The 288,358-nt window shown below is 43.2% G+C and overlaps 6 protein-coding genes and 3 long non-coding RNA genes across 20 annotated transcripts in view; 3 read left to right on the top strand and 6 right to left on the bottom strand.

The window, feature by feature from the left end:
* Positions 1 to 12,702, bottom strand: part of LOC125623739 (uncharacterized) — an 87,465-nt gene extending 74,763 nt beyond the window's left edge. The window contains exon 1 of the mRNA XM_048823554.2: positions 12,451 to 12,702. Coding sequence (XP_048679511.2) covers positions 12,451 to 12,589 — 139 coding nt within the window. The 5' untranslated portion in view covers positions 12,590 to 12,702. The remainder of the gene's footprint in view (positions 1 to 12,450) is intronic.
* CCDC182 (coiled-coil domain containing 182) lies at positions 7,021 to 8,067 on the bottom strand. Its single transcript, XM_048823555.2, has one exon. It carries the CDS (start codon positions 7,869 to 7,871, stop codon positions 7,410 to 7,412), a length of 462 nt encoding a protein of 153 aa, XP_048679512.2. The 5' UTR covers positions 7,872 to 8,067; the 3' UTR covers positions 7,021 to 7,409.
* A 45,159-nt stretch (positions 12,703 to 57,861) lies between the features above and the next one.
* On the bottom strand, positions 57,862 to 62,022 carry MRPS23 (mitochondrial ribosomal protein S23). Its single transcript, XM_048823980.2, has 5 exons — positions 61,856 to 62,022; positions 61,212 to 61,388; positions 59,751 to 59,828; positions 59,516 to 59,639; positions 57,862 to 58,339 (listed from the first exon to the last, which is right to left on the bottom strand). Exons 1-5 carry the CDS (start codon positions 61,897 to 61,899, stop codon positions 58,184 to 58,186), a joined length of 579 nt encoding a protein of 192 aa, XP_048679937.1. The 5' UTR covers positions 61,900 to 62,022; the 3' UTR covers positions 57,862 to 58,183.
* A 102-nt stretch (positions 62,023 to 62,124) lies between these two features.
* LOC142069481 (uncharacterized) lies at positions 62,125 to 69,925 on the top strand. Its single transcript, XR_012665329.1, has 2 exons — positions 62,125 to 63,129; positions 69,640 to 69,925. It is a non-coding gene; the product is annotated as an uncharacterized LOC142069481 (long non-coding RNA).
* A 1,792-nt stretch (positions 69,926 to 71,717) lies between these two features.
* On the bottom strand, positions 71,718 to 196,433 carry CUEDC1 (CUE domain containing 1). 6 transcript variants are annotated; one of them, XM_048823973.2, is made up of 13 exons: positions 195,899 to 195,981; positions 159,213 to 159,285; positions 148,789 to 148,857; positions 102,992 to 103,639; positions 96,889 to 97,016; positions 90,260 to 90,386; positions 87,896 to 88,079; positions 84,223 to 84,306; positions 81,871 to 81,957; positions 79,588 to 79,681; positions 78,503 to 78,561; positions 77,322 to 77,392; positions 71,718 to 76,475 (listed from the first exon to the last, which is right to left on the bottom strand). In XM_048823973.2, exons 4-12 carry the CDS (start codon positions 103,280 to 103,282, stop codon positions 77,325 to 77,327), a joined length of 1,122 nt encoding a protein of 373 aa, XP_048679930.2. In that variant the 5' UTR covers positions 103,283 to 103,639; positions 148,789 to 148,857; positions 159,213 to 159,285; positions 195,899 to 195,981; the 3' UTR covers positions 71,718 to 76,475; positions 77,322 to 77,324. The 6 variants fall into 6 exon arrangements, with proteins under 6 accessions (XP_048679930.2, XP_048679933.2, XP_048679931.2 ...); XM_048823976.2 differs by lacking the exons at positions 148,789 to 148,857; positions 159,213 to 159,285 and having other exon boundaries at positions 102,992 to 103,291; positions 103,418 to 103,639; positions 195,899 to 195,991; XM_048823974.2 differs by lacking the exon at positions 148,789 to 148,857.
* A 5,496-nt stretch (positions 196,434 to 201,929) lies between these two features.
* VEZF1 (vascular endothelial zinc finger 1) lies at positions 201,930 to 220,895 on the bottom strand. 7 transcript variants are annotated; one of them, XM_048823964.2, is made up of 7 exons: positions 220,717 to 220,893; positions 213,932 to 214,737; positions 213,187 to 213,250; positions 211,974 to 212,157; positions 210,176 to 210,304; positions 207,856 to 207,900; positions 204,783 to 207,543 (listed from the first exon to the last, which is right to left on the bottom strand). In XM_048823964.2, exons 1-7 carry the CDS (start codon positions 220,747 to 220,749, stop codon positions 207,116 to 207,118), a joined length of 1,689 nt encoding a protein of 562 aa, XP_048679921.1. In that variant the 5' UTR covers positions 220,750 to 220,893; the 3' UTR covers positions 204,783 to 207,115. The 7 variants fall into 7 exon arrangements, with proteins under 7 accessions (XP_048679928.1, XP_048679921.1, XP_048679924.1 ...); XM_048823967.2 differs by having other exon boundaries at positions 214,019 to 214,737; positions 220,717 to 220,892; XM_048823968.2 differs by having other exon boundaries at positions 214,040 to 214,737; positions 220,717 to 220,891.
* Positions 220,896 to 228,589: 7,694 nt separating this feature from the next.
* On the top strand, positions 228,590 to 234,276 carry LOC142069473 (uncharacterized). Its single transcript, XR_012665318.1, has 3 exons — positions 228,590 to 228,733; positions 233,159 to 233,267; positions 234,199 to 234,276. It is a non-coding gene; the product is annotated as an uncharacterized LOC142069473 (long non-coding RNA).
* Positions 234,277 to 241,815: 7,539 nt separating this feature from the next.
* SRSF1 (serine and arginine rich splicing factor 1) lies at positions 241,816 to 248,634 on the bottom strand. Its single transcript, XM_048823784.2, is given in 5 exon segments — positions 241,816 to 246,559; positions 246,561 to 246,635; positions 246,885 to 247,057; positions 247,416 to 247,600; positions 248,301 to 248,634. Coding segments are annotated over 5 exon segments (750 nt in total). The 5' UTR covers positions 248,495 to 248,634; the 3' UTR covers positions 241,816 to 246,436.
* Positions 248,635 to 248,741: 107 nt separating this feature from the next.
* Positions 248,742 to 253,986, top strand: LOC125623842 (uncharacterized). Its single transcript, XR_007353142.2, has 2 exons — positions 248,742 to 248,860; positions 250,599 to 253,986. It is a non-coding gene; the product is annotated as an uncharacterized LOC125623842 (long non-coding RNA).
* Positions 253,987 to 288,358: the final 34,372 nt, after the last annotated feature.

The raw sequence follows: 288,358 nt of genomic DNA, 5'->3' as shown, positions 1-288,358 counted from the left end.
GCAGACATGCAGTGGGGCTGATAATAGACTATTAGGCATATTCTATTTACAATAAGTGAGTGAATTTAATGTTGTGTACAGTGTTGCCAGCCCCAAGCATTAAAAAAAAAATCATGAATCAGACTCCCAAAGTCAGGAAATTAACTTAAAAATAATAAGTCGGAGTTCTTTTTATTTGCCTTCTGCTTTTTGAGCGTTAAGAGTGCACTCTGTCACATTTTCATACTTTTCTCCGTAATCACGAGAGCTAGAAACTTACTTTTTTTTTTTAAATTAAATCTGATGTGTGTCACATGACTCCCTAGGCTTGGAAAAGCACCTAATATCACCAGACGCACACCAAGAGCTGGCAAAAATTGGCTGTGGTGGTGGTGGGGTCAAGAGAGAGAGAGCACACATGCCAGAGTGGGTATAGTCACTGTCGCCCCCTACTGGATGGAATTATCACTTGACATGAAGGTCAATCATTTTACCTAACTTTGGGACATGAAATTGTCTTATCTTCAAATAACTGTACAAACAGTAATGCTCACAACCGCACCCCATTTCCCGCCATCCCCTGTGAGGAGGGTGTTATTGCCATGTTCATTTTACAGATGGGAAAACAGAAATAGGCTCAGTGATTTTCCCAGGTCACTCAGAGAACTGGGCAGATCCGCAAGCATTCCTATCTCCCAGCATGAGAATTCTCAGGCCACAGATTCATGTCTTGATCTCACATACTCATGAGAACTGTAGATACCATATGTACACAAGTAGAAGGTACCACCACTTGTGGTTTCTAACAATCCTATTCTGTGGAGTTTCTTTTTCTGCTGTATAAGCAAAATCAATTCAGATTTACAAGCATGTGGGGGCGTGACACGGGGAGAACTCACTGCCTGCAGTACTCTGGACAGAAAAGTCACTCTTTGGATTTAGTTGGAGCTGTCCTTTACATCTTTAGATAAAAGGCTCCAGACCATAAACTGGAAAGTCACTGTATTCAATCCCATGGCCTAGTCGCTCTAGTGATTGCTGCATTCACAATCTGAATCAATTTAGGATCAGCTATTTCAAATCTGTCAGCTCTTATTAATGTAGCTCACACAGCCCTACCAAGCCAAGATAAAACAGCAATTTGATTAGCATGTGCACACGCATTGTGTGTATGCATAATACCCTATCCAAGTCTCATTGCTTTAGTAAAGATTAATAGATCACAGCAAGAACTTATGGGGGTGAGAGGAAGAGAAGACAGGTCCAATTCTCAAAGATTCTAATAATAACGTGACACAGAGAATGCCAAGTAACACAATCAAAATATGTGCTGGTTGCAAATGTATTAGTCTGATTATAAAGTATTGTGATAGAGATAGGGCCCCATATGCACATACCTCAGTAATATCCATACTATGCACATACATACATATTAGTTTTCTCTTGCATATAGATTTTCCACAGAGCAAAATCTGAAGTCTGTTTCTGGAACATCACAAACCCGTTCTCTATGGGGCAACTCCTGCTTTTGCTATTACTACCAAGAATACTTGATGAGGTATATATTCAAAGCGCCATACAGATATTACTTACTGAAAAGAGTTATGGTTTTCAAAAGGAAAACCTCAAGAAGGGGCAAAAAATAACACCCCATCCACAGAGTTTTTGATCAGCCAATGAAAATTAGTTAAAATGATTTAATGCTTTTAACTTGTGTTTCAGCATGAGGGTAGATTTGGGGGTGGAGTTCATTGGACTCCAGAAAATTCTCTCTCCAGTCAGTGCAATTCAATATTGTATAGGATACAAGCTTATCATCTGTAGCATTTATAAAGCCAAGCCTTTGACATTTAAACAAATCTTTTGGATTAGACTCTACCAAATTCCCAGGAGGGGACAATGGGAAACCATATGCATGTAGCATTGGCCAGCTGCCAGAGTTAGACACAGAGCTTACGCACAGGAGTGGGAACTAGGGCTGGGATTTGAGATATCTTTATTTTAGTTCTCACTCTGCCACTGACCTGCTGGGCGATGTTAGGTAAATCACTTCACCTTTCTGTGCCTCTTTTCCCCTCTGTAAAATGGTTCTAATGATACTTATTACCTTTCTGCAAAGTGCTCTGAGATCAGATAAAAAGTGTTACAGAAAAGCTAGGTATATGGAGTTGTTTTTCATTTCAAGGCTGCCTACATTACCTCTTAACCTAAGGTAAGCAATGCCCATGACAGACAGCATACAATGGCCAGGAGAGGATCTGGACCCATCGTACACAGCAGATAAATAATTAATCATGCGTCATTGTTTAATATTGAATATAAACAAAACAATCGAAGAGTTAACAGTTTAAGAAGCGAGATCACTGCAGCCAGCCCCACATTCCTAAATATTATTTTAAATTTGCAAAATGCCACCTCAGTAAATAATCAAACTCTGCTGCTGCATCTCAGAAATTGCTACCTGCGGCTAATACTCCAATTTTAAATGCGTCCTCAAGTCAATTTTTGTAAATTCCGCATTAAATATTGATCCACCCTGGAGAGGTCTATCTAATATGGTACGTTTCGCATAGATGTGTTAAATTCAAATAGGAATAGGTAAGCCTGGAAGCTCGTCTACATACAATCAGAAATGAAAATGATCTTGCTGGTGACAAAGAAGCCTGCATCAGCTAAACTTCTTTCCCATCCAGGTAACGTGGAGGCAAGGAAGGGTTCTCTAATTTTGGTGGGTGGACTGGACATTACACAAAGGAAGAGCTGAGTGGTCACTGTCCCAGGATCTCTCTGACAAAAGAGTGCATAGCTTCTGGGCCACAATTCAAAAATCATTCAGACAGGCTGAGTACCTGTATCAGTTGACATCAGAGTTCCAGAGGGCTTCACATATGAATAAGGGAGCATCTGAACCTCATAATCTGAAGAGGCCCCAGAGGGCCCTGTTTCTCTTGTGGGACACAATATCTAGACCCTGCACTGCCAACGTTAGAATCAGAAATAGGCCTGAACTAGAAGCTGAAATAACCCCTCCTCCCCTATTTGGAGATGGGGATGAGAGAGAACCGCAGCAAGTATCAAATTCAAGCCCCTGCTTCCAAATCCACCTCTACAGGTTTATTTTCAAGCACAGATGGGCCATGTCCCAGAGATGGTTCAGATGCACTTTTAGGGCTGAGATTTTGGCACCAGCAAACCTTACCCTGCTCACCCTCAAATCCTAATTCCAATCCTCAGCGTGAATTTAGTCTGGATCCAAATGCAAATGCTACATCTCAGACCATCAGCTGGTGAAAACAGTGTTTGAATTTTTCTGGGAAAGAGATGGAGAACCACAGAAATAACAAACTTTCATGGAAATAAAACAGGAGGGCATCCTGCCCCAGTAGCCTTCTTTGAAAATCCAGCTTGTTTGGTACAATCTGATGACTCTCAAAGGCAACAATCGTGGAAGCACTTGAGAGCTGGGGATAGTTTCTGCTATGCAGGAAGGGCCATTCCTCCCATCTCAAGTAAAACTCTTTCACTATTGAGAATACATGAGGGGATGTTATTTTAAATACACATTCGCTTGAAAAGTTTTTTAAACCGTTCTCTTAAGCAATCACAAGAGAACACCACTGACTGCTATCACTGCAACAGTGAGAGTGGAGGGAAACCCCGCTGCATTACAGCCTATGCGCCAAACACTGGGGTAAATAAAAACTCTCTTCCCCTTCCAAGCTCCCTTCCTCCCTGCATCCTGCCTCCCCAGCTCATTCTCTCTCCACCCCCCTACCCTTTCCATCCCGCCAGCATTTCTCCCTTCCTTTCCTCTCTACTCCCTTATGGTGATGAGGAAGGGGGAGAGGTCTAAAACAGCCCCTTATATATTTCCCTTCTCAATCCACATAGGGGAGGGGTGGGAGAAAGAGGGCTTCCAGGTCAGTCAATGCACTAGCTCACAGTACTGTTCCTCGTCTCTGCTCTGCCTCCCGGCAGCCACACTCTGCGCAGCCCCAGCACATCTCCACACGCTCTGGGACTTGCCCAAATAACAACTCCTCCTCCCCTTGGGTTCCACTGACTCACCCCTCCCTCCGTGCCATTTTCTTAGACCCCAAAACCTGCCCACATTTCATTTCCTCTCTCCCCTCCATGCAGCCCCTTATTTACCCAGCATGATTCTCCAAACTCTAGGGACGCCAGGGCCTCCAGGCCAGCTCTTCTCTGCAGTGCTGAGTTCAGTGATCCCCAAAGCAGCTCATGTGGCTGCTTTATACCCTCCCACTTGAGTTAGGGGCAAAGAATTAGCTGGAAGCTGGTTCCTTGCCTGCCTCAAGCCAGCTACATGCACAGCTGCAGCTACCTGCCTTGATGTGCACATGTGTAGTGCATTGCCCCAGCCATTACAGCAGCCCCAGTTTAAGGAATCCCTGTTTAGCTGCACTGTCCAGTGTATTTTTGGTCACACACACCCTGCCCTGAATTTTACACAGCAGCCCCCACAATCAATTTAAAGACATCTTAACTCCCCATGAAACTCCTCCTGATCAGAATACTGATCCCTGGTGCATTTGGAGCAACAGAAATGAGAAGGCTGAAGGTGAATTGGAAAAATGCCCATTGTTTTTCCATCTTGTGAAATGTAATTAGTTTTCCTAAAGTAATAATGATGATGATGAAAACACTGTACAGGAGCTGGAACAGACAGGGGGGTCACTGCAGGCAAATGGAGAAAATTAATATGTACTTACTTTACTGCCTCATTATACACTTCATTCCTTACCAAATCCAGAAGGAAAATAAAGCAGGAACCTACCAGGCCAGAGGGCAAACACAGTGACAAACATCAGGCCTGATCCTACAATGTAATGGATGAGGGAGGAGACGTATGCCCTCACAGACCCCACTGACTTAGCGTAGGGGTCTGCCTGCATGCCCCATATTGAAGGGTTAAGGGTGGGGCCAACAAACAGCTCCCTCCATTGTGCATCCCATTGTCAGTCTTTGGTTTCAGGGACTTTACAAGATGGCACACATTGTCCCCCCCACCAATTCAGGGCAATATTTTCCTGCTGTTATCCTGTGAGCCAGCCCACATTGGTACAACATAAATCGAAGTAGAAAGTGTGTATGTGCAGGTTGGAAACACCTTGACTTCCTGGAAATGTTGGCTTGAATCCACGCACACTGACTCAGCCCTTCATCCTTCTGAGGTACATAACCTCAGTTCCATGCATTTTACAGTGTGAGATGTGAGGGACTTTTTCCTAAGACCTAAAAACCAAAGCCCTTGCAGAGAGATTAATGATCCTATGGCAATTTCTGTAACAGGAAGGGTTTCAGCTGGTGGCTTTGGCTAAAATTTCCCCTCCACACACTGTTGTGCAGTGCACTGACTAGCACATTACACCCCAGATGTGGCTGCATTTTACTTTTACTGTATGTATTTATGCCCTGATCTTGCCCTGGGATTTGTGCAGAGGTCCCCACGAATTTCATTGGGACTCTGTACAGGTACAGGGATCTGTCCAAATGAATTCGCTTATAGGACTGGAGACATAGTTTGCAATGTTGTTTGAGATTCTCCACAATGAAAGGAGACTGAATATAGGTTGTTTTATATGAGTAAGGAAAAGGATCTGATGCAGAGATAGGGCAAAAACAGGGTCATTTGGGGTTTGTTAATCAATCCCCAAGGTCAGCTGTGATCTGGAAAAGAAAGGTTTCCATTATATTTAAACCCACAAAGTTTGAGGCAGACAGCTTAAGGTCTGATTCACCTGTAACTATTAAAACTACAGGGCCTAAGTCAAAACTCTTGATTAAATCCCCCACAAACTTTGGAAGAGCTTGGATCCAGATCTGGATGTTGCAGCTAACACATATAGCTATAGACATACCAGACATTTTATTTTACAGTACCATAAAATTTCCTGTCTATAGAGCCTTCCATTTGGGGATTGTGAGGCTTAACTGAGTCTCACAACATCCCTGTGAAAGGGGGATGTTTTACACATAGGGAAACTGAGGCACAGAGAAGCTAAGTAATTTGTCCAAGGTCATGCAAGTAGCAGAACCAGAATCCAGATCCTCAGACTCCCAAATCTGTTCTTCAGCTACAAGACTCCCTTTCCCCTCCATCACTAATAAGAAAATATGAACTCAGAGCCTTTCTTTACATGAAAGGGTACTGGAGATGTGATGATAAATTCGGGAAACAAGGTTTTTTATTTTATAGGATACTTGGATCTAACTAGATTTGTCCAAAAGGTTTATCCCATAAAATGAGACCAGCAAATATTCTCCCTTTCCCCCACAGTCCATATGGCTTTTGCCATTCATTTGTGCGTCACTGATTCCTAGCAGAGAGAGAGCTGAAGGTCAACAGGGTGAATTCCCTTTGCTGCAACACATTTCTGTGAGATGGAATCAATATCCATAAGATCAGCAGCAGCACCATCCACACTGACCAGGGGGAGAGCTTGGAAACGAGTGGAGCCTGCGCAGAGTCAAAGGGGAAAAAAACTTTAGAGAGAAATAGTGTTACCAAAAAAAAATCACCATCTGTGATCCGTTCCGTTGCTGCTGCCTTTTTAAAATGTCTTTTTCTATTTATTCTGGAATGGAGGGGGAAAATGAGCAACACTGGAGTTATTTTTGTATGTTTTATATGCTATTATGGGAGACTCAGAGGAAGAGACTGGGGCCAGACAATGGTGTCTGAGACAACAAGAAGGAATAATGTATAGCAGGATGGAAGGGAAGTCAGAGCTGGGGAACAGAGGTTACTTCCTGTACTAGCACCAAAGCCCCCCTCGTTCTATAGGGTTAAATTCTCTCCTCCGCTACATGCATGTGTCACTGAACTCAGTAATGCAGCATCAGTTGCTGCATACAGAGATGAGGCACAGGTAACTGGGAGTCACAGGCACGCTCGGAGCCCAATGTCGTCACTGGGAGTATGTCTGTTGAGGTCAGTAGGCTTTAGATCAGGCACCACGTGACTCTACACAGACATCACCTCCAAAGGGGTGGATCTGATGACACAGATCACTCCTGTTTTGTGATGTCAGCAGAACACTAAATGTATAAGGCCTGATCCTTTCAGGTTCCAAATGCCCCCGCACTCTCACTAGCAGCAGTGGCAGAAATGGGAAAGGGTGCGGAGAAGGGCAACAAAATAAAGTAATGGACAGTCTTCTGTCTGAGGAGAGAGTTAAAAGATCAGGGCAATTTAGTTTAGACAGCAAACGAAGAAGTGGTATATAAAATCATGAATGGTATAAAGTCCCTCTTTTTATAGCTTGGTTTCCAAATAGTGAGGGTTTTGGCATAAGTGCTCAGCTCTTACACTTAGTATTCAAAAGATTAGTCTTGCTTGTGAGTCCAGAGCAGTTCTCAGGTACAACACAATTATTTTTCCCCTTTGTCATTGAGGATTTATATACCTAGACATTTTTCCTCCAAAGCCTCCTCTCTAGATCAGCACATTTCTCCCGCAGTTCTTTCTCCCTCGGCAGCAAGAATGTGAGTACTTTGTTCCGTACTATGCCTCTGTCTTCTTCTTCCCTCAGCCGCTGCTCCATGTGGTTGCTTCTGGTTTCAAGTCTTGTTACCACCTCCATCATGTAGCTGAGGGTGCCCTCTATTTTACAGATCACCCTTGTGACCTCTTGCTTGAAATCCTTCATGTCCCTCTGCACGTTTTTCAGTTCTTGCCGCAGTTTTTCCATGTCTGATGCATGTTGGCTGCACATGGCCGATGCCAGCGTCGAGAGGAGGCATCTGGCTTGAGGATTATTTGTCTCCATTTTTTTACTCGTCAGCATGTCCAGGGTCATCGGAATAGTCTCTTCTTTACACAGTGCCATTGTGCTCGTCTCAAAGAATGAGTGGAACTGGTTCGCCATGTGAAGTAGCAGGGTGAAAAGCAGTTGTGATTCAGTGGTACCAGGAGTGAGTCCCTCAAGCTGACGTGTCCTCCATCAAATTCCCAGAAGTCCTCCTCTCAGGACAATGGTGGAGGACAGATGGACCAAGGCATGGGATTGTGACCTCAGGAGTAACTCAGCCAATTGTAACACTGGTGGCATTAGTTCATTTACATACTGCAGGCCTGTTGAGCAAAACACTGTTAAACTGGGAGCCAGAGTCTGGTGTCAGACATGTACACCGGTTTAAATCTAAATTAGTGGAGTTATTCTTGATTGTGCTCAAATCAGAATCCTGCCTTGTTTCTTTAAAGCACCATATTCCCCTATGATGCTATATATACATTATCAGAGAATCACAGAAGTTACAGGCAGAATACACCTATTAGGTCCTGCAGGCCACCTCCCCACTAGTGCAGGATTGTTCTCTACAGAACCTTTTCTAGTATTTTGCCCAATTTAGTTTTAAAACACCCCAAGCAACACTGCTTCCCTAAGGATTATTTCACAGCCTAATACATCTCACTGCCAGAAATTTCCTGATACTGAGTCTAAATGTTCTTTTCTTAGTTTCATCCCATTAGGCCTAGTTATACCCCAGTGTATCACACTAAGCTATTCCTCTGTCTCATTGGTGACAAGAATAATAATAATGCTGAATTTTGCTTCTGCTTGAAAAGTCTAATCCCACAGCGATCCCCATTAAATTTAGCCCTCTTGTTACCGCATGGTTCCGAAATACATTAGAACCTCAGTTTTGCATAAGACTTGGGTGACACCAAAAGCTTTGGTAAGCTCAAGAGAAGGTATAGTAACCTAATCTCAGATGAAAGGGACACAAAGGCATTTGGGAATGAAATGGCATTTCCTCAAATCAGAGTTCATAAAATAGGGGTTTCACCTGTATAACCTCTGAGAACATACGCATTGTGGAAGAGAACATAATAACAATGCCTAGCCATTCACGTCTTTAAAACCCAGTGACAACAGCAACTAAATGAAGACCCCAGTTCTGCAAAGGGATCTGCATGGGCCATGGGAACAACAGACTGGATTAGACCTGATACCTATCTACCCGTTATCCTGTCTCTAACAGTGGCCAGTACCAAACACTTCAGTAGGCAGATGTTGGGTAATCTGCCCACCCCGCCCCCCTCCCCCCACATACACATTAGAACTCCTCCTGAGCCACCCTATGGGTCAACCCTTATTCCTCCTTCACCTCCTATTGTTGTCAACAAGACTCCATACGGGAGCAAAGATCCTCTTGTATGGACTGGGACCTAGAAGAAAGTTCTGATTACATCAGCACCATGAAATACAATAATGGTATTAACACCACAGAGCTCTTACAGGGCCTGATCCAAAGCCCACTAAAGTCTCTGAAAAGATTCCCATTGATTTCAACAGGCTTTGGATTAGGCCCATATATAGCACTCTACATCTTCCAAGTCCTCTGCAAATAGTAACTAATATTATTTTTAATGATTAGTTTCATACGACAGGATTTGTGCGGGTATATTTGGCACTGAGCCAACCTTAACTATTTGTAAACCATGTGGGCTTTTGGTTTTGGTTTATTAAGATCCTAAATATAGTTCTCTGGTGACATCAGTGCCGAAAGAACACTTTTTTTTCCTCCATAGATCAAAGGTGGACTTTTGTTCTCTCCATTGGGAAGAGTGATTATGCTGTAGCTCTGTCTATTTAATTTAATTTTGATTGATCCTTCAACACTCTAAGGGGAAAGTGAAGGTAGAACTCATGCCCTGGAAAACACAACTGTGCAATCAAACTTTAAAAATACACATTCACTCGTCCTAAAAATATCTTGGGCCTAGTCCTTGTTTTGATCAAGAGGGGGAAAAGGAGGGTATTGAAAGAACCTTAAGTAGGAAGAGCTAAATATAGTTAGGGGAGGAAAGGGGAAAGCCCAAGATGCCTTTCTTCCAGATAAAACCTTGAGAACATTCAAGTAACCTCATTTGTGCCTGTACTCACCGCTTTTAAGAGGCTGTAACCCCATACACTGTCAGTTTCCATGAGAATGGTGACAGCATGGCTAAGTAATTAAAGCTGCAGTATCATACTAGGGCTCCAGGGTTTACCATCATCTGATGAAGGACCAGGTTGCTTTCAAACCCAAAAACAACAACTAAACAAAATAATTTCTATCTGTTAGTGTTCAGAGAAACAGCCTGGAAATCATGTGAACTGTACAAGCATTCAATGTGCCAGGGCAAAGAAAAGAAATACCATTTGGTAGAGACAGTACTTCTGCGTGGTGTGTTTGGGGTTCAATAATTCCTGCCTGCCCCCTACAGCCTTACAAATGTAAAAAATAATAATAACGATGACATTCCTGTGGTGTGTCTATTCATTCCCACTGACTGCAGAGGCACCTGCTGGTAAGTGAAGAAAGTGCACAGTCTTCATTCTCTTTGGGGGATATAAATAATAATTAATAAAAAGGGGACCATATTCATAATACCCACCCTGTTCACAGGGATGTTGTGTGGAATTTATGAATGAATGTAAAGTGCTTAGAGTGCCTTGGATGGAAGGGCTACAAAGGAAGAGAATGGAGGAAGAATGGTCTTGTGGGTAAGCTAATAATTGTGAGACTAGAGATGTAGATTCTCTTTGACACAGATTTCCTGTGCGATCTTGGGCAAGTAATTGAATCTCTATGCCTCAGTTTCCCCTCCTAAAATAGAGATACTACTTCCCCACTTCACAGGGTGTAAGAATAATTTCAATAGAGTTTAGGAGGAGTTCAGATATTATGGCTTTTCTAAATGCCATAAAAATGTCTATAAAGCATGCAAAGTGTTGTTGTTATAAAATCAATACACAACAACTCCAGCACATCTGCTGTGTGAATGGGGAAATGCTAGATTCTGCAACACAACTCCACACTCTCCCACAGGATTTTCAAGGAATCAAAAATTAACATAAAATGTATCATCATTTATATTTGGCTTCCTTGCAATATCACCCCTGCTTCATTACTCCCTGCCTAGAGGAGTAGGAGTGTGTACTGATATGGATATTTCTATACAGAAGAGAGAGACATAGGGAAGTCAGTCCAGTGGTTAGTGAAAATGAATGGGTGTCGGGATGTCTGGGTTCTACTTCCATTTCTGCCACTGACTCATGTGACACTGGACAAGTCATTTCATTCCACTGTGCCTCAGTTTATACATCTGTAAAATAGGAACACATACCTCCAACAGGTGATTTCAGGCTTTTCTAAAGTACTTTGAGAACCTTGGTTGAAAGATGAACATTGGCTTCAATACAGTTATCCCTTATTAAGTAAATCAGAGGAGAATCAGATTCATACTCGGACTACCAACATCCTCAGTTCCCCGAGTATCCACAGAGACCCAAGCACTTTGAACATTATAGGATACACTGGTTGGGTGAAGAAGAACTCACAGAACAGGATCAAATATATATAACATGATCCGATACGTGATGGTGGGGGGAAATGTTCGTTATAGGATCTAATGTATATGGGACGCAAAAGTACCAAAGGGGGAGGTAATTTTGGCACAACTATCTCTACTAAGGTCACTGGAAAGTTCATTGAACCTTTCTGAAAAGCATATTTCTGAATTTTGAATTTATAATCAAACTAGGAAAGTTTCATATGGGTTGAGGGCTTGGCTACAAATATTTCACATACCTCTACCAGTGGTACTTCCAGCCCTACGTTTCTATGATGGAGTTCCAATAAAAATACAGTTGGTGGGAAACAATTCCTTTTATTTTTTAACCCCCAAATACTGTATATATGCCTAGAATAATATGAAACTCATGCATAATACCCAGATTCAAACCCCATTTCCTAACCACTCACATCAAATTTTCATTACAGATTACTGCCCTGTAGTGGAACAGAGGGCAGCTTTATTAGAAGACACAGCACAGCAGTCTAGCAACAGAAGAATGTGCCAGTTGACAGTTACAGATATTCCTCTGTGAGATATGGCAGAATGGTGGAAATGAAACAGATTATATAAAAAATATAATTCAGAGCAAGTTCTAGTAAAGAGTCAAAGAACCATATAATTCAACATTTATATAGACAAGGTTTCAAGGGAACTCTTAAAAAAGAAACTGGAGGTAATGTGAAGAAACTCTGGCTTGATTTTTTTTTTTTTAAATCAGTACACTGGTTTGTACCATTTATACCCTCCAGCAAAACAGTGCAGGAAATGTCCCTGGCTTTTATTGCCCTGGTTTGATTGCTGTTGCTTACTTCCCCCGCCCTCTCCCATTTCGCTTTTGCGTTGCACTCCTCTTGACATGAGGGCAGATGACACATTTTGTAATTACTCTTGTCACCAATGCAATAATGCATTTTTATGCTCGTTAAGGATGGGGCATTATCTTCCCCAAATGTGTCCACGTGTAATTCCCCCACCCATCCTAGCAGCTATGTGCTGTGCTACAAAAAGAACTTAAAAAGAATAGAGAAGACGACAATCCTTTTTCTCTGTGATTAATTAAGGCTGAAATGGAACCCCAAGGCACAGAACAGTAAAAATACCTGTATAATTTCCAAGGTGTTGCAGCTGCGACAATGTTCCGCAGCCCCGTGACTTTCCCCCAGTGTCATTTGTCATAATTTGACACTGATAAAGAGCTTCTCCAGCGCTGTGTCTTTGCAAGGCAGCGAACATATCCATATCAAAGCCTCTTGTATCTTCCTTTTAGAAACAATCTGCTGCATTTTTCTGGCCTAGTTTCCTTTCAGATCTCAAACATGTGTCCGTCCCCCCCACACACACACTCCCTTTGGACTGCCCCCCTCCCTCTCTTATCCCTTGTTCTAGAGCTCTGACGCTCCTCTAGAGACTAATGATTAAATATTCTTTGGGAAAATGGTAAGGGGTCATTCAGGCTCCACATTCCTCAGTATTACAACTTTTAAAACTCAGATTAATATAATCCATCAACCACAAACAAACCCCTGCTAGCATTTTAATTAAAATACATAGGATGTCTTTGTGGGACCAACAGTGTGCCGCACTCTGCTCTAAATTAAGCCAGTGTAAATCCAGCATAATTTCACTAAAATCAAAAGAATTACTCTGGATTTACACCAGTGGAATAGGGCAGAGTCTGGGCTAAGGAGTGTTCTGTAAATTTCATTTTCTCTGCTCTACTCCAGATAGTACAGGAAGGAGTCATTGAACTAACTCCAGACAAAGGTCTGAGCAGAACAATTTTGTGGCCCTTACTAGCCTGGAGCTGCCGGAATATTACTCTGAGTAACATAAAGCTAAACTTTTTTGTAGCACAGCGGAAGACAATGTCTGCCTGTTGAGATGTCAACATGAATTATGTGGACTTAAAAAAGAATCACGTCCTTCCAGAGTTACTTAACTTGCAGGCCACTGGATTACTGCTTCCAGAAATCGGTACTTTACAGCTCCAGCCATTTCCACTCACCTCATCTGGGAAACATAAGATGCAGAGTACTCATGTGATGAGTAATGAAGCACTGGAAATTTCTGGCCAAGCAGAAACGTTAATGCACATGATCCGTTATTAGAAAGGGTTATTGATAACAGGGAGATCCTTACACAGCACAGAAGAGTAAGATTTCTTTGATAGTCAATAATTATTATTCAGTCCCCAGACTCCGAAGTTGTCTGTCTATCTACTTCACACAGAAGAGAGGGGAAAGACGTTCTTGTGGCCAAAGCACAGGGTGGGGTGTCATGAGGTTAAGGTTCTATTCCCAGCTTTGCTGTATTCCTTGGCATAGTCCTCCTTCGTGCCTCAACTTCCCCATCTATAAAATGGGGATAATAATACTTCCTTACTTACTATGAAGACTCATTCTCATTCAGTATTCCATAGCTTTTAAAGCACTTTAAGATCTTAAGATGGAAGGTGCTACAGAAGTGCAGAGTATTATAATTAAAGCTGCAGATGTAATTGGGAAAATGACTATGTGAAAATGGCAACTCCTTATTTCCCATATCTGCTCCCTGCATGTCCTCAAGTCACAACACTTAATTTACTAACAAAACAAGCACTTACCCCAAAGCGTTGCAGAGCTAATGCAGATAGGGGGAAATGAACTGGCATCTTTGCTGCCTAGTGCATCAACAATGTAGTCATGGAAGCTAGGAAACTTTCTGCATCTTTTGATTTGCAAACTGAGTAAATTTGATGTGGAAGATGGTGAGAGAGAATAAACAGGGAAGTCCATAATGCTGTTTTTACAGAAACACTTTCCTGTTTACAATGGCACTTTAACAAGGGCTTAATTAACAGCATTTTCTTGTTTTTGAAAAATACAGACAGGGCAGATAAAATTACCAATTAATCAGCATCAAATCACAAATGTAGCCTCAGTATTCCCCAGCCATATGGTAAGCTCAATGTGCTTCCAAAAGAGCAGGGACATCTACAAAGGCTTTATTACAAGGTATCAGATTAAAGAACCCCCTGATTATATGGAGATCAGAAAGAAAATGGCCTCATTTTGGAGCATTTGGGGGTCAAGGAACACCAAAAGGATGTTGAGAGCCAGTTGACTTTGTGAGAAATGAGCATCACTACCAGTCAATATCATCATGGACAAACTTTAACTATGATCGTAAGTCAACTCTGAACAGGACTGGACCCACAACCCTTGAATCTACCTGTCTGGCTCAAAGACAGAGCATCTGTTTCCATCGTTCTATAAATAAATTCCCCATACTTCTAATTAAATCTCCCACCGGGCTGAACTGTGTGTCCAGCAATTAAACATATCTGAGATGAAACCTCAGCCAGCCATGTAAAATCAGAGGATTCTCCCCATTTCCACTATGACTGTACAGCTCCAGTGACCACAAAGAGCATCTGTGGATGGTACTAGAGGTCCATCAATAAATATTAAGTGACCATATGCAGCTGCTGATGGTAGTAATCTGTAAGAGGTGTTCCTCCCTCTCATTCAGCAATGCCACAAAAATCCACAAGAAAAAAAATCGTAAATCAACGGAGATTCTTCTGAGTTAGCAGCCCAGGATTCTTAGATTAGAGTCCTTAAATTCTTAGGGAAACAGAGAACAGATTTCTGGGCCTTTATGTGGGTTTTCTTTGAAGAACCAAGGGTTTTGTATATGGTCTGTAGCTTTAAGTTCAGAGGGGATGATTTAATTATTTGAAATACCCAGTTTTCCTAGACCTGCATCATATTTCAGCACAATCGACTCTATCTGCCCTCCTTCCGAAGAAAATACATTCATGCTCCCTGCAGTTTACTGTGTGTGGGTCTTTAGTTTGGCAGCTTAAAAACTTATGTCCTCCCTGTGTGACAATTGCCATCTCGGCCAACACACCAGAGATTGAACCGGGACTTCCAGAGCTAAAACCATCAGCCACTACATCTTGAACTAAAGATCTGGACCTGTGGCTGTAACAACTGATATCCTCTGTGGATCAGCACAGATGGGAAACCAGAATGTACAATCACCAGTGGGTTACACCTGCTTTGTGGGGATATTAAAAATTCCAGGGCACTTTTCATGTCCCAGCCAGCATTTCCCATCTCCCTGACTGCTCAGCACCAGTTGGCTGCTGCTCTCACCCGCCAGGTGGCTACATTTCAGTAGTGGTGAAGATAAATCCTGTGTGCTTAGCACTTGGGGATCCTCTGGGATGAGTGATACCATATACATATACAATAGTCCTCATTGTTAGCTGCATTGCTGTCCCTGAAAGCTCATGCACTGTCTCTGAATTGAGTGATGATGAGGATGATGATGAAAGGCCGAAGTCATTAGTAAACAATGTCCCCAACTGAATTTAGCCAACGCTATCTATTTTTGCCTTTCTCCAGGAAGTCATGTTTGCGTTTTATGTCAATGGATATCTGCCTTCAAGAAACAATGCTTGGCTGACAGGAAGACGACAACAAAAATCTGACCACAGCCAGAGATCAGTGGCACCGAAATCTGCTTCCAGATCCTCAGCGCTGTGCGTATGTTTTCTAACAAGCAAATGACTCATTTCTTAGTCTGAAGCTCCATTTGCAATTCAGTAAGACTCAGCGGGGGGCGGGTCGTCTATGCTCCTTCTGCATTAGCCGACCTGTGTCAGCATTTTCTTCTGCAGCCCTGTAGGCTTTCTGGTACCAAAAAAAAAAAAAAAAAAATCAGAGGACTTTTCAAAGCCTTAACGGTTTTGAAAACAACATGGAGAGTTTTCTGTATTGCAAAAGAGGTAAATGAGGTCCTTCTGCCCCAGGGACAAATTGGTCATCATAATAAAATAAGAATAAGTAAAGTATCATACAACACAAAGTACATAAAGTTGAGGTCTGGTGGGATACACTTGTGTTACTCAGAGATGCTGCTAAGTGTGAATTACTCAAAGTTAAGATAGTCAATTACAAAATGAAAAGATTTCAGAGTAGCAGCCGTGTTTGTCTGTATTCGCAAAAAGAAAAGGAGTACTTGTGGCACCTTAGAGACTAACAAATTTATTTGAGCATAAGCTTTCGTGAGCTACAGCTCACTTCATCGGATGCATTCAGTGGAAAATACAGTGGGGAGATTTATATACACAGAGAACATGAAACAATGGGTGTTACCATACACACTGTAACAAGAGTGATCAGGCAAGGTGAGCTATTACCAGCAGGAGAGCGGGGGAACGGGGGACCTTTTGTAGTGATAATCAAGGTGGGCCATTTCCAGCAGTTGACCAGAACATGTGAGGAACAGTAGTGTGTGGAGGGCGGGGGAATAAACATGGGGAAATAGTTTTGTGTAATGACCGATCCACTCCCAGTCTTTATTCAAGCCTAAGTTAATTGTATCCACTTTGCAAATTAATTCCAATTCAGCCGTCTCTCGTTGGAGTCTGTTTTTGAAGTTTTTTTGTTGAAGAATTGCAACTTTTAGGTCTGTAATCGAGTGATCAAAGAGATTGAAGTGTTCTCCGACTGGTTTTTGAATGTTATAATTCTTGACGTCTGATTTGTGTCCATTTATTCTTTTACGTAGAGACTGTCCAGTTTGGCCAATATACATGGCAGAGGGGCATTGCTGGCACATGATGGCATATATCACAAAAGACACAACCTACAATTAAGACATTATTTAAATGAAAGCAGATAATATCTTGCCCTGCACAGGATGACTGACTGCTTTAAGCCTGTGATTGAATTAATGTTGAGGCATTGATGTGCCAAGGTCCTTTTTCTTGACACTTACCTACCTACCTGCCTTCTTGTAGCCTCAATAAAAATGTCATGGGCATGATTCTACCCAGAACTCCTGCTGAAGCATAGGGTGGTCTTGCAGGAGTGAGACCACCTTCACATGATTGCTTCGCAGAACCAGAGGTGAACAGCTGATCAATGCCTGTCCCAGATGGTGGTTTCAGGTTACTCTGAACTTTATCTTCAAGAAAAGAAGCAAAACCAGCCTTTCCTCCACCAGCCCCAAGACAGGGTTTTGACTGGAAGTCCTCCTCCTGTCACTTCCTCCATCTTTGTAGGAAGTAATCCAGGGACAGGGCTGACTGCACTCTGGGCTTTTAAAGTAGCACAGTGTTCACACCATCCTTAATGCTCTGCAAGGGCAGAGAGACTCAGTTCCACTTTCAGAATGATTATCAGATTTTGCACTTACCCAAAGCACTTTATAAATATTAAATCACTAAACCTCACCCCACCCCAATGAACTGTTTTATGCACACACATTTTGAGGGCACAGTTTAGAGGGCTCAGCCATTTTATATGTGAGACATCCTCTGTCAGGTGCCACTATCCAATATATCAAGAGGGCAGACACCATGATGTAATAACTCTCTCCTATCTCTAACTTCCATGATCTTCTACATGTACACGTTATATTCTTTGGGCTACTTTTCAAAAGTTACTAGTGAGTTGGGCTACCTCCACTTTTGGGTGCCCAACTTGAGACATTTTCAAGGGTCTGATTTTTAGAGAACAGGGGCTCAGAACATTCTGAAAATCAAGCCCCTCGAAGGTGTCTCAAATTGGGCTCCCCAAATTGCAAGTAACTTTTGAGAATGTAGCTTATTTTCTTTGTTTTCCCCTTCACTTCCTTTTTCCTTGCATATCTCACCACCCCTTTTCAGCTTCATAGTTCCGAGCAACTCTTCAGACTGCCTCCTGCGCCAGCACTGAGCAAGCTGAGGCTTTCATCCTACAACACCCTCCTTAAAACATACGTCTTTCAGCATTAGACTCACCGCTAATGTCCTCTTCTCTATCATCTGTTCCTGCTCTTGTGCCTGACCTCGTACTCCTAACATACAACTCATCTAACAAAAAACTCCACAACTAACAGGATGTGTGCCAAACAAAGCAATTCATGTGAGTTTCACCATGCATCTTCCCGCACCTTCTCAACCATCCTTTCATTTATATTATCTACAATAGAAGACCCAGTCTGTGAGGTGCTGAGCATTCCTGCGAGGTGCTGAGCAGCCTCAACTCCAGTTGAAGCCATTCATCATTTTGCAAGATAGAATCCTTACATTACAAGCTCCTTGAAGCAAGGCCGTTGCTCTCCGGGATGTGACTTTCTGACTGAATCTTCACATGCTCCCCTTACAGTGGTGCATCCAAAGGGACGCTGACTACAAAAAGTGGGCAACCATGCATCTAAGAACCTCATTTGCCCTCACAAACAGGCATGCATTCAAATCATGCACGTTCAATTTAGGAGCTTTGAAACTTTGGTCCATTAGGTCCCTCCCTGTTTAACAGAAATTAGTTTTTGGCATCCCCTGACTAAACACAAGCACCCAGTCCAGCCTTTCATTTGCATTTGATTTAGCAGTTCTCAAAGGCCAGGATGATTTGGTCTGTACGGGGATGCTGGTGCAGGGTGGAGTTTGGGGCCTGGCAACAAAAATTCCATTGGGAATGACATCTGAGCCGCTCTGGAACAATGTGGCTTTAAGAGCTGCAGTCCAAGCCAGAGGTGATGACTGAGCTGCTGAGACCCTGCTATTTCCAACAGACACACAAAAGGGAGGTGGGACTCAATCAATCACGGTTGGCAGATTGTGCCATCTATTTGCACCTCGCTTCTCAGTGCGTTGTTTGCCAGGGGGGAGGGGTCAAAGTTCATATCAAATGTCATTAATCATCTTCCCAAAAGCTGTGCGCTTATTGGACAGTCCTATTAATCAGAGGCCTATCAGACCTACAGCCTGGTTAGGGTTCCATTGTCCTGTTCCTTACCTATCACAGAAAGATAAGATTATCAGTGACAAGCCGGACACCCATTGAGTAACACTGGAGTGGAAGAATAGGATTTTATTTTTTTTTATTATTATTTATCCTCCTGTCTCAAAGATGAGCTGTTTCTTGTCTTGTCAAACCACATCCTTTTCTCTAAAGAATCAGCTTTAAGAATCCAATTTGTCAAGCCGGACAATCATTTGAAAATCCATAAAAAGCCTTGGTGACTTTATCAAAAAAAATAAATCAGAGGGTTTTAAATGGTGACTGAGAGGGATTTGAAAATAGGTTGAGTGGCCTACATCAATTAATCTTCAGAGAGCTGGGGCTTTGTGATGATGAAGTGGCAGAGAAGTGTCAAAGTCTAGTTACTGGGTTTTAGGAGATAGAAGATATTGATATTTTTCCTTTCCTTTTTCTCTCGCTCACCCGCTTCTCGCAGTACAAATGGTAAAGAAATATTCACCTGGACTGAAGAGTTGCAAAAATAAAGGGGCAAATAAGCACCCACATCTCTTGGCAGGAATTTCTTTTAGGCTACTCACATGGCAACATGAATTGGGGATGAATTTCCTCTCTTTGCCTCAGTTTCACATCCTAATAGTGAGAATAATGATCCACACCGGGGGGTAGAGGTGTTATATTACTATTAGAGATGGACTCAAGGCACAACATTCAGATCAAGATTTCAAATACTTCTAATTACAGGGGGCAGGGTGGGGTGGAGAAGCCCATTTTAAAGACAGGGTCCATTTGGAGGAGGGGAAAGTAGCCTGCAGTAGAAAGTGCAGTGGGAAGTAATTGTGCTTGAAAAATGTCAGACAGGAGGATCACTGGAACATGAACTCTGTGTTCCCCAGAGGCCTGAGACAAAGTGCAAATTGTTGCAGCACCAGCATTTCTCTGTGTTGACGTCAGCGGGTATCCTAAAAGGCCCATGCTCGCCAGCGGAGGCCTCCTGCCCGTCATGAGCACTGAACCTGACGGCCTGCACCTATTCAGGGTGAAGCAGTCATACTAGCCAGTCTGAGGTAGCAGGTGAACTATTGCTACTCATGACTCTGAGGTGATATTCAGGGACAGAACTGAAGACAACCAAATCCTATTTCTCTCTTAGTTATTTAGATCGCATCGGTCATCGTAGTGTCCAGATGCTGACTGCGTAGCACACCAAAGCAAAAGGCACATTCAACAAAAGGAAACTGTACTCAACTACCAGGCTCACTTGTCTAATCTCTTCACTGTTCAGTATGTTCCTTGACATGTAAAAAAAGCTGCCACCCACTAAATCTTTATTCTTGATGCTCGTGGAGGTGAACTGGACCTTCCCCAGAGCAGTAGATACGTGACTGATATTTCTAGTGATATTAGAAAACTATAAGCCTCGGTAGTATACAAAGCATCATCCCATATCTGTCTGAAGCAGTGGCAATGGCAACTTTGGCCGTGGGTATATATGCTGCATGTTATGCTCATTACATACAAGCCTTGTGGGACCACAATCCGACCACCGCTCATTGTGGGGAACCACGCTCTGCTATTCTGTCCTATCCTTGCTTTCTGTGGATCTGGGAGTCTAGTTAATGTCACTAAAGCCTTTTTACCCCAAGAATTCAGAGCTGCTAAAGATGGATTCATAAAAGTGACTCAGACTATGAAATGAGCCTAATCTATCCACACATCACTACTCCTCTGCCACAAGCATTTCATTCCTCAGCTAGCTCTTTTTGTGGTGGGGAGTTTATTAATTATATGAATTGCTGCAGATTATTGATAGAATACGAGTAATACTCTGCATTAATACAGTGTCTTCCCTGGAAAGATCTTCAAACACATCTAACTTCTTGCACTGTGAGGAAATAGGCAAGCATTGTGACAGTACAGTATCCATTTTCTGAATGCCATGAAATAATTTTGGATAATCAAAGTCCATTCAATGTAATTAATACACATTGAAGGGCTTATCCTGTTTAGTTTAACAGAGACTTTGGAGAAAATAAGGTTCAGATAACTGAGGCTGCATTGTATCCCCATTTTACAGACTAGGAAACTGAGGCACAGATAAGCTGGATGACTTGCCCAAAGTCACATAGTGTGGGAGGGGCAGAGCCTAGAAGAGAAACCTGGAATCCCAGTTCCCATCTTTGTGCTCTAAGCACTAGACAATACTGAGACTACCAAACTCATCTCATGCCACACACAGAATTTCAAACTCAAGTCCTTCAGAGAAAGAGCTGTGTGCTTTATTCACCCAGCCATCTTCCTCTTAGCTAGTTGTTTATGCTACAAACACTTAACCAGAATATCCTTGAGATACCTTGTTAGATCAGTTATGGAAGGCCAAGCAGAGCTGATGTAGACACTTTAAAGCAGCTACAGATTCCTAAGGTATTTTATGAAACCTGACAATCCAACCATTCTCCATTACATGCGTTTTGTTGAGCTACTATTTGGAGAAGGGGGAAAAGGGGAGAAAAAGATAAATAGCTTCAGTTAAAATCTGGGGTCTGAGAAAAGTATTGCAAGCCCAGAGGGACCTTAGGGATTGTGAAATAAAATGAAGAAGTTGGTAAATGAGGTGAGGTGTTTGACTGAACATATACAGTCACCTGAAATAGCAATGGCTTTTCCCAAATGCTTAATAAAAGCTGACAGCCCATATTGTTCTTCACTTTCTAGTTACGCTGCTACCCTGGGAAATGCGCGGCCGAGGGATTGGAAGCCTAAGGTAAAGGCACTGAGACCAAGAAACACAATCAAGAATTAAAGTGACTTAGAGGATGAGGGGATGAACGCCAGGGACTGGGGAGAAAAATAAAAAGACCTTGGGAGTGGTGGAAGCACCAGGGCTTGGAGAAAGGACATGCTGCCACTCACCAATACCGACAGCAGAACACAGGGAGCTCCAGATGGCTTTTTGTTTTAGTACAATAAAAAATTTAATCTGACAGGTGAGTGTGTAATGCTGGAAATAATAATTTTTTAAAGAGGAACCAAACAGCAGGATCAAAGGTATCCCTGACTGCTGCAAAAAAAGGAGACCGTTTTTTCTTAATATAGTTGTGAGTTCATTTATAGCTTTAAAATGGCATTTCATTCCAGAACTATAATATAAAGGGCACTACAGCTGTTTTCCAGTCTTGAGAAACAGATCTGAATTGGAAATTGGCCAGAAATGTTATAAGTTGGGGCTTCGAATAGAAGGTGATAACTTTGCCAAATAAATATGGATGTGGATTGTTTTCTTCCTTCCCCTGAATATTTTTGCACTGTAATTAGGTGATGATATAAAGACACTGGCCTCCTGTTGCAGTTTAATTGCTCATATCTAGAAAAACGATAAGCTCAGGCACTGGCTAGGATAGTGGCAGCCTTATTAATAGATGATACCCACTCTGAGTTTAATTCCCCTGCACAAAGAAAAACAGATGCCCCCAGTGAGCCCAATTCAGCAAAGCACTTAAGCACGTATTTAAATGCTTTGTTGAACAGAGAGGGACTTAAACATCAGTTTACACTTAATCATATGCTTAAGTCTTTTGCTGAATTGTGGCCTGAAACACTAGCAAGAGCTAGGTTTCATATTAAGTCAGCATTTATTTTTATATTCTTACATTTTTTTCTTTCTGGCTGATCTATAGCCCCTGTAATCTTTTTTTTGATCCAACACTAAATTATTCCTAGCGTAAATCCAGGTTACTTTAGGCTTAAAGTGTAACTTGTTTTAAGTACCACAAGACTCAATCCAAAATCCCAAATCTTAATTCTCCCAAACATCTAATATTCACATTATTTATTTCTAGCTCAGACTTATCTCCATTGTGTTAAAGGGCACACACAGGGTACGTCTTCACTCCAGAGTTAACTCAGGTGACCAGTGCCCAGATTAGCCTACTCCAGGTGTAAACAGCCACACTGCAAAGTCATACTCAAGTTACTGTGTCCTCACTGACTCTACACTCACATGCGTGTGTCCCTAGGACTTCTGGGGGCACATCCAGTGATTCTTTGTGTGTTACAATAAACTGAGCCACTCTCTGATTCTTTTCCAGTGAACTGTGGGAGAACTTGTCTAGCCTTATGGACACATGGGGGGAAATGTGGGAAGTCAGTTGAGGACCTTCAGCAATCAAATTGTTTAGACTGCATCCTCACTGCAAAGTCAGTGAGTTACCAGCCCAAGAGAAAGCAGCACCCTAGCTAGCCTAGTTTGAAAGAACCAGTTAACTTGGGTGAGAGGGTTTTGTGTGTGGATGTAAAGGGAATTAGGGGCAATACCCAGGTAAGAGCCCAAGTTCACTCTGCAGTGAAGACATAGTATAAGATTGTGGAAGGTACTAAAGGATATATAGGGGACAGGGACAGATATATGAGGCACCCGCTAAAGACAAGGAATGTCAGAAGGAACCATGGGTGCTGGAACAATTTTTATAGTGGGGGTGCTGAGAGCCATTGAACCAAACTGTGAACCCTGTTTATGATGGAAACCACTTCAAGCCAGGGGTGCAACAGCACCCTCAGGGCTCCTAGTTCCAGCACCTACGGAAGGAAAGCATCTAGACACAGTTGGTGTGAAGGCTTAGTAGAAGTTTGAGTAGCAGACTGAGGATTTATTTATATGAACACTCAGTTCACAGCAATCTGGGGCCTGCTGCACAGTAAGTGTCCACGGGGACCCTGCTACTATGCACTAAAAGGTCTGTAGTGCACTTTGATCTACTCTGCTTTGAAACAGGAGTAGATTAAAGCGCACAAGGGAACTTTTACTGCGCAGCAGCAGAGTCCATATGGACACTTGCTATGCATCAGGCTAGTGAGAGGTAGATTTATACCCCAGCTTGCCACAAACTACAAATAAAGGGGCTGCTGAAAGCGATATGATGACTTTCTTTATTGAGAGATTCTTTGATATAATGCTGCAGAACTGTTTGGGCCAAATTTCCAAAGCAGGACACAACAGAATGAACTCACCCATTTCACGCAGATATGCTCCTATTTGCTTGCATTGAAATAGCTGTCTGTGTGTACAAATGTGAACTTTTGCTGACAAAAATCATGCACCTGCATTTTTCCTCCTTCATTTGATCCATTAGCCAGTGGGTTAATGGGGCACGGCTTCAGTGAATGTAAGTGGAGAAGCAAAGCAGCAAATGGCTCTAGATTTTTTAAATCTGGTGAGTGCATAGAATAGACACATACACATTAGAGATGAGCCTGAACTTCAACATTGAGATCAGGAATTCCAATCCCACTTTTCCCCCCTCACATCAAAGTTAGTCCATTTCTAGTTTACAACCCCAGGCAATAGAAGAACTGCTAACTTAAAGATAAAGTTGTTATAATAAATACCAAAAATATAACCAAAAAATAGACACCAAGAATGTTATATGCAAAAAAACCCAACCTTACTATTCTTATTACTAAAAAAAAAGAAAATACTAAGATAACGTAGGTAAAGACTCAAATACTCTGTAGTTCATACATTTCTCACAAACATCTACACATGAACAGTATTAACAGACAGTCCCATAACAACCTTAACCTTACCCTCTATTTTTTTATTTTTATTTTTCATGTAATACATTGTCTGCACATCAAGGAGCCAGGTCAAACCTAAGACCTTATTGCAAACCAAGGGGAAATTGTCTTTCCAATTTCCTAAGATGTGACCTTCAACTCCTAAAAAGGCCGATCAGTCACACATTTGGAAAGCTCACTTCACATGGTGCACATGAAGATTATCATTTGCATTCACCAAGGATTCTAAAGGCTCAACCCAATTCTCAAATAACTTCTGGTTATCATGTGACAGATGGTAGCTAGGAAGTGAAGCTACAACTAAATTGATGGCATCAGAAAAAGCAGGGTGTACAAATGGCTTGAGAAAAGGCATGATGAGATGTGACTGAACGGAATCCAGGGACTGCAAAGCAATAAAATGGGAAAAGACCAGCAATGCAACTGGATGATGAGAAAGTCTTTGTGATCGTTCAGTGAAAAGAGGAGTTAAAGATCATTGGAATGGACAAGACAATCTGGTGGCAGTGCAGAGCTGTGATTGCTTCCAACATGATGGGAGCTAGCAGAAAAACAAGGGGTAGATTAGTAGCATCCACTTTCCAAGGACTGACTTAACCTGTTAGCTCATTTGGACAAGGACTTTGTCTTCCTCTATATTTTGGATAGTGCTAAGGAATAATAATTATAATAATGGCTAAGAAAGAGTGACCCTTGTACTTCATAGAGTAAGCACAGTGGGGAAGAGAATAAGTGAAGACAATAGTAAGAGTATGAAAGTAATATACAATTTTACTTTAGCAGATACATTTTTGATGGACTGCATTTTTCTTTTTGAGTCAGTTTCTACCCCAACGTCCCACAATGCACTGTGCTGTGGGAAGTGCCATTATTCAGATGAGAAATAAAACTGAGGTCACAGCCCTTGTGGGCTTTAGATATTGCACGGCACTTCTCACTGGAATGTTAACCCTGGTATCCAGGCCAAATTTCACCTTGGGTAATAACATTCAGCCTCATTAATATGGCTGGTTAAAAATGTTCCAAACTTTTTTTTTAAAACAGGAAAATTGCATTTTCAACTGAATAAAAATGTTTATGAAAAGTGTCTACTTTCCTTGAAAATTGTAGATTCTTCAGCAGAAAACTGAAAACTTCCAAACCAAAACTGTATCAATTTTCAGCTGAAAATGTTTACAGTTTTAGTGTTTTCACAGATTTTCATTTAAAAAGTTTAAATTTTCCCCAGGAAAAAAATGTCCCAACCAGCTGTACTCATTAATATTTTCTGCAGTTTCAATTGGGCGTGAGATCTTTCACTTCCCCTCCTCAAGGGCTACACAGAGTCAGTGTTTGGTATTTAATAGCTGCTTAGATGAAGAAATTCCTAGCTTTGGAAGGTAATATATAAATGTGAAATTGAATATAATTACAGAACTAATGACCTTCATCTTCAAAACTGCAAGCGTCTTCTCAGAGACCTCAAAGAGAACCTCCATTAGCTCAGCCAGCAGAGGGAACCTGTGCAGATGATGGGATCTGATTCCCTCCAGTAGGAGACAATTGTAGCAGACACACATACACCTAGGGTGACCAGATAGCAAGCGTGAAAAATCAGGATGGGGATGGGGGGGTAATAAGGGCCTATATAAGAAAAAGCCCCAAATATTGGGACTGTCCCTATAAAATCAGGACATCTGGTCACCCTACATACACCAACCAATTTGTTACAAAGATGTTACTCATTAATGGAGAGCATAGGGCCATCAAAGCCAAATAGTGAGAGATCAGATTGTCTGAGTGTAAGCCATGTTACAATAATTAAATGTGTGTGGAGGGTTAGTAAAGAGTGCACCAAACTATTCTGGGGAAATAGCCAAACTCCATGTAAACAGTTCTGGGCTGAACCTTTCGTTCTCTAGAATTCAGAAACAAGTAGAAATTTACCATTCAGGAAATTCAACAGAGGCTATTTTTCAGTGGTTGATTCACTGTGACTTGATTGGTCCTGAATTCTGACTGACTGACACAGGATATGCCCAGGCCAGGAGGTAATGATAGAGTCCAATAGCAAAATACACATAGGCAGCAGTTAAGGTTGGACAACATGGACCAGATCTGCATCTGGTGTAACCCTATATAGCTCCATTGAAGTCAATGAAAGTACACCTATTTACACTGCTGAGGATTTTGTTCTATCTAGGTGGAAGCTAATGGAAGTTTAGATGGAAAGAATGCATGAGCTGCCAAGCAGAGGTTAAAAGTCTGCCTGCTTGGTAAGGACAGACTGACTACAAGCATTTATGGCTAGAAACCTGCATCAGCCTTGTTTAAAGGATGCTACCATTTTATACTTAGATCAAACTCTCTAGTGCATATAGTTTGTAGATGGGTATTTTTTAAGGATATTAATATATAAGCCACATTTTGTATGCATCCTTCACTCTCCACCCCCCTCTTCCAGCCCTACTGTTACTGAAGCCTGAGACTCTTAACCCCAAGTGAACATTCATTTGTATCCTGGGAGTAACTAAGTGTACTCTGGGCTCTGAATTCACACATCCAAAGATTTTCTAAAGGTTATGCAAAGGTTAACAAACAATTAATATGTTGGATCAGCATGCTAGCTCTGTTTGCCTAATTTCTGAAATCCAAAGGCTATCAGGCAGCTCAACAGCATGACTCGAAAAGCTCATTCCCTCAGTGCATTTATACTGATACTTCATTCTTAAATCCAATTCCAGCATGTTGGGTAATTTTTAGTGATGAAGATAATGATGAATAGTGATGTCCACCAAGCATCCATTTCTTTTACCTTGGACAGTTTTAAAGTTGTCTTATCTCAAAATATATGTCATTTAAGCATTTTGCATGGTGATGTGTTGTACACCAGGACAGATAGATGGGGTTTTTTTTAAAATTTCTAGAAAACCTTGTAGTTTTGTTATATGCTCAGATACTATAGTGATGAGCAGAGTATAAACACACAGATAGATTAGATGGACTAGAACAGATCAATCTGAGGTCCCTCCAAGCTCTTTACAAATGTTGATTGAGTTTCAAAGTACTCAGTAGCGGCAATGGAAATATTTTAGATAGGAAAACTGAGGCACAAAGAGATTGCCCATGGTCACACAGTGAATCAGAGCTTCGCGTGGAACCCAGGAGTCCTGATTCCAATCTCTTGCTGAAATTACTGAGTAACGCTCCCTCCAAGAAACATTTACAGGCCAGGGCCAATATCAGAATAGGCATCATGTGTTTTTATAATAGCCTTGCCTGTATTATTAATTACATCGCAGATTATTAAAATTGAAAATAATTTTAAAAAATAACTTTACTTCTCACCATGTCTGCTAGCGATTTGCTGTTGCCATTCACTCATCTTGGATGGTAAACTAAACCGGTCCATTTCATTTTTAGTTTTACTTTCAGGATTCTCATGTACTAGCACAGTTTTGTAATTTTTGAACTTCGAGAACCCAAAAAGAAATTTTAAATCCACCTTCTTTTAAACTGAAAATATTTCATGAAATCTTTTATTTATATTTTGGAATCCTAAATACTGGGTTTAACAGAATTAAGTGTCCCTTTCACTGTTTTGAAATTAAATGGACCAGAATAACAAACATGTTAAAACTCTTGCACTTCTGCATTTAGGTTTCTACAGGACATTTTCAAGACATGGGACCCAATGCTGCTCCTGCTGAGGTCAATGGCAGTTTTGCAATATACTTAAATGGAAAACATCAGGTCTTTAATAAGTATTGGTTTGGGAATGCAGATGTATTTCTATCAAATGCCTACTAATATCTTAGAAAGTCCTAAGGAAAAAATGAATTAGATGAGGAATTAGAACAGGACTCAATGTATATTAGATCTCTTACTAGAGGGTTAGGCACCCAGAACATATAGAACCCAGAACTTGTCAAAAGAATGTTGGCAACAATTTAAGTGATTACTCATTCCTGCTTTGCTGAAGTGTTACAGGTACGTCCAGGATAAACAATGAGGCATCACACTCAATGGAATTCTCTAGCCATTTATGAGCGAGTCAAATGTCATGTACAAAGAATAGAGTTTCTGTAACCCAGCATCATTCTTCCATGTGGAACCTCAAATCTCTGACAAAATGTTGGGAAGGAAAGTAGGGCTTACTCCTGAAAGGTTCTGGACACCTGTAACTTCACTTGACTTCAGTGTGAATGTGGGTTCAGCACATCTCAGAATCAGGCTACTAGACCTACAAGTAGAGACATTGGGCCCAGTCCTCAGTTGGTCTAAATCTGTGTAGGTCCATTGATTTCACAGTGGTTTGTACCAGCTGAGGAATTGGCCTACACATTCTAACCTGAGGGCGGATGGAAGTGAAGAGAGAAAAAAATGAATAGTAAAAAGAAATTCATGGCCTAAATGAGGCACTGGCTGCCTAGGAGTTTGGAAGTGCTGAGTTCAATTTGAATTGACTCATGTTCAATTCCCTGCTCTGCCACAGACTTCCTGTGTCACTTGAGGCCAGATCTGCAAAGATATTTCCTTGTCTAAAGATGCAGATGGGCACCTAGTGGAATGCTTAACAGAGCCCAGGGACCTAACTCCCACTGAAGGCAATGGGAGTTAAGCACCTGGGTGCTTTTTTAAAGTCCCACTAGGCACTGATCTGCCTAAATAGCATTAAAAATCTGGCCTCAGTTCCCCATCAGTAAACCAGGAATAGTAGAACTGCCCTACCTGTGAGGGGAAATCCATTAAAGACTGTGAAATGTTCAGATACTTCGGAATTGGAGACCACATATGTACATGGGTAGGATGGATGGTCAGAAGGGGTGTGGATAACATTATCCTGAGGGGGAGTTAGAGTTGAGGCAGGCAGAGCTTCACAAGTGGGATTCTCTCTCTTTTTAGGAAGTCATAGATCCCCTCCCTTCGCCCCTCTGGATGACCTGAAAGGAAGCAGAATTTTGCACAGTATAGAAGTTATGCAACTTACTTTGCAAGACACTCCAAGCGGGGGACAGAGATGGATGCCTTTTATTTTCCTTTTTTAATATAGCTCTTCAGGCCCTAGCAGCTGTGATAGGGATACACAAAGATATTAGACACAGAGCAGAAGATGGAGACCAAGAAATTCCTTGCGTCTCAACAATGTTTAGATTAACTTATCAAAGCAGCACTTGGAGGAGTGGATTCAGGAAACTTGGGATCTGGGCTCTGCTCCCAGAGGGCCAGGATGATGCAGTGAGTATGAGCAAAGCCGCAGGTAGACTATGCAGCCCTGCACAATTGACAACTGCCGACCAGCTGTCGGCTGGACCGGACTCATGCTCAGAGGGCTGCCTCTTGGGAGGAAGAGCAAGGGCTCAGGAGTGGAATAAAGTCAAAGAGCCTGGGGGGCTGGAAGAAAGGTGCTGTTGCAATTGCTGATGCAATTTTTGTGACTCAGGGCCCAATTTACTCCTAATCCCCCTGCTAGTACCAGTGGAATCTATATTATTTTTTAAACCACCACTCTGATCAAGCAGTTACAAAAAAAAAACCCAGCTGCCATTTTGCGAGAGCAGACTATAAAGTCATGTGGGAGCTGCCCACAGTTGCAGCTCTAATAACTAAACAACATTGTTCCAAGAGCTGTGCACAGAAAGCAGCCATTGCTACTTCTCTATTAGAAACATAAATTGCAATGCTTAATACCTGGAAAAGGACAACATGGACAGGGAAAGACAAGCTGGACCTGAACCTCTGAGGTGCTGAGTGCCCTCTGCACTCCTATCAACTTCTAAGGGTGCTAAGCACTGGGTACGATTAAGACTAGAGAGGGAAAATATATCTGCAAGTTGCAGTAGAGTGTGTGCGCCTTTACAAGAAACCAGACAAATAATTTCCTTCCGAATTATTTTGCCAGGAACCGATATAAGAAAGAGCCTGGAGTTCCCTGCATTAAACTTCCAGTAGGTTATGTAGATTATTAAGGGAATGTTAATGGGAAGTGGGATATTGTGGCAGCAATAAAAAGTAGATGCTGGATAGGAGAGTTTGCAAATATCTGACAATTAGCATGGTATGAAACTCCAACTGATCTATGTAGCAGCAAATGGCCCCTAGGAATATATCATGCCTTGTCCAACTTGATTAGAACTTAGCTGATGGAATTTATACATGTGACAAAGACACCTATTTTGTTAGATACTGTAGCTGGCTGTTAAACCTACCTACTGGTATTGAGTGGGGTTGATTTCTTTTCAATGCCTCTCTTTTCAGAGGTCTGAGAAACTATTGTCACCAACATATAGTGAAAGATTGGCAACGGTTCCCTTCCTTTTCCTCATTGGTAAACTTGCTAGTTTTATTCCAGGCATTATTGTTATTATTTGTATTAAGAATTTGTATTTAATAGGTAGTAGGTTTACAACAAAAGGAAGTACTTCACACAATGTACAGTCCACCTGTGGAACTCGTTGCCATGGGATGTTGCAAAGGTCAAAAGTATAAATGGGTTAGAAATAGCATCCGATACATTTATAGAGGATAGGTCCACCAATAGCTATTGGCCAAGATGGTCAGGAACACAACTTCATGCTCCAGGTGTCCCTAAACCTCCAATTGCCAGAAGCACCTGATACTGGCCACTGTCAGATAATGGGTTAGATGGACCAGTGGTCTGACCCAGTATGGCCATTCTTATATTGCATTACGGTAGTGCCTAGGGACCCTAACCAAGATCAGGGCACCACTGTGACAGGGGCTTTAAAAATAAGAGACAGGGCCTGCTGTGAAGAGTTTACAATAGACAAAACAAACGGTTGGGGGGAAAGGATGCAACATACAAGCAAAGTGAATAATGTGATGGTCTGCAAACGTCGTGTTAGTTCAGTGATTTTGGGGGTGTTTTGTTTGTTTCATTTTGTGGGGCACATTATTGGGAGCAGATTAGCTAAACAGAGAGACAAAGGCAGAGGCACGAGGAGATGCTAAAAGGAGGGAGTATGGAAAAAAGAGGGATGCGGGCTGAGTCTGAATCCTTGGTCATCAAAATCAGGATGCAAATGTAGAACATTAGACTGTATTAAAGTAACCTGATCAACACTGGTGCTTTGTTTTTTCCAGACCAGGATGTGGGTTTGCTTTCCTTAAGGATCAGTAACCCTTTACTTTGAGGAGAAGGAAAAGAGAAGTGTCACTACCCCTTTGGAGGATAACAGCTCTTGCTGCTGGCCTTACAGCTTGTAACGATAGAGCAATGCAATCAGTAAACATGCAGCAGTGTCACAGCCGGGCTCCTAAAGACAGTTGGGAAGGTGACTTGTCAGTGGATGGATGAGACAACTCCTTTGTCAGGCCCTGAAGCCCCTCATGTTTCCACCGTCCCACTCAGTGCTACGCAACAGCCAAATGCAAGGAATGCTTAGGCATGTAGTCCTTGCTCCTTCTTGTTATACTGTAGCTGCATTCCAGGGAAAGACAAGATAAGATGCCTCACAGGCAGGATTCCTTAACCCGGGGAAAAGCTGAGGTCACCTTACCACTGGCTGTATCTCAGTGTGAGAGAAAAAAATTGACTAAAAGGGAAAGAGAAGCAAAATACACAAAAAGCAAAACTTCCTGTCTCTCTCTTGTTAATTATAATCCTATTTTGTGCAGGAAACCTGTCTTTCAGTTTCATTTAATGGTTAGTTTCTATTTCAATTCTTTTTCCACTCTATTCTCTTTTAAAATGTTCAGTCCAGCTGGGTGATGGATTGATAAAGGATCATCTGGCCAGGAACTGACTTGCTTGGAATGGACAGCACGTGCACCTAACTTCTCTATCTTTTTAAATATTTCAGTTATTTGAGATCTTTATTTCACATTTCGATTTCCTGTAGTACAGTAAATTTATCTTAGTCACTCAGTCAAGCTCTCTACTGGCTCTTCCTCCCCCTTATCTTTTCTTCCTCTGTACAACCAAAAACATCTACATTATCTTTGCCGCCGATAAACCCAACTGGTGGTAATCCACAGATCATTTTGATAGGACAGCATCCAAGTCAAAGGCAGAACTTTGAAGTACTGTCTTTGTCATGGGCTGTAAGCTCATTGTTTAAACCCAGCACCTACTTATTTCAAGGTGAAATGTATTTTACAGGCTACTGAAGTAGAAATGTTCTTGGATGCCTGCTGAGCAAAGATGGCACCTCCAAGGTCCAAGAAAGATTTGTAAGGATTGATTTAATTATTTTTTGTGGTTAGAAGCTTTGCCCCATCTATCTAGCTAGTTTCTAAGGGATTATCTACACTTAAAACACTGCAGTGGAGCAGCTGCACTGCTTCATTGTAGATGCTACCTATGCCAACGGGAGGGGGTCTCCCATTGGTGTAGGCACTCCACCACCCCGAGAGGTGGTAGCTAGGTCTGTGGGAGAATTCCCATTGACCTAGCACTGTCTACACCGGGGATTATGTTGATTTAACTATGACGCTCAGAGGGAGTGGATTTTTCACACCCCTGAGCGATATAGTTATGCTGACCTAATATTTTAGTTTAGACCAGGCCTTATATGGCTGCCATCACCATATTGTCGAAGAAAATACAATAGTGAATTTAGCCACCTACCACCTCTGTAAGGTAGGAAGGACTGGTGGAGAACTGAAGTACAAAGAGATTAAGCGACTTGCCTAAGGTTACACAGAAAGTCTGGGCCAAGAACTAAACCCAAGTCTCCTGAATCAGAGCCCAGTGTGTTAGCCTGAAAACCATCCTCTTCCTCTTAAAATCAAAAGCAGCCCCAATATAAGTGGGTTCATTTACTTCAATGGAATCGCACACACTTATATCAGGAGTGGACAGATTCAAATTCCTTGGGCCAAATCCTAATAGATTTGATCTGGGTTACAGCCAAACAGAAAAATGCCTTTTTTTCTGCATCCCATCAGGGTATGGCACAAGACAGTGAAAATTTCATGGGGTCAGTTAAACTGAAATCTACTGTAAACATGCTGCTGATCCTGAACCCCAGCCCTGATTCAAGTTCTTCCTAAACAACATACAGAACAAGGGGATTTAACCCCCAGGAGGCAGGAGGGTAGGCAGTAGCAGCAATCAGTATGCAGACTGTCTGCTTCATTGGCCCACTCACCCCAAGGTAGAGGTAATAACCCAGCAGGTAGAGAGACACAGCAAAGGTTAATAAAGGGCCTGATGAAGAACAACAAAAAAAGAACATACCAGTCGCCATCAAATAATCTGCCCCAAGGAAACGAAAAGCTGTAAACCACAGCGTAGGCTACCCTCAGGGTGACTTGAGGCATTTTGGTCACTATTGATGGGGCTCAGTTCAGACGAGTGACCTAGAGGTGAAAGATACTTGTATCCCACTGAGGAGACACCCAGTCTCTTAATCTAAATGTAAAAATCTTTTACACATTTTTTAACTTCTGAGCCATTAAATCACTCTCTGCTTTCCTCCCTGCCCCCCCCCCCCCGAACAATGCTGCACTAGTGAGCTCAAGTGGATGCCAAGGTCGCAGCTTTGAACTTGAAGCGAGCTGCATTGCCTGATGAGGCGCAGGAGAACTGCGTACACTGTACATTTCAACAGCGCTTCTGGAGTATCCGTTGCTCATTTCTCGGCCCTGACAGAGGCTCAGCATGTCCACCTGCAGTCACCTGCGAACATTTCCCATTACAGACACATCTGCCTCCCGTAGACGCTCTCACGAGAAGAAATATGATCAGTTTAGCTCTGAGCAGGGGAGGCCTGCTGTGGTGCTGTCAAATGCTGTATAAGGGAGGGCGGGGGGAGAGTCCGATGTTTTGACTCTTCGTGCTTCAAACTAGTAAGAGACCTTCTCCCTGTTCCTCCCCACCCCCTTTGCTCTTCAGTCAGACGCCAGAGACCCTCGCCTGTGGCACCCAACCTTCTCCTTTAGCTGTGTTCACACCAGTTCGGGATGATAAGATACCATGGCCTAACAAGATAATTTCTCATTTTGCATCAAATGACGGTTTGAGAGATGACTAATATAATCTCTCCCCGGGAGTTTGTGATCCACACTTTGCCCTTGAACGCTGCTCAAAATCACTGAATGCAGCAAAGCTGGAGCTCTGTGGATCAACTGCTTTGTATATTTGGCTGGCTGGTCTCTATTTGCCCAGCTTTTTGAAAATAGAAGAGTGGGCATCTCTGACTATTTCTAGGATAAAAGAGTTTGCTTTTCAACCAACTGAAGAGGACATTTATAAAGACAGAAGTGAGGGCAGCAGCTACTGTGTCCAGCTTTTGCACTTCTATAACACCTGCAGTCTGAAGATCTCAAGGCACCTTATAATTGAATAAAACCTCACACTATCCTATTGCATCACTTCTTTTTCCTGTTACCTCCCGCATCAACCTGTGTAAGTTACACTCATTTTGCACAGCCCAGGAATGACAAATCAGTGCAAGTTACACTATTTTACCACTTCTACCACTTATTTGATTGACTTTCAACCCTGTTTAACTGGAATTTGGCCCAGATACTTCCAGATCTGAATTTGGCCGATGGTCTCTGACTCTCAGAGCTTGCTATATAAACTGGGTAAAGAAACAATAAAAATCATAAGAGATCACAGAGAGGAAGATGAGCATATCACAGTGATGGATGGATACACACATACATACTGGGGAGTACATGTGAATCGTACATGTGTTTAATATCTCATAAATCTCATTGCAGATACCTTGAGATCTAAAGAGGGGCCCAGGCTAGACTCTTTTATCAGTGTCATCCTGAACTTTGGAAGGATCAGCTAAGCAGAACTTCAATAAGAACTATCCCTGGGTTTGATTTTAGTTCTGCAAAACCAAAACCCTACGGATGAGGTTTCATAAATACAAAGCCAAGAAAACACCTGGTGTTCTTTTGTCTTTTTCCAGAATTAACAGCCTCATTTGTGGCATTTCATCACTTTCATTTTCAAACCCAGCTGGAACCAGGAAGAAACATTAAAAATATTTGGTTTGAATTCTGATGAGGGAGAATCCTAACTATATTTGATGTAGTTTGCCATTTCCCTAATTCCTGGAAGCTGTGTAGTAGTTACTTGTATGGTCCCCATCATCATAACTTCCAAGCTTCTCATAATGAATTCATCCTCGCAAGCACTCCCCTGTGAAGTAGGGAAGCATCATTAATCTCCCCAGTTTCACAGATGGGGAATTGAGGCACTGGGAGACTAAGCTGCTTGCCCCAGGTCCTACAGAGAGTCTGGGGCAGAGCCAGGAACTGAATGCAGGTCTCCTGCGTTTCAGTCCAGAGCCCCAAACACAAGACCATCCTTCAAGAGAAAGGGAGCAGCATTCAGTGGCTCCCCTTTAGCCCCTGATCCCAGGGGCGATTCAGCTTGGCAGTAAACATGAGCATAGGCAGGCCTTACTAGAATGCTCCCATTCTATTCCATACCTTTGTTTCTTAGACTCCACTGTGCAGCTAGAGAGAGAGAGAAAATAATTGGATAGGAATTCAAAATAAAATGAACTGGACTCTTATGTGTTCCTCTTAATAAGCAGCCACCTTAAGTTTAAAGGGGTTTGCTGTATGGGGTCTAAGCCAGCAGGTCAAATCCCTGTTTGTTTTCATTTTTGCTGGGCATAGTCAATGTCCCTCAGATTGACAGCGGGAGCAGGCCGTGCACACAAGCAGTTTTCCTGCTAATCATTTTGACTGACATTGGGAGCAGCAAGAGAGAGGGAAACCCATCACCCTTCCCCAACGTCATCTCATTTGCAAATGTCAATTAGATGATCCAGACGGGAGTTGAATTTGCTCTGGGTTAAGGAGAGGGGAACAGCCTACAGGCTAGCAGAGTAAAATGCTGTTATGCTAAGTCTGATTCTCAGATGGGCAGTAGAAGAGAAGGGCAGGATGACATTTTGCCAGCCTGTATTTTTAAGGGTTTAAATGATTCCAACCACTCCCTGATTTTCAGAAGCAGCCTCTGATCTTTCACCTGCAACTAACTGCAGAGGCCAAATAATGTGAATTCATTTTCTAGCACTTAAGTGACTGTGGGCACAAATCAGGTAGTTGTCAAATGTTTACATGCTACAAAAGTGCATGAGCAATTTTTTGAGGATACAAAATCAGAGGCCCAGGAGAGCTTTCTGCATACCAGGCCACAAAGAGGGAGAAAAGGAAGGACGAAAAAAGACACAGAGAGAGAAGAGATTAGAAGACTGTATCCTAAATTTGAAGTAGGGTGAGCAGATGAACTTTTCCATCTCTGGCCACTATTGTTCTAATGATATAGGGGTTGCCATTAACATATCCATGTTTACCACACTCTGGTGTCTCTGATCCAGCAGTACTTTCCTATGCTAAGAAGAGAACACAAGTGTGATATCTCAGATACTAGTGTGGGGTAACTGGTGACTATTTAATGGTGACCATGTTACTTATTAGTGTTTTACACCTTCAAAGCAGTGCACAACCATCACCATTTGGTCACCCTAATTACCACTGTGAGTCTGTTGAGTATCACGATCCCTGCTTTACAGACGAAGAAACAGACACACATTTTAAGTGACCTGCCCAAAGCCCTCTGAGCTGGGACTGGAGATCCTGGTTCACAATCCCAGGCCTGGTCCACTAAGACCGTGCTGCCTCCTCGGAGTGCAGGGTGTAATTCATCAACAGCACGGCGGGTGGTGCCACTGGTGGGAGACTCTGCTGGACTCATCATCACTGCCAGGAACTTGGGCGGGGACAGAGTCCCACTGAAACTCTGAATCAGAGAGGCAGATTTGCTAGAATAGTCCCTTCTGACTCAGACTCTTGGCTCAGGAGAGAATTCAGTCATCAGTCTTATGGACCTGGGCTCTCTATTTCTTGTTTTCTCCCACTTGTTTATTAAGCAAACACTGTAATTGTGAACTACGAAACGGCAAAAGCGTACAACTGTTTCACCGTCTTTGTCCGGGCCCAAGGGATAGGCAGTAAAAATATATATTTTACTGGAGTCAGAGGCTTCAGTGGGCTTTGGATCAGGCCCACTGAATCCAATGAGAATCACTCCAGTGGGATTTGGTGCATATGCAGTAAAACAGACCCCGGGGCACTAGCCAGGTGGCCAGCTAGAACATGAAACTAAAAATTCCTTCTGAGAACAGCATGGTGGCTCTGACATGATCCTTTTTGTAAGGTTCCATGGCAGGCCAGTCAGAGTTGGTACAATTTGAGCATGCAGAGGCAGAGTTTAAACACTGGTATACTGGGGGTTTTATTGTACAGCAGGAAAGTGCCTGGGAAGAGTGTCTGAGCCATTGAAGGACCCACAGAAATACAACAGGGTTTCCCACACCCACAATCCAAAGGAAAGGGCTGTTGCAGCCAAGGGTTAAAGTGCAGCTCACTCCAGCCAATTTCCACACGGAAAGAAGGAAGCCACTCGGGTTCCAACCCTCTTCCTAACAATCCCGACCAAGACCGCTTTTTTCTGTCTCACAGGCTGTCAGCTCTGCTGGTGTGCCATGTGGCGTCCCTGCCGACACTAAGCAGTCACATGAAACAGACAGCTGTGCAGAAGCCATCACGTCATGAATGACATTTATGAGTGTGTGTATAAGAGTCCCAAGACATTTGGGCTTCTTTGTCCTTCCTCAGTACAGCCCTCACTTTCCCTTCCTGCCCTCCCAAGTCGAGCTGGTAACTCCTTTGCTTTAAAAGCAAAACTGCAGGGAGAGAGAAATGCGGCCGACTGAGAAATGGCAAGTGAGTCCTGCATATGCTCACAAGGGACTTTGCAAGTGCCCTCTCTCTTCTTATATATGTTGCAGCCTGAAGGGCACTGAAGGGGTTAACCCCACGACTGCCCTCTCTGACATCATCATGGTGCCTACAATCCAGTAACTGCACCATGATGAGAAAGTTTGCATGTGGGCAGTCTGCACTTTGCTGTTGCTTTTTAATCCTTTGAGGGCACTGAGCTTTTCATGTATTTTCAAAAGGGTGGGGCTCTGAGTACCTTGCTTCCAATGGCGCCATCTCCACCAGACTTCAGACCTCCCACCCTCACCAGCCTTGGTTAACTCTTCTTGTTCACCCCTTGAATTTCCAGAGAGGTCACAAATACGAGAACATTTTCCCCCCTAGACCACAGAAGTTTAAACGTCTCTGCAATGAAGAGTGGAAATGGAGTCTGAGATGCCATGGGAAACATCATTCCTAATAACATCTTCATCATCCCCAGGATCTGACTGGGGAGCAAGCAAATAAAAAGCCATAGCTAAAATAAAGTTGTCTTCTTGTTATTTCTATTTTCATATCAGCACTGTCTGAACACCACAGTCTTGCTCGACTCTGAGGGATCGACTAGCGTGAACACAGCACCCCCTGCTGGCAAAAGTTCTGCACAGGCTCAAGGAACTTAAGTACTAGGACTGCCAAACCTGAACTGGACAGATTTATTGTTGGTAGAGGTTTGATGAGAGGAAGAATGGTCTGCTTCGCTGGCAGCCTTCAGCTACATCTCTTTCACTTCTGGCTAGATTCTCTCATCAATAGCAACAGCAAAGTACTAGGGTAGGGATAGTCAATTATTTATGGTCAAAGCCAAATTTCTTGGTTAAGGTTTAGTCAAAATCTAGACTCCAGAGAAACATTTTTCACACTGCAATAATGATGATGATGATAATAATAATAATAAATAAATAAATAAAAAGATTTTCAGAGTCTGTTCAATAGCATCTGAAGGTCCAGATTTGCCCCAGCATCCACTTATTGACTACCCCTCTACTAGGGTATGATGCTCCATCCCCAGCCCACAGTATCTTCTTTTGAACAGGACTTTAAAGTAAAAGAGGGAATTGACCCGCTTATTTTTGACTGTACTGACATTTTTAAAGCATCAGGAAGATATTAATGAACAAAAAGAGCATTCTGTCATGTATTCACACACACACACACACACACACGCGCGCGCAGAGCAGGCAGGTGAAGATTTTGTTCTGAACATTATTGGCCAGTTTTTCAAAAGCAGCTTCTGGCTTTTCCAACCCAAGTTTATGTTCCTACAAAACCCTAAGATTTGGGTTCTGCAGCCTGCAATTGCCCATTCCAATTGATAAGTTCTTTAGAAGTAGTGAAGGGACTCTAGTGATTAAAGCAGGACAGCGAGTCAGATGTTCTGCTGTGCCATTGATTTACTGTGAGACCATTGGCAAGACACTTGATGTCTCCGTGACTCTGTTTCCCCATATGGGAAGGGGAATATTAGCATGCAATGCCACAGTGGTTACAAAATCTTAATTGGTTAATATTTATAAAGCATGTTGAAATTCTCAGATGGAAAATCCAAAGTATTATTGTGTGTATTTACAGTGTATATGTTTTATATGAGATTTTTAAATGCCTCAGGGAGGCATTTGGGGGCAAAATCAATTGACTTTGGTCATCTAATGGCATCTCACCTCCTCGAGAGTGGAAATACCATGAGAAGATCTGAACTCTTGTTGTTTCAGACCCATAAATAGCTGCTTGGCACATGAAAACACACACAAAAATAAATACACCAAGATATTTATATTTATGTTCCTTGCCACATGATTTGCACATGCAAGTGCCATATGCAGGAGCGGATTTTGTGAATGCCAAAAAATTGAGTGTGAAAAACTGAGATAGTAATTTAATACGCCATGTTGAGTTTCATCTGAAAACTTTCAATTAGTCTACAGTCAATTATTCTATGACTTTCAATTAGTCTACAGTGGGAATCTTGGGAAAAATTCACTAAAAGATTGATTCCAATAAATTGATGCCAATTAATTATTAATAAGGGAACAATCCTGCTTTGACACTGGATGGGGTGGATTACATGGTATAATAGGTCTCTTTAATTTATAACCTTTCTGGTTCTAGGATTTGATAGTCTACAGCTTCAGACTTTATAAGAATGAATATTCAGTCATGCTAGCTAGGGTTTTGACATGCTGGTACATTCCCACGTAAGTAGTGAACAAAAGGTTTCTTTTCTCTCTTTCTGCAGAATGCAAACAATTCTTGGCACTTTATTTTTTTTTTTTTAAGTAAAAAGCTTTTTAAAAAATAACCACCAATCTTGTCTGCTATGAAATACATGACCTTTCACGTCTCTCAAAAATCACTGGGATATTACATGCAAATTTCAGTTTTCATTAAAATACCCATTATCTCAAAATCCCATTAATATTCACCATGAAAGAGTACCTAGGAAAAATGGAGAAAATCCTTATTCTGGTTGTATCTTTATGCCTTTCCTCGTGTCACTGTCTTTTCCCAACTCTTCCTTGCTCCCCAGTCTTTACACAGCCTATTTAAATGCAGGATTGTGTGTAGCACTTTATAAAGAGAATTTAGCAATCACAAAAGGTCTGGGACCGATACCCCTGAAAGCTGAAGTCTTCTCTCTGTCAACAGTATAGAGAGCACCAGTGCAAGCTTCCCCACCAATAAGCCTCAACCCCAAGCTGGGAAGACCACCTCTAGGGGCAACTTTGTTCAACGGTCCTTGGCCTTTGCTGAAACTGCCAATTAGTGCTAGCTTTGGTGGTGATTTTAGTGATACAGAGCCCTGTCCACCAGGAGAGGGGCTGAGACCACCAACCTCATTTCACATAAGCCACCAGATGGATACAACTTTCAATCAGGGCTGAATTAAAACAGAAAGCTAGAGATGAAAAGGTCTCTAGCCCATTACCATTTCTCTGAGCCATCCAGTCCCCTGGAATTAAGCATTGCAGTGGGGTTCCCAATAAATATGTCTACAGATCAGTGATTTATTCATAGGGGGAGCCATGGAAATTCCTAAACCCTCTTAAATATCTGTTCCCTGGCTCCAAACAGTCAATAACTTGCCAGCAAGGGAACATATTTGTCCTATCCTCTATATATGTTTTCTGCTTTTCATTATAATTTGCTAAATAATACATTACAATGAGTTATTTATCACACTCAGCAGCTTCAAGATCTTTATGTGGCTCCCCCTCCCTAGGAACTTCACAGATAAATCACTTACACAAATATCTGACTGGCACTGCCCTAGTTCCGAGTGCATTTGCTCTTCACGTGTACAGCACCTGTGTGCATTGGCTGTGAGGCGACATTAAGACCCATTCTTCACTAAATTAAACAGCATCTTTTTGCCCCAGGATACTGATGTCTCTCTCTATTACTCCTCTACTTGTGGTCCTTCTATGAAGGCCAGGCAAAGGGCAGGGGGAAATAAAAATAATGAGAGAGAGAATAAGAGTGGGGGAGAAAAAAGGCAATTGGAAAGTGCTGCTGGGAGCGCCATTTCTTCTAGTCCTAGGCACTCAGACTGAATCAGTGGAAAATACTAGCCTGGTGCCCCAGCAAGGTGGAATCATATATTGAAATAATTGCCAATTTGGTTTGTGGTCTTTGGGATTTTTGTTATACTTTTTAAGGAAGGCTGGATGGTCTGGGCCAGTGTAATTAATAGATCAAGTGCCAACTACGTTGAATACCACATTTTGATCTAGGAATCTGCACAAACAGCTGTGCTCCTCGGGGACGATGCAGATCACAAAGCCTAAGACAAAGTGTGTGAGAGCTGGGGACACACATTTGCAATCGAGGGGATCTGGCTATGGAACAAATTCCCTGAGGAGATCAGGCAAATCCAGTGTCTGACCACCTGCACAATACATTGCAAAGCTTTCCTCTTTGAGAAGGCCTTTCACCACAAATGACATTCACAATCCAAACATTGTTTTTATTCCCCAACCCCCCTCCGCCCCCATCTGCCTTCCCTACAAAAAAAATACACGTCAGAGATGCCGTGAAGTCCACAAGGAACTTTGTTGTTAGTGATTTTACTTGGAAGGCACTCAGACACTGTGGTGTTGGGTGGCATATAAACTCTATGGGTGCAGCTACACTGCAGCTAGGTAATTCCCTGCTTGGGTAAACGTACGCACATTTGCTCTGATCAAGCTAGCATGCTAAAAATAGCAGGGTGGCTGTGGTGGAACGAGCACCGGGAGGAGTCAGTTGTCCTGAGTGCAATCCTCTCCAAGATGCGAGGTACGAACTCGGGTGGCTAGCATGAGTCACCACTCATGTCGCCTCAGCCAGGCTGATCTGTCTACCAGAGCTGGGAATTACACCTCCCAGGTGCAATGGAGAGATACCCTAAGACAGACAGGCAGACTGTGGTTAAGGCCCTGGTTCAGGACTCAGGAGATATGGATTCATTTCCCAGCCTTGACACAGATTTCCTGTGTGACCTTCAGCAAGGAACTTACTTCCTGTGCCTGAGCTCCCTGTTTGTAAATTGGAGATAAAACTTCTTCCCGTCGGCCGCTTTAACTTATGTAATGGACTGCTTCAGTACCCCCTTTAGCCTAGAATCCAGAGTGGCTTAAAGGACCACCTTTGTCCCTTGTCCCAAGAGGCACAGCCCTGAATCTGTTTCTCAGTCTTTGGCTTCCTCTGCTAAAACATCGAACCAGGCAGCCCATCAGTGCCAACTATAGGGGTAGTTACGCATCTAGACCTCCCCATCTGGGAGCTAGATTGAGTGCCACCAAACTCATTCCATGTGGATTGCTCACTTACTACCAGTCTTTTGAGGTGAAATCCTGGTCCCACTGAACTCAATGGCAAAGCTCCTATTGACTTTAACGTGGTCAGGATTTCATCCTGGATCTCTATCAACCTAGCCACTATCTGAATCAGTGGCCAAGAAGTGAAGGGTCCTATAGCCTGTTTACTAATCCCACGCACCATCCATTCCCTACTCCTTGCATCCGCAATTGTGCTCAGTGCAAGTCCCAGCTATCGGAAGGGACAGCGTAGCACTGTAACTAGGATGTGAGCCTAGTCTTGCCAGAGACCTGACAAACCCTAGTTGAAGCCTGATTGTTCCTTTGTAGTGCTGTAAATGCTTACAGATGTTTGTTGGCTTTCATCTAGTCTATGCATTCCAGTGGAAAAAAATACCAGATACCTGTAAATATGTAAATATTTTAATCTCTTAAAAAAAAAAGATGAGCTTCTATTCTGCTTTTTTTCTTTTTAGCTGCAGGAGCCTGGGTGTGAAAAGGCTGGAAGCATCCTGTCAACCACATGGGCAAACCACAGAGGAAGGATGATGATGATAACCTAAGTCAAACACTGTAGCAGATCTGATTGTCATTAACTCCTTGAGCACTAATCTCTAACCCCCCTTTCGTCTACTGGCAAGATTTCAGTGACAAATGAATGAAATCTGGGGCAGTGAATCTGAATATGTGGCAATGGATCAAGCTGGCATGGGGGCTGCCTCCAGCTCTGTGCCAATCTATAATATACAGCGTGTGTATATTTACATCCCTTCAGGACTGGGAGTCTCAATTTGGTAGACAGTTGGCACAATCGCATACATGAATGGGAAACACAAACTGAGCCAAACCTGAAGTTAGCCCCCCCCAAAAAGGGGGAGGGTAAAGAAGGGAAATTTGGCACTGAAGCTGTGTCGACACTATAGAATTGAACCATTTGTAAAAAAACAGGTGGCGACAACTGAATTAAACACAAATGAGTTAGTGCCCTCGCTCTAGCCACGGTGAGCCAGCCAAAGGTGCTCTGCCTGGCAGCCCCAGTTCTATTCTTGTGCTGTTCTAAATTGTTTAAGTGCAATGATCTCTGGGTACATAACCCACAGCTCCTGGGATAGCTCCCACAAAAAGCCCATTTCAGGATATTTTAAAAGGCACTGAGGGTGTCACGGGGAATTGTGGAAGTAGAGATCAAATTCTCATAATTTCATAAGCAAGTCTCACAATTCCTTCTTTCTTGGACTCTGGAATACAGGGCCTCAACCCGTGCACCATCTTCGTAAGAAAAGCTGAGGGATGTGGCCTCAAGTGTAACCCTTTGAAGAAGCAAAATTGCATGCAAAATCATATGACTGTATGTGCAAGCGCGCAGCTGGGCATGCAGTTACCAGAGTTTGTATGCAAAAATGTCAGTATGTTGTGGGTGAATCTCCAGTTGAAAATCTAGGCAGGGCCCTGAGCTGGGAGTCAGGAGACCTGAATTCTATTCCCAGCTTAGCCACCAACGTGGTGTGTGACCTTGGGCAGGTCACTTCACTTGTGACTTCTCTTTTCTCCTTCTACCCTTGGTCTGTCTCATCTATTTAGAGTCTGAGCTCTTCGGCGTAGAGACTGTCACTCACTCTGAGTTTGTGAAGCAGCTAGCATTCTGGGGGCCCTATATCAGTTAAGGCCTCTAGGTGTTACTATACTGCAAATAAACAATAAGTATTAGACCTCTGGGCCATAAGATCTTTCACTCGCACATTATCTCTCAGTCATGGAGATGTGGACCTTCCCTCTCCCAAAAGCCCTCTTCCATACGGGGGAGCTTCAGTGGAGCCCAGTGTGAATCCCCCATATCCAGCCCCACCCGGCATTACAATACCGCATCAGCTTTTCTGTCATCAGCAACTCCTGCACCCTCTGAGGGCAAGGGGCTAGGCATGTACTGAATTAAAAACTACATCCCCGAGCCCTGTTTGTCCCCTGCACCTCCAAAACCAATGCTGTTTGCTCCCAAACATCTACCGGCAGAGGATGACTCAGCCAGGCCCCTCCGCAGACAATGAATGGGAGAAAGGCACATTGTGCAGCAATGACCTCATTTACAATAACATCAGCCACGCACGACATCCCCATTGAACATGAGCTCAGGCGACTGGCCTTCACGAGTGGTGGACGTGAAGAAAGGGTGCTCTGTGTTCCATCCTGGAGCAGAGGGAGTGGACAGAGCCTCACTAGCTTTCAGCTTTCCGATAGCCAACAGTTGCAATGATGGATTTTAATAAGAGTGGCAGTGAGATCTGCACGCATGCAGGAAACTGGTAATTTTCCAGGGCGGGGAGCTGGGGAATTCTAGACTGAGTGACTCACCAGGAAAAGAAATTGGTTTGTTCAAATTGGTGTTATTTCCCCCTTAACTGCAGCGTGTGTGTGGTTTTCTTTTCCTTTTTCCTCCCTTCCAAAAGAACTAAGTGTTGACTGTCTTTATGTGTGCAGTCAGGACAAAGCAGGGAAGAGATTAGTAAACGTCTGCATGCATAACACCCGTGGTACAGAGACAGACGAGCAGATGGCCGTTCTTAATCTCCCCATCCTAACTGTCACCCCAGCTCAGGAAAAATGGAAAAACTCTCATTGGCTCCAGTTACTCATTTACTAAGGTCTCAGAGTGCTCTTGGGTGACAGTGATACTGTTTGAAAGTGCTGAACTCTGTGGGGAGGAGCTGGCAAGCTCAGAGTTTATGGGGAAGAGTTTCTTGTGTCTTTGTTCCTAGTTTAGATCCGGCCTGCTCTGTCTTATGTGAAATTGCTTTTGTGTGGGCACACATGCACTCAGAATTTACCCTGCGCTGTTATGAACTCATATGAATGCCTGGGTTCTCTTCCCATTTCTGCAAATGACTAACCATGCAACCTTGTGTGAGTCTCTTAGCCACTCAGTGCTTCAGTTTCCCCCTCTATACGCTATTTCCCAGAAGGAGCGGCTATGAAGCTTAATTAATTGTCTGTAAAGCTTAAATAATTATTTGAGATGCTGTGACAAAAGGAGTTAGCAGAGCACCATTTACATTACGGAAGTGACCAAAGGTCCAAATTAGGACCTCGGCCCTGTTGTGCTGTACAGATACTAATAGACAGCCACCGTCCCATTATTAATTATTATTATTTCTCCTAATATTAGAGGGAGCATAATTTGGGGACAGAGAATGTATATTTCCCATAATCAATTTTTCCAGCTCAGCAACAGTGGAACTGACCTGTCAAGACAAATTATTGTCTGTGGAGGCTCGTCTCTCATTCCACCTCCGACTGTCCCTTTCGTGGTACAGAAACACTGACTGATATTCAAAGCACTCATTTTTTTATCATAAAACACTGGCCAGAGCGGAATCGTGGTTAAAACTGGCCAAACCAGTTCAAATAGAACCTGTTTTTCCTTTACTTTCCTTTACTTCCTTTACTCATTCCTTCCAGCAATGTATGAAGAAGCATTAGACTGTAACCTTGATATTCTTCCTCTTTTTTTCTGAAAATCTCTATGATCTTTAATAAAAATAAAGCTTAACCATTCCCCCCACCCCCTCCAAATTAAGGGAAACCAATACACAAAATTTCACTTTGAACCATAAATTCTCAGCATGGCTTTTGCCACAGATTACAATAACAATACTTCCACCTGAGGTCTTGAAAGCAGTTGGCAAACATTAAGTCATTAAGCTTTCTTGTTTCATATGGTATATAGGTAATCCAAGGCACAGAGAGAACAAGGTGAGCAAGTGGCAGAGGAGGGAATAGATTTAGAAGTCTTGGCTCTCCTGTTCTCTGCTCTACCTACTCGATTATACTACCTCCAAAGCAGCCATGGCTACATCACAAACCATTTGTATCTTTTTAAATAGATGGGGCCAAATACTCCCAGGCCAGCAGTGTAACACCACTGACTTTCACCAGGGCTGAATCTGACCCAGGATGTTCACAGGTGACTTCTGCGCATTATGCTTTTCTACCTACTGCCCTTGATTACTTCAGTGCTGAAACACAGGCAGCCTCACCTAATCGACCCTTCGTTTAGCCAGATGTCTGGGTGTTTCCAAAAGTCTCCTCCCCCTGCACAGTGGCTTTATATACACTAACAGCCGCAAGTGTCATTACCTGGGTTTTGCTCATACCCAAGGGGGCTAGATTCTTTGGAAGTGTCCCGACAGAGTACTGAGTGATGTCAGCTGCACACAGACACAGCCAGTTGACAGCACTTGTGTTCCTACAAGGGCCTCATCACTTGGTTCCCCCACTGATTACATTGTTGGAGGAAAGACTGGTAAGATGCTGGTGATATTGGCTAAGTAGGAGTGGCACCAGCATACCCTGAAGAACCTTAAAATGAACACCTCTCTCCAACCATGAAAGGTGAGGTCAGTGCTTGACAAAGGGCAGGTTTTTATTGCTGTTGAACTGAGACACACGTCTCTATTCTTCAATCAAGGAAGATACAACTACAAGGAAAAGTTCTAGTTAAGCCTTAATGATCCTTTCCAATTATATGGTGTCTTCCTTCCAGAGAACTCAAACTGCTTTACAAATACTGATGAGTTTAACCTCACAACGTCCTTGTGAAGCAGCTATCATTGTCCCATTTTACAGATAGGCAAAATGAGGCACAGAGAGGCAAAATGACTTGTCCGGCATGTGTGGCCGAACCAAGGACATAACCCAGTCCCTCTGTTTTAACTGTAAGACCATCTTTCCATTTTAGCCAACTAATTCAAGCTACCGAAGAGGAAGGGACCACCAATGGAGGGCAGGTAGGGTACAAAGGGAAACGCAGACATAAAAATGCATCTTCTTTTTATTTAAAAATGTATGTCAATTAGTTGCAGTCCTTAAGCTCCTGGAAAGCTGTTTTGGGGTTGCAATGATTTTGGTACCCCTCCCCTAAAAGCTAAGGGATAAACTACCATCTCAGGAAAGATAATCGCTGCAATTTTGGACTGGTCTCTGAAAAAATCTCATACTGCTTTGACCAGACCAAGCTGCTAGGTAAAAAACTAATCTTTACCTGACAGCTTTCTAAACTTTATGGGACCCCGGAAAACCTATGAGAGAGTTGCTTATTAAAAAGTTCCCCAGCTCATTTCTCAGTGTGTTTGATGTTGATTTCCAGTTAATTTAGTGCTCCTGAAACTAGCCAGCTGATTTGAAATCCATGAGATAGATGGAGCCACAGTGGATGTGTGGCTCATGAAACTAGCCAGATTGACAGCTCTGGAGACTGAAGTCCTCTGATGAGCCAGAGACCAGGTACAGTATGGCTTTCTCAAAGTCCTTTGCTAATGGGCTTCAGCTCTGACAGAGCAACTGACAATGGTGGGAGAACAGTTCCTGTCTCATGGCCCACTTAGTTTATTGGGACTGTCAACAAGGATGTCAAATGTGGCAGGTTTCTGCAAGGTGGACATATGTCCTCAAGGTACTTGGCTGAGTCCACCAAACTCAATTCACACAGGCTAGATGGTAATGATTTTCATCCTGTTCAATGCTGGTATGGATGCAACTTACAAGTGAAAGCTCCATATATCTTTACTGGTTCTCTGAACCACTCTCTCTCCCCCTCTTCCACCCTCCAGCCCCCATCTTTATATCATCTTCAGATATTAAGGACTCTATATTTTAAAACAAATTTGTAATAAACTCATGGTTTTTACTGTAATCTTGTGTCTATATCTCCCCAGCATGATTTATAAAAAAGCTGAGGGTTTTATTTATTGCCGACTCAGAATTTGCTATCTCCAAATATCCAGTTCCCTCATTATTTCATTTTGACTTTTTTAAAACTGAAGAGATAGTCTAGTCCCATAATTTATTCATCAGACTATGATTTACACACATAATACAAATCCGATCCTGAATCATGAGCTAGGGGCAAGCCTCTATAATTCATACCTCTCCCTTACACACCACATGGACACTAGGTCCCCTGCTGGAGCTCCACAGAGCATTCTCTCTATAGAGAAGATTAATTGTTTTCCCTGGGATGACTCACTTCCTGGCACCTCCTATGCTCAACATGGTAGGAAGGGTCTGGCAATTCTTCTCTTACGGCTGTCGTTGCAGTGACCCTATGGATTAGCCACAACATCTGCAATTACAAGTGCACAACTAAAACAATTCGGCCTGACTCTTACTTGCACCAGGGTTTGGGTAGCATAACTCCTTTGGATTTAGAACATCACCATTTAGAGCTGGTAGTGTTTTACATCCACTTGGCACTGGTATAAGGGATCACACTGGGTGCAAGGAACAGAGAATGCAGCTGTGGCCTCAGTGGAGTTCCACCTGATTTAAGGCAGTGTGAGGGAAAGAATAAGCAGGAGTCAGAACCATTTTGTTAAAGCACAATTACACCCTGTTGGGACAGGGAGGTTGTTGAGTTCTCAGATAGCAGACCATGTGCCTGTATGTGGGCAGAGCCAGGCATGTGCCACACCATATCATTTAATCACTCCTTTCTAGCCAATATATACAGCACTGAGACCCCTCAATTCAAAGAAGCTTATAGTAACTTTTTGCACATCATATTTCCTTTCATCTTAGAATCTCTGAACAGCCTCAAACAATTCAGGAAGTCCCCAGACCCCCTGTGAGATAGGAAGCATTTTTATATCAATTTGACAGATGGGTAAAATTGAATCACAGGAAGGTTAAGACCAAAACTGTACTGTAAGCCAGATCCTCAACTGGTGTAAATTAGTTTAGCCCAGTCTATCAGGAATAGACTCCCAGAGTCCTGAATCCCAGTCCCTTTCTGTAACCATGAGGCCACGCTGCCCAGCTTTACCCCTCTGGAAATAAATCCCTTGGTAGGTAGACAACACATAGGTGCAGAAGTGACCAAGCTCCTCTCTCCTTTTTAAAGGCAGACAGAGCATCTCAGCATCCTGCTACCTGCACCATGAATTTCTTTTGGCATTTCCAGACCCACACATGAGAATTCATGAGACCACAATAGGAAATTAGGTTATTTTTAAATAAGAGGAGGAAACACAGTGTCTTTGTGTCAGACAAGTGGAAGAAATCCAGGACCAAGAGACTGCAGAGCCTCGCCACTTCAGACAGCAGGTGCTCTCCAAGATGTGGTTATGGCAACAAAATAAATGACGGATAATTGCTTTTGTGACAACTTGCCAATTAAATTAGACTCAGCAGAATAACATAATGACAATTTGTTATGCTCTGGTGGGCACTAACATACCAATCATAATTAAATGCTATGACTGAAATAGAATGCTGCTCTACACAGGAATATATAACCCCAATTCCCTCCCAGTGAAACATTATAGGTTCAGTCTTCATTTTAATTTTCTGGAGTATAATAGCATTAGTCCACGTCAGAATGAACTTGGAGTATGCATACAAGCAGTAGCACGGGGAAACAGACCAAGAGGAGGACAGCAGAGCTGCTTCTGTTCTTGTGGGTACCTGCCAAAACACACCCCTTATGCAGGGGTGCCTCAAAACAGTGGGGGACACTCTCAGCGCACTTGTATCCTGGGAAGATTTCCAGATCCCTGAACAGAAGGAGCAACCAAAAAAGACAGGGCTCGAGAATCCAGCCTGGCTTTTAACACGGAACCTAGTGCCTGCTGGATCAGGACTGTATAGGTTTAGTCAGGGCAGTGTGAGTGCCCATGCAGTGCAGACTGGATCAGTAAAGCTCTTACCTTCCCCATCATTAGCTCTTAGAGCTCTGATTTAATGAACTCCCATTAACTGGGAGCACAACACAACATCCCCCTTTTACACCATTCCCCGAATCACTTCACAGCTAGGCCCTGTTCATTAAAACAAAGACATAGGGAATTATTTTCATCTAGATAACTGTGAGCTATCAGGTTCCCCACGTAGTCCTAGTTATCAGGCAGTAACCATAAGTGAAATTCACCCCTGTGCAGAGGAGCCAGCACAAGGCCTTGGCACCACTTAAGTCCCACTTAACCCTCTTTTGCAGGCTTAAGTGTTGCCTAAGGGCTTGTGCTGCCTCTCTGCACTGGATGAATTTCACTGGGTAACAGTAAAGATTGACTGGTTTCCAATATCATTGGACAGCAGAGTGCCAACCTTTCCACAGGACAGAAACTGAACCCTTGCTCTCTACTACCAAACACAGACTCTATGGCAAACTAGAGTCCACAAGGGGAACTAGACTCAACCGTCTTGGCTCACTGGCTATGTAGACTAAAAGCAGGCCAGGTTATGCAAATCCCAAAATGTGTAGAGTCTGGGTGAACTGAACTGAGATCTGACCCCTCCCCCGCCAAGTTTTGGTTTCACATCAATTAAAACCTGACCGAAAAGGTTCTGAAAAGCAAAACCCAACTTTGCGACCTTTCATTGTTTACTAACATCCCTCCTTAACACCCGGTTCTTCCAGGATTGCTCTCATCCTTCCTCTGCTCATCAATAATCTCTCCCCATTCTCCCTTCCCAGAACTGTTGTCCCATGTCTCGTTTATCTTAGACTTAGCTCATTGGAGCAGGGAATGTTTCTTACTCAACGGAAGTTTATAAGCTAATTAGCAAATTGTGCTATGTCTTATGCCATGTAAATCCCCAGTGCTACAGAAGCAATGTTTAATATTTTAAAAAATAATCCCAACCCAACTGTTCAAATGATATTCTTTTAAAAAAATATGCTCCCTGTCCATAACAGCTGCCATCAGAGAGGGCATTGCTAAGAAGCAGCGGGGCACGGCGCTGAAGCAAAGCTCTCCTGAGAAGTAGGTGTTAATAAAGCCACTTACTTGGTGTTCTCATTCCAGGCGTGGATATCACACGTTCAGACACCTCAGACTCCAGTTTTCCTTGGGTCGACAGTTCCTCAGAGAGCTGCCTCTGCTGCCACAACCGCTTTCCTGGCAAATGAGTGTAAAATGACCAGCTTGTATGCCTAGCCCTCCTGACAGTCAAAGACCTGCAGGTGTAGGCCCTACACAGAATGAAAGAAAAGAAAAGAAAGAAAGAAAAACGGACCCAAATCCTGTTCCTTGAGGAGAGCCGATAAAACTATCTAAATTCCAGGGGTGCAAAGGAAGCACCAAGTTATAAGACTGTCGTGCTCTTGGGTAACAAAGGCCTTGTACTCTTTGGGATATCTCATCGTACCTTTTCGAAGATGCTGTGTATGAAAGAATGAGACACCTTCACCACCCCACAGGAAACTAAAGCTCCAATGCACACAGCTCTCTAGAAGATTCCGCAGCTCAGCACCAGGAGGCCCCAATCCCACGAGTGACAATACATAGAGGCCAGTTGAAAAAGAACAGCATTTTACTACAATGATATTTTGGTTGTACTGAGTGCTGGGGTTCCAGTATTTGGGCGTTCATATTCATAGCTTTATCTAAAAAAAATAAATAAATAAAAGACGATATTAAATAACTTATTACTCACCTCTCTGTAAAACGTGGACTTGGGCAAGGCCTGATCAGCTGCTGTTCAGCAGAGCTGGTGAATTGTTTTGGGTGCCCCAAATCTAGAACCTGCTCCTCTAATTCTTACTTCCACTGACCTCACCATGGGATAGCATGGATGGTATTTCATCTTCCAGCACGTGCCTAATAATACAGTTAGAGATGTGTTACTGCTCACTAATGCATATCCAAGCACCAACGCAGTCTAGCTTTGTCTAGTGGTGACTGCAGGGGATGAGGAATCAGAACTGCAAGGTTCTATTCAGTCTTTAACTCCCTGTGCAACCTCACGCACATTACTTCAGTCTTTGTGCCTCACTTTCTGCATCTGTAAATCAGGGACAATTGCCTATTATATCAAGAAGCTGCCCAAATTCATGGCCTGCTCCTGCAATTTATGCAGCTAATCCCATTAACGTCAATGGGGCCCCTCCAGTTTATACAGGCTGCATGAATCCACCTTTGGGCTAGTTCTTTCATGGATGATACCGCCCTTTGAGTAATAGTGTATATCTCTAAAAGGCTTAATTCTGATGATCGATTTATCTATCTAGAACACATCATCAGAGTGAGACTCAGTTGTAGCATATTACACAAAACATGCCAAGATAGAAAATGGGGCTCAGTGCATTTACAGTCAGACAGCGTGGACATACACAAATCTCCCTTCCTGGCATAGTGCTAGACCTGATAGTATATTTGCATCACTTACCTTATTGCTCATACCATTATAGCAAACGAGCAACCTGGATACAATGTCTATTCTAGGGAGCATGTGGTCAAGTCATTAAAGCGGGCAATGTTGGGAGTCAGGATTTGTAGATTCTAATCCAGGCTCTGCTAATAACTTCCTGTGTGACCTTGGGCAAATCCCTCAGGCCAAAAATGTCAAGCATGGCCAGTGGCTTTGGGTACCCAACTCGAGTAACCTGGAACCTTATTGTCAGAGAGGCAGAGCACCCCCAGTTCCTATTGCTTGAAAATAGGATTTCTGGATGCCACTGGGAGCAAAGAGCTTAGTAATCAACACACTGGCCTATACTGTTACTTAAAGTAGCTCAGCAGCCATGGTGGAGCATGGCAGGCAGATGGGCTGCTACATGAACTCCCTTTGGTTAGCTTTCAGGAAGAAAGAGGTCAGCAATTTACCTCAGCAAAGGTCAGATGGCTGCTCTATAATGGGGTGTAGGATTCCGAGGCAGCTAAAGCCTGGCTCCAGTCATTAATGAGTGTCACAATACCGGAAGCCAAGTTTGCCAGGCATAAGGAAATTATTTGAATGCATGATTTTGTCCTGTGAAGGGCAAATGACAAGGTCACATCTGCTCCTTTTACATAAAACCAAGAGAGGCCTTTCTCAGAACACCACAGTTGTTAGGCGGTAGATTAAGTGGATCAGACAATGCAATTTAGCTTCTCATGTCCAAGTTTAGCTAGAACCTCTATTATTACATCATCTCCAGTTCTGATTACAACAGTTAAATATCCCTGCAGGCACCAGATCATAGGGAACACAGAGGGATTCTTTTTGATGGATGTTTTGCTTTTTCGGTGCTAGTATGAGACTGCAGTGACAAAAATAAAGAGGCAGGGCCAATGTTAATACAACTACAATGCACATGAAGAGCAATTTTCAGCAGTGTATCTGACATTACTTTATGCACACTAATTAAGGCTCTCGGGCAACGAGGAATACAATGAAAATGCATGGAGAGGAGAGAGATGAGAGGAAACATTGTCATTGTTGCATGTATTCACTAAAAGAAGTACCAAAAAATTAGTTTTCCTCCCCTTCACACAACTATCTACTGTGCAATAAAATAAACGGACGTGCTTATGGGGACTTTGCTCCTTTGGATCCCTAGATTCTCTGAAACTTCCACAGTGAACTCACACAGACTTTCTCAAAATTTGCAATAGTATAAAAGGAAGCTAACGTAAACCTAGACCCCTGGAAATAGCGAAAATGCTTCAGCTCCATCTAGTGGATAGAAGCCAAGTGAACATGAGAGATGCCAACCAAGCTTTCCACAGCGACATTTGCAAACAATCAATATCTCATTACTAACCGTAATCACAAGCTGGTGTTTGTTTTTGTGGAAATATACCTCAATGAGTGACACACACTCACTGCACGAGTTGGTGGTACAAAGTCCTAAAAGCCAAAATAATTATTAGTAGTGACCTGCATACACACATGCCCAAAGTAGGAGTGATTGATTGCGTATCTTTTTCATCTAAGCTCCTAACAAAAACCCAAAGCTTTGAATGAAGCTACTGACCTTTTGCTAACTGCAGGAAGGTAAATGCTTGATAAATAATAAATAGCTCACCCCAGGCTTTCGCTCAGAACCTTTTAATTAAAATAGTTGAGCTCCTCTAAGGTCACAGTGACTGACGTTTGAGTCTGAGCACGGCAAATGCATCCATCAAGTGTTAAGTATAAAAAAATGGAGCTCTGTTCTCAACAGTATTTTCTCTTGATTGTACAAAATACTTAACTTCATGTCTTTTACTGCTGGCTGAACCCCAGATTCCCCATTACCTATCAGCCCGAACAAATCCTCAATGCAGTAGAACAACCCCAACTGCTTGTGTCTAGAGCTACTCAGCTGGAAGAAGCCTCAATATGGAGGTCAGCCAACAAACTGCTACAGACTCCAAAGGCTATTTCTACACTGCAAGCTACCTAAAAGCAATTTCCCTATCTATGCCATACAAGGGCCAACTACTTCCCTCATCACCAGGGAGACCTGACCCCTGTCTGCTCATTTAACATGTGCACTCACTTATCCATTTCTAATCTTTCCAGTTAATTGGGCCATATTACCCACTTCAGAATAATAGCACATATGCACTCCACTGAATTATACAGCTGCAGACCTATGGTTATATGATATTAGAATATGGCACAGTGTCAAATGTCACTGATCACAAATCTGACAGCCAAATGACACTAAAAGAAAAGGAGGACTTGTAGCACCTTAGAGACTAACCAATTGATTTGAGCATGAGCTTTCGTGAGCTACGGCTCACGGCTGCTACTCTGAAACCAAATGACGCTCTTATCATACACACCTCCTATCTTCCACGTCATAGCAGCTTAGTTTACGAATCAAGTTTCAGCTACATGTAGCACTCCTAATCTAACGCAGCAACAGTACAGAAGAGCACATTGTAATAGATCCTTTCTTATGTACAGTTATCAAAACTGATTGGTAGGGGCCGGATAGGTATAGCCATTACTCAGTCATGCAGGGAGAAAAGGGAAGTAATGCCTCCCTTAATGTCCTCCTCAGATTGTGACTCTAACCCTGGGGAAGAGAGCCAGGACTACTCACCTGCTACTCCCTACTGTGAGCACATGGGTGGGGATGAGGCAGAGGGGCAGGAAATGAGAGAGACCTTGGCTCCCCTCCCCTCTCCTCCCTCCACTGACTGGCCAGAGCAGCTGGTCAGGGACACAGTGGGAACCGACTGCTCCTCAAAATGGGCTAAAATAAATTCCCCTCTCCCGCAGAGAAGTGGGGGAGTAATACTGACTGAGTCTTCATTGCTTCTCTTGTCTGCTCCTGGGGCCATAGAGCTACATACTCAGGGCAGATTGTGAGGTTTTAATCTAGCCCTGAATTTGCAATCAGCCATCTTTATCGCTCATGATGATTTAGAAGGATGGATGGTGCAGAGAGCAAAGCTTGATTAGATACAAGGCCGTACCTTGCGATAGCACCCATTAGAAAATAAAAAACATCCTCTCATTTCTAAGTTTAGCAATTTGTTACAGAAGTAACTGAGAGAAACTAAACGGGAGACCATGTAATCTAACACATGAATAGTTATACTGTATGCGATTTCACTTCATGACTCACTCCAATGTTTTCATTTGGAAACTGCATCTAATTATTTACAGGTTAGGAACAACTTCCACAGCAATAAATGCAAATGGAAGAACATTCAAAATAAAATGTCTCGATAAACACCTTAACAAGGGTCCAGACCAGGACAGTGGAGACAACACTGCATTGCAGGAGATGCAGAACTATTGGTCCCTCTCTTGATGAGCCCATGACCTTCTCAGCTGTTTATACTAGCACTTTTTCTACAAGTGGCCTAGTAGAAACAACCTTAGAAATGGTAGTGTAATTTTTTTACAACTATGCCATCTAACTTTACAGGTGAACTTTACAGCAGTGCTGAAAATTCTTGGTGTAGTTTCACCCATTCTACTGTGGCTACATCAATTTGAGCAGAATGCAGTTTTTTCAAAAGAAATGAAACATACAAGAGTTTACACTCAAAAGCATTTTAAACCCCATTTCCTGTTTGCATCCTGTGTTGCTAAACTACACACAGTCAGCATATGAGAAAAAAATTGCTTATAGCACTGCTGCTGCAGGTGATAATATTCTATGTGTTTCAGTTCACTAACAGGAAAAAGCACAGATTATCCAGGCATGAAACACATTGAAAATCCCTTTAAAGGAATATTGCCATTTTCTAGGGGATGGAGGGGATGTCTAATGCTTATTTTTTAAAACTGATCGTTAAAATACATAGTATAGGTGTTTGAGTAATTGTTTTTGGTTTACATTGAAACGCAAAACCCCTAATTGTAAACAGTGGATGTTAACAAATACTGATCAGACATTTTCTGAATACAATTGTTAGCTGATTGGTTAATCTTCAGTACAACTCCATAGTTGTCTTCATAATTTCTTTTCTCCCCACCTCTCATCCCCAAAGCCAAGAGACTCCTCTTTCCCCCAGACTATTTCACTAAAAGCTCGAGCCTCTTTGTCTATGCAAATAACTATGTGTAATCTTGACCTTTCACTTCACAGATGGTTATCAACTGCCTTACAGAATTACAGCAAGGGCCCATTGCAAGATTACATTTACAGGTATTGTTATGGTTTAGCAGATTATGCATAAAGAAAGTAGAGAAGCAGGAGAATGTATCTAGAAGACTAACAGATGCCCTGTTCAATATATACAATTAAAAAGTAGGCCTTCTCTACAAAAATTTAAAAGATGACAGTCGGTGTTTTATGCAGATATTACAGCAGGTCAGGCTACATAGCATATACCATTTCTACAGTAAGAGAAGAAGTGCTTATTTAACAATGATGAGACAGTCACAAAACCATTTATCCTATCCGATGTGAGAAGATAAGCCCCACCACAACAAAGAAATGACACACTTGACGAGGGTGTATGTTTAATTAAAATATTTAATCGTCTAAGCCATTATTATCTCTAATACATTTTTCATCTCAGAGCACAATTCAAGAAAATAATCCTCAACATCTTTGTAATGTAAAGAATTATTCCCACTTGACAAATGTGGAAATTGAGGCAGAAGAGTTAAGTGTCCTGCACAGGATAACAGGCATCAATGCTGGACAACTAAACCATGCCCCCTTGAGCAAATAGCCTGTTGTCAAACAGTCTGTACAGTTTGGACCATTGAATGCCAAAGGCCATAAACATGTTACAACACATGCCAAGACAATAGAGCTGAGAAATGTAGAACTGTTAGGACAAGGGATTTTCCTTCTGCATGTCTGTTGATTCGAGATGCTCCTCCTCCTGGTCTTGCTTCTGTTCTTGTGTCTCCTCCAACATGGTTTGAAGATTCATTTCTAACACAAGATCCCTGGTTTTGGCCTCTTGAAGAGTCTGTTGTGCTACCTACAGTTGACAGGAAGATGATCACCATAATGTACAGTTACAAAGAGTCCTGACTTCCCCCCCAAGGGTTTCATGAAAAGTCAAAGAGAAAGCTGTGGTCCCAGTGTGTGCCTCAGAAGAGCCCAATGCATAGACACTTGAAGAAATAAAACATCAAGGCTATGATTTACTATCATCTTAGTCTGAGTTAAGGAATGAGGAGATTCAAGGCACTAAATGTGAGAAGCAGAAAATGTAAGTGGAAAGGGGTCGCCACCTGTCAGGGATTTGGGAAACACTGACTTAAAAAAAAAAGAAAAAAAAAAAAAAGAGAGAGAGAAATGTCACAACTAAACTGAATTTCTCATCTTTCCAATTTTTCTTCACCCAGCAACAATTTTTCTTCTTCTTCCTACTCTTTAACTTGAACCACATCCTTCTCCCTCCTCCGCAACTTTTGCAGAGGAAAAACAATGCTTGTGCTCGGTTTACCAGTCATAATTATATCCCAGTTATATAGTATATGTTGTATTCTATAACAATATCATGCACACTGCCATAAGAATATTCTATTACTGTACCACAAATATCACTTATTTCAACGCTGCTACCTTTTACAAGCACTGCATGCACTTAATGTAATAGGAATGGACACATTTTAAAAATAAATCTACTCTATTATAAATGTGTTATCTTTAAACTACTGTGGGATACTAGGAGAAATATTTTTTTATAAATTAAGAATAGTGAAAATATTTTCCCCTGAAGCAGATTAGTATGTAAATGTATATATCAAAGTGACAGAATAACCCTTATTGTTTTTTACATGCTCTGTTTGTGAAAGGTGCTGGCTTGACAGACCTGGATATTGAAATCCTCCATTCAGCCACAGTGCAAGTTTCCTTCTCTGTCCCAGAAATGTACAACCTTGACATGGTATGACCACTTCTATGGCAGAGAGGGGAGTTAATTTTCCATGTCTGTTCTAATTTCCAAGTCAATTCTTGACTTTTCTGCTGAAACTTCCAAGAAGGGGGCCCAATTCCTGTCAATTTACTTAGACACCTAGGTGCCATAAAACAGTAATGCCTTTGTCACAAATGACTTGGGATGCATATAAACTAGCGACCTAAAAAGTGGTTCTGTATCAATTTACCAGCCACCTTTTGAGTATTTTTTTTTTTAAATAATGCATACATTTGCTGTTCCTTTTCTTCGTAGAATGATCCCCTCTGCTAAAAGCTGCTTTCCTGTTTCTTCAAACAATTTTTCCGGCTCAATTTTTCCTTCTTTTTGCAGTTCATTGAATTTCTCAACAAACCTAGAATTCAAGATGTTTGTTACTTACCAAACAGTAGCAACAAAACATTTTATTCCACTAATTAAACAAACTGAAGAGCTAATTCTAGCTTAATTCTAACATGAAGCTTACCTCTGGCAGGTGGATTTAAAGTTTAATCGTGACAGTTCAAAGGCTTTTGGACCATTCCCATATGCTTCATAAAATGTCCTATTCAATAAAATAAATACGGTTTGAATTTCTCATTAATCCATGCATAGGTGATAAGTTCTGGCAGAGATGTAAATGAACTTGTGAAGCCAGAGAACAGTTAGTTTAGGATAGAGCAAAGATGATTTCCTTGACTACTTCTCTTCTCACTCACTATATTTTACATTTATAGATTGTTTTTCATTCAAGCATCTCAAAAGTACTTTAACACGCACTTTTAAATCCATACTACACACTTATGAGGCACAGAAATATTATTACTTTTTAAAAGATGGGTTAACTGAAGCACAGAAAGGTAAAATGGCTTGCCAAAGGTCACAAAACAAATTAATAACCATGACAAGGATAGAACCTGGGGGGCCCTTGCTCCCAGGACCCTGCTATAAACAAGACCTTGCGGCCACTGATACGCAGAATAAATGCAACTATACTAGTTCTTGAACACTTATTAACTGTTACAAGCATTCTGTTGACACAAAGCGCTTCACAAGAGCTCCAGGTGGTTGAAGTGGTGTTGTAGATGCTTGTTTCCCACTGTAAACTAGACTTGATCTAAAGTGATCATTTTCAAGTCTACTTCAGTGATTATAAACACATACATCCACAAACGCAAGACTGCAGGATCATGGGCAACAATTTCCCTATTGTACAGATGAACAGCTAAGCACATAAAAGTTAATTAAATATCCCAGAGATAAACAATGGTTAAAGAGCTGTTGTATTTTTCTCCTAATCTATCATTTAAAACAAATTTGCACATATGCCTCAAACATGGAAGAGACACTTTTAAAGATTCTAAACAAATAAATAAGTTTCACACAGGAGCAATGGCTTCAGTAAGGTGTGACAGATAGGTCCATCTGTTGGATAGCTGTTAGTGCCACCCTCTGCAGCGTACTGCAAATTTCAAAGGGAAACTGAAACCTCTCCTGCGTGTTTTATGGCATAGATCAGAACTCACTGACACTCTAAGTGGAATACAACAATCTTCAGAAGTTTGAGAGTTGGAGCCAGCACGCTGGAGCTTGGGGCTTCAGCCCAGCAGGAGGCACCTCCCAGGGTTTGGGGCTTAAACCTGCTGAGATTTGGCCACCCCCGGCTTAAGCCCCAAACCCCAGCAGGCACGCCCTACATGGCTGAAGCCCCGAGACCCTCCTCCCCACTGGGCAGAAGCCCCTACCCCCCACAATGCAGAGGTCCCGAGCTTCTCCCTCACCCCCCCGTAGGTGGAGAATGGGAGGAAAGCGTGGGGGGGCTCCGTGAGCAGCACTTTAACTGTAAAAGAGCTGCATGAGCCATGGTTTGGCCACCCCTGGCATAGATAATACTGTGTCTGTGCTACAGGAAAACTTGAAAGAGATGGAAGGCAACGGCAGAACTCACGCTCGGATCTCATCCTCTTGGTACAGAATGGGAGGGATAACATCCTTCACTTTGCCATAGCGCTGACGGGGCTCCCGGTAGATGGGCTCCCTCAGTGGAGGGAAAGCGGCATACACATCGAACCACAAGGGCTTCTGCGCCTCAGCCAGCACCTTGGACCGCAGCAGATCCCGTGTCCTGGGGGAAGAGAGAGAGACGCAAAGGGAGGAGGAAGAACGTGAGCTGGGAAAACGGTGAAAATCAGGCCCGCTGAAAGGCCCAAGAGAGAAGGGAAACAACCTGCCTGTGGGAACCCATGCTGCACCGGGGCACCTGCCCTCCTATAGCTCCTACCTACAAGCACAGGATCCCCCCAGCACACCCTCCCCCCCAACAGTGCCCCTCCCCACACACACACACTTATCAGTTCGAGGGGCACCAGCCCTCCTCCAGCCCCTTCGCCCACCTCCCCGACCCCAACCGACACCCCCGAGGGAACAGCCCCTTTCCCCGCACGGGAGGGAGGTGGAGCCTGTCAACAGGGGCCCCACAGGCCAGACAGCGGGGAGGGGGAAGAACCTGCCCTCTCACACCCCAGGCAGTTAGGACCTGCCCGTAGCAGCCCCCAGGAAACTTCCCCAGTCCCGTCCCTGGTGACCCCGTACCGGGTGAACACAGTCCCCAGCTTCTCCAGCCGGCTCCCCGCCATGCTGCTGCTGCTGCCCCACGTCCGTCCTAGGTCGCCCCTAGCAACCGCGGCTCGTAACAACCACCTCCCCGCCAGCAGGCCCCGGCGCGCACTTTCCCCCGGAAGCGGAAGTGAGCGGCCCGCCGCCTGACCGAGCTGGTGTCAGGCCCACACAGCCTGTGGCCGAGAGGATTCCCGAGATGGCTCCAGGAGCCAGGTAGAGGCAGCCAATGGCTGAGCAGAGCCCGAGGCGGATTGATGAACCAGGCAGAAGCAGCCGATGCCAGAGCCCGGCTGAGGGCATTCCTCGAGCTCCCCCAGCCGATGGGAGGCTGCTGCGATCCCTTATTTAAAGAGACAGCCCCAGTTTCGAGGGCACCCCAGGCCGTGGCAGGCTGTCACCCAGGCTCACCACGCCCCAGCACGGACATGGCACCCAAGCTTGTGGAGCTACCCCCTGTGCTCTGGGCACGGAGGAGCTGAGCCTGCAGGCCGCCCAGCCAGCCTCGCGCCCGGTGGTGCACAGGGTTCCCAGTTTTGGCTGGACGTATTCCGAGAGCCTGCGGTTTCATCACATGATGTAATCTTTAATTAAAGATTCATCCTTAATTCCTGGAGACTCCAGGGCAGTCCTGGAGGATTGGCAACACTAGCCGTGCATTGTCATGCCACAAAGAAACCCCCAAACCAAACCCAGCAGCCGGCACAATCCAGGCCCAGCTCGTATGGATGCCACGTGGCATTTGGGGATGGTCACATGTGCCAGCCCCTTCTGCTTCCCCAGGAAAGCTCCTTGCTCAGATGCCAACCCTCTCTTTTAAATGATCCCAACTGGCCAGAAGCCCATTTGATATGGCAAGATTTCTTATCTTGTGCACACAATTTCTGATTGAGTGCACACATTATTTCGGATCCTGCACACACAAGCTCTTTAAAACTAATCCCTTCATCAGACAGTTGGAACAAGCCATGCAGCATGCACGGCTGCCACTTGCAAAAACAGGCTCAAGCTATGGACAGAAAGATCCCCTGGAGCACGGAGAACTACTGAGTGGTAACAAAAAGGATGGCGGGCTTGCTGTTGTAGGACTGGGCTGCTCTCAGAAAGGATGATCCCTAATTCTGGCTAAGCTGAATTCAATGCACGAACCAAAGGGAAGACATGATAGACTCTGGGGCTGACCCCGGAGCGGAATGGCCCCATGTGCAAAGTATAACAGCTCCAGAAGCAGCAGCTCTGAATAGCAGGAGGTAATGGTCACATTGTCCCCCAACATATCCCTATGGTCCCTGCATGCCACTATACTGAGGGCAGAAAGGGGTCTGACACAGGGCTGTTTTGAAACCCTTGTTAAGAGGGATATTCCCAAGAGGACTTCTGCCAGTTTTGCAGCCCCTATACATATGGGCTGATACGATTTCTCTGGCAGTCTAAAAATAGCCTGGCTGTGGCTTGTTGCTCAGTCAACGTTGTGATTTGTTTCTAATTATGTTTTGCGCCTATGATTAAATATCCTGAAATATCTCCCTCAGGGAATATAATTTCAGTCACACCTTACCTTGCCTTGATCACCCTTCCATTACACAAAAAGCGCTTTCATGTCTAAACAGTGTCTTTCATTGGGGGCGAGGATAAAGTGACACCCTTCCCCTATTACAACACTGTCTTTGAGAACATTGTGGTGTTGCAAATAAATCATTCTTACAACGTAGGGCGATTTCTTTGGCAATGGCAATTCATGCAGTGAGGAGCCCAGGCACAGTCCTATGAATGACTGAACATTACACTAAGTGTTGCATTATTCTAGTACTTTATCTATTGCCAGCAATGCCTGGTAATTGCCATTTCCTTAGGCTATTCAGCTTCGCCCCTGGAGTGCTTGATGGTTAAAAGAGGACATGCCAATGGAAATCAAATGCAGCAAATTTTCAGAGGCCTGGCCCCTAAAGTTGCACTTGTGATTTTTCTCACACACACACACACACACACACACACACTTACTTGAATCTGCATGAGAAACAAAGAGAGATGGATTGAAAAACACAGTTTGCAATCACAAAATCAGCAGCCCCAAGTGTGTCAAAATTTAGACGTGAAAACGGGTTGGTGCAATTTTTAGTCCCTGCCCTGGGATGGGTGCAGATAGAGCCATAAGCCATAGGGAGCTCCACTGATTTCAGAGTTAGGCTGAGGCTGAACCCTTTGAATAATCCCATCCTCCATTTTCAGGCCTCATTTTCAAAAAGGGCTGAGCACCCAATGTTCAGCACTTGAAATCAACACAAGCTCCTGGGGCGGGCAGCATGACAGATACTGTAATCCCATGCGATAGCTATGTACAATATTGTATTAGTTATGAATGGTTTATGTACGATTGTGTTCTACTCCATGGGGGAGGGTTATCACAGCTGCTACAGGAACAAAAAACAGAGGGGGTTGATGAAGGTGAGTCACTGAGACAACTCTAGAGAGATACCGCCTCCGGACTGGTTTGCATATACTGTTTCAAGATGGGTTTTCCAGAGACTAGGAGACAAAGAAAAGGGCTTTTGGTATAAAAGGACAAGCTTGAAGTGACCCAGGGTCTTCTTTTTGATCCAGCAAACAGAGAGGACCTTCTGTGGAAAGGTTGGGTAGACTTTGGCCTACTAGGATCCCATAAAATGATAGGTAATTCCTGGCGTGTTTAGTGTGTGAGTAATTCTGTGTATTGTTTTTATTATGGTTTCTCTCTGCTTTTACCTTAGGAATAAAGATGCTTGCTTAGATAGTGCTGGGTGATAACTTGTAACTGCTGGCAGTATGCTGTTCATAGTCCTGGGAGAGAAAGCAAAGCCCAGGTGCTGGCCTTTAGGCACACTAGCTTACTGAGACTATGACAGTGTAAGGCAGAGGGCTGTGCAGCCTTAAAAACCCCAGCCAGAGGCTAGTGGGACAAGGGTCCCTACCCAGAGACCACTGTTCCCTCTAAGCTGTGTGCACACACACAGATCCTAAACCCCACGCACACGGAGAAACACCACCTGTGCAAAAATTTGCACAGAAGAAATTTTTTGCGCACATGGCCTGTCAAAAATTAGAAGGAACATTGCCAGAGACAGGTGACAGCTAGAAACCTGAGACTAGACCAGGCACTCCCGATATGGACCATGGAGGCAGGGGAGACAGGTGCAGTTACCCTTACACTGCGACAGGCAGCACCTTTGAAAATCAGGCCACTTATTTGGATGCCTAAATATAGACTTAGGCTCATACTTCCAAAACTCTTGGCCTTAAGAATTATTGTCAGTGAAGACAATGAAGTGTCTGGGTTTCGAATGTTGATAGCTAAATCCCAGACTTGAAGCAAAACAGTCGTAACCCCATTACACCCACCAAACCCGTGTAAAAATGTACTAAGGCCTGTTTGACATGCCTAGTATATGATTGATTTGTTTAATGTGTTTTGCCTTAGCCTGGTCAGACTCCTATCTCAGCTAGTGGATGATGAAGGAGGACATCCAAGCTGAGGGGCAGCTGCAGTCCTGGGAAGAGGGACACCCGTATAATTTTTATCTGTTTCTTACAAAAGGATGAGAGAGTGAATGATCAGTAACTGTGACAGGCATTAAATCTTTCCCTTAGGAAGAAAGCACATCTGAGAGTGCAAGAGTACAGCATCCATATGTCGGGCAACTTACACAAATTAAAGTCCTTAAGCTTATACCATATGTCTAAGAATAAAGCCCAGATGGCTTCAGAATCATGTAGCCTTGCTGAGGCTGCAGCTCACTTCCTCCTACTCTCTCACTCCACACTCCCCCCATCCAAATAATACTTTGCATTTGCCCTAGCTAGATGTTTCCCTCTATATGAGGGTCTGAGTGCAGTCAGCTATGTGTTTGTTAATACTTCCCTGCCTTAGGACATCGGTAAGTCCCCTATTACAGAGAGGGAAACTGAGGCCTGGAGAGGGTAAATAACTGAATTGAATTAGAGGCCGCATGTATCTCCAGAGTACCCAGAGGCTGTTCTTGTCTTTGTTGCATTATAGAGGTGAGACCTATGGAGTCAGAGTCTCATTGATACTAAAGGCCAGAAGGGACCATTGGGTCTACAAAGGCCTGCCTACTTCCATGCTAGGTTCAAGCTAGAGCAGCACATACAAGGACCTGTGGATTCTACAGGCCACACCTCTCTATTACAGTTGAGGACACCTGTTCATTGCTCCAGTTTAAGGACAACTTTGGACAACGGTTAAGCCTGGGGATCTAAACTAAAAGGCCAGGTTCTCGGTTGCTCTACAGCTTGCGTTGTCACTTATCCTTTCTCACCCTCTTCGCACATGGGTATCAAATAGTAGCATTTCACACGCTCTTTGCACAGGTATAAAATGACCACCCCAGGGGCTAGTCCACAGAGAATCAGGCCTGGCTGTTATGGGGTATTTTCTCGAGGACAGGTGGTACCTTATGTTTCCACCGTGTGGCAGCAGATGTAACATTTAGCCTGTCAGCTGCTGGCTTACCCAGCCTGATTTTCCTTTTTTAATTTCATTTTATTTCGTTTATAGATTTCACAGCTATACCAAGGTTATTTGCTGTGCATAAATAATCTTCTCACTGTTACAGTATTTCCAGGAACCTGACTTCCAAGAAATGGAAATCAAGAAGTAATCTGTATTTATTAGATACATTCCTCTGTTTCCCTCTAATTATGGATAGGTCAATGTGAAAAATACACTTGGTAATTTCAGACACAAGACATTCAATCCATCTTCAAATATTATAAACGCAAGAGGCAATAAATCTACCTTAGAGATTGTCCTCAAGCAATAAAATTGGATCCAGATCCAAAACCACCGTTAGCGTTGAGTGATTTGGATGCAGAGTTTTAGTTGGGGACCATTTTATCATCTCAGTTCACTCTTTGCAGAGGAACAAACTCCCCCCATTAGAGACAGAGAATAAAAAAGGAAACTACAAATAGCTGTCCAGGACTGTATTCATGGCCACACTACGCAGTTAGCAGGCACTAACCCTTTAAATTCATTTGTAAAGCTCCAATTTCCCACTATTTATAACTGCAGTGTTGGTGGATTAATGATGGAAATTACTTGCCGCAATAGGAAGTTTGCACTCACTTTTTCAGCTTTTCAGCTGAAGCTTTCAGTTTTTCAGCCTCATGCTTTTTAAAATTAAGGTAATAAATAATACTTTGTCTAACACTTTGCATCCAAGGATCTAAAAGCACTTCTCATGAAGGAGGCTTCACAACTCACTGGTGAGTTCAGGGACCTTTATTTTAGCAGCTGTACAGAAGGAAAACCCAGGCAGAGAGATGAGAAGTGATCAGGGTACGGTCATACAGCCAGTCAGTAGCAGAACCAAGACCCCCTGTTGTAGGTGCCTCAGCTCTATCCACAGCGCCAAGCCTTGGAAGTTCTTCCCAGCAGCAATAAACTCTGAACTAATAGCAACTATCTCTAGATAAAAAACATTTAGGTGCATCTTACACACATTATCTGCACTGGCTGCCTGTTGGTTTACAGACTGAACTTTAGGGTGTTGCTTTGGAGTCCGCCTTCTCTCCTCATAAGTTTATTGGACAGAGCATTCACTCCAAGGGGCACCCAGCATTAGAATTTGCTTCTCCCTGCTGCTCCAAAATACTGCTGGGCTGGTGGCTTTGAGGGTAGGCTGCAAAGCAGGTCTGTTTGCATGGATTGCTGTAGCAATTGGGGTTACGTCTCCAGTGGGGAGAGGAGCTGGGAGTTCAGTTCTGCTGGCTGGCTGGGCAGGGGCACCAAAAGGCTTGGATTTTCTGTAGAAATCCAAAGGACAATAAGCAGAAGGGTCAATTCTAGCAGCCCACTGTGGAGAGTTAGTTAATCTTCTTTAAAGCTGGAGGTTTGGGTACAATCCTGGCCCCACACTGTAAATTTCACCCCTTTACAGCTGAAGAGGCTGCAAACCTCTCCATCAGCAGTTAGGCTGCATCCTTGCCAGTGACTGAAAGCTCAACCGTTGTGCAGGGGCTGGTGTGAAATGAATGGGTGCCTCAAGACTATTTCCTAGAGGACAAGTTCCCCACATCATAAAACAGCAACATATTAAAAACTGACCCCCTTGCTGCTCTGTAGAGTCCAAGCAATGGAGACTGCATCACCCTCTCCCTTCCTAGAGAAGCTTGCCCTGCCTCCATCCATGGGGTCCTTGTTGTGTGGCTGCAGTCTCAGGCCTGTCCAAAAATAAATAATCATCCTTGTGCAATTCATGGATTGGCCACTGCAAGGCAACAGAATCCCAGGCCTGGTGGGGAACCAACATCTTTAAGAGCGAAGGGAGTTGTGCAGGGCTAACGCAAATGGAAATCAGCAGAGCACCCAGATGTAGTTCAGGGAAATGAAGACAAGGTCAAGAGGCAGCAAACAGGATAATATACCATGGAAGGCAAGAGCAGGAACATAAGAATGTCCCTACTGAGTCAGACCAATGGTCCATCTAGCCCAGCATCCTGTCTTCCAACAGTAGGCAATGCCAGGTGCTTCAGAGGAAATTAACAGAGCGCGCTGTTAGGAGAGTGCTCTCAACCCATGGTCCCCTCTGCAAGTAATAATCCATGCTTGTCAATGGGGGAACTCAAACACTGGCTTAAAGCGCCTCTCAGGCTGATAATTCTCCCCTAGTTACAAAAGCAGAATGATCCAGAGACTGTTTGAGTCAATCTAGGTACCTGTATGGTCCCATCCCTGTGGTATCCAAGTGCCAGTATCACTCGGGAAGGGAGCTCTGGGCTCCTAATTGGCTACAGTTAGGTCTGGAGCTGTCTATTTATCCTGCACCTTAAATACAAGAGCATCCTTCCAGAACAAGAATAAGAGGCTAGTGTGGTCTTAAAGGCCAGTGAACGCTAATAAGTCAGCATTAAAGCCTGCAGTGGTGTGCCAATGCACCTACTGTATTGCAGCATGCAAAGGCTGACTGAAAAAGATGCATATGAAGGCATGAAAAGTAAGAGCAATGCCTGCCTCTCTACTCATCCCAAAAATAATCCATCAAAGATGCAGCATTGATTTAGGTCTTCTGAACAGAGGCCAAACTGCGAAACGTTGTCAAGTTCAGAATCAGACAGCCTCATAACGTTAGATTTATATTTTTTTCATCATGTGTTTGGTTCTGGCCATTCATTCATCGTCATATTTATAGGCGCACTTGTCTGATTACCTGAGCCAGGCAAAAATCTTCCTCAACAAAGTGGGCCAGAACCTCAGCTGCTGTATAGCTGCAAAGCTCCATTGATACACTATGTTGATTTACGTACGCCAGTTGAGGGTCTGGCCTCCGTAATCACAACTCACCTGATTTCAGGCTTTATCCCAAACTTGCCACAGACCAGAATTGTGTAACTTACAAGGCATTCCTAGGCCCAGTTTTGAGCAAAGTGGCAAATTTATGGCAAACCATCAGAATCATGGTGGATTCGCAAAACAGCATTGCCAAAACTGGCTGTTTTGACCAGATTCCACTTCAAAATTTTAGGAGATGTTAGATGTCAGAACTCAAAGCACACACAGACTGAGAAAAAGTGAAGATGCTGTCACTGACTCTGAGGAAGTGAGATCCACAAGCTCCAGCTCGCTTTAAATTGTCTACCTTCAATAATGTTTCACGCTTCAAGACATACTGATCCATCAGCGAGTAGAAATTTGTGGTGTTGAAAATTAAGAACACATATTTCAGAAATAATACCTTATAATAAATGTATTCCCTTTCCTCTAGGAGACAATGTGAAGGAGCCTGAATGTACGTTTGACAGACATGGAGGAGTTGGTGTATTCCAGACAATGAAACAGTTTAAAGAAACTGCACACACTTCATCCCGAGAGACTTATTATTTTCAGCATTAAGTGGGTAACACCATATTTTTGATAAAATGCAGTTCCACATTAATATAGCTGATTGTAGATGTGCTGTGAGCTTACACACACAGATCTGACGTCACAACTGTCTCTGAGCAGCCTGAGTCTGCATTTCTTGTTCATAAATAAAGCCCAGCTACAGAAGATCTGATATTGATTTCACTGGCTAAGAGCTCCATCTAATGCCCATTGAACTCAACGGAATGACTTGCACTGGATCAGGTCTTAAATGCCTACATATGTCAGAGGAAAGGGTGTGAATGGTACACGCCCTATACACTAGAATGCAACTGCCAGGATCACTCATTTATTAGGGAAATCATTCCTTAATGTTTCCTAAAGTCAATGGGCCTGACTCTTACCCCAGCCTGTGCAAAACTCATGTGCATGGGCTTTGCACAAAGCGAGGGTATGATGCAGCCTGCCATGCTGTGATGAACGATCAGAGACATAAAGCCCCCTCACTCACCTCTAAATCCTGCCTTAGAATCTTTGGTCCAAGCAAGAGCTGCACTGGTAACTTGCTAGAAGCTTGAAGTAGGTCAATACATGTTTGATATGGAGGGGCTGCTCACAGAAGGAACAGATCTCAGGACATGTTGCTTCCTCTTGATCCTGCAGTCACTGCCAGCAGCTCCTCTCCATAGCAAAGATGGAGACCGATATATTGCAGGACTTGACAGCGGGCAGTTGTGTCACAGGCCACACTTGTTTGATTCAGAATTCCTCAAGCTCTTTCCTCCTCATGAGAAAGCTTCAAAATTTTCTTCTTGACCCATGCATGATCTGAGCTCCTTCATAAAAGGTGTTCTTGAATCATGACAAATCCATGACTACCACAACTAACATTAGCTCTCCCTGCACCAATCTGCTGCTCCTGCAAGGTCAAGTGGCAAAGTATTCCGGCTCTTTCCGGGGGAGGAAGAGGATGGAGAGCTGCCTATGACAGGGATCACATTTCCAGGAAAAGCTTTCCTTGGGTTTAAGAGTCTCCTGTACTGTAAACAGGGGTGATATTGAGTCAGAATTTCATGTTAAAAGTTTATATCCTCCCATCCTCAATTAGCTGCCCAGGCATTCAATTTAGGACTGGATTAAAATTTTTCCATCTAAGCCTCTTTTTAAAAAAAACAAAACAAAACAGAAAATTGGATTTTCAATAAAATAAAGCAGTGGTTCTCAACCTGTGGCTCATTCAGCACACCGCTGCAGCTGTGACATCCTCAGGGCCATACAGGTAGTATATATATTGAATGCGGCCCACATAACACACAGAGAGCTGCATATGCAGCCCAATGATAAATAGGTTGAGAACCACTGACATACAGTTTTACATGAAAAGCATCTGTTTTTTGCGGAAAATTGAAATTTTTTCAGATGTTCAATATTTCAACAAAAACTGAAATATTTCAATTTGGATATACTACCTTAGTGCCTGTTGGGAGTTGTAATGTGGTCATTTCATATCCCTGATTTTCTATGGGCCAGGCTTCCCAGACAGACTACATCTCCCATGATGTACCATAGCCAGGGATGTCCATGATGCACTGCTTCTGGTCTCCATGAGGGGAAACTATGGTGCATCATGGAGATATAGTCAAAAATTTCAGTGGGGGGGGGGAGGGGAAGCCATTTGCTGACCAACTGTAGTTCAGATCACTTTGACAAGAGCTTGTTGGAGCTCTGCTATGGCAGTCAGGCTGTTCAGAGAAGTCCTCCTTCCTGTTTCTTTGAAGCCACCTATTGGATTGTGCACGACACAGTCAGCATGAGGCAATAAGAATCCCTCACTTAGAAGAGCTACTCATTCGGTAACAGATGAGCCATTGAGAGCAATGTCTAGAAGTGAGATGAAAGAAAAATGCGTTTCACTCGATTCTCAGTTTCTCATTTTTTTTTCATGGCCGTAAAAAATCAAAAGCAAAGAAAACCAAGGCATTAAGTGTACGACGTGACTTTATTATATGAATTACTATTAAACATCTTTAAGAAAAAAATACTTATAGAAATAAGTTCTAAAATAGCAACACTCACAAACATCACAGAAATCTTTTTTGGTTTTTAAACCATTTCGTATAGAAGCGATACAAATGTCACTGAATATTGTACATTTTTATAGAAGAAATGCATTTTGGCTTTCAAGCCTGTCTTTATGGCCTTTCCGCTTGTTAGACCTGAATTTTTAAAAAGGAAAAAAAAACACCCTTCCTCCTCCATTACAATGGTATTTGGTGCTCCCGGGACATTTGGAAATGGTTACAAGGTTACATCGTTCAGAAAGACTGTGTCATGACTAGGATCTAAAAGTGCATTGTTAGAACACATTAGCTAGCATGTCCTAAAAGTCCTGCATAGACAAGGCAGCGTTTTCTGTTAACACATGCTAAACTATGCATGTTAACATATACACTGCCTTGTCTACACTAGACATTTAGTAGCTAGCACTTGTTAGCTACCACATGCTAACACCACACCTTTAGATCCTCGTCTCAACAAAGCCAGAAAGATGTGAACCCCGCAGCGTATCAAACGCAGATCAAGGAAGTCATGTAACAATATTATTCTCCTCCCATTCACTGCAATGCTAAGTTTCTAAAAACCACCAAATACGCTTTACTCTGCCTGGCTTTTTATATGCCTACAATGTGGGTCAGTGGAGAGTCACATCTCAGTATGGGCTCTGTCCTGGGAGGTTCTGAGCACTCAAAACTCCAACTGACTTTGAAGAGAGTAGAGCAGTGGTTCTCAACCTTTTTTCATTTACAGAACCCTAAACAATTTCGAATGGAGGTGCAGACCCTTTTGGAAATCTACTTTCTGTATATATAGTTGAATTCTGCTCAGTTTTCAGTCTAAGTCTTTTGTGGACCCCTTAGACACAGTCTGCAGACCCGACCACAGGTTGCAAACCACTGCAGTAGAGAGTACTCAGCACCTCACAGATGTGTTCAGTACAGAGAGACTGAGGGAACTGGGATTGTTTAGTCTGCGGAAGAGAAGAATGAGGGGGGATTTGATAGCTGCTTTCAACTACCTGAAAGGGGGTTCCAAAGAGGATGGATCTAGACTGTTCTCAGTGGTAGCTGATGACAGAATAAGGAGTAATGGTCTCAAGTTGCAGTGGGGGAGGTTTCGGTTGGATATTAGGAAAAACTTTTTCACTAAGAGGGTGGTGAAACACTGGAATGCGTTACCTAGGGAGGTGGTGGAATCTCCTTCCTTAGAAGTTTTTACGGTCAGGCTTGACAAAGCCCTGGCTGGGATGATTTAGTTGGGGATTGGTCCTGCTTTGAGCAGGGGGTTGGACTAGATGACCTCCTGAGGTCCCTTCCAATCCTGATATTCTATGATTCTATGATCTCCAGATCGGCCCTAATAGAACAATGAGGCAATAAGTCGCCTCTGGACTAGTCTCCAGCTGTGCCGCAGCTGTGTCGCTGCAGGCTTTTAAGTGTAGATATAGCCTGAGATTGTATTAAGAAGATGACCTTGGGGAGCTATGTTAACTAACACAATGTCTTAGAAGTCAGCATAGAGAGGGAGAAGTTGTGCTAAGCACTGTGACAGCTGGCCGTGGTTAACCCTATGGTTCTAGTCGGATTTACCCATGACAAGATGATGAAATGTTAAGCACACCTTGTCCTTGTCTATAGTGACTGTTAACACATTGTTAGTTAACATGACTCCATAAGGTTGTGTTATAACACAACCTGATTTCTAGATAGAGACCAAGGAGTAAAAGATTTCAATAAACCTAGCACTAATTTAGCAGCGGGGCAGCTGCTAACATACAACACGTGTGTCCTGAGGGACAGGTGCATTTGTATTTTTCCCTTCCCATTCCCCCCAATCCACAAAGCACTTCCTTGAGACCAGACTGTCTTATAAAAATGCGTTTCTGCTGGGACAGGCAGCACAGTTTCCTACCAGCAAGAGTCTGAGCTTCTGTTTGTTCGGCCGTTGATGCCTTTTTGCATTCATGGAAACTTAGCTCAAAGTTAAGCCCTCAGTAGCCAAGAGAAGTTGGAACTTTTACAAGCTGATCTGATTCCAAGCTTGATTTTCTTCCAAACATGCAGAGCTGCTTTAGGAGAGGGAGAAACAGCCAAGCACTTATTAAAGTAGGAGCCAATTAAGGATAGGAAAAAGGGGGTGGGGGAGAAACAGACCTTCCAATTCTAAGGCTGGGGATAAAAGTCCCTCCTCCTCCTCCAAAAGCCCGTCTGTTTCCAGTGGTAGTGCTCCAGCTTCACCCTTAGCAACCAATACGTATGTATGGACACACGTACTTGGGGCCTTACCCTGAGTGGTGCTGAGCAATGTAGCACCCACTGATTTCAAAGGGGCTAGTGGGTGCCTGGCAGCTCCCAAAATTAGGCCCTTAGTCGCTTCCTTTCTCTGAACAGCCTCAAAAGCATATTCCAGGAACCTCATATACTGCGTGCTGCAGAAGCTTCCAAGCCACTGAATTCTTGTCTGAGCACGGATGACCTCACTTGAAACTATTCTAGTCCCTGACGCAGGCAAATTTCTCCTCCACTCAGGAGGTTTTACCAAAAGACTCATTGATGCTCCTCTCCCTTTTATTTATTTTTCGAAAGGAACAGACACCAAAAACAAGCTCAGCGTGGGGGGAATTTGAATCTTTAGAGGATCTTTAGTCTTTGAGAACCTCAAAAGTTGCTGAGATCCCAGGGCATAGCTGCTGTCCACATCCTGATTCAAGCCTCCATGCACTTGCCCACTGCACTGTTTGGGATTTGTAGCAGCTCATGTTCTGACTGGGAGGTCATGGGCACTATATGCGACAGTTGAGGAGTTAGTGTAATATCCAAATCACGTTCTGTCAGGAGAATGTGACACTTCAGCAATAGACACATGGACCCTTTCATCAGGAACCTCTTGAAACTCCGTGCCACACAGACTCAAAGTCCTGCACTGAAAGGAAGCGCTGTGTGTGCCTGAATCCACTTTTGCTCATCCCTACTAGTTCTGAACAGTGTATCAAATTACTCAGGCCCAGACGAGGAAACCCACCACTGCCTTCGTGTTTCCATTGAGTAGTTTGATTGAATGCCAGGTGCATGGAACAAGAGCCTCATGCTCAGCAACTTTTAAAAAGAATCTGTCTTGGCACATGCTTCAAAGGCATACAGATTCTCCAGCAGATTTTGAAAGGAGCCTGTCAGGGAGTTTAAGCCTGCAATGTGGGCTTTTGTTACAAAGCCTAATAGAAAGGCAATGAAAAATGTTGGACTGATTGCTTGGATCGGTGTGTCTTCCTGCTGCTTTTGCACCCAAACGTTGCAGCACTTGTGCTACTGCATGGGACCCAGAAAGTGAGACGGACTAGTCTATTCTCACTGCCCAAGCTTAGAAGTAAATAGACAGTATTGATGTAGAAAAGAAAACTTGCTTGGGGGGAGTTATTTCAGTAATTGACACTGCTGTTTGTAGCACAGGGAAGGAATTTTTTTTTAACTATTTTTTTTTAGCCTGACAGTGTCCATTTCGATTCCAATGATTTGAGCATTACTTTTAATCCCCACAATGTTCCACCAGATTCCAAGCTCTCGCCCGGAGGAGGGATGTCATCCTCTCATTGACTGGCAAGCTCTGAACCAATCTCCTCTTCATTTCATGTTATGAGAACTGCTCTCAGGTCTGTGCCCAGAACTCCCAAGACCATATGGGCTCAGCTAAAGAAAACCCACTCATGTCTCAACTTGAGGCCAAATTCTGATCCCACTGAAGTCAGCTGTGAGACTCACATTAAGCAGGATTTAGCCTATGATGTACAAACTCAGAGGTGAATCAAATAAGGCCCCAGCTACAATCCCCTCCCATCTAATCTGGTAAGTGTTTCTAGACAGCCAAAACTCATTGCCTGCTACATAGGGAGCAGCCAACTGTCATGAACAATCCAAATGAGAACCCGTGGGATATGTTCTAATTCAGAGATCAGCAGTGAGAACTACACAGCTTTGAAATTCAGCCTTCCCCCACCCCCCATTCCTACTCTGTAAAGGTACCGTAATATCACAAGAGCAGCAGCACAAAGCTAGAGGAAGTGGTACACTGGAGGAGAAACTGGACCCAGCTTGGTGTCTAGTTCAAGGAAATTTTATTCATGCCTGAGGCAAAGGTTTAATTCAATGTGAGATGCCCAGGAGAAGGCCTTTTCTTTTTCAAAAGACGATTTATATTATCCTGCCTATTACCTGATCTGGATCCTGGCTTATTATCTCTTAGTAACAATAAACAACATTTTTCAGGTCTTTTTTTATGTGCGTAAAGTTACATCACATTGCTACAGTGATACGTTTAAAAATGCGCAAGCCAGAGCCCCGCTTTTCAATGTATTATTGTTGTTATTGTTTTTAATTCATATCCAAACCATGTTTATATCAAAGAGGGTGAGGGATTGGCCATTATTCCCACAAGCTTGAAATCCATTATCTTCACTGCAGTGACTGAGAAAAATTCAGATCAGCTGCTGATTTTTGGCTGGATTTGCTGGATAGGAAAGAGGTGTTTTCAAACCCGCTGGGAAGAAAAAATTGTGCCTCACTTTAATACTTGTACTTCAGAAAAGGATGATAGTGGGGGAAGCCAAGGAAATTGTTTTTTCTTTGCAGCCATCTTCTTATTAAGACTTTAACAAATAAAGCCCAGTTCAGGCAATGGATCTGGGATCTAGAAGAGAAGGGTAGGGAGGGGGAAAGGAAGAAGTGTATTCAGTCAAAGCTGCTTCACTCATGGTGCTGAAACAAAGCCTGTCACTGTGCACTGGATGTTTTTAAACCAAGCCATAAGGATTCACTGAACTTGATGCATAGGAACAGGCAGGCATGAATACTGGAGCCTCTGCATGGTTTTCATCAGTAACCTCATGCTGAGTCCACCCACATACGTTCTCCATGGAGAGCAAAGAACAGGAAAGAATTGGCCAGACGGTTTCTCTTGCATTCTTCAGTACAAAGGCCAAAGTACCTGTTGCTATCCACACAGCAGCTATTAATGGGGCTGGAGGGGCAGACATCTGTACAACAATGGCAGAGTAAGTCCCTGTGGGTGACATTCACCCCAATGTAAGCCCCATGTGCAAGGCTTTATGCACAAAGACCTACCTAGATCCTTAACACATAGCACAAACTACTCCACACATCCTCTCTGAGGCATGGTGATTTTCACCCTAAGTCATCAAGGATGTTGTGGGGCCAGTGCTATCAGCTGTAGCTGAAACAAGAGGAAGTAATCCATCCTGTGAAAGCCAGGGAAGAACAAACAGCTGAAGCCAAGACAATACCCTCTGTTTCAACTTTGCGTTGGAGCACCAGGGATAAAGCTCAAGCCACTTGTTTTCTCCATGACAGCGTGCAATAGATCCTTTGAATTTTCTTAGGTTGGCACTTTGTCCATTGGCCCCATTGTCTAACCTACATCACTCAAATCATTGGGGGGCGGGAGGGATGGGCTTGCAACAGGATAGCTGATCTGATTCCTGTAACTAGCTGCACATTACCCCCAAACACTTCTTACCATTTATTGTCCTTCTTTCGGCCTCTCTTCTTCCTCGTGTAGCTGCTGCCTTCTTGCTTGGAAATCCTCATCTGAAAGGCATGAGACAGACCTGTGTGGTCAGAACTTCAGGAGATCCTTTCCCGTATCTAAACAAGCTGGGTGGCAAAGCTGCAGCAGTGTCAGGGGACTGGAAGGGCCTGGGAATTGCAGAAGGATATAGGTGACTGTCACTCTTGGGTCACTGGTTGGTTCAAACCTGCCCCAGGCTAGCAGTGAACAAAGCCACTACTGTTAGATGGCAGTTCCATGTCCTACATGGAATGAGTAGGTGAGTATCAGCCCATTTCCTACTGCATGAGTGCCCACCTGTACAGCTGGCGCCTTGGTTGGCTGCCTCAGCAGATGGGCCTTGGTGTGAATGGGCTATGGAGACTGTACCACCCTCTCACCCCTTGTGGTGCTTCTCCTGGGTCAAGGGAAGAGGCTACTGCTGTCGTGCTGTCCTGTAGACAAATAACGGACTTCAGGTCTCGGGGATGCTGATCCAACACCTTTCACCACTGGGTTATACTTCTGTTAAATCTACGCATGCCTGTTGCAAAGCCGCAGTGAGTGTTACCCACCCGAACCTACAGAGGGTGTTCCTGGCCCTTGGGGAAGCAAGCCCCATTTTGTTTGGTGATCCCATCATCTGATGAGGAGCTGAACTAACAGAGAACAGGGGGCTGGACAGCCAGAACACATGGTGGAAGGGGACCAGGAGGAAGGGCCTGCTCACCCCAAACCTCATTCAGATACCTTGGGGAGTTAACACACAGATGGAGAAGTATCCGTTGTACAGTACAGGGTTTGAAATGGAGGAGCCTGGCTAAAAAGTGGGGGAGTTCCTCATCCTGTCTCTGGCTTGGGGGAGCTCCCCCATGCTGTTTCTGGTGCAGAGAGAGCTCCCCCATTCCTGTTTCACTCTACATTTAGCCACAGGGATGGTCCAGGCCTGCTAGCTCTTTGCGTTAGGAAAGGGCGACTCAGGGAACAGGTTCCAAACAGCTAGCGTCACAGGCAGGAAGGAATCTGCAAGAAAGGAAGCTCGATTTTTGGTGTGCAGCCCCTGCTATTTGGGGTCACAAACCCACACACACCAAGGCAGTGGGCAAATCAGCTGGAGACTTGCTCTCTAGCAGACACAAACATTGTCTTACCACACGAGTGTCCTTCAACGTCATCGAGAAGATTAGCTGTGGAAGCCGCTGTCCCCATGCTGCACTCTCTGTTAAGGAAAATGTTCGACAGCCTGGGAAGTAAATTACAGACTCGCAAACAGCCCATCACAATTGACTCGAAGAATTGGGGGTGGTTCCCAGGTATGTTTCCAGTTGCATTCTGCTGCTATCTGGCATGAGATCCGGGTCATAACAGAACAGGGAGGCCATAACAGTGGCACTCAGGTACCAAGGCAACATACTTCGGAGAGTATTAACGCAGCCACCCTAAGGAGAGCAGTCTGGGGATAACAAAGCCCTTTTATCTCTAGGTCTCTATCCACGTGCCAGCTAAAATGAAAATGGAAAAGAAGGGGAGGAAAAGCTGATAGACGAGTCACCAGCATGGTTTCTCTTGCATCATTGGTATTGAGCAGTGTCCTAGGACTGCCATGATAATTATTTAGCACATGTGCTTTTGAAATTAACATGCCACTAGAGAAACTCTCTCCACAAAATACAGTTTCAAGGGGGCTTCAGCAACAAGCGAATCATTTTAGCTTGGCTCAAACCAGAATATCAGCTCCAAACACACCAAGACTTCAGGGGAGTTCAAAGCTGGGTCCAAACGTGCATACACCATGAGCTGTGAATGTCTGCTGTGGCTTGGATTATGAGGGTTGCAAACATGTACCTTTTGGTTACTGACATTGTTTTCTCCCTGAGCTATAGCTCCCTTCCACGTGCACAAGTCTTTTCCCTAGTTTCAGGGCTTAAGTGAGATTTAAGTGGTGCATGGACCAGGGATTCTCTACCTTGTCTATACCAAGAAACCTCTTCCCCATGCCAGGATCCTCCCCCCCACCCATCCTGTTAACCTCCCCGCCATTAAGAAATATGGGACGGTCAGCATGGTTGTGTCCCCCTAACCCTTTCCTTTACCCAAAGGTGGAGAACCCTGGCATAGGCCTCATTCTAGCCCTTTGCAGCAGAGTTTTGTTCCAAGTTGTGGGACCTGGACCCATCCCTGGGAAGCTCAGTGTGACCAAGGGGTGGGAGGACAACGTCATGTGCTGAAAGGATACACCTGGTGCTTCAGTAAGTGTTTTCTTTTTGACTTCTTCATCTTGGTCTTCTCTGAGAAAGCCCTGGCAAGTTCAAACAGCTTCTTACGTGTAGCTGAAAGGAAACAGGCAGGTGAATGGCTTGCTCTTAACCAGCCATCAAAAGTGGATAGCAAACAACAAGTATGACAAGTGCCAAGTTCCCATGCCATCCATTTGGGATGATGGGGCTTTGATTCACCCTCTACATGCTGCAGGGCAGGGGATGACTAAACCAAGATGAATTTGCCTGCTTGAATGCACAATGCCTTACTGCTTAGCCTTAGGAAACCAAGGACCAATAAACCTTTCCAGGCACTGGTACTAGTTTCAGTGATCAGAAAGAATATAATTTGATCCCTGCAGGAAGGATTCAATTGACTACACAAAAGGTCTGACTATTCAGACTTTTTGATTGTGATTTCCATGACATTCTTCATCCATGACTAAGCCAAATTCCCTCTCTCCCCTCACCCCCACACTAAACAAAGCTCAAATAAACTGTGGCCCACGAGTCAGTCAAACTGCGTGAGGTGCCCAATTTATTTTACAACAGGAGAGTAGCCTGTGGCTTGCTGGAAAGAAAGAACAAAAGTGGGAAGAGTTTCTATTAACTCCTCATTCTCTAGCCTCTATTTTATTATTTAAACAGAAGCTAGAAAGGACTTGCTTCTATTCCCAGGAAGCCCAATCCAATCCGTGTCATGGAGTCGTGCCTACAATACATACATTGAAGACAGGCATACACACAGGCTTGCAGCATGAAGGAGCATGCCAGATCTGATGTCAGAGCAGCCAGAGCAATTTAGCCAGTTTCAGCACCTATAAATGGCAAAACCCCACTCCATTGCCTGTGTCTACCGGAGGAGACACCTAACTGATCTGCCTGTGAGTGGCAGAGAAAATCCATCCAAGCCACATGTGTCATCTTCTGGGGTGGGGTAGGAAGAAAAGAAAAATGGATTCCACTTGAAGAACAAACTCGTTCAGGGAGCAGTGCTGCTCCCCCCACATCACGGGGACTCTCTTCTTGAGTGATGAAACCTAGAGCATGGCCTCCTTTACTGTTTTAACCCACTTGCTTGCTGGAGATCTGGTCTCATCCCCAGCCTAGACAGACGGGGCTAAGTGCTGACAAAGTCCTCAGTGCTGTACATGACGGTCCCTGCCCCAATGAGCTTAGTGCCTGGGGGAGAGAGACATTGAAAGCAGGGCTAGAGAGGAAGCTTTTGGTGGCAGGGACCGTCCCTTTGTTCTGTGTTTGTACAGCACTTAGCACAGTGGGGGGCTGGTCTGTGACGGGGGCTCCCAGGTACTATGGGAAGGCAATTATTATTAATGTGCTGGGACGCTCAGAGGAAGGAACGTCTTGAAGTTTTGCTTTTCTTCTTAATGCCCTTCCTGTTGGCATTGTGGGAGGAATGAGTCCAGAAAAGGCATGTGCTGAGGGGAGGGGAGGGGAGTGGCTCGGGGACTCGGGATGCAGAGGGCATTCCTGACACAGGGCTGCACTGAAGCGAGCCTGGGAGAAAAACAGGGGAATGAGCCTAGCATGGCTGGTGTGGTGGTTGGGGGCTTCCTGTGAAGCCTATCAACAACATTGCTGAAGTTATCCAGAATGCAACGCTAGGCACTCACCAGGAGTCAGACACGCATTACTACCGTGGCAGCTTCCTCAAAACCAAGCTCTCTCATAAGTTTGAAACAACTGGCACAGGGGAGGTTGGTCCATCTCTGACCAGGGCTGCACCCAGGCCAGAAGGAAAGCACAGATGGGCGCAGAGTGTGGGTCAGAGGATCCAGAAGTCCAGGATTACAGAAGGCAAATGGAAATCAAACCCCAATCTGCTCCAGGCTTTGGAGATGGATGAGTGCAATTTGGATTTCCGTATTTGATACTCCCAGTTCATCCTCGCCAAGCTTAGTGCAGCCTTACACAGCACAACGTATTAAAGCCCCTTCTAATCAAAAGCTCAACTCCCAGCTGAACGTGCCTTGCCCTGTTAGAGTCACGGGGTGGCTTGACAAACATGAATAACTTCTGAGGCTTGGAGGGGAGGTAAGAATCCCGTATCTTCGCAGATCTGTGCATACCCGGGTACTGGCTTGCACATGCGCACACACGCATGCAGAGTGCTTTAGCAGAAAAATGCCTTAGCACTAGATTCAGTGCTAAAGAATCCTTACTGCTTCACCTCCTCCGCCTGCCCACCTACTGCCACACAGCCTTCCCTCTGCCAATACAGAACGTAGAGACAAACTCACATTTTCCCATGTGTTTCAATTTGTCCCTGAATAAGGCATCTTCAGACACAGCACTGCTGGCCTCGCTGGTTACAGGGGCTACGTCACCTGAAATGCAAAAATCTGGTCACTAGGGGTTTGTAGGGGTGGAGCAGGGTGTGCAGAGAATCTAAGCCGAACCATCACACTGACCCAATTCCAGTTCCAGTGAAACAGCAGCCCTGCCACAAAGCAGCTGGCAAGCATCTCTGTCCTGAGCTGAATAAGACAGAGTAAGAAAAGAGCACACATAAAAGATGGAGACCAGGGAGAAATTACCAGCATTTCCTAGTGCACAAAGGGATAGTCTGTTCTGTCTCAATGAGACAAGCCAGGTGGGATGCAGACAGGGCTGGATTCTGGCGGAGGGGGGAGATGGGATGGGAGACAGGATGGAGGTCAGCAGATACAGTACTACCTAGGCCTCTTGGGATGGAAGTGACCCTCCACATTCAGCTGCTTCCAGTACAGCCCTTCCTTTAAAAGGGTTACAGATAAGAGATTACAGCTGTGGCTCTGTTGATTTCAACAGAGCTATGGGTGATTTCTGCCTGCCTGTGGCCTTGAATCTTCAGTGCTCTACAACTTTGCTACCTGTGCAGAATTAATGCAGAGCAGCTGTAGGTGCTACCACTCTGACCTGGCAGCTTTCACTCCTGTGCACAATGGATGCAAAATGACTACACAAGGTGCAAGACCCTGCAGACTCAGGCCCCATCCATCAATGTCTGTTCATACAAAAAAAAAAATTGCCCTTTGCTGAACAAAAAGCCTCTTGCTTCTTTGAGAGAAAGTGACCCCAAGTCACCCAATCTGCTAATTTTATTTCTCAGTTGGTTATTAGATCATGCTCCAAGCCCATTTGCATTACCATGATGACACAGACAGTTAATTAAGAATGGAGAAAGTTTAGAAGTCTCAGCTGTACTAGTGCAGGCAGCTGATCTGGGTGAGTCACAGCTCCTTGTTAATCATATCCTTGTGCTTCTCGCCCTCTTTATCAAATCTGGGCACAATTGAAATTCCGTAACCTTAGCCAAAACCATCACGTCAAGCCTCAATGAATAGCTCCATTTGCCGTGTCCTGCTCTGTAGTTCAACATGAAGATACTGACAGACACCAACGCTGTCTGTCCTTTGGGGCAGCTGCTATGCAGTCCCTAAGGTTAATCAAGATTACTCAGATAGTTGGTATGCCTGCAAGGCATGATCCCTGGCTCCTGGGCTAGACAAGGGTATGTTTTGTTATACTTGGGAACTAGAGCATAGTTCTCTTCATTCTACCTCCACTCCCAAGCAAAATCTACATAGCCATGCATGGCAAGAGAGAAAAGGACCAGGATGGGGAATGAGGAGGACTCTTTTAGCCTTGGGCCAATGTAGAAGCAATAATGGTTTCCAAGTTTCATTTGATCAAAGCTCAAAGCATGTGCTAGACTCTAGCACTAAGGCAGAGAGAGAGTGGAGCCGAAAACTGCATCTTACGGTCTCCTTATTGCAACCTGACTGGAATCGAAGCTTTCTGAATGCTGAGGGATTGTGACAAGGCAGGCGCTATTAATACAGTATCATGTAGGCAGGGGGAAGTAGCAAAGAGGCTAGCAAAGGTGTGCCACCCTTTTCTGGGTCATTTTGCCCATTCCCAGCAGCTCCAGCAACTGAGAGAAAACAGAGAAATTATCTGCTGCAGGATAGGAAACTTAAGGGGGAGATTTTCCAAGCAAAGACACGAATTAGGGCCTCAACTCCCACTGGCTGTCCCAACTGCCCTTTGTGCCTCTAAAAATCTCCCCTATAACTTCTGCTCACATCACACTATTTTTACAGTCATCAGAAGTCTCCCACAACGTCCCTGACGATACCCCCCCCCCAGGGGGAGAATCCCTTTCCAGCCCCAAACCTAAGGAGTTTTGGAAAGGAGAAAGGGATTGATGTCAATTGCCACCAAAAGGAAGGTTTTCACCCTCTGCCATTCATGTCACAAGATATGTCTCCACTGCAAAAAAGGTGTGTTCTTCATTCTGGTTAAAACAGCAGTAAAGATACGGCAACTCAGCTTTTAACTTGGGTTAGCAGCTCGACTTAAAACTGATAAAGCAGCCTGGGGCTGAACTCGAGCTGCTACCCAAACTGGCACATCTTTACTGCTATTTTAACCCAAGCTGGCTAATTTGGGTTAGAACACACTTTTTTTTTCTTTTTTTTTTTTTAAAGCGAAGACCTACCTACAGTGTGGCCCTCTGCAGACAACGCAACGGCAGAAGCGTTAAAAATACGAGAGCAGCTGCCAGGAGATCTCTGTGATCATATGCTCACACACGGCTTGTAAATTACCTGGTTGTACAGAAGAAAAGCTGAATTCATTACCGACAGCAACACTGGTCGACTTGGATTTTTTTGACTCATACTTCAGTCGATCTGAAGAACAAAAAACATTCAATTAGCCCTGGGACCCTGAATCATTTATTCCATTCTTCTTGACCTAACCAGGCATTACATTGCACTCACTGCCAAGGATGTTTTACAGCTTCAGTGTAACAAGGTATGGAATGAGGAAGGGAGTCTGGGGCAGGAGCAGGGGGAATTTTTTTTCTTCATCTTAAATTTGTTTTTATGGTTTATGAAAGGGGCAGAACTGACAGCCCAGAAGGCTGAAGTCCTAGTCTCTGTTTGTCAGAGGGTGGAGATGGATGGCAGGAGAGAGATCACTAGATCATTACCTTTAGGTTCACTCCCTCTGGGGCACCTGGCATTGGCCACTGTCGGTAGACAGGATACTGGGTTGGATGGACCTTTGGTCTGACCCAGTATGGCCATTCTTATGTTCTTAAGTCCTCCATCCAGAGGGTAGGTACAGCCTGGAAGGCAGTAGAGCCAGCTTCCCCACACTGCTCTGCCAATGTGCCTCATCCCGACAGGAACCATGCTGTAGGGCTGGCTAACTGGGAGCTGGGATTGAGATCCACCAATAGCATTGTTAAAAACAGGAAGTCATTTGGGCTGGCTGGGCTCAGCTGAACCCAAATGACTGAGCAAGCATCTGCTTCACCCAGAGGCTGGGTTTTTGAATGGAAAAGAAATAGCACAAAAATGTGACCATGCTAATATAATTAACTGAAGGCAAAAAATGCTCAGACTTAGGTGTCTAAACGGCAGACATCTAAATCCACATGTAAGCACCCAAATAAGAGCATCCTGAGTGTCAGAAATGCCGAGTACCCCTGACTGCATCTGAGGTCAATAGGAACTTGCATGTGATCAGCACTCTGGAAAATCAGGCCCAAAGTATAGTGTGAGCTGAAATTAATTGCCAAATGTTGTGACTGGACTTAATGATGTATGATTTGTGAGAGCATTTTCAGAAACTTGGTATGTCACCAGCATGATGAAATACACTTAAAGAAATTGGCTGGTATGGTTTTACTTTCAGAAGCTGACAACTCTTGTCAGGAAAGATTTAAAAACAAATGGGTAATAATCCTCTTGTCTGTTAATTGCACGCATCTCTGATGGCGTCAGAAGAAGATATTCATGCTTCTGAAAATATGGATTCAAAGACAAATCACAACCCCAGATCATCACATCTTCTAATGCTGGGTGTGTTAAATCTGACCCTGGATCTTGATTTTGCAGATAGGCACCTATCTTTATAGTGAGGCTGAATACAGACCCTGGGGCTGAAGGCCCTTTCCTGATCTAAAACTAGGGGGCATTTGAGATCTGGATCCCAAATGTGCAGCTTTGTTTTGAAACAGTGCAGCTAAGCTAGAATGGCAGCCTCAATGCTGCCTGCTCCAAGTTTGCAATCCTAGCCTGGTTTGCTTTGTTCTGGGTTCCATCTGTCAGCAAAGTGAGCAAACGCAGTCTGAAGTGAGGTCTGCTGTTCTGTGGAGGAGTGGGATCCCAGCTGGCAATAAGTGATAGCACAAGAACCCTAGGCAAGTGCTTTCCAAACAGTCTTTTTGCTGCGCTGGATAGCACATGCTCTCTCCACTGTTTCCCTCTGCCTCAGAGGAAAAGTGAGGCTACACAATGCTTGAGGAATTGAGAGAGGAAGAGAACTGTGCCCCCAACACTGCCGCAGGCTCCGAATGCTAGCGCTCTGCACATGTAAAGCCTCAAGCCAATTGGTGGTAGCTCTGTGCCTCCACATCCCAACCCCAAGAGTATAAGTTCAGACCCCTTCAAAACCAACATACAAGGCAGTCAAGCAACAAGTGAAATCCCATTTCCTTTACAACTGTTCCCTCTGACAGGATCAGACAGCTGGAGCACAGTGGGTATGAAAATCTTTGAGGTGCAAAACCCAGTGGGCTGTAGTCTCACTTGAAGAGCACTGCTCCAGAAAGGTATTTCAAAGGCTGGGTGGACCTGTTGGACAGTGTGTGTGCACGCGCACACACAGCTACTTTGTGCAGAAAGCTGTGTTACTGCAATATTCAGTTCAACTGTAAAAAGTCAGGCAAGGCAAAGCCTGAGGTACCAGCAGCCAAGTTAACTCAGTATGTGCACCTCTCTCGACTTACATTATATACACTGACCATATATCCACTATATATGTATTCAGTCACTAGTATAAGGCACCAATTGAAACAGTGGCCATCCAACACATAAGGCTAGTGTAACACTGAGGAACAATCCCAGATATTCATAGAAAGATGGAAATGTTTCCCTGTTGAACTGCTTTTTGAAAACAGAGAAGGCTGTCTGTCCAGAGCTGCTCAGAGGTTCAGAACACTGGAGCAGGCCTGGGGAAGATGGATTCAAGGGGGAGCTGTAGGCGAGGCAATCTAAGATGCACAATGAATGAAATGTATCACATGGCCCTTAATCACCATCTAGGTCCTACACTGTGTGTTGTATTTTGTGGTTTCTATTTGTTCACTTAAGCTTCACGGACCACCCATGTTTTAGCGACAGAGATTAGAGAAGCAGGCTGGAAAATGATAGTCTTACCATGGCAAAGGAGAGAAAATGAAAATCGTAAGTGAGCAGCTGATTTTCTGGCTGTGATGGACAGGAGGCTGAGCATTTAAATTAAGGCATTAGGATGAGCTTTCCCAAACCAAGAGTGAGACGTGTGAGTGATAAATACCATGATTGGTGAGATGAGCCAGACGGGAATATATTAATTAGCCTGTGTGTTCAGAATTAAAGTGACAGAGCAGAGAGGAAGTAGCTAGCTCATCATTCAAGAGACCTCAAGTTACCAAAACCACTGAACTTCTCCCTGTAGTGTCATCAGAAAAGCTGCTGAGAACAACTAGCAAGAGACACTAGACAGAATGTGATGAGAAGCTCTAGGAAACCCAGCAGTATTTTACAGTGACAGAGGTTACAATGCTAAAAGACTGAGGTGATCATACACCAAACCCAAGAAGAATTATCCTTTTTGTAGGCAGAGAGGGTTAAAAGGGAAATAATTGAAACAGCAATATCTGGGGGGGGGGCGGGGGACGACAAGGATGTAATGATAAAGCCCAATCTTTGGAGACCGATCACAGCTGATGGAGTGTTTTGTCTAGGTCTTTCAGAAGAGGTGGGAGGAGGGGTCAGAGGATAATGGATGAAATTCGTGGTCTCACTGAAGTCAAGGGGAGTTTTGCCAGGATTTCACCCAATGCTTCTATAGGTCTGATGGTCATGAAAGGAGTATTAGCTGGTGGGGAAGATGGAAGGACTTTGCAGAGTTAGGAGAGCCATGAGGAAGACTATCAAGCCAGGCTAGAAGGAACAGAAAGCACCCCTGCCATCAGCTCCCAATGGATCCGAGTCTCCATAGCACTGCACCCTCAGCTTATTTACACCAATGCAGCGTAAGTGCAACGTGGGTGAAAAACGTTGCCATTGTGGTGTAGTTGCATTTTGCACTCATTTTGTATTTGTGTAAATGATGACACTCAGTGTAGGGCAATGGAGAACGAGGCCCAAGGGCTGGAAGTTGCAGCAAAGGAGGAATTCAAGCATATGAAAAGCATACACAGAAGTCTCTGAAATGGCTTATCACCTCTCTCAAGGGCCAGGAGAAAATCCCGGTTCCTCTGGAGCTCCTTCATGAACTCTTCATTTTGTAAGAAGAGCGCAATTCGCTCATCTTCCAGGTACTGTTTCCACTTCCTCTCTTGGTCCAACGAGCCCTGGGATCTCTGGCTGCCCTCGCCCAGCACAGTCTGATGGCAACTTTGTGAACTCTGGACAAGAGTATGACATAAAGGAAGAGTCAATGAAGGCCCTGAGAAGCTCATTACAGTAACCAGGTAGTATGTGTGACTGTAAGACGGGATTCAACAAAGCACTTGAGCATGTGTTTAAGTCCCAGTGGCTTCAATGACACTGAAGCATAAGTGCTTTGCTGAATCAAGGTTTTAGCTCTTGTGAAAGGTGCTGGAATATCCACATTGAAAATTAAAGGTCCCTATCTATCAACAGAATCAGCACAGTTTAGACAACAGCAGGCTGTACTCCCATCCTCTCTATACTTCAGCCTTACCAAAGGGCTTCAATCCTGATCTTGGTTAAAGTGAAAATCTCTACTGGGAAAGGCAACTGTGACAAGGGCACTCTCTTCCCCAGCATATTTGCTCCCGAGCAAAATCAGCAGCAGATATGCTGACTATATGGTGCATACATTTTTCCTTGGCATTTCTCAGCCAGCCCAGAAGAGCCAACTCAGCTGTGGGATAGTGAGCGAGAGTCTCTTCCTCCTTGAGCATCATCAATGGAACTTAGTAAACACTTCTAATCAATTACACATGTACAAACTTACTGAAAGCAATCAGGCTACACAATGGGAGTCAATGAGGGGATAGTTTGGCCTGGCTTTATTGCTAGTGATGTGTGAAAAGGAAAGTACCCAGCTTGATTCTCAGGCTGAGTCTGCAGGGCTGGCTAGTCAGGAGAAAAAGTTTGTGGTTTGTCTTTTTAACTTGGAATCTGAGAACATCTAATCTGGAAATCAGAAAGTCACAATAAACGTGGAATCCCATTAAACCACTTTTATAGTCAGAGCCTCACTTTAAATACAAGTATTAGAGTTCTTCTGATAGCTAAATCAATATCAAACCAGGGCTGAACCTGGCTTTGACATGGGGAGAAGTGCAGAGCCTCTCGCGGATGGAAGCCGAAGTGGCACAGCTTTTATTTTTCCCATCTAGCAGCTGAAAATGCAATTTACCATCGGACAAATTCCACTATCTGAGACAAACCCTAACAGCTTTTATCTCTCATTTTCCTGCTTGTGCATGTATCTGTGCATGCAAAAGGGGAAGGAGGAGAAACATTCCATCCAGTAGCAATCTCACCTGGCCTACCATATTTATCTGATTTGTAGCAGAGGGCCATAAAAATCAATAGCCTACAATTCCTAAGGAAGGAAAAAGGCACCAGGACCTCTCTTCCCCCGGAGCCCAGTGAACAGGCAGCTTCCTATTCCCAGAAAGGTAATATAGCCTGAAAAGATGAAGCTCCAGAGCAATAATTTATGAAACTGTGGTAGATGTGCCTTCGGAGCCAAAAGGGAAGGGAAGAATCTAGCTGTCTACTTATAATTTAGCCCCCTTCATTGCATTTTCTGTCTCGCCTCTCCTAGCCTATAGGAGAGACAGCTTAATGTATGGATTTGTTTGCTTGTTTATATACATGTGAGTTGGGTGGGCAGAGAAAATACTGTGGGAAAGCTAAGTGGAAGAAATAAGCTTTGCATTTAGGTGTGCGAGTAGTTAGCTCAGTGGTCATTCTTGCTTCTTGCAGGAGACAGCTTCCTATTGCAGCTCTGGCAAGATGCATAAATTGATACACTGTGAGATGCCTAGCTATAGAGTTTTAGGACCATGCTAAAGTATGAAGTATTGATGCTGAAGTCCAAAGGCAGTTCACAAACCCTAATTTATATGGCACCAGTGAAATGAAGCTTATCTCTGGGGTGGGAGGGCAGCAGCCAGCCAGTCTGCAACATATTGTATAATAGAAGGGGACAAGGGAAATTTTGGCCAGGGACACCCAGTCAAACGCCTACTCCTATGAAAATTGCCATGATGCATCTTGGAAGCCAGAGGGTCTTAAAACACCACACCTGCTGCAAAGTTAAGGGTGTAAACCCTATAGGAGAAGGGTGATAGCTGAAATTTAAGTTCCACTGTGATATTTCTACAGGTTTGTAGAGTACTTGATTTTGGCGCATCTTAAATTTTGGGATGAATTTAACCTCACAGCATCACTAGGTTTTCACTGGAAATGCCCCTTCATGGTAATTTATGCAGTGCTCAGTGGATCTACTTCAGAAAGATGAAGGACAGAACCAGCCCTGCTAGGATTTGAACTTGTCACCCTAAGAAGTCTAGGTGCTATATAGTTGAACACATTCTCCTCCCACCTGCACACTGTCCATCTGCTGGGGTAGGATGCGAAGGAAATCATCAGGAAGGTTGCCTAATAATGGTGGATTCCAGTTCCTGTACCGTCTGTGCACCTGAGGGCCACTGGAATTGGGTACATCAATCCTGTAGGCCAGGGAAAAAAGACACCGAGATGAGAAAGCAATCATTTCAGCATTCTGGCTCACTCTGCAAACTCTCAGAGCCCAGCTCCTCAAGGTGTGAGTGCCCTCAATTCCCAGTGACTTGATAGGAACTGAGGGCCAACCTCAAGCATTCAAAAAATCACATCAGCCATCATCCCCCTCCCCCAAAAGATCACAAGCTTGGCTTTAAAATAATTTTAAACTAACTAGTTTGGAGTTCTTTTTATTTGCCATTGAGTTTTTGAGCCTTTCGGTGTTACCACTTTTTCAGGCTTTCCTCTGCTGGACATTCACACTTTGTTTTGTTTCAGAGTAGCAGCCATGTTAGTCTGTATTCGCAAAAAGAAAAGGAGGACTTGTGGCACCTTAGAGACTAACAAATTTCTTTGAGCATAAGCTTTCGTGAGCTACAGCTCACTTCATCGGATGCATTCAGTGGAAGATACAGTGGGGAGATTTATATACATAGAGAACATGAAACAATGGGTGTTACCATACATACTGTAAGGAGAGTGATCACTTAAGATGAGCTGTTACCAGCAGGAGAGCGGGGGGGGGGGGGGGGAGACGAGGACGAGGGACAATGGGGGGGCCCTTTTGTAGTTAAGGTGGGCCATTTCCAGCAGTTGACAAGAACGTCTGAGGAACAGTGGGGAGGGGGGCAAGTGGGGGAGGCATAAACATGGGGAAATAGTTTTACTTTGTGTACTGACCCATCCACTCCCAGTCTCTATTCAAGCCTAAGTTAATTGTATCCAGTTTGCAAATTAATTCCAATTCAGCAGTCTCTCGTTGGAGTCTGTTTTTGAAGTTTTTTTGTTGAAGAATTGCAACTTTTAGGTCTGTAATCGAGTGACCAAAGAGATTGAAGTGTTCTCCGACTGGTTTATGAATGTTATAATTCTTGACGTCTGATTTGTGTCCATTTATTCTTTTACGTAGAGACTGTCCAGTTGGACCAATGTACATGGCAGAGGTGCATTGCTGGCACATGATGGCATATATCACATTGGTAGATGTGCAGATGAACGAGCCTCTGATAGTGTGGCTGATGTGATTAGGCCCTATGATGGTGTCCCCTGAATAGATATGTGGACACAGTTGGCAACGGGCTTTGTTGCAAGGATAGGTTTCTGGGTTAGTGGTTCTGTTGTGTGGTTGCTGGTGAGTATTTGTTTCAGGTTTTGTTACTCAAGATTCTCAGATAATGACACCAGGAACTGGGGTCTTAAGAAAATCATCAAATATTGTGAGAGTTAGCAACACTGTGAGAGTTATGCCTTAACTATGTAAATCACACCCACCCAACACCACAAAGTACAGCACTGCATAATTGCCCATGAGCGTTCCTCTGCAGAGGGGAGGAAGAGAAGAGAAGGGAGGTGTTTTCTTCCTTCAAACCCTCAAGCATAGGGCCAGAGCTGAGGCAGGATACCAGACTTGATAAGCCAAGTGACGTGACTGGATGTGGCAACCTGTAAGGGTAACGTGAAGGTAACGTGACTTCTTGGTCCTTTGACCTGCTCTGTGCTAACCCTACCACCAGATTGCTTTGTAAGACTGGAAGTTGCAGCAGACTCTTTTGCATGTCAAATCTGTCTGCTTCAGCAATGGGTGAACACCAGAGGCTTCAAATGGAACTTATGAATGTGAATCAACAGCACCCTAGGCATCACTATCAGCGCTGTACGCGGATGGCAGGCAGTCTATGTACATGGATAGCCTGTATCCTCAGCCCTTTATCATATTCTGGGTCCACAGGCCATGCCTTGCTCACCACTTCTTCTATCTTCCCCTATAACCACACTCAGATAATGGGACAGGGGACCTTCCTGCTCAGCCATTTCTTGCCTATCAGTCTGTTAACACTTTCATTTGGTCAATTCTTTCTGGAGTTCTGATGGGGCTGTTTGCCAGAGCATTCCCCAGAATCACAGAACGCAGACACAGAAGAGACCCATTAGGTCACCACGGCCAGGACTGTCCCTCATTGTATCTTTCCTAATGATTTATGTTGTTTAGTTTTAAACACCCTGAGCACTGGACCCCATTTCCTTGGGGGAGGCTATTCCACAGACTAATTGAACCCACTGCTAGAGTGGGGCTGCCTGCATTTCTGGGAGTTTGAAATTGGCTTCTTTTATTTTGCATTTTCTGGGGGAGGGGGTTTCTTCTGGGATCTTCATCTCCCCCGCTCCCTCCAAATCTCCCCATATGTGGGACAGGCTTTGCCTCTGTGTCAAGGATTTCCCCAATTAACACCCTCTCAGGAGAAGTTATTATTTATCTGTCGAAGTCAGCATACAAGGTGCTTTACACAAAGCAAGATGCACTGCTCAAAGAACTGAATCCTTGTCCTGAAGAGCTAACAACCCACAGGCACCAAGAGGCAGGCAGAACGCTGAGAACAAACGCAGAGCGGAGTCTGGATGCTCTTAGTTATCAGGTTTCCAGGAGGTGTTTGAAGCTGGAGGGCAGCGGGGGCCTGGTGTACGTTAATTGAGAGGAGTACATGGAAGCTTGAAAGAAGGCACAAAGCTGGCAGGGGACAGAAGAGATGAGGAGGGAGGTGGGGAGCTCCATTCTTGCAGATTTTGTGCTGACGGGGAGAAAACGTATTGCTTTCTCTAAGAGCTTAGGAGCTGTGGATTTTATTTTCAGGGCTTGCAGCGAAGCATAAAAGTCAGCGGAGGTGGCAGGAGGCGATGATGACTGCGTGTGAATGTTAATGTCTTCATTACCACTTACACACGGTGAAGGAAACAAATAAAAGCCTCTTGCCAGGCAACTCCCACTTTGGAACTTCCCTTTCAAACTGTGACTGTACCCATCCTGCAGAGGCACTGCAGGGACAGCAGGAGTCAGCCAAAGAATCATATGGTGTTTGGGTTTGATTAAAGGATCAGGAAGAGCACATTTCTCCCTCCACCCCCAGGACAATTCTACATCAGTGAATTGCATCACTTGACCCTCCACAGCCACACTCTCTAGAGGAGCCTGCTTCTCTTAAGCCAGCCTCCTTAGCAGCTGCAGATCTTATGGAACCGGCAGAGAAGTGGCCAAACCAACTACAGATCCCAGTACACAATGCTGGGTCAAAAACAGAGTGCCCCATGCCGCCTTCACAGTGAAAGATGAGCGTAGCTGGATAAATCCATTTTGTAAAAACCTGGCGCAGCCCTCAGGCTCTCTGCCAATTGTCAAGGCTGCCCTCAGGTCAGTAATGTGTTGGCACCTCTCCGCAGAACGTCAGGAGGACAGCCACTGGTATCCCCAAAAGGCAATTTCAGGGATACAGTATATAGCAAACAGTTGTGAGGTTGCACTGATAAGCTATCTGATTATATATATATATATATATATATATATATACACACACACACACACACACCCCAATATTATGCCTTATGGGGGAAAATAAGCTTTTATCGCCTAGATGCACTGAAGAACCTGTTAGTATATCACAGAATAATGGAAACTAGAGACAGAAAAAGACACCAACAAATGTAATATATATTTAAGTGCCTTCACAGGGAGAAATACCAGCTACAAAAGGGCTTTTTCATCTGGATCAGAAAGGCAGAACAAGAAATCATAGCTGAAGTGGAAGCCAGACAAATTTCAGTTAGAAAACAGGCCACTTTTAGCAGTAAGATTGAACAAACTACCAAGGGAAGTGGTGGATTGAGTCTTCAGATCAAGACTGGATGCCTTTTGGAAGATAGACTTTAACCAAGCAAAGTTACTGGGCTCAATGCAGGGGTAACTGAAGTTTTATGGCCTGTGATATTCAGATGATTTAACGGTCCCTTCTGGCCTTACGCTCTATGAAAACATATCAAATCCCGGGCCAACTGGAACTCGCCAATCGTCACAGTGATACACATCCCATAGCCACTCAGAACATCACCGCAACAAAAGGAATAAAATTTGGATCCTCTTGCTCCAGAAGTCCAGGCCTCTTCCAGCCAAGCTAAAGTAGAATCTCAATGAGCTCTCAGCAGTACAGGGCTCATTACACCATTTAGCACTTTTGATTCCACCACATCTACTAGGTCAGTGGACAACTATTACAACTTGGACATACCTACTGGCCAGTTCATTTTAAGCTCGTCTAATCCACAGTACAATTTAGCAATTGCTCCTCCTCCTCTCATATGCAGATGACAGAGCTCAATGTCCAGGTTCATAAGCAAAGCATAGCCTCTGTATCACAGGAGGCGAGGGGTAAACCACCCTCCAGATGTTGGGTTGGCCACACTTCCACCACATGAGTTACTGTCTGCAACACTGCTCCCCAGTCGCAGCACATGGAGGAAATCCATGCCTGTATATGGTTGCGACTACTCTGGATGAGCCAGAGCGTACCCTGTTGAGGCTGGTCCACGATCTACGATTAAGTGGACAAAGAGGCAGGTGCCGCGATGGACTCCTGAATTTACTCAGTGTGTTAGACTCTCTCTTCCACCAATGCTTCCACTCTGTAAGAACCTAGTTTTCAGCTGCCTGGTGGTACTGACCATCCACGCATGGTACTCCTCTAGAGCAGTGAGTGAGCTGCTTTAGCAAAAGAGTGTCAAGACATCAGCCACTGTCTCACACACCATCTGCAGGAGTGGGATTCCTCCCCTGAATGTAAGCAGATCTTGGAGTTGGCGCTGCAAGTTGTTTCCTGTTTGAAAATGGGGCACCAGTCAACCAGAAACGTAATAGGTTGATTTTCACCTCTCAGAGCTCTCCAAGCAGACTTGACGGTCATGGCATCTTGTCAAAGGTCTGCCAGAATGTGCACTAACACAGACTGGAGTATAATTCAACCAGCCACTAATAATACAAGTGGCCAAATTCAGCTCTGTGTCGACAACCTAAGCGTGGCAGCTTCACCCCAGACCATAGAGCAGTTTTCAGTTAGAGCAAACACCAGGGACAGATGTATGAAGGACCAAAGGGTTGGCTCCACAGGAGGTTCCCAATAGTTTTCACACCAAGGTGGTACAGGAAGAGATCTTAATTTTCAGGTTTCCCAGGGAGCGTGGCATGTCAGATTATGGTCGAGTTTTACTTCTGAGTACGTGACAACTGATTGCTAGGACACACTGAACAATGAATGAAGTCTGGCTTTAGTGCCCGAGGAATGCAGTGAGCTATCTACATTTAAGGACACATGTGCTATTTCTATAACCACCATCTCTGTTACTCTACATTTTCTGACTTTAAAATCTCTTTGTTTTCAATGATGAAAAGCAATAGGCTTAATGAGAGAAACCACCTGCTGTTGTTTAGATGAAACAACAGCTCACCTCTTTTAGCTAATTTTTGACATTCCATTCAGCCCATGAGTTATTTTCTGGGCCTTTCAGCTGTTGAGTTTCTAGAGCCTTGCAGACATTTTCACCCAGCTGTGATCTTCATTCATCCCCTCTGGCTTTATCTCACCCAATCCTAATTAACTCTCACCAGCCAACTCCACAAGAGGCCAGCCAAAACGCAGCGAAGCACCATTTGTGCAGCCTCGGAATGTGTCTAGCGCATCTGCCTTTCAAAAACACTCAACCTCTGGCCAAAGCAACATGGTGAAATAGAACATATGACAGACAGCAGCGAGGACAGTGTATTGAATGGTGTGCAAGCCCATCTAATTAGCAACACGGGAGAAAGGATGGCTCTTTTCCATTCATGCTAAGTTTTCTAGGGGGTAGGCTGCAGGACAGTCTTTCACCCCTTCTGGTGGAACATTCCATCAAAACCTACTGTGACTATAGGAAGGGTGAAAAATTTTGTGCTGCAATTGCACTAAAAACTTTGCTCATCCGGGTTTTGATTTTGTGTCTGGTGCGGTTTAGATCCAAACCCATCCTGCTCCTCCTACAAAGATCAGACTCAAATATAAATGGTTCCAATTTTTGCTCTCCTGTCGTAAACACCCCCACTGAGGCAGCGAGGTTCCTGGAGCTGTCAGAAGCCCCATCATTAGTGCTTCGCGCTTCTCTTAGCTACCAGTGCCTCCTCCACAAGGCAGCGTACACAACATCATCACTAGCCCCAAAAGAAAGCAGCCTGGTGTTTCTGTTACCTACTAGCTTGCTTCATTTTTATGAACTGGCATTCCTGTGGTTTTGATTCACTACCATTTCAAGTTCAGCAATGCTCCAGCCTATGTGGTCCGGCCCTCTCAACTATTCCTATATCAGCAAGCCAGCATGCACAGCCTGGCATTCCCAAGCACACTTGGATATGGGTGGGAGACAAAACCTTTTGTTAAGGAAACAAATTCACTCTAGTCTGTAAAAGGAAACTATAGGCAGTGAGATAAACATGTTGAAATGCACTTGCTCCACCCCAACAGTATCCTTTCAGAGATTCAGAGCGTGACCCCAACACTAGCGGTTCCCCATTATGGTAACCCAGAACAAGCTTGCTCCTGGCTATTTCCTGCGAGACAGTGGACTCATGCTGGGTGGACTCTACGCTGTGGCTCTTACCTGGGAGGGGGGCTTGGTGGAGCTTGTGGATACTGCCGGTCAAAGACATGCATATCATAGGCAGGGGGCGAGTAGACGGGAGGAGGCTCTTCATCTGAACTGTCAGGTTCAAGCGTCCGCTCCAAAATCTACACAAATAAATGATGGAGAGAAAATAAGAGACCAGTCACGGGTCAGCAGAGGCGAGCCTGGACAATGCAAGACATGCCTAGGGAGGCCCGATCCTCTCCTCTCACATATACAGGTGTAAATCAGGAGCAACTCTATGGATGTCCATGGAGCTGCGATGGTGTAATGTCAACATGGGACCAGAATCAGGCCCATCACATATTTTACATCAGGCTAATGTGGGGGCTGCCAAACCCAGCAGTGTCCCTTTAAGACACACTGTAATAAATCAACGAGGAGTCCTTGTGGCACCTTAGAGACTAACACATTTATTTGGGCATAAGCTTTCATGGGCTAAAACCCACTTCATCAGATGCATGGAGTGAAATAAATGTGTTAGTCTCTAAGGTGCCACAAGGACTCCTCATTGTTTTTGCTGATACAGAATAACACAGCTACCCCTCAGAAACCTGTAATAAATCAGTGGGTGGGAAACTTGTAGTTATCAGAGATAACTTGACCACCTAGTGGAAAAATGGCTAGCTGAATACATATCATCTCTGCTCCCTGAAAGGAAGGGGCAGGGATAACATCTCTCCCATCACACATGTTGTAATAAGACACCAGGACTCGGGGCCTCAGCTGATCAGTTATAGTATTTATCACTGGTGAAACTAAACAAGCAAGGCAGATACTGTACAAGCACCAGCAGGTAGGGTGGGTGCATTTCATTTTGGTTTTTAAGAGTGTGCAACAATTCTTGCGCAAACCCGGGTCCCAATCTTGAAAGGTGCTAAGCACTCAGGGTTGGATTCTCAAAAGCACCTCAGCCACTTAGGCACACCAGTGCCACTGAAAGACAATGAAGTTTGCACGCTTAAGTGATTTTTGGGGAAAAAAAAAATCCCTCCCTCAGAAACTTCTGACTTCTATGAAAAAAGTGAGCACCTTCCAGGATCGAGCAGTTGGCATGGCAACCCCTGGCAGGCTGCTGACTGTGGCCTTCCATGCTGCAAAGTGCAGTCACTCCTGGTGTCGCCTTTATCTCTCTCTCTTATAACTCCCTCTCCTCACAGCCTAGGGAGAGTCTGCAGTTCACACCCCGAATGGTGTGGAGGTAAACGCGTTCTCCACACCTTTGCATTGCTCTGCACGTGCAGTCCTGCACTGGGAACACAGACCCCGCAATGATGGCCACAGTGCACTGAATTGATTTTAAACACAGGCTTATTTTTCTCTGTTAGGTGTCCAGCTCCTCTATAATCTCTCTGGGGAGGAACATGACCAGGCAAGGAGCTGCTTCTTGACCTCCTCTAAAAGTTGATGCTTCCAGTGACTGTGTCTTTAATTTGATTCTAGATTTCTGCATCTCTCACCAGCAGCAACGTCACTTATGAGCTGCCACTGAAGACTAGGCATCTCGGTTCCAATCCCCACGATGCCCTCCAGGAACGGACTTCACAAAGGGCCTGATCTAAAGCTGGCTGAAGTCAATGGAAGTTTTTCCTCTGACTCAGTGGGGTTTTGGCTCAGACCTCAAGTGCCTTTTAAAACAAACTGATCTAGCTGCATGCTTCACTGTTTGAACCGTGCACTCGAATCAAACTGACTAATCAAACTGAAACCTGCTTCTGAACTTCTTGCATATTTTACTGATTGGCCTCCTGACCTACTTTACAAAACCCAGAGCACTGCATACCTTGACAACTAACATGCACCTGGGAATGGCTCTTAAACAGTTACTTGGTGCTATGACTCAGTTCATTTAGTGCTCCTTTAGTGCAGAACAAGATACAGAATGTGAGGCCTCCTCTATGCCTAAAACTTAGGTCAACCTAACTACATGGCTCAGGGTGTGAAAAATTCACATCCCTGAGAGACATAGTTAAGCCAACCTAAGCGCCAGAACAGACACTGCTAGGCTGACGGAAGAATTCTTCCATCCACCTAATGACTGTCTCTCAAGAGGGTGGATTTGCTATAGCAAAAGAAAAGCTCATTCCATCACTTTAGTGTCTACACTACAACGCTACAGCAGTGTAGCTGCCGTGCAGACATAGTAGTACATACATACCCTAAGGCCTGGCCTACACTAGAAAATGAGGTTGGTGTAACTATGTTGCTCAGGTGTGTGGACAATCCAGTTAAACCGACCTAACCCCTGATGTCGGCAGCACTGGCACCTCTTGGGGAGGTGGAGTACCTACAGCAGCAGGAGAAGCCATCCCATCAGCATACGTAGCATCTTCGCTGAAGCACTACTGCTGCACCGAGGGGCACTGGCTGAAGTATGTAGGAGAAGAGCCTGAACAGTGCCTGCTTGCACCATGCTTGGGACAGGGCTAAAGGTATAAGACCTTCCCTTTCACAGGTGTTAATTTCAATCATAAAATTAGCTACAAAAAGAAATACACCTTGCTCACCAGCAAATTGCCATGTAATATCAGTGGGTATGATGATGAGGAGTCCTGGACTGTTGTTAATAAACAATTTGCACTTTTACAGCACTTTACATTAGAGGATCTTATATTGCCAAACTAGCATTAATTGAGTCTTCCAACTTCTCCATGTGAAGTAGGTACGTAAGAGGCCCATTGCCTGTCAATGGGATTTTGGCTCCTAAGTGTCCAAAGCCCTTTTGAAAATGAGATTTAAACCCCTTAATCAGTAGGCATAGGGCACAGGAATGCCTTTCAATATCCGGGCCTAAATGATTTGCCCAAGGTCACACAGTGATGTCCGTAGCAGAGCTAAGAAAGCATGCAGGAGTATGAATTCCCAGTCCCCTGCTTTAATCACTTGTCAATATTACTTTGCTATAAATATCACCATGACACATCACGTCATTAGATGTCTATGCGGTTCCTTGGGAGGGGGGAGGTGAATGTGCACCAGTGGCAGCTCCAGGTGCAAATCTTAGGTATGTAATCCTCTGCAATTCTTCTCAGGGGCACATGCACTCAGAAAGGGCACTTTTAAAAGTGCTCCCCAGGCTTTGGCTCTTGCTACTAGCCTGTTCACTGAAGTGCGCGTGCCCTCCAGCTTTGGAGGCCCCAGCTGGAAACAGTCCATGTTCTAGGGTTTCCCCAATGGACTTCATCTGGAAGATCCAAGGGTAACTGTGAACAAAAGGCAGGGACGTTTATTTTACTTAGATATTTCTTCTATGTGAGGCAACGTCCCAGGTGACCCAACGATGGAATCACCACTGGAAAGACCAAGATGAAGAAGAATCCAAGAAAGAAAATTTTCTTTTTAAAAGTAGACAATTTGCAGAACACAGCCTGCTTTCTTGATACCTGATGCAGGCACAATGCAACTGGAGGCAGGAAGAGGAAGGGAAGGAGGAGGAGGATGCGCATGATGCCTATAGCATACAGAATGATATGGCTAACAAGGATCTAGGTCCAAGTCACAAAAATACAGCTCCCTCCTGATTGCATGACTCCTATTAGAGGAAATTAGACCCCCAGCACCTGCAAGGTCCCATTTCCTTGATGTTGGAAGCCACAATTCTCTTCTTAGAAATCCTTGTCTTGTCAGGTTGTTTTTAATCCATAAATAGTCGAAGAGCCTCTTGTAATCTGAAGCCAGTTTCCAGCTGCCCTGACACACAATCTGCCCTTGTCAGCTTTTGCAGGTAGAACTCTCTGCTCTGATTCTTCCTACCCACCCACCGTTCTTTTCTTCCTACTTTTTGTTCCTATGAAACAAAGCTCATCAAAATAGAGTGAGTGGTTACACCATCAGAAAGTGCAACACAAAAACAGCCTCTTTGAAAAGCAACTGAAGTTTTCTGCCACATGCCTTTGCATTTTGCCACTCAACATGCCTTAAAAAGTTACTTGTTTGCAGAGTAACTTTTCATTCCAATGAGTCAGAGTTACATGCACGGTTTCCACTCTGATATGCGGGTTCTAGTGCATGCAGACCCAGAGAATCCCTTCTTAAACGACTTCACCATATGTTTTGATAGTATAACTGGATGTAAACATATGAAGGCCACCAAATGTGTCTCTGTGCTTGCACAAAGTTCCAGACGGAGCATGTTCCCTGGTAAACAAAGTAGACAAAGCTGGAACTCAAGCTGTGTGGAAGTCTGTTTGTATCTTCAGTTAATAGCTTTTTCAATAAACACTTCCTGTTTCAGTAGATCTCTGATTTTCTCTTGATACCCTGTGTCCCACCCACCATCCAGTTATGGACTGGAAATCTGCTCACTCTTGCTAATTAGACAAACTAAATAGATGCCCCATGGAATTTCCTTTCTCCATCCTTTCCCTCATGCACTCATGTCATCATTTTCTACTAAGAGGTTAAAGAAAGTAAAAGTGTTGGGAGTCAGAACTTTAACTTTGTTTCATTTTTATTATTGACATCGGAACATACTGCTGTTTTTCTTATCAGCAGACATAGGAAAGGGATGGCTTGCAATGCCCCAGCACAGGGAACTCACCAAGTGAGACTTTATGTGTACATGTGATGGCCACTATCTTGGCTGCCACCAGGGATTGAACCAGACCTGAAACATGAGTATCTACAGCTCAAGGTGAAGAGACAGGCTCTATAACTGGGGGCTGTAACAGACTCACATCCTCTGTAAATAAGACACAGAGAAAGGTATACAACACACACACTGAGCAACAGAGAACTCACACACTTTATGCCCATACGGGGGGGAGGGAGAGCTGTAAACATGCATTGAGAGCAAACTAGACCCCCCATAACATTTAGATGCATCCTCACTTCACCATCTTGGTTTCCTTCTAGGTCATTAAGTATTAGCTATGCTGTTCCTAGTTACTTTGCTTCAATGTTTTGCCTTATCTTTATCAGATCTTGCATTTGTCCTGCTTACAGCAAAGAAATCCTGATCATAGCTACTCTTCAATCTCAAGGTACATGAGGAATGCGGAAATGAAAGAGCATAGAACTGAATACAGAGAATATGTTAAATACTTGATGCTGACATTTCCTGTGACAATAGCATTGCAAAGCTGAGACTCTTTAGTGCACTTCTGCTCTGAAAACTAAGGCAATATGACTACTACTTACTCAAAGGATTTGCTTCCTTCCTTCCTCTTTAGTGACAAAGATTCAGTTAACTCAGTTCCAAAGGTAGGGCCAAACCATGATGATGTTTCATGCTCTCAGCACCAGAGCTATTGGACCAGGCACTCTAACTGCACCTTCTCATGGCATATAAACAACGCAAGGGCTGCCAAATGTAATCAGCTTTGGTGATCACCCTCCAAGCTGCAGTTGAACCAATCACAAAGGTAAAAAAGAATGTTTATATTCCACTACCAATACACCTAGCTCTTGAGGGACAACCTAAAACTTCAGAATACACTAAAGGTAAAATATGACATGAGAAAAGAGATTCCTTTAATTAATACACTGTCTGGATATTATACCATTATACCAGTATAATATACACATGTACATTTCTTGAATGAGCAGACACTTCCTAAATATATATATTAGAGAGAGAGAGAGAATGCACCTCAAAGAATGAAGTGCAGTGCTCCATGAAGATGTACATAATTGTCAAGCATGCGAGTAGTCTTATTGACTTCATTGTATTTATACTGTACTGGAAGTTTAAGTGTGTGAAGTCAATGTATTTGCACATAGGCACATGATTTCAGTGGGACTACTCACATGCTTAAAAGTTAAGTGTGTGCTCAAATGCTTTGCTGAATTGGAGCCTAATACAGTGTCTTTCATCTGAGGATGTCATGGTGCTTTAAAACGCTGGTAAATAAAACCGCACTGTAAAGCAGGACAGTATTATAATCACTATACAGGTGGGGAAACTGAAGTACAATGAGGCTAAATCACTTGTCTCAGGTCACACAAGAAACGCTGATAACAGAACCCAGGAGTCCAACCACATCGTCCCTGTCTATAGACAAGAACTCCGATCCTTTTCCTGGATGCCAGTGAACAAAGCCCCCAACCCATGCAAGATGCGGGGGATAATGAACGTTACCTCTGGGGGAATACTGTCATCTGAGTCCGAGCTGTCATCATAACCACTGCCGTCTAAATTCATCTGTAAGAGCTGGTCAATGGTGGCGTCCACAGCTCCATTGTTAGCCCTCAAAACACATTCAATAATGTCATAATCCATATTGGGGAACATAGTCTTGAAATCCTCCATGGCCTGGTTGAACTCCAGCCGTCGCACCTGCCTGGTGGGCCGGCTGTTGTTGAGTTCCTGGGTGGAAGAGCTGTTCCTTGAGCTGCCATTGCTGCTGCTCCGCCGGAACAGGCTTGTCATTTTTGAGAGCTGTTTTTGAAAAATGTTTAATCTTTTAAAACCTGCTGTAGAAATTAAAAGAGAGAGAGAGAGAGAGAGAGAGAGAGAGAGACTATAAATCCTAGGTGAGGAAGAGGTGGGAGGGGAGGGCGCCACCTGTCGGCTTTGTGGTCAAGAAGCTACATAGCCATCCTTTAGCACTACTGCCCAGTAATCCAGCACACAAAGGGGAGACATCCAGGATGCCTCAACAGAAGAGCAGGGATTGCTGTGCCAACATGGAGGGGCCTGGTTCCAAGCAGTTCTCCACTGGAGTCCTGTGCAGGACAGGTCTTCAGCAACACGACAGCCTCCTGAGACACTGGAGCATATTGTAACCTGGGAACAAGAAACAAAACACGCTTGGAACAGAATTGTGGGGAAAACAGATCAGAACTTTTTTTTTAATAGAAAGAAGGGGGGTTTGGTGGAAGGATGTGGACTTCCCTCTAAATATTTCTGGAAGTTTGTCAAAAATTATCTTGAAATCATTGAAAGAAAGAATGTGTGAAGCACCTGGTTTTCAGTAAATGAAACATTTCAAAAAAATGTCAAGAATGTTTCTGATCAAAATTTTGATTTTAAAAAAATAAGTGGGGGGTGGGAAGGAGGAAAAAAAATAGTGAAAATGGGTGCGTTTCCAACCCTCTACCGGGAAACAACACAATTTAAAAAAACAAACAAAACAAAACAAACACCCTTCAGTTCTGACCAGCTCCATTCACAGAACACATAGGTCATTTACGCTGTGTATGTCTATTCTGCTTGGCCAATAGCAAGGCCATGGGGCTTAACAAACAGTGTCACAGTTGCAAAAGACTGTTTGTACCTATTAGCTGTTAATTACCTATTAGCCTGTCACAAGGTCTAAGGCAGGAGACAGTTCCCAGGATAGAAGAGGACGCTGCATATATTAAACTAATTTAATAATTTTATTAAGATGATGATAAAATAAAAAAAATGGTACAGAGTTTAAGAGCAGAAGTTTCTGGTTATCAGGGAATAAGGTACAGATTATCAAGGGGTGCAAAATTCGGTTTAGGATCAGATGGCATAGGGAATACATAATCTGCAATATCCCCGACTGGGGGTAAAAGGTTAACGGGTCAAAGTACAGACACTGAGATATGGGGGTATGTTGTTCATATAACGGCTATGTTCAGGTGTGGAGTATAATGAGTGGATATGATGATGAGGATGGATTTACCCTCATTTGGTGAGATTTAATATTCAGTGAGTTTATGGTTCTAGTTCATATGGTCCAATGAAAAAAGTCTCTCGGTCTCTTTCTCATAGTTGATGCACTAATACTACATTCTACCTTAGCCACATTAAGTACAGATAATAATGAGACTTATCTCAAGTACCAAGCAGGAGTGAAACAAAGCTGGAAATGGGGCCTGGGTTTGTCAAAACTTTGGACGCATCTCTCCAGCCAAAGAAATACAACTGGTACGCAGATACCACAGCAATGGGCATCAGTAGACAGAGAAATATACTTTTACCTCCTAGGCTGTGCCATAAATATAAAGGGAAGGGTAACCACCTTTCTGTATACAGTGCTGTAAAATCCCTCCTGGCCAGAGGCAACATCCTGTTACCTGTAAACGGTTAAGAAGCTCAGCTAATCTGGCTGGCACCTGACCCAAAGGACCAATAAGGGGACAAGATACTTTCAAATCTTGGGGAGGAGGGGAGGTTTTTGTTTGTGCTCTTTGTTTACATGGTTGTTCTCTCTTGGGACTGAGAAAGGCCAGACAGAAATCCATCTTCTCCAACCCATCCTAATCCAAGTCTCCAATATTGCAACCAGTATAGGTAAGCCACGCAAGGCGGATTAGTTTATCTTTTGTTTTATGTGAATTTTCCGTGCTAAGAGGGAGATTTATTCCTGTTTTCTGTAACTTTAAGGTTTTGCCCAGAGGGGGATCCTCTGTGTTTTGAATCTGAATACCGTGTAAAATATTTTCCATCCTGATTTTACAGAGATGATTTTTACCTTTCTTTTATTTTTAATAAAATCCTTCTTTTTAAGAACATGACTGATTTTTCTATTGTTCCAAAATCCAGGGATTTGGGTCTTTAATGATATTGTAACCAATTGGTTAGTATATTATTCTCAAGCCTCCCCAGGAAAGGGGGTGTAGGGCTTGGGAGGATATTTTGGGGAAAGACTTCTCCAAGTGGTCTCTTTCCCTGTTCTTTGTTTAAAACGCTTGGTGGTGGCAGCATACTGTTCAAGGACAAGGCAAAGTTTGTACCTTGGAGAAATTTTTAACCAAAGCTGGTAAGAATAAGTTTAGGGGGTCTTTCATGAGGGTCCCCACATCTCTACCCTAAAGTTCAGAGTGGGGAAGGAACCCTGACAGGCTGGGAGGAAAAGCATGACTAGGCGGACCACAACTGTGTTTTTGTGTCTGTCAAGTCCTGGCTTCCAGTGCCGTTCTAACCACTAAGCCACACACTCTCCCTAAACAGCACAACACTGTATTTTCAAATATTTATTAACATTTCACAGTGACTAAGCAGACATGTTTATATGGCACTTATGGAAATGAGCACAGTTATCTGCAGAGGGAGCTTCAGAAGGAGATTTTAAAACACATTTGTATAAAACACAGTCACTTGGATTTGCTACTGAGAAAGAGCAGTTCAGTGTTCCCATTCAGAACAAGAACCGCAAAAGGAACTGGCGTCACCACAATTTGGATAACACATTGCTTTACTCCCCTTTCCAAGTCATCATATCTATCTTCTGGCACGGTTATAAATTCCTCTTTAATAAATCCCTCCTTGATACTTTAGAAATTTATGAGAATAACAGCTCTAAGGAGGAGGTTAGTATGCTTTTGAAAAAAAACAAAAAGGAAGTACCGATTTCCTAATCAAAGGAATGTGATAACTTCCAAGATAATGTATCCAGAAAAAAAAACAGCCAATCATTCATATTATAGTAGCACACAGAAACCCCAATCAGTCATGGACTCAGGATTCTGATGTGCTACAAACACAGAACAAAAACATGGTCTCTGCCCCAAAGAGCTTACCATCTGAACAAACAATAACGGCATTTTCTACCCCAAAGAGTTACAATCTAAATAAAACCATTCAAAATCTCCAATTGCAGTGTTATTATTTATAGATGATTAAGTGTCTCTCTAAACAGAGAAAGTAAGTAAAACCAACTTCAACAATTTCAAAACAGCAGATAAACACCTTGCAAATATGGCAAATCAAACATAGGGAAAAGTCACCAAATTCAAGATTGAAATTCACTTTAAAACAAACTAGGACTGTCAATTAATCGCAGTTAACTCAAGTGATTAACTTAAAAAAATTAATCACGATTAATCGCAGTTTTAATCACACTAATAAACAATAGAATACCAATTGAAATTTATTAAATATTTTGGATGTTTTTCTACATTTTCAAATATATTGATTTCCATTACAACGCAGAATACAAAGTGTACAGTACTCACTTTATATTATTTTTATTTGCACTATAAAAATAACAAAACAAACAGTATTTTTCAATTCACCTCCTACAAGTACCGCAGTGCAATCTCTTTATCGTGAAAGTGCAACTTACAAACATAGATTTTTGTTGCTGTTACATAACTGCACTCAAAAACAAAACAATTTAAAACTTCAGCACCTACAAGTCCATTCTGTCCTACTTCTTGTGCAGCCATTCACTAAGAGAAACACATTTGTTTACATTTACGGGAGATAAAGCTGCCCGCTTATTTATAGCGTCACCTGAAAGTGAGAACAGACGTTCGCATGGCACTTTTGTAGCCGGCATTGCAAGGTATTAACATGCCAGATATGCTAAACATTCATATGCCCCTTCATGCTTTGGCCACCATTCCAAAGAACATGCTTCCATGCTGATGACACTTGTTAAAAAAATAATGCGTTAATTAAATTTGTGACTCAGCTCCTTGGGGGAGAATTGTATGTCTCCTGCTCTGTGTTTTACCTGCAATCTGCCATATATTTCATGTTATAGCAGTCTCGGATGATGACCCTGCATGTTGTTCATTTTAAGAACACTTTCACTGCAAATTTGACAAAACGCAAAGAAGGTACAGCATTCAACCCAAAATCTGATCGGGACAAGGTCTGGAGCATGCTTTTGGAAGTCTTAAAAGAGCAACACTCCAATGCAGAAACTAAAGAACCCAAACCACCAAAAAAGAAAATCAACCTTCTGCTGGTGGCATCTGACTCAGACGATGAAAATGAACGTGCGTTGGCCTGCACTGCTTTGGATTGTTATCAAGCAGAACCCGTCATCAGCATGGATGCATGTCCTCTGGAATGGTGGTTGAAGCATGACGGGACATATGAATCTTTAGCACATTTGGCACGTAAATATTTTGCAATGCTGGCTACAACAGTGCCATGTGAATGCCTGTTCTCACTTTCAGGTTACATTGTAAACAAGAAGTGGGCAGCATTATCTCCTGCAAATGTAAACAAAACTTGTTTGTCCGAGCGACTGGCTGAACAAGAAGTAGGACTGAGTGAACTTGTAGGCTCTAAAGTTTTACATTGTTTTATTTTTGAATGCAGTGTTTTTTTACATAATTTTACATTTGTAAGTTCAACTTTCATGATAAAGTGATTACACTACAGTACTTGTATTAAGTGAATTGAAAAATACTATTTATTTTATTTTTACAGTGCAAATATTTACAATAAAAATAAACAAAGTGAGCAATGTACACTTTGTATTCTGTGTTGTAACTGAACCAATATATTTGAAAATGTGGAAAACCTCCAAAAATATGTATATAAATAGTATTCTATTATTGTTTAATAGCATGATTAATTGTGCGATTAATTGCAATTAATATTCTAATTGCTTGACAGCCCTACCACAAACAGATTATATAGCTCCTGCCTCTCATTTGGAGACACAGGGCCAAATTCATCTCTAGATTAACTCCACTGATTAACAGACTTACACCAAGGACAATTTTGGTCCATAATGTACATTTTCAAGGGCTTTTTCTTAATTGGCTAGTGGAGAGTTCAATACAACTGTTCCAGAAATTATATTTAATGACAAAAGAACCCAAATCAAATTATTTTAAAATAAAAATGTCAAAAGAAGGACCTTAGCAACGTCATGTAATCAGATTCAAAACCATTAGGCAGAGCAATAACCTCTTAAGTCACCCACGCATAACTGTTTGATTATCATGTATATGTATTATGCATGAAAGTTATGTTCCTTATACTAACCAATTCATGTTAGCAATAAAGCTGCAGGCTTTTACACCTTGAGTTATTCTAAGTAATTTAATAGGCTGCACAGAGTAGCCCAGTATCCAAGCAAAGAACAATGACAATGCAGTAGAGATCCCTCAAGGGAACTGTACTAAGCCCAACAGAAACATTAGACGGATGCACTTAATTTTGCACTTCTGTTTGAAGCCTCTTTTCAAAACAATGCCCTGTTCTGTCACTGATGCCTCATGGGAGCATTCTGTTTAGTAAGTATTCTGGGGTGCACCCATGTCCCCCTTTTTTTCCTGTCTTATTTTGTATTCTGCATTGTAATTGAAATCAATATATTTTGAAAAGGTAGAAAAACATCCAAAAATACTTACTATACATTCATATTCTATTATTGTTTAACAGTGCAATTAAAACCATGGCCTAATTTTTTTAATATTGTAATTAATCGCAGTCAATTTTTAAAATCATTTTATGACCCTAATTATTTGTATTACAGTAGTAACTATAGGGCCTCATTGTGCTAGGCATTGTATATACACATACTGAGAGGCTGTCCCTGCTCCAAAGAGTTCACAATCTAAATCAGTGATTCTCAACTTGTGGGCTGCAGGCGGCTTGCGGACCAATCAGCAAACAGCTGTGGCCCACGAGACATCCTCAGGGCCATACAGGTAGTATATATGTTGCGTGGATGTGGCCCACATAACACGTAGAAAGCTGCATATGCAGCCCACAGTGGTAAATAGGTTAAGAACCACTGACCTAAATGAACAAGACAAAGAGGGAGTGCGAGTCAGGAACAGCACTGTTCCCATTTTACAGTTAAGGAACAGGAGGCACAGAGATTAAATGACGGGCCCAAAATCACCTAAGAAGTCTGTGGCAGAGCACAGAATTTAACCCTTTTGGGAGGCCAAGTCCAGTGCCTCAGCCATAAGATTATCCTCCCTCCTCAATGAAAAAATGGGATCTTTGTTTATAAGGGTTCATCCACCGCGTCCTCAGATGAATGCCTAATCCTAGCACAATCATACGCTCTGTGCCCCATCTCCACTAGCTCTCAACTGCATTACAGAGCCACGCATAAACTCAATGTAAACATGGTTCCAAATGAGAACACGTCTACACTACAACAGCAGCCATGTTTGGGGCGGGAAGGGGGGGCACTGTTGCATGGTTGTCCTCTGGTACAATTACATATGGTTTTGTACTGCAACGCAGATTGGATTGAACCATGTTTAAACTGTATCCGCAAATATGCACAGCCCTGCACCATTAACCACCACGCAGTAAATGGTTCCTTCAATTCAGCTATGTTTGCAGCACAGACAGGACGTTAGAACATGCAGCATAAGGAAGGCTCTAATGCAGTGTTTCTCAAACTGGGGTCTGCGGACGCCTGGGGGTGCCTGAGGTACTCCAAGGGGTCCACGGGCCCCACTGATCAACTACTCCCTCTCCCTCAATCAACTCCTCCCACCTCTATTTCCCAGAGGCTACTGAAGCCAAACCGGGAGATTTTAGGCACTAAAAGTCCGGCCACAGTGGGTCCTGTGCCGCTCCTAGAAGCGGCCGGCACTGGTGCAGGGGTCAGGGGGTCTCAGCGGGCTATCCCCACCCTGAGTGCCAACTCTGCAGCTCCCACTGGCTGCAGTTTCCGGCCAATGCAAGCTGCGGGGGCAGTGCTTGCAGGCAGTGGCAGCACGTGGAGATCCCTTGGCCCTCCCGCCTAGAAGCTGCTGCCAGAGAGATATGCCAGTTGCTTTCGGGAGCTGCTCGAGGTAAGCGCTGCCCAGCCAGAGCCCATACGCCCTCCCACACCCTCCCAGAGCCTGCACCCTGCACCCCAACCTGCATCCCAACCCCCTGCCCCAGCCTAGTGAAAGTGAGTGAAGGTGGGGAAGAGCAAGTGACAGAGGGAGTGAGCATGGAGGGAGCGGGGAGCAGGAAGAGGTGGGGAGAGGACTTGGGGAAATGGGAGGAGTGGGGGTGGTGCCTAGGGCTGAGTGGAGGGGCTTGGAGGTCCCCAAAAAATTTTAAATCAAAATGGGGGTCCTCACATTGCTAAAGTTTGAGAACCGCTACTCTAGTGTAAGCACCTGTGGGACTAGAACCTGAGATCATCGTGGTTCTGGGCCACCAACACTTACACATTGCCATTTGGAGCTCATGCTGGGTTTCTGCTGGGTGACCCTGTAAAGCTAAATACTGCAGGAAGTTCCACCTAGTGGAGCCTTGGCAGCCGCCTTGCAGCCCACTGATTGACCCATGCCGGTATATAAGCTAGGAAATCATTATAGGGAGTTGTCTGAGCAACTATGAAGACTACCCGCTTCTGCTCCAGACCTTGCATTACCATGAACCTTAGACTCTGGCTCCTGACCCCAGTTCATCCCCAACTCCACTACTTGCTTCCTGTCTGTAACCTGGTGCCTGACCCTGACTTCCTGGTATCCTGACCTGGCTTAACCCCAATTCCATTGCACGTCTCCTGCCTGCAACTCAGTGCCTGACCCCGACTTCCTAATACCCTCACTTGGCTCAACCCTTACTCCATGACATGTCTCCTTATCACAGCTTGATAACTGACCAGTCATGTTGACCGCCCCCAGCCTGGCCTTGACATCTAGCCCTGGAGTTGTGTGACACAATCCATATTGGGGGGGAATGACATATTTTCCAACACAGGATTCAGGACACATTTTCCAACACAGGATTCAGGATAGTGGGGGGCTTGCTTTCTTTGGCATCCATTGACAAATGCGATACTTCTATCTCTCCAAGGTTGGTTGTTGTAGGGAGTTGTGGGTTCCCACCCAGCTGGCAGTCAGTGTGTAGGGACAAGGTGGGTGGGGAAGCGGGCAGTAACCTTATGTGCTGGTAGCCTCAGGTCACTGTAAACAGAATTGCCATCAATCCATCCAACATGCTACATAGTAACTGTAATAAAATAAATTATTGTATACCTCATTCCCATTGTACAAATGGGGAAGCGGAAGCATAGAGAGGGGAAAAGGACTTGCCCAATGACAACGCTGGAAACAGAACCCAGATCTCCCAGCTCCGGGTCCCTTGCCTCTCTCCAAACATAATATGAAAGGACAGGGAGGTGCCAATATGACTCATGAGGAATCAGTAGAACTTCCTGTATCACATTACTACTCAATCAAGTTCTGCTCCCAACCAACCCGCCCTCCCTAAACTACCCCCAACAAACTTTCCCTGAGTTCTGGCCCAATATAGCAGGTTAACAGCAGGGCTCTGAAAATCAGGGTTCATGCAGGGACAGTAAGAAGGCTGTTTTGTTGTAAAGTTGTTCCAGTCATCAGCGCAGGAAGCAGTACAAACCATGTCCTCACCCAGTGTCTGATAGGTCAGCCAGTGTTTACTGAGTCTCATACCAAAGCACCTAGCCTTGAGCAATATGAGCTGTATCCTGCACAGGTCTTTGAAGAGAGATGTGCTTACTGCAAACAAACTTTTCTACATGGGAAAGCACTTATTACTGGGCAAATGGTAAAGCCAGACATATGTTAACTGTGACATTTCACAAATGTATTCCTCTGCTGGAATTCCTCCTGCTTTTTGAATTTACCACACTGGGATTTTTTCATTTCTTACATTCCATCAGATTTATCAATTAATCTGCCACCTGCACTACGAAAACAAGAGCATTTTGGTTTTGTTGCTGGTTTCTGCTGTATATATAGGACACTTTTCCACTAGTTCTTTGAGAAGGAAGGTCCCTGTTTGGATTTTATTTTTTTATGGTTAATCTCTCTGCAGACTGTTGCCCTAAATCCAACCTAAACTAATTTGTTGCCTTTCCAAAGCAAGGTCGAGATCCTGCAACTAGAACCATGTAGGAGCATCCCTGCACCCACACTGATCAAATTGCAGAACTGGGGCCTAAAATTCTGACTGCCTATTTATTAATAATGGACCAGGACCCCACTGTGCTAGGTACTCTACAAACAGAACAAAAAGACAGTCTCTGCCCCAAACACCAAACAATGTAAATAGTACAAGAGACAACAGATTCATACAAATAGTCTGAGATGGAAACAATGCAACAATATTGTCAGCATGATACACTAGCAGCTTAACTGTTGTCAAGTTTTTTTCTAGGCTTCATGGCAGAGAACAGAGAGATCCTGATGTCAATTTCATTGAGAGTTAAGAGCCACTCAGCATCTTAGAGGGCTTAGCCTATACTTTGCAACTTCTACCCAAAAACTGAAAAGGGCTTGACAACTGACAAGCATTACATCTCAAGTATTTTGCATATGGGGAAACTGAGGCAAAAAGTTTAAGGGACTTGATATAGACTTGCTGTATGATCTTGGGCAGAGCCAGGAATGAAACCCAGCCCTTAGGTCTTCCATTTCCTTGCATTAGCCACTAGACCATATTTCTTTCCCCTTGTTCGTTCAAAGGCATTAAGTCAGGTAACTGTCAACGGAACCCAAGCCTACATGTTTGGTTGTTAACCTGTTGAACATGTAGCAGTTACTAAGAGGCCTGTCCTGCTTCACCATCTGATTATCTGACTCCAGAAAACAGCAAAGTACCATGGTGCATAATTGCAAGAGAGTGGAATTCCTTTGTCAGAGAAACCGTGGTAACCAGTGAGGAAACATACATTTTCAGTGTTACATTCTGGCCCCTGGCCCCCCTTCACACTTACATTTTATTTTAAACTACCAAGACAGTCGCTAAGGGAGATTGAGTGCAGTCCAGAAAACCTAATGTGCTGATTAGATAAAAATATGTATTACAGATGTTTTCAAAAGTAATGAATACTAAAGAGAAATAAAAGCAGTGGCGAGCCAGGATATCAGCTATGATGTAGTAACTATACAGAGCGCTACAAATACTTTGATCTCTCAAGTCAAATAACAACAAAATATCTCATTGGTGCTCCCACTTGCTAGGCTGATGGTATCATGTCAATTCACATTATAAACCAACACATCGTCATTATGCTTTCCTGATGCTGGTAAAAGAAGGGAAAAAGTAATAACAGAGTCTCTTTAAACCCACCTCAGAAAAAAACTGAATTGGCAGAAGTCTCTTCTTCATGAATTGATTACTAACCTCTGACCAGGGAACAACAGGAATCTAGCGATGACCCTAGTGACATTTGTGGTCAAACTGTGGGAATTCTGCAGGGGATCTTGTGTACTATTCTGATCACTCCATGAGATACAAAGAAGGCCATTGAAAACATGTTTCAGAGTAGCAGCCGTGTTAGTCTGTATTCGCAAAAAGAAAAGGAGGACTTGTGGCACCTTAGAGACTAACAAATTTATTTGAGCATAAGCTTTCGTGAACTTTCGATGAAGTGAGCTATAGCTCACGAAAGCTTATTCAAAAACATGGCAGCTTAGTATAAAGAACAGCTTTGTAAAGACAAAAATTTAGTCTTAGAACCTCAATATTCCAAACATTCTATAAAAAAGGGTGTCTTTTTTGGTTGCTTGCTTACTAGAACTCAGCGGTTGTCAATGGAATTCATCCTAGAAGACAAGTGAAATTTTAAGCACCTAGAACCACAAAAAGAAAGAGCAAGCGACCTCCATTGATTGGGTGTTAGTCTGCTCTTTGGACAACAAGGGAAATCGACAGCTTGCTTTATACTCCATGGCAAAATGCATATGAACATGTCACTTGAAGGTACATTCAGACCACAGTTGCCACTGCTGAGAATATAGTAAAATGCTTGCCATATAAGTGTCTTCATACACTGGGACAAATCCCATGTCCTTACTAAATCTCTGATCCCAACATTTGTGGTCACAGTCTGCCCACATGGAACAACTTGTAGGACTGAAACCTCAGGATTTACACATTCCTTACTAGGACACAACTCCCATTCACTTCAGTATTTAGCCCCCAGCTTAGGAAAGCATTCCTGTTCAGGATGGGAGCTTAAGCACATGTTTAAGTTCCAATGCAGTCAATGATACTGTAGCATATGCTTAAAGTGAAGCACCTTTTCTGAATTTTTTAAAAATTTTCTTTATGAGCTTGTTTCTGTAAAAAGGGGCCCAGTGATAAACTCTTTACTTTAAATAATGTATCTTAAACAAAGCCAGTTGATATTATCTGTCTTTGTCATATAGGGGCATCTAATTTAGTATCCTTTAAAAAAAACAATAAGTTATGAGGTTTAGCCTTGTTTAAAAGATGTTATGCCTGATGCAACTGTGAAAGGTCATTTAGTAAATAGAGGTAGGATAAAACAAACCCTACTCGCTACCCATCTAACCTGTATTATATTGCAGGGGGGAATTATTTGGGAGAACTTCTATGGCCTGTGCTATACAAGAGGTCAGCCTAGACAACAACAATGGTCCTTTCTGGCCCTAGAATCTAAGAATTGCTGCATGCCTAATACTATTGTGCTCAGATAAATTATTTACATTGTGCCAGAGGTCCCTACTCAGAGGTGCTTACAGTTTAATTTTACTTTAGATGGGTCTTCCCTTTCCATGTGTGGGTGAAATCTACCATGGTCATAGACCTAGCTCAAAAGTCCATGCACCCTTTTTTGATGGTTTAATTTGTGCATAACCCTTGCACTGGCCCTCTGCACAGGGGTGAATTTCACCCTCTGGGAGGGGCCTGAAAGCATCCTAGTACGTTGCTTTATATGTGAAGAACACAGACCCAATATTCCAAGTGCCCAAAGAGTCCATTGATTTCAGCTGGGTGCTCAGCACTACTCAAAATCAGGCCCCATGTCAGCAAGAGATCAAGTCAGCTTGTTCTAATATCAGTGATTCCTTTCCAAGGTAGCTGTTAGTCAACATGATAGGGAAGACTGGGACAATTCATCTAAATTATAGTGCATAGCGTGTCTAAGTGCAGTAACAGACTGAATAATTGAAAGCTTCTGGTCAGAAAATTTTAAAAATTAGGTATGTGCACAATATGCTATACGTCAACAAGGCTCCACAGCATGTCTTGGTTTAAACAACATTAAGGGATTGTGGTGTTCAGCTATTTCCAAAACCATGGATGACACAATACACTGTAGTTTGGAAAAAGTTTGCTCTGAAGTCTGTTTCAGTCTGTCAGTATGCCTTTGAAGAGAAGTATTAGACAGAGCAGAGATGATACATTTTGATCACAGATCTGTGCCTTTTCCCTCATGTGCTCCTAAGTTTACATATGTAAAGGAACACAATTTGCAGTGATGATAATCATGGTTGATTTACTGTAAATACATTAAAATATCTATCTTTATTAGCCCATGCACTTCAACAGTACCTGTTATCAGAGAATTTCAAACCACTTTACAGACATGGATTCATTTAAGCTCATAATAAACCCTCTATGAGGTAGATGCGATCTTTACCTTTATCAATAGTTATTTTGGGGTATTTCCTCATATTCTGTTTGTTGACACTTCTTTACAGCACTTGTTTGTTGACAGTCTTCTTTATATTTCTTGTTAAGGAGCAAGTACAGTAAAGGAATACTTGGAAATATTGAACACAAACCAGCTAGACTGGATGACAGGAATCAGAGACTGTTAGAATTACTGCACTACTGATAATTATTTTTGTAAAGTCAATGAAGCACTGGGTAGATGCCAGGAGGTTAGAGAAAGGCAAATGTTATGCTGATTTTCCAAACAGTAAAGATGAGTGCTCTTGTCCATTACCAGCCTGTCTAACTGCTTTCTCATGTAAAATAATGGAACGAATAAAAGAGAAAAAACACTCGCTGAACAGCTGGAAAACAACGCGCAATAAGCTGTATAGATTTTTACAGCTTCAATGGAAACATTCAGAAGCAGAAAGTGGACATTTTTAGGTACTCAGTGCTTCAGTCTGTGATGCAGGAAATCATATGGTGTGATATTATTTGGTCTAGTAGCTAGAGCTAGGTACTGAAAGTCAGAACTCCCGAGTTCTGTTCCACTGTCTCACCATGAACAAGTCATCTGGGTTGAAATTTTAAAATTCACTTTAGGGGATTTGGACACCCAAATCCCATTAAAATTAATCCCACTAATAAACCTCAGCCTTAGCTTCTCTATGCCTCAGGCTCCCCATTTGTAATGTCAGGATTGTAACACTTATCTACCTATTGTGCAGTCATTTGAGGACCTCAAAAATTCCTTACAAACTTTAATTATATCCCTATTTTACAGGCAGAGAAAGCAAGGCACCCAGGGGCTACATCACTAAAAGAGTCAGTGACAAAGATAGCAGTGGAACCCAGGAGTCTTGGCTCCCAGATACCTCAGTGCTAATCATTAGACAACACTGCCTCTAACACTCCCTTCCTCCCACAGATATGCCCTACTTGGCAGTAAAGAACCTGGCCTAGAGGTCACTTTATCCAGCCTGTTCAGCTGATTCAGGGAACAGTGAGGACAAATTATACATTACCTATGAGCCCTCCAGAGCCTTAGCATCGCAGAGAAGCTGCAGTTGGGGGATAGCTATATACCAGACTCATTAGTGAACAGTAGAGAGATATTAATCTAATGGCAAATTATACTCAATTATGGGATTGTCTAAAAGTGCTGGGGAACCAGTTTTTCAAGCTCGCCAAAGAACAAACAATTCTCCTGGGGCTGTTTGCATCCGACTCTAAGTGCCACTATGTGCTGACAAATGAGAGCTTCAGTAACGCAGAGCGAAAGCATCTGTGCCATCTGAAGTGGCGGGGAAGTGAGACAGCTCATTTTCACCATCTCTCAGCCTCCAGTCAAGCGGGCTTTTGAGTCTGCCAGGCAGAAAAGGCAGAGGGCACTCAGAGGAGAGGGAGATGAAACATACCAAACGCATTTGAGAAGAAATGGCATGCACATGCGCTAAGGGGGCGGGACACATCTCAGCTCATGTTCACAGCACAACAGGGTTGAATACCTGGACAGAATGGTACGAGAGAAAGCTGTGAAACATCGGAAAAAACATCTCTTCCCCCAAAATGGCACTTAATATAGCAAAACAAACTCATGGAAATGCCCTTGGATCAGGAGAGAAAATAAACCTGTGAGGGTTTTTCCGTAGGTTTCATCAAACTGGGGAAGTAGGGTACTATGAATGGACCCTGATTAGACTTAATGGGATAGAGAGTTTACCACTGGAATCAATGGGTTTATTCCAGGGATGAATTTAGCCCAACAATACTACTTTGTAGTTCCATAATGTATTTCATCCAGCTATCTCAGAGTGCTATCAGTTAACAGCGAGTGGGGTGGGGGGAGAGAAAACCTTTTGTAGTGATAAACACCCATTTTGTCATGGTCTGTGTGTATAAAAACATCTTCTGTATTCTCCACAGTATGCATCCGATGAAGTGAGCTGTAGCTCACGAAAGCTTATGCTCAAATAAATTGGTTAGTCTCTAAGGTGCCACAAGTACTCCTTTTCTTCTCATGAGGTACGTGTTCCTACAGCCATTCATAGGTGCGGAAACTGAGGCTAAGAGAGGTTAAGCAACTTGCCCACGGCCACATGGTGAGTCAGTGGCAGAGACAAGGGCCCTGACTCCAAGTCTTCTGCTCTAAACACTGGAGCAGCAACACAGAGCACGAGGAACAGAACAGTCACATCAAAGTGCACAGGGCAAAGGCAACAGACAATAGCCCCAAGCTTCAAAAGCCTCCACGTTAGCTTGCTCTCAACAAACTTCTCCTAACGTCCCACCCCGTGAGCCCTCACCCCACCCACTTTTGGTTGAGTAGGTGGATGCTCATCAAACTTTGTGTCCTACCATGAAGGGGACGTGCCGAGCTCCTGAGGGGATGGAAGCCTCTGCACACTAGTCTGCCAGCAAAACAAAGCCAAAAAAACCACACCACACCACACCACACCAAACCAGCCAGTGTTGCCCAAGGAGGAGCATATAAGGTCCCCACTCTCCTGCCCCACACCCCAGACAGCAGGGGAGGAGGACCCAAAGGAGCCTCACCCCTATTTAATACTAGCCTGTTTCTTCCCAAGCTAGAAATACCAGTATTGCCTCAAAAGCCAAGTAACCTTTAAATGCTTCATTTGCTTCTTAAGCCAATTTTTCCTTTCACGTACACATTGACTTCAGGGGAGTTAATCCCGATTTACACTGATCTCAGTGAGATCAGAGTCAAACCTCATGTTCCTAAACTATACATTAAGGGCAACATTCACCTAGGTACAGCAGACCAAGCGCAAGTCCCTGGACATCAGTGTGTATGCCTTTGGGGACTTCGGGAGGGGATGGGCAGCGAGCCTCCCAGAGGGCAGAATGCTCGTCAGCATCCACCCTCTCCATGGAAACTGTCAAATCTAAGTTATGTTTGCATTTAGACCAGGTGACATAAATAGCAGAGTCCTGGACCTTAATGAAGACGAGCACGGGGTGGCGGTTGGGCCAAGAAATCCACCCTTTGTGCAGCCTCCTTCATATAAGCATTGAAATTGTTGTATGCAAGATAGGTGTGGAGTAAGTAAGGATGGTGATTAGCTGAGTTACCTCTGTTATCACAATGGTCTAGGACTTTTGGTCTGGCAAAGATACAAGCCTTATTGGAGCTGTATATCACATGGGTGTAATTCATAAAGTCAAAACAGCTTAGAACTTAAAAACTGGGTAACAGACTGTGAATCCCAGTGATGACTGAACCTGGTGATATTCTGAATAAAAAGAGCTCTCAGCCATGCTTGCAGCTATTTCTATTGCTTCATACTGACTCAGCAGACATTCTAGAATGACACACAGAGTGGCAATCCTGGAATCCTATTATATAGATTACAGGAGGGGAGCATATAGTGCTCAGTGTGTGTGTACACATACACTCCCCTGAGTTCAGTCTCTGCTTCTGTCCACGACTGCTCAGAGCCTGCCTGTTTTCCATTTGCCCCTTGCTCTCAGGAAAGGATTATCCCATTATTTATCACCTCACATAATATCACATGACTCCAGAAGATAAAGCTTTCAGTAAAATGCCAAAATAGACACCTGCTGCCTTTTGCTTCCCCTGTACCTTGCTAGTCTCTAACTTGGCATTCTTCTTGTAGCTCCAGTTCTTGGAGCCAATTTAAAACCGGAAAGATTAAACTGTGTCAGTTTCTCTCCCTCCTGGTTGCAGAGCGCAGTTTGAAAGCATGATCCTCACAGCCTCAATAAATAAAGAATGCAAACGAAACAGAATACACATTTGATTTATTTATTTTTAAAACCCTCATGACTTCAGCCCATCTCATGATTTTCTGAATGCTTGGGGTTGGAACTACTAGATACCCAAAGCTACACAAGACAGGTCACAACCACACCAGCTCCTTCTAGCCCGAGCCCTACCTGTATAGAAAGCCTGCGGAGTGATATCACATTGATCAAAGTATCACATTGATCAAAGGAATACAGAAAATCACAATTCCTTCCAAACAGGTCCATTTATTTGTCACAGCACTTCATTCCACCCAAGGAAAGGGAAGGGGACTGGCAGATGGTTCGAGTAAAATCTCATTAGCTAATTCAATTGTTTTTGACACCCCTTGGAAGAGAATGGTTCATTACCATGCAAATGGAGAGTGCCCTCCATTCTCAAGCTTGTTGTCATATAGCACAACGAAATATTATGATCCCCAAGATTTATATTGCAAGTGCTGTTCAAACGCTGAGATCACAGTAGGGTTAGATCTTTCAAACATTTTCATGCACTTTGTTCTAGGGGGTCATTTTAATACTCTGGGAGCAAGGGAGAGAGGATAGCATCTCTCTGTATTAACAAGATAAAACCTACTATCCTTTCCTGAGCACTTCATTGGTTTTAAAACCCAACAGGCAAATTGTTCTAGCAAGCAGACAATGCATGATCTCTGGTTCAGGAATAGGGCTAAGGATCATGACACAACCCAGCACATTTTGTTTGCCCTTCTTGCTGTTGTGAGACCAAATTCACTACCACAGGTTGACAAGATGTTGCTACTGCCTTCCTACATGGAACTGGTATTGACGTGGAACCCGGAAGTAAGTTATTGTTATATCACAACACAGGAAAGAAACTCTCTCTTTTAATAGCTGCATATTCAAACCAAGCACAAAGTCAACACAATCATTTTCTAATGCTGTTATTCTACAATCAAACCAACTGCATAATACCCACAGGAGTTCTAGCTGCAATAATAAATAATAATAATTTTCTCTTGTATAAGAACTTTCATGTGAAAATCCGGGGCGGGGGGGGGGAGGGATGTAAAGAAGTTATTCTAGAAAATGCCCAAACACAGATCTGCCTGATAGACTGACAGGCTGCTTGGGAGGCATGAGGTTCTGCTTGTGTCAAAGAGCGTGTGCTTGCATCTAGCTCACAAAGACTACAGTTTTAATCCTCTGTCTGGATATTTATGTGGCTCTGTTGCTGGATTATCCAAATGTCTTCCAAGCACATCCGGGCCGCATAAGGGTGCTGCGAGGATGACCACATTAAGGATTGTGAGGTACTTAGATACTATGGTAATGGGGGACCTTCAGATAGATAGTATTTAAAAACAGAACTAACAACAATATCATTTATCATAATGTATATACACACACACCCCTCTACGTATACCAGTGTGTATATAATATACATGTGGGAGTAGAACTTACTAAAGTCAAAGAAATACAAATAAGTTTTGCATTTAATTCTATGAGTGCTTCATTCTGTGCCTGTTCTTATCTCTTGTGGGAGCGAGTTCACAGTCTAGGTCCAGCTGCTCTGAAAGTTCTTGCTCCAGAATTTCTAAGTCTCCCCCTTTTGGTAGGGCAACTTCACTGTTCTAGGGGAATGCAGCTGTCATGGCAGGTCATGGATGGACGGGAGTTCTCTGATACTGCTAGACCCAGTGCCAGAAAGGGCTATACCATACCAAAACAGAGACTTTAATTTGGATTCTGCATTGAATGGAGAGCCAGTGCAGCGAGCTGAGTGCCAAGGCGATATGTTTCTGGAGACCTGTAGTGCTAAAAACAGGCTGCTGAGTTTCTGTACCAGTTGGGGCTTTTTCAGGTTGTGTGAGTTCATTCCTATCAGATATAAGCTTCTTCTAACTCTACATAACACCTACAGATATTTGCAAGACATCCCTTAGTCTTTACATTTGCCTGTAAAATTAATTTTAACAACAGTACACGCTGTGAGGCAAATCCACCAATATCAGCAGGAAGAAAAAGTATTTTTTTAAATCTCCAGGTGTTTTATGTTCTGCTGATGAAATTAAACTGAGCCTTAAAAAAGAAAAAAGTAACAGACACACACACAATAATTGCTTTTTCACTGTAAAAAAAAGGGCTGACTTATTTCATCCAAGCCCAGGCTTGGAGTTGTGTTATGTATGTGTAATCAGAGGGAGAATACAGCAGCAACAATCTGGCTCAAGCAGCCTTCAGTGTCACTTTTTGATACCATTGGACAAGATGAGGAGAGCTCAGTTTCACACATTGAACTATAGCAACGTAGCTAGTTGATCTCCAAAATATTATCTCATGATAAACTGACCTTAGGCGACTTCTGTTGCACAAGAATAAATTGGCATGTGGCTGCCTGTTTGAATTCATTAAGATTTAAATGGTTGCCATGTTTTCTTCCAGGACTATTACCAGATAATAATAATTATACAGATGGGCCCAAAAGCCTGGCTTGGCAGGTACTGTTTTAAAATGGTTTACAAGGTGTGAAAAACACAATATTGTAACCTTGTGTAAGTTCACCATGAACACTTCCATCTCTCCCCTACTCCTAACATTAGCAGATGCTGATCATACGTGCAATCGCATTCCTAAGTGCTGGCACTCTTACAAATTTAAATCTAATAACTAACAACATTCAGTTCAATTCTGCTCGTTAAGGTAAAGCAGAACCACTAGTTATTGGTACCTGTCTTTCCATTGGGCAACTGCTGAAATACCTGCTCGTTTGGCAGCCATACAAATTAAGCATTGTGACACAATTATCAGCAATCAAATCTTAGATTTATACCTCTCTTTCCATCCCAAAGGCACACAACACGTTTACAAAATACAGCTCCTATGTGTAAGAATTGCTCTCTTTGATGAAATGCAGCCATGTCCATAGTGAAAAGTGGCAGATGTTGATGTTAGAACAAAGAATTCCGCATTGTGTTGAAACTCTATGGCCTGACCCAAAACCACTGAAATCAAAGGGAGTTTTATGGCAAGCAGAATGCAATCACACCAGCTGGAATTGGCTGGCCACTGTGACTAATTCCCATACCCTCCATGGAAAGAACTGTAGCATCTTCAATGACGAGAAGTGGTTAAGACTGTGGTCTTAATTCTCATAGGAAAAAGAAGCACTGCACCCCCAAGCACCAGGATAAGGCATTGCTTCAGTACTGTCCCAGGAAGACGAGGGTCATGTACCAAACCTACAACTGAGAGATAAAAATCAGACTACCCATGTGTCCCTGTCCATTTGGTTGGCCTAACATCTCCATTTCCCTTTCAATCTCATTCCAATGTCAGCAGGAATGTCCCCATAATTTGAAGATCAACATAATCTGAAGATTCCAACAACCCTCTGAAGTATTTTAATAACCATTTTACAAATCGGTGAACCACAGCTCAGAGAAGTTAAGCAGTTTGCGGGATGTCACACAGGAAGACACAGCTGTAAATGGAACACAGAAGTCCGGATTCTAGTCTCTGGTCCTGACTCACAGAGGCCATATTTACTGGTTCTCTCAGTCTCCAGTCACATTCTTCCTTAGAGAGGGGACACCATGTGTTGGCAGTAACAACTGGCACTCCACAGAGATGTTGGCAAAAACACAACCGAGTTGGAGATAATTTGTTAAACTGAAAAGGTAGAGTTTACCAAGAAAGCCCAGGGGCGCGGGAAGAGGGGGAATACCTTTATCTTCATCTGAGATTAATAAAAGCATATTAGACAAATATGTTTGGGTTTCCATTTTTTCCCCCCTGCTCTCAGCAGATTTGGTGAGCCCAGATCTCTGTGTCTGCCAGTGCTATGCAGCATGTTTCACATCTGGCAAAAGAAACCCAGGCTGCTAGGCTGGCCAAACAGGATATTCTAAACAGCAATTAATGAAAGGTTTACACAGCCAAGGTCCCTTTCTACCCTACAGAGGAGGTGTCTGGAAGTCGTCTCTGCTAGCTTCATTGACAAAGTCCATTTGTACAGGACCTACCACAATGGTCCATGATTGGAGCTATTCTTTACTCCTGTTAGTCCTGAAGAGCCAACATAGCTAAAGGAGAATGAGCTGGATTCTCCCACTTTGTGCATTTTCAATAACACTGACAGTTACTTTCTGACTGCAGACTCTTCACTACTGAGATGGAAGAGGGAAGAGCCCAAGAACAGTTGGATGTTTTTAGAAAGAATGCCTAGTGTTGACACAGAAATAGGCTAGATCTTCACTGTTTCATAATAACCAGGCTAAAGGCCCATGCATCAGCAGATGTATCATTCTAACACAGCTGAACTGCGACCATTTTTCTCAGTCCACATACAGATGTGGCTGTTTTTGCCATTCATATGGGGCCTTTCAAGACATCATCCTTGGTCCTGATTGGCCATTGAAAAGCACTCATCTCTAGGCCGCTGTTTGGCCTTCCACACAGCCGATATTTCAGTTGTCTTGAATGGATTTCCTAACAGCTTGAAGCTGCTGGAAAACACACCCCACTTCTGAAGGAAACTTAGATACAGGTCAGAATTTTCAAAATCAGCCTCCTTCCTCTCATGTTTTGGTTTCAAAATTCTGATACATTGATTATGGATCTGGGAGGGTGGAGGAGTTTGTGATAAATCAGGAAGATGAACAAGGTGAGAGACCTCATGGAAACAAAAGCAAAGCAATGGTATTTCTCAAATGGAAGTAAGCAGTACATTCCAACTCCCTCAACCTCCCCATGCACCACCTCCTTTCCTTTCACTTGAAGGAGAACATGATTTGTTCCCTCAGTTTTACCCAGTATGTGGGTGCATCCTGTTTCAAGGTTTTGTAAGGGAAGAGGCGTCACGAAGCAGGGCGAGACGTCGTTCCAAGCACTTGCTCAGGCCCCGCTGGGTACGTGAGGGAAAAGCAGCACTGGGGTCCTGAAAACAAGCTTTGCAAGGCTTTGCAATAGGCATTATTGGCAGAGCAGCCCATGTTTAAGAGAGCCACACCAGTGTGACAGCCATTATGCTCACACACCCAACCCATTTTACTAAGAACAGGGGGCAGGGACATAGGCTAAGATCACATTGGTGATATCTATTTTACTGATTTATGGATCTAGCGCCCTATTCTGCACTCCTGTGAAACGGGGAGAAAGGATCTTTCATTTTTACCTCGTGAACCCTCACCAGAGGAAAGCAGAAGGAACCTCAAAGCACGGCAGATGGAACAGCAAAGGGCTCTCTCCTACTAATGTCTTGCAGAGCAAATATTGGATTGTAGAGTCCTGGTGCAGGACTCAAACCCACAGCATTCTGAAATGGAGCCAAGAGTGAGACTGACTAAACCATAAAGAAGCCCTTAATTACCAACACTAAATGGAGGACAGATAAAACTTCCTTGGTTTGAAGGCACATGTTCTCCACATACATGTTGTTATTTGAGTTGTGTAATTACACTGCAGAGTTGTGAACTTATCCAGTGTGTGAGAGTCACGTTGACTCTACATAGCTGATCTTTATCTGTGGGAGATGAGGACAGTTAATACCTCCTAGGATTAGATCTTCAACACCTGACTACATTTGAAGGAGGAGGCTGACCCTGGAACTTCCAGTTGTCCATTTAAGGATAAATTACAATTCCATAAAGAACAAAAAAGGACAGAGCCAATATTTCATATGCTAGCTCCAGACGAGGGTAAATGTGATTAACTATCAGAAGGGCCTCAGAAGTTACCTCTTGGTGAACTGGAAATTTGTGTGAAGAAAGGAAGAGGCTAACACAATGCTTAAAGCCTCCAAGTTGTGCATACATGAATGACCTCATTCTCCAAAATCAAGATTTTAGATGTCCAGAATGCCATACGTAAGCAGTTAATGATCTTGTCTGGTTTGCTAAGATGGTAATTTCACCCTGGAAAAACAGTCACTCAGCTCGTGGGGACAGAGTGTGGTAGCCTAGCTGAAGCAAGGGAACAGCTGTAACAGAGGTGTGACCAATTGTTTACAGGCCTCCAAACACAGGGAAAAGACTTGGCTTTAAGGGCAAATAAGAACATTCCAGTCCCAAGCATCCGCTGCAGCTCAGACAACAGATGGAATCGCTTACACTCAGCGAAATGAGGCCAGCCTTTTTCCCTCTTGTACTGCCATACTATATTTGTAAGTTATCTCCGCAAATATGTTCCAACAGCAACTGTGCTATTTACAAATGTAATGGGTTAGTTACTGGGACAACATCCATTTCATCAGCCTTATCCAGGTACACATAGACTTTCTATGTTCTGTGGTGCATTATATATCATCCACAAGCTTTGCGAGTTACACTGGTAACCCAAAGTAGTTTATCTTTTCTCTGTAGGAACTGAGGGTACTTCCAGGATCAGACCCTTACTGCTACACCGGCATACTCTAAGAGCTGATACAACGTCAATGGAAAGAGCCTTGTTGACTTGAACGGGTTTTGGATCAGGCCCATCGCCAATATCTTTCAATTTATTACAACTGCTCTTCTTATGAGATGTTGGGATATATTTTTTGCAGGAAAGCCAGGGAAATTCTCTCCTTACGCCCCACCCCACCCCAATATACTATTTCTGGCACAGCTCAGCAACATTCAATAACTTCCCAACCAAGGAATACATTTTTTTCTCCTCCTCTAGGTGTTTTTGGCATGATCATTTGTAAAGTCTTTAAAACACGTTAGATATCCACTGTGGTATACAACTCTATGTTAAATGCTACTTATTTCTCTAGTGAAGACAGGCTATTTGACTCAGTCAGCAGCTTTGAGACTTGTCTGTGGCTTCCCATGTGAAACGTGAAATTTTACGGACAGGAATTTCCTAAATAAGTCACAGGGGAGTCTGTTCCATCGGTAACATAATGCACTCTTCTCCAGCTATAAAAGGAACATGTAGCCTGCTTATCTTTGCATCTAAGGCCCTGAATCAATGACCCAGCAGCTCTGAGTTTTCATTAATGTGTATTTAACCATCATGTTCTCTTGTGTTCTTTATAATAATGTAATAGTGCTTTGCACTTATGGCACTGTAGGATTTCAAAGCATTTTCTGCAAACATTAATTTAGCCTCCTTTAGAGGTAGATGTTATCTGCATTTTACAGATAGAGAGAGGTGAAATGGTATGTCATCAAGGTCACATAGCAAGTCAGAAACACAGCCCGCACTGAATTCCAGTCCCATGCTCTAACCATTAAACTACACTGCTTCCCAATAGGAAGGAGAAGTGCAAGTCACACGTACGCCTCATTTAATGCTTTAAAAAAATTCTCTCTCCTCCCTCCAGTCCTGACTCCTTCAGCAATTAAAAGGGAATGAAAGACAGATCATCACATCCCAACGTTTAAAGGGTGGGAGAACACAAGAGCCATTTTAATTATAGCATCTGAGACGTACGAAGCTGCTTACACAGATGTCTGCAAACGTAAATTTGTCTGGTGCAGACTAGGATACGGCTACCCTCTGACACATTAAGTAGTTAAGGGGATAAGTAATAACAGGCTTCCCAAACACATTATACTCCTCCAGTGTAGGAGCTGAAACAGATTCTCTTTGCAATGACAGCAAGAAGACAGGTTTTTTCCCTGCAAAGGGGGAGACATACCCATAATGTGCAACATTTAACAGTCTTTCAGCAGCCTGCTTTGGAGTAATCTGCCTAGTTTGGACCTCTGAGGACAGGGAATTGTTAGGATTTGATTTGATCCCATCTAATAAGAAGTGTACAAGCCAGGTAGCATCTTATTAGATTTTGTAAGAAGTGCAAAAAACGTGCATTAGCATAACATTGAGGCTACAATTTTAACCACACAATCGTCAGAAAATACAAGAGTTCAGGTTTCTGGAGTAACCCCATCCCCAGCTGCACCCCTCAAAACCGTTTTGTAGTTGCCTGGCTCTGCACTAAACACAGTTATGATTAGCTGTACACAAAGAGGCATCATCTGGAATGACTCTTGTTTCAGATCAAAGAACAACCAGCCACGACAGAACAAAAGTAAAGTCTCCAGGAGAGAGGACACAGCACATGTCCTTCCTGCACTGAAGTAAACACAAAATGGCTCCCTGAGATTTACACAGAGAAAAAAACCAGGCGTAACAGTTCCATAACTAAATTTTCTCTATACAAAGATCCACTTACTATAATCCTTGGCTCACCTGCTGAAGTGAGCCATGTTAACCTGTTGAGGAGTTCTCCTCTGCAGCCTGAAAGAGGATGCAGATTCCCCCTGCCCACAGAGTCCTCCTACTGCTGCTTTGTCATCCACCAGTCTCTCTGGGGCATCAGACACCAGCAGCTTTTAAACTGCTTTTGACCCTCACCTGCCCCCTGAAGTGGTGGAATTCAGACCTTACGACCCAACACTCTCTGCAGTCACCATACAATTAAATAAAGTCAGCACAGAACAGAGGCCCTCCATAAATGGTACAGAGCCCTAACAGCACCAGGAGCACAGTAAGCTCGGTTGTTTCTATCTCAGCAAGTGACAATATGGTTGATTACCACTTGTGGACCTTGACAGGGCTCTCACCACAGGGAATATCATCAGGGCGACTGGTACTATGGGACATTCCATTCTTGCTCCACTCAGCAGCACAGCAGATACAAGCTTTCCACACACTATGGAAAACGTAGGAATGGTCATATGAAAGGAGGGAGGAGCCATGGCCAAAAGCAACTTTACAGAGCGGAGGATAGAAAAGACAGGGGAAGTAAATGCTGAGAGACAACTCTGCCTAGATGTTCTCTGAACCCTATTGGAAGGCTCAACAGCACACTGTCATTGGCAGAGAAGCAAGGAAGCCAGTCATAATGCTAGGAGGGTGGGGGTAGTCCAGAACCATGTAGATGTATGGCTTGAGTGTATACGCCCTTAGAAGATTATGGTTCTATTTTATTCTATATGGGTTCTTATACTGTCCTCATCACCAGGATATCTGAACACCTTGCATAAGCAACATGACTAACATCTGTTGCATGTGATTTGTTCTCTCTCTCCCCCCACGGGGAGAACTGTGTGTGTGCAGTGTAGTGTTTTGTTTTGGGTGTGTCCTGTTTGTGTGTTACAAAAGCTCAGTCAGAGACATTCACCTTGCACCTGGAGCAGAAGATGGGGAACTTTGTAAGTAATTGGGGGAGTTTGTTCCACAGTGCCAGACCTGCCCTCGAGTAAGCTGTGTCTCCTGCACAGATGAGTTTTACCCTTCTGGTAGAAAGTTACATGGTGCTGGAGGAGTGGAGCTGCTGACCTCTGTCCTTATTCCGGCGCTTTAGGCAGTCTTTTAGATACCTTCAGTGGCCTGGGCCCAGAGTAAGGACCAAGTGCATGAACTTGATTCAGTATTCTATGGGAAGCCAGGGTAGAGAGCAGAAGGCAGGACTGATGGGTTTGCGACAGCCCATATTGCTGGGTTCCGTACAACCTGAAGTTTCCTAAGGGCAGATGGCTTCATGCCCAAGTATAGTGCATTGCGGGAGATGACAAGGCATGTATAACTAATGCCAAGTCATTGTTAACTACGATGGGATGGAGTTCCCTAACCAACTGGGGATGGCAAAAAGCAGTACTTGTGGGTGCTGCTATTAAGAGATTAGTTTCAGCAAGGAATCCAGGAGCAATCCTAAACCATATACTGAACTGACCAACTATGGGTGCCTTCAACCAAAGGAGACTGCACCATGGCTGAAAACTCTTCGAAGTTCTTTCCTCTGCCCACCAGCATTGCCTCTGTCTTGCTGGCTGAAGATGAACCTGAGCTGTTCTTCATCCATGGGCTGATCTCACAAGCACTAGGCCACTTTGGTGGCAGTGGAATAGTTGTATGTAGTAAAGGATAGAGCTGTATGTCACCTGCATACTGCTGGTGCTTGAATCTATGTCCTCTGACTAGTCATCTAGTGGCTGCATGTAGATGTTGAATAGGACCAAAGAAAGAATCAATCCTCAGTATGTCTGCAGTCCTTATTTCCGGATGCATGGGCTACAGGTCATGCCCACTGCCACCTTTGACAAGCTGCCTGTGCTGCATAAAGGTTGGGATGGTGTTACTGAGACACGTCTGAAGATGTGCTTTCAAGGACCCTTTGCAGGGTAGGAGAACATATGGCCGGTATGGAGTGCTCACACACAGCATTTAGGAAACATTCAGTTCTCCTAGCAACAATGAGCTTCTAGCCCCATTTACATTCCATTTCATTCTAGGACCAAAAAGCAAGGTCTAACTGATCCCATGTTTATATATCCAGTCAGGCAGGGGCACAGAGGAACGTGCATAATGATGGATGGACAGGGCCAGAAGCAAAGGAGTTGTTAACTAAGGCCTCAATCCTACAAAGATTTATGCCTGTGAATGCATAATTCAGGATCAGGGCCTAATTGTATATCCCTTGTCTTTGTGGCAGTCTGAAAAGCAACCAAGGAAGAAAAGCCCAGAATACAAGAATATTTTAAAGAGACACTGGTCAATTAAAAATATTTGCCTAATCTATGGAAAAAAAAATTTTAATGAAACCATATGACTAATTTTTTTTTCACCATTTGTTTCTTTTCTGTATCCCTTTCACTTATGACAATGAAGACTGTCTGGTCTGCCCCACTTTAATAGAGTCTGTCTCACCCATGCAGTAGCGCAATGGTTGGGCTGTAAACACTGTATTTAAACCCAAACCAAAAATTCTTCTCCCTGTTTTCATAGATTTTAAGGCCAGAAGGGACCATAATTATCATCTATAGTGACCATCTGTGCATCATAGATAGGGCCCTATCAAATTCACGGCCCATTTTAGTCAATTTCACAGTCAGAGGATTTTAAAAATTGTAAATTTCATGATTTCGGCTATTTAAATCTGAAATTTCAGGGTATTGTAATAGTAGGAGTCCTGACCCAAAAAGGAGTTGTGGGGTGGTCCTAAGGTTATTGTAGGGGAGGTTGCGGTACTGCTACCTTTACTTCTGCACTGCTGCTGGCGGCGGCGCTGCCTTCAGAGCTGGGCAGCTGGAGAGCGGCGGCTGCTGGCTGGGAGCCCAGCTCTGAAGGCAGCACTGCCACCAGCAGCAGTGCAGAAGGAAGGAAGGCATGGTATGGTATTGCCTCCCTTACTTCTGTGCTGCTGCCTACAGAGCTGGGCCCTCTGTCGGCAGCCGTCACTCTCCGGACACCCAGCTCTGAAGGCAGCAGCACAGAAGTAAGGGCACCATGGTATGGTATTGCCACCCTTACTTCTGTGATGCTGATGGTGGGGTGCTGCCTTCAGAGCTGGGAACTTGGCCAACAGTTGCCACTCTCTGGCTTCCCAGCTCTGAAGGCAGAGCAGAAGTAAGGGTGGAAATACCATGATGCCCCTAAAATAACCTTGTGACCCCCTTGCAACTCCCTTTTGTGTCAGGACCCCCAATCTGAGAAACGTTGGTCTCCCCCCGTGAAATCTGTAAAGTAAAAGCACACAAAATATCAGATTTCACGGGGGGATACCATATTTCACATTTTTCATGGCCATGAATTTGGTAGGGCCCTAATCATAGGTCAGAGATTTTACCCAGTGATACCTGCATTGCGCCCATTAACTTGTAGTTCTACCAGAGCATCTTTTTAGAAATATCTGTTTAAAACATCCAATCTTAATTTAAATACAATTCTAAAACATTTCCATTAATAAGATTGTTTTATTTTTTTTTAAGTTTGACAATCTACAATTTGGGTGTAAACTATCGGACAACCTCTCTTTAGACTGGATGTGCTAAACCATTGATAAAAAAACAACCCAGCTTAGGCTAAACTGTTTAAAATGCTGTCCCATCTACCAGACCCTTATAAAATGGTTTCTTATGAAGGAACTAACAGTACTGGAATGTAGCTGCTCAGCAGTTGCAAGTTTTAGCACAGCATCATTTATAATATGATTAAAATTAGATTTAAAAACTAAATGATTGTATACAAAAATTATAGCACTTTCCTCTACCAAATTAAAAATGTACATTTCATGGGAGTAATGCAGAGGATCTAGCCTTTGTATCCTATTAATCTTTCTAACATATCTTCTGTTACTTTTCAGTTTCACCTCAGAACAATGTGCATGCACAAATACCAGGTTTGCAGTCTGGGGAAATTGCTTGCTATCAAATCCTTTTTCATGGAAACAAAATAAGTACGAGAGGATCTCTGTTAATGCTCTTTCCATCGTATATTAAAAATGCAGGGTTTAAGCCCTTTTTAAAAGTAAAAAAGCAATCATGATAAAAGTGAAAGGATGCTCTGTTCAAGAATCATGCACACAACTTTGCAAAAAATAAATTACAAAATCTTACCAGAACCTATCATGTAAAGCTCAGGGCAAAGGAGAAAATACAGACGATTATTAAAAGCTGTAAAGCAATTCTGGTCAATGAAGTGCATGTGTGTGTCTCTGAGTGGGAGAGATTAAGGAGACAAGCAAACAGATTTAGAATGTGTACCAAAATGAAGTGAAATACAGCTTGCATCACAACATAAATCTGCATACAGCTGCTTATGGAAAACAATGTGTGAGGGCTGTATCTTCCAGCCTGAGTGGTAAGGGAGCTATCAGCATGCCTTGAGAAAGTACCCAATTTACTCTCAGTATAACAAAGATCCTGATTTCTCTTGATATTTCACATACCCAAATGACCTAATAGTAGTAGATCCCTACCAGGACCACCAGGAATTCCAAATCAACAATGACTAAATTAGCTCTATGATTTCAGCAGACCGATTATACAGGAAATGTTGCAAGCATTAAGCAAAACACAGTTTAAGGTATGTGTAAATAAAAAATATATGTTAAAACACAACCCAGGCTGGCATAATTTATTCTGAGCGTTAAAAGAGCACCTGCACTCCAAACCAGATTGAGGATCCATTCTGATGGGCTCTACACAAAGGGACTGTAAGCTCTTCAGGGCATGGACCACCTAAATAGATATGACAGACATAGGGTGGGAGAAGGAAAGTATTATCCTAGGGGACAGAGGCACAGACAGATTAAGTGACTGGCTCATGGATACAGAGGGAGTCTGGCACAGCTGGATGTTGAACCCAGATCTCTCTAGTCTCCAGCCAATACTTTACCCACAAGACCATTCTTCCCCTTTGATTTCATCTTGTATAAAGGCACAACCAGGAGTGTGAGGCTGACTAAAGCAGAGGGAGAATACAGTCCAGGAGAACTCAAAGAAGAGAGAGTTGTTAAATTCTCACTATTCTATGCCAATATCTCCATTCTCTCTCTCTCATACGCACCCAAAGCCAAATGAGGCATTCCAGCCACACATGCTGCTCCATTCTCTTTCTCACCAAGGGCTATTAAGCATTCACCTTACATGCCCTCCTCCCTACATTAACGATGAGAACACCTCACTTCACACCACAATCCCCAGACGTTACTAGTAGGGAAAAGAAAATAACCTGCATATTCTGCTCCAGCAAAGTCAAAATCCAGGAAGCGTCTGAAAGTACTCTATTGACCAAAACCACCTGATCTCCATGGATAGCTAGGAAGAACTCAGCCCCCTGCTCCACACCCCCTCAGAATCACTGTGGCAGCAAGAACAGGTCCAAAACAAGAGGGGTGATCTTCTTTATTGGATTTAATGGTTCTGATTTCTCCCACCTCCTCATCTCAAATGAAAACAAACTGGACATGGCAGCAGCAGGAAGCAATGAGACTAGAAATTAATTTAACGGGGAATGCCGGACAGGGTTCTTTGTTCTCTAGCAGGATTCAATGGTTAGGAAGGGGGTGGGTGGGAAGCACTGTGAGCCCTCTCCTATGGTCTTTCACCCCTTTTGGATGAAGAGTTTAGAGACACTATGTAGCTAGAGAGATACAGAATGGAGAGGAAAACAGACCAACCAGCCAACGCTGTTCGCTGGCTGCCTGCCAGGCATGGAGTAAAATAAGGATATTAGCTGTACAGCTGTGGGTCAAAAAACCTCCGAACATAAAATCAGCTTCAAATTTATTTACTTTATCACGTCTTATACCTGAGCACACAGGCGAAACCATAACTGAGACATCAGCAAGCCACTCTGTTCACCAGCTTGGCTGGTTTTTTGTGTGTTTCAGACCCTGCAGAAACAGATCTCTCTCACTAAGTACATATGGTCTTTTTTTTTTTTTGTAAGGTATCTAGATGCCTCAGTCCCATGAGTTAGGCACCTAAATACGTATAAACATTTGGCCCTAATTCCCAAAAGTCTGCATTGTTGCTACAGTCATGTCTCCTTCTCCTGAGTTTTCCTTCTACTCTGCAAACAATCCAAACTTTTATTATTATATGACAAAGTAATGTCTAGAGGTCTCAGCCAAGGTTAGGGCCCTATTGCGTATGTACAGCACTTAGTACAAAGCAAGCAACAGTCACTGCTCTGAAGAGCTTGTAGTCCAAATAGACAATACAGACACAGGATGGGAGAAATGAGGTATCATTACCTCTTTTTACAGATGGAAAACTCAGGCAGAGCAAGTTACATGCCCCAGGTCACTGAGCACGTCTGTGGCAGAGCTAGGAAGTTAATCCAGGTCTGTGAACACAGTGCCTCCTTGCTCTGTATCTCCAATTCCCCTCACAATTTAGCTCCTCCTTACTCACCCCCAACTCTCATATCCTTCTCCATGCCATTGCTCCATGCCTTTATAGTATGATGAATGGGAAAGAGGATCAGGTTTCAGAAGTAACCTAGGGTGTGATACCAGAAACTTAGGGGCCAGGCAGCTGCCAAACAAATGCAGCCCTCAGCATTTAACACAAGCTTCTGTGTACACTCAATAAAGATCTCTTTCCTACAACTCTGCCTGCCTGCTGCATCACTCCCTGCTAATGAAACCTCCTTCCCTCCGTGTCAATGAGACCAGCTTCCATGAGACGCTTCTGCCATAATCTCCTCCCCCTCTTCTTCCAACTTGCCGCCTCCACATTTTGCCTTTGCTGTCTGAGACCTACCTATTCTCAGGCATTTCAGCACAATGACAACCCTGCCCTCCAGAGGCCACGCTGCAGTGGGGCCAGATCGCGCCAGACCAGCATACCAGCACTTTGGCAGCATGGAGGATTCCATTTTGTTCTCAAAATGGTGTCCTCCGCACAGCATGACGCTGCCTGCAGAACACCATTTGGTAGAGCTAAATGGCGTCCTCCACATAGCATGTGTCATAAATATAAAGGGAAGGTAAACACCTTTGAAATCCCTCCTGGCCAGAGGAAAAATCCTTTAATCTATAAAGGGTTAAGAAGCTAGGATAACCTCACTGGCACCTGACCAAAATGACCAATGAGGAGACAAGATACTTTGAAAAGCTGGAGGGAGGGAAAGACAAAGGGTCTGTCTGTGTGATGCTTTTGCCGGGGACAGAACAGTAATGGAGTCTTAGAACTTAGTAAGTAATCTAGCTAGATATGCGTTAGATTATGATTTCTTTAAATGGCTGAGAAAATAAGCTGTGCTGAATAGAATGGATATTCCTGTCTGTGTGTCTTTTTGTAACTTAAGGTTTTGCGTAGAGGGATTCTCTATCTTTTGAATCCAATTACCCTGTAAGGTATTTACCATCCTGATTTTAGAGGTGATTCTTTTTTACTTTTTACTTCTATTAAAATCCTTCTTTTCAGAAACTGAATGCTTTTTCATTGTTCTTAAGATCCAAGGATTTGGGTCTGTGGTCACCTATGCAAATTGGTGAGAATTTTTACCAAACCTTCCCCAGGAAGTGGGGTGCAAGGGTTAGGAGGATTTTTGGGGGGAAGACGTTTCCAAACAACGCTTTCCTAATAAATAAACCCAGATAAACGTTTGGTGGTGGCAGTGGAAGTCCAAGGGCAAAGGGTAATATAGTTTGTACCTTGGGGAAGTTTTAACCTAAGCTGGTAAAAGTAAGCTTAGGAGGTTTTCATGCAGGTCCCCACATCTGTACCCTAGAGTTCAGAGTGGGGCATGGAGGATTCCATTTTGTTCTTAAAATGGTGTCCTCCGCACAGCATGACGCTGCCTGCAGAACACCATTTGGTAGAGCTAAATGGCGTCCTCCACATAGCATGTGCATGAGGTCATGCTGGCAGGGACACTCCCACACTGGCAGGGGCGTTCAAGTACTGTCCATTCAGGACAAGACTTGTCCATACCAGAAGACCTACAGCAAACTGCCTGATTGGAATGGCTAGGCAGGTGGCTATTAACTGTCTACATAACCATGTGTGCCTCTACCTGTAATCCTTCCTTCTTCCATTACTCTCTGTGCTACACTCCTTCTTCAGTCACGCAGTGGAGATGGTCTTACTATTGTATATTTGCACAGTGTCCCAGTGCAATGGGGCCCCACTCCTGGCTGGAGACTTCTGAATGCTACTGCAATGTAAACACAAAGAAAGAAAGCATGCAGCACTCCAGTAATTTCTGCAGAGATGCAAATTTATCATCATTGTAACCATGCTGAAAGAAAGGAAGGATGAGCAAGTGGTCAGGGCACCACCCTTGGACTTAGGAGACCTGCAGTGCTTAATTTGTAATGTAAGAGGTGCCGGGGCTCAAACAATTTTTTTATATTCATAAATTATATACCAAGGCCAAAGGTGCCGAGGCGATGAACTGCCAAGCCTACAGATGCCAGGGCTCAGCCCTGGCAAGCTGTGGCACAAATTAAGCACTGGAGACCTGGGTTAAATTCCCTGCTCTGCCACAGACTTCTTGTTTGACGATGGGCAAGTCGCTCAGTTCCTCTATGCTTCAGTTTTCCATCTGTAAATGGGGAGCCCTCCCTCAGAGAGGTGTTGTGCGGATGAATACTTGTCTACCTCAGATTACCCATCTAATCCCACTTGCCTGCTTCAGAGGGTGCAGGTGCTGAAAGTGTTCTGAAGATAAAGAAGCAATATGTAAAGTGCTAAGTACTATTAGAAATCTGAGCAGCTGGTAAACATCACTGAGCACAGCAACAGGCAACTCAACTTTCGTCAGGTCCCCTCCTCTGCAGTTTTCCCAATATGTTCCTAACCAGCAATTAGAAAGGGCTCTCCTACCCACACTTCCATCCAATTAGAATGGCTGTGTTTATAAAACAAAAACAATGCTGTGATGTTAATTAAGTTAGCATGAGCTCCCAGCACTGGAGCAGACAATCTGTTGCTTGAAAACTTGAACACAAGAAGTACACACAGAACAGATTTTCTCGACCCCCTGCCTCTGCTGAAATCTAGTGGTATGGAGTCATCAGCAGGCCCAATAATACTGACAGTTCTTATCTTAGCACTAGGCAACAGAAGAATGCCAGCAATGTGGCGCACCTCTTGGAGAGCTGGTAGGAAAGCACCTATCAGTCTTCATTGGGATGGGGTCAGGTAGTACAGATTTGTGATAGGAACATGGGCCCAGTAAAAGCAGTTCAAGTGGGAGGAGAATCCTACAGTTCTGTCATCATTTGGAAGTGAACACTAACACACTTTTAAACCTAAAAAAATGGGTTCTGTCTCTAGTCCCCTCCCTCCTTTCTTCTTAACTTGTTGCTGGGGGGTGGGGGAGAGGGGATGATCAGTTCTCATGACTTCTATTACTATTTCTGTGCTCTGCCACAAGCCTTTTCCTCTCCTAGACACAGTCTCATCCCTAGCCCTCTTCCTTTACATTTCTTCCTGTGCATCCTGTGCCAGCTCAGATTCAACCTGGTGAAAGCTAAACTCCCTGCCCTGCACATCACCCAGGTGTGCAAATTTGGCATGTTAGACTCATCTCTCTCCATCTCCCACAATCTAGATTGTTGCCAAATCCTGTTAACTCTTCATTCCTAGCTCTGAAACCTCTGCCAGAGTGGAGAGATGACCAAAATGGGGGCAATCACCTACTCTTTGCTCTCTGAGTGAAAATACTAAGTTTCTCCATAAGAAGCATCCCCTTCCTAGCGTTTGCTCTTGTGCCCTGCTCTTCTCACCCATTATGACACTGTAACAGATCCATAGATACCTAACACTTCACAATTGTCTCTATTCCACACCTTACCACCACTCAGCACTTCATGGTAACAGCAGAGAAAAAACTTAGATGCTTCTGGCTCCCAAAACACTTGAGGAAAAAATAAACTCTCCTATAATGCCACAAGTACTCCTTTTCTATAATTTTTAGTGATTCAGGGCCCATGACACAGTTGTGAAGTTTCCGTTCCAACCAATAGAGGGCAATAAATGCGCACACTCATGCGGGCACACACCCCCTCACCAGCTGTCTCACCAGCCATAGTTTTATGGCTCACTGATCTTACCTACATAACAAGTGGTGTTGCAAAAGGCTATTTAACATATTTTATACATCAAGTTTTAAAAGAAAAGGGGGCCTACAGGTGGTAGGCACCCAACTTCCATTGAAATTTGGGTATTTAAAGCCTTTACAGATTCAAAGATTCCACAGCCTGAAAGGACATCATCATCTAGTCTAACCTCCATCATAACTAGTCTTCAAAGGATAATATTTTTATTGCTAAATGTCAGTAAACATTGATTTCACAATACATACACAAACCAATGAAAAAATATTTCTATTCATGACAATCAAAATTTACAGACAGGCAAAGAAAAATGTTGCTTGAGAACTTATTAGAGTCAAAATTCAGTAATTTAGACTTTGGACTTATACTTATTACAAATGGACTAGCAAATGAACATTAAAAACAAGTATGATATGTTGATTTACAGATATTTACTTTGTATATTTTAATGTGTGATGTTAACAATTTGTGCTTCGTTTATAAAGTTTTAACTTTTTTGACTCTCAATGTCTACTCTCATAAAATGATTGCTTACCAATTCCATAATTTCCCACAACGGTGAAAAACTTAAATCAATTTACAAAAATTTTAAAATTTAAACCCTACAATTTCACGCAACCGTGAAAATTTAAAATCGATAAAAATCTTTTTTTAAAATGCCTACAAATAAACATCTATAATACCTGTCAAAATAATTTTAAAAAATTAAAATCTAATTCTGCCAAGCATACGCATAATACAGGCCAAAGAACTTCAGCCAACAGTTTTGGCATCCAGCCCAATAACCATGCCTTGAACTATAATATATCTTTTTAAAAGAGATTCACTCTTGATTTAAAGACTTTAAGTGATGACAAATCCACCACGTACTTTAGGCTCCTTTGGAAATTCCGGCCTAAACCGCTAGTTATGTCTCTCAATATTAGGAAATGTAACAATTGGTTTATATTTTTGATCTTACAAACAAAAGAAGTTTCCTTCCCTTTCCCGCAAGTCCTTGATTCACCTGATATTAGACATTTCAACAGCTACAGACCAAAGAACTTTGCCCAACAAGATTATTCTTGTTTGGGTTCTTTGGCATTCAAATTAAATTTAAAAATAAAGAGAGTGATTGTGGCAACAAAAACAATGAGCACCACTGAAGGTGCTGCTCCATCACAGGCGTTTGTCACTCGTAAAGCTGTCTCCAATTCTTTTCAACTAAACCACTCAGTTTTTCAGAGACAGATTTATGGCAGGCTATTGTGGGATGAACAGATGTCAGCTCTGCATAGCACCCAGTAGGTTTATAAAGCAATTTAACTCAACTAAAAATCACTGAGCCAAATCCAACTCAAGCGTAAGGCTAAACTAAACTCACCTCCCCCAACTCTAAGCCCTCCCTCTCTCTATCACTGTTGGAAATTTTCCTATCTTCCCCATCACCCAGGCTTGGAAACGTAGGGCCCTGTTTCTGCAATGAGGCTCCACACATGCACAAGGCCCTGTATGGAGTTGACTACAGGATCAGGGCCTTGGTATCATATTGGAGAAGGAAGATAACAGATGTCCAAGTGGGGAGTTGCACCCTGCTTACACCAGGACCAAATCTGGTCCACAAACAACCCCTACCCAAAAAAAACCCCACATACCACTACAAAGGAAATTAAATTTAAAGGTAGACTGATCCCATGATCAAGGGCGATTAACCACCACAAAATGTCTGGCCTTTAGTACTTTTACCGTGACTAATCTATGGTTTTCACACATATTTGCCATGGCAGAGTTGCAACCTTAGTTCTAAACTAAGCCTATATTAAGGAGATAGCACAGGTACTTAATCAAAAAGTTCCTTGCCTGTAAGGCTGCTTTGCATGGGTTTCATCAAAGGTAATTTGATCTTGGTAGGCCAACATTCCTAAAATAGTTGAGGGAATTCAAACATGAAATTAGGTTTCCAAGAGGGGATTTAAAAAAAAAAAAAAAAATAGGTCAAGCAAGTGTGAGTGATTAGAGTAACCCAGTATCCCTTTGTATAATTTAACTGAATCTCTGTAAAAATCTACCTTGCGTCAATGTAAAATAAATTAAATGCAAGAAGTTGCCTTAAGCGAAGATGTAGATATAAAATCCTTCTGCCAGGTGACTGAAGAGAGACCTTTTCTCCTCTGGCTTTCCTTGCTGACATCAAAACACATTTGTCTCCATCTGAAATCAGTTTAAGTTTCCAGCCTATTTTACAAGTCAAATAAACATGGAGCGCACTGAACACCACACATGACGGAAAGATGACAGAAATGCAAAACAAGCCAAAGAGCTCTACCGCGAGAAATTCCTAGTCTTCCAGGAACTTCACAGATGTTGCATCATTCTTCTAATCAAAGCAAAGAGACCTTACATTTAGTGATTAAATTATCTGACTCTTGCTTTATAAACAGCTAACCTGAAACCAGCGCTTACTGTTAATTGCAGCCTGCAGCTCTGCCCCGCTCTGCTCACCAACTACTGAGACTCTTACCTTTCAACACAGAAGGTGAACTTCTACCTTTTCAGTCACCTCCCAAAAATAAAAGCTGCCCCACATAATTGTCCCTATGCGCCACATCAGGAGGGCAGCATGGGGTGGAATGCTGATGCTCCTTGTTCCCAAAAACAGGTCCCTGCCCCTGGAGCTAATCCTACAAAAAATAATATTGTAGTACGGTATAATGATTGCACAGATCACTACAGTACGTTGCTGCAGGGTAGTATTTTGGATCATTACTGTAGAATACCATAGTGTAAGGATAAAGGGAATCTTTCAGCTGTTAGTAGTATAGGGCCTATGATACACAGCTGAGAAGTCCTAAATGCATCCTGCACAGTGGGCAGTGGTACACACACACACACACACACACACACACACCTCTTTCATTGTATTCTTCTCATTTCTATGCCACCCTTGAGAACTGCACCGCATGGAACAGGCAACTGTGACACGGGCTCTACGGCGACTGAATTCCCATGCTTTTTTAAAATCAGAACCTGAAGAGACTGTAGCACCAGTGCTCTCCAAAAACAGCCACCTACACAGACAGTTCAGTGAGCCACACTCACCTGACACCGAAACAGGGGAACAGAACTTGGGACCTTCCCCCTCCAGGAAAAAACATGCCTCTTCTACTTGACCACAAGCAAGATATCTGTTAGCCACCAGTACGCCACATCCACTTTGGAGGGCATAGCTGCCCCGTGGAGGGCCACAACATGATCACATGCCCTTGGAAGGGCTTACATTCCATCCAGCACACAGTAGCAGCACATGTGCTAGTCCAGGACCCTGACTAATATGCCTTCCAGCAGCATTCTCCTGACTGCTGTGTGGAATACGCTGCCCTGCTCTGGGGGTCAGTGACCAGCAGGAAGGAGAAAGCTCTGTGGCAGCTGGAAGGACAGCTGGAGAGGCACAAGGCAGGGAGATAGTCATTGAAGTACTTACTGGGGCCCACTGGATGTTTGAGCTGTTAGGGCCTAGCAGCCAAAGTGCCTTTATCACTTCCTCCCAGTACTAGGTGCACTAACAAGTGCTGTTTCAGGACAAAGGGATGATGCACCGCTGTGCTCCAGTGAGCCTACCAGGAGGCAGCCTTGCACCCTTTTTTCTTGCTTTTCTTCTAGACTTAGCCTTTGCTGCTGTCATTTTTTTAAAACCCTGTGGCAACAGCAGGAGCAGGTAGGACTCCTGACTGCTGACACGTGTGGGACAGCTGCTGTTCCCAGAGGCACTGGGGGATGTGCACAGGACAGCATCAGTCTGCATGAGAAGAGCAGGAAGAAGTGCCCTCAAGGGGTTAGGACAGAGGACTGGGAAATCAGGGCTTTCTATTCTCGGATGTACTACCAACCTGCTGGGTAAGTCACTTAACCTCGCTGTGCCTCAGTTACCCATCTGTAACATGAGAGAAACAGTATTTACACACCTGATAGGAACGCTGTAAGGTTTAATCATGCTTTTTTAAAACACTAACAGGTCATTGCAGGAAAGGTGCTACATCAGGCTCTGATGTGGAGCCTACTAAAATCAATAGGAGACTTGCCATGCTGCTCAATGGGCTTTGCATTTGGCCCTCAACGCAGCCTGAAGCACGGCACGCACAACAGTGGAGCTCAACGTACTGTGCGTTCCAGGTCAGCACAGAGGGCAAACCAAACCAACAATCCAGAAGTGCAGCACGATGCAAAGAATGCAGCAGGCAAACAGTTAAATGGAGGAGCCAGGGCCGTCCTTACCCATTCGCAAAGTACGCAGCTGCGTAGGGCACCAGGAAATTTGGGCAAATTTCCTGGTGCCCTGCGCAGCTGCGTGCTGATCCAGACCCTGCTCTGGCTCTTCCCCAGGGCCTTGGCCCCGGCCCCTTCCCCGCCCACCCCAGGCCCGCCCATTCCCCCACCATGCCTCTTCCCGCCCCTGCTCTGTCCCAGTCCCACCCCCACTCCCCTGAGCTCTGCAGCCAGGCTGGGCCTGCACTCACCAGCAGCGGGAGTGCAGCGACCTGGCCCCAGCCGCACCACCGATGAGTGCTGGGGGGTGGTTCCTCCCTGACCCCCAAGCCAGCCCCGCCCCCCTGTGGAGGCCTGGGGCTCACCCCCCCAGAGGCCTGTGGCCCCACACCACCCCCCTGTGGGGGGCTGCAGAGGGCCCCAGAATAGCTTGGGACAGCCCTGGAAGGAGCACGTGATCAAAACCAGCCAATCCCTGGCCATGTAAATCCTTGGGTAACACTGCTTAGGCTGGGGTTATTTCTGTATAAATTTCCTAAATATGCCACTGAACTCAAGGGCACAGCTGGAACATTAAATGCAAGGGACAGCTGGCACGGCTATTCCTTCCCAAGGCACGCGCACACTTGTTTCTCTAGAGCCATTGCCTTATGGAGTCAAAATAAGCAGGAAGCAAGGATTTCCAAATTACAAGCGGAACACTTATTAACTGCAAAGCACAGAAATGTAACAAGACACCTTGTCCTTCTAGTTAAGCGTTAGTGGAAGCAGTTTAATTGAAAGAGACTAGGGTTTTCAAGGACTCATTCCTATCCTACAATGCTTAAAAATCTCCATTCTCCCCAGTGCATCCTTCCTCACAAAAGGGAGATGGGACAGCAGGGGGAAAAAGCCTGTTCTTCAAAAGTAGCCTTTAGTCATGTTCTTGACAAAGCCTTATGAAAACAAAAACCAATGACACTAAGGTGAATCACTAACAGTCCACTATAAGCTTCTTAACGGACAGCAGTCCTGACTGGTTTACACGGACATCATCACATGCTGTCACTCTTGGCCACAATCAAAGGCTACTAAATATTGACCATTCCCATCCCAGTCACCCTCCTTTCCTGGCACAGGTTTTTAGTTGTTCATTTCACTTCCTGGAGTGTATGCTTTTTGTTCTGTGGATTCTCATGCCCCTCCCCTCCGCCCCCCGCAGGAGGTCTTTGAAATTTGATGGCAGGCAGAGGCTGCACAGCTTTCCAAATACCTCCAGGACACATTGATGCTAAGCACCAGCCCATATGGCCCCTTTTGTTTATTTACATTAAAAATTATGTTCAGACGGGACCCAGTGCTGATCTTATGCCAAGGTAACTTCAGTGGGGTTCGCAAAAAGAAAAGGAGTACTTGTGGCACCTTAGAGACTAACCAATTTATTTGAGCATAAGCTTTCGTGAGCTACAGCTCACTTCATCGGATGCAGTAGCTCACGAAAGCTTATGCGCAAATAAATTGGTTAGTCTCTAAGGTGCCACAAGTCCTCCTTTTCTTTTTGCGAATACAGACTAACATGGCTGTTGCTCTGAAACCTGTCATTATTCAGGGGGGATATAAGCAAAACCAAACCCAAGGTGATTACCAGTCCTGGGCCCCATCCTGCAAGGTACTGAGTGACCTTAACTCCCACTACAGAACCCTGCAGGATGAAGCCCTCTGTTAAGATCGCGCAGAGAAATAATTAATTCAGGGGAAGAATTCAGGGACAATTTATTCATATTTCCCTTGGTCCATAGATGGGCCACGCTGCTCTTGCACAGATGGGGGAATTCATCCACCACCACTGCAATATTCTCCTAAGCTTTCGAAGGGACCTCATGGAGGCCCCTCCACTCCTTAGTGGAGTCTGTGTAAGGGCTCGGGGGCAATATGTAGCCAGGAGAAGGGCGGGTGGGAGAAAATTAACATTGTCCCTTCATCCACACTGCAGGGATCAGGGAGGAAAGAAAATTAATTCCTCAAAGATTCCATGATAGAGGGTCTTTGGGGCAACCACTGACTGTGGGAGCATGGACAGAACAACCTCAATGGAGTGCACAACCCCTGCTCCCCCGACCAGCAGAGCATATCTCTGCAAGAGAAACTTTATGTAGATTCCCTCCCCTTCAGACTCCTCCAGCAGGTTTTCCCACAGAAGCGGGAGATCAGGCCCTTTTTTAACTGCCTAATATTTACTTCCTCTCTTTATCCTATATTAGCATGACTGGTTTATTATTTGTATTACAGTAGTACCTTGAGCTCCCAGCTGCGACCAGGGTCCCATTGTCCTGGGTGCTGTACATATACATAGGAAGATACAGTCCCTGTCTCTGAGAGTTTATAATCTGAATAGACAAGACACAAACAGCAAAAGGAAGAATAATTATCCCTCTTTTACGAGTGGGGACTGAGGCAGAGGCATTAAGTGACTTGCCCAAAGTCACTCAGAATCTGTGGCATTGCTGAGAATTAAACACAAGTGTCCCAAGTCCCATTTCAGGGCTTTAACCACTAGACCAGCCTTGCTCTATATTATTAGTATTTCTTTTGTGTTGATTTCTCCCCTGTGCATGAGGCTTTTGTGCCTGTGACTGTTGACGGATGAAGTGAGCTGTAGCTCACGAAAGCTTATGCTCAAATAAATTGGTTAGTCTCTAAGGTGCCACAAGTACTCCTTTTCTTTAGTCTCTAAGGTGTCACAAGTACTCCTTTTCTTTTTGCAAATACAGACTAACACAACTGTTACTCTGAAACCTGTTTTACTCTGATCCAAGGAGATAACCATTCAAAAAAGTAAAACAGCTGGGTCAATATTACCAATCTGGCTACAAAGTGTATTTAATATAGCATCTTGGCTTTTTGTAAGTCCCCCTTCCACTACCAGCTAGTGAACTGGTGATTGCTCTCAGTCTGTGGTTACTTCTGATGTCAGGCTCTATGGAACAGTTGGTTATGCTACTTTAAAAATTAAACAAAAAATATTTTTGTTTAAAAAAAAATAATCTACAAAACATGCACCCACCAGTCCGCTTTTTTTAAGTGATATTTACCCATAAAATGCTGCTTAAAATCCCCCAAACAGAGAACCAGAGGTACAATCCAGCAGAATGTTTAAAGTATCTTTGCTTTTTATAATAAGGAATGGATTGTTGTCCAGTGGATGGAGCAAGGGGGATTGGGAGTCAGGGCTCCTGGACTCTATTCCCAACTCTCCCACTAACTCATTGTGTGACCTTGGGAAAGCCAGCAAATCACTTACGCATGTTCTTAAATCCCACTCAAAGTTTTAAACACGGCTCACATACTTTGTGGAATTGAGGCCTATAACTCAGTTTACCTAACTGTGAAATGTAGACCACTTTTCTTATGGGGTGTTGTGCAGCATTGGTAACACTTGAAACACTTGTATGAAAAGCTATGCAGGTGTGAAGTAGTAAATTTTAAATATATATATATTATCAGTAAGTTATAAATACCACATATATGCGATGGTTATTACTATATCAGTAACTTAAATAGTGTTTTTATGTATGAAGGCAGTGTGATCTAGTGCATAGAGCTCTGGACTGGGACTCAGGAGACCTGCGTTCTAGTCCTAGCTCTGCCATTGACCTGTTGGGTGACCCTGGGCAAGTCTCTGTGCCTCAGTTTCCCAATCTAAGTGATAACGATACTGACTACTCTTATAGATCTACTGATGAAGAACAGTAGGTAAGAGCTATTATTATGTGACAATATCATTTATAAATGATTTACTCTAACAATTTTCAGTAACTTTCTCTGTTATTCTTTATTTGTAGGTAACGGTTCTATTGTACTGTAAATTGTGTGCTGCATGCTCCATTCACATTGTGTGTATAGTAAAAATAATGTAGGCAGACAGTTCAGAGCAGCAGACGATGAGTTCTCAGATTTGACACATTGAAAATGAAATGTTTGTGAAGCTAAAACATTTCAACACTGCTCCTAAAGACCAAGTACAACAGAGAGAACCAGCAGGTTGCAGCTGGTTACTCTGAAGGGCCACCATTTTGAGGGGCAGAGGGGAATCATCTTGAACATCTATGTGGTAGGCACACATTTCTGTGAGCCCAAAGGCCTCAAAGCAGGAGACAAATTTCATTACAATTTATAATAAGGAGACTAGACACTGTTCTGCATAAAGCATCTCCCAGTCCTAGACAACAAGAGTCATTTTGGGGAGCTAGGATTCTTCTGCATTGCAAAGCAATGTCACAGCTGGTTGCTTTAAATAAATAAACAAACAAACAAACAAATAAATCCTTGTGTGCAAATCCATTGAGATTCTGCCACAGTTGGGTGTTAGTTGATAAATACTGGGGGGAGGATGGGACTCGATGCACAATTAGCCGGTTGGACTCATTGCCACAAGACATCTTTTGAGACCAGGAGATTAGTGAGATTCAGAAAAACATAGGATGTTATATGGATAACAAGAATATCCAGAGTGGTTATATTAGGGACTTAAAAGAAAAAACAAAAACACAACACAAGAGTTTTGGAAGGGTGATGAACTATACTGCTGCGGGGCATAAACCAGCTTCTTTAAATTCATGGAGGTCAAGAAGAAACTTTCCATGGGGGCAGGTTATCCCAGAGCTGCCTACTGTAGGGTTTCTTGCATCGTCCTCTGAAGCAGCTTATACTGACCACTGTTAGAAACAAGGTACTAAGACTAGGTGCACAGCTGGTCTGATATAGTATGGCAGGTCCTATGTTCCTGTGACCATGGCATGCACAGTCAAAACAGTGATCGTGTTTTTTGTAATCACTTCAAAGCCACTTATTGCTCGTATGTCACATGCTGCTCTAGAATGCTTTCTTACTGCAGCTTACTCTTCCGTTCATATCTGGAGGCTCACTTATAAAAATCCGTCTTTGAGCCCAGAAAAGTCCAAACGGGCATTCAGGTTTCAAAATTGGGAAACCACCATTTCTGTCATAAGCAATTATCCAAACGGGCATTCAGGTTTCAAAATTGGGAAACCACCATTTCTGTCATAAGCAATTATCCTGCAGCCGTAACATTTTGTATGGACATAGGGAATCTATTCCTAAAGGTTCCCACGGTGTTTCATAAACTATCCACACACACAGCACCACTGAAACACATCCACCTCTGAGGCAGCACTCAGGAGAATGGTGGGGAAGCAGGAAGAGAAAATTCTGGACCAAGGCAACTGGAAAAACCTCTGGGTCTATGGAAAATACTACAGGGGTATTATCTCCATTGTATCTTATATCTAACATATTGCTTTTCTAAGGGGTGAGCAGGCACTCTTTGCTGAAGGGAAAGCAGTCACTGAACCATTTGTATTAGGCTCCAGAAGTCAGATATCTTACCATGCAATCTAGTTAGCAAAGTAACATGCAATGCAGAGCAGGTAGCGAGACAGATTGCAGATCCACACAGCACACCACATAGCAACACCTTCCAGCATCCCTAGGGCAGTGTCATCTAGTGGCTAGAGCACTGGATTGCAAGTCTAGACTCCTGGATTCTATTCCTGTCTCTGCCTCACTGCAAGACCTTAGGCAAGTCACTTAACTGTGTCTCAGTTTACCAATCTGTCAGTCGTGTATAACACTCACCATCCATATAAGGGAGTTTGTCAGCCTTGAAAAAGCCTCAGATGTATTGAAAGTTCTCAGCCTCATATAATACTTTAAACCCTTCCACCTAAGTGCAAAATCTCCTCCTATTCCTCGGCATTCAGCTACTATTCCATCATTATTTCTAAATCATACAAACAATAAATAAGATGCTGCAGACATTTCCTGATTGGACCTTTCCCTGTATATTCCAACAGTTCTCAAAGAATTGTTTGTTTAGTTTAAACTGGATTCGGACACCACTGTTTAACATCTGAAACACGCTAACGCTTCATATTCATCAGTGTTCAGGGCTGAGCTCAATATAAAGACTCACATATGCTATGGCTTTTACTCAGACACACCACACTGCCAAGCAAGTGGCTTGCAGACAGTTGTATAACCAAGTACTTAGAGCAAGTTCCTATTTGGGGAAACCCAGCTGCAGTTGTAATGCAAAGCCCCTGTGCCGTATGTCACACAAGCCCATCTTTAAATACTTATCCCTCTTCTTTTGTGCTATGTTCCAGCATAAACCCTTACTGGTTCCAAAAACAAAACAGGAAGCCACGTATAGTAAAAGAAAATCATTCTTTAGAGACAGAGGTAATCAGCCACCCTTGGGAGCCAATAATGAAGGTCAGAATAAATATAGGGATCACCTCTGGAGCAATTTTCAGATTAGACGTGGTCAGCAACCACTAAACTGTAAGAGAAAATGAAAGATATTCCCCTTGCCCCCACAGTGGATTCTTTAATACTTAACACCCAAACTCTTCTAGGGCTAATTATCTTGGCTGATTTTCAAATGTTAATTTGCCATTTCAAGTCAAGAGCCTCAGAAACTGAAGATGGGAATGACTTACTGGATCTAGACAGTACAGGACTGTTTCTCTGTAGTTTTTCGTTGAGCAGGTAAATAAGGAATTACTTGGCTTACCCTGCAACTCTTGCTGAAATCAATGGAGCTGTGAATGCTCACCGCTTTGCAGGATCAGGTCCTCCTTGCCTTCAAAATAACAAAGGGGGGGTGATTTTGTGAGAACGTGTCCAAATAATAACAACGATCAGGAAGCACAAAAGACTATTTTCCCCTGGTTGGTATAATTACAAGTTAAAATTTGTCAAACTGTTTGAAGCATAAAGAACCATCCTGGCTTGAGTTTGGAGAGGGCCAAGCTCAAAATAAGTCATGGCCAGGTGGGTGACAGCACAGAAGTTAACTGAATTCCTGTTAACATTTCTATGCTCCTTCAGATTGGGGACCATCACCACTGTATCAGAGTGCCTATTTTATCAAAGAACTGCAGCTTCTCATGCTGGGCCTTACAGCACGTGTAGCTGTGTAACAAAAAGGGAACGTCATTCCTTTTATTCTGCACTGCTCCTTTTAACATGCAGGAGGTTTCCCTCCTGATGTCTTGGGTTTCAATTCAGATCCAGAATGTTAAGCCTGGTCTACACTAACAAGTTTTGCTGGCATCATTACATCAGCTAGAGGTGCAGCTTTTACCAACATAGCTACTCTGACAAAAGCCCTGCGGGACATGGAGCTATACTAGCAAAAAAAGTGCTTTTGCTGGTATAGTTAACGTCACTCAGGGAACTGGTATAAGCTATACTGGCATCTGTTCTAGGACATTTTGTGAGGATAGCTATAGCAGCAAACCTTTTAAGTGCAGACATGGGTTTAGAGTCTTTCATATGAAGAAGACTTTATATTCATTCTTTCTTTATATGTCATTTCCTTAACCTGAAGTTATCTAAATCAAACCCAAAAACAAACAAAAAAATCCAAATACACGTGTGCACGGCTTGGAAAACAGACATAGGGCTCAGTCCTGTATTTCACTGGGATCTGATGGCACTCAGCTCTCCCCCGAAAAAAGCTGTTTAGCACTTAGCAGAGTTGGGCCTCTAATGAAGCAAGTTGCTGTTTCAAACAAACATGCTAGCAGGGCTGCTGCACTGGTTGGCATGGCATGGACAAAAATATTCAACACATTCATGTAAATACACCAAGAATTTTAAGAGGCCCCGGCAGCTTATACAAAAACCTACACACACATTTACCACCACATGACGACCACTAAGATGCAGTCTTAAAGCCATCAGCAAGGGGAAAGACACTATGTATTATACTCAAAAAGAAAAGGAGTACTTGTGGCACCTTAGAGACTAACCAATTTATTTGCGCATAAGCTTTCGTGAGCTACTGCATCCGATGAAGTGAGCTGTAGCTCACGAAAGCTTATGCTCAAATAAATTGGTTAGTCTCTAAGGTGCCACAAGTACTCCTTTTCTTTTTGCGAATACAGACTTACACGGCTACTACTCTGAAACCTATGTATTATACTGCAGCACCTAAACGGTTTGCAATTACAAACATCTCTGACTGTTATTCTCCTGCCTTCAGAGTCTAAGGGCCCTCTGCTTAATGTGAAAAAAATCATTACTGATTTGCCTAAGGCAACATGGAGCAGAAAGATTGTACAAGTTTCTATGGAAACAAAATTAGTAGAGTAAAAACCACACTCATGGGCATTGTAAATTATTTACCAGGACAGGCCCCTGTCCATTAAGATCTGATAAGAAGATTTAAAGGTAATCACTGGGCAGAGTGTTGCAACCGCTTAGTTCAGGTCACTGAAACCACAGTCAAAGAAGAGAACAATTTTGGCTTTCTGGCCATGTGTACTGCATAAACCACTTTAGGTTAGAAAGCATGACTCACTCACAGGTGGTGGAGAAGTTTGAATATTAAACATCTTTCAGATCCTGCATTTTTGTCATCATATTTGCAGTTTGGAGATTTCTTTGGTGAGGTGGAGGCAGAGCACAGATCAGGCCTGAGTGATATGTGAGAGAAGATAAGTGGATGTGGATGTGCAACGAAGGATGCCATTCTGTGCTCCAGATTCTAGGCTTTAAAATAAAAATCAAGTCTCTTGCCCACAGGGCTGCACCGTGTCTAAGGGTATGTCTACTAAGCAGTAAAACACCCGCAGCTGGCCCATCTCAGCTGACTTGGGCTCAGGCTGTGGGGCTATGAAATTGCAGTGTAGATGTTCAAGTTCAGGCTTGATATTCCTGGTATTTCTAAAGGAAACCACAAGAAGGGTGAGGGGAGGGAGAGAAAGAAATACTTTTTCAGAACAGAAACGAATACCGCACCCCTTCCTCTCCCTCTCATCTTTCAGGACTTCTTTATACATCATGAAGAAGCAAAAGATGGTGTAAACCCAATTTAAAAAAAAAAAAAAGGACACTAGCAGTTCTCCTTTAAGTCCCATCTGAAAGAGGACACCTCTAGCTGTACAGCACACCTTAATACACTTGCGGGGGCCCTGTTTAAGTATGACTCAGAGATTAACAGTGTGTTACCAACACCACTTCTGCAGCCTTTAGGTGTTTCCTGTACAGGTCTCCCATCTAAAGTACAAACTGATATGGCCCTACTTAGCTTGCAAGGATCACACTTATAAGTTGTTATCACTTGAAACCACAGTTAGAAAGAAAAAAATTGAGTAATTCAGTCTCAAAGCCAATAAGGTATTTGACTTGCACATATTCAGTCCAGTGAATGCACTGAACTGACACCTAGGTACAGTTACAGTAAGTGTGTGCTGTATTCTTGCTATGCAGTGACACAGCATCTCATTTTAAATAGCCCTCCTCTTTTATTCTCCCTCACACAGTGTGACGTAGCTTAGTGGAGGAGAACCTCCTTGGAAAACTAAACTTACTGGTGATGGATATTTAATTAAACACCAATATGTCACATATCCTCCAGGGAAACAACAGAAATGTTTCCAATGAACCTTGAAAAAAAAGGGATATTACATCGTCTGGTACATTTGGGCTCTTAGAGAGTAAATGTGCAGTTCACTAAAAGTTGTAGTTTAAAGTTTGCTCTGTTTCTGTTGGCATCCCGACAGAATGGATCAGAATATTAGATGGAAAATATATGGGGAGATTAACCTGGATTTAAACTCAGTGTGATGTTCAAATAGGCTCTAAAACTCTTTTCAAACTTGGAAGCACAGCTTGGACAAATTGCAAAAAAAGAAAAGGCACAGTAGATTAGGGCAAGTGTGAAGGTGGTACTAATTATAGAAAAGTTGAAGGGTCCAGAGTTAGATGATTTCGACACATGAAAAGATGTTCAGACGAATATATAGGAAACATGGTGTTAAACTTAGAAATGGAGGGTAAGAGAAGGGTTGGAAGACCTAAAACTATCATACAAAAGGATGTGATTAGCGAGGAGTTTATGAGGAACTGCTTCAAGACAAACTAGAATGGAGAAGAAGGACTCGATGGCCCGACCACACATAGATGGCCCGACAACACATAGATGGGATTAAGGCTAGAAGATTATGAGATTTCTCAACGGCAAGAGAAGCTGATGGCTTCCTTCTATTGTCTCACTTTGACAGACGCCTGAACTCTCTGGGTTCAGCCTAGACACAAACAAATAATAATGCTGCTGCCGCCACCACCTCCTGCACTGATTTATTATGGCCAGCCACTGAGTAAGGATAAGGTCTTCCCACAAACGCCATCACGCTTCCATTTAATTTTTTAATTAGCATAATTAATTTCCACATATAATTCACAATGCATCGCAGTCCAGATATTCAGGCCAACCCAGAGCAAAGACAATTGTCAGCCAATGGTAGTTCACAATTTAGAACAGGCCTAAACACTGACATGATTATTTACTATTTGTATTGCGGTAGTGTCTAGAGGATCCATTGTGCCAGGCACTGTACATACACAGAACAAAAAGATGGTCCCAGCCCCAAAGAGCTTGTACTTGGAGTGTAAGATGAGATATATAACAGGTCAATACAACAAGCAGAGGGAGAGCACAAGGAAACAATGAGACAATATTGGTCAGCATGATAGGCTGTGTTCCCAGCACACCAGCAGCCGAGCTTTCTGTAGGCATCACAGCAGAGGTCAGTTTTAAGGAGGGATTTATAGGAGGACAATGAGGTGGCTCTGCGGGTGTTTACAGGGAGCTCCTCCCATGCATAAGGGGCAGCATGGGGGAAAGGCTGGCATTGATATAAGCTGTATCTATATGCGGGGATGCTAATTGAGTACCCTGGGACCGACTTAGATAGTTGGGGGAAGGGGAAAGCAAACATGCATTCTTTTCCAGTCCCTTTTCTGCCCTCCTCTCTCCAATCACCTTGATCTTAATCATAACTAATAACAAAATTAACTAACTGCATTTTTGTTAAGCTTCTAAATTTATACCAACTGGGCTGCATTTGTACCATTGGGAGGCTTGTCCCCATCTTTCCCTAAAATCTTGGAGGGAAGAAACCCTGTTGAATGGAGAACAAGTCCCAGATGTATATTAGGGGAGTTCATGAGCACATCTGTTTCCTTGACCATAGGCAACGACTCCAAAGGGTGCTAGTATAATGGACTTAGCCACTATAGGATAAGAAAATCACGGCTACCTCTGCATTTCCAAGAGAACACAGCCACAGAAATCTTGACTAGAACGGTTTTCATTCACCTATGCATTGCATTGCTATCCAGGTATGTCACTCCCTTAATTCCACTCCAATCTTCATCCGGACCTGCACTGCCACTCCTCTATTCTCTCCTTAAATTCCAGCTCTACAGGCCAGCAAGTAGAGTATGCTGCAGCCTGCCTCCAAAACCATGTAAACAGCACAACTGCATTATCCCCCACACTCCATTGATACCACTTACTCCATTGCAAGACCCAGTCAACATAAGTATTTCTATATTCCCCTCTCTGATCTCCCTATTTGTCTCACTCCTGTTTCCACTCTGTCCCTTCACACCATCTAGATACCCTTGGTGCAACAGCTTTTTCCATCAACTCTCTATCTCATTTCAAATCCCCTGTGAAAACAGTTTCTGTCACTTCCCTGTACCTGCTCTTCCTTTGTTTTCTCATCACTTGCTTTGTAACCAAGTTTTATAGCCCCATAAAGCATTCTGGGACATGGTTTGCAGGGAGTGAACCAGTTCAAAAAGCTGCATTTCACTGCTTGATCTAATTTTAAGAAATGCAAGCTTCAGAAGTAACTTCACCTAATAACAGAGAGCTAGAAATATCCAGGTACCTCTAGCTTTGACAAAAGAATGAAGAAAAATAAGGTTTGAAGGTGCTGCTATGCCTGATCAAGAATGAGAATGCAGTTCAGCACAACATACCTTAAATGTGCCGAAGGATATTTACATATTTCTGAGGATGTTACACTTATGTCGACTGTAAACTGCTGCATAAAAATATTGGGAAAAAGAAGAGATTGTTATAATTGACTCTATAATTAGGTAAAATGTTAAAATCAGCTTAAAGACTGAATATCACTGCAACTTATCTAACAGATGGGACATGCTTCATTCTCTAGAGAAGATATAATTATTTTCTTATTTCTAGTCAGTTAAAAATTTGCTTTCATGTGACCGGACAGCAAAAGAACCTTTAAATCAGGTATGTGTAATTAAACACACACTTAAATGCATCCATTTCAACCTGTAGTTAGTACAGGCCCCCTCTCTAACCCTTGTGGCCTTTCAAGAGGGACAGAGCAGCAAATGAGAAATTGACAAGATGTCAGGCAGAAGGAAGAAATATCGTTTCCCAAAGTCAGAGCTCATTTTCCAGCAACGAAACAAGAGACAGAGCTGAAAGGAAATGCCAGGAGCACAGGCAGCAGCATCTCAATAGGCAGACACAGCTGGCACAGACACCCATTTAACCATGTGTCCTGGCTGGGCTTCTCTTAGACAGGGACTATTATTAACGGATATAGAGGCAGCACCCTGGAATAATAAAAGCCATTTGCAAATGCAAGAATACAACAGCTAAAAAGCAGGTTAGTATTAAACTACCTTCTAACTGAAGAAAAGATGTCAGATAAAGATGAGCATGTTACATTGCATCACAAAGTTCTTTTAAGGGCACCACTTTCTGCCATTCCACATGTACTTGGCTAGCAACAAATTATGCACATTCACACATTGTTTGGCTGACATAAGATAATTATTTCAATATTTGAAAATAGAGGTAGTCAATATATATATGTGGCAATTACTGTCAATTAGCATTGGCTGGGTGGATGACATAAGTGGCTGCAACCCCTGAAGAATCTGCTCTGCTGTTATTGGAAGATGCCCAGTTTCCATCTGCAGGTTGTTTTTGCTGAATTGGAGGCCAGATTGTGAAATGGCCTATTTCTCAGCTAGAACAACAACAGATTAAAAGGGAAACTACAGTGTCCTCCCAGGTACCAAAAGGGAAGATCCCAGATGTCCATCCTTTTTACATTCTCCCTTTGTTCTCTTTCTTTTTCCACTCTTAATCCTACTTACTTCATGTCCTCTTGGACCCAACTGCTTTTGTGGCAAGTCTGAAGGACAGTGCAGAATAGGTATGTTCATCTCATACACACTGCCACTCAATGTGGGGATTCAAAGACATTCTTTAGATTTTTCTGAGTTTGATGGTGAATATCATCCTAGTGCAAAAGAGCCCACAAAAGGCTCTTAAGGACTTGGGTCCAGATCCTCAAAGGCATTTAGGTACCTAACTCCCATTGACTTCAGTGATTTCAATGGGAGTTTGGCACTGAAACACCTTCGAGGATTTGGGCCTTATGCCCTGTTCTAACACCCCTAGGAGTCAATGGGAATCTTTGGCTCAGGTCCTTAATACAGAGTTTTTACAGGGCACTGGTGTGAATTTCACAGTAGGCTTACTACATTTCTTTGTTTTGTATACGCAAAGAAGAGGATAACCTGCACTAAAAAAGAATATTATAAAGACAAAAAAATGGCCCCATAGCCCATTCTGTAGAGGTTATGGTTATCGACATTCTCTGATCGCCATTGAACAGAGGAGAAGAATTTTCCTCCCTGGGAAAGGATTTTCTTTCTACACATCACCTGAAGTTTGCGAGATCCAGAACATAAAGCCAGGAGGATTGGCTTAAGTGAAGTTTCTAATACACACACATGCCAGGTTCTGGCAACTCAGCATTGCCTAATCTTTCAATGGCGAAGGCTCAAATCTGAGATTTTGGTCCTTTGCCTCAGCATTGCAGAATTGTGCATAACATTAAATTGCAGGGGCAAAAACGCTGGCACTGTGAAGAAGCTGCATTAGGCTTAAACACTCATCTGAGCTAAACTACTGCAGGAAAATAGACGTAACACTGCTTAAGACAGGTTTCAGAGTAACAGCCGTGTTAGTCTGTATTCGCAAAAAGAAAAGGAGTACTTGTAGCACCTTAGAGACTAACCAATCTCTAACCACCTTAGAGACTAACCAAGCTCATGCTCAAATAAATTGGTTAGTCTCTAAGGTGCTACAAGTACTCCTTTTCTTACTGCTTAAGACCAATTTTACTATGTAACATTTTGGAGGCTGGAAGATTGAAATTGCTATCCGAGAATGGACTAATGATCCATCTATTCTGGTATCCTCTGACTGACAGTAGACCATACCAGACATTTCAGTAGAGACGTAAGACTCCCCATAAACAGAGTAATTTGCAATAACCCAATCATGGGGAAAAATATTTCCTAAACCCAAGCACTTAGTGGTTAGTTTATTTCCTGAAGCATTAGGATTTGGTATCCCATGTAAACCTGTAGCCACCCTAATATTGAGAATACTATTATTATTCATATGAATGTCTAATCCTTTTTTAAACCCTACTAGGCTCCTTGCCTCCATGGCATCTTGAAGGAGTGAGTGTCACTGCTTAATTAGGCATGATGTAAAAAGAGCTTTACATTTATAACCCCTCAGGGCTCCAACACAAAAATAAAGAGAATCCAAAAATATCCTGCCTTTCAAAAAAAAAATCTTTTGATATTTTAAGCCACGATAATGCACCCCGCCCCCTCAAGTGATGATTTTTGGGGATAGCAGTACGGATTATTACAAATAATCTCAAAAAATCATCTTCGCCAAAAAGAAAACGCACATTTGTCAGGAAAGAAAAAACAAATAAATTTCAGCATGAGACACCGTGGCCTTTGTGAGGATTTGACTCTGCTTCTTCAAAGTTATTCTCTTTAAAAAAAATTAATTGCTTCAGTTCTTGGTCTTTATTGAAAATCCAGTGCACAAAAGCAAATAGCCAATTTTCTGCAGTTTTCAGAGTGAGAAAAAGTTTTCCTGATATGCTGAGAAAAGGGGAATGGGGTGGAATACCATATCATGGAAGGCAGAAACAACTAAGCTCTTTCCACATACTGAAAGGATAGAAAATGACTGGGAATTGCTCTGTATTCAAGGAAAGTGTATATTAAAAATGAATGCAGTTTCCCTACCAAGTTTATTGCAGCTGTAAAAAAGGTCTCTCCTAGTCTGACTATATTTTCTGATGTCCAAATTGAAACCCATTAGACTTTAATAGTAACAAGTAACAGGGGAAACAAATGAAATCATAGAATATTTAGTAATAAACTACTCTGCTTTCCGCGAGAAGACAGCTGTGGCTCCCAAGGCCTGCAATCCCTCTAAGATCCCTTATCGAAAGGAGAGTGCTCCTCATTATGTGTCACATGGCTGCTGATAAATATAAATACAAGAGGAACCCTATGCCATGTGGGAGGCAGGAACTCTGCCTTCCCAAGACCCTCCATGTTTGCAAGAATGGCAGGTGACTAAGCCATGTGCAAATGAGAGGAGACTTAAAAGGAAAGGAATGGCACCAGCTGTCTCCAAAGGAACATTAATTAAAGGGGCAGAACTCCCAGTCATTTGCCTTGGAGTTCAAATAAATATACTATGGGGAGCACGAAAGTTACAGAGTAGCTTTTTCTTCCCAGAGTCTGACTCCACAAACCTCCACAGCAGGGAATGCCACAGTAATTACTCGCTGGAAGCAGGGTTTTCTTTTTGTTCCCAAACTACCACCCTTCAGTTTCATCTTCTCTTATACCCTACCCGCATCATCTCCTCCACCCCACCCCACCCCAAAGAATCTCTAAAGCTATGTCTACAATGGCAACTGAATGACAAAACTTTTGTCTTTCAGAAATGTTAAAAAAACCACACACAACCCAAAGACAAAATTTTACAAGCACCAGTGTGAACAACGCTTTGTCAACAAAGCTAACACCACTCATTGGCGGTGGAAGCTTTTTGTCATCAGGAGAGCTGACAAACAGCGGCTACACGGCGTGTCTTTTAGCTGCATGGCTGTAGCAACACAGCCGTGTTGCTAAAAGCTGCGTAGCGTAGACATAGCCTAATATTCTATCACAAAAGAAACAAAGCACAACAATTAGTCCTTCACTCTTCACCATACCAGCTCCCACATCCAGCCTTCATCTGAAGCCTGGGGGATTGTATTAGCAAATGTAAACATACACAGTCAACGCTAGAGATTTGCATCCAGGGCCCCTGATGCAATGCAGGAGACACTAGCCTGATCAGCAAACCATCCACATGTATCAGAGTAACAGCCGTGTTAGTCTGTATTCGCAAAAAGAAAAGGAGTACTTGTGGCACCTTAGAGACTAACCAATTTATTTGAGCATAAGCTTTCGTGCTCACGAAAGCTTATGCTCAAATAAATTGGTTAGTCTCTAAGGTGCCACAAGTCCTCCTTTTCCATCCACATGTAGAATACCTGATGATTACAATGGGAGTCGCATGCCCAGGGGACCTGTCTAGCGTTGAGGTTTACATTGAAGGAGCAAGCAGTGAATCTCCACCATCTTTCATCAACAGTTTTCTATTCCTACTATAGTTGTTCATGAAAATACTGGATACACACCCAGATTTTTCCCATAAGCAGCACAGCTTCGGATAACACAGTCAAGCTCTGTAGATTCTCCCCCGCGCTCCCCAGAGAGGACACAGCATTGGTTTCGGAAGGCACACGTGAGCAAACCTGATTTCAGGTGCAAGTGCCAGTTGTGCTCTGTTGCTAGAGGCAGCGCTTGGGGGGAACCGAGTATTGTGAACTCTTCAGGTCAGGGACACCATTACCGAGGGTGCCCAGATGTCCCGATTTTATAGGGACAGTCCTGATATTTGGGACTTTTTCCTATATAGGCATCTATTACGCCTCACCCCCTGTCCTGATTTTTCACATTTGCTATCTGGTCACCCTACCATTACCCTCTGTGTTGTCAAGGAGTACTGGTGGCACCTTAGAGACTATGCTCAAATAAATTGGTTAGTCTCTAAGGTGCCACAAGTCCTCCTGTTCTTTTTGCGGATACAGACTAACACGGCTGCTACTCTGAAACCTCTGTGTTGTGTGTAAGCTGGGGCCAAAAGAGCTAATGCAATCCTTGGATGTGTCAAGTAGTGAATCTCAAGTAGGAGTGGAGAGCTTATTTTACCTCTGTATTCAGTGCGACCACCACTGGAATACGGTGTCCAATTCTTGCACCCACTATTCAAGATGTTGATAAACTGGAGAGAGTTCAGAGAAGAATGATTAAAGGCTTAGACAACATGCCTTAGAGTCAAAGAGCACAACTATTTGGCTTAACAAAGAGAAGATTATGGGGTGACTTGATTACAGTCTATAAGTATCTACACGGGGAACAAATATTTAATAATGGGCTCTTCAATCTAGCAGACAAAGGTATAACATGATTGAGTGGCTGGAAGTTGAAGCTAGACAAACTCAGAGTGGAAGTAAGGCATACATTTTTAACAGTGAGTAATTAACCATTGGAACAATTTCCAAAGGGTTGTGGTGGCTTCTCCATCACTGACAATTTTTAAAGGAAGGTTGGATGTTTTTCTAACAGATCTGCTCTAGGAATTATTCGGGGGAAGTTCTGTGGCCTGCGTTAAACAGGAGGACAGAATAATAGTGGTCCCTTCTGGCTTTGAAATCTACGAATCTCCATGTGGTGGAAGGATGGTCCAGTGTTTATGGCACTAACCTAGGACTTTGAGAAGCTGGATTCTGGTCTACTTTGACACACCTTTCCTGGGTAACCCTGCATGAGTCATGGGGGGGGCTGATCTTCACTGCAGAGTTAACTGGGGCTCACCCAGTGTTACCCCTAACCTGGCTCGCACACACACACAAACTCTCTCACTCAAACGTGGTGGTGCTTGAAACCCAACACCCATCCTGGGCTATAGGCTAAAGCCTGAGCACTGCTTACATTTGAGCTGGTACCCAGTGCCAATCACCTGAAGTAACTGCGGTGAGAACATACCCTGGGTCTTGCTGTGCCTCAGTTCCCCATCTGTAAAATGGAAATAACAGCACTGCCCTACCTCACAGGGTGTTGTCCGAATAAATACATTAAAGACTGTGAGATGCTCAAATGTACAGTGATGGGGCCACAGGAGTGCCCCGGACAGACTGACAGTATGTAGATGGGGTAAGCAACTCCTTGCAAAGTGCTGCATTAGGTAATTCCCAGACACAAAAGAGTTCAAGTTCAGCAAGGGAAATAAGACTGTTCATCCATCTCCCCTGTTTTTGGCAAGCAGGCACTCCCTTTATAGACATACAATATGAAGAACTAAATACAATATGCTGTTCAGAGATACTATCCAGCTGTATTGGTTTACAAGGCCGGCAGTCGATTGCTTAGGACTGGCCACGGCACTGGTGCTTTACTAATCAAGAATGAGAAACTCCCACTGCTACAGCCCAGCTGCCTTGCCCCTTAGCTAGGGTAGGCAAGTTCATCTCTAAAGGGTTTGTGGTTAAGGTATAACAATTCGGCATGTATCTTGCCCTTCCTCGCTGCAAACCAAAACCCCATCAAGTAGTTTTGTTTGTCACACAACAGAACATCCCAGTTGGAAAAAGCTCTGGTACCAATAAGCTGTTTTATAGCCTTGCTCAGGAAATGCTGTCATTCTGTACTTGGTTGCTTGCTTCCACAGACCACACAGCTGTACTTCGTATAAATCCCCTTAAGCGCAGAGCTCTGCATCACTTTTTCTCCATGCAGTAACCCCATAAGCAGGTCACATACTGCATCAAGACCTGGATCACTACTGACTTTTCCCCAGGAGTAGAGCATGCTTCCTCAAGGGGGAACAGGAGTGGGATTCAAACCTGCATCTCCTGGCCACAGGGCAGTAAAGAACAGCTCTACAGCTTTACCCCAAAGCCTTTGCACACAAAGCATACATGAACCAGAAGGCCAAATTCTCTGCTAGTACAAATTGGCACAACTCCATTAACTAACTTCAATGGAGATGAACCAATTTACAGTCTGAGAATTTCAGATTGGAGTGGGGGATCACTGTGAACTGATGTACTAAAAATATGAATACTTTGCATCTGTATAGTCCCTGTAATCCAAAGATCTCAAAGCACCTAAACCTCACAATAGTTTCACAAATGGAGACTCTAAGGTACAGAATATTTTCGCTAGGCTTGCACAGAGAATACTGACAATCAGTGGCCAAGCCAATAACTGTTATTAGCATGTAATTATTTATATTGCTGTAGGCCCTCAGGGACCAGGGTCCCATTGTCCTAGGTGCTGTACAAATGCATTAACAAAAAGACAGTCCTTGACTGACAGGGGGGAGGGACAGTTCACTGGTTTGAGCACTGGCCTGCTAAACCTAGGGTTGGGAGTTCAATCCTTGAGGGGGCCATTTAGGGATCTGGGGCAAAAATTGGGGATTGGTCCTGCTTTGAGCAGGGAGTTGGACTAGATGACCTCCTGAGGTCTCTTCCAACCCTGATATTCTATGACCCAAAAAGCTCATAATCAAAGGAGGAACAGGAAATGGGGGTGGGAAGGGGGAGGACGATTCCCAATGCCCTGCTCTCAACTGCTAAACCTGGCTGTCTCGCACACATCTGAGCAAAATTTAAACGCATACTCCCTGCAAGGAGCCTTTTATCTCAGTAATATTTCCTTGTCGGAATTATTCTACAGAACAGAAATATCCATACATGCCATGCACTATTTAAAAACAAGCAAGAACCAAAGAGATTAAGAGTGCAGTGACCTTTATGAATTAACCAGCTAACACAAACTACATTTAAGTCAGCGCAAAGAAGTTATTGCACGTGGGTGGCTCAGAGTCTCCAGCATACAGAGACTGCTCTAGGCACGGCAAAGAGAACAGCACTGGGATGCAGTTTCAGATAACTGCTGAGTTGATTATATCTGTGAATTGGGCTCTCTTAAGGCAAAGAGCAGCATAGCAAGTACCAAGAAAACAACGATCTGGTAGGCAAGCAGCGTGCTGGTGAAGAGACATGGTCATGCAGCTGCTGTCTCTGCAAGTTCATCAGGCAACAAGGTTCGAAGCCAAGTGGAATGCTCCTGCATTTTGCTGTCCGCCCTTGGAATTTAAAATGCTGGCCACCTACATGAATTACCTACCCAGGCTGGTCCCCAAATAAATAACATTAATTCCATAATGACTGGGCTAGTACAAGATGCAAAGACAGTCTGGGGGAAGATATGTGAGCTGAATTCATACATGACAAACTGCATCAAAGACAATAAATTTATGTTTGTCCAGCACCTTTAATCCAGAAGGATCCCAAGCAATTTATAGACTGTATGCGCTATACAGAGTTCACTCACTTACCATGAAGTTCAGCCACTTCGGGGATGGAAAATGGCAGCTGTTTAACTATTTTAAGCAAGCAAAATGCCATTGCCCACATTGAACTGTAGCATGGACTTTGGTGTGGACACCCCTTCCCCATAACAATGTAAGGACACTGCCTTCTCTACAGCTAGGTATAGCCAAGATTAGTTTGCAGCAAAGCCTTCATCTTGAACATACAGTCCCAGCATACAGATAGCATGTGCACCAAGTGGAAATCTCACATCTAAATAGGAATCCTAGTTCAAGCCAATGTGTTTCCCAAAAACTTACAAGAGTGGTCTTGTATTTGCCCAACTGAGAAGCCTGACTCACTCTGGGTCCAATCCTGCAGCGGCTTCACGCATGGGACTCCCACTGAAATTAATAGAATAGGGACTCGTAACAGGGCCTTGGAGCATGTGTGCATCTCAGTACATCTTTTGTAGCCCTTTGAAACTGGAGCTGTAGTTGCAACTCCCACGCCTGCTCCCAGTCATGTGCCCTAGAGAGGGAACCACATATAAGGCTTCCCGCCTCCTGGGCACAGCAGCAGACGGGGGGACCCAGAGTCAGGGAAAGCGCTCTCAACACCTGTCAGAGCAGGAAGCAGGAGCTGGCTGGAATGAAAATTCAGCAAGGAAGCCCTGGAAGAAGGGTTATAAGGACTGTGAAGAAGTCTGAGGGCTCTAAAGGGCTGGAAACAAGGGCCAGACAAGGCCCTGAAGGGCCACAACGCCAGGTGGGACACTTTGTTCTGAATCTTGGTTTCTAAGGTCAAGAAAAATTCTGAGCAAAGTGAATGAAGTGGTGCCATTGCTTGGAGCACAATTTCTCCTTCCCCAGCTGGTGGTTCAGCGCACCAGCTCACACAGCTACTCACACCCAGCCTCTGCACATTACATTTGTCTCAGGAAGAGAAGGTTGTTTCTCTCATCATTCACGCCACCCAAAACTGGTGCCACGCTAGGTGAGTCAGAGGCTCAGCTCTTGTCTCGCCAACTTCTGCCCCACAGCATGAAAAAGCAGCTGAGCTGCTGCAGCTCTTCTCTGCCACGTGCTCTTCCTGTTGTGGCTAAGCGACAGTGCATCTGCGTCAAATCGCCGCAACAGGTAGACCACTAACAGAAGGGGAAAACCCACATGAGGAAAGAGTCCCTGACACAAGCAAAATGACACACAGACAAACACAAGGTGTTCAGTGCTGCGACTGTAAGATTCTAATCCAACTTTTATTAAAGCATCAGAAATTCTAGGGGCAACACCAGAGCAATTGATGCTCACACACGCATAGCCCTTAACTCATCACGTTCGTCCTTCCCCTGCTCCCATTTGCCTGAGCACCTGCTGTTTCTTTGAACAAATGAACTAGGTGGGGTTAAGGCAGGGTGACTGAAATATTGCTGAACAGCTGGAGGCAGGAGAGCGAGGTGATCTGCACTCCTAGCTCCAAACGGCGTAGGCGGCGGTAGCCCAGAGTGGCTAGGAGAGTACATTTCAAATCCAGCACACAGCTCAGCACCGCTGGCAGTGTCTGCTCAGCACTGGCAGCGCAGGAGGTAGCTTAGCAAAGCATTGCATTGCTAGAGAGGGATGGGGAAGCTAACTTCACCGGCCTGCCTCACAGCTAGCTCTAGCAGTTGTGGTCAGGCCTACAAAATGATTTCCCACCCATCTCCGCCAGACAACAGCCAGTTCTTGTCCACTAGAGGTTGGACTTTCAAAAACACTAAGCACTGGTCTAACTCTGCTCTGACTGACTTCTATAGAACTGCAGTTTGGCCAACACTGAGTGCTTCTGAAAATCCCACCCTACGATTGCATGGCATGACGGCTTTAGGATTTGATGGCTCTTAGCGGTAGTCCTATGCTTACCTAGTTCAAGCTATGTAAAAAGTGTGCACACATCAGGGAGTCTTACACAACTTCTCGCTGCAGGAAAAGTGGACTCCAGCTGCAATTGTAGAGGTACATGCATAGCTGCCAGCATTTACAAGTATTTTTGTCAAGAGACAGTTCTCCATATAAGCTAGAAGTTTGGGGGCCATGAGGTCGCCCATCTCTGGATGTTTGTGAGTGCTCTCTGTTGCATTTCAGCACTTAGAGTGAGCTTTATATCCAATTAATTTCAGCGCGCGCACACCCAGTGCGTGAGATAGTCAGGCTGTATTGTTGCCATTAGAACAGAAAGACTAAGTGATATGACTAATTCCAATGAAGTCATCTGTGTCAAAGCTAGGAGCAGAACCCAGGAGTTCCTTGCTTTCAAGTATTATGCATTGTCCATTACGCATCGCTGTCTCCCCTGCTGTTGTACTGCCGTTTTGTGGCTAGAGGCAGAGGAGCAAGTTCAGCTGCAGAGAGGAAACTTGCAAGAGCTCTCCTAATATCAGTGGCAGCCCACACAGCATTAGCCCCTACACCTAACCATAAAATGTTCTAACTTTCTTCAAAAATTAAGGAATCTGTGGATTTCATAAGTCCCAAAGGCCAACCCTGAATGGCTTGAGTGGTGGGGTTAAAACAGACAGAATTACCTGTGACTGGGAGTACCATGGTTTTCCCTTGTTTTCTGTATCCAGCTTATAGGCATTTTCACCAGCCATTAGCTTTGCCATTTCCAGCACTATGATCTTAGTAAGAAGGGCCCGAGATCTACTGCCATTGCTAAATGAAAGCTGAAATTTACCCTTGACAATGGTAGGTCTCCAGATTCATAATGGGTGAGAGAGAAGGCCAGTGCAGTGGGCTTTGCAGGCCCCAAAACTTAGCTCTGCTTACACTAGGAGCCTGAATTGCAGACTCCCTGACGATCCAACTTGCTTCAGCTGGAGCTGTGGATGTTCAGCACCTCTAATAAACTCAGGCCCTATGCCTGTAGCCAGAGTGGTCAGACCCTCACTTGTATAAGAACTGATACCAAAATCATTGAGGAGCTCAGAGAACAAAACTCAGCATAGTGATGGGAAGGAAGAGCATGAGAGAGCAGCTGTTTTGAAATAGTTCTTGCAGCACTGCCAGCCCCAAATGTTCAAAAGTTGTGCTGGGTCCCCAAAAAATCATGAGAATGGCATAAGATTTTTGTTATTGTTTTTTTAAATTAATAAAAACCAACAAATTTGAGGTTCTTTACCCCCAAAAACCCTTCTGGTGTTTGAGCCTTTAGGGGTTACATTTTTGAGTCTTTCACAGCAAATATAAGGGCTAGAAAATGAATTTTTTAAAATGTAACCTGAGATTCTTACACAATCCCATGTCTCCAGGAGCTGGGACTTTAAAAAAATACCAAATGTTACGAGATTAAAAAGAAGCATAAACCAAGAATAAAGACTTGATCCCATATTCCCTGTACAAGTAGAATTCCCATCAATGTCAAAAGACATTTTATCTGCATAAAGTATATGGGTTCAAAGCACCCTTTCTGTGTGGGTATACACACTGTAAACAAGAGTAATACAAATCAGTCATCTATAAGAGCTAAAGAACAAATTCAACCCAATCTGAAACAGCATCCATGGTGCAACCAAAAGAAGGACAGGTTCGCTGTGGCTTAGGCATGCAAGATATTAGTTAAAAAAACTGCATGTCAGAGCTTGTAATTCGTTCTTTGATTAGAATTCTGGACAGAATTCCTAGTACTCTGCACTCTTTGGTTTGCATCTTAACTGCCCTGGTACAGGTACGCCTATAAACTGCATCCAGGGAACAAGGGAAAGTTATGGTACCCAAAGGCATTCACTTTTAACTACTATGTAATAACTTAATGTTCCCCATTGTTCAGTGTGTTTCACATTCCTCCCCCTCTATAGCTGATCCACAGAGGATAACTACCTGCTTCTGCTCCCAGCTGATGGAGTTACTCCTTTGGATCAAGTGGCCGAGATCTCTGGTTTGGTGCTGAAGTTTCTCAGTTCAAACCCTGCTGATGACACCTACATGGGGAAAGTTGCTACATTTATAAATATTAATCTTCCCAACACAGAGGCAATTATCCCCATTGTATAGTTGGGAAACTGGGGGCAAAGTGACCAGTGCAAGGTTACAGGGAGAGCCAGCGCTGGACCAGTGATTGAAACTCAGGCATTCCTGACTCCTAGGCTGGGCTCAGATTACGTCTAATGGCCAGCATAGCATGTTAAGTGCCCAGAGGATGCTAAAAAAGAGCAGTAAGGGGTGGATGTGACGCAGTAAAATGGATTAGCTTCCTCTCTAGTTTACTGGAGCACCCAGTACATTGACTCCCAAGGAACCAGCTCCCTGCCTTCTTCAGCAGCTGATAAAATGCAATGAGGAGAGACACAACAGGAAGAACTAGGCAAAGTTCATCTTGCTGTTCTAGTGGACATTTCTGAAGGGCTAGATCAAGCCACATAGAAAAAGATGGGATTCCAAACACCCCCAAATTATATCCTGGTGGTGGGGTCCCATTATCTGATCTTAGACCTGGGTCCAGGTTCTGTGGCTTGTGTCCATTTTGCTAGCCCAAGGTATCTAACAACATTTCTATCAACATCCAGCACTCTCCTCTCTCTCTGTTTGTGGGAAGCCGGCTGAGAAGGAGTTAGCAACAGGGCGGGGGTGGGGGGTGGGAATTAAGGAGCAGCCCTAGGAGAAGCCCCACAACCTTATCCCTAACAGGCAAGTCTAAAGCAAGAAAGCCCCATTATTGGGCATTTACATGCTGCCCCCCAACATCACTCACATCACAGGGATGGGAAACTGGCTTCTCTCCCCATGACTTTCTATTACCACTCACTGCTAGTTAGCAACAAAGCGAGCACACTAGCAAGGAAGAAAGTTAACAAAGAATATCACTTCAAAGGCGGTTCTTTCTAGGGTCCTCCTATCTCTCCCCCTTCCCCCTCCCTTGTTTAGATGGTCTGGGCTTGCTGCTTGTCAAAACTGCAGAGCACTCAACTGCAGCTGAAGTCCATGGGAGCTGCAAGCGCTCAGCATCTCTGGAAAAAGGCAGGCCGTGAGTGGCTTTCTAGACACACACTTCTCCACCCAACCCCAATCTCTCAGCAGTGGGAGCTATAATTAACACATGCTATAACTAGCCAGCAAAATTCCTGGCTGTTTGCAAGAACTTCATTTCCGACTGCATTTGGGACAAGGATGCATAGAGTCTGTCCCTCCCCCTGTTCTTTTCATGCTGAATGGAATTATCCTGGTGGCCAAAGCTTTACAGCTTTCATGGAAAAAGATCCCAGGGACTTTTACACCAAAATGTGACACTGAGCGATGTGATGGCAACTTGCCATGTGCAGGGAGGCTGCGTATAAGGACAGAGAGTTGTGAGAACGTTTTTGTAGATGGAAAATAAACACAGTGCTAATACCTGCTGGGGCTTGTAATCGCCCGGATAAAGGAAGAGAAAGTACTCAGAGGCGGAGGGATGAAAGGCTGCAGTTTATCTATCACCTTAGCCCTCACCTTGTGTTTACAGGGAGAGAGAGGCCAGCAGTTGCAAGAATCCGTTGGCTGCATCTGACTCTCCAGCAGTACTTTGGGAGCCCATCTGGCTGCCCTGATTTTCACAAGGAGCAGGTGAAAAGAATACATGAAAAGCAGCATTGAATGTGACTCTCAGATTTTAAGGCCAGAAGGGACCATAAGATCACCTAGTACAACCTCCTGCAACATGGGCCACACAATTTCATCTAGTAATTCCTGCAGCTAGCCCAACAACTCATGCCTGACCTAGAGTGAGACACAGTGTGTGGCCCAGATCCTCATGGATATATAGACTCCTAAATCCCAATGGTTTTAATGAGAGTTAAATGCCTAAGTACCTTGGAGGAACTGGGTCTTTGTGTCTTTCACCTCTAGGTCACTGGCTCAGATCCAGCCAGGTCAGTGAACTAGGTAAAACGATTTTGGCGATTTCAGTTTGGCTCCCAGTGAATAAATGTCCACACCACATAAACCATCGTCTCAACTGGTATGAATTGCTCCCCACCCTCACTGACTTGGCACTGGCAGCACAGAGGCCAAAGATCGAATGTAGATTGAATTGCCTGGATGCACCTAATGGCAGGGCAGTTTCAGGGGCCACACTTACAGACCTCTCTTCTCCTGATATGTAGGACTTTACCCTCCAGGGCCGTTCACCTAACACTTTTCACCAGTGCTCAGATTAAGGTTTGCCGTGTTGCTGTTTTTTAAGGATCTCTTTTGATTTAAACAAACTGTTGCTGATAAACCTAATTAGGGTTATACAATTATAAAAAACTGAAATGCCCCATTATTTACACAGCTAAGTGCTTGCTCAACCTCAACACACCTACAAGCCCAGTGGATAAACTGGTAGAACAGAAATTCGCTAGAAGTTTGATGCTCACATATAAGAGAGGGAAGAAAAAGCTTCTCAGGAGTTTTCAAGCACTGAAAATATCACTCATACTCACTAGTCCATACCAGAGTCGCCCTCAGGGAAGAAGCAGGGTGATGCCAACAAGATGCAGCTTCTCCAAACACTGATCTGGACACTTTGGACATCCGTGAAACACTTGCACTCCTCCCTCGCCGAGGGCAGGTACTGACCCGCTTCACACACAGCACCTGAGAGTTCAAAGCTCAGGAAGGAGAAACTAGCCAGAATCTGGAAGCCTTCCAAGGGAAGAGAGGCTTGGGAGCACTCTTGAAAGGGAAGAAGCTGTTGTGAGGGAATGTAGGAATGAGAAGTGTGGTTTGGGGGGTCTGAGCACTAGACTTCAACTCAGGGCTCCTGTATTCAATCCCCATGCATTTGCTCTCAATACTGAGAGGTTTTCAACCAACCAACTTCTCCAAAGAGGTGGGACCTAATTAATGCATAGGCTTCTGTGGGCCCTCTATGTAGGGGTGAATTTTACCCATGGTTTAAAAAGCACTTAGGGATGAACAGTGTGCCCTGCAGCCATAAAATGGCAGGATTGCTGTGTGATCCTGGGCACGGCACTCAGCTGGAAGATGTTATGGAAGGGTGAAGTATTGAAATCAATGACCCAAAACACTGGAGGATGTCTTCAATGTTTTAAACTCTGTAGAAACATCACTGAGATAGCCTAGGTCTGATAAACAGGGAGAACATTTATAAAGGTGAAAAGTCAGGCTGAGCAAAACAAAGACAAGTGTAGCAGGCATCTCAGTTTTCTATGAAACTCCTGTATCTTGATCTCAGATTGAATAGTGGAGTCACCTTCCAAAAGCACCCTGGTGATCTAGAAGCACTTTTGGGGGAGATTTTCAAAGACACAAATGTCAGCTTGGTGCCTAACTCCCTTTTGTGCCTTTGAAAATCTACCCCATTGATTTTCAGTGAGATTTCTGCTCCTAAATTGCTTGTGTTTTGCCAATCCTACCCCTAATTCTTATGTTTCACATGCAATCTGAGCATTGGGAAATATTGAGCTTCACTATTCACGTGGGAAAACGTGTTGTTCAAAGTAGACACAGAAGAATGTGCATTCTTTGAAAACTCTGCTTCTTGCCCCGCATTTCAAAGATGCTTGCATGTCTCAAAAAGATGAGTGACCCAAGGACACAAAATCCCTAAAACAAAGATTACATTTGTTCAAGAACCTCCAAGACATTCATAATGCACTCAGAATATTCACTGTAAAGCATATTAATTAGATTTTAAAATGTGCATTAAGAAAAGAACATCTAGTAAAACAAAATTGTAGCTAGCAAGAAATCAAAGAGTGAATGTGAAAGGACAATAAAGCTGATAAGAACTACAAACAGACAGAGAAAACCCAGTCTCTCGCTAACCTTTTATTCAGGAAATCCCTCTTTTCTCCTGCAGGCAGCACTTTTGAAAGTGCGTTTTGGTACCTTCATCTGGCCCAACTCTGCAAGGTGCTGAACAGCCTCAACTAATAATGAAGTCCTTTGGGGTTGAGGTCACTTGGCACATAGAATCATAGAACATCAGAGTTGGAAGGGACCTCTGGAGGCCATCTAGTCCAACCCCCTGCCCAGACCAGGACCAATCCCAACTAAATCATCCCAGCCAGGGCTTTGTCAAGCCTGACCTTAAAAACTTCTAAGGAAGGGGATTCCACCACCTCCCTAGGTAACGCATTCCAGTGTTTCACCACCCTCCTAGTGAAAAAGTTTTTCCTAATAGCCAACCTAAATCTCCCCACTGCAACTTGAGACCATTACTCCTTGTCCTGTCATCTGCTATCACTGAGAATAGTCTAGATCCATCCTCTTTGGATCCACCTTTCAGGTAGTTAAAAGCAGCTATCAAATCCCCCCTCATTCTTCTCTTCCGCAGATTAAACAATCCCAGTTCCCTCAGCCTCTCCTCATAAGTTATGTGTTCCAGACCCCTAATCATTTTTGTTGCCCTTCGCTGGACTCTTTCCAATTTATCCACATCCTTCTTGTAGCGTGGAGCCCAAAACTGGACACAGTACTCCAGATGAGGCCTCACCAATGTCGAATAGAGGGGAACGATCATGTACCTCGATCTGCTGGCAATGCCCCTATACACCCCAAAATGCCATTGGCCTTCTTGGCAACAAGGGCACACTGTTGACTCATATCCAGCTTCTTTTCCACTGTCACCCCTAGGTCCTTCTCTGCAGAACTGCTGCCTAGCCATTCGGTCCCTAGTCTGTAGCAGTGCATTGGATTCTTCCGTCCTAAGTGCAGGACTCTGCACTTGTCCTTGTTGAACCTCATCAGATTTCTTTTGGCCCAATCCTCCAATTTGTCTAGGTCCCTCTGTATCCTCTCTCTACCCTCCAGCGTATCTACCACTTCTCCCAGTTTAGTGTCATCCGCAAACTTGCTGAGGGTGCAATCCACACCATCCTCCAGATCATTAATGAAGATATTGAACCAAACCAGCCCCAGGACCAACCCTTGGGGCACTTCGCTAGATATCGGCTGCCAACTAGACATGGATCCATTGATCACTACCCGTTGAGCCCGACAATCTAGCCAACTTTCTACCCACCTTGTAGTGCATCCATCCAGTCCATACTTCTTTAACTTGCTGACAAGAATACTGTGGGAGCCCGTGTCAAAAGCTTTGCTAAAGTCAAGGAAGAACATGTCCACTGCTTTCCCTTCATCCACAGAACTAGTTATCTCATCATAGAAGGCAATTAGGTTAGTCAGGCATGACTTTCCCTTGGTGAATCCATGCTGACTGTTCCTGATCAATTTCCTCTCCTCTAAGTGCTTCAGAATTGAACATCACAGGAACTGAATTCCAGGTGGCTGGGGAAGGCTCTGATTCACTGGACTCTTCCTTGCAATGCAGAGAACTGGCTTTCCCCATCTATGCAGCCTTCTGATGGAACCCTGTCCTGTTACTGCTACGTCCCTAGAGCCTTTTTATGTACAGCACACTGCTCTAATCTCTCGTTTATGCCCTGCGGTCTGGCCACACGTCGTCTCTTACACCATGACAGTTATCGAAGGAAATATTCAAGTTCTCCAGTGTTTGTGTTTTCCACTTACTACAGTCTACATAGACAACTGAGGCCTGAGGCACAGTTATGGCCCAGAGCCATCTACTACCCACTGTTGATTAGCCTCTAGTAAGCACAATGCAGTTAGGATGGCTTTCAGGGCAGATGTGGTCCAGCAGATTGACCAAAGGGGGCTGGCAGTAGGAAACCGGTGTTCCAGCCTTGCTTGCCACCAACTAGCTGTGTGATCTTGGGCAAATCACTTCCCCTTTCAACATGTGCTCAGTCGTATATCCATTCAATCACCGCCCATGACTCACAAAAGTGCTGTAAATATCACTACCTTCATTTGTGCCTTTTTGACCCATTTTCTTTGTACTGCTTGCAAAGCGCAATAAAGACCATTTCAAACAACTGCATAAAGCAAACATTAGCTCCCCACACCAGGTAGCTGGAACCCTAAACTTCATCAGCTTTGCTCCCAACTGTGGGAGAAGGGAAAAACATAAGAACAGCCATACTAGGTCAGACCAAAGGTCCATCTAGCCCAGTGTCCTGTCTTCTGACAGTGGCCAATGCCAGGTGCCCCAGAGGGAATGAACAGACCAGGTAATCATCAAGTGATCCATCCCCTGTTGCCCATTCCCAGTTTCTGGCAAACAGGGGCTAGAGACACCATCCCTGTCCATCCTGGCAAATAGCCACTGATGGACGTATCGTCCATGAACTTATCTAGTTCTTTTTTGAACCCTGTTATAGTCTTGGCCTTCACAACATCCTCTAGCAAGGAGTTCCACAAGGTTGGCTGTGCGCTGTGTGAAAAAATACTTCCTTTTGTCCGTTTTAAACCTGCTGCCTATTAACTTCATTTGGTGACCCCTAGTTCTTGTGTTATGAGAAGAAGTAAATAACACTTCCTTATTTACTTTCTCCACACCAGTCATGACTTTATAGACCTCTATCATATCCCCCCCAGTCGTCTTTTTTCCAAGCTCAAAAGTCCCAGTCTTATTAATCTCTCCTTATATGGCAGCCGTTCCATACCCGTAATCATTTTTGTTGCCCTTTTCTGAACATTTTCCAATTCCAATATCTCTTTTTTGAGATTGGGTGACCACATCTGCATGCAGTATTCAAGATATGGGCCTACCATGGATTTATATAGAGGCAATATGATATTTTCTGTCTTATTATCTATCCCTTTCTTAATCATTCCCAACATTCATAGAATCACAGAATATCAGGGTTGGAAGGGACCTCAGGAGGCCATCTAGTCCAACCCCCTGCCCAGACCAGGACCAATCCTCAACTAAATCATCCCAGCCAGGGCTTTGTCAAGCCTGACCTTAAAAACTTCTAAGGAAGGAGATTCCACCACCTCCCTAGGTAACGCATTCCAGTGTTTCACCACCCTCCTAGTGAAAAAGTTTTTCCTAATATCCAACCTAAACCTCCCACACTGCAACTCGAGACCATTACTCCTTGTCCTGTCATCAGCTACCACTGAGAACAGTCTAGATCCATCCTCTTTGGAACCCCCTTTCAGGTAGCTGAAAGCAGCTATCAAACCCACCCTCATTCTTCTCTTCCGCAGACTAAACAATCCCAGTTCCCTCAGCCTTTCCTCATGTGTTCCAGACCCCTAATCATTTTTGTTGCCCTTCGCTGGACTCTTTCCAATTTATCCACATCCTTCTTGTAGCGTGGAGCCCAAAACTGGACACAGTACTCCAGATGAGGCCTCACCAATGTCGAACAGTGGGGAACAGTCAAGTCCCTCCATCTGCTGGCAATGTCCCTACATATACATCCCAAAATGCCATTGGCCTTCTTGGCAACAAGGGCACACTGTTGACTCATATCCAGGTTCTCGTCCACCGTAACCCCTACGTCCTTTTCTGCAGAACTGCTGCCGAGCCATTCGGTCCTTAGTCTGTCGCGGTGCATGGGATTCTTCTGTCCTAAGTGCAGGACTCTGCACTTGTCCTTGTTGAACCTCATCAGATTTCTTTTGGCCCAATCCTCTAATTTGTCTAGGGTCCTCTGTATCCTATCCCTACCCTCCAGCGTATCTACCTCTCCTCCCAGTTTAGTGTCATCTGCAAACTTGCTGAGGGTGCAATCCACACCATCCTCCAGATCATTTATGAAGATCTTGAACAAAACCGGCCCCAGGACTGACCCTTGGGGCACTCCACTTGATACCGGCTGCCAACTAGACATGGAGCCATTGATCACTACCCGTTGAGCCCAACAATCTAGCCAACTTTCTATCCACCTTATAGTCCATTCATCCAGCCCATACTTCTTTAACTTGCTGGCAAGAATACATTCTGTTTGCTTTTTTGACTGCCACTGCACACTGAGTGCATTTTCAGAGAACTATCCACAATGACTCCAAGATCTTTTCCTTGAGTGGTAACAGTTAATTTAGACCCCATCATTTTGTATGTATAGTTGGGATTCTGCTACCATATCAGAGCCTGTGCTCTGATCTTTGAGACCCCAGGAGCCTAATGACAACTTGCCAGGGACTTGAAGCTCTGTAGGAATTTGCAGAAATATTTACATAACCTTGCGTTTTTACAAACATCTTGTGCCTTGGGTTTTTAGGGGCATAATGGGGCATTGCGTTGATATTTTCATAAACGTGCATAAGATGCTCAGATACTGCAGTGAGGGGGCCATGTAAATACCAAGGAGACAAAGATGCTCGTTTAACTGACAGAATTGTAGAAATTTCCAACACTAAGACCCAAATCCAGAATTCTTTTTTCTCCTTCAAAATCAGAACATTTAAAGGAGAGCAGGAAATGCAGCTCCCTGTCCTGTTTTAGGGTGCATGGGATGTCAGGTCTCACTCAACAAGTTAAAAGAAAATCTGTCTGTTTGCCTCTATGCTGTATGTAGAATCTCACACTGGCAAATTCCATGCCAACATATCAATAATCAGAGATCTCAGTCACCCAGAAATAATGCAGCATTATGTAAATACACAGATAAGTCACTAATAATATTCAGCCAATCGGATGGTTTGTAGCTCATTTCTAAATGTATCTTTTTCAAAACAAGATGTTATTAGAGCACTCTTTTTCCACTGACGCTATTGGCAGTAGAGAAATATGTCCAAAGCAAACAAAACTATTTGTTTATTATCAGGATTTGGTTTTTAAAAGTTATAGTGTTTTGTTAAAATATTTTAAAATCCAAGGCACCCAACAATATACTGATCGAGGCAACAGAGAAACAGAGCTTCTCTCCCAACAAGGACATCAGATTCTCAAATTGCCAAAGGACACATCAGTTGCATCCTCCTCTCACATCCCAAATCATAGCTGTATTGTTCAAGCTGATCACTCAGTTACATTGTAGCAGGAAAAGGAACCTCATTGGGTGTATCTGTTAATGAAAAGGCAGGGCAGCCCGAATACAAGACTGGGAATCAGGAACACTCGAGTTCTCTCTTGGCTCCATCAGTGGCCTTGGCTATCTCTCTTAGCCTTCCTGTGCCTCAGTTTTCAATCTGTGAAGTGGGTATGTCATCGCCTAGCCACGTGTGTAAGTGACTGTTAAGAGGATTAATTAATTGCTGTTTGTAAAACACTGAACATTAAAAGTGCTATGCGCAAACAGCTTTGCAATTGCATTCCTAATTTGTACATTTAGTTGCTGCGAATGTAAGTGAGAGACAGGTTATATTGCAAATGCATGCAAATGGACAGCTATGCATCTGATCTCTGGTAGAGGCAGTTACCCATTTTGCAAACACAATCATAGCAGCTGCATGCACGAACTAGGTGAACAATTGCAGGCTTTTTTGAAAACTCAGGCCCACAAACCACTCTCCATCCCGGTCCAATCTGCACCTGGCAAGACGAGTGTGGCCTTTTCTCTCCAATCCAGATCTGGTCATGATTTTCCACGTCTTTTCCATCTCAGTATTATATCGCTGTAACACACTCTTTGTGGAGCAGTGCAAGAATAACCATTCAGAAACTGAAGCTAGTGCAAGATGCAGCTGCCTGCTTATAAAGTAGAGTCTGATGTGAAGAGCACATAACACCGGGGATCTCTTGAGCTGCACTGCCTGCTGGTACATTTCAGGTTGGAATTAAAGGTGTTGGACTTAACCATCAAGCCTGAGGTGATTTGGAATATGGTTACATGACACATTACCCAAGTTGAGAGCAGCAGACATGCTCAAGTTATATCAGAGGAGCTCCCTTGATATAAATGAGAGGGGGGTCCATGAGTGGTCCTTACCTTGGAATTCGCTCCACCGCTCGATCCTGTTAAGTTAACCATCCACAGACACTGCAAAACCAAGGTTTATGGGGAGGAATGTAGTGTATAAGAATAGGTAATATCCTTTTAAATAGTTAATGAGCCCTATAGTGGTATTCACCATGTTCTATTTTAGAAGCTGCCAAAATCCACTCAGAGCTGCAGTATGTCTATGTAGCTAGTTGGGAATTTGTTTTAACAAAATGGGTTCTTTGTCAAAAAATTTTAATTCATCAAAACCAAAACTGTTCACAGGAAAGGGCAGGTTTAAAATTTCCTGTTTCAAAAAAATTTTAGATGAAAAAGGTTAGCAATAGTCAACCAAGGTTAGCCAAGATGGGCAGGAATGGTGTCCCTAGCCTCTTTTTACCAGAGGCTGGGTGTTGGCAGCAGGGGTTGGATCACTTGGTGATGATTGCTTGTTCTGATCATTCCCTCTGGGACACCTGCCATTGGCCGCTGTCGGAAGACAGGATACCGGGTTAGATGGACCTTTGGTCTGACCCAGCATGGCTGTTCTTATAGTCTAATGGTCAACACATCCTGTTTGGGCATTTTTTAAAAGTTCCATTTCTTGGTACAAAATTAAACGTTGCTTTGAAATTTAAGGTTTCAGAGTAGCAGCCGTGTTAGTATGTATCTGCAAAAAGAAAAGGAGGCCTTGTGGCACCTGAGAGACTGATATAATAAATGTGTTAGTCTCTAAGGTGCCACAAGTCCTTTTTTTCTTTTTGAAATTTAAGTTGATTTCTAGTAAAAATAAAAAATAAAAATAAAAGTTTAAAAGGTTGAATGTGAAATGCTTTAATTGACCCAATCCAAAAAAAATTCAGATTTTCTATTTGTGAAAAATTTCAGGATTGACTTTTTGTCTCAATTTGAGATGGGAAAAATTTCAAAATTTCTCAGAGAAAGGGAAAACCATTTCCCACGGTTCTATTACCTAGTCCTTGCATGTTGTGTATATTCAGTAAATATGGTTATTTGGAGGCCATTGGGCTCCTGTAGTTCCTTTATGTTACATTTGTAGTGTAAAGAGCAAAAGACCCAACCAGGAGGGCTGAGGGAATTAATACATTTGCCAGGTGGGAATGGAGAAGTGTTATTTTATAATTATGCTTGCTGGTGGGTATTTATCTGTTCTTTCAATTGGGATCAGCAGTCCCTGATATAATGTAACAATGTGCATAATGACAGGTTTCAGAGTAACAGCCGTGTTAGTCTGTATTCGCAAAAAGAAAAGGAGTACTTGTGGCACCTTAGAGACTAACCAATTTATTTGAGCATAAGCTTTCATGAGCTACAGTTCACTTCATCGGATGCATCCTCCTTAAGGTGCCAAATGTGCATAATGGGAGTCAATACCATGTGATGGGCACCTATTGAGAAGCTCATCAATCAAAACTAATAGAGACAGTATGAAATACAGATACCTTCTAACCAATGTCCTAGAAGCTCTTAATATCAACAGCTTTCAGGAGAAAGTCATTTAACCTCCCAGAAAAAGATCACCTTTCCATAAATTCTATCCAAATAAATCCAAACTTAACAGAGCACTAAAACTCTGCTATAAAATGAGAGGGTGGTTTTTAAAAATCCTACAGAAAGGATCTCATTTTCTATTAAATTCTATGGCAGATTTTTTTTATTTTAAATGGGTCTGGGATTTTCAAAGGAGTTGAAGGGAGATGTCTAAGTCCTTTAGGTTATTGTTTTTGTTAAAAAAAAAAAAAAAAAAGCAGCAGCAGCAGCAGCTTGGGCACCTAAAGTTTTGCTAAATTCATATCTAGGCACCTAAGCAAGCAGGCAGATTTTCAGAAGGACTGACTTAAGAGAAGCTGCCAAGCGTTCTGCCCTTTTGAAAATTAGGCTGTTTACTTGGATGCCTAGATAGGATCTTTATTAAATATGGAAGCCTAATGTTAGATAATCTAGGCCGTATAGGGTTTTAGAGTAATTTCTACAGAACTGTAGAAATTCTTCATAAAATTGAATTGGTTTCATCCCTATTAAGTTCTAGAGGACTTTTCTTTAAGGACCAGCCTTCAAAAATGTACAAGAACCCCTTAAACAGCAACCTATGACTTTGAAGGCCTTTAGCCAGCTAAAAGTAATAATTACCTATACGCAGTTCAAATTGACTGTGGGTTGGAGAGAGCATGGAATAGTTCACTATGAGACAAGGCTCCTTTTAGTCTTAATGTTTACGCGGCTGAAGCAAAGACCATGGCAACCAGCTTTGCCACAAAGCACCGCTCAGCTTGAATTACCGCAAGGAGAAATGTTGAAACACTAAATCCCTCTTCTGTAATGCATCAATATAACCTTTGATTAAAGGGAAAAGGGAAAAAAAAAATCCACGCCAGGCCTTTGCTGCCAGTTGAAGAGCATATTTTCTAAAGTTCACCTGCTGGGAAAAAAAAAGCAGCTGATTTTCCAAAGAGGATTAATGTCCCCTCAGGCACAAGCACAAAATCAAGCAACAGCCCCACAATTTTAGAAGTAATTATCAGAGCTTTCAATGGCCTTTTTTCCCCCATGTAAAATTCTGGAATGCACTCAGGGCCCAATCCACCGTACCCACTGAAGTCAACAGGAGTTTTTCCATAGACCTCAATGGGCTTTGGATCAGGCCCTTTGATCACATCGTAGATGATGAGCACCCTTCAGTAAGAGTTAAAGCACTAAGCTTCAGACACCCCCTTCCCTCCTCTGCCCCCACCCCTAAACTATGAATTGGACCAGTCATCTTTACCATAATGCCCTCCAACTTTCGAGAAACATCTGAGGATCTCTGGTGCTCAGCTATCAAAAACACCTCTCCTCCCACTTGGCGAAAATGTTTATATAAATCTGTGAACAATACCTTTCAGAGGGAGCAATATATATATATATTTATATAATTTATAATTTATATTGTTTTCATTACAAATTCTTAACACTTTGCTTAGAGAAAGCCTTTGAAATATAAAGGCACTAGATACCAGGCTAAAGGAAGGCTGATCTAACTGCTGAGAGGATGTCCTCATGATGCTTTATCATTTTTGTTCTCCAGTTATATAAATCCATGCAGCAAAGTATAGCAGTTTGAATTTCACGTTGGAATGTCTGACCGATGAGAAAAGGAGGGAGAGGGGATACCGGAACTGCATCTAGACTATATCTACACTGCCTTATAGTTGGGATTACACAGGTGTGAAAAACCAGTGCATGCTGCTGTAACTCCCCCACCTGGGACACTGCAGGCACGAAATAAAAGGTTCCCTGTTCACATTAAAGCAGTCCTACATTAACGCAAACTAGGAACCTTTTGGTTTACACTCACAACATCCACAGTGGGGAGTTACAACGCAACACTTTGGGGAACACTGCTAGTCACATCCCCATCATCCGAACTATGAGGCAATGTAGACACGTCTCGCTATAGCTTTGACTGTTTTGATGGGGAATGGCAGATGGCTTGAGACAATCAGTAATGGGACACAGAACCTTTCAACTATAGGTCAATGGTTCGCATTTTCTGCAGGTCAAAAGAGGTGACAGAGGCATCTAATGGCTGGCTCCCGTGGAAGATGCAGCAAATCAGGTGAAGACAACTCAAACATAGGAGGGTTTTTTTCAAATGGGCATAGGAATTGCTGTTTTGAGCTATTTTCCCTCTGGAAAGACCTTATGGGGAGGGATCATGCTTGTGCTACTGATTCCACACATAACCTCTCGGTAACAGCAGGAGGAGCAATGATCTGACATGACCCTGGTCAGTTACTTTCCACTCCTCCTGCAAGCCAAAGAGAACCTGCCATGCGCAAGAGCAGCACAGGGGTCAATTTTTGCTACTGCAGGGGTAGAGATACACACAGGTAAGCCCCACATGGTACATAGGGTCGACCTCATCTAACAACACTGAAGTAAAAGCTATTTGTGCTTTGTCTCTACTAGGGTTTCATATCAGGATTGCCATCTCCATGTAAAAACACACCTCTCTTCACAGTGAGGACACAGCCTAGGTGTTTGCAGGGTGGGGGCCTGCCTACACTAACAAGACGAAGGGTGGAAGGGGAAATAAAGACACTTAGGCAAGAAGTGACATGCTCAAGGTCAAACAACAGGTGAACTATACAAGCTGAAATACATACATGTTGTCAGTACAAATGCTGCAATTCTTTCATAAAAGGCCCTTGCTACAAAATCAGGATAATTAGGGAGGTTTTATTGTTGTTTGTTACATTATATATTTTAGGCCTGGTCTGGAGAGATTTTGTACCAGTACAGCTATTTCAGTTACTAATTTATTGGTAACCAATCACAATTCTATATTGGTAACACACAGTTATACCAGTACAGTCCCTAGTGTGGACACAGTTATACCAGTATAAAGGTTCTTCATACCTTTATTCCCCTTCCCTCTGAAATTAGCTTTACCAGTATAAGCTCCTGCATACAATATAATTGCCTCTATACTAGGGGTTGTTGTACCACGTTAACTATCCTGCGATAGTTATAGAGGTACAATTTGTGTATATAGAGAAGGCCTTAATATGGATACCATTTTTTTAGGAGAGGGGAGGCTTGACCTTAACATTTTAACAAAATACAAAGTATGTTCCAAACTGTGTAAATGAATAGCTATCACTCATGTAGCACATTCAAACTACCTGCCACATAAAGAAGCCTTAAGTTGCTGCAGAATTCCACACGCACTGACAAGAAGACCGGTGGAGCATGCTATGACAACCTGACCACATGCTCAGATAATTAGATTTAAATTAAACCTCGCTGAGATTTGAGCTGGCAGAACTGGTTACATTACTGCTCGATATGAGCTCAGGAGAAGGCATGAAGCTAACGGTCAATCCCAGTTTTAAAAAAAAAATCAGAATCATTATGCTGCTACTAATGAGGTGACACCTTTAAATTTATTTTGGATTTAAGACATTATTGGGCAGATCTTTATGATAAAAAACAACCAGCAAAGGCATCTGGCTGAAAAACAGTGCAAATATCTGTAGCCATTACAGAAGTGTTCAGAGCTGTGGACACGGAGAAATGTCAGATTTTATTGACTAAATTTTCTCTGTCTCCCTTAGGAGAGAATATAATGCATCAATTCTTTGTGCAGCTCAATCCCCCCAAATTGCCTTTGCAGAATCTTTACACCTGTCTTCACCTCACTCAATATTTTCACACCATGAGGCACTTAACCTGATTTGGATATTTTACCCTAAATGGAACCATATGTGAGACGTGTTACTCAGGGAACCCAAATGCAGCTGAGCTCTGGGAACTTCTGGACCATTTGAACCATTTCACCCATCCTTGAGGTCATTGTTTGAAATGCTGATCAAGGCGGTAGCGACAGAACACTGTCATCCCTCTGATGGATGTTGGTCACCTACTTAAGAAAAATGAATGGTCTCGAGTCCCATCCTTAGTAGGGAGGCATGCATAATAAAGCCACCAAACTGGATGCAGCACGCCTGGCAAATTCAGAAGGGAGACAAAGGACTGAACAGGACACAGATGAAAATCCTCACTCACCCCTCCTCCAGACCAGGAGTGAGGCCTGCAAAAGCTCACACAGTCTGTGCTCTGAATGGACAGATTGAAGGGCTTACATATTCAGCACCATCTGCAATCGCCAAGGACACCATCTTCACATCTGGGGGCCTGAATCAAGCTCCTAAATCCAGATTTAGACACCTCACATGGCCAGTGAGACCCGTGTGTTGTCAGCACCACTGACAAGGAGGCTATTCTTTAGGTGCCCAAATCTGGACGTAGGAGCCTAACCTCAGGCCCCCACATCATTCAATACAGCAGTGATGAGCACAATATGACTCATGAGACCCTAAACAGAATACAAGAAAGTGTTCCAAAATCTCCATCTAAATACCTGTGAAACGTTGAAAAGTGAGAGGGGTGTAGAAGTGTGATATTTACTCATATTGATTGCAAAGAAGATGGTGGGAGAATTATTCTTCTTAAGGCCAGTGTTTGCTGATGGAGCAGCCTCAGATACAGGAAGATGTGTGGGTGGGCAGGGACAAGAAATATGGAAAGTCTGAGCACTGGAGAAGAAGCAGATTAACAATCACTGTATTTTAATTTCCCTTTATTTACAATACTGTTTCCATTCTCTTTTTACTTCAACCTCCCCCTCACCAAAAACCCCAACTTTTCTATCCCATTTAAGTTTGGTCTCAGCAAAGGGCTTGAATACACTTGGAAGTTAACACAGAAACACAGGACACAGCACTGACCTCTTGTGTCATCAGGTCCATCCTGTGCTATCTCAAGCTGTCCAAGTAGGGTGTGAACTTAAAGCACAATAGCAGTGTCTGTACAACTCCATGTGTGGACATTCTTATTCCGGAGCAAAAGTGCCTTGTTACTGTTTAGTTTAACTCACTTTTGTTGGCATAGCCCCAAAGTGGAGAGACAGCCTACACCAATGGAAGTGGGTTTTCCAATGGCATAGAAACACCACCTTCCCCAACTAGGTTAGCTAGGTCAACAGAAGGCCTCTTCCATCGACATAGCTGTATCTACCCTGGGGATTTTGTGGCCGTAACTATGTTGGTCAGGGTGGTTTTTCACATCCCTGACCGACGTAGTTATGCTGACATTACTTTACGTGTAGACCAAGCCTCAGTCCCACTGACTTCCACTGAGTCACAATTTTTAAGTGCCTGCAAGCTAGATTTACAAAGGTATTAACTATAGCCACCCAGTGGAATTCATAAAAGCACCTAAGCAAATTAGGCACCTAAATCCCATTGATTTCACTGGGAGTTAGGCAGCTAACCTGAACCCATCTGCATCCTTAAGTGTCTTTGCAAATCTACACGTTACACACTTTTGAAAATTTACCATAGGCATTTTTTCAGTATAAACCGGCCTTTAATCACTTATGCTTAAATTGATTAGGGCAGGTTGGAGCTACAATGAAATCACAATGTCCATAAAAAATTTGCACCAGTTTAACTGATTTAATTTAAACTGGTGTCACTTACCCACGTAGACATGTCCTTCGCTAACACATCCTAACAACATACTTTTTATCCTTGCCTAGACGGGGCCTTAGAACACGTCCGCTAACTCTAACAAGATACGTTTAAATCCTAGTGAAGACAAAGCCCTTCAAGAAGTCTCTTGCTTCCTCGAGATTATTCCTAATTCTCATTTACACTCTGTGTGTGTCTGATAAATTACCACAGGCCAAACACTAAACTGCCGCCTCCTACAGATTGGAGACATCCATCCCCAAGGCAAAGGCCATCTGAAACACTTGTGCTGCCTACGGCATTTGTGCGGGGAAGAGGAGAACCGTAAAAAGGTGAAGCATCCCCGACCAGCCAGGACTCCATGCGGAAACAAGCATCCCACAGATGACAGCAAGTCTGCTTCTCATTGCCCAGGGAGATCACGCAGTGCGCTCATGTGATTTGGTGTCTTGTTTACCTGGGGGGCTGGAGCTGAGGATGTCAGCTGGAGACAATGGCTGGATTCCTTTGTGAAACTACAGGAGGAGTTTTTTTGATTTGTAGATCACAGAAGTTACTGAAGGAGAAGACCTACGCCTGGTCTACACCTAAAACTTAGATCGACCTAGCTACCTCCCTCAGGGCTGTGAAAAATGTTGTGCCCTATGTGACATAGTTAGGTCAACCTAACCACTGCTGTAGATGCAGCTCAGTCCATCAACCTGGCTACCACCTCTTAAGGGGCAGATTTACTACAGCAGTGGAAAACCCCCTTCCATCACCATAGCAACGGTCTATACTACAGCACTACAGGGGCACAGCTGTTTTGCTGCTGCACTTGTAGTGTAAACTTACCTCCATTAGGTTACCAAATCCATTTCCTGTGCCACCCCAGGGCAGGCTAGGATTGTCCCTCACAGTGGGTTTCCTAGTTTTTTGTCCAATTGCATTTTTAACTGACACTAACTCCATGAAAAAAGAACGAGGAGTACTTGTGGCACCTTAGAGACTAACAAATTTATTTGAGCATAAGCTTCATGGGCTAAAACCCACTTCATCAGACGCATGCAGTGGAAAATACAGTAGGAAGATATATATATACACACACACACACACAGAACATGGAAAAATGGGTGTTGCCATACCAACTACTGTATAACGAGAGTAATCAGTTAAGGTGAGCTATTATCAGCAGGAGAAAAAATACCTTTTGTAGTGATAATCAGGATGGCCCATTTTCAACAGTTGACAAGAAGGTGTGAGTAACAGTAGGGAGAAAAATAAGCATGGGGAAATAGTTTTACTTTGTGTAATGACCCATCCACTCCCAGTCTTTATTCAAGCCTAATTTAATGGTGTACAGTTTGCAAATTAATTCCAATTCAGCAGTTTCTCATTGGAGTCTGTTTTTGAAGTTTTTTTGTTGTAGTATTGCGACTTTTAGGTCTGTAATCGAGTGAACAGGGAGATTGAAGTGTTCTCCGACTGGTTTTTGAATGTTATAATTCTTGACGTCTGATTTGTGTCCATTCATTCTTTTACGTAGAGACTGTCCGTTTTACTCATTTTTTCATGTTCTCTGTGTGTATATACAATTTTCCTACTGTATTTTCCACTGCATGCATCCGATGAAGTGGGTTTTAGCCCACGAAAGCTTATGCTTAAATAAATCTGTTAGTCTCTAAAGTGCCACAAGTACTCCTCGTTCTTTTTGCTGATACAGACTAACACGGCTACCACTCTGAAAACTAACTACATGGTTTCCACTACTTTCCCTGAGAGATTATGCTACAATCCACTAAATTTCACTATTGGGAAATTTCTCCTGAGATTGATTCAACCTAAATTTCCTTTTCTGAACTCCATCCCACTATCCCCTATTCCCATTCTAAACAATCCCCCTCCTCCAAGACACCTTTAAGAGACTTAGCATAACTCTCCATGTCCCCCTTCAAAAAACTAAGTCTTAACTAGGAAACTGATGACAACTGTCAGCAATGGATCCTGTGAAACCACTCCTAGCAGATATAAGACCAGCATAGCTGGAGAAAGCACAATGGCAGCTCCTTGAACTCTACTAATGGTTTCTGCAAACCATTTTCAGTACTGATTCAGAGAACCCTATTGTTAATAGCCACTGTCAAGAGCCATCAGTACATTTCCAAACACAATGGGTGCTATAATTATCATTTGGCCAAGTAACACATTACCCTCCTGTCAAAACTTTCCTCAAATCAGGCTTCTTGGCCTTAAAGGTCTCTATTGCTCTTCTCTGAATTCCCTCCAGTTTCATAGAAGTGTAGGACTAGAAGGGACCTCAAGAGCTCCCCTGGACTAGATAACCTTGTACAACCTTCCTGAGCAGAAAGCAACCAGCAAAATATTCAGGCTTCAAACTTGGGTCTTACACCATTCCAGGAACACTAAAATTCTTTTAAAAACCTCCAAAACTGTATTGAGGCTTTGAACAAAACAGACAAGCTGTTCAGTGAAAGGATTGGGGCTTACAGATTTGATACTGCAGAAGCGCTGACTTCGCCTTACACACACACATACACACGAGTCGCCAGAAGAATTCACTTACTGGCATCACCAGGTATAGCTCACATAAGCACTGAAGGGGATTTAAGCAGCAGTGCATTCCATTTAGGTCATGGAACACAGATTTTCCTCTTAATTCAATATAAATTGGCTTAGTTAGGAACTGATCCATTTTATATTCTATAAGGCAGTAGTTCTCAAACTTTTGTACTGGTGACCCCTTTCACATAACAAGCTTCTGAGTGTAACCCCCCTTATAAATTCAAAACACTTTTTTATATATTTAACACACTTATAAATGCTGGATGCAAAGCAGGGATTGGGGTAGAGGCTGACAGCTTGCGACCCCCCCCAATGTAATAACCTTGCGACCCCCTGAGGGGTCCTGACCCCCAGTTTGAGGACCTCTGCTACAAGGCATCTAACACCTTCTGGGTGCCGTCACTTTCACTGCAGTGGGGTGTGAGAAGGAATACTTCCCGGGCACACAAATACTATGGTAATGCAGGCCATAATAGTACCTAGATAGTTTAGATTAGAGAGGAATCAGAAAGGAGTCAGGAGCCAATTTCAGGTTCTGTTAGTCATATGGATTATTTAGAGAAATTAATGCATACCACTGAAACTAAGCTTTGTTGTTGTGGCTGAAAAAGGTGCATTTTTACCGCAAGATAGCAAATGCATGATAGCTTATCCCACTGTAAAATCCCAGGGGAGATAAAGCATGATAATTTTTGTCACAGGGTAGCTGGGTGAAGTCAACCACAGGTGGAGCTGCATCTTGTCTCCAGTAGGATTTTATAGAGAGATAGCAAATGCACATAAAAGTAACCTTTTTTCTAGCAGTAAAGACAAAGCCTTATTTTCAGTGCGGGATACACTGAATAGCCATAGCTATCTTTTCAAAATAGCCATATCCTATTTTGTTAAACTAGCAATGATGGGAACAGATATGTAAGAAGGGCAGAAAACAGTTATTTGTGGTCTGATCCTCTGAGGTGTTGACTATCCTCAATCCTCACTAACATTCATGGGCATTGAGCATCTTGGAGAATGTTTAGCACATCCCAGTGGCAAACCCAGGCTGTTTTAAGCACTGTACTTTTTCAATTTACCCAGGAGCAACAGGAGCTCCCTAATCCTTATTTTATTAAAGGCATATTTACCAGTTTGTCCACCTACTCTTATTCTTATTGGTAACAGCAGAATGCTGCGTTTTCATTGTTAGAAGGAGATGTAGTTTTGCATGCTTTTTTAAAAAAAGAATGGATATTAAAAAAAAAAAATTAGCCATGCAATGCACGCGCCCAGCGGGTCGTGGACATTTTTTGAAGGAAATGTTTGATCTCAAACATTTTCTCAGAGATAGTTTATCAACTGGCTAATCTGCTAGTAAAATTTTTTGCTGAGAGCCAAAAACGTAAATGGGGCCAGTTTTAGGGGAAATGAAGACAAACATCATGGCAATGATTTGCTGGTCAGTTTCATGTGTATATCATCTCCAAAAAATCTTTTAATTATGTTGTTCTACATCAAGTCCAAGGCCTTTTTAAATGGAAATAGTTCCGAAGCTCAAGGGTTAACCACAAATACTTTGGCATGCAAAGGATCTGTGTCACATTTTTTAAGTTAAACTCTGTGATGTTCTTAACTAAGATTTCATTGGTTTAAAATGCAATATTCCCTTAAATACCAGTAAAATAACAGAACTGTGTGTTCACAACATAAAGACTTCCCAGTAGTCTGAGAAACTACCAGAAAATAATTCTATCCACATAACTAAGGCCCTACCAAATTCACGGACATGAAAAACGCATCCCGGACCATGAAATCTGGTCTCCACCCGTGAAATACGGACTTTTGTATGGTTTTACCCCATACTATACAGATTTCACAGGAGAGACCAGTGTTTCTCAAATTGGGGTCCTGACCCAAAAGGGAGTTGCAGGGAGGTCACAAGGTTATTTTAGGGGGGTCACAGTATTGCTACCCTTACTTCTGCGCTACCTTCAGAGCTGGGCGGCCGGAGAGTGATGGCTGCCAACGGAGGGCCCAGCTCTGCAGGCAGCAGCACAGAAGTAAGGGTGGCAATACCATACCATGCCGTCCTTCCTTCTGCACTGCTGCTGGTGGCGGTGCTGCCTTCAGAGCTGGGCTCCTGGCCTGCAGCCGCCGCTCTCCAGCTGCCCAGCTCTAAAGGCAGTATCACCAGCAGCAGCAGCACAGAAGTAAGGGTAGCAGTATTGCAAACTCCCCTACAATAACCTTGCGAGACCCACACAACTCCTTTTTGGGTCAGGACCCCTACAATTACAACACCAAGAAATTTCAGATTTAAATAGCTGAAATCATGAAATTTATGATTTTTAAAATCCTATGACTGTGAAATTGACCAAAATGGACTGTGAATTTGGTAGGGCCCTACACATAACTGTATACTGTTTGAAAATCAGACCCTAATCCACGAAGGGGAATGGTTAAGCATGAAAAGCTTTATTTATTGATACTACAGCCCCAATTCTGCAGCCACTCCTCAGGTAGCGCTTATGCTGAGTTCCATGGGTATTCCATGCACAGAGTAGGTGCAGAACTGGAAGCATTACTGGAATGTTCACTAGGAGCCTGATCTTGCAATTGGATCTGAACTCCTATTGGATCAGGCCTTAACACACTTAAGCTACATCCCTATGAGCTAGGGATATACTACCCAGCTCATGTACGCATACTCATGCTAGTGCTCACTGAGCTACTGTGCTAAAAGAAACAGTGTAGCCATGACAGCATGGACAGTGGCAGCACGGTCTAGATGCCCCAAGTACAAACCTGCCTGAACCAACCAATACTGCAGCTACACTACTATTTGTAGCTCACTAGCTCAATGAAAGCTAGCTCAGGTACATCTATGTAAGCCACAAATCACATTCCTAGCTCTCAGTGTAGATACAGCCTTAGCGTGAAACTGGAAACTCCTCAGTCTCTGCAGAATAGTGTCAGCCCCTATTCAGCCGGGCAGGGAGTGAGTCCTGTTGGGGTTGCGACTCTGGCCACTTAGTTGGGGAGAAGGAGAACAGAAGCTACTTGCTTGATGCTCCCACTGTAAGTGAGTAGGCAGGGAATGGAAGGAGCCTGGCTCCGGCTCCTCCCCCACTCACTGGCCAAAGGAGGTGCCTGGGCACACAGCAGGGAGCAAACACATGAAAAGGGGTGAAATTACTTCCTCCCTCCCACAGCAAGGGGACAACAAGGGTAGAACTGTGACTCTGTCGCAATTTGTTCTCCCGGCTGCTCCCAGAGTGGTGCAGGGCACCCACGATCCTGAAGATCTTCCAAGTGGGGTACTGCAAGAGTGGGAGGTGCCCCAAATCAGTGCTGGCAACTCCAAAATTCTGTACTATAGACATAGCAGGAGAGACCACTAAAGTCATGGTACAGCACAGAATCTCCATGGCATATGTTTCCAGCCATGAGACACACAACTGAAGTCTCCATCCCAGCACGTTTCAAAAGTTATGACTAAAAGAATTGCATAGACAATTTTGTGTATAATTCATCATTTACATTGAGGTTCTACGCAACGATGGCACAAGAAAGCAGTAATTAGAACCAATACAAATTAACCAGCTAGCTCACACTTCTTTGCAGTGCCAATTGTTGCCCCAAAGACACTTTTGTGAACCCTGATTTAAAAGCAAAGCCTGGGAGATAACTGATTGGCAACTCAACAATACGCTTAAAATAATTATCAAGACCCTCTGGACATTGGGCCAATAAAAGCACAAACCAGGTTACAGCAAGAGGAATGAGACACTGAGCATACTGCGTGTTCTGACAGAATGGAAATCAACAGGAAGAGTTACAGATCTTAATGAACATGCTCAGTCCTACTGTCCCTCTCAAAGAATTTTTTTTAAAACAATGACAGGTGGTACCAACTTGGATTATTAGAGAGAAAATCCCCAAACCTGTACAATGTTTTAATTTAAACACCCCAAAAAAATAAAAATTAAAAGGATTTCCTAAGACATCATCTTATCCCTATGTGATGAATTTGGAGTTGCTCTGCAGTTTATGAATGCTATATATTGGCCTGGTGACCGGAGCGTTTATTATATGAATCTACTGGGTTACCGCAAAGCAGGACTGTCTGGGAAAACAGGCAAACGGAAAGAAAAGAATGGCTCAGGATAGCCACCTCTCAGCAAACACATAAGAGCTGTTAAGGAACAATGCCAGGACTACTAGCTTTGATGATTTTTGCCTCCTCTCCAGCTAACCGCCAGGATTGGTTTGCACCACAAGGTCAGAGCCAAGGAACACAAAAGAACTATAGCAGGGTTTAAAAGGAACCTTCGGGGGGGAACCAGAGTGAGACATAGGACTTTGCTGGGGTGTCTGGAGAAGCTAGGCCTGCCTACTTCGCCATCAGGAGATGGTATGGCTCTAAGTAAGATACACATGCATGTAGATTGTTGTTTTAAAATCCTCTCTCTCTAACTGCTAAAATAAACAGTGCTTTGGTTTAAGGAGACTATCTGGCCACTGTATGCCACTGGTCAGAGACTCCCAAAGGGAAGAACTGCAGGTACCCAAACTCAGTTGGACCTGCAGGGTAAAAGTGGTGAATACACAGAATACTGTCAGCCAGGACCTGGTCTAGGAATGAAAGAATTGCATAACTCCACCCTGAGATAGGTTAAGGCACGAAATCTGAGACCACAGAGGGTGTGTTCGGAGATACCAGGAAGGGAACAGAGGTGCAGCTAGCCTCACACAACCAATGAATTATATTCCGCAACAAGTTGGCCCAACTCATTTTTAACACCCTATGCCAACCGCACGGGAAGTCAACACAAGATAGAGAGTCACGCAGAGTGCACAGCACTTCACTCTCTCAGAACAGGAGCAAATGGTTTAGCCTGTACTGGCCTCCTACTCCAGCAACCATACTTATATAAAAGAAAGGCAGCGTGACCCAGTAGTTAGGGCAATGGACTGGGAATCAGCTCTGGGTTCTGCCACTCACTTACTGTGTGACCATAGTTGGGCAATTCACTTCCCCACCCTGTGCCTCTGTTATCCCTCTAGCCCTTTGTCTTGCCTATTTAGATTGCAAGTTGTTTATGGCAGAGCTATATGCTGCATAAATTGACCTTTTCATTGTAATGAATGTATGTATTCCACAAAAAACTGTGTTAAGAGACTCTGGACAAAATCGGATGTGATCATGTAATTAAAGGCTGTATCGTAATATATATGCACAAGGGGGCAACTTAATTCTGGCATTTCCTAACTTTTGAATGCTTGACTTTGGAACCTTAATAATGTTATTTTAACATAGGTTCTTGTGTGTGTGTCAATTACTAGATTTTTAAGAAAAGCAAACACCATCAAAATGGCATCATATTGACACCCACGTGGGTCATCATCAGGGTTAGAACCTTTAGATCCACTGCACAGACTTCTGCCACTTGAGCTAATGGAGTAACTGATAAAAGTAGTAGGTATCGTCCTCTGTGGGGGCCAGAATTAGAAGGAGAGGAGATATACACTTTGTCAGTGGGTTTCTCAGACATTTGCTGACACCAGAGGTATGGTGAGACCCAGGAGTCTTAGGTTCCATTCTGGAAGGGAATGTAATAGAAAGCAGAAATTCTTCTGTCCATTCCCCCACAAGCTTGCACCCTTCTACCCAGTCCCCTCCAACCTGCCCGTTCCAGTCCTGTCTCTTCCCCACCACTGGCTCCTTCCCTACCCCATCCCAGTCTTCACTCCTCACGTTTCTCATCCCAGTCTCAGTCTCCCTGCCCAGCTAGCCCTAATTCCCCCCACCTCCTGTCTCCTTATCCTATTGTCTCTTATCTCCTCTCAACCCCCAAGGCTCCTAGTCTTCTGCCCTGGGTTCCTCATCTAATAACAGTCTCCCCCTCAGTGCCCTTTCCCCTCCCAGCTCCATGTCCCAGTCTCTCTGCCCAGCCAGTCCCAGTTCTCCCCCTGCAGCCCAACTCCTTATCAGATTTCCCCCTGCCCATGCCCCCCTTACTGGTCCCTAGTTCCAGTCTCCTTGTCCAACCAGTCTCAGTCTCTTCCCTCCCCCGCCCCACAGCTAAATGTCTGATCTGTGTTACCACCAGCCAAGTGGCTCTCAGTCCCACATTGTTTAAAGTGTGAGTGTGGTGGGTGGGGAGGAGTCACAAAGAATCCAAGACCTGGCCAAAAAACAAAACAAAAAAACCACAAAAACCATTAAGAGTCAAGCTGAAGGTGGCTGAGGAGCGCACATTAACAAATGTTTCAGCAAAGCTACTGCTCCCAGATTGTAACAGCTCCCTCACATTTTTCTCAGACTGCTGCAAGCACCAAAATCCCCTCCTCCCCATTTCCCTCACTGGATCCCAGTCCCAGTCTTCCCTCCCTAGCTCCCAATTCCAGCCTCCCTTTCACCCTGCCCAGTTTCTCTCACCCCTCTTCCAGTCCCAGACTCCTTATCCCAATCAACTCCTTTCCTTCCTCACTAGTACAGCTTTTGTCCCCTTTGCATTTGGCTCACACAGCTTCCTTCTCCACATACCTAAGTGTCAGAGACGGCACAGGAGAGAAAGGCTCTTTGCCCTTAGTTCCGGGGCCAGCCCCAGTGGAGCTGGGAGCAGCCATTACAGGGAAAGTCTGGCTTTCCCTGTAGGCCTTAAAGGCTGGAACACGTTCAGACATTCTCTGGGGATGATGCATGCGCAGTCACGCATAGAAGCTGCAAGAGGCTCAGTGAGGATGGAATCTTCTCTGATTTTAGCTGCTAACATCAAAGAAATCTATGTCTGGGAACTTGGTCACGGAGATGGCAAAAGGCACATCCCTGATAGAAAGGTCATCCCCCTGCCAAATTTCAAGCTGCTGTTCAAAGAAAAGATCTCCAGAGTTTGTTGTTTTTTTTTTAACATAGGCTAAAGGGAAATATTTGGTTTGCCTCATTCTTGGAAATGGCTGTACTGCTGTGACTGAAATTTTCTAAAAACAAATGAGCCAAAGGCAGGTACCCAACATGTAAAATTTTAGCACAAACAGTTAAAGTTCGGAAAAGCTATATGCAACTGAAAACGGGAATGTCAAGCAACCTTAACAGAAGACAGCACTACCAGCTCTGCCTACAGTTAGAGGATTTTTCTAATCTCCAAACATTTGCACCCTACAAACCTGGGAAAGCAGGGAAGGACAGCACTCCCAGTGACTGTTATTGGGAAGTGCTTCATTCCCACTTTCTAACATTAGAGGTGATCACTTTTAAATTCTCACCACAACTGCTAGAAAGTTCTATTCAGATTAAAGATGAGCATATAACATTCTCAGTTCAGCAGACAGAGCTTCCCTGTAGCAAGAGACACAAAGGGACCAAACTGGGGCAATTAAAAGCAACACCCCCTACAATGACCTAGACCCCAGACCCTGTCCCCTAACATGCTCCTTGTCAAAGGGGAAGGAGCCAGCTATAACAGGAGACAGTGTGTGGTTGGCTGCTAAAAGACTTCCCACCTCCTAGTCTACATTTATACTGTGTTCCATCACTACAGAGTTTGAGCAACCAATGTCTGCACCCCCTGCTGGAGGCTGGTAGTAGATGCTAGTGGGAGCTGGCTCAAGAAGTACAGCCAAACTAGCTGTATATAGCTATATGCAGTATGCATAACATCTCCACCACTGAGAATAGGTTTCTGGGAGAGGAATGGGTACTAGAAAGGTGATACATGCTTTGCAATTGCAAACCCTGGAAGAGATGAGAAGCAGCAGCCAACCTCCAGATGCATAAAATTATTAATTATATTAGAGTTACCAGAAGGCCCTAATCAAAATCAGGGCCCCATTGTGCCAGGCTCTGTCCAAATACAGAGGAAGATACAGACCACGCCCAGAGTCTGCTTACTATCACAGAAGCATTTACTTTCACCACTGCCACGGTGTTGATTTTTTCTTTTGTTTTATAGTATGCAAAAATAAATTAATGCAAATACATAGGGGGCACTAACTGCTTGAAATAACAAACAGCAATGCAGTGAGTGCCAAGAATAATTAGTGTGCCAGTTCCAAACACCACAGCTTACTGTAGACCACTGCAGGATATAAACATCCTAGCCATTCTTAAGCCCTTCTGAGCTGCTCATTTCACCCTATCTATTCTAATTCTCTTGTTAGACTGTTAGCTCCTTCCACGTAGGAACTACCTCTACATTGTGTTTTGTATGGTCCTAGGTACACCATCAGCACTTTTTATATCTATAAAGAAAAGTAAATTTTGATGATCTGAGAGAATAGACTCCTGTGGCTCAGCCTGTCAAAAAGAAACCTTTCCCATAGGCGCATATTAAAAATTACACCCACAAGTCTAAGATCTAGGACCCTATCCTACTTGCCTTAGACATGTGAATAGTCCCCTGTCCTCAGTGTAAATACTCAAATGGGGGAGGGGGTCTGAAAACAAATCTAGAAGCTGCTAGGTAAGATACCATAGGAAAACAATCCCATACAGGCAGTGATGGGTAGACAATTAACATAATACCATAATTCTTTTCCATCTTTAACTTCTATCAAAGTCCCAAACAGCTTCAGTACATTGCAATGTACAAAATGCAAATTTAGCTTGAGTGAACTGGAGCTAAGAGCTAAGTCATTCTATGAAAAAACTATCTTCATATATCTACTACAAGACTTCCACTGTAATTTTTTTCCCCAAATACCTCACATTTTAGTTGCTGAAATTTTGGTTTTGAATCCAGATATACAGGTCAACCATCTGGTGACCTGACTGGATGAGAACAATTTCATTGAGATAGGTCTATGGAATAGAATTACATTGCAGAATAATGGTTTCATATCACTCAATAAACACCATGGCAAAGACGAAGTAACTAATCAAAAGCATTTGACAGCAACTTGAGCATATATTTTTAGAGCGGCATACATTTCTCCTACAGCAATTACTTTATTGATATTCTACCAAACATATGGTTAATGGTAAAAAGAAAAGGAGGACTTGTGGCACCTTAGAGACTAACCAATTTATTTGAGCATGAGCTTTCGTGAGCTACAGCTCACTTCATCGGATGGTTAATGGTGTGTCACTTTGTCTGACAGACAAATGCGCAACAACACTACGATAGCAATACAAAAATGCAGCATTCTGATTGGCTTAGAGTGATTCAGATAATTAGAAACTATTTGGGCCATAAAAGTACAGCTCTAAAACAAACAAACAAAATATGAATAAGTCACTTTGCCATTGGGTGCATGTTTGAACTCCTGTATTTACTAAAGGGCAACCATCCAGAAATCCCATTAGCAAAGTATTGGTCCCAGGTGATAGAAAATGGACAAGATTTCTTGATCAGTTGATTTTAATGGACTTAAGCCTTTAAGACATATCAACAATGAACAACAGGACAACTTCTTCCCCTGCATAAACATGCCTCATTCCTCTTCTGTCATCAATTAAAACAAACAGCCCAGGGTTATAAAACTATACAGCCAATGTAGCCAAAACACCAAATCCTGCTACAGGTTTTTCGACTTGGATTTCTAGTCATTCAACTTTTTTTGTATCTTTGCAAAAATAATAATATTTTGAAACAACACAAAGGAACCACAGCTGAACAACAACCTGTAAAGAAAGCCGGGCTAACCTTAGTAAGGCTCCAGAGGCGTGTGGAGATTTGGGAGTGGAGGGGGGAAATTCTCCTGCTTGGAAACAGAATGGCCAAGATTCCTGGGGTTCACTCACCCCCTCCCCAAGCGCTGGCCGCTGCCTGTCCCACAAAACACCCCCCACCCCAGAGGGATCCCAGGGGCAGGCGGGGGAAACGCTCACACATGGCTCCAGCTAAGCGGGGGGGACGGACGCGGCTAGCGACGGAGCCCACGACCCGTGGGACGGGAAAGGTGCCACAGCGCCCTAGCATGGAGAGAAGTCCCCTCCCCCACCCCAGCCATGCCCCTTGCCCTCACCTCATTGCAAACGCCCCTTCTCCCCGGGCCAGGCGGGGATAACCTGGAAAATCCCCCTCAGGAAAACCCGCCCGGCCGGGCGAGCCCAGCCCGGTGAGGGCCTCTGCCCGCCTCCGCCCGCTCGCAGCCCCCGACGCGCCGCGGGAGCGTTGCCTTGGCACTGCCCCGGCCCGGGCGGCCGCGCAGGCTCCGGCTCCGGCCGGGGCAGCGGGAGCGGGGGGCTGCCCCGGCCGGACAAAGGCAGCTCCCAAGTCCCCCCCATTCCTGCCGCTTCCTTACCCGGCTGCCGCGGCGGCTGCTCCCCGGGCTGCTGGCGAGGGCGCTGGGGCAGAGGCGGGCTCCGCGCCGCCCGCGGCTGGAGAGGGGCTGAGGGGGCGGGCGCTGCCCCGGGAGCCGTTGAGGCGGGAGGCGGGGGGGGGGGGGAGACAGGCGCGCGCGCGCTCGCTCGCGAGCTCCCCGGGAGTTCGGCTCCGAGCTCGCCGCACGCCGCCGCCCGCGCAGCTCGCAGGCTGGGAGCGGGGAGAATGGGGCGGGGGGGGCGCCTCGGAAATGGCAGGGGCTCCGCTCACGCTCCAGCCCGGGAGGGAAAGGCGAGCCCGGCGGCTTCCTAGCGGCCGGCTGCCTGAAGTGCAAACGAGCTCCTCCTGCCCGGCCCGCCGGTGGGACGGAGCTAGCAGGAGGCGCGGGGAGAGACAGGCGCAGCATCCATGGGCAAGAGCCCTGCGATTTCCTCAGCCAGGCTCCTCTTTGTGGTACCAATGCACCGCCCAGGGCCCAGTCTCTAGCCATGAGCGAACCCCGGGGGGGCAGGGAATCGACATTCCCCCCGGCACAGAAGGGGGAAATGAAGGAGCCCAGAGGTTAAGCAACTTGCCCAAGGTCACGGAGTGGAGTCAGTCTCTTGATTAAAATTCAGGTGTGCCTGGCTCCCAGGACCCATTGGTAAGCAGCAGCTGTTGTCTCACCTCTGTACCTGAGAGCAAGTATTTGTGTGGCATGAGACAGCATTGTACTGTAGTTACTTAGGGAAAACACAATGAGCCAAATGCATCCCCAGAAGCAGGCCCCTGAAATTGACGAGGGTTCTCAGCCAGTCTTCAGAGATTCTGGACTGCACAGCCTTCTGCACTGCAAAGTGTGAGGGGTTCACCAAAGTGGTGAGGCGCCCTACAGAAAAGGGAATGGGGGAGGATCCCAATGTGGGAACAGTTGAGAACCACCGCCATAGAATTCCGCCAGAAGAGGACTGGGCATCATGTTGCCTCTCTTGATAGTGACCTTTACCTGCAGTGGCAGGAAACAGAAGCTAAAGGGACTAGAAAGGGCCAGAGAATTTAGAATAATGTGCACAATGTGCCTACTGACTAGGGCGAGAAGAGCATTTAACTTTGGCCTATCCTGAATGTGGAACATACCTTTTAAGAAGCAAAGGTGTAAATATTTATATTATGGTGGCGCCCCGTGGCCCAACGTTTAGAATGCCCGGTTGCTGCTCGGAGTTATGCTCCACCGTGTGCTGTGGTGCTAATGCTGAAGAGACTATGGAATCCACTACAGAAGCTTCAATAGAAGGGTCAGGTAAATTCTAGGTTGTCGGTTACCATAGCAATAGGTAGGGACTAAGGCCCTGAATAGAATTTGTCTCAACAACATTCTGGGAATGAGCTTATGTTGGCATAGCACTTTTTGTCCTGAAGGCTCCCAACACACTTTGGGATTGTCCGTAAATTAAATAAGGTATTGGGGGGCGGGGGGAGGGTCCTTAATTTTGCATGTTTGTTTCAGTATTAATGAGGGGTGGGTAGGTCTTGAAAATCGCCAAAGAAGTGTTACCTAATTTATGGACATCCCCTTTACAAGCAACTAGCTTTACTGAGCACCATCATGGTGTGGATATAGAATAAAGAAGAGGACAGTTCCTCCCCCTCCCCCTAAGGGCTTAAGGTGAGATGCAGTCTATAATAGGGGATCACTTCAACCACAGATAAAAAGGTGCCATCTCTGGTGTGTAACTTGGCAGTGTCTTTGACAGCTCCCATCAACATCACATAACAGTTTAGGACAGGAAGTGATCTTTTCTAACAAATTACAGAAGAAGCTCAAAGTAGAATATACACAACTTGTCCTCTTTACCAAAGGACAGAATGACATCCTTAATGACAAGTGGTTAAGACCTTAGTTTCACATCTAGATATAAAGCTCCTCAATGACCTGTGCTGGAACATTTGCTTAGCTCTGATTCAAGGGGCAGAGTGCCCCAGCTACGGAGTCATCAACACTACTTCCTGCAGCATCCAGTAGTTCCTTAAAGGTCTCCCATCCAACTATGACACTTCTTTGCCTTTGCTTAGCCCATGCTTATAGCATAAGGGACAATGGTTGCAGGATATAATTGCAGAATTTTACTATATTTTTAGTATGATTAACTTTATAAGATAATATCCTGGTCTATATTAAAATATTGGAAGGGTACATTTCAAAAGTGTGTGTCTTATCATTATAGCATCCTTGATCCTGTTGCATAGCATGGGACAGCCAAAGATTGTACATGACCCTGTGTATCAATCAAGGCTGGACATGTTGACTGGTAACTTTACAAATAAGTTGCAAAGATGGAGGCAGGAATGGTTTTGTGATAGATATTCTTGTTAAGACCCATTGTGCATTATACGTATGTGGAAAGAATAAGTGACAGAAACAATGACATACCTCTTATTTCTATTTAATAGAGTGGCAAACTCCCATTGTCATGAATGGGAGCTGGATCTGGCCCTGAATAATTTGGATCTGGCTCTGCATCTGGGCAGGTGGAACTGAGCTACCAAATTAGCTATCTACCAAGATTCTTATATGGTTCCCATCACCAAAATGTCTGAGCACCTGTTTACAACAGAAAGCCTACTATTCTGTGTTTGTACAGTGCCCAACACAGGGCCTGGTTCTTGGTTGACCCTTAGGCACTACTGTAATTAACCTGAAGATTAATAATAATAATAGTTCCATACCAGTGCTGAAGGGGACCTCAAGGGGGGCTCCCAAGAGCATCTTGTCAGAATTCCACCATCAAATGAAAGGCCGTTTTGGGGTGATTTCTCTGGATTAACCCCCCTTCTGGAAGTGGGTTTGATAGGGTCTTAAGCAGTGCATTGGTCTGGTGGGTGAAATTCATCCTTGTGCAGACAGACCAACACAGAATCTATGCACTGATTAGTCCTACCTTGGGAATGTAAGGACACAAATATCTTATATCATGGCCCTTTGCACGGAGGTCACTTTCACCCCAGTGCAATTTTTCACCTTTGTTTAGCAGCTAAGCAAACTGTAGCCTGGATAAAAATACATAATGCTCTGACTGTGAGTACTTGGGAATAGGCATCAATAACAGGATCGTTAGTGAGAGTGTTTTCTATAACTTTTACAATTTTCAAGAACATGTTGCCATAAATATTTAACTTCATAAAGTTAAATGCAGGCCAGCTTGAGCACTATCTTTGACATTTTAATGCATTTGCAGTAAGCCATTGGCTGACCTCTTGTTTGCTGCCCTGGAACTGCCTGATGGAACTTTATGCTGGTAATATTATACTGTTGCTGTGTGCATCAGTGTCCCTGTTGCACTAGGATTAGCTGTTAATGACACTGAGCACTTACAATTATGGGAGTGAGAAATATAAAACTCTAAGGAATTCTGTGAGTGCATTTTAATCTAAACAGATCAAACTAATAGGACAATGGCTTGAAAAGGGAGCTCTCACATGGAATGTGTATGATTTTATTTAACAGCTGTCAAGGATTCAGGCATGACTCTAAAATGGCTGTAACTGGGGTATTATTTTCTCTCTGAAAAAAATCACATATTTCTTACAAAACAAGATGTCCTCTGAAGATTACACTGACCACATATTTCCCCCAAAATATTTTAATAAACTGGTTAAACACTTTTTACAATCTGAAATGGCTAATATTAGGGTTAAAAAAAGAGTCCTACATTGACAAAGAGATTAGTGATTTTAAGTGTCCAACTTAAGACCTTACAGGGGCCTGATTTTCAGAAAGTGCTAAGCAAACCACCTTCACTCTCCCCTCTCTACAAATGCAGGTCCCTTAACAAACTCATCCCTTTACTAACTATTCAATTTTTACTTCTACAGACAGGGAAGTGAGGGAAATGTTTATTTTCATAATTGTTACGTGCACGAGATACCATGGTGATGTAGGCCATCTAAGCACCTAGATAGACCTCAAAGACCTCCACAAATACTAATTAATTCTTACAGTATTTCCAGGCACTGGGTAGTAGGTCCATTTTTGAGTGTCAGAGTTTTCAGAAGGGTTCAGTACCCAAAACTGAGGTCAGATTTTTCAAGAGAGCTCAGCTGCCTTTAGACATCAAAATAAGTGGCCATATTTTCAACAGTTCTGCCTATTGGGTGCTGAGAATTTTTTAAAATCTGGCCATTTTTTAGGAACTGATATGGGAGCACTTCTTTTTAAAATCTAGTTCCAATTGCGGGTGCTGAGCACTTGAAAATGAGGCTTTGAGCTCTTCTGAATATCTGTCTCTCAGTGACTTGTCCCTAAAATCACAGAGCAAATCAGTAGCGAATTTGGAAACAGAACTCAGGAGTCCTGACTCCCAATCACCTGTTCTGTTATTATCATTAGCACCACTAATGTGCGCTGATGTGCATTTCATAAAGTCCTTTTCCCAGAGAACTGAGAGTTTAGTAGGTTCCAATCACTAGGACCCAGATCTGAAAGGTATTTAAATATCTAACTCCCATTGAAATCAATGGGCAACTCCCTCACTCTGCCTTGATTCTAATGGCTAAAGTTTTTATTTTTTTAGACTAAAACCCTGTTAACAAAAGTACAAATATGAATGTCTCTTCTTTGCCACACTTATCAAAATATTTATTGTAAAAGAAAATTCACTCTATTTAAAGAGCTCCTTTTTATATGTTCAGTATTGGCCAAACATTATTTGATTTGTACTGCAGAGGGAGAAAAATATCCTTTAATCCAGGAAGAGGAAACATTCTGAAAGCTAATTTTTTGTCAGACTGATCAAGTATAAAATATCTCTCATGTCTGTACCCTTATTTCCTCTGGTAGCACCAACATATTTTATGACTTCAGACCACGACACCCCAAGCAAATTAGCATTAAAATATTGATTCTCTTCATTGTTTCCTGGGCTGTTATTGCTTCAATTCATTAGTCATCATTTCAATAGTGCCTAGATGCCCCAATTAGGATCAGACCCTCATTGTGCTAAACATAAAAGAAGACCCAGTCTCTGTTCTTATTTTCACACCAGAATGGTTACAATCCAAGGCCCCAGTGTTGCAAACACTTAAGCACCAAAGTATCTTTACCTACATGAATAATCTCACTGAGTTTAATGGTACTACTCACATGAGTAAAGTTGTCTGTGTGTGTTTGCAGACTGAGGCCCTAATGTTTTACTAACACCGTGTTCCCCACCTTCTGTCTTTCAAGAACTTTAGGGAGACAAAGTGGGCAAGGGAATATCTTTGATTGGACCAATTTCTTTTGATGAAAGAAATAAGCTTTCGAGCATACACAGAGCTCTTCTTCAGATCGGTGTATGCCCAAAACAACTGGAACAATTTACCAGGGGTTCTGGTGGATTCTCCGTCACTGACAATTTTTAAATTAAGCTTGGATGTTTTTCTAAAAGATCTGGTCTAGGAATTGTTGTGGGGAAGTTCTATGGCCTTTGCTATATAGGTCAGACAAGATGATTACAATGGTCCCTTCTGGCCTTAGAATCTATGAAATCTTGTCTCTCACTAACAGAAGTTGATCCAATAAAAGATTACCTCATCCACCCTTGTCTCTCTGATATCCTGGGACTGACACTGCTACACAATGCAAGCACTTCAGAAGCATTCTGAGTCTCCTCTCACGTAGCAGTGTAAACTGGGGGGATATCACTGCAGTCCCATGACGTTACATTGGCTAAATGGAGAGGGAAATCAGCCCCTTTAACCAGCCTTCATAGAACTTCATGTGAGTAAGGTAATAGGGCTGATCAAACAGTTTCAGTTATTTTTTTTAATGAAATGTGGCTTTTTGATTTATATGCACTTTATAATATTCAAACATTTCAGATTTTTTGATAAAATGATCCAAAATGAAAAAAAATCATTTTGATTCAAACTCAGTGGAATTTAAACAAATAAAAATTAACATTTTGGATTGAGGTTTCCTTCCCCGTTTTTCCCAATAATTTCATTGAAAAAGCAAATTGTGAGAATATTAAAAATGCTACATCACTCAAAAATCAATTTATTAAAAATATATATTTATTTATTGCAGAGCAGCATTCCCAATTTTAACCAGACCTAGAGACTAGTATTATTAATCCCATTTTACAGATAGGGAGACAGGTGCAGGCAGATGAAGTAACTTGCCCCAAGTGTCCAGAGCCAAGATTAGAACTGGAGTGTTCCAGGCACTGAAGTATTTAAGGATGTGTTCAGCTGTTCTTTAACGATCACACTCTCTTTGCAAACACACTAGTTGACGAAAATGCAGAAGTCAGTTCAAGTTTTCAGCAAACTGCCACCCTTCCTAGAATTGCTCCACGCCTGAAATGTTGTACTTCACCATCCATCATCATCTGGCCTTACAGAGTCTAAATGCTGCACTGACAACTGAAATGCAGAGAGAGAGAGCATATTTTTTGAGGAATAATGTCCCCTAAATTGCAAAGTCAAAATTTGCACACAAAGCAAATCACATTATTTTCCATTAGGGGGTTTTCATGCTTTTGAGACTGTTACTTATTCAAATTCTTTTACAGCTTTAGCAGTGTGAACTTGGGCAAGTCAACTTGCTTCTCTATGCCTCCATTTCCCCATCTGTAAAAAGGGGTATTACCAGCCCATGTCTGTGTGAGGCTACGGTGCTTAATTAACGAGAAAGGAGTTTTGAGATCGTGTGATGGAAGATGCTCTAGAAAAGCATGGTGTGCTTAAAGATAGATCATCACAGACAAAAATCCCAAGTATAGAAACTGCTGTTGCTAGCTGTTATTTTGCTGGGTTGCTGTCTTGTGCCAGTGGTGCCAATGGATTTTAAGCTCTTTGGCACAGACATAATATTCTTGAGCAATATTTTATCTATTACTGAGCACATATTAAACATATGGCATTATATACAGATAATGTATTTCTACAGTAAGGTAACAAACCACTGATGAAGATTTTTTGTTATTAATAGCACTACACTGAGAGTATTGTTCCTGTTCTGTCTTAGCTATCCCTTGATTGAAGAGAATACTGGTACAAGTAAATGAGTCAAAATTACACATTTTTAACAGAAATCAATGGGTAATGCTGTTCACTTTACTTATGTGACTCAAAATGAGCAGGATTTAACTCATTGATCTTTGCCCCACAATTACTTCAAGATGACTTTAGTATGTGTTTAGAGTATAAGATTGGTTTACTTATTTGCACCTATGCAGGATGATCCACACACTATTAAAAAATGCTGATTACTCGTAGTAGCAGGTATTGTTCTACAGAAAGGCCAAATCCTAAATTATCTGCTTACCCAGAACTGCCACTGAAGTCTGTGGGAGTTCTGAATGCACAAGAAAAACAGGACCAGGGCCCAAGGCATACTGGTTTAGCTGATTCCCATGATAGCTCCTGCCATAAATATTTATTTTACTTTCACTTAACATAGCTTCTAAAATCACAGGTGAGCCTAGTAACACATTAGCCCTTCTTGCATGCAGAGGATGATTTTTCAGGTCACTGATTAGATCTGATTTCTGGGAGAAGCCATTCTGAGAATTCTATTGAAGACATTAGTCGCCAGAAGCCATTAGTTCACTGCCTAGTGCTTATGAAATCCCACCCTTTAACATGTTCCCTCTGCCACTATCATCCATGTATTATTCATTCTAAAAAATAAGACATCTGTCAGTCATAGCTGGTGATGATCTAGGGGGACAGACCCTGAAAGAACTCAGGTGACACCACTTTCAGGTTGCATTAATAGGCATAAACTGTCAAGGTGAACAAGAGGATGGCACCAAGGACCAAAATTTAGCAAGATTCAAAGAATGATTGGATGTTTATACAGAGAAGACTATCCACACTTAGGACAGTATTTAATGCAAATAAAGTGAAATCTTGGCCCCATTGAAGTCAATAGGAGTTTTAACATTGACGCCAGTGGAGCCTGGATTTCACCGAAAGAGTTTGCAAGGGATAAAAAAAAAAAAAAAACCTCATGCTTCAGGCTTAGTTACTCTCTCACAATCACGAGGCAGATTATCCCCTATCTGCCTCCTGCATGGCTCTTGCACCTTCCTCTGAGGCATCGGGAGTGCTGACTACTTTGGAAACAAGATATTGGCTTAGATAACCCAAGGACATTATTTAGAGTAACAATTCCTAACTAGTCTAAATATAAACTGAATAGAAATTTTAACTCAAGGGAACAGATCTAGATGGCTGCTCCAGATTAACAATTTCCACTGTGCCTTCGTCATTTAAAATAAAGTTAGACCAGCAGTGAAATGGCCCAAGTTGCCCCATAAGCCATCCATCGGCTTTGCCGCAGTACATGTATTTACAGTGGCTGACCTTGTTACCTTTCTATACTTTAACCAAATCAGTTCATCTAAAAGGTAGGATGCAATACATAAAGTGTAATTAGTTAACTTTAATTTATCAAAACTAGCTTGAAGTATTCTGTGAGATGGCCATACAAGTAAAATTAATGTTGGAATAGGGACAGCTGAGCAGCACACCTTAGGAGAAAAAGTTGTATTCAGTAAAAAAAAAAAAATCAAATATTTACCCAATTAAAAATGAGACAGGTTGAAGATGATTTAATGCAGCCTTTTAGATGTAAATCAGATAACTTTGAGCAGAGCCAGTTAAAATAAAAAGGGAAAGACAATACCCTTGCCTCTTCTGTTGTACTTTCTGCTAGGAGCAGTATGGTTAGTGGTTTCAGAATTATTCAAGAAACATCCATTCTCTAGCACAATAGGGAATTTCCTTTTATGTGTTTAATGAGTTTGTTCCTCTGTAAGAACTGAAATGCGACTGTCAGGGCACAGAAGCGGACTGAAAGATTCATTCTGAATATTACCTTAATTGACAACATACAATGAAGTCTCACAGTTGTTTATTATATAATTAATTCATAACCATTTCTAGTACACATTTCCATATTGTTTTTTAATGCTTTTATTTTTTAAGCTCAGGGACACCCAAACTTCACCCAACTGAGAGTCACAGTAGCAGCTTGCCAGGTGCTAGAAGGCTGTACCTAGTTTGTAAAAATGGTGCAAGTGGATATCACTTTCATATGTAATAGAGGTGTAGGGCTTGGAGACTACATATCCCAGCATGCAATGCTTGATCACAGTTGGGCAGCTAAGGAGAGAGACAGATTTTGCTGGGCTGCATTTGATTACATGCCTCACTTTGGCCACATCAGTTTAACTCGGGTAGCTGTCTGCATGCAATGATCTACTGTGGAAAACAAAGATCTTTGTACTGTTGGAGTAAAAACAGTGGTAACAAAGTCATAGCTACATATTCTTCTCTACATTTTTGTTTATTGAGACAAACTAATTAAAAGGCACAAACATAGGGCATATGTTTACATGGACATTATAACAAACATATACATTAAAAGTGTAGGAATGTGTTTCCTTTCTGCTAAACAGAAAGTTCCTAAGCTTTTATATATACAAAAGTTGTACAATTTGATGTCCTAAAGTACAAAAGATCATTTATAAAATTATTTTACACTAAGTTCTATTTTTTGTTTTACTATGTAGTCCAAGCCCCTAGAATGATTTCGCATAATGAAACAGATACCTGTCACCTGACCTAGAAGTCTGGTATTTGCTGCTTATACTGACAAGGCAGGGTATCAACGGAAGCAGTCCATTTTGACTAGTCAATCCTGCTAGGATTCTGTAAGATGCATACACACTAATCTCCATTGTTTTCAACTTCATTAAGATAAAAACATCTCAACTCTTCTTTAAATTTGTGTTTGTTTTTTTTTAAATGTAGAGTCTTGGTTTTAGGGTGTCTTTTTTAAACAAAGTTTTAAAAATGTGAATATGTGACATGATAGTCTAAAAAGTATATCTGTTTCCCTATATTTTGCTTTCTACTTTATGTACAGATAAACAGTCTAAGAAATAAAAAGCACATGTAGTTTTAACATGGGTAACCATCTGTGGAGTACTTCTGGGCTGGACAGCGCAGACTGTCATGCCACAACCACCACAAATTGATAGAAATGTGTTAACACAATAGAAGAATAAAGTAAAAATGATGTTTGAAAATATTTACAAAGTTGAACAGATTTGCACAACACTTGATTAAGAAATACGGGAGAAATTAAAGACGCTCTTGGCTTGTCCTGTAGGGGCATCCTACCTAGTTAGTGGTTAGAATAAAAACTGTATACAGTTTAATATAAGACAAAAACTTCTAGTGAACAACTAACACGTCTGTCCCCTGCTGCAACATCAACAGGTTCTGATGGGGAAAGAGAGGGCATATACATCACACCCCAGCACTTCCAGAGTCTTCCAGCTTTAAGCAATATTTTATAAAAGATTCAAAACATTCCTTTTGCTCCTAGATAAGAGTCCCATGGGGTTTTGACTGTTAAAAGACCATGTTTACACACATTTCAACTCCTCTTCTGCCAGCCATGGCTGTTTCTTACCAAACATTAACAGTTTAAAAAAAAAAAGTTGACTAGAATGCTACCTTTCCTTAGGGTAATATGTTGGGTAATATTTACATCTCCAAATATCAGGTCACAATCCCTATTATATGTTGAAGTTAGAATGATAAGTTATCATATGCTTTGCATATCAGAGCTGGTATCACCTTTCCCATAGGGAATGCTGCCTGAAATTACCATATTCCCAAAGGTAAAATGCATATTTTCTCCAAAATGCATTAAAAAAATAACATTGTAATGCATTTACTCATAACAAAACATTAACACAGACAAAGTTACTACACTAGCTCTGAATCAGTGGATTTAGAACTGGCAAGTTAAAATTAGCCATCCACCCTGTCAAGCATATGGAGGGGTCTTTGCTAGTGTTTGGATTAAAATCATTTCCTAGTTTATAATTTCTGGGATAAAACAGTAATGCTGATTTTTAATGACTGGTTTTTAACTGTGGCAAGTAACCACCTGTCCTATTTCAACATCATCATCAGCTAACAGTAAAACCTGCTTTAAAGAAAGTGATAAATTACAAACTAGTTTGAACACAATGAGCCAAATCAACAGGGAAAGATGCTATTAGGGTTTTTAACCGGTGCACGTTAACCCAGATATTTAGTTTGACTTTATTATATTATTATTAACATTATTATTATTATTATTATTATTAACTAAAAAAACCTGCTGGTAAGGATTCAGTTTTAATCCCCTTTAATACTGGTTAGAGATTCTTTACCAAGGAGGAGACGTGGGCAAGGCTTGAGGCAGGAAAGGCATGCTCTCTACTGGTCTCATTGCTATATTTAATGGACCTGCTAACGTCATTGGTGTTGGGAGATTCATAGGAGACGTTATAGTGACTGGATGCGCTATATTCACTGGAGCAGTTACTGGGGTAGGTAAATTGACCGGTGTCGTGAGCGTTAATGGAGAGGTCATGGATAATGGACTTGTTATAGTTACAGGATGCCCTAGGTTCATCGGACTGGATATATTAACTGCACTTGATACATTTACTGGACTTCTCATGCTCATTGCAGCTGCCACTGTGACTGGGTTTGTGATAGTCCCAGAAGCCACAGAGGACGTTATATTGAATGGAGTAGTAAGAGTCACAGGCGTAGTAGCAGCAGTGGAGGTTTGGCACAAGTTAGCAGCTTCTAAAAATGAGACATAAAAAGACAAAAAGTTTTAACACATAAAAAAACATGGACAAGATTTAAAATAAAACAAAACAAGAACAAGTTCTGGAATAATTTTCTTTAGAAAATATTAGTAAGTTAACTGTTAACATTCTACAGCCTACAATAAATATAACTTTCATGCAGCTCATTTGAATTCAAAATTCTTTCCTGAGAAGTCAAGCGAGGTTGTCTTATAAAGAGGGTTTTGATGTTCACAAAAACAGTATTGTACAATCAGAAAAATCCTCTCAAGAGGAACATTATAAGTAGAGAAGAGAGTGTACATACCGAATGGTACGTACTCTATAGCCTTCTCAAAGGTGAATTGACATTCTGTGAAGGTTTTAAAAAGTCATTATTAGGGACTGATAAGCAAAGCTAATTTCAATGTTTACCTGCTTATTTCAGTCTTAATTATTTCTGCTAAATTATTCCACTGATCGTGGTAAGTTTATCTTAGCAATTTTCAAGTATACCCAGTCAGTAAATCTTATAACCCCCATTATCTCCTCAGCTTTTACATTAACTACAATTCTACACCAATATTTTACTTTGTTTTGCAATAGAGACTATGGCTGAACAGGCAAGAAGCAAGAGGACCCTGCACTGAGATGGAGGATCCTGGGTCTGTTCCCAGTTGGGTCTAGCAAGGGCTGGACACTTTGTGGAGAAGATACAGCCAGGCTCCACGGAAGAGGCAGATGACTCCACTAGATATCAGCACCACCTGCTGGTTAGCCATAGAACAACGCTCCAAAAACAGAAGCGGGTTGTTGGACGCGGATAAAAGAAAGGGATGACTGCTAAAGAAACCGAAAAAATATATTCCGTGTCAATGTTATGGCATTTTTAAAAATGTGTCTTGTTTCACATTTGTAGAGTAGGACACCTAGGTCAGTCTATATCCATATTTCAAGAGGTAAACTAAAGAGTCCACCCTTGCCATGCAGGCTATTCAAATGTATTAAGAGCGTGTTTTCTTTTACAGCAGCATTAGCCCCATTTGAGGGTCACTGTTGACTGTTCAGGGTCAATAATCAGGTGTGGAGACAAAAAAAAAAAAAAAAGCGTCTGTGTGGGGGGATTTAACACAATTATAACAACAAATATCTGAAATTAAATAAACTGCTGAATTTAAAAATTCCCCTGTGGTATTGCAAAACCAAACACAACATGTGGTGCTAATGCATGAGAACCAGCATGAAAAGGACCGTGAACAAGAATGGAACTGACTGGTCTAGTTTCATCTTCCAAACAGAGTGATTTCTTTAGCTATAACACCCTCCCATCCTCTCCCCAGATATCAGGGGTGCTCTTCGGGCACCACAGGTTTCACTGAACAGTTTCAGTTTGACTCTTATTGAAAAACTTGGCACAATACTTTCCCCGCCCCCACCCTAGTGGCCCTCGCCCCCACCCACCCTCCCCTCACCCCCACCTTCCCTCTTTTTAATATAGTTTTTGTTAAAAGCACTTCGACCGATACATATGGTAAGAAAGAAGGAAGCAGAAACAAGACATAGAAGAGAATGAGCAGAACAAGCCTCACTTTGGTTTTCCTAGGTCTTCCATCCCCATAGCATTGGGGTACTAACCAGATAAACCCTAATACTTTTCAGTTATCGCGGTTTATAAGAAAAAAGGTTAGTCTGTTTCTAACATTGAATAAGAAAAATCTTTGTGGCAGCAGGAATCAGAAACGGAGCGAGCTACCTTGTACAGAAAAAGGGGACTAGAATAACTAATAGACTATGGAGGAATTGTGAGGAGCTTGACGGGAAAGATGGGTGGAGAATATTTATGGTTCAAAATTAAGAGTTAATTAAAAGGAATAAATGGACAGCAGGAATACATTTAATCAGAGGGAGCCACATGACAGAAATTAGAAACCAAAGGGTTGTGAAAAGAATAAACTAGAGGTAGCTGGAGATTTCAAACTATACTCCAAATGAGACGCTAAACTGAAGCAATCTATTCCTTACGCAACAGGCATAGTGAACAACGAAAGGGCACTATTCAACTTTGAATACAATAGGATAGGTAGAGGTGAGCAGTATCTTGGCAATAGTGACTAATCTAGTTAATTTTGCAACTAGAAGAATGACACCAAGCAATGGAAGAAAAAGTATGAATTTCACCAGACTGTGGACAAATACAGTTATGCGATGGGTACAAGTGAATGAAATAAAATGGGAAACAGGGATATGAAAACGGTTTAAACGGAAACTGATGTCTACACAAAAATTGTATGTGTGAGATCTAACAACTGGTGATGTTTTAAAGAAGGTCCAGAAATCACACACAAATCAAAGGCCAAACTCTGCCTTTGAGCACAGGCACAGCTCCCATTAACCGCAAAAGGAGGCTTACGTGCACATTCAAGGGCAGAATCTGACTGAAGATAAATAGTAAAGAAGTTAATTTGAGAAGTGAATGTTACGTAAGGTTATCACAGTTTTTTTTAGCCTCCTTTTTATGAGCAAGAATTAATTTTCATGTGTCAATTTTTGCCATTTCACATTCTCTCTAACACTTTCTTTTTGTAAAATAGACTAGAATTTAAAAAACCAAGTAAATCAAGGTAATAGATTATGTTATTTTGTTTTACCTTTCTTCCTTGCTTTGACCGCCTCTTCCCATAATCTCAGTGTCTCTACCTGCTTTCCAGGCCAGTTTGTTACATGCTGCTGCTGCTGCTGCTGCTGCTTCTGGTTGCTGGTCTCCTCACTCATGCATGCTACGCCAGTCAAGTAAAAACACACACAAATTCACCTTGGAAATGTATGCTCCTTTCTACTGAAAGGATGAAGGCTTTTGTTTAAGTTAAAAACATGTTCAGAATCTTGAAAAGAGAAAGATAGGAGTGTTTAAAAACATTTAATTAGTGCTGTATTTCAGTAGAATTACCTCTCTAAGATCTAGAGAAGTGCAAGCTATGAGCTGCCTGATTTCTCTTTCACAGTGAGTGACATCTCAAGGATGATAAACAAAGAGAATGAAATACAGGACTTTAAAATGGAATGGCTTCTATGGTACTCATACAGATCAGATTTCCCCAGAACTCAAGGAGGCAGCTGAGTCAAGTTATGTTAGAACACAGCAATAATTACTTAAAAAGACACCTCTCACCCCTTCTTGAAATCAAAATTAAAAACATTTTTAGTTCACCCTCACATCAGAAAATAGCTATTTACTCTCTGGCCACATAGCTGCTCCTGCCACTTTCATCTCTGCCTTTTGTGAGTCCCATAATACCTCCTGCGAGCTGTTTAGGGTCACTGAACTGATAATGAAAGGCAGAATAGTTGGTACTGTGGGAACAAGGACTCCAGCAACCCCTACTTCAAAAATAATTCACATTTTAATTTTATTTTCCACATCCAAGTCAGTAAATATTTGTCAAGCTTACTAGATATTCTAACTGACCTCAAACTTCTGGGAATAAAAGAACACATTAAATATGAACTAAAAGGCAAAATACTGTTTGAAGGTTTTAAGGATGGAATTTTCAAAAGAACTTAGAGGGAGGGGTTAGACACTCAACTTCTTTAGGCTGGGATTTTCAAAGGAGTCTACATCACCAACATGACGTGTAGATTTAAGTTTCAAATACTTTTGAGAGAGAAAGCCAGTCTCTCCTTCATTTACTTGCCACTCCGAAGTTCAGGATTCAGCATTTCTGCCGAGGATATTCAGATTTTAACGCCAGAATTACAATCGCCTAGTCTGACCTCCTGTACAGCACAGGCCAACCACCACCAATGCCCAAAACGCATCAGGCAATGCAGGAAAATGCCTTGCTTTAAGTGCTTGTTTTGTCCAGTGCTTCAAGGAAAAAAACACCGACAGCCTTGATCCAAAGCTCATGGAAATCAGTGGGAGTCTTTGGCTTCACTGAGCTTTAGATCAAGCTCAAAATCCTGAACGTAAGACTTGCCAAGTTTTCAAATATTTTGCTATAAAAGGCAAATGTGTCATTTTAAAATCTACACACATTCTGTTACTAATTTAAAATCCTGGACACTATTCTCCCTCCCCCCCCCCTTTTTTTTTTATTTTGCAGTTAAGGAAGTAGGTCAGGATGTATCCAATTGTACTCATAAGTTGAAAGACAAAGATATTAGGATCTTCATACTTAAAAGTGAAGAACTATTCTCTCTCACTTCAGGGCATTTCTCTAAGAGATAAGACAATACTCCTAGTTCCAGATCAGTTCCACATCTCCAGATCAACAAATCGGGAGCTTTTCATGAAGAATCCATTTTCAGAGATCTATTTTCTGATAGGTGCAAACATCTAAACTGAGTCACAAGTGTATTTTACATTTTAAGAAAGTCAAAGGCAACTTATGTTGCAAAATGTTTAGAACACACATTTACTGAAGTGTTTTTAAAATGTTCACCTACTTTTACTGATGCCTTGTTTACAGGTATTACAGTTGATACTTTGGCTCTGCCCATGTGTCTTTAAGTGGCTGGTGATATACGCTGCACTCAGAAGTTTACCACAGATATTACACGATACCTTTCCTTCATGGCGCACCATGTGTGTCCGCAGTCTGTCTTTGGTGGCAAAGGCAGCAGTGCACGTCTACATGAAGGACAACAGCATTTTTTAAGTGTAGACCATCTTATTCCACTGGGGACCATGTGGCCCATTTAAAAGTATATTTTATTTTCTAGGTGCTACTGTACCTTAGGCATGTTGACAAACCTTTTGATTTTACACGGATTTACAGTGAAGCCTATTTCAAGCTACCACTTAAGAGACGGAACATAATCTAATTGCTTAATGGAAATGGTCTTCTGATAAGTGTGGAACAGAAGAATACTCTATACTACTGGGCCTACTTTGGAGCAATTTCTTAAAATAGAAGATTGTCTTGCATACCTAAGTGATAGATGGTTTACAAATACCTACAGTAGACAAGGATGGTCTCTTATACAGGCTTCACTGTATAGTTCTGGTTATGATTATTTTTTACTACAGATAGTTTAGTTCCAATCCAAAATCAGGAAAGGGAAGACAAAGCATTTCTTTAGAGCTATTCTTTTAATTCAAAGCATTTACTTATAATATGATGAGTCACTAGAGACAGGTTGGAACGTGCATGGATGATTCCAAGCGAAACCATAGAATAATTGATTGTTCAACACTAGTCAAATTCTGCCTCATTTTTAATCTTCAACTTACTTTCACCATGACAATTTGCTTTCGATTTCAAGCAAAATACTCTATTTTCATAACTGCCTTTACCTATAAAAATTGCTAAACAAATCCTACACATTGCTTCAGCAATCAATGTCAATTTGAGGATTTAGCCACACTGTTTTTAAAGGCAAACTTGACTTGAACTATATGGTTTTGGGAATATTCTCCAAGGAGCAAATAAGCCTCTAATCTTACAAAATGGTAGGCACATCATCCTCTTAAGCTGCTTCTACACTGGGATCATAACTACAACACTAAGTAACTACAAGCAGTGTGTACAGAGCCATATTCCAACCTTGCATTCAAGGGAACCATGTAAATCAACACAGTCCCTGGTGGAATACTCAGTTGACATTGACTAACTGTACAATTAAACTTATGCTGTTGATAAATCATGTTAACCCTTACTTGGCATTTGAAGGGTCTCTCTGTCGAGTGAACGTGTTTGACATGACAGCTTAAGTGATCAGGCCTGTGAAAGAACAGAGATACAGAACATGTACCGTTACAAATAGACAGCAATGATTCTTAGGCTAGCAGCACTGAACATTGCATTGATTGCCATTTTCAGCCCACCTCCCTTCAAAAAAAAAAAGAAAAAGAAAAAAAAGAAAAAAGAAAAAAAGAAAAAGACTCCCCTTACCTATAAAGCAACCCGCTGCTAGGATAATGCAAAATGGTTACACTAGGACCCAGCCAGCAAAGTTTAAAACTCAGCCATGTGTCTATTATACACCAGGAAGTGCTACAGTTAGTGAATTTTTACTACTTGTAAAAAGGAGTTGCATTAACAGTCCTAGAGATTGACGTTCGCTCTATTCACAGAACAGATACAGCACAGCCAGCAGCAATGCAAGCTCCCCCACACTGCTCTGCCAATGAACCTCAATCTTGACCTGAAAGGAGTTACGTTAAAGGCAAGACGACAGATCAGTCTCCATGCCCCAATCTTTGACCCCTACAAAGTTTGCTAACAAGGAGTCCAGCTAGCACCAACGGCGATGTGGACACCTTTCCATGTGACCTGGATTGAGGCCATCAGGTCATTTCAGAACATTGAATAACCATAAAACAGTGACAGCTTTTAGTCATGATCAAACCATCTTAGATTGAGACCCACACCCTAAGTAAACAAGGCTCTTTATCCCCTCACCAATCTTCTAAGATGTCTGGTTCTCCTAGCCCCTTGCTATGATAGTTTAACCCTTCTTGATTACGAAAAGCCAATACTTGAGCTCGCCTGGGATTTTCTACATGGTACCTCGAGAAGCCTTTTCCACAAACACCACAGGTGTATGGTTTGGTGATGCCACCTTCATGAGACCTCACATGATAGGTCATACGGTCCTTCCTCTTGAAGCGCTGATTACAAATTGGACATTCAAAAGGTTTTTCATCTGAGTGGGACAGCTTATGCCGGTTGAGGTGGTACACATCCCGGAAGGCTTTTCCGCACATCTCACAAGCATGGTTCTTCTTAACAGGCTTGCTGGGCTTCTTCACCGTCTGAGTCACAGCCATGGCTGTTGCACCAGCACTACTGCTGGGGTTGGTGGCAGAGGAAGACGTCGTGACCGTTGACAGGATGCCCGCGATAGTTGAAACCAATGAAGTTCGGCTGTTGTCGCCAGCAATAGTTGAGATTAGGGGCACCATTGTGGTGGGAGTTTTCTTTGGCCGTGACACTAACTTTATCCCTGTGTGGCAGGACTCATGGCGCCTCAAATGGTAGCTGTCCCTGAAAGCTTTGCTGCAGTAGGTGCATACAAAGGAGGTTTTAGGTTTTTCCTTTTTAATCCCAACAATAGCATCCTTTAATGTTTCTGGTGCAGGCTGAGGTTTCTGGGTTATTGGTAAGGGTAGAATCGGCTTCTGATCAGGTGGCTCAACAGCGGAGCTCAGGAGGGGCAGCAAACTGTTCTGTGCTGCCTGCTGTTGGTGATGTGAGGCTTCATGTGCCTAAAATCAAACATTCACACTTCAGAATTTCTGTTGGTGGGCGCTCACTTTGACATGCTGAAAACATTTACAGGCAAAGGAAAGCAAATCTTAGACCAAAGAGTCACTGAACTAACAAGTGCAAGAAATTATATAAAATCTCACTACAATGATTTCCTGATTGGAAAAACCACTTACATTTAAATCCATGTGTTGTGCTCAGATTCTGCAGTACATAGGTGTAGGAAAATGCAATCACATAAAACAATTGTTACATATCCTGAGGGCAACATTTCTTATGGCAAATGACCAGGTATTCGTCAGGCCTTTTAACATATTGCTTGATTTCTATCTCAACGACACTCCCTACATAAAAGTGATCATATGGAGAATACACCAGATCTGTGATGGCAGATTATGGATATGCCAAAGGGGTTGACCAATGTGACAGACAAGTGTTACCAGCCTGGTGGATGGTTACATTTAAAAATCCTGTACAAATTAAACCGTGGCCACAGTGAACTAGGAAGAAACGAGGCATCTTACTTGAATCTCTCTCTTTGCACTACTTTGTCAGTGCTGGAACCACATTTAAATAACTTGTTTCAAGAACTGTTTAACTCTAGATTTAGAGTTGTATATTTAAATAGTCTCCCATGGCATTAACACAATGACTAAGATGCTCTAAGGTGCTCTTTGCTTATGGAAACTGATAAGAATAAAGACATGTTTCTTTTCTCTTTATCACCAACTCTTTCACAAAAGGGAGAGGGGGCTAGTCAATAAGCACTAGTAGCAATCTTGTGATTTCTGGAGCACAGACTTACAACAGATATGAAAGTTATTCTTTAAAAAAATAATGTAACTGACAAATGCTGACAAACCTGGACTGCTGCATCTGTGAGAGCAGTACTAGAAAAATCTTTGCTATCACACCACAATGAACAGCCCTCTACTTACCAGTACCCTCTCCTACCTGAGGCTGGTAGCAGAGATGGTGTGGGATGTCTATATTGAACAACTGCTGTAACTAAATTGATTTAAAACTGATTTAGTTAAACTGGTGCAAAGCCCTACTAAAGACACTCAAACTGGTTTAAACCATGCTTAATATTATTTAGCTTAAAGTAACATTAAGCCGAATAATTATAAACATGATTTAAACCAGTTTGAGGGTATCTATAGTAGGGCTTTGCACCAGTATAAACTAGATCAGTTATAAAATCAATTTAGTTACAGCAGTGCAACAGAACAGGCCTGTGGCATGAAACTGATCTTACTGAAACTTTTATTTCTATTAATGCCACATCTTTCCAAGATTACTCCTCTGTGCTTTCCTTTATTAAGTGATATGTACCTCATTTTACATGGTCTTCCCACATTTGGGACTTTGCAGGTTGAGTAAAACTAGGTAATGATTTGGAGCCTACAGGACTGTCAGCTTTAATTTTTAATCAGGATCTGTACCATTATTAAGCATATTCAAATTCAGATCCTTTCAGCTTTAGCCAATAGCCAATTGCTTAAAGCCCTTTGAAGACTTTACTATTTACAGACGCAATCTGTGACTTTCTATTTTGGTGGCATCCAAGCCTTCCTTCTTTTGCCTCTACAGCACATCAATAACCAGAAGCAATGACTACAATATTAAGTACATCTAAGTAGGGGTTTTAAGACTTCCATGCAACACTCCATTCATTCATTCAGGGTGCTCATGTACTCACTTTGTCTTCCCATATTCACCAATCCTGAAGCTTCAGATAATAATGATGTTCTTTGAAAATGGGTTGAAAGTGCGCACAAGTCTTAGCCCACGTGGATGAGAATGCCCACTCTGCAACACTCCCATACTATTTGGTGGGAGACTAGTTCACAGTTTAGGTCAAGCTGTTCTGTGTGAAAGTCCATGGCATTACTTGCTTTGATTACTACAAGCAGTTAGGGTGACTGGTCCACCTCTCTGTACTTTTTAGGTCTATTCAGAAACTTTGGATACAACAAATATGTTGAGTGTTACCAGGCTAAGTGTGGACATACCAAGGTGCCTCAGTTAACAAACCCTAAACACGCATTCTTGAAGATGGAAAAAAGGGCATTCTTGGCCTGAGTTTGCTAACTCAGAGCACTGGTTCTCAACCAGGGGCACCCATACCCCTGGGGGTACACAGAAGTCTTCCAGGGATACATCAACACATCCAGATATTTGCCTAGTTTTACAACAGGCTACATAAAAAGCACTAGTGAAGTCAGTTCGGACTCAAATTTCATAAAGACAATGTCTTGTTTATGCTGCTCTATATGCTATACACTGAACTGCAAGTACAATATTTATATTCCAATTTATTCATTTTATAATTAATGGTAAAAATGAGAAAGTCAGCAATTTTTCAGTAATAGTGTGCTGTGACACTTCTGTATTATGTCTGATTTTGTAAGCAAGTAGTTTTTAACGGAGGTGAAACTTGGGGGTATGCAAAACAAATCAGACTCCTGAAAGGGGAACAGTAGTCTGGAAAGGTTGACAGTCACTGACTTAGAGCACAGCATGAGGCTCATTTCTCCCATCAAGCTTTTGCATGACCTAAGTGATATTTTGTATTGTTTTACTTTCTCCTGTTTTATAAACTGACGCTTGCTGATGTGTAATACATACAGATGCCAAAATGGGTACAATATAAAACACGAGTTCAAGAACATTTCATGCACTTAATTAGAGCTTTCTGTTCAGAGCATTTTCCAGTCAGGCAATAGTAAATGTGTTTTCACACAGAGTACAAGTGGTTAATATCCTAAGATAGCTCAAGATATACAATTTCAAAGGGAGAGCTAGCAGATCGGATAATAGGGAGTCCAAATCCTTTGGACAAGGTTCAAACTTATGCAGTTTAAGGACATTTTTAAGCCTTAAAGAACCATTAGCACTGCAAGGTAAAACAATTATTTCTGTTGTACCAATATAAACATCTGACACGAAACAATGTATTCATAAGGCTGTCTGCTATGAAACCATCTCTTATATAAGGCTGCTTACCTTGGCTCTCAGATACTCCACCGTTATTACCAATATTGCCTTTTTAACAAAACCTGTCTGCAACAAGCAGCATTACTCAGTTTCCAAGGATCCTCTATATTAGAGCTTTCTAAAGAGGGATCAGACTGTATTTTTCCCTTGCTGTTAGAGGAGGGAATGCACAGAATGAAACAGCACCTGCTGCCTGCCTTTTGCAAATCATTTTTAATCACTTGTAGGGCACCGTTTTACTTGACTTAGCATTCATGTCAAGTCAACATTTGTGATGTTTTGATTGCCTAGAAAAAGTCTTCCATGCAAAATACAGTATTTCTCTCACTAAGCAAACTTTCATTCCAGGAGGATAGCAAACAAAATAAAAACTGTATTTCATGACCCAGAGTGGTAGGATGTGGCATTGTGAACTTCCAGTGCCAGAGGCTAAGAGATTTTTGCACTGGAGCCTTCATGTCAGAACAGTAAATTAGCATCAGTGAGTCATATCTTGAATGCCCTGTTTGATGGATGATTTCTCTTAACGTTAACAGATACAACTTTCACTTTCCAGGCAGGTACAAAGTGGTTTTCAAAATATGCATGTGCTAGAACACTAATAAAAAAAAATGAACAGAAGTTGCTTATTCAGTATAATCTATATTTGAAAAGGTAAAATTAATCAAGGTAACACCTAAACATGATTAATCTCTTTATTAGGAAAGGAGGATAAAAATTCACTGTACACATTTAATTGCCATTAAAACTAAAATTAAGACATTTAATCATTTCCCCAAAGTCAACTGGCTGAGAATTACAGTTATCCACACAGGGTTTTAAATATACCCTTTAATTATTTTAAAAAATTCTTCTACAGATGTCACAATTGAAAACCATGTGAAGTAAACATTGCATCTCTATACTATCAGCACAGTATTTTATATTTAACAGTTACCAAACAAAAATAAAGGTGAGGCTTTGTGAAATGGATTTTAAATTATGAGCCTGCTAATGATTTGTTCTTGTTTTGGTGGGACGGGGTAGGATGAGGCAGTAACAAGAAGATACTACTTATAACTTCCCCAATCACTACTATGTTTAGGTACATTAGGATAAACAGTATTGTAAAGCATTTGTTTTATCAAAATGACTCAAAAGCTACTGAATAGTCATTACAAGGTTTTAAGGCTTTATTATCTGGAAGGATGGAAGAGGAGGGAATTTCTATGTCACATCTTTACAAAGATGCTTACTAGTTATGCACCATTAATTATATTTTTGAGAAGGTAAACTGCTGAATCCTTAAACAAGTGAAGAAATACCTACCCTAAAACCAAACTAAAAAGTTTGACGTCAGTATTTGAAAGTACAATGCACTTAAAAACAAAACAAAAAAACAAAACAAAAACCTCACAATGAAGCAACTGAATTACCGATGCTTAATATCTGTGAAAAGACAGAGCCGTAAAATATCTGTAAGACCCCACTCTGAGAATAGTTGTTCTTGAAAATATATTTAAAGGGGGAGCACTGTATATTGAAGGGAGACAGAAAAACTGCTAACTCAAGAAAGGGAGGTGGCCCTAGAATGAGGAAACTTTACTAAGAAGTTTATGTTCAAATCACTGCCCACTAGAGTGAGAAAAATTATAAATCCTTATCCAAACTGTGTGTGTCATCACTCACACTTATAAGGAACTTATAGTTTCATACCTGTTGTACAAATGAATACAAAAAGATTTAACATGAAATAAGAGTTTGTATATACAGTTTGAATTTGCACTAGCTCAGACTGTTAGATTTGTTTTCTAAGAGAACATTCTTCTAAACGTGTTTTCAGAAGCAGAGCACCCAAGTGAGTGACTCATCTCCTAGTACTTGCAAGACTATTATTTTTCCTTTAAAAAGAAACATTGCATTCTCTTTACAGATTTATTCATTCCATTCAGGTTTTCAATCAAATGTCATGTTTTTGTTGTTTTCAAAAAGCCAGCCAGGACAAGGAGTAAGTAAGGGGTCCATGCTTGTAATTTTCAAGGTAAAATAATCCTCTTTGCACAAGGTGATGTGTGGGGCTTTTTTTTTTTCGGGGGGCGGAGGGGTTGCAATTACATATTTCACATTTTCAAGCTACAAAGTGGCAGAAGGTTTTAGAGAACAAGCCAGTGAGCAAAGGATCCAGATTATAGTTCACAAACACGAGGGCAAGAGAGTTCTTCAGTATTTTACAGTTTCCTTTTTGAGTATTAAACAAACTTTGTATTGTATTTTTGAGCATTAGGGCCGTCTTGAATACAGACAAAAACAGTGACTCAGTTTGCAAGTGGAGGGATTATTCTCGCCTTCTGTGGTTTTTCTTGCTATTCTTTTTAGTACTCAGTTCTTAGGGGAAAAAATCCATCTCTCGCTCCCTATTTTAAATTAAATCCTATTTTAAATTAGGACAACATCCCTCGTCAGTCACCGAGGCCGGCTGTTTCAAGAGGAATTAATTTATTCTCTCACACGCACAGTGTTTGCTGCATCTAGGTGGGGTTTTTTTCTGGGGCGGGAACCCCACAAATGATTATTATTTGCAAGAGTAAAAAAAAAAAAAAAAAGAACCGGCAAAACATTTTTACAAAAAATAAATAAATAAAAATTGGGAGGGCAATAATTTTTTGACCAGAAAAAAAAAAAAGAAGCCCCCCACCCCCCATATGAATCCCCAGCGTCTGCAAGGAGCGGAGGCAGGCGGCTTAGCCCGGCGCGCTATAGCCGGCTCAGCACAGCGCTATAACGCGGGATCCCCTCTCCCCCCCGCGGCTCCCCCCTCCCGCGCCGGCCGGGGTGGGGGGAGGGGGAGAAGGAGGCCGGGCGGCCGCGCTGACTGACAGCCCGCGGGCCTAGCTGGAAACCGCGCGCTGCGCGGCGGCCGCTGCCCGGGGACGGAGTGGCCCCGGCCGGTGAGGGAAGGGCGGGGGGAGGGGGGAGGTCCGGCCTCCCCGCGGCCTCACCTGAAAGAGGAACGCGGTCCAGTTGGCCTCCATGGCGGGGACTCCCGGGGCCTTCGCGGCCTGGTCTGCGGCGGCGGCTCCGGCTCGATCCCCCCTCCCTCCCCCGGGCCCCTGCTACATGGAGCCGACAACAAAGCGGCGGCGGCGGCAGCTCAACATGGCAGCGCCGAGCGGCCGCTTCCGCTAACCTCCGGGCCGCACCACTGCGGGCGCGGGGGGGGGGGGTTCGCGCGGGGAGCGCCGCCAGCCCCGGCCCTGCAGAGAGGCGCGGGCGCCCCGCACCTCGCGGGGGTGCGTCCACCCGGCGCGGCACGCGAGCGTCTGGGAGGAGGGCGTGCGGGGGACGCCGCTTCCCGCGGCCGAATAGCGGCCCGAGCCTGGCCCGTCCCCCCCGTGGCCTACCAATGGGACCGTCCCAGGCTGGGGAAGCTGAGCTCGGGAGAGAAGATGGAGGAGAGAGAGGAGAGTGTCCAGGGCTGGTCACCTCCTGCCCACCCCCCCCCCCCCAGTATATGGGGAGGAGGACTGGGGAGGGGGAAGGAGCATCCCCCCCCTCAAAAAAAACAACCCTGCCCCCTGCTATCAGAAATAGATCGGAGGGAAACAATAAAAATATCCATAATTAATTAGGAAAATGTAAAAGTTTTTTTTTGGAGGGGGGGGGAGAGAACCTCCTCCTCCATGCAGCACCTGCACCAGCAGGTGGAGATTCTGCAGCACGCGCTTCCCATGCATGATGTCAGCATCTTAAAAAAATGTTTTAACTCTTAAGTAAGACCCCTCTGAAATAAAGAAGCAGCGGGGAGGAGGATGGGGGGCACATATACAACCGTAGGCAAAGCGGCTGCCAATTTTATCCCAAATGATGGCACCCAGGACAGCTCACGGAAATTGTGCAAGGTGTACCTGTTTCCATGTGAAACCTGCATATAATAATAAATATGTCAAAGGGGGATGACACCAAAAGTTATGGGTGTTTTCCCCCCAACAACATCCAAACTGGCCTGTTGATGCAGTATCCTGTCGGTTTCCATTTGAAACCTGGACAAAATAATTTTTTAAAAGTGCTACACTTTTAGTTCCGCTTCACTCCATCACCCAATGCACCCTCTTATCTACTGGGGCCACCTGTGGCTTATTTCAAAGGCCATCTCTTATTTTGTGGTGTTAGCATCACAAAGTCCAACCTCAAACTCACAGTCTTGGGTCGGTATTTCTGCAATTATCATTCAGTTGGTTATCATCTGGCATACAGATGTATGCTATGGTGCCATTGTGGGTTGTGTTGCTCAAACAAACTTCAAACATGCATTTTTCATGTAGCTGCATAGGTACAGCCACTGGGGGTGGCTTGAAATCCCCTTTTAACTTTTTCCTCTACAGCTGCTGCAATCTCCATCATGACTGCAAGGGTTCTATATTTCCATTCCTAGTCCCCCCTTTTCTTCCCAACTTCCACCCCAAGCATTTTCTTATGATGACCACACCTTTGCAAAGCTGGTCCTTTATTTCCTGAAAAGGTAGGTGGTTTAATGCTATTTAAAACAGGGTCGTGCCCCATATCTGTTTTTCAGTGCAATTTCTCTGGATTATCCAAAGTGCACCCACCTCCCATGAGATTTATATTTTCTTGATATATGTATTAAAGCACTTAACTTACAAGGCTCATTTGTAGCCAAGGCATCTCAAATGCATCATCTAGATGCAAATTATTGCCACAGTCCCACAACCCCTTAAGTATGTGTTCATCTTTAAATGCATGAGCAGTCACATTAAGTACATACGTAAGTGTTAGTAGGTTTGGGACCTAACTGTTGCATTGAGTTTACTGCTCGCTGCCATTGCTTACTTTAGTTGTTCTTATTTGTAGGCATGTTCCTTCTCTACACAATAGCATAGAAAGTGTACAGTAGGCACCATTACAGACATCACAGATGGCTGTTGTACATTTACAGTGTTCCCCATTAAGTACAGGAAATATCACAAATACAGACTTGGTAAAGTCAAATATTGAAGCACAGCAAATGGATTATTTTAAATGATACCCAGTGGACATGGCACTTTACAGAACAGGACTGTTTCCCAAGAAAGCTGGGAATTGACTTGCAAAACCCTCCTGGGTTAGCCCTAGTCAATCCTCTTTACTCAGGCCAAGGTCCCAGTAACTTGGAGTCTTGGGTGCACAATGAGTAAAAGATCCATCAGCTTCTTGCATTCATGCTTTAGGAAGGGAGACCACAATGGGTGTATAAGAAACGCAGGCTTGTTACCACTGATTCCTTGGGAGTTTGGCCTCAGTAAGGAGGGCTCAATAGGGTCCCAGCATAGTAGGTTTCCTATGCTATTCCCCACTACCACCACCACCACACACATACTGAAAACCTGTTTTTTTCTCATAAAAATTAAGTTACATACATTTAACCCAAAGACACACAGACTTCCCCAACAGTAATATTTCACTGCTAATGTTTCATTGTTCACAGTAGGGGAGAGGAGGATATCTAGAAAGGATAGATATCTAGTCCTTAGAATGAGGGAGACCCAGGCTCTGTTCCCATCTCCGCCATTGATTTGTGGGACCTTGGGCAAATCACCTAGTTTCTGTAGTATGCTGTTTCTCTGCCCTCTGTAAAATGGGAATATTTCCCCACTTTGTGCAAACGTGGTGAGCTGTAACTAATTCTGTTGATTCAGTCTTGCAATTTTATCACAAAATCTTGTAATATGTGTGGTTATTCTTAAAGACCCAGCTCCTGGAGTCAATTGATTTAATGAAAGCAGAGATTCATATGTAAAAATAGTTCCTAGACCTTGTGGTTGGGGAGAAAAGCATGAAAACATTAACCCTAAAAGGTTCAAAACTAGAGGGCAAATAAAAAGCCAACATTGATTATTTAGAAAAACCATGATTTTTAAAGCCATTCTCTTGATATCTGGGAACTTGACTCACTTTTGACCACTTGGGGTTGATCACTGCTGTAACACTTTATTATCCTTGGACAGAAAGTGCTATAGATTTAAAAGCCTATTATGCATTTTGAAAATTCAAGGCTCTAAAGAGAGTAGCCCACTCTAGACTCTTACAGTACAGCTTTTTTGTCAAGACGTGGATGACTTGATCTTCTCTGGCTGGTCTGTGCTAAACAGCCTTGTTTACGGAACACAAAATGCCAAGTGAATGCTCATTTTCACACCTCGCCTTTTCAAGCCATTCGATGCACCACTCAGGAAAGTCAAATATGCGTGGGAGCTAGAAAGGCCTTTTTTAATTAATGCCCCCCCCTTTTAAAAAAAAACAACCTGGGCACACAAGTTCTCTTCCTCTCACCTAGTAATTATCTACATGTTTACACATCATCCCTGCTGAAATAAAGCAGCAGCCTGCACATCCCTTAGATCTGCTCCCCTGCCTTTGACTGGGGAGAAGCAGGCCCTGCTACTTAACTACTGCTTTGGGGAGGGGGGGGGGGTAAGGTTTCTTCCTCTCATGTCCCCCATCTGACCTGCCCCCTCCTCACTTATTTACAGGGAGGTTTCCTCGGGGCTGGGGGATTACATTTCAGAACAAACATTAGAAGCCTCTAGTGGACCAATTTGTACCGTGGGGGGTGCTGAGAGCCATGAAACCAAACTGTAAACCCTGGATAGGATGGAGAGCGCAGCAGCACCCCTAGCTCCAGCATCGTGCCCTTGCCTTATTAGTATAATTCTTTTTGCAATGTGTGTTGAAGAGCGCCCTATATTTTTAACCTCCCTCAGATCCAATCTTTCCTACAAATGCTCTCCTCCCCTGTCCGCTTCAGAGTTAAACACACGCCAGAGAATTACAGCTTGAAGAGGTGGGGGGGGGGGGCGACAAAACAAAACACCAATCCAGGCAGCCGCAGCTTGCCAGCCCGCTGCGTTTCCTCCTTCGCGTCTTTCAATGCGCTGCACTGATTGCACCGGGCCTTCCCCGGCCCTCTGCCCCGCGCGCACACACGCCCACCCCGCCTTGCAGTCCCCTTGCAGCCGAAAGGAGCGGGAGGGGAGGGGAGGGGAGAGGCTGGTGGGGCGGCTTTGCAGCGGAGGTGATGCTCCGTCAAGCGGCAGCTGCAGCCGCTGCTCCCTGCCTGCCGCCCGCTAGGGATGTGCTGCTTTGACTGAAGGGGAGGGGGAAAGGGGAAAAAGAAAAAAGAAATCCCGCAGCCATGCTCGGCGGGCATTGCAGGTTACACATTGCACCCGAGCGCCCAGACGTGGAAGAGAGAGCGAGCAATGGGCGTGTGCAGCTCCCTCTGCAGCCCGGTCCCCCAGAGGAGCCGGCTTTCACACGGGAGTAGGGGCAGGGCTGTTTCGTTCCTTCAGCTTGTTGGTTTTTTTTTTTTGGGGGGGGGGGCCTCTTGTTGTTCCTTTTTTTGTTGGTGGAGGGGGGAAATCCAGCCCCAGACATTCAGAATGGGAGCCAGACGCTCCGAAAGCAGCCCGAGCACGCCACCGTCTAAACCCACAGAGACATCAGAAGAGATTGCTAGGCAGAAGACACGTCTGAGTCGTGAAACGTGGCCACAGAGAGCATTAACTAGGATCTGCCCGGGGTTCCTTTAAGCGGCATGGGCGCCCTCGTTTCTTTTTGGTGTCTTTAGAAAGCACGACTTTTCTTTTTAATTCAGTTTAAAAAAAACATCCTCCCCAAAATACTAGCAATGTTATAGCTGGTCGTCCCTAATTTTGCTGGTGGATTATTTGGAGCTTTCAGATTTAGCTTGTGAACTCTCTTACCTTCATTGGAGGGAAAAGGGTGTTTAGTGTTTTAGAATAGCTCCCTCTTTCTAGCTAGATCTCAACGACTTCCTTTCTCCAGCCTGTTCCTTAGCCAGGTGTTAAATAGGTCAAAACATATGAAATGGTGTGACTAAAAATGTTCCCCTTCTTTGTTCAGCTTTCAGGCCCTTGTGATGTCCTAATTTCAGGTTTTGGGGTCACAATACAGCCTTTCATGACAGACAATTTACCGTTTGTTTCTGGGAGGGCACACAAGGCACTGTGCAAATACAGGTTCTGCACTGGCGAGCTCAATCTCCTCTGTGCCAAGTGCTTTATCCTGTGGGCAGCAGTTCAGTACACAGAGCGCGGCTAACCAGTGCCAACTCCGGCGGCGTGCCATTTTTCACCAGTGGGGAATTTGGACACTTGTGATGGGACAGCCAGGGGGTGCAGGAGATTTAATAATTAATTCAAGAATTTCTCATTTCTTAGTTTAGTCAAAGCTCCTGTTAATAGCAGCCAAATAACAGTTTGAACGTGGTTCCTTTAACAGCGTGGGGAGGGATTTCTCCCTGCTCAAAAAAAGCCTTATAGATACTCCATGCATCTGAAGAAGTGGGTTTTTTACCTATGAAAGCTTCTGCCCAAATAAATCTGTTAGTCTTCAAGGTGCCACCAGACTCCTCCTTGTTTTTGTGGATACAGACTAACACAGCTACCCCTCTGATAATAGATACCCCCTCCATCATCTGTAGGCTTGCAGTGCTGAATAACTCAGCAGTTCCTGCTCATAGTTCAGCTCTAGGGTGCTACACAGGCCTTTCCTCTTTTGTATTACAGTGGCACTCCTGCACTCCCCACCCAGCTCCAAAGAGATTCCCCTTTTGGAAAAGTGGTACAGAGACAGATGCTGTGCAAGTTTCACAGTGATGCCAATGGACCTCAGTTCTGAATTGCAGTAGCCCTTGATTCTTGAGCCCCTTTTTAAAAGAAACTGACAATCATTCCAATTTGTGCAATGGATAGAGAGACAGACTGTGCAACAGATGCACACACTTTTGTCATTGTGGATAACTTGATAGAATCCTAAAACTGGAGATCCGAGATCAAGTTGGGCTTTAGGTGACAAGTGAAAGTGACTTTGGAGCTCTTATTCAGGTCAACCAACTACCATTTCAGCCAGGTTAATTCATAATCATACAGCTTTTTTACAACAACCCATATCTGCTTAGACAGGTCCAAGTGTGGACAAACTGGGGTCTTGCATGTCAGGATCAAAATGGGTTGGCAGGCTGTCAATACAATCTATCTGTCCCTCACTGGACCAATGTAGACATAAATAGAGGGGCAGAAAAAGCAGGAGAACTAAGCAAAAAGCAGTGGTAAGAAACGATAGTATCAAGCTGCATGTCCAGCAAAGTGCTGCAGGGATCAATGTTGGGTCTTGTTCTGTTTAATGTTTTCATAAGTGATCTGCAAGAGGAGGGTAAACCACATAATTCAATCTGAAAATATCGTAGATTGACATTTAAAGTAATTAGCTTGCATGAATCCATAGTTTAGGTTCTTTATTATATGTTAGGCAATATATGTGCTACCTTATGGCTACATTGCAACCTTGTTCAAAATGATCAGCATCTGTGTACAGGGTGTGAATAAGGGACAAACAATATTCACTACGGGGCTGTGTCACTAATTTTTCTCCCAATGAGGAAAACTTGCTCTAACATCCCTATTTCTTTGACTGTTTTGCAGGCTGGATATTTTCCCCAGATGCTTTTTTCCTTATTTTATTACAGACAGCAAGTGTCAGAGTACATATAAAAAAGAAAAAGGCAGAAGACAGCAGTTGAGTGACAGAGCAGTGTCAGGCATGTATATTAATAGGGTGCTAATTGAATGGACATAAGTTGAAAGCAGAGGGTGTGTATGGGGTTGTGTATTAATTAAGGAACCGTGCAAAAGCTCAGTTTTTGTAATAAAGACCAATTGAACTTTGTTTTCCTGTGCTGTGGTGTTTTAGTAACACCTCTTCATACGTGCTAAAACTCAGCTAAATTTCTTTGTTGGATGTTTCACAGATGAATGGAGGTGTAAGATTATTGTTTTATTTATAGACTGAAATAAACAGAAGTGTTTGTATGATTTAGGATTATTTATAAATGGTGCAAGCCTCAAGGTGACTATCCCAATCTAGCCTTTATGTTCCCTAATTAAAACTTTCAGGTAAGATATTCAATAGATTTACACTGGTTTCCTTCAGATTCTACTCTACAGTCAGAGGATAGACAGAGCTGTGAAGGGAAGGGAGAGATTTCACCCAGATGGGAAGAGAATCAGCATGAGAAACCCTAAACATAGCTCTTTGTTGTCAAACGACTCACACAACACTTCTACTGACATGCAAAATGTGAAACATTTGAGTGGTTCAGCCGGTTACAGAAACTGAAATTACAAATTGCCAGCACCTTGTTAGCCCTGATTTTATTTATTTAGCATGTGCATAGTCATCTAGCCAAGCAATGGCATCTTCAGTGGCGTGATGCAGTTCTTCTCGGCCACCACTGAACCTAGTCATCGGGCATTGCTAGGCAATACGCATCGTTGGCTGTGTGGCATCAAAGGGCTGTCACGAAGGCCCCCGTGACACTGGTTGGCTGCACAGAGACCTTGCCCTGTCCGGAACCTGTTCAACAGGGGCCACTGGCGATGGGGCAGGTCAAAACCAGGCAGGCAGGTTGTGTGGTTGGCAATGAGGGACTGGTTGGGGATGAGTTTCAGAGTAGCAGCCATGTTAGTCTGTATCCACAAAAAGAAAAAGGAGGACTTGTGGCACCTTAGAGACTAACAAATTTATTTGAGCGTAAGCTTTCGTGAGCTACAGCTCACTTCATCGGATGCTGTAGCTCACGAAAGCTTACGCTCAAATAAATTTGTTAGTCTCTAAGGTGCCACAAGTCCTCCTTTTTTTTTTTTTTTTTTTTTTGGTTGGGGATTATAACAGATATCCATTCCTCTCACCAGAGTGTTTCTGCACTAATATCCTGGCGTGGCGGATGATACCATAATGGACGACGTGACGGCAAACGTGCAGCTGGTGGTTTAAAAAGGTCATTGTGCAGTGGCAGGCTTGAGTTGGCACGTACTTTCTCCATGAACTTGTCAGTGGCAACCTCTCGTCTGATATGAAGACCAGCAATATTGCTCAGAACTGGGAGCCAGGGGAGTGGAGTCAGATGCAGGGTGCTGGAGATGAAACGCATGGCAGCATGTAACTGGGTATCCACCAGTTAGCCCTGATCACCACCTTCATCTCTCCCGTGCATAGGGATTAGGGTTACACATAATAATGAGAGACAGCAGCAGAGGGTTTGCAAAATCTCACTGGTCAAGTTTAGGTTTTCATAAGTCTATCTCTGGACTGATAGATAAGGTTACTTACTACCCGCTCCTCAAGCCCCACCTTTGCCACAGTGCCTGGAAGAAATCTATTTTGTGTATCCCATTTCCTACTCTTCATGTCAATTATCTTCTTATATTGTAGTCTCCTTGGGGCAGTGACTGTCTCTTCTTTGTACAGCACATCCATCTACCACCCAGACAAGTGAGTAATCATCCAAATAGTGCTCTTCTTCACTGCAGAATTAACTTGAGTTATAACTCCAGTCCCAACGACACGCAAACCCTTAACTCCATTATGGTGGTGCTTTTAACTGAAGCTTGCTGGTTGGTCAATAGGTACAGGCTGCCGTTTGAGTTAGCACAATTTATCAGCTGCTAACACAATCACCCTGTGGAGTTTGAGGATTATTTTTCAGCATGTCTGCTCTCCGTCATGTTCACTTGGGCGTGGATAACTTGAATTAACTTTGCAGTGAAGAGAAGCCCTTAGTGAGGGCTAAGCTGAGAGGCAGCTTAACAAAGTGTTAGCTAAACTTATTTATAATACATTTACACAATAGTCACATCTGATTTTTAAAGTACATGCAAATATTTTAAGTGTATCCCATTCCCTCCTCTTCCTGTCAATTATCTTCTTATATTGTAGTCTTCTTGGGACAGTGACTGCCTCTTTCTTTGTACAGCACATCCCACAACAGGGCTTCTGGATACAAGTATAATTTAATACTGAACAGGAGCAAAGACCATTGGTGGTTCAAAATTAGATACCATTTATCCCCTTTCCCTGGGTTTAGCAGACCAGGAGAAATGGGTCTGTTTCCCTGTCCCCTCTTTATTTATTTATTTATTTAAATGAAGTGTTCAGTTAAATAATCTAGACCTAGACCCAGCTTCCTGGACAACACCACCCTGCTTTCTTTCAAAGTGGCTCTAGAAACATATTACAAAATGTTGCCCAATTTCCCACTAGACTAAGTTACAGTAAGTGTCAGCACCTGGGCTCAGATAATTTGTAGACCCCTTGGGACAGGGTTGCTTCCCACTAGGGCAGAGGTGACCCCCAAAGGTGATCAAACTCATTCTGAAGGCAGAAAGGGGAAAGGGGATTTAGGCCCTGCTTTCTTTTAAAAGGGAGGCAGGGAAAGAACAGAAGAGAAGAGATTCCTCCTGCATTGTAAATTCAGGTGTTACTTACCCTGGACTAATGAAAAACTCCTAGAATGAGGACGTCAAAAATCATATGGAAATAAAACTTGATTGTTGAGAGGGGGAAGTCATTGCAATTCAGACTATTTGCAACTGTTTTGTTTTGGGTTTTTTTGGTACTGATTGCTAACCCCTATTACTAACGAACTTAGAAAAGCTCTCTCTCTTAAGGGTTCAACACCTAACTTCTTCAATTAAAGGCTGAGAAAGCTACAAGTCCTGATTCATCCAAGAAATCCTGACAAACACAAAGATCAGACTTGAGATTCGTGTTGCTATTTCCTTTGGTTAGAAACAAAGAGGAAGAAACATTTTTTTTTTTAAAAAAAGGACATGAATTATTCTTAATAAATAATAAAAGAGCAAAATAAATTAAGGCCATGAGTTATTTTTTCCCCTTGACATAGCATATCTAGAACCTTGCAAGGCAATATGAACAGGAGCAACAAAATTCTCTCTTACTTACCTCAGACAGACCTAGAAACCCGTAGTAACTTCAGAGCTGTAGAAAGAGAAGCCTGTCTTTGGGACAGGGTGAACCTCAGCATTGTGGGCAAACCTGTAGGGAGAAAGGGCTTGTGGGAGATCCATTTATAATGGATGTGTGTCTGTTGAACATATAGGAATTTCCTTTACCCAGAGCACAATTAGAAGTCTAAAAAGCCATTTTTAAAAAATGATTAAAATATATGCCCCAAGGCAGACCAGACTTCAGGTAACGCACATATATGTGCCTCAGTTTCCCCATCTATAAAATAGGGATAATGACACTGCTCTCCTTTGTTAAAATGCTTTGAGATCTACTGAAGAAGAGCTCTGTGGAGCTTGAAAGCTTGTCTCTTTCACCAACAGAAGTTGGTACAATAAAAGATACCACCTGAGCCACCTTGTCTCTCATATAAAAGTGAGGTATTATTATTATATTGATTAAAGTTGTTCTGCTTCTAACAGACCTATGCTATAGGAACTTTGAATATTATGGCATTGATCTTTTTCACCTCAGTTACCCTAAAATTGTGATAGTAACACCAAACATTTTCCTGCTATTCTTCAATACATGAGATGTAGGGCCTCGAAGAGAATTTCTTCTTAAACCCCCTCCACCAGCAAGCCCTCTTTCCCATACCTCGCGGGCACCTGCAATGTTGGAATGAATAAAATACCATCCAGTGCTCTCAGGACTATCCTGTGGCAATCAGTCTGCTCTATCTGTAACACATATGCCAGTGTGAATCAAAGATAATATTGCAAGATGCAGGATAAGCCGGTCATCACCATTGGCCCCAGTAACTCAGTCCCCTTTTGTCATAGATCGCTGGTGCTGCAGAGACAGCTGCATAGAGATCAGGATTTGCAGCCTCCCATGGGACACTCATTAGCAATGCTCCACAGGTTAGATATTGTCTAAGGTCTTTCCCTAAAACTTCCACCAGTTCAAACATTGAATCAGTTGTTAAAGCTGGGGAGAGTAGTAATGAACACAAGGCTTTGACGGACAAACCCATTTTTACTACAGTTTCATTTTGACTTACTCTCCAGCAGTTTTAACTGAAAATGGCAACCTGAGCCAGAAAGGCTAGTGGTTCATCTGAACCAATGTTGGAACCGTCTGATAAATTTCTACAGACTAAGGACCGGATCTTGACGGTGTTGCGTGCCCTCCACTCCCATTACTGTCAATGGGAATTGCAGGTGTTTAGGACCTCACCAAAGGTGCTCAGCACCCCACAGGACCAAGGCTCACAAGAGGGATGTTTTCTTCTTCTCCATGCTTGCTCTCTGAAGAACTTGGCCAGCCTGCCCAAAGAGCAGGAACTTAAGGATGTTTCCAAATCCCCAATGCCATTGCACTGCAAACATTCTCACAGTTATAAGTCGCTATCAGAAACTGCAACTTTGTGCAGAAAACCAACCCACATTATTCATGCCTCTTTGTCTCAATTAGTAAGCATGCCCCGGGAGACACAGACAGGTCAGAGAGAGAGGAAATAAGTATTGGCAAGCTTGTCACGTTCTGCACGTAATCTAACTAACTGGTGTATTTAAAATGATCAGCCATGAAACAGTTAACAATTGCTGTGTTTGAAGTGCCACCATTACACAGTGCTGTCTGAGCGTTAACTCAGAAGCCTACTAACTACAAAGTACATGTTAATTATTTCACTATGGTTATTTTAACAGAAACATCTATTATGTTGGGGTGGCAGGCAGGACTTGTGTGATAATTGTATTTTACATTTATATAGCGCACATCTCAAAGCACTTTATGAAAGCATATAAGGATTATTATCCCCATGTCACAGCTGGGATAACTGGGATACAGAGATTATGAGCTGCCCACGCCTTCTGGGCAAGCTGGTAGTGGGCTATGAGGCTTTATAAGGTCTTGTATACATTTGTCCTCAAGGTATTTCAAAGATGCAGTATTTTAACTAATCGCAAAACTGTTTGCTGAGGTGCACAGCCATGATTTCACCTCATGAGTATGTACTTGAAATGCTAGGAAAATGTTGTCAAATATTTTACTTTAGAGGAGTCCCTTTCTGTTTATGCTCTGCTCCCAGAGAGAAACAACGCATTTTGAATTTCATGGCTTCAGGGGAGTGAAGAGCCCTTGAGTGTATAAATAAATTGAGAATACATTCCTAAGAATTTATTCTCAGTGAGCAGTTTCCTTTAGTCATGTTCTTAATTCCATGTCTTATTTATTTTCTTCTTTGCAGCCTGGTCTCTCCTTTTTCAATTATTCAGTGAAGTTAAAAGGGGACATATTTAAAAATGGATAAAAGGAAGCAATGTGGGGACTTACTATTGCAGGAACTTATTGGGACAAGAACAGCAAATTAAGTTTTGAAGAAAGTACTAGCTATTCTAATGGATAATATCTACTGTTGCGCCAGCTGTGGTTCCTATACAGCTCTCTGTGCGTTATGTGGGCCGCATCCACACAATATATATACTATCTGCATGACCCTGAGGATGTGACATGGGCTGCAGCTGTGGCTGACTGGGCTGCAAGTGGCTGGAGAACCACTGCTGTATAGAATATAAACATGCTAAAGGCTCTCTCTCCCTCTTCATTTTCCAGGACATCAGCTGGGGTCAAGTAAAACGTCCTCTACACCAGTGGTTTTCAAACTTTTTTTCTGGTGACCCAGCTGAAGAAAATTGCTGATGCTCGCAGCCCAACGGAGCAGGTGATGAGGGGTTTGGGGTGTGGGAGGGGCTCAGGGTTGGGGTGTGGGGGTGAGGGCTGCGGGTTGGAGCCAGGAATGAGGGGTTCAGGGTACGGGAGGGGGCTCTGGGCTGAGGCAGGGGGTTGGGGTGCAGAAGGGGGTCAGGGCTCTGGGCTGGGGGTGCAGGCTCTGGGGTGGGGCCAGGGATGAGGGGTTTGGGGTGCAGGAAGGGGCTCTGGGTTGGGGGGGCTCAGAGCTGGGGCAGGGGATTGGGGTGCAGGGTTGGGGCACGGGCTTACCTCGGGCAGCTCCTGGTCAGCGGCACAGTGGGGGTGCTAAGGCAGGCTTCCTGCCTGTCCAGGCACCATGGACCGTGCTGCGCCCTGGAAGTGCCCAGCAGCAGGTCTGCCTCCTAGGCAGAGGTGCACAGCTCTCACCCGCGGGCACCGCCCCCCTTGGCCAATGGGAGTGCAGAGCCGGTGCTCAGGGTGGGGGCAACATGCAGAGCTCCGTGGCCCCCCTGCCTAAGAGCCAGACCTGCTGCTGGCTGCTTCCAGGGCGCAGTGCGGTGTCAGAACAGGTAGGAACTAGCCTGCCTTAGCCGGGCAGCACCGCCGACGAGATTTTGAATGGCCCGGTCAGCGGTGCTGACCAGAGCCGCCGTGACCCAGTCCCTTCCATTCTGCCACCCGCAGCTGGAAAACCACTGCTCAGGGTTGCCATTCCAAGCCAATTAATAAGCATGTCCTACAACGCCTACAATCAATCAGCTAACGTGTTTCTCCCAGGAGGAAATGAAGGCATCATTTGTACACTGCATCTCACTCGTTTCCAGTGGCTCAAGGTCTCTAGGAGATCCTGCTAACAAAAAAAATGCAGCCACACCATTATCACAGGAAGGCTGATGTTTCTGAAAGCTCTGTGGAGAACGTCATCTTTTCTTTACAATTAGGCTGTCTGGAACATCATCCCACTTTTCAAGAGGAAAACAGGATGCAGGAAATTACCAGCAAAGGTGGTTGAATTACTCTGGTGAAGCATTATTGAACTCAATGAAGAAGCTACTCAGAGAAAAGAAGCTTCATTAACAAGACTCGGTAGGGATTTTTGAAAGAGCTTCTTGACTTTTTGCTTTTCTGAAGTCCTCAAAGACAAGCTTGAGGTGGATGCATGTGCATTGCGGGGAGGGGAAATTGGGAAAAGGAATGTGGGAAATGCAGTATGGACACATAATGGAGACAGCAAGAGGAACGGTTGAAAAGAAAATAGGATTATTATTGTGATTAAGAGAGTAATAATCAGGATTGTATAATGACCAGCACTGGGAAAATCAATCACCAGGGGTAATTGTAGCTATGATATTACTAATTGGAACAGTAGTTTCAGCACATTTGTTCAGAATATTCTTGATAAAAGATTGACTTTTGTTGGCAGGGAAAAGACAGTTTGTTTACTTGGTAGCTCCAAAACCTATTACAGGGTGGCCCAACAGTAAGAGCAGAGGACTGGGGGTCAGGACTTTGAGGTTCTCCTTTAACTTTGTGATCTTGGGCAAGTTACCTACCTTCTGCTCACTTCCACTTCTCCAGCTGTAAAACTTATCTTTTCAGTCAGCCTACAAACAGTTCCCTCCTTTACACACTGCTGCTGTCAATTTTTGTGTGTGCATGCTCAGCTTGGTCTTCCAGCACCAGGATGGGTTACCTTCTACACAGAGATACTCTGAAAGCACTGTTTCTCATTCCCAAGGCAGTTACTATTAGCCAAGGAGGAATATTACTAAAGGACCAGATTTATAAAGGTATTTGGGCACCTAAAGATGCAAAGAGGTTCTTCTGAAAATCCCACTAGGCACCTATCTGCATCTTTAGACACCTAATTACCCTTGTAAATCTGATCCAAAGTCCCTAAACCAACAATAGTAGTTGGAGATGTTATGACCCCTTGAATCTGAATGAGGCTACCTTATGACAAAGGGAAAAGTTATGAGGTTCCTGACCAAAACCATAGAAATCAACCATTGTCTCTTTCTAGACCCTTAAATGCTCAGTCTGAGTGACTGTCTTCCATCACATTCTATTTACATACAACTGAGGCTGGTGAAGAGTGCTGTCTAGAGGTTAGAACGTAAGATGGGGCTTGACACCCAGGTTCTCTTCCGTATTCTGCCACAGTCAGGCTCTGGGACTTTGAGTAAGTCACATAAGTTCTCCATGCTTGTTTCTCCATATGTAAAATGGGAAAAGAGATAGATAGAATTGACTAGTTTTTAAAACTGCTTTAAGAAAAGGGCTGTATGTGCAAAGTTTTACTCAATTTATATTTAATACATATGCAGTTTTCCTAAACTTAAACATCCTAATTCCCTTCTGTATTTTTATTAATAGCAGGACAATCAAAAATATTTTCAGTCTAATATCTGTAAATCTCTCTCAGTAGACTGTATTCTTCACTTGTAGGGAGATGGATGATTTTATATATTATAGATTACGTAGTTTGTTGTTCCATCACTTAACTTCTGTGGATCCTACAGTATGTATAATCCTAAGAAGGGGAATGGAAAGCCGACAAGGCTTCTAAAGATCTTGCATGTTCAATGAGGCTGTTTGTCTGTGTCTAATGAGAGAGACAAGAGCTAGAAAGACTGTTTTATAGATCATGTTGTTTTTCATTCTCCCTATTTCATGGTGTAGAGCAGACTCCATGCTGCACTGACTTCTATTGTCTGGTTTTCTCAGTTCACTTTGCCACACCTGCTACAGAAACCCTTTCCTGTTTCCAGTGGAATTCTAGCCATCCTCACTAATCTTCTCTTGCCTTTGATGTCCTTGTGAATCTCAGCTTTGTCCCCTTTCACTCCATGGCCCTCCTCCTCAAAAGCCTCCCAGGGCTTTTTTTACCCCCCCCCCCCATTCCTTTACTTTTTACTGCTTGTAACACTTGAGGGTTATTTCTTAGTCACAGGGAGAGTTCTTTCCCATAATGTCACTTTTATTCCCTCTCTTGCAAACAAAAGCGTGATTGCGCTGGCTTCTTTCATGTCAAATTTTGAACTTACAGTTTGAGTGGAACACATGATACAATCCTATTGTGTTTTTAACACTGTAGCCAAATGTTTAAATATTAAAAATGAATAAACAATAAAAATTTGATTAGAGTTTTTAACCCATTTCCTCACACTCCATGCCCTTTATTTAAAATAAAACAAAACCAACAACCATGAATTGGAGGCCTAAATTAGTTGAGAGGTGCTCTTCTATTTCCTGTTGGCTGTCACATGGAGAATCTTCCAGCTCCTTTGCTAGTTTGTTCCACTGGTTAATAAGCATCACGGATTTATCATAATCATTGATAAAAAGACAAGGCTCTGCCTGGCACTATCCACTTCTCCTTCACCAATCTCAGGCCAACTCCTCTTCAGTGGGCAGGGAATGGTTTGTAGTATACGTGAAAGGTTAACAGTGTGCTGAAAAAGTGTGATCACATCATTAGAGCACCAGCCTTAGTCAGATGCGTGTTCTATTCCCTGCTCTTCCACTAACACATAGTGCAATCTTGGGCAAATCAGCCCCTTCCCCCCTCAGCACAGTAAAAATCATACCAAGTTAAATACCTCCTAGGGTTCTTATGATAAATAGTAGCAGAGTCTCAAATACACTGAGTCGAAGACAGTAGGAATCTGACAGGATTATGGTGAGTTTCTTTACAGCGCAGACCATATGGTAGCAGTGTCTAGTGAACCACCCTCAATCACAATTAACAGGACTCGCTCCCCTTCTTAGCGCTTCCCCTCCCATTTGTGATCTCACAACCTCCTTTCCAATCATGGAACAGCTTAGTGGCGACTGTAGCAATTATCTGTCTACGGAGAAAAGTTGCGTCACTTTAGCTGCAGTGGTACAGCCGCTCCCCCCTACTGTGGTGTGGGGGTTCCCCCTCAGACCTCTTCCCCACAGCCTCCCTATTCAATTACTTACATCAGGCCAGCTTACCTGTGGATAGTTATACCGCTGTAAAGGGGTTCAGAGTGGGGTACTATATTCTTATATGGGAAGAATAAGTTGCACCAGAACAAGCACATCTGCACTTGTAAAGTGTCTGCATTATGGTGGTTTAACTGAAATGGTGGGGGGGTGAGGGGGGAGTCACCCCCCTACTTTAACCATCATTGTAGAAAAGTAAAGTTTATGAGGCCTTAGAATTTTTCAAAGCTCTAATGCAAGAATCGGTTTGTCTTTTTTGAAAGAGTTATGATTGCCTTTTGCACTGTTTCCTTTTGCTGTTCATTTCATCCCCTATTCCAGCAGTTCTCAAATTGTGGGTTGTGACCCCGTTTTAATGGAATCACCAGGGCTGGCTTAGACTTGCTGAAGCCCTTGGGCTCAGGCTTCAGTCCCCGCCCCCCATCCTGGGGTCAGGCAGCAATTTTTGTTGTTAGAAAGGGGTCAGGGTGCAATGAAGTTTGAGAAGCCCTGGCCTATTCTGTTCTCATCTAGTAATAAGGACAGACAGCATAATGTGACCAGGCAGTAGTCTGAAAACCACTGACAAGTATTCTACAGAAGAGTTCTGGGAACTCTGGGGTAAAAGCTATCGTTGAACACGCAGGATGGGTATTTGGAAAAAATAGCCAGTGCATTGCTGTGCTGAAGAAAACAAATATGTATATAAATCCATCTAGTTCCTTAGTGAACAAGTAGTCTCTAAAGGTCAGATAGAGGTATTTTCTTAGTGAATTATAAACGTGGAGTTTCTGATAACATTTTATTTAATAGCAGCAGAACCGCTATAGCTACTAGAGGCAAACTACAACACAGATGTAAAAGTATTTGCTGGATGGCTGGATACAGCACTTGCCCTATGGACACAGAAGCTAAACTAACATTTATGTATTATGTAGTGGGGTTATGTTTATTAAAATATTTAGCTGTTTTCCCAGTATATCTTCTGCCTAGGGAAGCATATAAAAAGAGACTTCTGGTCAGTTTTTCCATTTCTTTAGTTTTAGAAAGCTCTTAATAAAGGAAATCTTCCCCCACCAGACAGCACCACTTACTTTTTACATTAGTCAGTCATTTCTTGGCTACCCTGGAAAACTCAAATAGCAACTTAAGAACTAGAAACGTGATATGAGAGAATGAAAGCTGAGAGGCTGTGGGGAGGATTTTAGGGTGACTGTTAAAATTGGTGTTTGCTTTTGTTAACATCTGTTTAACTCCCGAACAAATATACACTCGGCTGACAGGCTGTATGCATTAAGATTTCAGACACACACCTTTCCATTACAGTGTGGCAACTTACCATCAACCTGACTTTTCCCACACATTCCTATTTTAGAGAATGTAATAAAACAGAACACTAACAAGTTCAAGTTGTCTTTTTAAAATCACACAACAGCAAAAAACAGAACAAACCCACACCTTTTAAAAAAGTTATTTGAGTATCACCGATCTTGCCCACTAGATGGCTCTACCGTCCAAAGAAGGATTTCATTTGTTTTTCTACCCTTCCTGAACTCTAACTACCCTACTTTCTTTGTCCTTTTCTTTAAATTAAAAGAAAAACCCCCTCAGAAAGTAAATACTTATTTGTTTGGCATTTATGAAGGAATTTTCTTCAGAATAATCCACATTTGTCAATTAATGTGTTTAGCAGCCTGTATGGTTAATCACAAGTCAGTACACAGGGATTAGCAGAAAGCACATATGATTCTAAAGAACTACGCAAGGCCACACAGTGAGTCAGAAGCAGACCTGAGATTAGAAGCAAAGTGTGTAGCCCATAATCCAAAACTCAGAGCCTTATAAACATTCTTCCCCACATTCTCAAAGACATACACAATTCCAACAACATGCAAAAGGGAGTGAGGTCATAGTAAACGAATGTGCAATTTACAGGGATGAGTTACGAGGCATGAGACCTGAAGCCCTGTTTCTAAAATGTATTCCTCATTGTCCTCTTTTGCCAAGTTATTCTATTTACATTAACACTGAAGAGTCTATGTGGAATTAATTTTATGTCATAAAATTATGTGACAATTGTCAGACCTGTGATAAAGGCTCAAAATGCACTTAAGATTACACAGTCCAACTTGTCCTTTAAAAATAAATTGAGTAGACACTGCATCATTTTTCAAGAGAATGTACAGATGTGCACAGCTATAATAGGGAAACATCAGAGTGGTAATAAGATAAAAGGACACAGGTTAAAATCCACCGTGTGACAGTAGTATGTTTTTACTGGTGCCTGTTTAGTGATTTAATATTTGACCTAGATGATCAATAACTGACAAAGTTCAATCAGGTCATTTGACAAAGAAAATGCCTAGACTTACAGAAAACTATGCTGAAGAACTGCAACTACTACAATTAAATAGAGATGAACCAAAAATCTTGGAACTCAAACCAATGAGGTCTAGCAGATAAAGTTACTGGACTGGATGTCAGGAAACTTACTGTTCACTTTATGATGGACCAGAAGCTTGAAGATTTAGCTAAACCACTTGCCAATATAAAAGTGGGTTAAAGGACAAAGTAAGAGTATTAAAATGGAGAGGTAATTACTCATGCAAACTATGCCAGTCTCAAATTTTTAATGACTATATGTTAGTGCCACTGCTGTGATTTTGTGCACTAAAGATGTTTCAAACATTAAACTCTGCTTCGAGTAGTGGTTGAATAGTGAATTATGTAATGACATCATAACTCAGACTTCTTGTCTAGTTTCAAACCAATTCTGCAGTGTTGGCGTAAGCAGCACATCACTTAACCTGTTCTGTTCCTCATCTATGAATTGGCATACCTATTTAAGAGGGAATGTTGCAAATATTAGTTGGTTCATGTGCACAGAACTTGGCCTTCAACTAATTCATTCGTAACTGTATGCATAGTTATTGTCAATTTTAAACAAATTATATTTTAAATTGAAGTTAATTTAGGTTGCGAGTTAACTGGAATGAACATAAGTATGTTTGGTTGGAAGTGTATATTTTCTATTTTCATTGTGTTAGTTAAAACGTAAAGCTACGAAACCAAAGACTGTTTTAATTACACTACTCAATTTAGATAATATGACTAGGGATGTTCTGCACTGAATACAGTGGACACTACAAGTATCAAATCTATCTATGACTTATCCACAAAGTAGTTTGTGAGTGACAAGTCTAAACAAGCTATTACCAAGCAAGATTCAGGGATACATTAAAGTAATTTGGCATTTTCCCCAAAAGATTCAAAACCAATAATCATATCAGCAATATTAGTGAAGAACCATTTAGTTTCAGATTTATTAGAGGGTGGATAAATTTGATCAAGACAAAAACCTATGGAACAGGGAAATAACTAAGTTGGGGCAAGTAGGGGGCATGAAATATGTACCACCACTTAACTCTGCACTGAGATGTAAATTAAATTGCAGGAAGTCAGACAATTGAGGAATGCAGATTTGAAGGGGGTGGGGGAAATTAATTGATGAAGCATCCATGATTAAGTCTCTTCTGAAACTCAAAGACTTTTATGTTCCTAGTGGCAACCAACACTTGGATGTTCTACTACAAGAAATGCAATCAACCAAAATTGTATCAGTGAGCAAAAATACTACAGAATACAAACAGCATGTAAAAGGATAGGGATCCATTCTCAGTCATGTTGCTTTTCTAGTTACACACATCAGAAAAGAGAACCAATATTTTATTAATCATTTTAAAATGAAGTCTAATCTTATCAGTTCATTTGGCAAGTCCACCCAGAAGTTTTATTTCAACCAGGATGAAAAACTTTCAAGTGTGATCTCACCATGTCAGACAAAAGAGACCCGTAAGTAGTTTGCATTGAATGGCATGAATGCTTTTAGATAGGCTCACTTGCCAATTTTTGTGGAATCAACATTTTTCCCCCCTCCAGAAGGGCTTTCCAGAGGAAATTCTGACTTTTAGAAAAACACTCGAAGAATTTTAAATGGGAAATATTGTCATGGTGCCGCATGCCTCCATTCTCCTTTATGGGTCAGGTTCCCCACCACACAGGCTACAACTCTGTTGATACACCTCAGGCAGGGATTCTCATGATGCACCACTGTGATTCAGCATGAGATGCAGCCATGGTGCAACACTGGAGATGATGTCTGGCTAGAAAGTGCCCAGCTCAGAGAAGACCGAGGACATTAGGCACCTGAACTACAAATCCACGAGGCACTGTAGCTGAAATGTTCGGTTTCAAACTGAAATGAGGAAGTTTTTTGTGAAAGATTTATAAAGTTCTCAGTGTTAAATTTTTCACCAAAGAAGCTGATTTTTTCCTGTCTGGTATTGGAGGATGGGGGTGGGAGGAAGAGGAATGACTCCACATTTTCCAACCAGCAGTGGTAGAGTCCATATTGCAGTAGCATCAACCCCAGTTTTTAAAAAAGGGCAGATTTCCATATAACACTTTTCCTTGCTCTAAGAGTTTAAACCCTTCTCTAATTGTAGGTCAGTAAGCCACTGTAGTCCATTAGTTGTGTATTTTGGCTAAAAGAATTGTAGAAGAGATTGGAAAACATCCTTTTTGAAATATTGAAAGAAAAGAGTATGTTGCATTATAACAATTTTATTTCAGGATCTCAAAGTGCTTTACAACAATCAGTGCCTCAACACTGTAGTGAGGTACATATTGTCTCCATGTTACAAAGAAAATGGAAATTAGAATGATTTGCCCACTACCACATAGGAAACTTATGGAAGACACAGGAATAGGGAACACCAGTTGCCATGTCCTGTACCCAATCCATTGAATCATCTTTCTTCAGCAGTCAGCAGAAAAGAAAGAAACATCTTCAGAATTATTCCATTTCTTTCTATTTAAGTTTATATATGAAAAAATAGATGCTGCTGTTCTGTTTAAACTAGGAGAGGTTAACATCCTCCAGCCTTTTAGAAGTACGCTGTTGAGCGATTCTTCAAGGAAAGTATTGTCTGCTTCACATGGACCTAAAAAAGCCCATGGCAATATTTTTTTAAAGCGCAGGTGTTTATATTAAGCCAACAGGCCAATAAGTCCTCCTCCTCCTCCTGGCATAGAGGGTGCCAGTACACATCTGCCCTCCATTCCATGGTGGTTGTCTTTCACTAGGGCTAAGTGTACTTTGATTGCAAACCACTTTGAGATAACCCTGGAAGCAAATGATTTTCAAGTATTTAACATCTATAGCTTAATTGCACATGAAGCAGTTTAAAATATGGGTTTCCGGTATGTACTGTAAAACTCACTGTATATTTATTCAGACATATTGCTTACCTGTCAAATTTTCAGACTGCTGGGAAGTGCAAGTCAGGTCACTTTCAACTTCTTGGCAGATTTCTTTTTTAAAATAGCCCTTTAAAAATGTCAGCTTCCCTATCAGGATTAACCTCATGCCATTCTCTAGCACAAAGCTCTGCCAAAGGACAATGGGCTGTACTGTCACACATCATGACAGCATTCCTGGGCTGCCATCATTCCGTACTTCCACTAGTAAGCATCCCCGCTCCCCCAACTTCCTTTAGAAGTATATGAAAATTACTTGTAATGTTGCTCTCTCTTGCACCCCAATATAGGACTACTATATAAAGTTTTTAAACCCCAATTGTGATATGCTTTCTACTTGAATTTATATCCCCCTCCCACATGGATGCTTTTACTCATTGTCATCTGAGAAGCTCTACAACAGTATCTATAAGCAAGTAGAAATTCCAGTCTCATTTATGCAATATAGATTGTGCCACATTTGTGAAGCACACACATTACACTTTACAAAGTAACGTCATTGATGCCAGTAATTTCATATTAGAACAGTGCCCACAAGTCTATTTAATGGAATACAAATCTAGATTCTCACCTTGAAATGCAATGTACTTGTCATCTTGATCACTCCAGTCTGGATGCTAGCCCTCCCTGCCATCCGGAAACAACCTACAACCACCTCTGAAGGGAATCAAATCTTAACATATATTTACACCATTAGTCTGTTTAAAATTAATAGTATGACAGCTCTCCTGTCAGTGTTGGTTATGAAACCCATCTGTGCAAGGGTTATAAATCAGACTAGGTAAATCTATTTTGGCATCCTATTTAACCTTAATCCTGTAAGCATTCTGATCTTTACTCAGTGATTACATCTTACATATTGCACCCCTGCTCTTGCTTACTCTCAGCACTCCATTTCACAATGGCTTTTATATAGTGATTTTATTGATAGTGTATGGTGTATTTATATTTAAATTTAAGTAATAGCACGTTTTAAAAGGAGATAAATTTGGCTGCGAACTAGTTCTGATGATGCATGGCTATATGTTTTATAGGCATTTAGAAAAGTTTAATGTCACATTCGGATAAACCAAAGAGTGTGTTCTACAATGACACACCGTGGGAATTAAAAGGACTTAGCCTGGAGCTAAATAACAGACCCACGCGTCGTTACTCAACAGCCTACAATACAATCATGGTTTAATTACAAGTTTAACCCTCTCGGGATTTCTTCTTCACAACCTATAATATTTAATCTTCACACATATTAATTATATATGAAGTCCAGTTGAATTTTTGTAATTCCCCAATTATCTAAACTACTTAGCATTTTATTTTAACAGTCTGAAGCATATTTTAGTCCTTCCTACCATATAGTTATTTACTTTCATCAGGATTACAACCAAGCTCGCTCTTTATAGCATGGTCCCCTAAAAAAGTCTGTCTACATCTTTTGTCTTTAAAAAGTTGTTGCTAAGAAGTTTTGTTAACTTGGCTAAAACTTGTGCTTTTTTCCTGTATACCCTCAATAACTAATCTATGTCCATTTTGCGAGATATTGATGCTTTAGAGGCAATAAACTATCAGATTACAATAGCAAGAACAGATACAACAGTTTATAACATTAAAAATCTTACCATACCATTCCAACCTTGGTTGTCTTCATTTTAAAAGAAAAAAATTTCAGTGAGCTTGATCAGTTAAGAGTGACTGATCAAAACATTTTCTATAAAATGTGCGTCACAGTATTCTCTTCAAATTAAGAAATCCTCTATATAATCCTAAAAGTTAAAAAGAAGCGACCTGCTTAAAACCTCAACTATTAACATTAAGAGTTGGTGTGAAAAAATGGACCTTTATGGAACTCAAAATAAAAGCCCCTTTGTCTGAATACTGTTAAGTGTAACCTTTAGTCTTATTGTAGTTCATTGTGGCAGGACTTTGATGACTACCTTAAGATTCTTACATTTGACAAATGAGAACAACCATGCAATTTTTTTTTAAAATTTTATTTGTCAAAGAAAAAAAAGGCAGTAAGCCAATTGAAAACCTACTTAATCTTTAACTCCAATTTATCTTTAAATTTAGAGAAATGACTGATTTTTTTTTTTAAACAAACCCCCCTTTTCCCCTTTAATGTTTACCATCTACTCGTGCTGAATCCTTCCAAGGAGATTGCTCCAGCGTACCTCTCCAGGTCCTCGCTTTGCTCCTTTTACCAAAAAAAAAAAAGAAAAAAAAATGGAAAAAAAAAAAATCCATCGTGCATCTTAAGGGCTCCAATCGTCAAAAATAGGAAAAAAAATCTTTGGAATAGCCAATTGAGTTGAATAAAAAAATCCACACGAATGCGGTTTGGTTGGGGCAGGAATCCACTCCTATGTTCCTGGTAATTTGATCCCGCTCCATGAATCCTTGTAATTCAGCCTCCCTATCCTATCCACATTATGATTTGAATCCAATGATCCAGCTCCAAGGATTGGGATCCAGTGAGCCCTCTCCAATCCAAACCTTTATAACCAGCAAAACCAAAAAAGAGGAGGCAAAAAGTTAGATACTGTAATGAAAAAATAGGATTCTGGGGAATGATTAGTTATGTTTGCCATCAATTAATAAGAGATGTACATTAATAACTATCAATTCCCCAAAACAAACTTTTGAATGGTGATGCTCAGATAAATTTTAGGAATATTAATTATTTGGAGAAAACATTGTAATATTTACATATGTCAACTGATAAGGCCAACATAGTCACTGCTTGTAAGGTGTATTACAGGTTTTGTGGTTGCAAAAATTTTTTTTGATATTGGAAAAGTTTATCACTAAAGCCATCCACTTACTATATGTCTAAACTAAAGCTAGTATTCCCATCTGGAAGGTAACAAAATTAACTAACTGAAGTTTTCAAACATATTAGTGAGTCAACTGTGAATTAGTCTGAAGGGGAAGGGTTGAGATTTAAGGAATTATTCCCAGCCAAGTTTTCTATATTTTGTTTTCATTCTGATACTTAAAAAAATGTAATAGCAACGCTGTATCAGTCACACAGAGGACATGCAGATTTTAGCAGTATTGATATTATACTCTATCTGGTTTCAAGATTCCCTACATCTACAAATGTACCAGCACTACGTCATATTAACATTTGTAACTGAATGCAGCATGACAAACTGAACCAGTATACTCCACCCTCCCTGATTTTTTTTTTTTAAACTAGAATGGAATAGAGATACAAAAGCAAGTAATTTAGCCACAATTGCCAACATGGTTTTAAAGAAAAGAGCAATTGTAGTCTACAGTAACTAAAACATGCCTGTAAAAGTTACCAGATAAGGCGTATGTATATACTTATTTAACCATGGTATAAGGTCAATACTGCCAATTTCATCTGTGACAATAGCACTTGGAGTCATACCATTGCCTCCATTATTGATCTGATCCTCCTCAATCCTCCTTTTGACAATCCTAAAATGATTGACATGTGCTCCACAATCCTTTAATCCAAAGCATTCTTAATCCATCTCTTCAGATATGTCTACAGAAAGACACATGAAAAGGCAAGATAAAATATAAGATCCCCCAGAAGAAACAAGTTAACCACAAACATCCCAACATCCCCAGCTCGTATAAACCATAGCTGAACACTGAGACATTTACACAGCAATACCACAGTCTGCAAAGTGTGGGTAGTTAACTTTAACTAAATTTAAACAATCCTGGCTATAACATCAATTAAAATACAATTTACCAAAGACATGAGGGGAATGTTGATGTTAAGGAGCAAATACTCACTAGGGATATTACACAAGAATGCAATTCAACACTTCAGCCAATTTGAATAAAACAGTTTGAATTAAAAAATTAAAGACTGTACTGAGTAAAGGAAAACTGTGTACAACATGGGGTTCTACAAAAAGAGAGCATCACTAATCATTTATGTACGAGAACGGGATCTGCTGTGACGGGGAGAGTAGCGTGGAGATCCTCTGCTTCTTCTTGGGGAATAACTGCGGCTTCTGCTGTTGCTTCGACTACGGCTTCTGCTACGACTACGGCTGCGTGACCGAGATCTTCCATAGCTTGGACTTCTTGGGCCATCAACTTTAACACGGATGTAGGCAGTTTCTCCCTATTAAATAGACAGAACTTTCGATTGAAAGGTCTAAGATTTTTAGCTATCTTTTCAGGCATGCTGATACACTGATTACATTGATATAAAAACACAGAGATAGATCTCAAAACTCTAAATGAGAATCTTATTGTAAAAGACTCAGCTACCTGCATGTTAGTATAGTAGAGACTTCATGTCCTTACCTTCAAATCCTATTGTTAAGCCCTGTGTATCCAATTCTGGCCCCCCAAAAAGCATGAAACCTACCTCATGAGATCTAAATTTAGTGTTATCCAGTTTTCGCACTGCGTAGGTCATATCTTCTTTCCGTACAAACTCCACGACACCAGTTCCATCTCGGAAAACATCAGCATAACATACATCACCTGCTTCACGCATGTGATCCTTTAAATCCTGCCAACTTCCACTTGGAGGCAGTCCTGAACAAAAAGCAGATTACAGATTACTTCAAATACAAACTTTTATTATTTACTTTCCATTTACAATGCATCACCTCCCACTGCCAGGTAAAGGAATTGACTACTGTAGTTGAGAGAATGTCTTCCAGCAGGAACCCATATAATATGCACCCTATACAAAAATGTTACTATTATGCTCCTTAGAGGCTGCATAGCACAATGCTAAACAAATAATTACACACAATACCAAAATACAATATAGCTAATTGACAAGTGTAGCATCCTTTGCCATTAAGGAATGACTGTTAACATGCCACATCTGAACTGATAAGAATCGATCTCATAATCCTGAGCAAACCAAGAGTATTAAGCAACTTACCGGAAACTATCACTCGATACTCAGATCGCCGGGACGGGGGGCCATACCTGCCCCTGGGGGCCCCACCACCTCCACCTCCGCCACCTCCTCTGCCCGTGCCTCTGCCGCTTCGGGGAAACTCCACCCTCAGACGATATCCATCATAATCGTACCCATCCCTTCCGTACACCGCGTCCTCCGCATCCCTGCAAGAGAAGGGTGAGTGAGCAGAGGCCCAGCCACACCGCACTGCAGAGGCACAGGCCGGACAACGCACCTCCTCCCTCCCTTTGTTCCCTTGCAGCCATTTTCCCGCCCTAACCAGCAGGCTGACCATGTAGCCCCGCCCCGAACAGCTGAGGCTGAGCCCCAGCTCACCTCGTCCCCCTCTGCGATAAGCTGCTGCAGCATGGCCGAGGCAGACAGTCACCTGAGGGGAGAGCACGGCAAAGTGAAGGCCGGGCGGTGCCCACCGAGGGCGCTGGAGAAAGGTCTAGGCAGAGATGGGGAGGAGGATCTGACCCCGGGCCCTCCAGCAGGAGCGCTGTCTGTATGGCATGACCCTGGGGCTGGGGAGTGGTGCCCCCAGGACGGAGCGGGATGCAGCGGGGTTTTGGCAGGCCAGTGTGTCCCCGTCCCCCACCAGGAGGAGGGGAGGATGTAGCGGTGTCTCGACAGGGAAGCAGCTCCCCCCACCCCCACCGGGGAGGAGACGTAGCGATATCTCGGCAACGAAGCGGTTCCCCGACGGGAAGCCTGGAACTCAGAGCGGCCCCTGAGGACTCCTCGATCTGCCCGCCATGGAGGAGGCGAGGTACCCCGGCTCGGGAAACGGCCCCGCTCCCGGAGGCAAGCACCGCGGAGGTGGCGGCGGGTCTCACTGGGAGTCCTCGGGCGAGGCCTCACCTGGGGTCCTCGAACTCCACGAAGGCGAAGGGCGGCCCGCCGCGGCGGTTCTTGAGGTCGATGTCGCGGATGGCCCCGTACTTGTAGAACACGTCCTCGATGTCCTTGGTGCGGATGTCGGGCGGCAGGTTCCCCACGTAGATGCGGCAGTCGTTGTTACCGGCTGGGCCGCGGATCACGCCCCCTCCGGACATGGCAGGGTCGGCAATGGCTGCGGCGGTGACGAGCCGAAGCTGGGACAGTAAACGGGTAAGTAAGCGGCGGGAACGGGCCGGACGCTCAGGAGCAGCTACACACGCCGCCTCCCTACAACCGCTTCAAAATGGCGACTGCCGCTTCCCTCGCGCGGCCCCACAGGCGCAAGGATTCTAGCACGGCCCACGCAGCGCTTGCCCCCCCCCGACTCGCAACACTCAGCGTTCAATGGTACACAGGGGGGGCCGTTCCACCTCCAAGGCGCATGCGCCGCTGAAGAAAAGGAGTCCGCCCCTTAGCAGCCGCAGTTTGGAAGCCCCACTAATTCCAGCCGCGCAGTCCTCGGCCTCGAGAAGCCACCCCGGGTAATGACTCTTATAACCTAGGAATAAACGTTCACCGCGCTCGCAAAAGTTCCCTTCAGTCGCTGCAGGCCTGGGGCCCTCAGACATCCGGTGAGGAGTCCACACAAAGAAGATCCGGCCCGGGTAGAGAGGAGGGGTATATCCCACCATGCACCGCGCGGGGGGGAGCTTGGCGCCAAGGAGAGGCGTTATATCCCACAATGCAGTGGGGTAGGCCTCAGGCGGGTGCTAGACTAGGGCGTGGGCCTGAGGCCCTGCAGGCGTCTCCTATGGTGTGTACGGAGCGCTGGGCGGGTGCCGGCTTTGGCTTTGTGGGTAGCTTCCAGCTCTAGGCGAAGGGGGCAGAAGGTCTGGAGCCCAGTCAGCAGCAGGGCTTGTTGGGGGTTACCTCTCTCATTGCTCCAGCAGCAGAGCTGCCCCAAAGGGGTCTCTGGGAAGGGTGAGGTGGGCCTGTTCCCTGAGCATTCTGATTCTGGGGCTTATGAGGGGGAAGTTCAGCTGCCCCAGTGGACCAGCGACTCTTCAAACTGCTAGCCAGCATCACTGTCCTTTGTTATTCATTTTATGGTAGTGCCTTGAGATGCAAGCGCAGGGCTGGTCTGGGCTAGTCATTGCACAGGTCGGTGCATACTAAGGCCCTGTCTACACTAGGGAATTTACAGTGGCACTCACTATAAACTCCTGCTGTAACCCTCCTCTCTACCTGAGCTGGATGTGTGACAGCCCCAGGCCTGAAGTGGCTGAAGAGAACTTTTTCTAGTGCTGCTGTAAGATTGTGTGTGTAGCTGTTCTGTGCTGATGGGAGAGAGCTCTCCTGTTGACCTAAAACCATATTAGTGAGCAGCAGTAGCTATGTTGGCAGGAGCTCTCCCCCTGACATAGCGCTATACACGCTACCGCTTGTGCTGGCGAAACTTGTCACTCAGTGGTGTATTTTTTAACTTGGTGTTAGGGAATAGCCAGCAGGGCAACTGCCTGGGGCCACAAGCCACAGAGGTTCCCATGAAGCAAAGTTCCTCGGGCTTCCGCATTAGCCTTGCATGGTGGGGCTTGGGCTTCAGTTTTCTGCCCTGGGCCCCCATGAGTCTAATGTTTATTTTGGAGGACCCCCTGAAACCTGCTTGTAGCCCCCCAGAGGGCTCTGAACCCCTGGTTCAGAACCTCTGATCTAGGCCATCTCTGACAAGTGTTTGTCTAACCTGCTTTTAAAAATCTCCAATGATGGAGATTCCACATCCTGCCTAGGCAATTTATTCCAGTACTTAACTATCCTGACAGGAAGTTTTTCTTAATGTCCAACCTAAACCGCCCTTGCTATAATTTAAGCCCATTGCTTCTTGTCCTATCCTCAGAGGTTAATGAGAACAGTTTACCTCCCTCCTCCTTATAACAACTTTTTATACTCTTGGCAGTGCTTGTAATTTGTCCTGCCATTTTTAATTTACATATCACGTATTCATCCTCCGTCCCAGTGTAAGCACTTGATGTTCCTTACGTATTGGTTAGATCACAGTGAGGAAAGATGATGTATCTTTCTTACTTATTTCTAGGTTGACTCATGTCAGTCTTGGGGTTTAGCATTAAGATATCTTAATGTTGTCAAAGATTTAGCTTGTCAATTAATGAAAAATAAATTATATATCTGTATTATGCTAGTGAATTCCTATGCTTGCACTAACCCAGGAACCAATCCCTGCAACAAACCATGTTGCCAATTCTGTCTGCATATCTATTAAAGGGACACCATCGTAGGACCTAACCACATCAGCCACACCATCAGGGCTTGTTCACCTGCACATCTACCAATGTGATATATGTCATCATGTGCCAGCAATGCCCCTCTGCCATGTACATTGGACAGTCTCTACACAAAAGAATAAATGGACACAAATCAGACATCAAGAATTGTAACATTCAAAAACCAGTAGAAGAGCACTTCAGTCTCCCTGGACACTCAATAACAGACTTAAAATAAAAAACTTCAAAAACAGACTTCAGTGAGAAACTGCAGAGCTGGAATTAATTTGCAAACTTGACACCATCAAATTAGGCCTGAATAAAGACTGCGAGTGGCTGGGTCATTACAATTTTTTCCCCCTCTGTTGATACTCGCACATTCTTGTCAACTGTTGTGAATAGGCCACATCCACCATGGTTGAATTGGCCTTGTTAGCACTTCAAAAAGGAATTTCCCCTCAGTTGATATTCACTCCTTCTTGTCCACTGGGAAATGGGTGACATAAGGCAACTCCCATTTTTTCATGTGCTGTGTATTTATACCTGCCTGCTGTATTTTCCATTCCATGCATGTGATGAAGTGGGTTATAGCCCATGAAAGCGTATGCCCAAATAGATGTGTTAGTCTCTAAGGACTCACAAGGACTCCTCGTTTTTTTTATGCTTGCAGTGTTCGACGTGGTAAGTCAGGGCTTGATGTTTTCTTGTTAGGATCACTAGGTACTTTTCATTGTGTGCCCTATTTCTGCATGGAACCTTCAAAATGGGGCACCTAATTCAGTCCCAGCAATTTCTTTTTAAAATATGCATTTAAATACATCATCAATGCAGTGATCAGACATATTTCTCTCCTTGTGTAGTTCTTCCATTCATTTATTCAGAGTGAGCCATATGTGCTATAATATGGTTCTTTGTAGATTTCACTTTGTGGTGCATAGCAAGAGAACAACATAAGGAAGCAGGGGGATAGGAAGGGGAAGATGAAATCACTGCCATGCATGATTTGAGAATACAAGCAACATAAGACAAAAAAAGAAACATAGACAAAAGAAACAAAAATACTGAAAGGAAATAGATTGGAAAGAAGCAAGAAAAGAAAGGAGTCCAGTGACTTTTAGGTTATAGGATTGTGTTTTGCGTATGCAGGTTGTTTCCTACATCTTAGTGTATTTTTCTGGTACATATCACCGCCATACATGTTGGCAAGAGGGTAGAATGTCGTTATTCTGGGGACTTCAGTTAAACTGCTGTTTACTACTGTAATTAGATCAATGGAACATGTAATTTTTAAAATCACATGCTATTTTAGCAGACACTTGCTTCTCTGATGTTTAAGCCTAGACAGGAATACATGTGTTTTCCAAAGGTAGCGGGTAAAATTTACAAAAAGGCCTGAATGACTTACAGAATCATAGGACTGGAAGGGACCTCAAGAGGTCATCTAGTCCAGTCCCCTGCACTCATGTCAGGACTAAGTATCTAGACCATCCCTGACAGGTGTTAGTTTAACCTGCTCTTAAAAATCTCCAGTGATGGAGATTCCACAACCTCCTTAGGCAATTTATTCCAGTGCTTAACCACCCTGGCAGTTAGGAAGTTTTTCATAATGTTCAGCCTCACCTCACCTTGCTGCAATTTAAGCTCATTGCTTCTTGTCCTATCCTCAGAGGTTAAGAAGAACAATTTTTCCCCCTCCTCCTTATAACAACCTTTTATGTACTTGAAAACTATTATTGTGTCTCCTCTCAGTCTTCTCTTTTCTAGGCTAAACAAACCCAATTTTTTTCAATCTTCCTTCATAGGTCATGTTTTCTAGACCTTTAATAATTTTTGTTCACTTTTTTTTCCAGGAGTGTTACACTGTTGACTCATATTTAGCTTGTGGTCCACTATGATCCCCAGATCCCTTTCCGCAGTACTCCTTCCTAGGCAGTCATTTCCCATTTTGTATGTGTGCAACCGATTGTTCCTTCCTAAGTGGAGTACTTTGCACTTGTACTTGTTGAATTTCATCCTATTTACTTCAGACCATTTCTCCAGTTTGTCCAGATCGTTTTGAATTATAATCCTATTCTCCAAAGCACTTACAACCCCTCCCAGGTTGGTATCGTCCACAAACTTTTAAAGTGTATTCTCTATGCCATTATCTAAATCATTGATGAAGACATTGATCAGAACCGGACCCAGAACTGATCTCTGCGGTTCCTCACTCGTTATGCCCTTCCAGCATGACTGAACCACAGATAACTATTCTCAGGGAATGGTTTTCCAACCACTTATGCATCCTCCTTATAGTAGTTCCATCTAGGATGCATTTCCGTAGTTTTTTTGTTTATGCTCAAGTCCCATTTTCAAAAGTAAGGTAGGCACTTAGGCTGTAATCTACAGAAGTATTTAGCTCCTTACTTGATTTCTGGGTCTCAGCACCTCTAGTCAGTGGGACATAGTCTCTGAAGTGGTAAAGTCACTTTTGAAAATGGGACTTTGGCTTGGTCTACAGTCTGTTTGTACTGGTATAACTATTTCAGTTAGGGATGTAATTTTTTACTGAAGTGGTTATATCCGTACAATTCCTTGTGTGGATGCAGGTATATCAGTGTAAAGGTGCCTTATACTGCTATTGCTTATTCCCCTTCCCTTGCCATCTATAATTATACCAATATAACTGCCCCCATGCTGGGGAGGTGGAGGGCTGTACCACTTTATCAAGGTAGAGTTAAAGCGGAACAACTTTTGTGTATAGAGAAGCCCTTAGGCATCTAAGTCACTTAGGTGCTTTTGAAAATGTTGCCTAGCATCTTTAGCAGTGTCCTTTCTTTACTATGCCTCATTTTTTTCATGTGTTAATTAAAAATACATGTTTCTGTAAGAAAACAGCAATCATGATGATTTACCATTAGGAAAATATTTGCAGTGTATTGTCATACCATGCCAATTTGACTATTCTACATTTCTTTCATTTTTCCCTCATGTAGGTTAAAATACAGCAATATGTTTTTCTCTAATGACTTTAAGATTGATGTTACTTCTCTTTTTTGCTATTTTTTTTAAAGTTTGCTACTAATCACTGAAAGGAGTTATATGAAAACTCTTCCTACAGAAGCAGTAGTTTGTCTAAGTATATGATCATTTCCATTTTAATATTTTTATGATTTAATAATTCTAGTGACATCAAAATATAAACTAGTGAGGCAGCAAGAATAGTGTCACACTTCAGTTCTGGGAACTAGTAAAGTCTTGGGTACAAATCAAGGGCTTGTCTACTTTAGAAAGTTACACTAATTTAGCTTGAATTGATGTAAACCAATATATTTAAACTGGTGCAAAGGGCAATGTGGAAACTCTCATTTTGGTACAATAGTGGTTCATTAAAGATAGCGTGCATCATCTGAACCGAGTGGTTGTTGAGTAAATGCATTTTTTAAAATGCAGGTATAATATTCACAGCTGATTAATTATGTCAGATTACTAGAAATATTTTCTATATTTTAAGTTTAAAACATGATACTCTCTTTCCTAGCACAGATAAGTCCCACATCATTTGCCTGGAAATCAGACTTTATTATCAAAAGCTTGTTGATTTGCTCTATAAGGCATCATCAAAAATTGTGAATCTGCTTGATTTGGTAAGACATTATCACTTAATTTTGTCCTCTTTCTTTTATGTGTTGTTAATCCTTAGAACTATGTTAAAAGACTGACTTAATTACCTTTATGAAGTGTCTCTTTATTGAAATATTTGAATGTGTGAATGTTTTCTTTCTTTTTACACTTCTAAATCTTGGTAAGTGTTATCAACAGATACTTTAAATACAAACGGAAATGCTGTAGAATATTTGTTTACCAAGTGAGAATCTCTTTTGGGTTTCTGGTAAAACACACATAGAGAGTCATTAAAGATAATAACTTTGTAGAAAATAAATTACCGGAAACGGAATGACAAGCACAATGTTATCTACAGCAATCCCCTAATGTAGCAATAAGAATCACAGTTGTAGAATGAGAGGTTTTGCTTTTGAGAATGAGGGTGATATAATGCAAGGCCTTCGTATTTAAAATATTGAACAGCAAAACCAATATTAACCATACAAACCAATGTTGGAAATGTCTGAAGGTACCTCACCTGAGCAACATTGAAAGGTGTTGGAGTAAAATTTGTCCTAAATGCTCCATTGGCTGCTTCTGGCCCTCCCAAGTACAGCAAGAAAAATAGGTAAGTCTTTGGTTAGCCCTTTGTTTAGCAGTTCCCTATGCCCCCAATTGCCCCCCCCCAGTTTCAAATGTCTTCCCTGTTTTGCATGATGCACTCCTGACCTTTCCAAGCACTTTCTGAATTCTCTTAGCTCAAGGGTGGGCAATAATTTTTGCAGTGGGGGGCCACCCACGAATTTTGGTAAGTTGTCACGGGCCGCACATTTCTACTATATTAATGAAATTTTTAAATTCTATCCCTCCACTGCAGTGTCACGTAATAAAATAATTTGTGCAAAAACTGAGGGTGCAGGAGGGGGTGCGGAGTCTGAGAGGGAGTTTGGGTGCAGGAGGGAGCTCCGGGCTGGTGCAGAATCTTGGGGTGCAGGAGAGGGTGAGGGGTGTGGGCTCTGGGAGGGAGTTTGGTGCAGGAGAGGGCTTTGGGCTGGGGCAGGAAATTGGGGTGCAGGAGGGGGTGCAGGGTCTGGGAGGGAGTTTGGGTGCAGGAGGGGGTTTTGACCTGGGCCAGGTGGTTGGGGTGCGGGAGGGGGTGCGAGGTGCAGGCTCTGGCCGGGAGATGCTTACTACAGCTGGCTCCCGGCTGGCGGTGCAGCAGGGCTCAGGCAGGTTGCCTGCATGCCGTGGCCCCACGCCACTCCCGGAAGTGGCTGGCTGCTGGCACGTCTCTGTGTGCCCCTTTGAGGGGAGGGGGGCAGTGGGCCTGCAAGCACTGCCTCTGCAGTTCCCATTGGCCAGTTTCTGGCCAATGGCATTTGTGAGGATGGTGGTGAGGGCGGGGACAGCATGCGGAACCGCTTCCCACCCGCCAGGGGCGTGCAGAGACATGCCAGCACCAGCCAGCCACTTCCGGTAGCAGTGTGGGGCCTGCTTGCCTGAGCGCCCCGCTGCGCTGCCGGACTTTTAGCAGCAAGGACAGAAATATTAGTCATGGCAGGCCGGACAGAGATGTTAGACGGGCTGGCTCCATGGGCCGTATTTTGCCCACCCCTGTCTTAGCTGTTCCTTGACCATCACTGATATAGCAAGAAAAACTGTAAATTATCTATTTTTTTTCTGACTTTTCTGCAGCCCTCTCCTTAGTGTTGATTAGAGCTGGCTGGAAATGTTTTTCCAAAATGTTTTTCATCAGAAGTGTTGATTTGTCAAGACTGAAATATTTTATGGGAAAGGGTCAGTTTCGACTAATTTCTTGATTAAAAACAATTAGGAAAAAAGTTTCAAAATTGTCTAAATATCTGACTGATATCTTTAAAATGAGAAATTCAGGTTTTTTGGTTTGAATTACTTTTTGGTTTGAAATTTTAGCTAAGTGTAGTAAAAAAAATTAACATTGAAATTTAAACAAAATATTTTGAAAATATGTAAACAAACTTTTGATTGACCCAAATTATGTTGTTGGTTTTTTGTATTGTCAGGTTGTGAAAATTTGAGATTTCAACTGATTCAGAATAAGAAATATTTTTGAAATCTTGGCAATTTTCAAAGGAAGGGAAAAACATCTCCCCCCAGATCTAATATTGAAGCTGTGGGAGGGCTGTGCACTAGTAATTCAAGATAAGTTCAGTTATCGTATGTGAAAATGATCAGACTTGGGTTCTGATCCTGCTTTAGTTCTTGCAGTGGTATTTTAAAGAATACACAGTTGGGTCCTGAGTGTGTTTTTTGGTTCTTGCAACTAAATACCATTACTCTTGTTGCTTCTCTGGGCCTTCTTGACCTACTCTGAGTCCCCATTAATGCTGCCTGTTCAAGGTCAAGAAACATAATGGTGATGATTATCCAGTAGCATGAGAGAGAGTCCACTGTCACAAAATTCAATGCAGCTCAAAAACAATTTTCTCTGATGTAAATCCTCTGATTCCGGATTCAATGTTGTATGTATTATTGGACAATTTTCTTGGGGAAAACTAGTTCCCACAATTTGTAACAAAATTGTGGTACTATCTTATTCTCAAAAAGAAAAGGCACCTTAGAGGCACTTGTGGCACCTTAGAGACTAACATTAGTACAAGTACTCCTTTTCTTTTTGCTAATACAGACTAACACGGCTGCTACTCTGAAACCTATCTTATTCTGATACTCTTCCACTGAGAATCAGAGGCTGAGTTGCCTTGGTCAGTGCTCTAAGCAGGAGAGTACAATTTTAAAGTATGGATGGGGAAAAATCCCTTTTTTCCCCTCCATAACTGTGGTCCTGATTTTGCTGCTTCTGTAGGAACTGGATTCTTTTGGCAATTCAGCAGTAACAGTGAAATACGTTGAAGATAGCCTGGGAGCATGAAATGATACTTAAAGTGACATTTTACAGAGCACTCAATTTTAAGCCACTCTTGTTTTTTCTTCCCCTGGTAATGATTTCCACCGTCTCATCTTTATTACTAATTTGCTTCTGTATGGAAAATGTAAAAGTTTATTGTTTAATTTTTGAACGTGACTCATCCTTAATGGATAATCACTGATTGATGTGAAATGTTACAGAATAAAAGTTGTGCTTATATTAGTTCAAAGGAAATATATAAATCTGTGAAAATTATTCTGTCCGCTACTCTGTGAATATACAAAATGGCACTGGGAATGGATATGTTTGGAGAGAGAAATATATCTCATATATATCATTATATATATCATTTTATATCTTAAGAAATTGAATAAATCTCAGTAATTGAAGAAAACTTATAATACAGCATGGTCAGTAATTTGGTGGCAAAGCATGGTAGCAACTTTGTAGAAGGGACACTGGGATCTCAATTGCCTTGTGGCTCTGAAGTATATCGGAAGGGTAACATAGATGAGGGGTTGCCAGCATACTTAATGTCTTGCTTATTTGAGAGTAGAGATGATTTGTTTTTCACAACAATGTTGGTGTGGGTGTTAGTGGAGTCCAGTATTCTTCCACTCTGAGATGTCTGGCGTATGCAAAAAAAGTGAAGATGGCAGTGGTGTTCTCCGGCGGAATAAAATGGTAGCTCTGGAATGACGGGTTGAAAAGGAGCTTGAGGCCAGATTTCTGCCTGGGCCAAGTTTGCTTGACAAAGGGCAGCCTCCAGTTTGAAATTGGCGGAGGGAGAGATGAGGACCAATAGTAAACCTTGGATTTGAGAGAACATAGGGGGATACAAATTATGATGATGGATATGGATGTGAGTACGAGGCTGTATTTTATAATATTGACTCTTGGGAGTTGGGGAGGGTACAAAGGTAAATGAGAATTTGTGCATGAAAGCTTAAAATCACTTTCCAGAAACATTCTTCTAGTAAAACTCATTTTATTTATTTATATTTGTACATAAGTTTAAAAAATGCATATGCACATGCTCTAGGTTCCCTTGTCATGATCTTCTAATACAACAAACTTAATATTCAAACATAACTAACGTGCAGCTTGACTGCTCAAATGTTTGCTGAAAGCAAGTGCAAAAGAGCAACTGCACGTATAAAGAATAAGCAAGATAAGCTTCCTAAGAGAAGGAGAGTGCCAAATTCACTGAGCTATATAGTCTAAATTACTGTATTTAGTACATTGGAACTCTGTGTGCACCTGAGACAGACAAATAGAAGTGAATTCATTAAATAATTTAAACGGATATTTTTATAGAGGAAAATTGATATTTTCTCAGCTCTTAAAACTACAAGTGATTAGCACCTTGAAGATCTTGTGTTTTGTTTTGTTTTGTTGCCTTATCTGAAACACATCTCTGAACAGAACAGAACCGTTTCTAATTATGACATATTGGATCTATATTGCTTACATTTGTGTATTGAATCATATTGCTAGTTAGGCCATCATGTTATTCCCTCATGCCTGAATCCACTAGAGGTATTAAGGAACAAACATTCCAATTTTTGGCTATGTCAGACTATGGCTGTAACCTCATCAAATATAGCAATCCTTGATGGTTTTCCAAACTTAAGTAGGAAATTCAGACCCTTTAAAATGTAGTATAAAAGCCACAAATGAGAGGCAGGATCATAATTAGAAAACAAAAAGACTCAAAAGATTTTGAAAATAATTTTTTTGAGATGTGGGGTTGGAGGATTCATTCAGCGGAGTACACACTATGTGCAAAATGGGTGGCAATGCTAATTGAAGCCTTCTAGCTTGTTGTGATGTCTCAGCACTGTTCTTTGCAGAATTTATAAACACAGCTGGCTCAATGTATAAGTGAGACTGCTTCTCTGAACAGATGCTCTTCAGAAGCTTATTTAATACTGGATGGCTTCTGATTTCATTGCTAGTGTAAGCGGGGGAATAGTCCCGCTCTTGTGGGGAACTTTCCTGTCTTCTGCACTACCCCGGTGAAGTGGGCTAGCGAAAGGATCTGAGTCCTCGCTCCCACTTCCTTTACCCAGTGGCCTCCCTGCCTTTGAGGACTCCCCTTCCACTCTCCTGTCTGGCAGAGTCCTCATAACCCCAACAAGGCTGGGCTCAGGATTCCTGGGGGGCTCAACCCCCAACCCTGCTGTGGTCACCTAGGACAGGGGCCAGGGTGTCCCCACTCCGGGGTGCTCTCTCTGCACTGGGCACTTCTATGACCCACTGACCATTACACACAAGTTAAAGCAAATGCAAGTTATTTAATCAACAATTAATTTTAAAAAGAATAAGGAAAAATGGGAAAGGTTAAAGGAAACACATCAACCCGCTCTGTGGCAGGGAACATCACAAACAGTGTCTCTGGAATGCCTAGACAGTTCACAGTCTGTTCCTTGTAAGTCCCAGGCCAGGTACAAAATTTTGAATGGTGATGCGGACTCCTTTGGAAATCTTAGTCTACAGTGTAATCTTAGACTAAGATTTCCAAAGGGGTCTCATTGCCATTCAAAATTTTTTTGGGGTCCACAAATGAAAAAAGGTCGAAAACCACTGCACTAGCAGAATGTTGTGTTCTGGGGTGGAGACATGGGGTGGGGTGAGAGGAGGGTTGAACTTAGGAAGGAAAAGTTTTACATTTTAAAAATATTTGTTTTCACTGAATTTTATTTCCATGAAAATATTTATATTCATGAAAGATTCTGCAATCTTTCTTCCCACTCTGCATAGCTCACCGCCTCCTGATGTTATTAAATATTGTAACAGCCTGTTTCATTTGTTTTCACTTTGAATCTGAGACTGGTATGTTCCAAGAACCTGACATTTACAAAGAGAAAACGAACGCAAATGTTAGTGAAAATACAGCAGAAGCTCTCTCTTTGTGGTTTCAAGATATAAATAAATGAAAAGTAAAATTTGTATATTTGATTCACTTATTTCTTTAAAAATAACAACCGTCTCATATTTGAGAGACAGATTAGCCAGAAAAGTGACCAAACAACACTGTAAACTGTTCTTTCGCGGTGGAGGGGTTCAGGGATCACAGAACGAGAAGGAAAAAGGAGGAGAATTCCTAGTTCTGTGCAGGGGCTGTCCCTCCCTGTTGTTTCTCTGGGATGCCTTTTCTCTGGTAGGCACCCTGGAGTTTAGATTCAGGATAGCTCAGTGGTTTGAGCATTGGCCTGCTAAACCCAAGGTTGTGAGTTCAATCGTTGAGGGGGCCATTTAGGGATCTGGGGCAAAAATTGGGGATTGGCCCTGCTTTCAGCAGGGGGTTGGACTAGATGACTTCCTGTGGTCCCTTTCAACCCAGATATTCTATGATTCTATGACTTGACTTGGCTGGGGAGGTGAGTGCAGGCAGGGAGGCACAGTCAATGCTGCTTCCAGCTGTGGGAGAAGTGGCTTTAATTATCCTTTGCATGTCTCCTATTCCTGGCCCAGTCCCTGACATTTGTTGTAGCAGACTCAGTGTTCTCAGGTGGACCATGACTCCCAAGATGCTGGTCTTGCAGCTAACTGTGCTCTGATTGTGCCTGATACACTGGGGGTTGACAGAGAGATTTTATGCTGATTCTACACCACCTGGGGAACTCCCCTTTCACGTTGCACCCCCTTTATAGCCTCTTTACAACGTGAAAGAGAAAATTGTGCGGATGATTTTTCTCTGGACAGTGTCTCTTTAATCTTTCTCAGTCATGATAATACTTCTTTTTGGGTTTGTCTTGCAAGGGGTTGGTGTCCCACAACATTTTAAATAAAAAACTACAGTGATATAAATTAAACATGGTGTATGTTAAATTAATTAAAAACTGGCTAACTGATAGGTCTCAAAATGTAACTGTAAATTGGGAATTGTCATCACGTGGGTCTGTTTCCAGTGGTTTCCCGGTGTTTTAACATCTTTATCAATGACCTGGAGGAAAACAAAATCATCTCTGATAAAGTTTGCCGATGAGACGCAAATTGGGGGAGTGGTAAATAAGGAAGAGGACAAGTCACTGATTCAGAGCAATCTAGATTGCTTGCTAAATTGGGTGCAAGCAAACAATATGCATTTTAATATGGGTAAATGTTTACATCTGGCAACAAAGAATGTAGCCCATACTTAGAGGATGGAGGACTCTGTCCTAAGAAGCCGTGACTCTGAAAAAGATTTGGGGGGGAAGGGGGGAGGATAATCAGCTGAACATGATCTCCCAGTGTGATGCCATGGCCAAAAGAGTTAATGCAATCCTGGGATGTATAAACAGGGGAATCTCAGATAGGAGTAGAGAGGTTATTTTACCTCTGTATTTGGGGTTGATGCGACTGCTGCTGGAATCCTGTGTCCAGTTTTGGTGCCTAGAGTTCAAGAAGGATGTTGATAATTTGGAGAGGATTCAGAGAAGAGCCATGAGAATGATTAAAGGATTAGAAAACTTGCCTTATAGTAATAGGAGAATGTTAAGGAGTGCCTTGATTACAGTCTATAAGTACCTATGTGGGGAACAAATATTTAATAATGGGCTCTTCAATCTATCAGAGAAAGGTAGAACACAGTTCATTGGCTGGAAGTTGAAGTTAGACAAACTCAGATGTGAAAGAAGGTAAAAATTGTAACAGTGAAAGTAATTAACCATTGGAACAGTTTACCAGCGTCATGGTGGATTCTCCATCACTGATAATTTTAAAGTAGAGATTGGATATTATTCTAAAAGATCTGCTGTAGGAATTATTTTGGGGGCATTCTATGGCCTATGTTATACAGAAGGTCAGAGGAAAGGGTCACAAAGGTTCCTTCTGTCCTTTGAATCTATGAATATGAATAATATTTGCAGCTAAGTAGAAAATAGAAATCTGTCGTGTACATTAAAGCTACTGGCATTTTAGATATAGATTCAACAGATAGAGACACTGATACATCAGAAAAAAGAATTATACTTACTTTTTAAGCAATTGTAAAATAGACGTAATACAGTGATACCATTAAAAGGTCTGCCACGGTTTCCATTATTAATCATGTTTCATAGGGTTTTACTACCCAGATGTTTCCAACTCCAGTTAGGCACAGAGCAGTGTGCACATAAGAGGCAATTTTTAAAAATAAAAAGCAAACCAAGTCGATTCAGCTGTTTTAAAATTAGTTAATAAAATTTTTAATCTGAGAAATTAGGAATGAAAAAGACCAATTTTGGCATCTACAACTTCCCGCACCTAGAACTGAATAGTTCCCTATGCTACATTTTTAATGCAATAGAATTTTCTTTTTATGATGGGTCTGACTTTTTGGGTACAACAATAGCCCCATCTCCTATAAAAATAAATAAATAGAGGGTGAAAAAAATCTAACAACAAATGTAATTGTGTAGGTTGTTTTATAGGAAAAAAATAAATAGAACTGTAAAAGATAATCATGTTGTACAAGCAGCTACTGAGCAATATATTACAGTATTTAAAACATAAAACATTATAGTCCATGAAATACGTTACACCGAGAAAGGACAGAGGAAGTTGAGAGTACAACCTAGGGAATTCTTGGGATCAGGGGAGCTGGGAGGATGAGGATGGAAAAGAGTACCAAAGTGAAACCTCCTGCTTCCCTCATGGAATCTCTTGTACTACAATAGTAAGAACTCTGGATAATCTTAAACCATATTAAATGGATCATCTTGCCATCCTTAACTTGTCTTTACTGTGTCCAAGTCTTCTCCAGAAGACGGCCACTTTGTCCTTAAAGTGGCACTCAATTTTTACAATAGATATGAACATATTTATTTAGTCTCTGTTGTTTGTAATATCTTCTCCAGATCTCGAGAACAAAATTTCTTTCCCGACCAATTCTGTTCTTCACTTTGGGAAATGTTTTTTGTTCTCTTTCTAGCCTTCTTTATTTTTTTAGCAAAATTGCACAGTCTCAGTTCATGGGATACAAAATCTTTGTGTATGAAGCTGGTGAGCAGTATAAAAAAATGCTAAGCTTTTCCAGGGAAGGAAGATGAAACGTTAACAGCCAAGTTCATCCCTGCCCCAATCCTTGTACTCCTTCTATTCTTGGGCTCCCCAAAACCTGACCCCTAGCGCAGGCTAGGGTAGGTCTCTGGGCCATCTTAGCTTATGCTCCCTGCTGCCAGGCACCCATGATCATTGCAGGAGTGAGAAATTTCAGGGGTGCAGGATTTCCCCACCCATACCCCCTCCAGTCCCGATGTGCCCCAGGACACCCTCTATGTTGGAGGCTTCTAAGGGGGTGGCACAGAATTGGCAGATATGGCTTTGTGTTTAGCACAGAGGCTCGCTTTGCTGGTGCTATTTATCTGGGTGTGGGGAATGAGCTTGCACCTGCAGTACTGCCCCCTATGCATGAACAGTGCTGGTGCAAAGGGGTGTAAGGCAAAGCTGAATCTGGCCCTGCCGTTTGGTACTAAAAGGCCCGTCTGAAAGCTGGTTCAAACACTACAGCGTTCCACTGCAGACACGAATGGAAAAATAAACTGGAAGAGCCGCCAGCAATGCAACAGCATCCAGGGCTTTGCTGCTAGCTGGTCTCCACATGCGGCACTCCTCTCTGCTCTCGTTTGCTGCCTGTCAGGTTTCAGAGCTAAAATTTCTCTCCTAATTGTAAATTAATATGACGAATAATTATAGCGGGGCAGTTTGCAGTGTTATAGTTAAAGGTCTGTCAGGGGTTCCATTATAAAACACTTGGCTGCAGCTCAGCGTATGCCAGGCCTTAGCCTGCAAGAGTTTTTACTGTTAAATGTAAAGAAAAAAAGATAAATCCATTCGGCTGTTTCTGAGTTGCAGGAGCAGAGATAAATAGCAATGTCAGTTACTTTTGTTTGCTCCTATACCACAGAAAATACCTATTTCCCCCCTCCTTTTAATTCCTCCTTTGCCTGATAGGGTGTTCAAACGTCACACCCAACAATGAAAAGGAGCAGGAAAACAGCCAGGAAAACAGCACCAGAATAGTCCTATGAATTTAACAGGAATATTTGTGTGCTTAAAGTTAAGCGTGTGCTTAAGTGCTGTGTTGGATTGGGGACAGAGTGCCCAGCACCTTGCAGGGCTGAGCTCTTGGTGAGCCTCTGGGGAAGGAAGGAAAAATATTTCCCCTTCCTGGAAGGGGAGCATCGGAGTTGTCAGTCCTGAAGGGAGGGCTTCATGAGTGAAGCAGACTTTTAAAAGCCAGTAGTTGGGTTAGTGGAGAGGCCCTTGTTTTCTAGAAGGAATATGTCGTCTCTGGAGCCAGATCGCCTCTTTCTAGGGCTGGCTTGCATGGAAGGGTTGAGACTGCAGGTACTCTACTTTGGGACTGCTGGACCCTTGGAAGCCAGAGGCATGTGTTGTGAGTTAACCCCTCTGTGAGGTCTGGACTAAAACTATTTCATGTCTAGAACTGCATCATTCTTCACTTGGTGACTCTCAGTGATCAAGGTGGGACCTTTACACCCACTGTGAGCCTCAACTGAAGGCCTTCATCTCTCCAGCTGAGAAGGGCAGGAAGCATTTCTCCCAGAAGTCTATCAGTATTCATGTCTTGCATTGCTGACAGGGGGTTGCGAGAGAACAAGGCAATTTCAGCCACTACGAATCCAGGGATGAGTCCGTTTCTCAAATTTGACCCTTCCTGCACCCCACGCATGCTGCAGCCTTGATGTACAGGCCCCGCCTCCAAACAGCTTTGTATATGGAATAACTAAGCTATAAAATACTGTTTTACTAGCATGGGAATCTTTCCTACAATGCATGCAGGGTGTGTCTCAGTCAAACAGAGGCTAGTTCTTGGGGAGTCGGGTGCTTGTTCTGGAGTTGCTGCTTTACTGACGCAGTATTGGCCTGGCAGATAGTTCTGCTTGCAGCTCTTGTTTTCACTGTAGTCTGTATCTAGGGTGACCAGATGTCCCAATTTTATAGGGACAGTCCCGATATTTGGGGCTTTTTTTTAATATGGGCTCCTATTACCCCCTACCCCTTGTTCCGATTTTTCACACTTGCTATCTCGTCACCCTAACTGTATCATGCAACATAAGCAGTGCCAGCTCCTTTCTTCCTCTGATGTAAATTTAAAGTACAAAACCCTAACCTGAATAGATTTCCCCTCATCCCCATAAAGTGGACTATATGTCTGTAGATTTATTGCATGGTTTGTAATATGTTCCCACGACATTCTGGTACAGGAGGAGAGGTCACTGCCTTGCAAAGCAAAACAAAGTCACCATGAGAGTGGGCTTTGAACAGATAGAGAATATCTGTTCTAAAGAAGTGCCCTGGCTGCCAGAATTCAGACCCCTTCCTTTCAGTGCAGCTGGTAAAAACTTTTAAGATAGCGCCTACGAGCAGCTGTTGTGTCAGGGCCTATCAAGTCTATAATTACTTTTTAATGCCAAAGAAATCCTTTCAACCCATTGTGCAGGTCTGGTGGTTAAAGCAGAGGATTGGGAGTCAGGACTCCTGGATTCTATTCACAGCTCTGCCAATAATGTGTGATCTTGGGCATGTCAGTTAACCTCTCTGAGTCTCAGGGTATGTCTACACTACGAAATTAGGTCGAACTTATAGAAGTCGTTTTTTTAGAAATCGGTTTTATATATTCGAGTGTGTGTGTCCCCACAGAAAATGCTCTAAGTGCATTAAGTGCATTAACTCGGCGGAGTGCTTCCACAGTACCGAGGCTAGCGTCGACTTCCGGAGTGTTGCACTGAGGGTAGCTACCCTACAGTTCCCGCAATCTCCGCTGCCCATTGGAATTCTGGATTGAGATCCCAATGCCTGATGGGGCTAAAACATTGTCGCGGGTAGTTCTGGGTACATATCGTCAGGCCCCCGTTCCCTCCCTCCCTCCGTGAAAGCAAGGGCAGACAATCGTTTCGCGCCTTTTTTCCTGAGTTACCTGTGCAGACGCCATACCACGGCAAGCATGGAGCCCGCTCAGGTAACCGTCACCGTATGTCTCCTGGGTGCTGGCAGACGCGGTACTGCATTGCTACACAGTAGCAGCAACCCATTGCCTTGTGGCAGCAGATGGTGCAATAGGACTGGTAGCCATCATTGTCATGTCCAAGGTGCTCCTGGCCATGTCGGCCAGGAGTGTCTGGGCAGACATGGGCGCAGGGACTAAATTTGGAGTGACTTGATCAAGTCATTCTCCTTAGTCCTGCAGTCAGTCCTATCGAACCATCTTATGGTGAGCAGGCAGGCGATATGGATTGCTAGCAGTCGTATTGTATCATCTTCTGCCAGGCAGGCAAGAGATGACGATGGCTAGCAGTTGTATAGTACCATCTTCTGCCGAGCAGCCCTGAGATGTGGATGGCATGCAGTCCTTCTGCACCGACTGCTGCCAGCCAAAGATGTAAAAGATAGATGGAGTGTATCAAAACAAGAAATAGACCAGATTTGTTTTGTACTCATTTGCTTCGCCCCCTCCCCCATCTAGGGGACTCATTCCTCTAGGTCACACTGCAGTCGCTCACAGAGAAGGTGCAGCGAGGTAAATCTAGCCATGTATCAGTCAGAGGCCAGACTAACCTCCTTGTTCCAATAAGAACAATAACTTAGGTGCACCATTTCATATTGGAACCCTCCGTGAAGTCCTGCCTGAAATACTCCTTGATGTAAAGCCACCCCCTTTGTTGATTTTAGCTCCCTGAAGCCAAACCTGTAAGCTGTGTCGTCAGTCGCCCCTCCTTCCGTCAGAGCAACGGCAGACAATCGTTCCGCGCCTTTTTTCTGTGCAGACGCCATACCAAGGCAAGCATGGAGGCCGCTCAGCTCACTTTGGCAGTTAGGAGCACATTCAACACCACACGCATTATCCAGCAGTATATGCAGCACCAGAACCTGGCAGAGCGATATGGGGCAAGTAGGCGATGTCAGCGCGGTCGCGTGAGTGATCAGGACATGGACACAGATTTCTCTGAAAGCATGGGCCCTGGCAATGCATGCATCATGGTGCTAATGGGGCAGGTTCATGCTGTGGAATGCTGATTCTGGGCTCGGGAAACAAGCACAGACTGGTGGGACCATATAGTGTTGCAGGTCTGAGACGATTCCCAGTGGCTGCAAAACTTTCGCATGCTTAAGAGCACTTTCACGGAACTTTGTGACTTGCTTTCCCCTGCCCTGAAGCGCATGAATACCAAGATGAGAGCAGCCCTCACAGTTGAGAAATGAGTGGCGATAGCCCTGTGGAAGCTTGCAACGCCAGACAGCTACTGGTCACTTGGGAATCAATTTGGAGTGGGCAAATCTACTGTGGGGGCTGCTGTGATGCAAGTAGCCCACGCAATCAAAGATCTGCTGATATCAAGGGTAGTGACTCTGGGAAATGTGCAGGTCATAGTGGATGGCTTTGCTGCAATGGGATTCCCTAACTGTGGTGGGGCTATAGACGGAACCCATATCCCTATCTTGGCACCGGAGCACCAAGCCTGCGAGTATATAAACCGCAAGGGGTACTTTTCAATAGTGCTGCAAGCTCTGGTGGATCACAAGGGACGTTTCACCAACATCAACGTGGGATGGCCGGGAAAGGTACATGACACTCGCATCTTCAGGAACTCTGGTCTGTTTCAAAAGCTGCAGGAAGGGACTTTATTCCCAGACCAGAAAATAACCATTGGGGATGTTGAAATGCCTATAATTATCCTTGGGGACCCAGCCTACCCCTTAATGCCATGGCTCATGAAGCCGTACACAGGCAGCCTGGACAGTAGTCAGGAGCTGTTCAACTACAGGCTGAGCAAGTGCAGAATGGTGGTAGAATGTGCATTTGGACGTTTAAAGGCGCGCTGGCGCAGTTTACTGACTCGCTTAGACCTCAGCAAAACCAATATTCTCACTGTTATTACTGCTTGCTGTGTGCTCCACAATATCTGTGAGAGTAATGGGGAGACATTTATGGTGGGGTGGGAGGTCGAGGCAAATCGCCTGGCTGCTGGTTACGCGCAGCCAGACACCAGGGCGGTTAGAAGAGCACAGGAGGGCGCGGTATGCATCAGAGAAGCTTTGAAAACCAGTTTCATGACTGGCCAGGCTACAGTGTGAAAGTTCAGTTTGTTTCTCCTTGATGAAACGCCCCGCCCCTTGGTACACTCTACTTCCCTGTAAGCTAACCACCCTCCCCTCCTCCCTTCGATCACCGCTTGCAGAGGCAATAAAGTCATTGTTGCTTCACATTCATGCATTCTTTATTCATTCATCACACAAATAGGGGGATGACTACCAAGGTAGCCCAGGAGGGGTGGTGGAGGAGGGAAGGAAAATGCCACACAGCACTTTAAAAGTTTACAACTTTAAAATTTATTGAATGCCAGCCTTCTTTTTTTTGGGCAGTCCTCTGTGGCGGAGTGGCTGGTTGGCTGGAGACCCCTCCACCACATTCTTGGGCGTCTGGGTGTGGAGGCTATGGAACTTGGGGAGGAGGGTGGTTGGTTACACAGGGGCTGTAGTGGCAGTCTGTGCTCCAGCTGCCTTTGCTGCAGCTCAACCATATACTGGAGCATACTGGTTTGATCCTCCAGCAGCCTCAGCATTGAATCATGCCTCCTCTCATCATGCTGCCGCCACATTTGAGCTTCAGCCCTGTCTTCAGCCCACCACTTACTCTCTTCAGCCCGCCACTTACTCTCTTCAGCCCACTACCTCTCCTCCCGGTCATTTTGTGCTTTCTTGCACTCTGACATTATTTGCCTCCACGCATTCGTCTGTGCTCTGTCAGTGTGGGAGGACAGCATGAGCTCAGAGAACATTTCATCACGAGTGCGTTTTTTTTTCTTTCTAATCTTCACTAGCCTCTGGGAAGGAGAAGATCCTGTGATCATTGAAACACATGCAGCTGGTGGAGAAAAAAAAAGGGACAGCGGTATTTAAAAAGACACATTTTATAAAACAATGGCTACACTCTTTTAGGGTAAACCTTGCTGTTAACATTACATACATAGCACATGTGCTTTCGTTACAAGGTCGCATTTTGCCTCCCCCCACCGCGTGGCTATCCCCTCAACCCTCCCCCCCCCGTGGCTAACAGCGGGGAACATTTCTGTTCAGCCACAGGCAAACAGCCCAGCAGGAACGGGCTCCTCTGAGTATCCCCTGAAGAAAAGCACCCTATTTCAACCAGGTGACCATGAATGATATCTCACTCTCCTGAGCATAACACAGAGAGATAAAGAACGGATGTTGTTTGAATGCCAGCAAACATACACTGCAATGCTTTGTTCTACAATGATTCCCGAGTACGTGTTACTGGCCTGGAGTGGTAAAGTGTCCTACCATGAAGGACGCAATAAGGCTGCCCTCCCCAGAAACCTTTTGCAAAGGCTTTGGGAGTACATCCAGGAGAGCCACGAATGCCAGGGCAAATTAATCCTTTCACATGCTTGCTTTTAAACCATGTATAGTATTTTAAAAGGTACACTCACCGGAGGTCCCTTCTCCTCCTGGCGGGTCCGGGAGGCAGCCTTGGGTGGGTTCGGGGAGTACTGGCTCCAGGTCCAGGGTGAGAAACAATTCCTGGCTGTCGGGAAAAGCGGTTTCTCCGCTTGCTTGCTGTGAGCTATCTACAACCTCATCATCATCTTCTTCATCCCCAAAACCTGCTTCCATGTTGCTTCCATCTCCATTGAAGGAGTCAAACAACACGGCTGGGGTAGTGGTGGCTGAACCCCCTAAAATGGCATGCAGCTCATCATAGAAGCGGCATGTTTGGGGCTCTGACCTGGAGCGGCCGTTTGCCTCTCTGGTTTTCTGGTAGGCTTGCCTCAGCTCCTTAAGTTTCACGCGGCACTGCTTCGGGTCCCTGTTATGGCCTCTGTCCTTCATGCCCTGGGGGATTTTGACAAAGGTTTTGGCATTTCGAAAACTGGAACGGAGTTCTGATAGCACGGATTCCTCTCCCCATACAGCGATCAGATCTCGTACCTCCCATTCAGTCCATGCTGGAGCTCTTTTGCGATTCTGGGACTCCATCATGGTCACCTGTGCTGATGAGCTCTGCATGGTCACCTGCAGCTTGCCACGCTTGCCAAACAGGAAACGAGCTTCAAAAGTTCGCAGTTCTTTTCCTGTCTACCTGGCCAGTGCATCTGAGTTGAGAGTGCTGTCCAGAGCGGTCACAATGGAGCACTCTGGGATAGCTCCCGGAGGCCAATACCGTCGAATTGTGTCCACAGTACCTCAAATTCGACCCGGCAAGGCCGATTTAAGCGCTAATCCACTTGTTGGGGTGGAGTAAGGAAATCGATTTTAAGAGCCCTTTAAGTCGAAATAAAGGGCTTCATCGTGTGGACGGGTGCAGGTTTACATCGATTTAACGCTGCTAAATTTGACCTTAAGTCCTAGTGTAGACCAGGGCTCAGTGACAATGAGAGATGTGTCAGACATTCACATGCTACAGCACGGGGTGCAATGCAAACATTTAGGTAGACCGCAACAGACAAACAAATGGATTTCGAGCCATTGCAATGCTGCTTTATTGGATGTATGTTGCTTATACAGGGGCAATCCAGGGTCTGTCTGCCCTCCTAAGACTATTTCCTTACCACATGTTCTAAGCAGGTGTTACGTGGACTTAAATTCATAAACTCTGGCAGTATATATTTTATATACTGTAAACCTCTGCTCTTTTGCTTGCTGTGGAATGAATTCCTTATACCTCCTCCCCATATTTCAGTGATTAAATAATAACTCTCAGACTGAAGAAAGTGACTGGACTTTGCCTTGTAATTCACACCTGGGTGGGTTGTTAGGCAAGAGCCTGAAGATTGAGTGCCATTTATGGCATCCAGGCATGAATTATTACACAATAACTCAAGCTCTGAAACATTTCATTGCATGTAGGAGACAGAGTGAGAAGAAATATATTGCACAGCTGGCTGTGATCTATATGGCAATACACCTACCTAAAGGGGGTCAGACAACATCATGTAAGCCATGAGCATAGCTTGAAGGGTTGTGATCTCATCAAATGATGGTGTCACTTTGAAGGTGGTGCTGCTTTCTACATTGGAAGGAAATTGTAAATCTTTATAACAAGTAACATGTTTTATTAAAATCAGGCATCAAATGTTAGTTTTTCCTCCTGCCTATTTCTTTCTTTAGTTGTTGTAAAAGTTGGCTTTGTTTAGAGAAAAATACTGGATTGATTAAAAAAGTTAATTCTGGTTTTAAAGAGATTACTGGTCCTAGAGTGATTCCCTATTCTTAAAGTGCTAGAGTTGCTAATAACTCTAGCACTGGGATGGACTTCGTAAACAGGCCGACGGTATTATGGACTCCGCTTTCAAAGCATAATGAATAGATGATTGTGGCGTGAAAGGGTTGGGCTTGTGACACTAAGGGGGATATGGTCAACTGCAGACTTAATTCTAGCTTATGTGCACTGTGCCATCTTGTTGAAAGGGCCATGGACATCACTGCGAAATCCACATTTGTGCACGCCATCGATTTACCCTAGAAGTGGGTCAGGTCAGCGCAATTTTGAGGTGGCTCTAAACTTTGGCTGGACTATTCGTACGAGCGAAGACACTGGCAGGGGAGCAAAATTCAGCCTGGGCAGAGGACCAGCACAATGTCCGGGCACCAGTTAAGGCCCATTTATGCCTTATTTTGACGGCTGTTATGCCAGTGCTCCGTGCAGGGGTGAACTTCACCCAGACGCGTGTGTCTGCAGGGTTAGGTCCAGTGCCAGGTAACTCACATTCAGATGCTTTGAACAGATCCCACCTTATGCAGAGTTAGCTTCAGCTCTGTCACTGACAATAAAAACAGAATACGGCCACTTTCCCAGTATCAGCTGAGCCGCTGCCCTGTATTTACATGGGAGATGAGTGAATAATTTCCGTCAATTCTTTGTCTGTTTTGCCTCGAGAATGCATGCGTCACTTTTCAGACTGTTGTGTCTCCAGCAAGAGATCAAGCCAAGTCAAAAGGGGGTGGGAATTAGAAGCATGCTGATCATTATATGTTTTTTCTGGCCAGCGTTAGAGATACCAAGAGGGAAATAAATATGGCTTGAATTCTGCTCTCGGTTGCATTGGAGCAACCCGCCTCTTGACTTCAGTCAGGCCTTGGGTTTGCTGTTGGCAAAGACTAGGATCTGAACAACGCTGCAGCATTCTTAGTGTGGGGGAGTCTCTGTATCATTGGAATTAATCTTTTTAAACTTATATTTTTAGGGCAGATTAAATGTTGGGTATGGCCACCTTAAGTGTCCCTCTAATTAAAATGAAATCCCTCAAGGACTTTTAAAGCCAAAGAGGCATTACATATTTAAGGGATTTACAGAATGTATTGATCTGATCAGCTGTAGTGGCTCCTTACATTTATATACGGTAGACTCTAATTGCATGCATTATTGACAAGGATGGCCATGTGAGCACTGAAGTGGCCATTTGGCTGAACGTCTACTTATGTCAACTTAAATCCATGACTTTTTGAGGGCTATGCACAGCTGCTGTTACATCTATGTATTAATGATGTGCATGTAGGTTGTAGTGATAAGTTAGCATGTGTATTAGGTTGTAAAAAAGTCAAGCAATCTGGCATCAGATCCTTTCACTACCTCAGTTCTCCCTTCTTGGAATTCCCAATAATGGCACCCAGCCTCTCATGGGAGACCAATAACACTGGGTTATTACAACGTCACAGCTCAAACGTCAACTTAAATCAAAACAAGTCTTTCCCTGACTCCATGGTTTCTTCATCTCCTTGCTGGGCTCAATAGTTTTTCCCAAAGCCCAGTTCCTGCTGCCTGGAGTTTCCTTAAGCCTCTTCCTCTTCAGGCTTCTGCTCCTGCCCCTCACTGGCTGGAGCAAGCTGCAGATCTTTTCATCTGGCTTGTGTGGAGAGACCCTTTGCTGGTTCTTTCTGATTCTGTAGGACCCTTTTTCTCCTCAGTGACAAAACAAGCTCCCTCCTATGGGATAATCCCTCCAACGAACAGCCACCTACATACTAGGTGATGCTGATCACCTGACTCAGCCAGTGGCCCAATCCCAAATCCATCACCCGGGGCCAGATAACTAGACACAGGTCAGGCTGAGCCCAGTTCTCTTAAAGGGCTAGCCCATCCTGTGACATAGGTGCTTTTATTATTTTTTAATGGGCTTCAAACTTGATCGTGTCCCACTGAAGCCAATTGGAGTTTTGCTGTTTGACTCCAGTGAGAACAGGCTCATGCCCGCTTTGATCTTCCCATTTTCTCCCCACACACTAGTTCACTCATCCAGCTGGATTCAGTATTACCCATTAGCTCCTTTAAGGACCCATAAAGAAGGCAAAAAGGCCTCTCCTCTGGGCAATACCACTGATGTAAGCAGCTTCTGTACCCACCACGGGAAGCTCCTTCCAGGCTGTGAGCAAGCAGGGGATGGACTTGGAAGGAGCTGGAGCAGTCTTGGACCCTGGTGGTTCTGTGCCACAGGGGCCACTTGCAGCAAAGGTGCAATTTAAAGCAGCCCTCAACCTGGACTGGGGCATGGATTGACCCCAGATAGTCCCAGCATAGGGGAAGCTTGAGCTTTTCCTGACAGGAATGGGGCCACTTGAGCTGCCCAAGAGTATTCAGCCCTTCCTGATGCAGTTGCTACCTTCTTGAAAGTGCACAAAAATGCCTTTGGGCCCAATTTGGCCAGGCTGGGTACTGGTCTAGCAGAATTTTTTTCTCCCCAAATTATCCAGGTCCCTGGGGTATGCTTCTCTAGGAATGGCAGGAGATGTTCTTGCTGAGCCTGTTGAGCATCTTGCTGTTGTTGCAGCCCTTGTAATAGAGGCAACAAAAGAGCATGTGTCTGCTCCTGTTGGGCTGCCAGCATGTAGGCTACATCCTCCATGTTCCCCAGAGCGGGGGGAAAAAGCCTTAGTCTGTCCATCTGTCACTCAGCTTTAAGGTAGTTGGTATCTTCCCCTTTCCTCAGAGAGGGATCCTCTCAATCCCACTTCTGATACCAACATATGGTGAAGCACACTCCCCCTTGGAGCACCCCCTACTGTCCGGGTGCAATGTCACGAGTATCTTCAGTTCCAGTGCCTTCTGATGGCTGTTTGCCTCTGGCTCCAGACCTTCTATGGCTCAGCCCTGTGGCTAAGTCACAGAGTTCAAATCCCTTCTGGGGTATCATGAACAAGACCAAACAAATCTGAATCATTCTTCTGCCCCCTTGGGCAACTGAGGTCTTCTCTTTTTACTTGCAAAATCCCTATTGGGGCTTCCTCTGCAGGAGCCTACCATGCCCCTATAGCATGCTTCCCTCTTTATCCTCCTGTGAAACCCTAACCCTAGCTCTGGATTTCTTTCCGCCAGAAAGACCTACCTCTTGGGGGGTGGGGGTGGATAAGAGAGAGAGAGAGCGTGTGAGTATGTCAACTGTTTAAATGGGCCATCTTGATTATCACTACAAAAGTTTTTTTCTCCTGCTGATAATAGGTCATCTTAATTAATTAGCCTCTTACTCCACCTTTTCATGTTTTCTGTATATATATCTTCTTACTAGATGTTCCAATCTATGCATCTGATGAAGTGAGCTGTAGCCCACGAAAGCTTATGCTCAAATAAATTGGTTAGTCTCTAAGGTGCCACAAGTCCTCCTGTTCCTTTTGCGGATACAGACTAACACGGCTGCTACTCTGAAACCTGAGCTCCTTCAATCTACCTATTATGGCCAGGAGCTAATTAGCTATCCACCTCCCCAGGTTCAGAGCATGATTAACTGGGTGCATTCACTAGCCTTGCAGGTGATGGGGGTTAAGCCCCATCACAATAAATCATTCTACATTTCTTCTCCTCCTCCCTACCAGTGCTGGCACACTCCATCCCAGAGTCAGTGACATTTTAGTAATGGGTGAAGTGATCTATGCACATGCTGTCTATAAAACCCTGTGGGTTGAAATGTACTAACTAAATAGAAGATATCTGTGCACACAGGCATGTTGTGATAGGCCCATTCATAAAACAAATCCAAGCATGTGTACTATGCTAGTAAAGATAGTGCAGACTCTGGTTTTGAATGATCAGCTCTCACAAGATGTTACCGTCAAATCTTGTATGTTACTACTTTTGTGCTACAGCAAATAAAACAAAACATAAACTCATCAGAGTCACCTCATAGTCACTGAAAAGATAGACCTACCCTCGGGCCACAATGTACAGTATTTCAAAATTGCTCTGTTAAACGTGCTTTGGCATCACTTGATTTAAAAGACCCTCAGTAGATTAACTGAGAGACAATGCAGCAGGGTGTTGAAGACGGTGTTGTCTAATAGAGGCAAAAAGTCCTGTGGCACCTTATAGACTAACAGACGTATTGGAGCATAAGCTGTACTCACTTCGTCGTATTCACCCACGAACGCTTTTACAGATCCAGACTAACATGGCAACCCCTCTGATGGTTGTCTAATAGCTAGATCAGGAGAGTTGGTTTCTCTTACCAAGGCCTTGTTTGCACTAGATCTGGTCTGAAAAATTTTAACTAAACATTTTTGGTTGTAATTTGCTGATTTCTTGAAATTGAAATGTTTTGTGGAGAAGGTTTGATTTTGATGAAGTTCTGACAGAACCCTACCTGCCATGCAGCATTACATTGCAAACCCACTGGGTTCCTGCTGGCTTACCCACCTGGCTCACTGGCAGCCCGCATGGCAGACTGATGCGGGTGGCTGAAGAGCCCAGAAAACCTTGGGACCTGAAAATATCACACCTCTAACCACAGTAATTGTGCTTGCAAAAGCCCTGGTAGATACACGTATACCAGCAAAAAAGTCCTTTATTTCATCAGGAGAACTGGTATAAGCTATACAAGCAACAGCAGTCGTTTGCTATATAAGTTGCATCTGTACTAGGAGGGTTTGCCCATATAGCTATATCCTGTCTAATGTAGACAAACCGTAGCTGGGTCACTGACTCACTGTTTGACCTTGGGTAAGCCACCCATCTGTTGGTGTCTAATTACCACACCTGTAAATCAATTATAATAATACCTACCCACCATTGTAAAGTGCTTTCTAGTCTTTCGATAAACAATGCTACACTTTGAAAGTGCAAAGTGTTAACATTAGGCCTATGAAAACATGCTCTATGCCAGGTTTTAGGTCTGGTTGACCTGCGTTCAGCACAGATTGAAGGGAAATGTGAAAAGGTGATGTAAAGCTCACCTGTGCACTCTCTGAATCTTAGGGCTGCTGCAGAACCAGACCCCTTGTGCTAAGATTGAGCAGCCCTGAGGGGCCAAAAGCACAGCTGAGGATTGGTGCAACAAAGGGACATTGGAGCTACACCGCCTTGCCTCTGGGCACGCCCTCTCTGCCAGCCGTGGTGTGTGGGTGTTGGCATAGAAGCCTCTACATGGATAAAGGACACCCCTTACACTGGGGTGATTCTCCCAGGGCCATATGCAGCAACTTTAGGGCTAGATTGCACTGGTGATGTGGTACAAAGTAAGTGCACTACACTGCAGAATCTGGTGCTATGAATTCTCACCCTGTCATAATAGGAAATATTTCTTAAAAGAAATAGGATTAGTTTTGTTCCCTAAGTATTTAAAAAAGAGAACACCAGCCATGATTCTGCACAGCAGCTGCATTGGTATGTAGAGGGGCACTACAAAAGTTCTGACATATTACATGTATCTGGTATTCAACAACCTCTTCACCCATTCTGATTTGCCTGTGGAAATGCTCGTAATCTCTCAGTAGAACAGCCAGCAATTCAGCTCTTGTTCACACAAGCCATATCAGTGTTGTTGGAGACACAAATAAGACCCAAATTTCAAACCTCATATACCAGTGCAAACCCATACATATTTTCCCCCCACCCCCAAGGTGTTCCTAGTAACAGCATCAAAGAGCTGCCAGATCTGAGACAGAACAAAGGGGCTCTGCTGAAATAGGAAAAGTTGGCAGCATAAACAATAGCTGGATAAGAGATGCTGGGTTTGACTACATGAATGCACCTTCATATTTATATCACTCAGCAGCAACTTCTCCGATTTAGGGCCTGAGAAAAGAAGTCAACCTGTCTGTTATCATGCCCGTGATAGTAGGGACCCTGGCTGGTGACTCGCTTTATCCCAGCTGTGTGATGACATGCCAGACAGAGTGTTAAGCAGTAACTGATCCTACAGCCACGCCATCTTGTGTTCTGATCGTGTCAGATTGCACAAACTGAACATTGTTAGGAATGCTAAGTATCTGAATGGGAGACATCCAGGGAGGGCCTGGATTAAAGTGAGAGGGGCTGTGGACACAATAGGTGGTGCTCTTTCTTCTGAACTAACAGCCCAGGGTGGTGTTAGGGGCATTGTGTTGGTGGGGATGCTGTCATTAGGATGAGATATAAAACTGAAGCCTTGACCATTTATGGTCAGTAAAGGCTCGCCTGGGAGCCTAGGGGTTGGTGTTTTTCCTTGCTCTAGTTTTTGGAAATTACATTAGGCCTCTCTAATTTCCCCCTGAACTCTTAACTGGATATGGAAGCCTTTCCAAACAGCTAGCTAGTTTCTGTGTGGTTAAATAGCTGCAACATGCCACCCCAAAGGCATTTCAGCAGTGAATGAGGTGATCCCTGTATTTGTGTGTAGGTGCTCTGAGGCTTGTGAAAGGTGATATAAATTGATATATAATAATAGTTAATAGTGTGATCTAATTGATAGAATGCTGGACTGGGACTCAAGAGACATGGCTTAAGCTAACTTGGAAAAAAGCACTCTTATTCTAGAACACGTGGAGTTATTCTGGAATAGCTATTCCCCTTTAAAGTCACACCCTACTTTAATCTGGAATAATTTTCACATGCCCTTAGACTGGAAGTTCTTTGGGCCGAGGACTGTATTTGTATTTGTACAGCACCTGGCATGATGGAATGCCAGTCTTGCTTGGGGCTGCTAGGTGTTATCACAGTACAAATGGTAATAAGAATAAGAGTTAATAATTAATATTAGGGCTGTCTCACAGTCTTGGAAATGCAGCCTAGTGAACTGAAAACTGCTGGGAAGGAATGTGCAACATTATGGCTGTCGTGTTTATAAAATACAGGGCGTGTGGTTATTGGAAAGGACTGGCTGGAAAGCAGAGTGAAAGGGGGTGATGAATATAGTGCCACTTTTGTTAAGTGGTCATTCCAAGGGACCAATAAAAATCGCTTCTTTCACGGAGGCCTTCCCCAAATAAAGTTGGGGCAGAATTGTACTCCAGTATATTTGGAGGATCCCTGGGGGTGGTCCCTTACGAGAGGAGGTTACCCATTAAGGGAGATCTTTAGTGCAGATTTCACTGGATAGGATTTAAACATGCAGGAGCAATAACATATTACATGTAATTTATGCCCTTAATGAATATTTTAGATGGCAAGATGCCACATGGCCCATATTATTCAGCTGTAACTGCAATGTATATGACCTGAGATCCTAAGTAACATGATTCCAAAGGAGTGTTACTCCCAAATAGTCATACATAATTCAGTGAGATTGGGGAGTTGGTACTCATTAGAGGCCATCGAGCTCCCAGTGTTCCCAATACCAGCCATTCATTGCTGAGGTCAGTTGGGGGGCAGTGCAAGGAAACATACACCATAGTTACCTGCACTGTCTCAGATGAGGGCATCAATGAAAAAACCTCATGATCAGTTATAGAGACAGTGGGCCTGATTTTTATTTACACTGGCTCCTTTGCACTATTCTAGCTATGTCAAGGAGCATCACTTTAAGGCGCACTGCCAGAGTGCTGTAACTGGCATAACTGAGAATCAGGCCCATCTTCATGTTCCAGAGTGCAGCTATGTCACAGATCAGCTGACAGCTGGTGTAAAAAGGATCTGAAGAGCCTTGCTTTATCCCAAGCAGGCAGTAACCAGCATATATTTGTTTTGCATTTAAATCATGTTATTTTAGGTATTACAGCAAAACAACAGGACTCTGAACTCTCTGGGAGGGCAAGGGAAAGAACAAGGTGCAGAAATGTTATCGTCTGACTCGGGTCAGAGTCCTAGCAGTGTGTGAGCTTAATTCTCACACAAACAGATACAAGTTACATCCCTCCCAGGTTAGTCTTGCTAGAATTTCATTGCTTCTCATGCCCACAAAGGAACATGAGTTAAGAGGGGAATTGGGAGAGAGCGGAGTAGGGAAGTGTTGTCTAAAGATCTGAGGAAATGCCCAGAAGCGAGGAACATCTGGCTTTGACACTAGCTTCCTCTTCATCTTGAGCAGGTTACATTAGCCACATTCATAAAACAGAAAATGTCCGCGGCAGCCAGGCATAGTACCGAGGCACTCTGAATGGCTCCCTGTAGGGTGTTGTACCATAGTACCATACTGCACTGTAGTACCCTAATACCATGCTGTACCCTAGTACCATGCAACCTAGTACCACGGTACCCTGCTCCTCCATAGTACCCAGGCACTCTGACTGCCTTCCTGTAAGGTGGTGTACCCTAGTACCGTAGTACCATGCTGCACTGTAGTACCCTAGTACCATGCAACCTAACACCACAGTACCTTGCTCCTCCATAGTATCCAGGCACTCTGACTGCCTCCTTGTAGGGCGTTGTACCCTAGGACTGTAGTACCATGCTGCACCCTAGTACCGTAATACAATGCTGTAGCCTAGTACCACAGTACCTTGCTCCTCCATAGTATCCAGGCACTTCTGCACCATACTTTACTAATACCCTAGGAGTACTATATTGCCCCCGAGTACCCAGGAGCTCTGACTGTCTCCTTGCAGAGTGCTTCACCAAACATCTCTCTTTTAAAGAGGCCAGAGAGACAGACACTGAATATTGTTGGTGCTGTTCAAAAATATGTCTCAGGCAGATCTTTCTTTTCTTTCTGTGGGAGGCGGAGGGAAGTGGGAATTCCATTTTGGCTAAAGCAGTTTGTTCCAAAAAAAGGCTGATTTTGTGGCACACCGTTGTGTGTGAGAATGTGTGTATTTATCCTTGTGTATCTTATACAGGCTTGGAAAGATTAGTTTTTTTTATCCATAAATGTCAGTAACCATCAATTTCACTGTACTCACACAAACCGATGAAAACATATTTCCGTAGGTGAAAATAGACATTTATAGATAGGCAATGTAAGGCAAATGCTGCTTGAGAACTTACTAGAGTTTGATTTAAGGATATTTACTTTGTATATTTACTTTGTATATTTTGACATTTGATGTTGACAATTTGTGCATTAATGGTAATAAAGCGTTAACTTGTTGAATCTCAATGTCTACTCTCATTAAATCATTGTTGTTTGTCCCCCCTCAAAAAAATTTTTCCCCGCAACTTTGAAATTTAAATTGATGAAAATGCTTAAAACCCATAATTTTTAGCAACTGTGAACATTTAAATAGATAAAAAGATGCTTAAAAATAAACATCTATATTATCTGTCAAAATTATTTTTAAAAAAATTTGAATTCTGCCAAGCCTGGTCTTAGGTATAACCTTGTGGATAAAGGACAGATTTTTCATTGGCTCCCCTGCAGGCCCCAGAGGAACCAGGGCATCAGTCTCTGCCCTTCTCTGCTCTCAAATGGAACCTTCCCTCCTCCCCGCCCCATCTCACAACACATGCCCCTGATTGCTCTTACCGACTCGCTTCCTCACCTCCTACCTATGTGTTTCACAATGTTACCTATTTGAGAATTAAAAAGAAAATATTAACCCCCTGCAAAAACTCCCTTCTGAGGACTCCGTTCTGCTCTGAATTATACGGGTGCAAACCCAGTGGAACTGCACTGAAATTAGTAATTGTAATAGAAATTAGATATTGTAAGGAGAGTGATCACTTTAGATAAGCTATTACCAGCAGGAGAGTGGGGTCGGGGGAGGTATTTTTTTCATGCTTTGTGTGTATAAAAAGATCTTCTACACTTTCCACAGTATGCATCCGATGAAGTGAGCTGTAGCTCATGAAAGCTTATGCTCAAATAAATTGGTTAGTCTCTAAGGTGCCACACTTTTCTTTTTACTGAAATTAGGAGAGTTATTCCTTATTTACCCTGGTGTAATTCACAGCAGCACTGGAGCCTGAATCTTTGCTTTCCCCTGGCTCTTGCTGTGAGAGTGAGTTCCAGTTTACAGCATGATGAGAGAGCAGCAATCTGGTCAGGATCACATGACAGACAGTAGACCTTGCTTATCTCCCATACCCACAAACACACAGCCTGAGGGGGTGGGGAGGAAAGAAGCCCAGTTAGGATCAGTGGAGGGGTCCTGGCTCCTGCTTATTCTGGTGCCCTGGCTTCTCTCTAGGAACTCTCTGGTCTAGGCTGAAATGATTCTCCTTTATCCGCAAGGACAGAAATTAAAATGCTCTCCCCTCATTTCCTTCCTGGATGTTTTAATTTTTTTTAGTGCTCTCAGGCTGGCTGGACTCTCCTGTTCTGCTCCGTCCCACAGTGAAGCTGTACAGCCTTGGCCTCCCCATGTGCAGCTACAAGGAGGCCCCAGCCGTACTCTCCAGGAGGGAGAGTTGTTAGCATTCTCCTACACTGATTGCAATCATATTGCCCACCACAGGAAGGCACTTCCTCCGTCACTTGCTTTTCCTTGCCTTCCACAGCCTGAGAGTGAGTCCCAAGCAAGTAGCAAATGTGCTACACCTCCCAGCTCCCACCTCCATTGGCTGAGGGACAGAGTGCTTCCCTGCTTTCAGATTAAAGCGCTGCTACAGGGGCTAAGTCCCAAAGTGTTTGATTAGATTGGAAAACGTTAATCAGCCTTGCTGGCTGTTATTAAAGGTTAAACATCCCTGGGCTGTATTATTATTCTTTGAAGGAACTGTTCGCTCGCTGACAGAGGAGTGTTCTCTTTATCTATTCATGAGGCTATTGATTCTAATGCAGCTTTTGCCCACAGTATTTTTATGGAGTGGCTTCTACTCCAGAGTATGGGGGAGGCTGGTGGTGGAAATCTGAGCCCCCACCCCCCCACCCCCCATTTAAACTGCAGACCTTTTGCAAGAATTGCCTGGAGTTCTATAGGGGCAGCTGCTTACCCAGCACCTGCATTTACTGCTGTCCTATAGGTGCTGCTGTTTTGCACCATGGTCACGTTTCCAGCAATTTCATAAACTCTCTTGCTTGTGTTGCACCTGTGTTGCTAGTGTTCCCACAGTCGCAATCCTCAGAGCATATTAGATGGTGCAATGTGACCACTGCTCTGGTCAGAGTGCTTCCACATTTCCAAGGGCTGCAGTTTAGCTCTGAAATGAAGTGGGGCCTTTCTTTTGTTTACCGTCAGTCTATGAGATTTCCCTTTGAAATAATAGCACAATAGCGGCTTAGCATTCAATGAAGAATCTACTTGGAAGAAAGGATTTGGAATGCATCTATCCACATATACCACTGGACCAGTCCCAGAGTGGGAGTGGGTTTTCTCCATCTCATAAGGGCAAAGGGCCTGATCCAAAGCCCAGTGAAATCAATGGAAAGACTTTCACTGGACTTTGGATCAGGTCGTTTGAGCATCTTTCTTTACAGAACCTCACCCTGTTGGAGGCTCCCTGCTGAAGCTGCTATCCTTCCTGCCAAGGAGGGCCCAACACAAAGTCTTTCACTGCCCCTTGCTCCTCCTGCGACATGTTTCATTTTGGAATGAATCATGGTGCTTATAAATCATCATCAAAGTAGAAAGAAAACATCTTCCACAGCCATGTCGGAGCATTAATAAGAATGCCAGTAATTGCTCCTTTGGAAGCAATCCATCCTGTAAATATGTCTCCATCTCTCATCCTTGTTTCATCCACCTGTTTTGTCTCGCGTGTTCAGAATGCAAGCGGTTTGGGGCAGGGACTGTCTCCCACTCTGTGTGTGTACAGCACCTAGTGCAGCAGAGCCCTGACGTGGTGGAGGCCCCCCAGGCGCCACCACAATATAATGATGATGAAACTAGAAGTGGGACAGGACAGGGAGTATTTATCTGACTCTCCTCCCCATTGGAACTTTGGATTGAGGGAGGTTTGGGTAAATGAGACCCAGATCTGAACTGTCGCTCAATTTTGTTTTCACAAAACAACCACATACTCCCATCTCTAACACAGACCTGCTGTTATTCACCTAATAGACCTTAATGGCACCTATGGAGCCATTTTTGTCTATTGAGTATATTGAATATATTGTGATAGAAGCCATGGGGACTGACTAGTAATGAGCTTTGCCTCTTGGTCTCTGTGTGTGTAGGCCTCAAGGGTCCAATCCTGCAAGGGACTGCCACTGACTTCAGCCATGTAATCCGTCCTCGTAGGATAGTAGCCTATAGTAGACTGAAAGTTGTTCCCATTTGAAATGAGCTGACGAGCTGTGGTCCGGTTGAAAGGGAAAAGTGACCGTGACCACATTGCTAGAAATGACTGCTTCAGCAGAAATGAAATAGGCCTGGAGACAGCAGTCCCCATCTCCACTGTCCTCGCATGCTGTAATTCAATCACAGCTATTGAACTGGAAGTAGGAATTAATTCAAGGAAATCCTATGGCTTGTATTAGGCAGGAGGTGATCACAATGGCCTTATAATCTATACATTCTTAAAGGTGGTCCCTGCGGGCCCATTTGTTGAAGCCCATTTGCCTGTTGTGTGCATAGAGGCCGTCAGTCTCCAGTGCCGTTGGTGTGGGACCCATCACAAATGTTACACTCACTTTAAGAAACCATGGCGGGTTGGGGGTGAAGGAGATGAAGAAACCTGAATGAACAACAAAATGAACACTCTCCCCAAACAATTTACACCCCGAATCCTGCAATCTGCTACACATAGGTGGACTCCTATACCCACATGGATCCGGCTGCAGGATAGGGGCCCTTCCGTGTGACAGGGAAGATGGTAGTTTTTTAAATGATTTTTCCTTGGTTTTACACAATATGATTTTCCTTGCATTTATTGTTTTTAAAGGTGTGCTCTTTTTTAAAAGAGGATCGGGTTTACAAAAGAGCTCAGCTCCCCAAGCACCGAAAATCTAGCCAGAGGGGCCACAATAGAAGCGTCTGGGTACTGAGCACTTTAGAATTGTGGGTGCCAATTATTTAAATCTGGACTTGAGCTCTTCTGAAAGTCGGGCCCATAGAGGGAGAGATTGCATCATTTATGTCCAGGGGGGGATGGTGTAGATGTACAGCACCCAGGTACAGTTCCGGGAAGGATTATGCCCCATCCTGTGCCTTCAAAGAAGAACCAGGATCAATCTAGCCTCTTATCGCTTTTACATGTAAAAAGCAGGCTGGAGGGCTCATCCTGGCATCTTTTCCCCATCTCGCCCCTCATTGCTGGTGTAGTTTGCAGAATGATGCCTATTACTTCCCTATGCTAAGGAATAGGACCCTGCCTAGATTCCAGGCACATCAGAGATAGATATTTTTATTTATGGATCTTGCATGAAGTGCACACCACAAGCTAAGTGCAAAAACTTGTAGAAAGCATATGACCTAAATACATATTAAGTCTGACAAGTCATTTAATATTAGAGATTTTTCTATCACATTCACAAAGATGCAGGGACCACACTAAAGTGGGAAATGAAGGTTTTTTTAATAAAAGATCCCAATTTCATTGATCCTGTTAATTATTTTTTTCTCGCTTTTTCATGGAGGCACCTGAAGCTGGCGCTTGTGTTCACTTTATTTAGGGTTGATTTGGTTGCTGTCATGAGAAAACACTTCAAATAAAAAGATCACCAGAGGGAAGGGAATTAACTGGCAGGAAAACAAGCATGGACAAAGAGAGAAATGCTATAATACCGTAACGCAGGGATCAGGCATTGACTTGTCCCATGATGCACGTGGGACAGACAATGGGCATGATTTCCCACTGCTTTGTGTAGTCATTTACACCTGCGTAATGCTACCAGGCCAGAATTCTCTGCTCACTCAGACCCCATCTACACTAGAGAAATTTGCACTTGTGTAACTACGTTGACATAATAGTTAAAAAATTTCCTCAAAAGAGTCTCTTGCGGATTTGTATATTGTATAGGGGACCAATCCTTTCTCCATTCCCAGTCATGTTTGGTGCCCAGGAGCCATCCAAGATGATGGAAAAAGGTAAGGTACCTCTGATGTTGACATGCTTCACCAGTGCAAAATGAGGCTGATGCCACTGCAACATATTTTGGTGTTTTACCAGACTAAGGGCTCGCCTGCACCAGAAGGTTGCACTGTTTTAATTTATGGTGTGAATTTAAACCAAGTTAGTTAGGCTGGCACAAACCTCAGTGCAACCAAAAGGGCTGTAAAGTGAGGCCTACACCAGTGCACCGTAGGTCTTGACTACGCACAAATTTGCATTGGTTTAGTTAAAGCATCTTAATTAATTCTCTTTGTCCCTCTACGGGCCAAAGGTGGAAATCCCACAGTGGACACTCATAGTTTGGTTTAAAAATGGGTTATTTTTGGTTGACTAGGTGCAGGTTTTAACTTTTAAGCAAAACTGAAAAAATGCTTCGTAAACCACATTAAGAGAGTGTCCATAGAGGGATTTGCCCTGCTTTTATTTCATTAGGAGTTAGGCACTTGACCTGCTTGGGCCCATCTGAAAATCCCCCCTGGGCATCTACCTGCTTTTTTAGACACCTAAATACCTTTGAAAATCTGACCCTGAGTCCTTTTGAAAATCTGTCCATAAATAATGCTAAGGGAGCTGCTATGTGCTGAGCACTTTTGAAAATCTACTGGTAGATTAGCAAAGAGATTTAAGTGCCTCCTGGGATTTTCAAACATGTCTAGGTGTCTAACTCCCATTGAAATGAAATGGAAATTGGAATTAGGTGCCTAGACTTTTGAAAAACCTACTCGACACTTCTCTGCATGTTTACACAGCTAAATAGTTTTGGAAAGTGGGAGCAAAGCTCTTCTGAAAATCTGGCCTCACATGAAGAGAAGTGAATAGGACTTAGACATTTCAGCTTTAATGATCCCAGATGCTTTAGTATCACAGGGGTGGAATTTTCTTCTAGAAATCTATGCTCTTTTTTACTTCAACAGACAATGTGGCATGCATTGAGCTAAGAGGCCTGCCTCAAAGATATTCAGCTGAAAACGGATAGCAGGCAGGCAACCTATTTAGGTGCACATTGTTTTTAACTTATTTATATTCAAGTGATTCATAGACCATGCTTACGGTAATACAGTGGCTTTGTGTGTGTCTAATAAATAAAGGGTAAGTACAAGTCTCTTGCACTAAATGGGGTTTGTTTACCCAAACTCTGAGCTCCTCACTGAGAATAAACTATCATATGCCCCATAATAAGCCTGTCCCTTGTCTCTGTGCACATGGGTTGTATGCTCTGAGGTTACCACAATAGCAAGTCCTTGCTATGGAGCCCTGGCACTCCATGGGTAAAATGCCTTTCAGCCAGCCCTACAATAAATTCACATCGGTGCTGGATATCAACAATTAGGCTGTGTATGGGAAATAGAAATAATGGCTGGGATAAGAATGCTACTTAGCTCTGGAGGAATTACTTCCTCAAGAGTGAATCACAAAGACAGGATTGTGTCTGGGAGGCTGCAAGAGACTTTGGGCCTGATTCTCCCTTTCCTATGCTGGTGTAAATCCACTGAAGCAAGCAGAATGATACTACTGTGAAACTGCTGTAAGCGAGCTTAGGCTCAGGCCCTGTACTCCCATTGCTTGGGAAGTCACCTCCTCAGCAGAAGAGTTAGAATACTCCCTTTGAAAACCTTTCTGCCCCTAGTTCAAAATCTGGTAGCTGCTCTGCCCCTGATAGCTGAATTTTACTTCCCAGAATAGGAACTTAGTGTTACAATGCAGCTCTCTCTTTTTATTGCCAGGAAAAGCACAGACTGACTAAACATAGTGACAAGAAAATAAACAATCCTTGTCCTTTTAGAAGCTGTAACAGAACCACTAGATGGTTTCCTATTAATCCTCTGGTGTAAGGTGTTTAGAGAGGGACTGTATCTTCCTGTGTGTTTGTATAACCTCTACCACAATGGGGCCCCAATCCTGGGCCTCTGGACATTTGTGTAATATATATATTTTTTAGAAATATGAACTCAGGGAATTGAAATTGGGGCAAATGGACTTAGAGGACATCTAATATGCTGATGGTGATTAAACCACAGTGTCATAAATATAAAGAGAAGGGTAACCACCTTTCTGTATACAGTGCTATAAAATCCCTCCTGGCCAGAGGCAAAACCCTTTCACCTGTAAAGGGTTAAGAAGTTAAGGTAACCTCGCTGGCACCTAACCAAAATGACCAATGAGGGGACAAGATACTTTCAAATCTGGAGGGGTGGGGGAACAAAGGGTCTGTCTGTCTGTGTGATGCTTTTGCCAGGAACAGATCAGAAATGCAAGCCTTCCAACTCCTGTTAAGTTAGTAAGTAATCTAGCTAGAAAATGCATTCGATTTTTCTTTTGTTTAATGGCTGGTAAAATAAGCTGTGCTGGAGGGAATGTATATTCCTGTTTTTGTGTCGTTTTGTAATTTAAGGTTTTGCCTAGAGGGATTCTCTATGTTTTGAATCTGATTACCCTGTAATGTATTTACCATCCTGATTTTACAGAGGTGATTCTTTTACCTTTTCTTTAATTAAAATTCTTCTTTTAAGAACCTGATTGATTTTTCATTGTTCTTAAGATCCAAGGGTTTGGGTCTGTGTTCACACATACCAATTGGTGAGGATTATTATCAAGCCTTCCCCAGGAAAGGGGGTGTAGGGTTTGGGGGGATATTTTGGGGAAAGACTTCTCCAAGTGGTCTCTTTCCCTGTTCTCTGTTTAAAACACTTGGTGGTGGCAGCATACTGTTCAAGGACAAGGCAAAGTTTGTACCTTGGGGAAGTTTTTAACCAAAGCTGGTAAGAATAAGCTTAGGGGGTCTTTCATGCAGGTCCCCACATCTGTACCCTAGAGTTCAGAATGGGGAAGGAACCTTGACACACAGCTTTTGGGGATGGAGTCAAATTTGCTTTTCCTTTCCACACCCCCATGCCACTCCTGAATTGGTTTGCATTTGAATCTCTCACGTAACCAGGTCTGCCCTGAGACTTGGAATGTCCTGGTCCCTTCTTCAAGACATGTAAGGGCTAACCTCATTACTTCGGTGTAAGTAACAATCTTATTGCATCTCTTGGAGCCAGTTCAGGCTGCAATCCGGTGACTGCCCTTTATAATCCCATCGAGCTAAAACAAAACACTCCATGTGGTCTGCTCTGGCCTCCAAGGGGTGAATGTTTTCTGATTCACCGAAGCCCTCCATGCCTTGGTGAAGCATCATGCCCATCTGTTCCAGCTGATAATGTTCTGATGC

This window comes from Caretta caretta, chromosome 17 (genome assembly GCF_965140235.1).
Source record: "Caretta caretta isolate rCarCar2 chromosome 17, rCarCar1.hap1, whole genome shotgun sequence".
In the NCBI taxonomy this organism is placed as follows: Eukaryota; Metazoa; Chordata; order Testudines; family Cheloniidae; genus Caretta; species Caretta caretta.
Note: the sequence above shows the minus strand (reverse complement) of the source record. Positions and strands in the feature narration are given on the sequence as shown.

Bases quoted from the DNA above. Each gene is read 5' to 3' on its own strand.
- CUEDC1 (XM_075120668.1), bottom strand. From the start codon at position 196,408: ATGGCTAGAGACTGGGCCCTGGGCGGTGCATTGGTACCACAAAGAGGA. The intron at 88,080-90,259 runs GTGGGAGGAGAA...ACTCTTGTCCAG, and splicing joins AGCAGATGGACAGTGTGCAG to AGTTCACAAAGTTGCCATCA. The intron at 77,393-78,502 runs GTAAGACAATGT...CATGCCTTTCAG, and splicing joins CGTTGAAGGACACTCGTGTG to ATGAGGATTTCCAAGCAAGA.
- CCDC182 (XM_048823555.2), bottom strand. From the start codon at position 7,871: ATGGCGAACCAGTTCCACTCATTCTTTGAGACGAGCACAATGGCACTG.
- MRPS23 (XM_048823980.2), bottom strand. From the start codon at position 61,899: ATGGCGGGGAGCCGGCTGGAGAAGCTGGGGACTGTGTTCACCCG. The intron at 59,829-61,211 runs GTGAGTTCTGCC...TTTATTGAATAG, and splicing joins CAAGAGGATGAGATCCGAGC to GACATTTTATGAAGCATATG. The intron at 58,340-59,515 runs GTATGCATTATT...TGTCAACTGTAG, and splicing joins GAAGAAAAGGAACAGCAAAT to GTAGCACAACAGACTCTTCA.
- VEZF1 (XM_048823964.2), bottom strand. From the start codon at position 220,749: ATGGAGGCCAACTGGACCGCGTTCCTCTTTCAG. The intron at 214,738-220,716 runs GTGAGGCCGCGG...GTTTGATTTTAG, and splicing joins GGACCGCGTTCCTCTTTCAG to GCACATGAAGCCTCACATCA. The intron at 210,305-211,973 runs GTAGGTGAACAT...TGACTGGCGTAG, and splicing joins TAAACAAGGCATCAGTAAAA to CATGCATGAGTGAGGAGACC.